The sequence below is a fragment of the Miniopterus natalensis genome, chromosome 16, assembly GCF_054644295.1.
Source record: "Miniopterus natalensis isolate mMinNat1 chromosome 16, mMinNat1.hap1, whole genome shotgun sequence".
NCBI lineage: Eukaryota > Metazoa > Chordata > Mammalia > Chiroptera > Miniopteridae > Miniopterus > Miniopterus natalensis.
The window spans coordinates 28,100,726-28,359,180 of record NC_142096.1 but is presented as its reverse complement, the minus strand read 5'-3'; the positions used below and the strand labels follow the sequence as shown (position 1 = coordinate 28,359,180).

At 41.4% G+C, this 258,455-nt stretch overlaps 1 protein-coding gene and 1 pseudogene across 2 annotated transcripts; one reads left to right on the top strand and one right to left on the bottom strand.

Annotated features, from left to right (window-relative positions):
• The first annotated feature begins 18,826 nt into the window (after positions 1-18,826).
• Positions 18,827-235,914, top strand: STAU2 (staufen double-stranded RNA binding protein 2). Of its 2 annotated transcripts, none has more exons than XM_087825443.1 (13): positions 18,827-18,908; positions 26,386-26,442; positions 49,558-49,717; positions 57,389-57,524; positions 94,547-94,706; positions 95,905-96,012; positions 98,520-98,732; positions 104,257-104,394; positions 111,644-111,775; positions 115,560-115,620; positions 127,902-128,209; positions 233,715-233,803; positions 234,914-235,910. In XM_087825443.1, exons 2-13 carry the CDS (start codon positions 26,425-26,427, stop codon positions 235,005-235,007), a joined length of 1,617 nt encoding a protein of 538 aa, XP_087681569.1. In that variant the 5' UTR covers positions 18,827-18,908; positions 26,386-26,424; the 3' UTR covers positions 235,008-235,910. The 2 variants fall into 2 exon arrangements, with proteins under 2 accessions (XP_087681569.1, XP_087681568.1); XM_087825442.1 differs by lacking the exon at positions 18,827-18,908 and adding an exon at positions 39,913-40,043 and having other exon boundaries at positions 23,196-26,442; positions 234,914-235,914.
• On the bottom strand, positions 45,851-46,332 carry LOC148091357 (large ribosomal subunit protein uL24 pseudogene; annotated as a pseudogene).
• Positions 235,915-258,455: the final 22,541 nt, after the last annotated feature.

Here is a 258,455-nt window from a genome sequence, read left to right as displayed (position 1 = left end):
AGTAGTGATGTGAAAATGGTACGTAACCACATATTACTTGTTTCTGCTAATCAAGTCTTATTTTTTAAAAAGCCTATTGTTTTTGAGAATTGAGATATTTAAAACTTGTTAAAGCTTCTTCCTAAAAATAGAAGAGAAGAGGAGGTACTGTGTGTTAACATTTTTTTAAATAAAGAATTCGGTGTCACTAGTTCTAAGGCTTTATGGTTACTGCTGCTTAAATTTCTCAATCTCACTATTGCTTAGTTTTTTGTACATATTTTAGGTGAATGCTTTAGATTTATAATTGTGTATATAGGTTGGTTTTTATAAACAGCTCAGGCTTAACCATGTGTTTCTCTTCTGAGGATTCATTATCGTCAGAGTCAACTGCTCTGGTGTTCTGTGTTGGACTCATCCTTTCTTGAGTGCGATCTGTGAGGAGGGTGTCTGTCTTCTGCACCACTGGCCCTAGTCGTCTTCATAGCTGGTTTTGTTTTGTTTGTTTTTTATTCTTTTATTTTTCCCTTCCTCTCTCCTCACAGGTGTATAGTGTATCAGTCTTCAGCAGTTTCTCTTTCTGACTTCTCTAAGTTTCCCTCCCTTCCCCTTTCCTTTTCCTTTCCTTTAAATTACTTGTTTTGGTAAAAATGTATTTCTGTTTAAGTTTCTAAGTCACTTTGAGATTTGGAACGTTTTTAAAAAAAATAATTTTTGGAGGACTTTTGCTTTCCCAGAATAAACTGTGCGTTCAGTTATCATTAGAGCCCCACAGAATTTAAACATGTCCTTCAAACTAGATCTCCCCCTTAAGTCGAAGTTCTGGTTCTATGGTACTGACTGATTTTAGTTCTAAAATGTTAGTATTGGAACATATATTTGGGGATGACTCTCCAGAATGTTTATAAGAATATGTTGTTTATGAAAAATATTTTGTTGATTAAAAAAATGTAACATCCAAAGTCATTTTGAATGTGTGGAAGGAATGCCAGACTAGAAAGAAGCTGGCATGTCTAACACACCTAAGGAGCGCCATCCAGCTTTGTAAGCCAAGTGTAGTGAGTGGGAAAAGGAAACAAGTTCTCATTCTGATTCTTGGCGCCTACCTGGCAGGTATTTGAGAAAAGTTTGTTACTGTAATACTTCTAAGGTGTTTTCTCAAAGGCGTGACTTCATAGGTACTGGGCTTTGGCTTGTTCACTGTGACATCACTTGTCAGATTTCCTGATGGAAATAGAGACCCAGGCACTTGCTTAGAGTTACCAGGAATCTGGTGTTGGTGAACTTCAAGTTGTATGATTAATAAGGACATACTGGAAAGATTAAATAATCCTGCCTGTAATGATAAAGCCCAAAACAAGTAAGCAATTTGGTAGATTGTGTCAGATACCATGAAAACACAAGTCCCTTCATAGTTAACCACAAATTGTTTACATAAATGCAATGGATTGTCATGCTTGAGGTAAAATAATTATTTGAATAGGTTATTAATTTAATTATCTAGTAGCCAAGGATTGCATGCATGTTTAAGTTGAAATGGATGTGTTGTTTTTAGTTGGTACCATTTTCTCAATATTCAGAAATCCAGATTTTTATTATTTTACTGTGTTTTATTAATAGGGATGGAAGCTTGCACATGAAGATTTGAATAGGGTGGATGTGTATATTTTATAAATCCAAGTTGTAAAATATGTAAAGCTATTGCTTTTTAAATAGAATATAAATGTTAAATGACAGGTAAAACCTATATATTATATATTTTTAAATACATGTATCAAACCTTTGTTAGTTGAATATAAGTTACATTGTGTGCTTCATGGAATTCAGTAACTTTTAATAATAAAGCAATTGCCATTGTTTTTTCTTCTGTAGACTTGAATACTAAATTGGAGATATACTAAACCTCATTATAGGTAATATAAAAATTTCTTTATATAGTAGTTCCTCTTTACAAAAGACTGATCTTTAAAAGATTGTGGAAACAATGTGTCCATTTCCAAAATGACACAGAGTGAAGGTAGGCATGAAAGTGGCTCGTTTATATCTGTCGCAGATCCCCTTTGCCTGGCAGTGTGGCCTGGTGCATCTTAGTTCTTCTTTATGCTTTAATTAAGTCCTGATTAAAGACTGGCCGTTTTCAGAAAGATGGAAGTAGAGACCCAGGCACTTGCTTAGAGTTACAAGGGACTCTGGTGTTGGTGAACTTCAAGTTGTACGATTAATAAGGACATACTATAAAGGATTTCTGGATGCTTCCCTGAGTATACAGACCCGTCAGCTAACTTAATCTAAATGAGGGACTCCTGAGGCTGTGAGAGGAGAGAAGGAAGTGGGGGGGGATGTCTCTGCATCTTAGCTATTCCTTGCAGGAGTAGATCCAGTGTGCTCTGCTGGTACTCTTGAGTGTTCTTTTCACAGGGGCCCTATTGCCCAGGAGCACTTCAGACCTTCTTGGGGCAGCCATCCTGCGGGAAGCTGTCTTACCTCAGCAAGCTGTTTCTGCATCCTAAACTGCCGGATGGGTAGTTGGCTAGATAAATGCAAGACCCATCTTCCTTTGTACTTTGATGCCACTCTCATTGATTATTATAATCCTCAAAATAATTTCTACCTGTCAGATCCTGTGACCTCTCCACTAGTGTAAGCTTCTGTGGATGAGGGATTCTGTTGAAACCCTTCCTGTATTATTTAGTACTTTTCACACTGACATAACAGCAAAACCAAACATGAACTGAACTGAGGGGTCAGGTCAGATGACACAGCTGAGGTTTTTGTGTGCTTGGATAATATGGCCCAAGGCCACAGTGGTTCTCTATCTGTCCTGTTGGTAATCTCTGTCAGTAAGGCTTTTAAATTGCTTATGAGGTTTCTTTGTAAAATGTTTGCTTAAAGCAAAATGTATAAGTGGGAGTACCTGTGTGCTTATTCCAGTGTAGTGGAATATTTTAATGGGAAAGTTGAAATAAGAAACTAAAGGTAGAAAATATCTTCTCATATGTACTTTGGCCTTCAAGGATCTAATGTGGCTACGTAGATACATATCAGGCAAGAACCTAATATGGATGGCTATGTCCTGCAGAAAAGGTGCCCAACTTAAAGTTTTTTTACCCCATCACACCCCAAAATATTTCTTTCCTGTCATAATGGCATTCTATTCAACCTAGTTATCCAAACTGGGAATTAAACATTATTTACTAGTTCTCTCTGACATCATTAACTCCTTTGAGCTCGTCTCTAAAACACCTTTGAAATGTCTCCTTTTTCTCTAGTCCCCTTGGCCTTGCACTGCTTGGTCCTGGTGTTTGGAGACTGGTCTTCAGCTGTCCACACACCTGTTCCTTAGGTAGTAACAGAACTTTGCCGATGTTCTTCCTGTCCCTAGAGTGTTCATCGTCTGCTTTTCCACCTGAAAGCTCCAGTTAAAATGTGGTTATAAGGTTACCTTTGTCCATCTCCCCTCTCCACCCCCCAGTCTTCTATCATGAACTCTAACAGTAGGAACAATGTCCCAATTGTGTCCCCAGCATGTAGCACATAGGGTATCATATAAGCTTTTAATAAATGTTTTTTGAGTTAACTTGATTGTACTTGTCTTTTTATCATAGCTGTTTCAAAGAAACTTATTCAGGCACCAGTGGTTTTGAGACATACATCTAAATCACCACCTGTGTGAAGTGTTCTACCAGAACGTGCTACCTTTCCCATCCCAGAGTTAGAAAACGCTTGAGGAAATCATTACTCTTAAGGAAACTCATTGGGTTTGCTTTCTTTTATTTAAAAAAGGGTGTTTCTCATATTCTTGTTTTATCTCAGATAAATTGCTAGTCTTTAATATATTCATAAATTAAGAACTTAAATTACTTTAAGTACATCTACGGAGCCCTGAGATCATAAAGGCAAACCTCAAAACTCATTAAGATTAAAAATCGACGTTAAACAGGCACAGTCCCCGAGTAAACAGCCCTCATTCAGACTTGTACTCGAGTGGTTTGGAGATGTCACACTTTGGACTTGGATGAAGGGGAGGTCCCTGACTGTCACTGTCCTCAGGAGGTGACCAGAAGCACATGACCTCTCTGAAGGAAGCTATTCTATTCTCGTCTAGGCCTCCAATTATCTTTTCAAGTGATTTATTCAATACAGTGACCAATACACAACGGCTGTATCACAATCTAAGAAAACAAGACATCCCAATAAAGAACAAGCAGGCCTAGAAAGCGCTGGAGGTGGGTGGGCAGTGACATGATCAGGTGTAGCTCACACCTCTGCATCCATACCATTGGGAGCTTCTGGAGAACAAGAACCTATCTGGTTTATACATGTTCAAATACCGAGCGCCAGCTGGGTCTCAAGGAGCTTAAAGTCTGGCAAGGAAGACATGGGTCATTGAAATAATGTGATACTTGGTGCAAAGGGGTAATCACAATGCTGAGTGAGTGTCAAGGCAGGAGCCATCAAAGGGAGTCCAGGGAAGAATTCCAGGGGAAATGATAGCGAAGATGAGGGCAGTCACAGCAAGTGCAAAACCTCAGGGTGAGAACAGTGTGCTTGTAGCATTGAATTTGGGCGTGGGAGTGGTAAGAAGTGAAAAGAGCTAGAATACGAAAGACCAGGTTATAGAGTTTTGATTTTATCTCATGGGCAATAGGGACTGATGGATTTGCACATCAATGCAACAGAAAGGAAAGTCCAGAAATGGGGTCACTTGATTTTCAAAAGATGATGCCAGGGCACTTCTAGTGGGAAAGAAGAATCTTCAACAAATGGTACCAGAGCATTTGGAAAGCCATCTGTAAAAATAAGAATCTTACCTCACAACATATACAAAAATTAACCTGAAGTGAATCAGACCTAAATTAAGAGTAAAAACTAAAAAACATCAAGAAAGCAGGAGACAAATCTGAGCTCTTGGAGTTGACAAAGATTTCTTAGTTGTGACACAAAAACGATAAATTGGACTCATCAAAATTTAAAACGTGTAAGACTTCAAAAAACACTGAGACTGAAAAGGCAAGACAATATATTTGAGAAATATATATCTGATAAAGGACTTGTGTAACTTAAAGCTCAGTAATATGAAGCAAAAACCAATTTAAAAGTGGACAAATTTTATGACTTGAACTACTTAACTGAAGAAAATGCAGGAATGGCAAATAAGTACATGAAAAGCTACTCAGCATCATTAGTCATTAGGGGAATACGAATTAACACCATGAGACACCACTGCACACCCACCACATCACACCAAGTTTTGGCAAGGATGTGGAGCAATGGGAACTTACCTATACTACTGACGGGAACGTAGAATTGTACAACCACTTTAGAAAACAGTTTGGCAGCTTCTCAAAAAGTTAAAACATACATGCTATACAAATCAGCCGTTTCATTCCTGGGTATTTACCCAAGAGTAAAAAAAATGTCCACACAAAGACTTATTCACAAACACTTTCTCAAGTTTGTTTATAAAATGTCCAAACCGCCCTGCTGGGCATGGCTCAGAGGTTGAGTGTCGACCTAGGATCCAGGCGATCAGGGTTTGGTTCCCAGTCAGGGCACATGCCCAGGTTGTGGGCTCGATCAATGACTCATCATTGATGTTTCTGCCTCTCTCTCCCCCCTCCTTTCCTCTGTCTGAAATCAATAAAGATATATTTTAAAAAATAAAAATAAAATGTCCAAGCTGGAAACTTCCCAAATGTCTATCAATAGGTTGTTGGGCTGGCACACTTTGGTATGTCCACATAATGGAGTACTACTCAGCAATAAAAAAGGAATGAACTATTGATATGTGAACACTGCTAACTTTCTATTATTCGGAGTGAAAATACCCAGGTGAAAGAGTACATGCTGTACGGTTTTATTCACATAAAATTATAGAAATGCAAACTTAAGTATAGTGACAAAAATTAGATGTTTGTGTGAGGCTATGGGGTGTTGGGAAGGGGCATGAATTTACTTGATGTTCTTTATCTTTTTGTTGTTGTTAATCCTTACCCGAGGATATTTTTTCCATTGATTTTTATTTTATTTTATTATTGATTTCAGAGAGGGAGAGAAACATCAGTGATGAGAGAGTCATTGATCGGCTGCCTCCTGCACGCTCCCCCCCACTGGGGATTGTTCCCTGACTGGGAATCAAACCACAATCTCCTGGATCATAGTTGATGCTCAACAGCTGAGCCACGTCAGCCGGGCTCCATTGACTTTTAGAGACAGTGGAAGGAAGGGAGAGAGAAACATCAATGTGTGAGAGACGCGTCGATTGGTTGCCCCAACCCATGTGCAAGCCAGTGCTCTAACCATCGAACCACACCAGCCAGGGGGATATGTTCTTTATCTTGACTATCTTGGTTTCACAGATATATATCAGAACTCGTTAAATTGCAAGCTTTAAATATTTGTAACTTATTGAGCCTTATGCCTTAATTGAACAGAATTAGGAGGCTTTCAGTAATAAAAACAGGATGAGAGTATGAGAAAGTGAACAACTTGCTTAAAAGTAATCACAACTTAAAAGTGATGGAGCTGGAATTTAAGCCTGAGTCTGACTCACTCCAAAATCCATGCTCTAAGTCTATAAAATGCTTGTACCTAGAAGGATCCCATATTTTTGATTTGGACAACTGAGTGAAGACTGATGACTTTCACAGAAAAAGCAGATTTAGGGGAGGAGATGTGTTTGTATTCCCCATTAGCATCAAGTATAGGAGCGTATATAGTCAATTAGTGATGGAGATGACTGAAACATTTAGTATGATGTATTGTACTTAGTTCATGAGCTTATTGCCTATTGACCAACAGCTGGAAAGGAATTTTAACATTTTTTAGTTCAATAATCTAACCATTAGATTATTTCTCAACATCTTTGAAGTGGTCACCCCTGACCACTTTCACTGATGGGAATTAACCTCAGAAAATTATTACACTTTTGAAATAAATCTTATTATTGGAAAGTTATTTCCCTCAAACTGAAATACACCTCCATACTATCTGTTACGGATTGACTTGTGCCCCTTACCAAGATAGGTTGAAGCCCTAACTCCCAGTACCTCAGAATGTGACTGTATTTGGAAACAGGGCCATTGAAGATGTGGTTGAGGTGAGGTCATACTGGAGTAGGGTGGACGTTAATCCAATGTGAGAGCTGTCCTAAGAACTGGAGAAGACAGACACCTGAGGGGAGGACATGAAACAGTGAGTGAGGTATCTACAAGCCACAGGACACCAAGGACCGCAGGAGGAGTCAAGGAAGGAGCCTCTCCCAGAACCTTTGGAGAACATGGTCCTGCTGACACCTGATCATGGATGTTTAGCTCCAGAACTGTGAGAATAAATTTCTGTTGTTCAGGCTTCCCAGTTTGTGATACTTTTTACTAGCCAACTAATACGAAGGATAAGCAGTTTGGTCTCACCAGAATAACATCCTGGGTATCGGTTTCCCCTTTCTGCCAGTAGAGTCAATCAGCCAACATCACTATCGGGTTTCATGGGAGTGCCTGAGCCATAGGCATGGATTCCATGCAACATGATCTCTCACCAGGAGACCCACTTCACAGCAAAGGAGGTGTGGGAGTGGGCCCCAGACCATGGGGTCAGCTGGCCTTATCACGTGTGCACCATTCAGAAGTGATTGACCTGATCGTACATTAGAATAGCCTACTGGAGGGACAATGATGTGTCAGTTTGGAGGTGACAGTCTTCGAAGGTGGGTGCCATCTTCCAGGATGCTGTGTATACACTCAAATCAGAGACCTCTATATGAGGCTTTTACTCCAATAGGAAGAATACATGGGTCCTGAAAACTATGTACCCCCTTCCCGCTAGGGGACATAGCATGAGTCCCATATGTATATATGTTATATATAACTACAAGTTATAGTTACTGTCTCAGCACTTTGGATTCCTTGGGTCCAGGGACAGACAGATGGCAAGAAGGCCATCTTGACAGGGATAATTGACCTTGATATCAAGGTCAGGAGTCCAAACAGACTCAAGGCAATCTCATGGATTTAGACTGGAAGAAGACATCCTCACTTTGCTTGAGCATATTTTTTCCCCAAGAAGTACCATTAAAGTTCTTCAGTGATACTTCTTAGATCTGAATGTATTTTCTGTACAAGAGGAGAATTTTTGGAGAACATTGCCTTCTGTGGTACAATCTTTTTTTAATCTTCACCTGAGGATATTTTTTCCACTGCTTTTCAGAGAGAGTGGAAGGGAGAGGGAGAGAGAAACAATGATGTGAGAGAGACACCTCAATTGGTTGCCTTCCTCACAAGCCCCAACCCAGGTGGGGATGGAGCCTACAACTGAAGTACTTGCCCTTGGCTGTAATCAAACCAGGGACCCTTCAGTCCTACACTCCAACCACTGGGCCAAACTGGCTAGGGCTGTAGTACAATTTGAGTATCAATACATACAACTTAACAGAAATAAAAATAACAATACCCCTGGAAACTTGACTTAAGTCATGGAAATTGACTTAGAGCTTGAAGTGAAAAAATGTCTTTTTACTTCTTTATCCCAGTTGCTTGCATATTGCCTGCTGTGAGACAGGAATTCAACAGACATTAAATGATTAACAAAAGTTCTGAACTTTTCAAACAGAATTTTCCCTCATTCTCATCTCACCTTCTTGAAATTACATCCTCAGTGCAAACTTGGACCTGGCCAAAGTGTTGCCTCTGTTCAAAAGATGACAAGAGACTCTCATGAGCTCATATAAGTCTGCCAGTGACGGATAGTAAAGAATGTTTTATACCCTGTCTTGTCAAGAAAAAAACATGACTTTTCAGTATAGCATTGCTGAGCGTTGAATCAATTCAACTCAGCCTCCTTCTGGTACAATTTGGAATGGAGCCAGAATCATATTTTGGGGGAATAATACTCCCCCAGATGATTCTGACAGAGACCCAGCTTCAACGATGCCTGTTTTAACTCACTTCAAATTCTTAGGTCAGAAGCAGTGTGACTTCTCCTTCACACGTCAACCCAGGATGGAAGACTAAGTAATTTCCAGCTTGTAACTCAGTACCAGGGGTGTAAATTCTTGGAGGGGGGAAGACAGCCAGGGCATGACAGCAAAATGTACACAATTTAATTCTCCAGAAAGGGAAAATACTGTACACCGCTAACTAAAAATTAAGAGGAAATACAATTCCTATTTAGAATAAATATGGAGTTTTATTTTTTTTAAATATGTTTTTATTGGTTTTAGAAAAAAAAGGAAGGGAGAGGGAGAGAAACATCGATGAGAGATATAGGTCAATCGGCTGCCTCCTGCACACCCCCTTTTGGGGATCAAGCCCGCAACCCGGAATCACACGGGTGACCTCTTGGTGCATGGGACAGTGCTCAGTCCACTGAGCCATACCAGCCAGGGCAGAAGGAAAGGTCTGAATACTGCACTATCAAAGGCTGGGCAGGCCAACTGCCCCCCCCCCCCCAACGGGCCCCTAAAAGGTCAGCTCTATTTAATCCAATTTGGGGAAATTGTTTTAAATATCTTTATTGATTTCAGAGAGAGGAGAGGGAGAGAGAGAGAGAGAAACATCAATGATGAGAGAGTCATTGATCGGCTGCCTCCTGCATGCCCCCAACTGGGGATTGAGCCCACAACCTGGGAATGTGCCCTGACCGGGAATCGAACCCCGATCAACTGGATCCTAGGTTGACGTTCAACCGCTGAGCCACGCCTGGCCGGCTGGGGAAATTTTAAAAGCTGGGAAGCCACATTAGGATGACACGCCCGACCTGCTACTATGCGGGGCAGCCGTCGGGCTGGGTTGGTGAAGCCTGCCTCCTGGGTCTGCTCCTGGGTCTGCAGGAATCATGGCAACTGATTCTCCTCATCTGACACCTTCCCTGCCCACGGAGGACAGCTGCACACCTGAATGCTCCGTTGAGAGAAGGTAGAAATGGAAGTGCTGGTAGGATTTTGATACGTTTAGTCAGGTTTACGCTGTGTTCCCTGTCCCTTCGGCACTGTTTAGCCTGGTGGACATCCTGCCCTGTGACTCTTGGAAAGGTCAAAGGTACACACATGAGTGCCATTTCTAGCAAATCGGGCTGGGAATGTAGGTTCCCAAACAGTTGGCAGAGCTCCGGGGAGGTGTGGTCAACTCAGTTCAAACTCAGTAAAGGCTGGGGTGGGAGTTGGGGTGGAGGCGGGAAGGAAAAAGAGGGTGAACAGTCTGATTTGGCAGCAGTGGGTCCTTCTCCGATGTCTGGGTGGGACAGCCCTTAAGGGACAGTCCCCTGAGAGGTGAGGGAGCCCAGGAGGGTGCAGCTCCAGGCATAGGGGCCAGCAGGTACTAGATAGGAAAGCTGTATATCAGGTCTTAAGAAATGGTTGGAGTGTGTGTGTGTGGGGGGGGGCAGTTGGTAGGACGCAGAACAACAATACCAGGACTTGGGCAGACAGGTCACTGGCCCCACACAGCGGCAGGGGCCCAGAGAGGCCCAGACGACTTCAGATGCACCCGCAGGCCTCACTGTCACTGGCAGGCGGAGGCGAGGAGGAAGCTCTTCTTCCTCTAGGCTTTTAAGTTCTCCACTGGGACTTCCTTCATAACAAAAGGCAGATTCACATGAGGAAAGCATGCAGGTTTAGGTAATACGAGTTTTACGTGATGCGGGAGCCTTCCTAAGGAAATGAAGACCTGAAGGAAGGATTAGCCTGGGTGCCTTTATGCCAGGTTTGGGGTGGAGCACACACTGTCGGAGTCAGGATGGGACAAAGGGACTGCCGTAAGTGTAGTGAACTGGGGGAAACAGCAAGGCCTGTTCAGCACATTCCCCTCTGCGTCCCTTCATCTTTGGAGGTAAGAACGCTCCTTCCCCCAGGTATAGAGAGGGTCCCTTTCACAGGAGGGTGTTATGTATGACCTGTTTCAGGGGTAGAGTAGAAAGTCCTGCCTGCCATTTCTCCAATTCCTTAAGCTTACAAAAAGCAACTTGCCATGGTACCATATTTTGGGGTACCATGTTCTGACTCCGTCTCGGTGTGCAGCCTGCAGGTGATGCTCGGGTGGGGTTGGGACAGGAAGGAACAACCCTGCTCTGGGTGATGAGCACTTTTGATGCTGCCAGTTGGCCTGACCTTGCCTGGCTGCTCCCTCCAAAGATCAACTTAGCCCTCAGCTCTTCTTCACTGGCCCAAAGCCTCCCCCTGACCTGGGAGGAGTGTGAACTAGAAAAGCAGATTCTGCCTGTTCCTCATGACCCTGGTTTCTGTAATCTCCACACTCAGGTGTGCAGCTGTCCTCCGTGGGCAGGGAAGGTGCTAGATGAGGAGAGTCAGTTGCCATGATTCCTGCAGACCCAGGAGCAGTACAGTAAGACAGGGTGATATGTTTCAGAGAAAGTGTGGCATTTTAAATGTGACCCAAAAATTCTTTGACATGCCTCCCATGGAGAGTCAGGATCAGGCTTCTCTGTCCCTTGAATCTGGACTCTGTGACTCCTTGACCGAAATGGCACAATTCACAGCTTATCTGTGCCAGCTTCTGGCCCCAGGCCTTCAGAAACTGCCGTCTTTGACTTCCTGTCCCTTGGAACCCACCACTATGCTGTGAGGAAGCCACGCAGCTACAAAGAGGCCACAGGTGGGTGTTCTGGCGGAGAGCCCCCCTGAAGTCCCTACGGAGAGCCAGCGTCAGCCACAAGTACAAGTGCACCCTTATATGGTTTCCCAGCCTGTGAGCTGGCCTTGCTGACACCGCACGAAGAAGCAGAGACGAGCTACCGAGCCCTGCCCAGACGGCCTGAACTAAATACACTGCTGTTGTTTTAAATCACTAAATTCTGGGGTGGTTTATTACACTGCAGTATCTTAGTAACTCAGAATGCCATTGACAACTGCCAAAGAAGGGAAAGAATGAGGAGGTTGTCAGGAGCTGCAAGTTCGGGGTTTTTTCTTCCTTCATAAATGTGGAGAGAGAAAGAATATTGGATGAATAGTGGAGTCCTTTGAAGAGAGGGATAAGGAAAGATTGAGAGGTGATTGCCAAGATGATGCTTCTCAAAATAGTTACAATTAAAAGGCGTTTGAAGGACTCATTGAACTTACTTAAGAAGGAACACCTACCTGCCTTCCCTCCCACCCTGTTTAGAAATGTTACATATTTAGCCCTGGCTGGGTAGCTCATTTGGTTAGTGTTTTACTGATACACCAAGGTTGTGGGTTCGATCCCAGATCAGGGTACATACAAGAATCAACCAATGAATGCATAAATAGGTGGAACGATGGGTCTCTCTCCCTCCCTCTCTCTCTCTCAACCAATACATAAAAATTAAAAAAATAAATGTTACAAATTTATTTCCATTGCAAAGAAATTTAAATAATTATAAATAAGGCACATATCTATGCTTTGTCATTTATATATATATATGTTTATGTATATATAATTTCAAAGAAAAGTATTGTAAATTTAGGGTAAAGATGGTGCAATAAAACCAAATTATAGATTTGCTCTCTGGAATGCTTTTCCACACCATCCACCAATTCTCTGATTTTCTGGACACCAACTACATGGAAAAAAAGCATAGTATTTCCTTACTAACACCTCTGTCACCAGAGGTATGGATAGATAGTCCACACCAACCAATCTGACACTAACAGGTTGGGGGGAGTGCAGACCCCACAGGTGAAGTAAGAGCTCAGTCCTACAACACTGCCCCACTCCCCCCACTTCAGGTGTCAACTGCAAGTCCGGTGGTCACCTGTGCCTCTGACCAGCTGCCTATAAGTCTAGGGTTCCCACCACCCTTCCCTCAGTTTTCGATGGTCTGCCTGAGTGGCTCACAGAACTCAGGAAAACACTTTACTTACTAAAGTATGGGTTTATTATAAAAAGGTAAAATTCAGGTGCAGCCATACTGAATTGAAGAGATGCGTAGGGCAGGCATGGGGGAAACAGAACTTCCAGGAATTCCACCCTCCTCGCACCTCAGAGTGCTTGGAAACTTGGAGTTTCATTTTGTAGGCATGACAAAATCACTGGCATTGGTGATCTCCAGACCCTCCCTCTACGGAGTCCAGGGGTGAGGCTAAAAGTTCCAACCCCCTAATCACCTGGTTGGTTTTCTCTGCAACCAGAGCTCCCATCCTTAGGGGCTTTCCAAAAGTCCCCTCATAACACAAACTCATGTGTGGCTGGAAAGAAATTTGATAACTAACAAAACAGTCACTTTTTTTTTTTCCATAAGGAGAGGTGTTGCAATCTTTTTTAAAGAACATTTTTATTGAGTTTTTAGAGAGAGAAGAAAGGAGAGGAAGAGAGACAGAGAGAAAGAGGGAGGGAGAGAGAGGGAGAGAGAGAGAGACACATCAATACATCGATCGGTTGCCCTGACTGGGGAATTGAACCTGAAACCTGGGTATGTGCCCTGACCAACAGGGAATCGAACCTGTGACCTTTCGGTGCACAGGTTGACGCTCAACCAACTGAACCACACCAGCCGGGGCAAAACACATTTACCTTTAATACTCTGTGGCTAGTTCAGGAGCTTGGAACAAAACCCAAATATTATAACAAATAATGATCCTATCTTATCACTTAGGAAATTACAAGGGTTTTAGGAACTCTGTAACAGGAACCCTGGACAAATACCAAAATAAATATTTCTTATTATACCACAACACCACACTCTTCCATCCCTAAAATCTAATGAAATGCATGAAACAATGAAACAAAACAATTTTATTTTCCCCAGAAGCTCCACTGGGCAAAGCTAAGCTAATCAAAGATTTGGAGAGAACTTCCCAGATTAGGCATGAACAAAATGAAAATTATGTCAATCATTGTAGCAATAATAATAGTAATAATAATAATAATAAGATGGATCATTGTATTCAAAAGACAGGAAGAGCCCAGGCTAGAAGAAAAACAATCCACTGAACAGAAGAATACTTTCTGTGAGTACTTTGTACTATAGATAAATGCAATATAAGTAAATACTGTGGGGGGAAAAGAAACTTTCCTCTACCTTCAAGGTTCTTTCTGCTGATCTAGTAATTAGATCTACATAAGACAGATTAACAAGAAAAAAGTAGCCTGGCAGATGTGGCTCAGCGGTCAAGCATCCACCTACGATCCAGGAGGTCGAGGTTCGATTCCCGGTCAGGGCCCATGCCCAGGCTGCGGACTTGATCCCTAGCAGGAGGCAGCCGATCAGTGACTCTCTCTCATTGGTGTTCCTATCCCTCTCTCCCTCTCCCTTTCTCTCTCTGAAATCAATAAAAAAATACCTAAATAAAAGAAAAAAGTAACCAAATTTAATATATATGTTTGCATGGGAACCCCACATACATAGGCGAGTGAGAGGCCTACCTACATGAGAGGTTCAGGGACAGAAAGTTAAAATGAGGTGTATCTGGTATCCTGAGCTAAGGATGAGGTCAGGTGCTTCGGGGCTTCAAAGGGTCACTGGAGGACGGTAAGAAGAGATGTTCAGTAATTAGCAGTTTATCCTACCATGTAGATAGCTCATAAAAAGTTATTTCTGGTGATAACTCTTATTATAGGCAAATTTATCTTGAGCCCACAGGGTCTTTGTTGCCTTTAGCTCAAAATAATCTGCATACTATGGAGGCACATCTTGGGGTGATTCATTCTGAAGCCCTACAGTACACATTCAATAAAAACCCAATTTACAGATAATAAAGCAAACTGAGATGAAAAAGCAGATTGTAAAGCTGTCTCATTTTGTATTTTAATTAAGATTGAAATTGAGACTTGACCAATGCCAGTTAGAATCAGGATATTTGAATATAATTGAATCAGATTTCTGGCAGGGGGGAAAGTGTAGATGTAACCCCCCCCCCCGAAAATTGAGATATCTAGAGAGAAGATGATAAATATGAAGGAAAAGTTAATATAAATATAATTGGTTTCCTATTATTTTTTATTCAAAAGTATTTGTTGAGCCCTGGTCAGTGTGGCTTAGTTGGTTGAGCATGGTCCCATGCACCAAAAGGTTGCTGGTTGGATTCCCGGTCAGGGCACATGCCTGGGTTTGGGGCTCAACCCCCAGTAGGGGGCGTGCAAGACCCATCGAATTGATGTTTCTTTCTCTCGCCCCCCCCTTCCTCTCTCTCTAAAAATCAATTTTAAAATCTTTAAAAAAAATTTGTTGAACACTATGTTTTAAAGAACTTAAAAGAAACTTTGTACAGTTTATTGAATAAAATTGTTTCCTTACTCTCAATGACGGTATTTGTAATGTAATTTATTGCCGCTGGGTTTGTTTTTTTAAAAATATATCTTTATTGATTTCAGAGAGAGCAAGGGAGAGATAGAAACTTCAATAATGAGAGAATCATTGATTGACTGCCTCCTGCACACCCCCTACTGGGGATCGAGCCTGCAACCTGGGCATGTGCCCTGCTGCGAATCAAACTTCGATCTCCTGGATCCTAGGTGGATGCTCAACCTCTGAGCCACGCCCAGCTGGGCATTGCTGCTGTTTTTTAGTACAATGTGTGGACAGCTGATATTTTGGGAAAATATTATTATTATGGAAAAAATTATTTAGTTCCAAGCAATCAATCTATTAGTGAACACACAAATACATTAGGAATATCCAGAATGTTATTCTAAGAGGTAAAGCACTTGGAAGTGTTTACTTCACACATCGATTTGTTCATTCATTCCTCTGTAAGTTCTGTGAGGACAAAGACTTTGCAGATTTTTTTAATTGCTATATACCTATGGGCCACAAATAGTACTTGGCACATAGTAGGTACTGAAGGAGAGCAGAATACGTGACCCCTAAATATGCCATTTTGGCATGTGGATTATTTTGAACCGAAGGCAATCAAGACTCAGCAGTCTCAAGAAAGACTCTTACATCTGCCTTAACTATGTAAAAGAATTTAGATGGAGGGCCTGGTCCAGAAAGAGAGCTATTACCAGAGATACCTTTTATCAAGACTTACCTGAATGGCAGGGCAAACCTCTAATCACCAAACATCTGCTCTTCTTATTTTCCTGTGAATTACTCTCCTCCCCTTTGAAGCCCCAGGCCCTTATCCCATTCCTTAACTCAGGATGGCATACAAGCCTCAATTACTTGCCTTGCCCTTGGGTCTCATGTGTTTATGGGCTCCTTTATGTAAGTAATTAAGTTGGTTTTTCTCCCGTTAATCTGTCTCATGTCAATTTAATTATTAGACTAGCCAAAAGAAGAGTGGAGAAAAAAATTTCCCTTCCCAATAGTACTCAATAAATGTTTGTCAAATTCATGAATCCATTTATTCTACCAGCATTTACTGATCACCGTAGGCACCATGCTAGATGCTGCAGAAGTCGTTGTTGTCTTTAAAGAGCTGAAGGTGTACTAGAGGAAACAAATATTGTGTAGTGATGAACAGACGTTCAGATATAAGCACATAAAGGAGAGCAACAGAGGGTGGGGCTGGGGGCTAAATGAATTTTACAGGAAAATAGGTGTCAAGAAAAAGATGACATAGCTAATAAGAAAAGAGAAGACATAGCTAGAAGAGAAATTGTGATTTGTGATTCGGGAAGCTGTCCCATTCAAATTGCTTAAAAATGACTGACCACGATGACTTTGAAAGCACTATTTTTTCTGACAGTTGAATATTTGACTGCGATGATACCTGTTAAAGATGCATGGATAAATTAGTTGCTGTTTTAATCAGCTGCCAATAGGACCATTCCTCTTTAACTATCCATTATTTTTGACTTTTATGCAGATATTTCATTTTAAAGTAAAATCTTAAGATCATAGATTTATGTGTGATTTACCACAGCGCTCAGGTGATTCCATGTACTGATGCGACATACCTTGAGAAATTGAAGGTGCTGATTCAGGCTTAAAAACAATGTTCTCTCTGATCATGGTGGCTTCTAAAAATTCATTTTATTTTGGGTTTAAAGGTAACATGTCCATGGGCTCCTAGTTAGCAAGTGGAGAAACAAAGACTTAAAATCAGTTATAAGAAAAAGTTAGAGCTGAGATAAAGTTTTCAATGAACTTTAATGATCTGTATAAAAGGGAATAAAATTTCTGACCACTTCAGAGTCATTTCCAAAAACATAAACTCACCCATTTATTCCAAAAGCAATTACCTTTACTTGCTTGCTGTTAGATGCTGGGACTGCAAAGCTGATTGAGACAGAGCCTGAGTGAAGACTGGCTCGAAAACAGACTGACATCTGCAATGACAGAGAAGAGAGTCAGGAGAGTGCTGACCTGCCCAGGGGAGTTAGTGCCCCTCAGAAGGGTGGTGTTGGAATGACCTGAAAGGGTGACTTTTTCCTTGGGGAGGGGAGGGTGGACTGCAGGCAGAGGTGGGAGGCTTGTCCCTTGGTACTTTGGGGGTAAAGGGCGTGCATTCCTTCCAAACATGGAACCAGTACGTGTTTGAACGCTGACTAGATGCTAGGCTTGATCAGCGAGAAGTCATTGATCAAGGACTAGTGCAGATTTAGGGAGCATGCCACATGTTAACTTTGAGGGACTTGGCAAAGGTGCAGAGAGAAAGGCGCATAGGAAAGTTCTAGGAGGAAACATATCCATAGCTCATACCTCACCACGTGAGACCTATGCGTGCCAGGCCCTGCATAAAGGGCCTTGTATACAGTATCGCACTTTAACACATATTATCATATGCAATCTCCTGTTGAACAAAAGAATAACTGACTCATTGGGTAAGAAACATGCAAATGCATTATGAGGCCTAGTTATCTACTTCCCGTGCCCTTGCTTCTAACCACACACTGGACTGTCTGCAGCAGCAGATAAGACAACCATTGGTTTTAAGTGATGCTGAAATCACAGGCCTGGTAGACATTTCTCAGGTGAACTGATACTGGGGATAATAAGGCGAATGGATACGTTTTCGAAAACCCAGACTATTTCTATTTTTAGACTTTACTGTCAGATTTATTTTCGGTGCCATTTACTAAACGAAGTGCGGAATTTCTTTGGGCTGAGCTGGGGTTAAGTTAACTGGGCACCAGGAACCACATCAAAACCAGGACGAATCAGGAAGCGATTCGAGTTTCCTGGCATTCTTGCTTCCACAATCTAGGATCTAGGGCGCTTTTGTAAAATGGTCCTCATTTTTGGTTCCAAGGATTTCTTTTTCATGCGACCCCGTAAGATTTTTTTTTGGTCGAGGAGGACGTGTGGCCACGTTGCCGATTTTGGGGAGCAGGTGACTACCGATCGCTGGTGTTTCCTGGGCGAGACAGCGGCGCTCCCCCTCCCCCGCCCGCCCCTCCTCCCCCGAGCCTGGGAAGGTGCAGGATCCGCTAGACCGTGCGCCGCGCAGCGCCGCGGCCGGAGCAGACGCGGGATGGTCGCGCGTCCCCAGCAGAGCCGAGGGAGGCGGCCGGAGAGCCCGGGGAAGGTACGCGCGGGAAATCCGGGCGCGGACCGCGGTCTAGAAAGAGCGGAGGGTCCCCGGGCGGGAGGCGGCTCCGAGCGCAGGTGTGGAAGCGGCTGCCCCGGGCCCACGCCTTGCAGCGCGTGGCCGGGACCCCGGAGACTGCGGACGCGGTGCGCTCCCCGTGCGCTCGCGCGCCCTGGTTCCTGAGGCCCGGGGACGGCCCCGCGCCCCGGCCGACCTGCCGGCGCCGGCGCCGCGGCACAGGGGCGGCCGCGCGGCGGAGCCCGGATGGCCGCCAGGGGGCGGGAGCGGAGCCGCGAACAATGGCCGCGCCGGGCGCCGGCGGGCGGGTTGGCGGGCGGGAGCGCGCGGGGGGCGGGGGCGCGCGGCGCGGGCCCGGGAGGGCGCGGCGGGAGCGCCGGGGAGGCGGGGGGAGGCGGGCGGAGGCTGGGGGCGGGGAGCCCGAGGGGGGGAAGCCGGCGGCGGCGGCGGCGGCGGCCGAGCGGGGTCAGTTCTCCGGAGTGTTTGCCAATGTTGGAGCCGTCCGCCAAGCGTCCCTGGCCAGAAGGTAAATACCCGGCCGGGGGGCGCCCGGGAGGCCCCGACTTCCGCCCCGCCGGCGGGGGAGACAGAGGGCGCTGGGGAGCCCCGCGGGTCCGAGGCGCGCGGCGAGCCCGGGGAGCCGGCCCCTCGCGGCCTCCCCTCCCCCCGCGCCCCCTCCGCGGGCTCGCTCCCGGCGGGAGGGGGAGGGGAGGCGGCGGCGGGGGCGGCGGAGCCCGGGAGGGGGCGAATGAATGGGGGGGGCGCGCGGAGGGGGTGGAACGACACAGGTGTCGGGAGGGGAGGAGCCGGGAGGAGGCTGGGAGCCCGGCACGAGTGGGGCGCCGGGGGTGGGGGCGTGGGGGGCAGGAACCCCCGGAGGGCGCTGGAAGGTGGGGTGGTGGGGGGCTGGTGGGAACGGCGGGAAGAGGGGCGGCGGGTGCGGCGGCGGAATGGGGGAGAGGGCGGGGGAGGGGAGGGGGAGGTGTGATGGGGGAGGGGAGGGGTCTGCGGGGAGTGGGCCTGGGGGCGCTCCGGGGGAGCGGCGCGGCCGGGGCGCTCGGGGTACGGGGGTGGCTATTTCTGTATAATGGGCAAGTGGTAAAGACGTAACACGCCGAAAGGGGCAAGGTAGGTGGGGCCGAGGGCGCAAAATAGATCCTATGACGGGCCAGTTACGCCGGGGCTCTGCCGAGGCTCCGCCGCGGCGATGGCTCGGCTTAAAGGGGTGGCCGGCAGTTAGTGACCTTGCCGGGGCGAAGGGAGTCGGGCGAAGAGACAAAGATCAGTTACGGAGCCCTCGGTGTGTGGGCAGCGCCGCCGGCCCTTCCTGCGAGAGCCGGGGTTCGGGTGGGGGCTCTGCGGAGGCAACCGGGGAGACGCGGAGCTGCGATTCTGGGGGGGGGGCGGGTAGAATGGCCTCGGGGTTCTGGAAGTCCCTGTAAAGATGTGCAGAATTTTGCATTTGTGAATACTTTTGTTTGGAAAGCCCCCTCCGCCCCCCAAAGGTTGAACTACTTGGGCAGGGAAGGGCCATTCAATTAGGAGAACGTACTAAAGGATTTTAAAGTGGGTGGTTCCTGCGGAAAGGAGAGAGATGATCCTTTAAAGGTATTTCACTGCTAGCTGAAAACCTGTATTTTTAATGTTTTGCTTTCACAATTTTGGTGCACTTTTGCCAAGCAAAATATATTCTCTTCTGATGCATCTTTACGTTTTAAGAAACCGTGGTAAATACTTGAAATCAAAATTGTGATGGGCAGGCAGGATGATAGTAACCTTGTGGGAGAAAAGATTGCAACATTTCTCCTGGAGGATATTTCTTCCCCGCCCTTGCTTTTAAGATGGTTCAAATATACTGTTTGTTAATTGAGCTGCAGTGTGTGTGGGGGAGAACATATTTAATAAAACCATCAAGACCTAGACATTCTGCATCTCGATTGTTTTGTGACCCGACAAGTTTTTCATTTTTCAGTTTGTCTATATTTTCTGCAAACCAGAGATATCACATATCACTTGAATTGTAGATTTGCTGCATTTTGTAGCAGGCCTGTATTAAATTTTTGAAGCACTTAGGCCAAACTATGGGGTGTGTATGCTTTTTTCTTTCCCTGCTATGGTTTCAACTCAAGTCCCCATTGCCATGTTTCATTACATGGCAGTGTCGTTTGAAATTTATTCCTAAGCAATCATTAGTTGATAGGATATGCTGCATATTTCCTCAGTAATCATTAATTTTTTTCTTTAAAAACTCTTGTTTTGTATTTGTAAAAATGTTGCTGTATAATCCAAATATGTATTGTTAACTTCAGATAGAAGGCCATACAATTTTTAAGTTTTCACTTATTATTTGGAAATAATTTCAAGCTTGCAGAAAAGTAGCAAGAATAGTACAAAGAACACTTATGTAACCTTTACTCAGATTCACTTGTTACTGTTTTACCTGTTTAGCACTTGATCTCTCTACACACACATAATATCTTTTTCCTGGACCATGAGGGTAATAAATGTCGTACATCATGGGTCTTTATTCCTAAGCACACAGCATGGAAGACCATATAACTTGTACAGTTTAGCTTATTTACTTGCCTGGAATGCAGGTCTAGGACAGAGTGGCTTAGTCTGGTTTTCAGCAAAGATAAAGGATTTCAAAAATACCTAAGATGGCCATCAGACTTCTTAGTATATAAACAACACAGAGTGAGGCTGAGTGGTTTTCCTGCCTTAGGATCAGGTTCTGGAAGATATAATTGGCCAATATGGGTTTTTTTGGGTTTTGTTTTGTAGCTAATCTCTTTACTGCTATTGTTCTGTCTCCTTTTATGCTGAGTATCTGATTATTTATGTGTACAGGTCAGAAAGAGAGGGAGAAATCTAGATATTGTAAAATGGAATTGGTTAATATTGGACCAAATAGAGATATGCACAGTATGATCAAATCATATAGGTGTATTTTTGCCTCTTAGTACTAAAGAAAATATTAGCTGTGTCTGGAATTCATAATAATTATAGTTTACATGTTTGCAATTATTTGATTTTGAATAAATCCCTGAAGTTCTGTAGAGGAGCCTTGACATTATGTTGTCCTAGAGCTCATGCCCTTTGTGACAGGAACATTTTTAAGAAGTTTAGTCTTTGTTTATAACCAAATACATAATGAAGTGAAGAGGACTTTGAACCAGACCATATTGAGTTTTAATCCTAGCAACGGACTACAGGAAAGAAACCCAGCTTCTAGAGAAATGGCTGTAACACCTACACTTACAGTGCTGAAGTTTGAGTTAATGTAAAAATGGCAAACCATGGCACCTGGCATGTAAAATTGGTGTCTGATAAATGTTAGTTTCGCTTTCTTCTTGGCTGGTGATATGTGGTGTTTTTTTTTATTTTTTTTTATTTTTTATTTTTTTATTTTACAGGAAAAGCTCATGGAGTGAGACATCTATATACCTAGAATCTTTCATAGGCTCTTAGGTCATATTAAAATTCATACTAAATTGTTTTTTCTTTTTAACATAAAAGCAGTGCTTTGGGACATGCCTACTTTTAAAAAGAAATGAAAATGAAAAACATTTTTTAAACACTTTATAAGGACCCCATGGCTTTTTTGCAGTAAGGAGCTTTGAGTTGATATTTAGTTTTGCAGTAGTTTGGAGTCTAAGAATGGGAATAGGACATGTTTTTGCTTTTTACATGGTCAAACACATTTAAGTGAGGATTGTGGAATGGGTGCTGATATAAAAATTTATAGATAGATTAATATTGCCATTTTATAAAGCAGTATTTAATTGTTGAGGATCTTACAGATTTATGCCCTTCTTTCAGTTTATCAGATGGGCCAAATGTAATTCATACCAAAAGCAGTGAGTCTTATCAGCGGTGCATTTCAGATACGTGCTGCACCTCTAAGTCCTCATGGGCAGCAAGTCTTCTCCACTTAGTGTCCTCTCTCCATAAACCGCCCGCCTGTTTTCATTGAGTAGCTGGAATCTGAAACTTCATGTTCTAATGTGCTTGACTGGGCACCACTGTAGGGCATTTTTGGGGCATGGGGATAGGTTTCTTTAGCTGTAATTGGAATGTACTGTAGCGAGAAACTTTTTTGACAGAAGAGGAAGAGGTGGGTTTTATGAAGCCATAGGCGGTGTAAAATTGTTCCGCAGCCCTGCCGTTGTGGCTCAGTGGTTGAGCATTGACCTGTGAACCAGGAGGTCACAGTTTGATCCCTGGTCAGGGCACATGCCCCGTTGCAGCCTTGATCCTAGTAGGGGGCGTGCAGGAGGCAGCCGATCAGTGACTCTCAACATTGATGTTTTTTTCCCTCTCTCCCCCTTCCTCTCTGAAATCAATTAAAAAAACATATTACAAAATAAAATTGTTCTGCATTTTACTGATATGCCTTGATATTTTATCAAATTGTTTCAAATATAGGATAGTGCACCAGGCATGTCTTTGAAGAAGAAATGAACTGTTTAAGGATATGCCACTGTGGGCATTCTGAATTGTCCACGGTATAGTTGTGAATTACAAATTTTATATTGATGTAAATCTGATAGAATTTGCTTGTAAAAAAGAATAGGTTCAGAATGTTATCCAGGTACCTCACGGGGTGCTGGGATAGGTATTAGTTTCATGTTTTAATGTATACAGATTTTTTTTTTTTTAAACATATCTTTATTAATTTCAGAGAGAGGAAAGGAGGGGGAGAGAGAGAGAGAAACATCAATGATGAGAGAATCATTGATCAAGCCCGCAAACCGGGCATGTGCCCTGACTGGGAATGGAACCCCGACCTCCTGGATCCTAGGTTGTTGCTCAACTGCTGAGCCACTCCTGGCCGGGCCAGATCTTTATTTTATAATTGTGAAGAAAAGGGTTACAGAATATTTAAAATCGCATGGTCATTTTTAAGCAAATAGGTGCTTTCATTGTTGTTTCTTCATAAAACTACCTCTTTATATCAGAAGTTGAGAACCTCAAAGTGTATGCCTGTATCTTACTGTGCCTGCTTCTCAGAATTATCCACCCGTGTTACCAAACTCGAATACTGAAGAAACACGTGCAGGTCTAGAGATAAGCATTTGTAACTTAGAGGTTTACATTAAACAAAAACAAAATGGGATTTCTTAGCTTTGGTGAGTGCTTACTAAATAATGTTAAATTCTAGAAAGTAAGGGACACTAAATCACTGAGATACTTTTGGTAGTTTGTTTACATTTTAACTTCCGAATGAATTGTTTCCAATAAAAAAAAAATGAAAATTGGATGGCTCTGTATTTTTAGTTAGAGCTAGTATGTTTTAGTATCATTTGAATAATGCTGCACATTTTAATGATTTCATCTTTTGTATAAAATATAAATGTTTGTTTTATAATTTACCACTTTTCAATTCTTTTTTTTTAGTCTTCACCTGAGGATATGTTGTTTTTTGTTTTTTGTTTTTTTTAAATTGATTTTAGAGAGAGAGGAAGAGGGGAGAGAGAGAGAGAGACATTGATGTGAGAGAGAAACATTGATCAGTTGCCTCCTGTACATGCCCCCACTGGGAATCAAACCCACAACCTAGGTATGTATGTGCCCTGACTGGGAATGAACCTGCAACCTTTTGGTGCACAGGAGGACACTCCAACCAACCGAGGCACCCGGGCAGGTGCCACTTTCTAATTCTAATGGTACTCATTTGTTCATGTTTAACAGGGAATTAATTCTTTTTTGGCCTATCTAAATATGTTAATATCTGAAGCATCATAGGATTATAGAATTCTAGAGTTGAACTGAACTGTCCTATTTATTGTTGCATAACAAACTACCCCAGAAATTAAGTTCTTAAAACGAGAAACATTTTATTATCTCAGAAATCTGGGTGCAGCTTATCTGGGTGCTGGTGACTATGAGGTTGCAGGCAATCTGTCATTGGGGCTCTAGTCTCATCTGAAAGTTTGACTGGGGGAAGATCTGCTTCCAAGCTTGTTCATGTGGCTCTTGGCAGGATTCAGTTCCTGGGGGATACTGGACTGAAGGCCTCAGTTTCTTTTGGGCTGGAGGCCTCCCTCAGTCCTTTGCCATGTTGGTCCATCCAAAGGGCAGCTCGCAGTATGACAGCTGGCTCTTCTCAGAGCAGTCAGGTGGGAAAAGCAGGGCAGGTGACACCCAAGATGGAAGTTACAGTCTTTATAATCCAGTCTTCGAAGTGGTATCTGGTTATTTGTGCTGTTTTCCATTTGTTTAGAGGCTGCCAACCACAGAGACTTTAGTTTTCTTGTAAAGATTTCAAAAAAGATGAAAGAAAAAGATGCCCAAGATCCATAAAGTAATTTACCAAGGCTCAGAAGGTAACCTCTTGAAGAGCTTGGACTAAATCTCAAATTCATTGGTACTCAGGCCTTGTACTGTTTCTATAACAGACTATTCTCTTGAAAAATATCAAATTTGATGCAGACGCTGAGGTCACTGTTGTAAGAAATCTATTAAAAACTTTCAGAGTCATTGAGAATTGACCCCAGTTTGTCATTTCGGAAAAAATGATAGCCAAATGCGCTGACACGCACATTTATAATTGGCGTATATGTATGTATTTGTGTGTGTATATGTGTGTATGTATGTTTCTCATGAACCTTGGCTTCTGAGAGAAAGTTTGATATTCACATTTTACAGCATAAAGATTTATGCTCAAGTTATTACATAACTCTTGTGCTGTGCCTTAAAACTTTATTACTGCTTTTTAGATAATTTTTTTTGGGGGAGGGTTGTGTGCATAATTTATTTTTTTATGTAAACTTTTCCCATTATAAGATCCTGTGATACATTTGTTTATAAATTTGGGTCCTCCTGCCCTTCTTTTGTATCTATTTTTATTTGTTTTTTATTTACTGGTTTGAGAGAGAGAGAGATTGATTTCCTGTTCCACTTATTTATACATTCATTGGTTCTTCTTTTTTTTAAATATGTTTTTTTAAATTGATTTGAGAGAGAGAGGAAGGGGGAGGAGAGAGAGAGAGAAATATCAATCAGCTGCCCTCCTGCACACCCCCTACTGGGAATGGAGCCTGAAACCGGGGCATGTGCCCTGACCGGGAATTGAACCGGCAGCCTCTTGGTGCATGTGATGATGCCCAACCAACTGAGCCACACTGGCCAGGGCTCATTGGTTGATTCTTGTATGTGCCCTGACCAGGGATCAGACCTGCAACCTTCGCATATTGGGACAATGCTCTGATCAACTGAGCTACGTGTCCAGGACTGGTATCTGTTTTTAAATTAAGTGTACAAGAGATTTGCTACATGAAAAGAAATACAACCATGATGAGGTCAGACCCAGAAGGAAACAAATTCAGATGTAACACTGGGATGTGTCAGTATGGTGATTTTCCTTTTGAAAAATTCCCTTGTGAAATTTTAATGTGCATGCTATTTTTATAATGGTGATAATAAAACCTCAAACAAAAAAAATCCAGGTAGGTAATCTTACTGTGTACTCTTTGTTGTCGCACCTATTTTATGTTATAGGGGATGGGAACAAAGCCTTCTTAAACCTCATTGGAGCAAGGGGAGTCTATATTAAATATTAATCTGAGTATTAAATATGGGGAAGTATATATTAAATATAAACTTTTAGATAGTTTTAAGTTTCATTTTTGCTGGAATGGTCTTAGAACTCTAGATTCAGATTTGCAGACAAATCTTTGTTCAGCCCAGATCTGCACTGTTCAGTATGGTAGCCACTCGTCACATGTGCTTATTTAAGTTTCAGTTCATATTAAAGAAAATTAAAAATTTAGTTTCTTGGTTGCATTAGCCACATTCCAAGTGCTCAGTAGTCGTTAGTGGCTAGTGGCTGCTGAATTGGACAACACAGATATAGAACATGTTTTTCATCGTAGAAAGTTATATGCCGATCGAGGCCTACTCCATTTTATGTTTGATTTTGATCATGGACATGTGTTTCAAGTGCTCATTGTTGAAATCACCAGCTAAGTTGAGCTTATTTCTTTGTTTCTATTTTCCAGTTTTTGGAGCCGTGAGGGATACCGCACTATTGTTTTAACATGCTTCAAATCAATCAGGTGAGTTTGTGTTGAGGCCTGTCATACTTGCATGGTGCTTGGGCTATAAATTGTGGAACGTTTTTACTCAGCTTTCCTATAACCATAACCTGACCACTGCTTTATAGAGCAGTTACATTGCCATCTATTCTTTATAGGCAACAGTGCAGGGCAGGTTGTTTAAGGATTATAGCGATAATCCCAAGTGGTGATAACTTTCAGGAGCATTGTGCGGGCACAGCAGGTTTGCTGGTTCTTTTTGATGTCACATCCCTCCAGGACTGGTTGCTGTGTTCAGAATGCTTACAATCGTGATCTGTCTTCAGTCGGTGGCAGTTCTGTGGACTGAAAGCACTTCTAGTGACAAATCTTGTGAAGTAGGTGTATCGGTGTGTTAAAAAAAGGTTCCTTTTCTAGGGCACTGGAAAAGGCTAGAAGGAAGTGCTCTGCTAAATAAATTATAGAATGCTTTCGACGCACTGAAAGAAATATTTTTCTTGGGTCTTGGCATTTCTCCAAGATCTTTATACTCTTAATCTTAACCTTTCTGAACAAATCGGGCATTGTGTCATAACTGTCATATTAGAAAACATTTTGTTTTATTTCACATTTGCATATCAAGAGGAGAAGTTTAAGTAGATTGCAAAATCTGATTGCAAGAAGTAATTTTTGTGTGATTTGAGGAAGTAATGCAGGTCTCCCCCCTTCCCCAGCCCCCCACCAGCTTACTTTGCCTAGGGAATGTACAGTTCCTGTGCACCGCACACCACCTCTAATGACTTCCGAGTTTACACCTGGTCTAGGCCTCCTCTCTGAGCTCCAGAATCACGTAGCAGTTATCAACCTGATTTCTTCACTTGGATGTCTTTATATATCTCAGATTTAGCATGTGCCCAGGAAACAATCTAACTATTTCAGTTACACCAGACTGTTTCAGTTCCTTGTTTGGGCAAGGCCATTCCAGCTGCCGGGCCTCCACATAGAGTACCTCTGCTGGACTTCTCTCTTCTTCCCCTGGGCTTGGGCCACTTGACAGGCCTAGTATTTGCTCTCCTAGCACCCTGTCTGCCCTGTTATTTAATGACATCCTGACATTTCCATGACATTTAAATATGTAATTAGTTGTTTGATGTCTGCTTATTGTAGATATATGTTTATATATCCTGTTAGCCGAATGCTCCATGAAGGCTGTGACCTTGCTTATTTACTCTTGTATCCCAGGTCCTAGAAGACTTCTTGTTGTGTATGGTTTCCAGGTATTTGCTGGATGAGTGGATGAATGGTGCAAGGCTTGTCACGAAAGCAAGGGCATCTGCATTCTTTTCAGCAATACTCACATAATTGTGTTGTCAGTTTTGGTATTATATGGTGCTTGCTCTACATAAATGCCATTAATGTAAAATCTCTTCCTCATGCAAAGTTGTTCTTTGATTTTTTTTTCCCCTTGCACTAGAAAATTCTCTTGTGCAACAAATACTGCTTTCATCAAAGACATCATGAATGCCAGTTTAAAGGCATCTCAAAGCTGCACTGTGCTTAGGGCTTCCTGCACTTCACAGTGGCTGTGTGTGAATCCCCCTTGGATGCGTTCACAGAGCTTACGAGATGTGACTTGCAAACTGTGCTGTGTGACGTTGCTTCTAAATGACTGTATGGACAGCTGCCGTTAATGAGTCCAATTAGAATAACTTGTTTTCTATTCTGTACACAGATGGAAATGATCATTTTATGCCAGTCAACATCTCTGAAAATTATAGTTCATAAATGAGTCCTACTCAGGACTTACTAACTGTGGGTGCTGCTGGTCGTGTTGAGTCAGGCACCATGAACTGTTCCTAAGTGACGTTCTGTATGGCCAGCGGATCCCTGGGCTTTGGCTAGGAATCATCCTTGGCGCCCGCAGATACACCTGCTTTGTGTGTAATAGATATGTATCCGTAGACTCACTCAGGACCCTCTCTTGTTATTGAATAAGTGTTATCCCCCCAAATGTCAAGACTGAGGGGAAAAGTTAACCTAACTTGGATTGTAGATGTGATAGAGAAGCCCTAAAGTCACATGGAATTCTTCAGCTTCTGAGAGATTTCATGTTTGGTCATTTTCATGGTGACTGCTTTTCCTGTAGAGGGAGTATTCTGAGATAAATGTGATGAAAGGCAGTTGAGGCTGACACTCCACTTGGAGCAGTGGAGGTTTTCACTATGTGATTTCAACACTGTCCTTAGGGTTAGTACTAAATTTTCATTTGGGAGGTCATTTAGTTGTCTTAAAATGCCTGAATAGTACTAAATTCTTCCATGTGTGTTCCTAGTACTAATTAAAACCTAGGCTATTGAATACTAAATTATTTTATTTTATTTTTTTATATTAACCCTGCCTGGCGTTGTTATTTGGCAACTTGGGAATGGATAACATGTTCCATTAGAATAATGACACTTCTCCCTTTAAATTAGTGCTTCTCAGTTTCACTTTTGTCTTTCAGGAGTGTGTGTTGTTATCTATGTGCAACTCATGTAGAAAAATGAGGTGCAAAAAATAAGCAAAAAGAAAAACTATCATAAATAATTCCACTATTCTTTTACAGAGACAATCACTGCTAATATTTTGGGGTGTATACTTCTAGATATTTTTCTACGCAGGTATGTTTTTGTGTGAATATATGTTATTTTTAAAAACTGAGAGTATACAACACCTAATACTATGACCTAATAATCATAGTTTGGAAGTACTAAAACCTATTTAGTCAAATCCTTATTGTTGGACTGATTTTATGTTATAGTTAGTGCTACGGTGATTTGTTTTTTTACATACATCTGTATTCCTTGGTCCATTATTTTCTTATAATTAATTATTAGAAATGGAAATACTAGTCAAAGGGGTATGTAGAGTTTAAAGATACTTAATGCATAAATACCAAAAATAACAAAATTACATTTCTTAGAAGTTTATTAGAATGACTGTTTCCTGACGTCCTTGACACATTTTCAGTGTTGGCCAATCTGACAAAAAGTGTTGCTTTCCCTTGAATTCTTATGACTTGCTACATTGGTTCTTTCAGTTTTGTCTTTTGTGAATTGCTTACATGTGTCCACTGGTATCTTTTTTTTTTTTATAAATAAAATTTTGATGACAACCCTTTGAGAACTTTCTAAGCTAGTATTTATAGTTGTTGCTTCATATATTTTTTATTCATTATTCAATAAATAACTAATGGAAAGCTATGTAGGAGTTTGGTATAGTTTTGAGTTTTCTCCTTGATCGTTAATTATAAGTCCCGTAGGGAGAGGAAACCCACCTTAACATGAAGCTGTAGCCAATAAAAATTCAGAAGGCACATGTGCTGTGAAATAATATGTTAAAATGAGTGGCTGACGTGGGGCAAATTTTTGGGGATTAGTTGGTGAGGCACACTTGACAGGGCGGTGTGTCCGAAGGGTTGGGAAGTCTATATTAGGCAGCTGGAGCATTGGGAAAGCCCAGACAGGGGATTAAGAGAGTTCTGATTTAAAAAAAGTACTAAGAGTTAAAAAAAAAAAAAAGAGGTCTAAATGGTTTCTTTTAAAGAGGTTTGGTAGGAGATGCTGGGAACATAGACGCCAAGAGGAAGCTCTCAGGCCTGTGGAATGGGAGGGTGGGTAGGACAAGTGGAATGGGAGGGTGGGTAGGACAGAACAGAATTTCGGGGCCCCCGACAGGGGAAGAGGGAGCCAGGCCTTACACTGCAAGAGTAAAGCTGCACCAAGGTGCCCTGTAAAGTGAATGTGCCCTTAGGAGCCCAAGAAACAAAGGCCTAGAGTGTAAGGGATAATGATTCCTATCTCACAGGTTTGTTGTGAGGAGTAATTGAGGTAACAAAGGCAGCATGCTTAGTGTTGGTCCTGAGACTGTTGCTGCTGCGATGGGTATTGATGAGTATTGGTATGTCTGTCGATGGGTATTGGTATGTCTGGCGCTGTCGCTGTTGCGGTCTGGCTCTGATTGATGAGGAAGGCGGGCGTGCAGGTTGGTCTGTTTGGGGGAGTGGAGCACTTGGACCTTTCTCCAGACCGGGTCAGCTACATGCGCTCTCCTTCCCTTTCCTGCCACGGGCACCAGGAACTCTATTGTTTTGTCTTAAAACCAGCTGCTACTTACTTTTAGTCATTTTTTTATCCAAGTCTAGTTGTGGGTAAGATCTACAATCTGCCCATTTCTCTCGAAGCCGCAGGAAGCAGTCTACAGTTAGGGGGTTGAAAAATAGTAGACTTCTCTGGGAACGTTAGCTGCCGTGTTGGGAATAGACCCACGGAGAGGCCTGCGCCGTGAGGAACCGAGGCCGCCTGCCGGCAGCTGGCAAGGAACTAAGGCCTCTAGCCTCAGGGTGTGACTGAGCCTCCTTTGAAGCAGATCTCCCAGCCCTTGTCAGGCTTTTTCAGCCCTGGACTACTGACTGGCCCACTGACACCTTGACTGCAGCCTCATGAGAGGTCCTGAGCCACAAGCACCCAGCTAAGCTTCAACTTGATTGATGACCCTCAGAAACTGTTAGGGGTGATTTGTTATGCATCAGTAGCATATACCTTTCCTTTACAAACAACTTGAGAACATATAAATATGTCAACAGTGGTTTTTAGACACTAGATGACAGGTGGCAGCAAACTGCGATCCCTGAGAATGGAAACAAACGAGATAAGCCCTTGTGTTGCACAGTTTACAGTAGAGCCATGAGGTCGTTCACAGGCTGCAGTGCAGGAGGAAGGACCAGAGCAGAGCCCAGTCTTGTTGAGATAGGAACACAGATAAGAGTTTGGGAAGCCCAAGGTGTTGAGAATTGCAGGGCAGAGTACTGGGGGAAGGGAGCTGTGAGGGGCAGGTGTATTGAGTGTACGTTACAATCGAGGTGAACTCAAGTGTGCATGCATGCTGGAGATCTGCAGAGGGCTCCCCTTCAGCGTTTGGCTGAGTTTTGATCTGTATGTGGTGAAAGGATCTACTGAAAGCCAGGGAAGGAACTATTGGAAAACAATTTTTGGAGCTCACAGAATGCTGGGAATAGTTTATGTCTCCACTTGTCCACAGTGTAAAGACCTTGTAATACATGGGGCATTGGGAAGAGTCCTCAGAAGGCTTCAAGTGATCCCAAGTAACTTAATTGTGTGCAAGAACAAAGTCTGACACTATTTAGAGGAATACAACACAATTCAGAATGCAACAATGTAAAGTTTATGGTTTTTGTCATCCAGTCAAAAACTAAAATGCTTGCCTCAGCTGTAATAAGGGATAGAACATCGAGATAGGAAATCAGTAAGGAAACAGAGGACTTGAACAACAATGTAAACCAGTTAGACCTAACAAACATAGAAAACACCCAGCAAAGCAGAATACACATTCTTCTCAAGTGCCCACGAGACTTTCTCCAGGAATAGACCATATGTGAAGCCACAAACAAGTTTCAGTACATTTTAAAAGATTGAAGTCATACAAAGTATCTTCTCTGGTCAAAGTGGAATGAAGCTAGAAATCAGTAATAACAAAGAATACTGGAAAACTCACAAATATGTGGAAATTAAACAGCGCACTCTTAAATAACTGACAGTTCAAAGAAGAAATCACAGGTGAAATTAGAAAATAGAGATGAACGAAAATGAAAACACTGTACATATAATGAGATACAGTGAAAGCAGTGGGAAATTTATAGCAGCAAACACACAAAGCAGCGACTTTCAACCTTTTTTATCTCATGGAACACAAACTAATTCCTAAAATTCTGTGGCACACCAAAAAATATCCTTTTTGTCACTCAGAGCAAAAAAAAAAGTATAATTTTGATTTATTTGCTGAAAGAATAATAGTAATTATCTATACTTTTTGCTTCAAAGTGGCTTTGTAAAAAATCAGGTGCCTATACTTGTATATAAGGATTTCTGGTACCAAGAATTAACCAATCAGATGCAACCTTATTATGGGATGTGACTAATAAGATGCACCTCTGTTATATGACCTATATATTTATGGTTCAAGAGAGGGCATTCAAACCGGGTGGCTATTATTGTCTTGGCTGTTATTTTTTATTTGACAATCTAAGGGAAAAGAGGTCCGTGCCCCTAACTAAATAGTCAGGTACTGCATGCTTTAAAAATTCTTGTGGCACAGCGGTGTGCCATGGCACACGGGTTGAAAATCACTGACTTGAAGAAGAAAGCTCTAAAACAATCTAACTTTTCACCGTTAGGAAACTGGAAAGAAGGAGCAAGTTAAGTCTAACACTAACAAAGAAAGGAAATAATAGAGATTAAAGTGGAGATAAACAATAGAAGATAGGAAGTGGTAAAATAAGCAAAAGCGAAAGTTAATTTTTTGAAAAGATCAACAAAATTGATAAACTTTAACAGGTGAAAGGAAAAAAGAGCAGAAATGCATGTAACTAAAATCAGAAATGAAAGTGAGGACATGATCACTGACCTTAAAGAAATAAAAAAGCTTATAAGAGATTACTATGAATAAAAACAGGAAAAAGTTGTATATCCTACATTAAATGGGCAGATTCCTAGAAATACTGAGTATGAAAACTGACTCAAGAAAAAGTGGAAAATGTGAACAGATTGAATCAGTAATAGAAAAAACTCCCAAACAAAGAAAAGTCTGGAACCAGATGGCTTCACTGGTGAATTCTACCAAACGTTTAAAGAAGAATGAACACCAATCCTTCTCAAACTTGCCAGAAAAATAGGAGAGGAGAGAATACTGACTTACTCTGAGACCAGCATGCGCTGATACCAAAGCCAAACAAAGACCCAGGAGAAAAAAAGAGAAGATTTTCTAAGTGGAATCATCTAGTATTTGTGCTTTTTTGACTGGCTTATTTTACTTTGCCTAATGTCTTCAAGGTTCATCCATGCTGTAGCATGTATCAGAATTTCTTTTTTAATGCTGAATGATACTCTGTTTTATGTATCTGCCACATCTTATTTACCGAGTCACACCCATCAGTGGGCACTTGGGCCGCTTCAGCCTTCTGGCTGTTGTGAATAGTGCTGCAGTGAACGCGGGTGTGCAGATAACTGCTCAAGTTCCTGCTCTCAGGTATTGTAGGTGTATGCCCAGAGGTGAGATTGCTGAACCTTAACAGTAGTTCTATGTTTAATTACTGTTTTCCGTAGTGGCTGCACTATTGCACATTCCCACCAAAACCAAACCCCCGCTTCCCACAGTCTCACCAGTACTTACTTTCACTTCTGCTAATGGCCATTTGAGTGGGTGCGAAGTCGCGTCTCGTGGTTTTGGTTCACAAATAATGAGGGCCAACTGTACTTATGGCTGTTTATTTAGATGGAGATAGAAGTTCAGAAACACGGATCTACGCATTCATTTGATGGATGTTTGGCTGTATGGTCGGAGTTGGAGGATTGGTAATAAGGAGGTCTGTGGGAGAAGGTACGTGGATGGGTGCAGAAGAAGAGGGTGTTTGTAGTCTATGTAAATATTCCCCCTAAAGAGCCACTTCAAAGGAGACTCCGTAAATGGATGGACCAGATGACTCATTCTGTAGATGTCAGTCATTTCCTTTTCCCAGCAACCCTCTCCTTGCTTAACAGGTTCACATACGAAATGGCCATGGTCATCAAGCTGGAGGGTGCAGGTGCACACAACAACGTGGACTGCCTCCCGTCAGCACTGATGTAGCTAAAACCGCCGTTGAGGGCCCAGTTTGCACAGAATTCCTGATGCGGCACCATTCCCCATAGAAACTAGCCACTGGTGGCGGGTGGATTACACGGACCTCTTCCGTCATGGAGGGAGCAGCAGTTTGTATATTCTGTATATGGATTTGCCTTCTTTGACCACCACATCCATGGACACCTTGGTTCTAGTCTTGGTATTTCATACAACAATGCTCTGACCAAAGTTGATGTTACAGCAGAAGATGCAGCAGTGTGATTATGCACATGTGATTTTCTGGTCTTGTCATGGACTTACAGAACATTGAGGTGGCCTGCTAAAGACTCCCTTATAGTGCCAGCTGGGAAACACTGCAATGCTGGGGTGCTGTCTACAGGACACAGTATATGCTTTGTACCAACCACAGTGCTGTTTCTCCCACACGCAGAAAACTTGGATCCAGCCATGCTGAGGTGGAAATGGGAGGGATTACTTTCACTGTTGCACAAAATAACCCAGTCACAAAAATGTTGCTTTCCATCCCTGAAACTTTGGACTTTGATCGTTAGAGATTGTAGTTCTCAACGAAGGAATGCTTCTTTCCTGGGAAGGAATGTATTAGGGAATACAGCGATAGACTTAGAGGCTGTGACTGCTGCTCGGGCTTTTTGAGCTCCTCATACCATTGCAACTACAGGTGAAGAAGTAGGTTACTTTACTGGCTGGTGTGATTGGTCCTGATCACCGAGGGTAAATCGGATTGCGTCTACAGTGGTGGCATGGAAGACTATGTATGGGAACTAGAGCATTCTCTGGGTGCCCTGTCGTACTTCCACATCCAATAATAAAAGATTAATGGAGGACTACAACAACCCAAGTCTGAGTCATTTCACAGTAAAACACCCCCTCCATAAGGTCCTGGCTGAGGGCAAGAAGAACATAGAATAGCTAGTGGAGAAAAGAGAAATAGTAAATATCAACAATGGCCTTGGGATCAATTACAGAAATGAGGGCTCTAGCAGCTATGAGTGCTTTCTTTCCTGCTTGTCATGTATGTGTATATATTGCATCTAAGGAATGCTGGTGATGGTTAAATTGACATTTTAACCTCTATATTACAGTATATGAGGCATGTCTGTGGTCTCTAGGACTAGAGGTGGGCTGAGAAGAGAATCCAGCATCATCCAGGGTGATGTTACTGACTGGTGGGGCTTTGTGGGTCCATTTTTGGAGAGAAGGTGTATCCTCATTTCAGCAGGGCTGTTGGTCCTATTAGGATTAAGTATGATGTTGTTCTTGTTGTGGCATTTAATTATGAGTGGGAGGGCCTGTGTGGATCTTTGAATAGCCAAAGGGGTAGGCAGTGTTAGATTATGTCTCTGGTCTCTAAGTGCTTGCCCTGGCTATTTTTTCTTTTCATCTTGATGAAGAAATTTGTATACATTTTTATAAGATAAGTAAAACCATGCCTTATGTTCTACAAACAAATAAAAGTAAATAGATTTAAGTCTCACAATTTGATAAGTACATTAAATGTAAATGATCTAAACATTCCAATCCTATTCATAATTGTCCTGGACATCTAGCTAGTTTAAGAACAGGAGATAAACGGTACTGTGATTGGAACGCAAGGAAGAAAACTGTCTTTATTCACGGATGACCTGATTGTTCATGTAGAAAAATGTGATGGAATCCTATAAGAACTAATGAATGAGTGTAGTGAGGTTGAAAGATAAAAGATCGATATACAAAAATAAGTTGTGTTTCTCTACAGTATCAAAAATATGAAATAGTTATAGATAAATCTAGTCCTAGTTTTTCCTGCTGCTCCCTCCTGTGCATCCTGTAGTGTGCTAATGACCTGCTTGCATTTGTCAGAACGTGATGTGTTTTATTTGCTTTCTCCTGCCGGTGTACCCTGGACAAGCCTGGACTGTCTTCTCCCCTTGCTAACTTGGTGAATTCCTGTTTTCGTTAACTAATCTGATTACCACCTCTTGAAACCTGCCCTTTTACTTTCCTCTCACCCACTGTGTTCCCTGTAACAGCCTTATTATGGTACTTACCGTGTTGTAGTTTATATGTTGGTTTCTTGTTTGTGTTTTTTCTTGTACGAGGCTGTGGCTTCTTTGGGACCGGGGTTTTACCTGTTGATTGAAAACTGTGAGCTACATTATTTTGGTCTAGTTTGGAGATTCAAGCCCCAGAGGGTGCAGGACATTTTATATCACATCTGATAATTTTTTAGTGGAAGATGAACTCTGATGTTGTAATAAGTCATTGGAAAATTAATAACAAATACATGTTTTATGCAGAATATCAAATAAGTATATTTGTATGATAAACAGAATATTTTAACTCAGATTATTTTAGCTTAGAAAGCCGTTAAAAAGAGGCTTATAAAACCATATCACTGTTTTCATATTTGATGACAGTGTTTTAACAAATTGTTTATAATCATAATAATGCGTTATTTAAAAAAAAAATTTTTATTGATTTCAGAGCAAGGAAGGGAGAGAGAGAGAGAGAAACGTCAATGATGAGGGTCATTGATCAGCTGCCTCCTGCATGCCCCCTACTGGGGGTTGAGCCTGTAACCTGGACATGTGCCCCGGTTGAGAATTGAACCCATGACCACCTGGTTCATAGGTCGACTCTCAACCTCTGAGCCACACCGGCTGGGCAATAATGCATTCTTATCATTGTTAACAGTGTCTTACGTCATCTCATTTAACCAATACCATCATCCAGGAATATGAAAATAACGATTATTTCTATTTTACTGTCCAAGAAAGCAAGATTTAAGTACTTTCTCTAGTTCCCATAGATACCAATAAGTGCACAGATATCCAAAACAGGCTGTTTCGCTCTCTCAAAAGCAGAGCCTGATATTGTGAAATCATCACCATTAACTATTTTACTTCTGAGTAGGCGTCTACTCTTCCAGCCACCAAATTCACTTGAAGCCTATTTCAGAATGGCTTCATTGAGGACATTCTTAGCAACTGTGTGTGTGTTTCTCATTTTTTGACCTGTTGACTTTTCAAAAAAGTGATCTATAAATTAAGTTTATAGATCTCAATTTTTATAGACCAGTTTTATAATTTTACAGATGCTTTATCAAAATTTTGTTTTAATTTTTGAATTATCGCTCTATCACTGAGCCATGTCAAGCAGTTAATAATAAGATTTCTGATTAAATAGAGGAACAGCTTTTTAAAGTTTTAATCATTTTGTAAAACAGTTTCAACCAGGACTAATTATTTCTAAATTTACCAGCTTGAAGCAGTTGGATTTTAGCTATAAAGTTTTATGAAAGTGAGGTCTTGTATACCTTTCACAGCAGAACTTCAGTCACACATTAAAACGTTTCATTGAATTCACGTTATTTTTATGAAGCAGAAAGTCAAAATTAATAGAATGTAAGTTTAATAGCATGTTATTAGTTAGCTCTTTTCTATAATATATTTAAAGCCTGTGCTTTTACTGTCAAATTGTCACGTCCTGCTCGCAGTGTTCCTAGGAGTTTTGCCATCGTAACAGATGAACATGCGGCATTGCTGAGCTACGAAATTGTACAGTAACAGTGTTAAGTGCTAGTTCAGTGTTATGCGCCATCAACTGATTCTTACCAGACTTTAATATTTTCTCATTTTTAACAAACTTGTTATTTTCCGTTTTGCTTTATTTGCTATTCAAGTAACCGTGTTATCTGTTGTACTTGAGTATTTAATGGCATGGTATGCAGAGACCAAAATTGATCATAGCCCCAGGTCACCTTGTGTTTGATACAGTGACTGACTCTCTGGTACCCTTTATGAAATGTTTATTTGAGCGCTACACAACCGGATAAATAAAATGCAGGTTTCCTCAAAACTCTCTTGACTCACTCTTGTCTTTTTTTGTTGTTCCAAACAATAATGATTACTAGTTTTTGGTTTTGTTTTGTTTTTGGCTTGCAAGCCACTTAGAATGGCTTACTTGTAGAATCAGTTGTCATCTGTACTGGTCCTCTGGTTGGTTGCTTAGATCTGCTTTCCTTTTACTTAATGTCCTATTAGGTGTTTATGTAGTTTTCTTATAAAGCAGTTTCTTAATCATAATGATTGTGATCAAGTTATTTTACGAAATTATTGGTCTTGTAAAGAGTATTAAAAGGTTAAAAGAAGACTATTTTCTGCATTAAACATTGCCATAGAGCGTTTAAAGATTAAGTTTCTAAAACTAGCTATTTCTGGGCATTGAATGTGTTCTGCATAGGTTGTGACTGCAGTTTGATTGAGCAGGAAGTAATCCCCTTGCCTGTTATAACACCGATTCATGGGACATGAAAGAAACTGATTCTTGGGAAATGAAAGAAAAACTGAAAAGCAACTAATGTGTCTATAAATGAGATGAAGGAAAAACATAGGCTAAAATGATTTAACATAGTAGGAAGATTTCTGAAGCTGCTATAATTGCGGTAGAATTTAGAATACCATAAATTTAAAAATCTTAACCTCATAACAGCCTGTGAGTTAAGTAAGATAGACTTATTACCTTTAATTTATAGATAAGGAATAGAAGGCTTAGTAAATTTAAGTAAAAATCGTTAGGGCCTTGCAGGCTGGGGAAGGATTTCTTAGGGCAAGAAAAGCACAGTCCATAAAAGATTACACGTGTTTTTTAAAAATATATAAAATCATCGGAAGAAGGACAGAAGCAGTACCCAGAAGAGGAAGCCCAGACGATCAACAGCATGAGAAGATGATTAGCCTCACCTAGAATCTGTGGATGCATATTAAAACAGTGGGGAAAACAAAAAACAGTAGTGGGATAGACAATTTGTCAAACATCAGATTACAAAAAATTAAATTACCCAACCCCACTACGTGTTTTCAGAGTTGAGGGAGATGGTAATTCTCATGCTGCTGGGGAAGGTAATTGGATACAGTCATTCTTGGTGCCACTGGAAGTGTTTTTACCTCTGGGAGTGCAGAATTTGAAGCAAACTAAATATCAGTAGGGGAGTGGAATAGGAATGGATACAATATTGTGATGGAAATGATACAGAGTGAATATATATTTATATTTATATTTAATATTTATATTTATTATATTACTATTTATGTGACTATAAAATCACATATATCAAGACTATGTATTTCTTCATGGATATACATGCATGCATATTAATGTATTTAAAATATCCCAGAGGGATATATTCTAAATTCATGTAATTGTGGGTTCTAGATAAAGGGAACTTAATGGAAGGTAATACTATCATTTTTTTTAATAAGACTTAATAAGACTTAAAGGAAACATGGAAAATGTTCATTTCAGTTCTGGATGCTAAGGATGTGGGCATTTGTTAAATTATTCTTTCTACTTATATTTTCAAAATCTTGTTAAAAAAAAAAAGTTATAAAATAGTAGTTGAAAGAACTAGTACTTAAATTTAGGAATTGATTCCAAAGTCTAGACTTTTCAATTAATAAGCTGCCTCAAAATGAGAAGATATACTGAATTTTACAGTAATAAGAATCAGGAGGATTATGTGTTTATGCTAAAATTTTTTAAGAAGAAAGAAAAGTTACAAGATAAATTAGAAATTGGTATAATCCTATATTATGTATAGAGAGCAACTTGGGTACTTAGGAAAAAGTTACTTTATTTTATTGTTTAAAATGTGATACATATTTCTATTGCATGTAATGGAAAACATTAGATGATTTGAAATTTTAATATAAAATTCATGAAAATATTTTAATCCAAATATACAATCTGACTTCAAGCTAAAAGAGTGAAAATTAGCTTTTCTTCCATTGTGTAAAGTCAAGAGTGACAAAAACTTCACAGCCTTTTTATTTACAGCTTCTCTCCAAGATAAAATGGCAAAACCCAAAGAGAAAACTCCAATGTGTCTGGTAAATGAGTTAGCCCGTTTCAATAGAGTCCAACCCCAGTATAAACTTCTGAAAGAAAGAGGGCCCGCTCATTCGAAGGTAAGGTGACGAAGCAAGGTGGTGAGACATGCTTATCAAAGTCTATCAGAGTTTTCATCTCAGGCTTTCATTGTGCTTCATTTTGGGGGAGGGGGCAGCTGATGGCCTGAAGGCTCTTAGTTCTATATTAAAAACATTTTGAAGTCTGTAACTAGACAATTTTGTGTTTATTATGGTTTACGAAACTTAGATACAGCACTTCACAAAATCACGTGAGATACAGATATTTTATTTTCTTCTTGTAAATTAAGAAACTCGGGCACAGGAAAGTTCAGTGACTTGCTTAATAGTTCATAAATGTCCGTGCCAACATTGGAATACGTGTTCCTTGGCTCCCAAGTATAGTGCTCTTTCCATTAGATGGTAGCTGCTACAGTAAAAATGCAAGTATAGCAGTGGTTACCTAGTGAGACGTCTTTTCCATTGTTTAATTCCAAGAGTCACCATTTACAAAAGTTGTATAACCAATATTGTTGTTATCTATGCATTCACTTGTCATATTGTTCTTTTAAGTGGAAAAGCAACTTATATGTAGCCTTACACATATATGTTTGCATATATACATGTTACAAAGAAATCTGTAACTAATGCATTTATGTTTGAACTCTGTTCATCTGTTTTTAAAAGTCTCAGTTGTGCATAAATTTCCTTGGTACATTTTCAGCCTTGGATATTGGAGATTATGATCATGATCATCAATTTTTATATATAATGTGGAAGAAGTTGATTCTATAAAAGTTGGTTAATTTTCATAAAGCACCTAGCTACTGGGTTATTAAATTGTTTTCTAGCCTCTTTTTTTAAAGAAGTAAAATAAGATGAAATTAAAATCCATCAATTTTGTTTTGTATTAGAGGCTTTTATGAAGAATCTCTGGGCAACAATTTATATAATATCTTTTGTGCAGAAATAGAGGGTATGGCCTCGGTCTACCTGTCTAGTCATATATCCTCTTGCATACCCATTATTTCATACCCATTTCATGCTCATTCTCTTTCTGCCCTTGATCACGTTGAACTGTTTTTGTTTCCTAGCATGTTTCATGTGTTTTTCACATCCCTCTGACTTTGCCTGTGCAGTGGTGTCTCTCTGTCAGGAAGGTCCTTTTGCTGTTACTCATTTTTCAATACCCAACTCACATATCACATCTTCCAAAGCTCTGTGAAACTTGTCCAATCCCTCCACTCGGCCTCCAACAGGACCCTACAGCTTTCTCAGTTGTGGTCATCAGTGTGCAATGATGTATGTTGGTCATTACTGTTGTATTAGGCTGAGCTTATTTAGAAGTTATAAAGATTTATTTTCTGTGTTTTATGGTTCCTCTGGTACATGTCCTCTTCATTCCTCATTGCCAATTCCAGGTATTCTTCCTAGAGACCCCCTCTCCCCACCTGTTTGAATTTCATAATGACTGACCCACGTGTGCCCCCATGGTAGACACTCATCTAGGGGATTCTGTCACGTTTCTCATGGCTCACTTTCACTCTCTTCCAACACTCATCCTGTTTTAATTTTTGGTGATTTCACTGTCTAAATAGATTACTGTTCCAACATGCTTATCACTTTTTTTGCACTTCTCCAGTTATCTTGTCTTCCACTCTTTCCTGTGTCACATTCTTGACCTTGTCATCACCAGTAACTGCAAGACCTCCATTATTTTATGATGTCAGTCATTCATCTCCCCGTGACACTTCCTCTCTAGCCCGTCCCCTGTAGTAGTTTGGCTTTGGTAGTTCTCCACACCCACAGATGCTTCGAATCTGTCACCTTTTTACCATTTCTCACTCCCCTCAGTCCTCACCTGGTTCCTTATCCAGCTTAAATTCCATATGCCTTGTATGTGCCCTCAGCTCTTTCCCCTCTTGGTTAGTGCTTGTGTGGCAGAATCCCAACCTGAACCTGAATTTGGCCTTTCCTTCTGAATTACGGATGAACTGCCTGTGGAATGGCCAACCCCACCATTTCTGTACTAGATCCCGCCCTCTCTCACCTCTTCAAGCTTCCTCCATTCCTCCAGCTTGCCTTGCCTTCCCTCTCTTCTATGTCATCAATTTTCCCTTATAATGGGCCAGTGTTGTGGTGTCCGCTGTGGCCCACATTCTTATTTGGGAAGTAGTGACCTACCTTCAGTTTATGGGCTTATTTTTTTAAAAAATATATCTTTATTGATTTCAGAGAGAGGAAAGGAGAGGGAGAGAGAGAAACATCAATGATGAGAGAGTCACTGATCGGCTGCTTTCTGCACGCCCCTGACTGGGGATCGAGCCCTGATCACCTGAATCCTAGGTCGACGCTCAACTGCTGAGCCACACCCGGCTGTGCTATGTGCTTTCTTCTTTCCTCCTTTGAATCATAACAGAATCTCAACAACTTATGGCAGCTTTCAATGTGTGACTTAAATAAAAATAATTATTTTAATGTTTGCCTTGCCCCTTTTTGTTTTCCTGTTCACATTTTAGTGGAACTCTAAAGTAATGTATTATACCTCATGTTACTGTGAGTCATTGGACATTGCTGCATCTCTTAGGTACTCCACAGCTCTTTATTTTTTCTATGGATTGTTGTTTTGATATTCTCAAATCTCAAACGAAGGCTATTGGAATGTAGGGTATAAGGAAGAGGGCCCTGAATAACATAAAATGGCATTTTCTCTTTTTCCTTTATTCCCATATTTTGATAAGTTGTCAGTATACAGGACTAAGTGTTACAAGTGCTGTGCTAGTGGTGGCACATTGAGAAGGTTTCCTTTGAATAGATATCCCTGAGGGAGGCAGTATCACCGGGGGCCTTGAAGCCAAGCAGTCTTTTTTTTTTTTTTAAATACTTGCTAGATTTGCCAGGCTTGATCTTTGCCCTACATCATCCAGATTGTGTGGCCTTGAACAGCTAATTTAGGTTCTCAGTTTTCCCGTCTCTAATTTGAGAAATACAATACCTGTTCTAGTGTGGTGTCATGGCATGATGACTTGCAAATTCTTAGCAGTTACGTTGATGATGGAGGTGCCCAGGTAATTTTATCATTGCTTGTTAGTAGTGTATAGAATAAAAAAAAATTCTTGGTAAAGTAATTATTCAGTATTTATTACGTGACAGGCACTGTTCCTGCGCTGAAGCTTTCTCCTGTGCCATCTTCTGTGATATCATTCTGTGTATATTCTGGATATGAGTCCTTCATTAGATATGCTTGCCAAATATTTCCTCCCAGACTGAGTCTTATCTTTTCTGTGTTTTAAGTGTCTTTCAGAAAGCAGTTGTTAATTTTGATGAATTCTGACATCCATTTGTTCTCATATAGATTGTGCTTTTGGCGTCAGTCATATCTAAGAAATCTTTGACTTATCGAAGATCATAAGATTTTCTTCTATGTTATCTTCCAGATGTTTTATAGTTTTAGGTTTGACATTAGGTCTTAACATTTAGGTATAATGGCCATTTTGAGTTAAATTTTGTATGCGATGTGAGAGATGGAGCAGGGTTTATTTATTTATTTGTGTTTGCATGTGGGCGTCCAGTTGTTGAAGAGATGATTCTTTCTCCCCTGCATGGCCTGTGCCCCGTGTCACGCATCAGCTGCCCATGTGTCATATATGTGTTTGTTCCTGGACTCTGTGCTGTTGATCTGTTTTCCTCTCTTTATGCTATGCTGTGCTGATCACTGCACCTGTACACTTCCTGAAATCTCATAGCATTAGCCCTCTAACTGTCCTTTTTCAGGATTGCTCGGGCTATTTCACATCCTTTGCATTTTCATATTAACTTTAAAGTCAGCTCATCTGTTCTGTAAAAACACCCTGCTGGGATTTTTATAGAACTGCCTTGAATCTTTAGTTCAATTTGGTGAAAATTAGCATGTTAGAAAAATTGAATCTTTCAACCCTTCAACAAAATATATATATTCTTTAATTTCTCTCAATAATGTTTTGTAGTTTTCATGGAACAGTTATTTTACATCTCTAGGTTTATCCTAAGCGTTTCACGTTTTTGATGCTATTGTAAGTGGTGTTATCTTTTATATTTTAGTTTCTATTTGTTTTTATTTATCATTGCTAATCTATAGGAATAACTGGTTTTTATATATGGATCTAGTATCCTGCTGTCTTGTTGAACTCACATATCAGAACTAGTAGTTTTTTTTAAAAGATTCTGTTGGATGTTCCATATGCCATTTGTGAATAAAGACAATTTTAAATCTTATTTTCCAATCTAAATGCTCTTTATTTATTCTTCCCTGATTGCATTGGCTAGAATGTATAGTGCAGTGTTGAATATAAGTCATAGGAGCTGATGTCTCTAACTTGTTCCTGATCTTATGGACAGTCATTGAAAATTTCCCCCCATTAATTGTGATGTTAGATGTAGCTTTTTTTTTTTTGTAGATGGCTTTAAATAGATTGAAGATATTCTTTTATATTTATCGTTTCCTGATAGTTTTTAACCTGTATAGATGTTGATTTTTGTTATATGGTTCTACATTGATTGAGATGGTCATAGGGTTTTCTGTTTTTCATCTTTTGACGTTGTGAATTATGTTGAGTCTCAAATGTAGAAACCATCCTTGTATTCCTAGAATAAAACACTGGTTAAAATGTATTATTTCGCCCAGCCGGGCGTGGCTCAGCGGTTGAGCGTCGACCTAGGATCCAGGCGATCAGGGTTCGATTCCCAGTCAGGGCACATGCCCGGGTTGCGGGCTGCAGCCAATCAATGACTCTCATCATTGATGTTTCTATCTCTCTCTCTCCCTCTCCTTTCCTCTCCCTGAAGTCAATGAAGATATATTAAAAAAAAATAAAAAGATTATCTCAGTTCTATATGGATGGATTCCATTTGGTAATATTTTGTTAAGGATTTTTGTGTTTATCTATATGAGAGATATCAGTCTATAGTTTTGTTTTTATTTTGTTTTCTTTAGTAGTATCATACTTTGGTTTTTGGCATCAAGGTGGTGTTGGCTTCATAGACTAAGTTGGGGAGTGTTCCTTCTTTAATTTTTAGAAGAATTTGTATAAATTGGTATTATTTCTTTCTTAAATATTTGGTGGAATGTATCATTGAAACCAGGTGGGCCTGGAGTTTTCTTTGTGGAAAGAGTTTTAACTACATATTTATTTCCTTTAACATATATAGAGCTATCTGTTTCTTCTTGAATAAACTTTAGTAATTTGGGTCTTTCAAGGAACTTAGGTTGTTGAGTTTGTTGGCATAAAGTTGTTAGAAAATGTTCCCTTGGTTTCTTTTTAAAACTTTAAGAATCTGTAGTGATGTCACCTCTCTTATCCCTGAGTTTGGTAATTTGTGTCTTCTCTTTTTCTCATGATTAGTCTGGCTAGAGGTTTACCAATTTCATTGATCTTTGCGAAAAAACAGCTTTTGATTTTATTGATTTTTCTGTTGATTGTTTTTGTTTTGTTAATGTTTGCTCATCTTTATTCATTTCTTTTTTTCTGTTTATTTTAGATTTAATTTGCTCTTCTTTTTCCAGTTTCTTAAGGTGGAAGATGAAATTAGCTTATTTGATGTCTTCTTTTCTAGTGTAGGCATTTAGTGCTAGAAATTGGTAAATGTTTTATGAGAAATTGAAAACTCTTGCATATTCTGTTCTTTTTGAGTATTCTAAAAATGTCGTTCAGGTGATGTTCACCAAGTGCAGTTCAAGCCCACTACGTTCTTTGGGATTGTCTGTGTGGTAATTGTGAGATCAGTAATTGCGGGGGTATTGAATCTGTGACTTTAGGGTTTTCTGTTTCCCTTCACAGTTCTGTTAGCGTTTGCTTCATAGGTTTTTTTAATGAAAGCTGTATATAAGATTACTTATTCCTGTATCTTGTTTCTTCCTTCTATTTGCCCTTTTCCTTTCCTATTTGGTGAGATTTGGCTCTATGTTCAAGGGCCTTTTGCGGCCTTCGTCCAGCTTTCGTCTGGCGATAGCCACCTTCCTGGGGTGGGGGCCCACATGGACGGTGCCCCGTTCGCTCCCCCCACTGCATTCCTTCAGTAGCGATGACATATTCTTCCTGTGCGTCTGGGCCACTTTGTGCATTTGCTGCCCTTTGTAGAGTCCCTGCGCAGCCTGAACTTCACCATCCTTTCAGGTGGGTATAGGTGGAACGTTGTCCTTCCGTCTCCGCTCTTTGGAAGGAGAGGACATGGTCTTCCTGCGAATGTGGGAAGGTGCACTGGAACGCCTTTTACAGTCCTTGGTCTAGTCAGAAGTCACAAAGGGATTGAATCTGATTTTGGCCCCCCGGTGCTTCTGTGATGGCCACAAAAGCAAAGAGCTTTGCTTCATAGATTTTGAAGCTGTGTTATTAGTTGCCTAAATATTTAATATTATTATGTCTTGATTAATTGACTCCTTTATTCTTATGAAATGACCTATGCTATCACTGGTAGTAGTCTTTGTTCTGCAATCTACTTTGATATTAATGTAGTTATTCTGATTTTTGGTCAATTTATGTGAGCATATATATTTTTTTATCCCATTACTTTTAATCTATATATGTCTTTATAATTGAAGTTCATTACTTATAGGTAGCAGTAGTTGGATTTTGCCTTTGTTTAAATCCAGCTTGACAATCATTACCTTTCAACTATGGTCATTTACACCATTTTGTTTTAATTTTCACAGTCATCCTTTGTGTTTTTATCAGCCCCATTTCACTAAAGAAGAAAACAGAGAAAGAATAAATAACTTCCCTAACGTAGCACATAGTAAGTGCTGGAGCTATGACTTAAACTCATAAATGCATACTGTGTTTCAGGATTCCTACTTGAAATTATTAAAATTTTATTGTAATAGGATTTCCCCCCGCCAGTTTGAGATATAATTGACATGTAATATTGTATTAGTTTTAGGTGTACAGTGTAGTGGGACTCTTAAGAGAGGTTTCAGAAAAGCAGAGGATTGACTGGGAAACTTGTATTTTATAGGATGTCCATGTTGATGGTGGTCAGAAGGATAGTTTGGATGGGAAAGTATTACGTTAAGAGAATGATGTTAGGAGGATCTTTCAGTAGTTCAGGGGAGAGATACTGATATTCTTTACTAAGAATTGGTGAGAAGTATAAAGAAAGGAGGCCAGATCTGAAAAACATTTTTGACGTTGAATCAGTAATTTGATCATTGGATGTAGGAGAGAGTGGAGAGAGAAACAGGAGACAAGGAAGACCATTCATAGGTGCCTGGCCTGTGAGACATGGACAGTGTAAGAAGGAAGATAAGAGGTAGGAGGTGAATGAAATATTCTGAGTGTGAGTTTGTAGGGGCCTGAGACTTGGTGGTGCCAGTCGAGATTGCAAGGACATTTTGAGAGGCTATTCAATAACGTCTCAGGAAGGCAAGGGTAAGTGAAGATGTGACGGAGGTTTCGAGCCTGAGTTAATGGGTGAGCAGTGAGTGCAGCCTCCTGGACTGAGCTGTCTTGGAGGAGGGTGCAGGGGATGGCCTTTGTCGCAGTTCTGTGTTAAATACTGTAATCTGGAAAAAAGAGTTTTAAAGTTAGGTAAATGCATTAAAGATATGTTTTAGGTATGTATTTTAAACTGAATCAGAATAAAAGAAAAATTAATCACTTCTAACAGACATGCACATGTTTTGAATTCCAAATGATTGTAAATATTTTCCAACTCTGTATTTTGAAGAACTGAAAACCTACACAAAAAATTGGAAGAGTAGTACAGTGGATACTCATACCTTTCAGATTTACTAGTCCTCATTATATTTACTACATTTACTTTATTTTTTGCTCCTTCACATAGATGTAGACATACACTTTTTCCTTGAAGAACCTGAAAATAAATTTCAACTACCATGACATTTCAACCTTAGGTTATTTTTATTTTAAAAATTTTTAGAGAGAGGAAGGGAGATGGAAAGAGCGAAACATGATTGTGAGAGAGAAACATTGATCGGCTGCCTTCTGCATGCCCCTACTGGGGATCAAGCCTGGAACCAGGTCCTGTGCCCTGACTGGGATGGAACCAGCGACCTTTCAGTGCACAGGACGACGCCCAGCCAAGCCACACCAGCCAGGGCCACCCTACGTTCTTATCTATGTTGTGCAAAACTAAAGACATTCTTCTCCATAACCACAATACTGTATCATCACTCAAGAAATTTGATCTTTACTGATCGTATTATTTGATACATATATAGTCCATAGTCATATTTCCTGAGTTGGTCTCTAAATGCCTTTTCTACTTTCTTGTCTTCCAAGTACAAATCCAGTCAAGGGTCATATGTTGTACTTTATCATGTGGTTTCATGTTTCTTGAGCATCCTTTCATCTCTAATAGCTATTATTCTTTTGTTTTGTTTTTCCTTTCATGACATTGTCATTTTTGAAGTGTTTAGTCCAGTTGTCTTATAGAATATGCCATCATCTATATCTGTCTGATTGTTTCCCTGCGATTAGATTTAGGTTAAACATTTTTGGTCAAGGATATTCCAACTTCCCACTGGGTCATATCAGGATGTTCATGATGTCAGTTTGTGTGATTATTGATGATTTAACTTTAATCACTCGATTAAGGCATTTTCTACCTGATCTTTTTCCTGCAAAGAACCATTTATTTCTTTATAATTGATAAGTGTTTGGGGTTAATACTTTGTATTTTTAGAGAGTACTAAGTTATATGTGGAGTAAAATAGTGGATTGTGTGTGAATCCTGTAACTTGATTCTAAATTGTCAAAGTGAACAGTAGGTTTGGGGCTGATTGTAAATTGTCAAAGTGAACAGTAGGTTTGGGGCTCATATGGAAATAGAGCATGAATGGAAGGTTAGGGTGTGAAGGACAGGTGGAACCTTTGCGCCAGGCTAGAACAGGAACAATCGAAGGGTTTTAACCTGCTGTTGGTTGGGGCGATGCATTTGGATTTGAGCTTTAGGAAGATAGTTTTAACAGCAATCAGTTGGGAGATTATTATATCTGAGCTAAAGATGATGAAAGTCTGACTCCAACACAGCAGACAGAAGAGGGAGGTTTGAGAAATACTTAGGAGGTTAAAATGGACAGAATTTGGTGACTGGTTAAATGTTGATTGTGGAGGATTGAGAGTGTCTTGGTGACACATTTGATAGGTTTGCCTGACCTATTGACTCGACTGTGCTAAGTATGAAGTTTAAGGAAATTGATTTTACAAAGTGTAACAGAGACAGGGCCTTTTGGATTCTCTTACAGTTTCTCTTTACTCCTGGCACTTATTCTGCTCTTTTGAGGACTGCTTGAATGGCATTAACAGTATGGTTCTATTTAGGGAAGTGATTTCTTCTTGACTTTCTCTACCCAAAATGAACATGTATGCCTTTCAGCCTTTTGATAGGACAGATCACAATTTGGCACAATCTCTTGAAGTTCTTTCACAAAGTAGAATCAGATTTTGTTAGAAGTGATCTTAGGGTCAGCTTTAGCTTTAAAATGTTGATTCTATGGTGTATCTGTTTTTCTCTAGGACAGCACGTTTGATTTCCTGAAAACTTTTAATGTTTTTCTTTCTCTTTCTGTTTTTCTAAGATGTTCTCAGTGCAGCTGAGTCTTGGTGAGCAGACATGGGAATCGGAAGGGAGCAGTATCAAGAAGGCCCAACAAGCTGTTGCTAATAAAGCTTTGACTGAATCGACGCTTCCCAAACCGGTTCAGAAACCACCCAAAAGTAATGTTAACAATAACCCAGGTATGTACAGAACTCGTTTCCTGTGTCACGCTGTGTGTGCTGTGTGAGCTGGCCTCTGTGTGTTCGTTATAGCAGGCAGGTGTGTAGTCAGCAGGTGTATTAAGAGCACATACAAAAGAGACAGGTGAATGATAACTGAAGGTGAGAGGATGCAGGAGGTAATTGTAATTATTTAAAAAATTTGCCTCTGTGGATACTTTAGTGGTGCATTACTGACTTTTTCAATCTTGGCGAAAAGAAATGTGGATACAAAGAACATAAAATAAGATTGAATGTTTTTTCTAAAGTGAAGATCGAAATGATCAATTTTTCTTCTTAAATATATCATATAAAATTTAATAATTAAAATAGTTATTCTTTTCTTTTTTTTCTTTTTTTTCAAATATATCTTTATTGATTTCAGAGAGAGGAAGGGAGAGGGAGAGAGAGGGATAGAAACATCAATGCTGAGAGAGTCATTGATTGGCTGCGAGCCTGCAACCCGGGCATGTGCCCTGACCGGGAATCGAACCCCGAAAGCCTGGATCCTAGGTCGATGCTCAACCACTGAGCCATGCCCGGCCGGGGCTCTTTTCTTGGTTTAATAAAAAATTATAAAATTAGCCTAAGCATCTTCTTACTGTTTGTTGATGTACAAATGATTGATAGGCAGTTTAGAATATTTATGTGACATTTAGTTAGAAACCCACAAATCAAAGAAAACCCTACTTGTGTGTAATATAATGCTAAGTAAGTGAATGTTCTAATTTTAAGCTCCTCATAATAATAAAGTTGTTCTAATTGCATATAATACCAGCAGCATTGTACAGTGTGTCCAGTAATCTATTGGGAAGACGCAAACCTGTGTTGGACATAGTGCATGAGTTTGCAGCATCGAGTTAATAATGTTTCATAAGTTTATTACCAGCCCTGCATCCGTTTACTTATTTGTTAACTTATTAATTCAAGTGGTTACCTTTTGACCAGTGTTGCTTTAGGTATTTTTGTGATGGAGTACAGAAACACATTTTGCCTTCCAACAATGACTCTGTAAATCGATTTAATTACAGTTCACAAGCTTATGCTTGTAATCAAGTCAGACAGTTCTTGCTCTTGTGGCACCTACTAGGTAGACACAGTCTCCTCTTGCAAGGACTGCACTTTCCAGAGCTCTGTGCTTTCCTACTGCTATCCTTTTGCTTCTGTTCAACTGATTCCAGTACTTTTTAAGTAAGCTTAAATAAGCCAGACTATTATTACAGTAAAGAAAAAAAACACTATTCAGTTTGAAGTTGGTAAGAGGCTACCTACTTATTTAATTTTTAAAAATCTCTTTAGATTGCTGGTTGATCACTAGTACCCTCTGTTTATTAAGAACTTACATATATCTATATATATCTAAGAAGTATAAAATACCGATTTTACATTTGTATACATAAATCACATAACTCACTGGTAAAGGTTAGGTAACAAGTAAATAATAACAGCCATTAGTATTGTGAGTAATGGTAACGTGGACTGAGGGAGCTGAGGTGCGATATGGGCCTTGACTGGACAGAGGGCTGGCGTGGAGGAAAGGAAAGAAGACTCCTCTGAGGAAAGGCACTGAAATTGGAATCTGGACAATGAGTTTGGTTTAAAAAAATTGGTAGATGGTTTTTAGTTAGAGTAGGTAAGTGACCATTAAGAGATGAGACTGAAGATACAGTTAGGGAGTGGATTGCCATGGGCTTGAATGCCAGCTTCAGGAGATTAAGTTTTATCTATACAGCAGGTCCTCGAATGACGTCATTTTATTAGATGCAGGAACTTAACTCTTGTGTATATCACTTAGCCTATAGGAAATTGGTTTCCTTATACACCGTTTAGCTTAAAGTCAAAGAACTATTGACGATGTTAAGTGAGGACTTGTGTAGTTTGGTGGATTGATATTTAGGAGCTGATGGATATGTTCAAAAAAGCATGTTAGAGGTTCAGTTTGACATGTGAATGGGAGGCAGAAAATACTAAAACCGTGGTCTGTTAGGAAACCCCTGCTATAGTTTATGGGTGAAGAAAAGACAAGAAACTCATATGCATTGAGTACCATCTGCCCCTACTCTGCAGAGGTGTTGGGAGTGGCGGTTGGAATCAGGACAGGTGTTCCCAATCCAGTGGCTGCAGCCACGGGAGTGCAGCGCTCTCCAGGGCCGATGGTGTGAATGGAGCCAGAGCGGTGTGAGCCGAGCTCTGGGTCAGGTCCCCCTTGGAAGGTTATTGCAGGAGGCACACCAGCTGGGGAGCCAGGGGAACGGAACAGGACTGAGTCTGGAGGGCCAGAGGAGATGCATTTCCACTGTTGAAAGTTGCAGAGGGCTGAGATTGAGGTAGATTTGGGGGGTAAACTTTCAGAATGGAGTATAATAGAACGTGTGGGCAAGCGCACAGGTTCCGCCATAGAGCCCTGGTGGATTTTTGCTCTTCGATTGCTTTACCAGTTCCACAGGCTTTACCAGAGCCTCAGCCCTTTCGAGTGGTTGCACAACTCCAACGGGAGCACTGTTCTGCTCTCTGATGTCTTACATTCATTGTGCCTGCTCGTTGGGACCATACACTTGATAGCTTGTTTTTGTCAGTGTTATGTTTGGGAGATTCATCTGTGTTGTGTTTAACAGTAGTATCCCAGTGCTCCATAGTATCCCACTCAGGAATATCCCACAGTTTACTTAGTCATTGTCCTGTTGAGGGACAGTTGGGTTGTTTCCAGTTTGGGGCTGTTAGTTAGAAATAATACTGCTGCGATCACTCTTGTACCTGTACGTCTCTTGGGGATGTACCTAGGATTGCAGTGGTCGGGTCATAGGTTATGCATGTGGTCATTCTTAAATCAGAAAACGAATTAAGGCCAGAAGTTGATGAACGTCACAAGAAGACAGGTGTCTTAGTCGCTGTTTTTGCATCACAAGCTTTCATTTTTTCTGTTGGAAAAAATAAGAAAGCTATTCAGGCATGGATTAGATGCAATAAAGAAACCAACACAGTTTTGGCCAAATTGTGTAGTAGATTGCAGTAACAGTGAAATGATGTTCTTGAGAGAATTTTCCTCAAAGTTCGACAGGAACAACTCTGACCATTCTCTTCTCTTTCCTATAATCCAATTGCCATTAACAGAACGTATCCATTTAAAGCAGTTTTGGGTTACCCAGTTTGGAGACCCAAGCAGTTTTGGGTTACCCAATTTGGAGACCCATGCTTAATTCAATGTTAAATTTTATTATTCTGTTTGCCCTATATGTTCACCATTGCATTTAAGTATCTTCTATTTTGATTTTATTTTGAAATCAGTAAAAGCGTCAGGATGAGAAAAATTGTACATAATACCTATAGGTGGTGTAAGCCTGTGGTCCTAGCACCTCAGGAGGCTGGGGCAGGAGGAGTGCTTGAGCCCAGGAGTTCTGGGCTGTAGTGCCCTGTATTGATGGGGATCAATGACCTCCTGGGAATGCGTGTGACCAGGTTGCCTAAGGAAGGGTGAACCCGCCAGGTCAGAAACAGAGCAGGTCAAAACTCCCTTGCTGACCGGGAGTGGGGTTGTGTCTGTGAATACCATTGCACTCCAGCCTGGGCACACAGCCAGACCTGTCTTGTCTGTCCCTCCTCGATTGAGGGAACCTGTGTCTCCTGAATGAATTAGCAAATGAATGTTTGCCCCTTTCCAAGTTCATACTTACAAAAAATACATACATAATATATGCACACATCATATCAGACGTCATTTTCCCTTCCTTGCCAATGTATGTTATCTTCCAAAATTTTTAGCAGTTCTTGTAGGGGGTAGAGTAGTAGTAGTTCATTGTGGTTTTAATTTGCCTTTCTTAGTGACGAGTGGAGCTGAGCCCCTTTTCATGTGCCTGTTGGCTCTCCTCTGTTGTAGGGTGCCGGTTGAAATAATTTTCCCATTAAAAATGGCATTGTCTGTTTTTTAAGCTTTTCTGTTTTGTTTTGTTTTGTTTTTACTTGTAGGGTTTTTACGTATTCTGGATTCGTTTCCTTTGTCAGCTCTGTGTATTGCAAATATCCTTCCATACTTTTAATGTGCATTTTGATGAACAGAACTTTTAAATTTGAATGAAGTCTAGTTTACTGGTCTTTTCCCTTATGGTTAGTGCTTTTGTGTGTGCTACGACATCTTTGTCCCCCACAGAGTTACAAAGATAACTTCATAATACTTTTAGAAGCTTTGTCATTTTATCTTTTAAATTTAGGTCTATGGTCTGTCAGGATTTAAGGTTTATGTATAATGTGAGGGTCAGGATTTTTCTCCTTTTTAACATACATTCAGTAAACTCTGTCCCATTTATTGAAAAGACAATCCAAAAAAAAAAAAAAGACAGTTGGATTCATTGTACGTCTGCCAGGCTTCTCTCTTGTAAAGTTAATAAGTCTATTTTATTGTTAAATAATAAGTTAATAATTATTTTCTGAGGAGACACTTTGAGGCTATATGAACATTCTGTTTTTCATCAAACCCTCCCTCACCCATCAGATTTCTCGCCCATTGGTGATTCTTGCCTGAATCAATTACTGCTCTGAAGAATGCCAGAGTGATTTTTTACCTTTTGTGATTTAAAATAACAGAAATGTATTCTTTCCCAAAGGGCGATTTTTAAATTCCAGTGTTCTTCTCAGATTTATTAGTTGGCATTTCTACCCAAGAGCTTTCTCTTCCCCCTTGTTTTTTCATTTGCCCATTTATTATCATTATAGACACTTGCATTCCTGTTTTACTTAGAGGCTTATAATATGTCATTTATTTTGATTCTCCACCTGCCCCAGATCTTGCCAGTGATACGGCCCCTTCCAGGTCATTCCTGTTTCCTTCTGCTATCTTCCCCCTCCTTTGAGCACTTCTTTCTTTCTGATACAATAGCTGTTCCTCGGTCATCTTGTATTTTCCTTGCTCTGGCACCGGCTACTTCTCCAGGGAGCCCTGGCTGATTAACATCAGTTCATTCTTTCAACAGATATTTATTGAGTGACTACTGTGTTCCAGGGACTATTCTAACTTTCCACAAAGCTGTGTCCTCAACTGTCAGTAAAATGTTGCTCCTTGAAAACGAGTTGTGGCAATTTCCTTTCTCCTGTCACATCCTAGGAATCCGCAATTGTAGCTCTAGACGTTTGTCTATCTAATTAATTCTCCTTTTTATATTTATCACTGATAAGTGTAGAAATTTCCTTTAATGTGTCTGAAAACCACTGAAAACTGGTCGTGTGTTCACATAACAGTGTTGTTTATACCCATGTGATGCATGAGGATTCCCGTGTAATGATTATGTGTGTAACCTGTGTCCAGCTCGCACCTGCTGAGCATCACCGGAGGGAGCTCAGAGCTCGAAGCTCCTCTCTGAGCGTTTTGTGGGCCGCGTCGCTGCGTGGTCCCGCTCTGACGAGACAGTTGGCGGTATTTCGCTCTAGAAGAGGGAGCCTTTGCAGTACGGTGTGTGCTTTTCTGCTTATCTTCTCTCCTTCACAGAGACCCGGCTTGGACTTGACACTCTTGGTGTCTGTGTGATTATTGCAAAGGAGAATTCAAAATGACATGAATCTTACAACTGATTCACATGGTAAAAAACTGAAGTCCTTATGAAGTAAGAAAACTGTAAACTTTTAAAGGCATGGACTGCCCTTTGGTGTTGATAGAAATCTTTGGAAATTTTTAGGCTATCTGTAATAAAGTTAAACATAAACCTGCTCTGCGACATAGCAGTTCCACTGCTAGGCCTATGCACCCAAGAGAAATGAGTGTATATACACGAAATACTTATTTCTCAGAGTTCAAGGTGGCCTTTTACTTAATAGCCCCAGACTGGAAATAACCCAGATGTCCCAACGACAGCACAATAGATAAGCTGCTATAGTCCTTCTTTGGACTCTTCAGTGATGACAAGTTTGAAATAGTGATGTATGCAGTAAAACCGTGATGTCGAGTGAAAGAAGCAGGACAGCGCCACACACACTCAGACCTGAAGGACAGACAAAGCTGGCCTGTGGTGACGAAGTCCCAGTGGGCAACTTGGGGAGGGAGGTGGTGACGGAAACTGGCGTGAGGAGCGTTGCGGTGCTGGCACCCTCGCTCTCCATCTGAGTGGAGGCCCACGGGCCTTGCGTGCAGTCGTTCCTGGGCTGGGTGCGGGACGTCTGTGCGCTTTCTTTCTCCCTTGGGAAGACCCTGAGCGAATGGAAGAGGCAGAAAAGAGAACTCCGTGCTTGCCTCTCCTCTGCCCGAGCCTGTGGGTTAAATTAGGGATTTAGGCTAACTTGACTTCATTCAATCCTTAACTCTTCTTTGCTGTTTTTCTTCTATTCCCTCTTTTCTCTCCACCGCCTCTGTCCTTTCCCCCGTCCCTCCCCCTCTCAGCCTGGCTTTCCTTCCTGTTCCTCGCCCCAGCCGGGTCTCACAGGGCCCTGTGGATGGAGCCCTGGGGCAGGGCCTTGGCTCTTTTTTAAAAAAAAACATATCTTTATTGATTTCAGAGAGAGGAAAGGAGAGGAGGAGAGAGAGAGAGAAACATCAATGATGAGAGAGTCATTGATCAGCTGCCTCCTGCACGCCCCCAACTGGGGATTTAGCCCACAACCCGGGCATGTGCCCTGACCAGGAATCGAACCCCGATCGCCTGGATCCGAGGTCGACGCTCAACCGCTGAGCCACGCCCGGCCGGGCTGGGGACTCTGCTCTTGGCAGTGGCCCGCGGCCGGCTGCCCGGTGTGCGTCGGGTCAGCTCCCCTCGCGGCCGCTCTGTGCCGATCCCGGGTTAGCTGTGGCAGGAGGCAGACGCACTTTTGTATGGTGAATGGAGTGTTAAATACACGGTGCACAGAATTTACATTGCAAGCACATTTTACTTTCCAGGAAAGCTTAGAGATATTTTTGTGATTTGTTATATGCAATATATGCGCATCTGTTTTATTAAAGATCCTCTGTTGGCACTTAAAATAACTTGACATGATAATTTTACATTCTGTGTTACTCATTATGGAATTATTCAAACTCGTGCTAAAGTAGAGAGAGCGAGCGGACGTGACGTCTCTGTGCATCCCCAGCTTCTCCAGGCATGGCGGCCAGTCGTGTTTCTCTTCCCTCCCTCCCCTGAGTTATTTTGAAACTAGTCTCCGATGTATCACTTCACTCATGCATGTTCAGTATGTATCTACAAAGATGATCTGCAGAAAGCATTACTCGTATTCCTTTGTTCTGTTGGTTATAGAAAAAAATTGAAATTTATTTTCATTAGATAAATCCAGGAATTTCTGATGACTGACTGTATTTCTTGCTAATTTTAGTTGCTTGATTACCAAAATATAAATAAAAATATTCACAGATCATAATGTTTTTGATGAGGTAGTTGTAAGCTTTCTGGGGTAAGCTCATTACTTTATAATATTCAAATTAAGCAATCTATGAAACTTGTGTGCCTTGTTTTGACATAGTATCACTATAAAGTTGAATTTTTGGTCATTACAGAAAATGTTACAAAAACCCCAAATAGATTTCATTTGAAACGATTTTCCTGTTTACGTAGTTTGTTTATACACTCCCTTAGAAAATCATACCTCCTTCCATGGTAATTATACGTAGTGTAAATAGTGCTTGCAAGATTCATTATGGAAATAGTTCACTTGTGTGCCTTCGATGTGTTTATTAAACAGGTAGTATAACTCCCACGGTGGAACTGAACGGGCTTGCCATGAAGAGGGGAGAGCCTGCCATCTACAGGCCACTAGACCCAAAGCCTTTCCCAAATTATAGAGCTAATTACAACTTCCGGGGCATGTACAATCAGAGGTGCGTATGTCTGTTTATGGTTTTGTTCTTATTTATTAATTTATGCAAATTAAAACATTCCTGAAACTCAAAGAGTATTTGCATTGTAAAGAATTTTGACTTTGGGCATTTTGCATGGGATTTAGATAGATCAGACTCACAGGAATATTTAACTTAAAAAAATAACTGGTTATCAAGAACTAGTTTTCATTGAGTCATGAGACCCCTATGTTTGTTGCAGGCAGGACCATATTTTAGTTATTCAACAGTGTGGTGCTGACTGCCCAGCTGGCTTGCTTATTTCCTCACCAGACAGGTGCTTAGCTTAATTAGTGTTTTTCTTAATTTGTCTGAATACATTGCAAACATGAGTGTTTATAATTTTTTTAAAGATAATTTTTCATTGTTAAAAAAAGCATGAAATTATAGGGCACTTCAATGAAATTTAGTACAGTGAAAACAGGAGTCAGAGCCTACTTTTCTCCTAAAAGAGTTTTTATAATTTAAAAACAAAATTGTTGGATTTACTGTCTTTCTGCACATTACATAATTTTGTGATAGTTACAAATGTAATAGAATTTTCTTTTACAAACATGGCAGGATATTTTTTTACAGTGTATTATTTTTTTTCTGATCATTTATAAAAGTAATTTAACTCATTGTAGAGGATGTGGAAAGTGCAGAAAATTAAAAAGAAATTATAAATAAGTTGCAGTCCTAGAATTAACCACCTTTAATATTTTGGTATACTTTATCTTATACTTTGCATATAAATATATTTAACCAAATGGAAGTTATCCACTATGTACAATTTCCGTAGTACTTCATGGAGGTATGTATAAATGGTAAAATGCACAGATCTTAAATGTCCATCTTGATGACTTCATTTGATTATTTTATTTATGTGTATGTGTATTTATAGTTTACTTGGTGACTTTTTACATATGTGAATCATCATCTGTCACCCCCGGATCAAGAATGCTTCCGTCACCCTGGGAGTTTCCCCCTCCCTCCTCCCAGAAGCAGCCACTATGTCACCGTAGATTAGTTTTACCCGTCACTGAGCTTCATGAACTAGAGTCATATAGTATCTACTCTCTGTGTCTGGCCTTTTCCACTTCATATAATGCTTTTCTGGTTTTGTTTGCTTGCTTTTGTTTTTAGAGATTCATCTGGGTTGCTCATATCTGGGTTTTGCTTTTTTATTGCTGAATGCTGTTCCATTGCATGACTATATCATAATTTGTTCATCTCATATATGTAATTGCTTTCTTTTCACCAGGCCACCCACACTGAGGTGAGGGCCCCTCCCTTCCCACCAGGACGACACAGTCAGTTTCCTGGACACACCTGGGAGGAAAGGGGGGACAGAAGTCTAGGAGATTGTGCTCCCTTTTTCTCAGAGAACCTTAGCAATATTTAAATGACTGACTTACAGTGATCATTAATACAGTGATCATTTTTCATATCTTTCAGTAATGTTTAAAAATTATTTTTGATGGATATTAATGCTTCATATGGCCAAGGTTTACTTTATAAGTATATAAACAGGTGAAAACAAGGAATACTTTATAAGCATACAAACAAAACATACCTTTTTTGATCATTTAGGTTTCCCTTTTTTGACAATTATAAATAATGCTACAGTAAACACTCTTTGTATACAAATATTTGTTTACATCACTGATTATTTCTTTAAGATAGATTACTGCAAGGGGAGTATCGGGTTAAAAAGAATATATTTTTGCCTAATTACATTAAAGTTTGTACCAGCTGCTTACAGTATATTCCGTTGCTCTCTGACGACACGAATTGGGTTTCAACACATTGTCTTGTTTGATAGTTAAAAAGTGGAGTTTTTAGATTTTGGTTTTATTGATTACTTGTGGGGCTGAACAGGTTTTCAAATATTTATTTGTTGCTTATCTTTTGTGACTTGTCTGTTATAGTTTGCTAATGTTTATTTCATTGATTGACCAATCTTCAAGTGTTCATGTGTTCAGGGTATTACAGTAAGTCTTTATTTAATTTTCCTGCTTAAAAATAATTGGTTAGTTTTGTGTTTGTTTTTAATGTACTACAATTTTAAAAGATATATCTAATCTGTTATTTTTTTTGTTATTTCTTCTACTACTTTTATGTATAAGTTCTCGCATGTGATCAGATATTTGCGAATGCTTTGAAATTTTTTTATTGAGATATAATTGATGTGTAACATTGTGTAAGCATAAGGTGTTTGAATTGATTTGATACATTTATATTGCACTGTGGTTGCCAATGTAGTGTAGCTAATACTTCTATCATGTCATGTGGTTATCATTTTGTCTTGGTGTGGGATGCTGATGCTTTTAAAATCATTTGGTATATTTGCTGACATTACTACTCAGATGTGAGAAGAAGTTACTTATTTAGTCTATCCATAATTTGATATTTTTCGGTGTCTTGCTTGGTAATGGAAAAATTACCATTTAAAACTTAGTTCTATTTAAATTGTAAGTCAGCCATTTAAATATTGCTAAGGTTCTCGGAGAAAAAGGGAGCACAGTCCCCTAGACTTCTGCCCCGCCCTGCCCTCCCAGGTGTGTCTGGGGAACTGACTGTTGCTCTGGTGGGAAGGGAGGGGCCCTCACCTCAGTGTGGGTGGCCTGTATTGTGCTCTGTCTCTGCTCCTCTGGTCTTTCCCGGGGTGTCCCTTGTCCACCAGGTAGCTGACACCTCTCTTGCCTGCCCAGCTGAAACCTGTACTTGGTGATCGTGGGCCATAGTTTCCTCCTAAGTAGTCATCGAGAGTATCTATCATCTTGCCTGGCTGCCTTGATCTCTGAATCCTTAGCTCTCTTTGGCCCCTGGGATGCTGTTTCATTCTCTGTGGCCTCTTCTAGCTGTGGAGAACCCTGTGCAGGCTTGTCAGCTCTCAGCTTGGTGTCTACACTGCGTGGGAGGCGAGAGGGACATCACCTTTGTCCTATAGTAGCTTCAGTTTCTCGTATAATAAAACTACAGTATTTGCCTACTTAAGCACAATAGATCTGTTTGGCCACCCGAGCTAGGAACCTTGCCTGTTTTATATTTGCAAGATAGTTAATTTTTAATGTGCTATAATGAACAGACTCATGAGGGTTTTATATTTAAATGTTTATTGATTTTGATACCTATAGTCCTGTATTGAAATTTTGCTGGAGTTTTGATTAGTGAATTTATTGCTTATTTTTGATTTTTTTGTTGTGGCATAATTGATATATAACATTATAATTTATTTCAAATGAAAGAAATCTGGTGGTAAAGCAATAAAAAAATCTGACATTAACCTCTGTCCTTACAGAGCTCATGTTCTAGTGGGGGAGGCTGTCGTCAGTAAGAGGCAGTTACTCACTGAGAAGGTGACAATGTTAATAAAGAGCTAAAGGAACAGAAGGAATCAGCATTGTGGATGGTGTGAGAGGGGGGAGTGGTCCAAGCAGTAGAAACTGCAAGTGCAAAGGCCCTGGGGTATAGAGTGCCCGTGTGTGGGTGCCCCCTCAGGAGGCCAGGCGGCTGGAACTGAATGAACCAGCAGGCAGGGGGTTGGGATGTGAGGATGTGACGGGTCAGCTGGTTTGCTTTGATGCTAGTTTTTCTGCTTTAGATTTCCTGTTAAGAATGCTGACATTTTTCCTTTGTTGGCAATTCCTAGTTTCACAATCTGACTGTGGTTGTCATGAAGGTGCAAGAATTTTGTTTGACTTCTCCAAGAGGTTGTGCCGTAGGCCATTTCCATAATGGATAAAGGGAATTTTCCCTTCAGGTTTTTGGAGAGTCTTGAGAATTTTCTATAGGTCACAAAAAGTGTAAAAAGAAAGTAGGGAAGGTGCAGTGCCGTGTTTCACAAAAGCGCACAGCTCACAAAACGGCAAACCTCACCGCTACTCTGTTAGAATGATAGTACCACTTATGACCTTAATTTGCAGATGACAACACCTGAGTGTGTTACAGGACTTTGGAGCCAAAGATTCGAGGAGACTCTCTTCTCCTTGTCAGGTTCCAGATGAATCAGTAGCTTCTGAATAAGGCAGGGAATGAAAGGTTAAGAAGTTTAAGAAACAGATGTAATTTACAGGGATTTTCAAAAAGGTCTTTTCATTTTCTACGTAAAATAATATTAAGTAATAATTAGATATTAAACATGCTGTTTTTTTTTAGTTTGTTTATTCCTTATGAGGTTCCTCCACTTGAACTCATTCAGAGTCTAAGGAGGACCTCATAAAAAGGCCTTTCCCTCCCCTACCCTATTTCTGACAGCTGGAGAAAAAAGATTATTATTTCGACCTGGGCTGTGAAGTAGCTGTCTCCCTTTGTTACACCAAGATGCTTGAAAATGAATGCATTCAGTTACATTCCCCTCGCCCCCATTTGGGGCCCTATTCACTAACAGCTACATTATACAGTTGAAAACATACACAAACTTACAGGACAAAGTGCAAGATGTAAAGATCAGAGAACATTTTATGCTTTTGTTTTCCTAGCTTTGTTACCAAAAATGATATGCATTATCTCAAGGAACAGAATGGTTAAAATCAGCCTCCTACAATTTGTCAGTTTTGTATATTCACAGATGAAAAAAGCATTATTGCTTGGCTGATGGCCATGGGGCCCCTGGTCTGCTGATGCAGGCTGCCAAAGGGCCCCGTCTCCTGCGGAAACGGGGACTTCTGCCCGAGCAACTGAAGGTCTCTCGGGGAGATTGCTGGCGTGGTTGGATGCAGGGCGTTGGTGGTGTTTTCCTGCATTTCCCATTTCTCTTTTTAGCTCTAGTCTCATTGTCCTTCTGCTTGACTTTATTTTCCAAGAAACCCATTTCCGTTTGCTATACCTCATGCAGTACCAGTCCCTCCACTTGTGTGTGAAGGACATCCTTTGGTTTTGGGTTGCTCTTTGAAAAAACAGAAAATGTTGAGTAGACTGTCCATCCCGGAATTTGTCATTCAGATTGGATTTGGGGTAGGGGGACTTCAATCGGCCAAGTTTGGGTTTGTGTCCAGCCTGGATAAACAGGGTTTAGTCCCATCCAAAGGGCTATGAAGAGCACAGTTATTTTATAGAATGTTTCCCCAAAGGCTAATGACTAGCTGCTAATTATTGTTAGGTGTGCTGTTTATTTTAAGCTTGTTCAAGTAGTCAGCCTAAGTGATCTTCACTAGTGTGTAATGCCCCTTTAAAAGGCATGTTGGGCCCCCCCTGGGCGTGGCTCAGCAGTTGAGCGTCGACGGGGGATCCAGGCGATGGGGGTTCGATTCCCGGTCAGGACACATGCCCGGGTTGCGGGCTCGATCAGTGACTCTCTCATCATTGATGTTTCTCTCTCTCTCTCTCCCTCTCCTTTCTTCTCTCTGAAATCAATAAAGTTATATTGGGGAAAAAAAAAAAAGGCATGTTGGAAAGAAAGAACTGTTCAGAAACTTTGAATGTATTTGTAGCAGTAGTGATATAACAGATATGAAGCTACAGTTTTGCTTTCTGCCACCAGGTGGTGCTTGTATACTATAAAACAACATACAGTCTGGGTACATTCACTTTGGTTAGTATTCCATGGCTGGCGGTTAAATGATAAATGAGTGTTTGAACCATATGAAGTCCCAAATACTTGATTGTTTTTTAACCCATAAATATGCCAACTTTAATAGTTCAACATAATAGGAAAAGTCAACCAGATACACAATTTTAAAGCTTGTTGGATAAATGAAGTAGATGTGAGGTGGTGAAAAATAGAAATCCATTCTAATAGTTATATATAATTTTGCCTTTTGTGTATTACATCCCTTGGTTTGGTGAATATATTCATGTATACTTTTATCATATATTTTATACCTGGAATGTATGCCATAACTTTTCAAAATGGTATTTCTTTTTAAAATGCTATTTCTTTATGAGGATATCACTTTATAGAATAGATGTAGAACGGAAAGATAGGAGGCTACAAGACAAAATTTTAAATATTTTTCTCATGGTTTACATAAGATTACATTAAGTAAATTAAGACTTTTTCATTTAGAGGAAATAAATCTAAACCCATAATAAAGAGAGATTAAAAATACATTGTCTTTTAAAAGTCATAAGCCAGAGAAAGGAATTTGAATAGGAGGGAGAATGAACTGGAATATGAAGTGAGGAAACTGGAGAGCCAGGGAGATGCTTTTAGGGTAAATGGAGGGTGATTCTGGATCAGCAGCTCGTCTTAGGCAGGCTGTGTTTAAAATTAAGAATAGGAACTAGTAGACATAACTCTTAAAAAAAACCTCATTGCTTAGTAAGACCAGATGTAACACTCTTCATTTTATGAAATAGAAACAGAACATTTTATTTGAAGTGAAATATGAAGAAGGTTCCCCCAACATCTGATTCCTCAAGTATTAGATAAAAATCAAATTAGCCCTGGCTGGTTTGGCTCAGTGATTAGAGTGTTGGTCCTTGGACCAAAGGGCCTTGGGTTTGATTCCCAGTCAAGGGCACATACCTCCGTTGCAAGTTTGATCCCCAGCCCTAGTTGGGGCATGTGTGGGAGTCAACCAATTGATGTCTCTCTCTCACGTCTATGACCCCCACACCCCTCCCTCCTTCCACTCTCTAAAAATCAATGGGAAAAATATCCTCAGGTGAGGATTAAAAAAAAAAATCAAATTATTTAAAAAAGCATTTTTTAAATGCTTACCCTCCCATCACAAGCATCTAGAAAATCTAGGTAAGTTTCTTACATTGTAGATGAACTGATACAATAAGTGATGTGAAGGGAAGTTGTGATAAGTTAAAGATGTATATTGATACACAGCAAAAAGTAGTTAAGAATACAATAATGGAGATAAAGTGGAATCATCAAAAAATTGTAATCTAAAAGAAGGCAGAAAAGAGGTAGAAAAAAGGAGTAAAGAACATATGGGCTAAATGGAAAACAAAGAACAATATGGTAGATTTAAACCCAACCATATTGATAATTACATTAAATGTAAATGTTCTAAACACTCAAGTTAAAAGGCAGAGAATGTCACATTGCATAAAAGAACAGGAAATACAACCATATGTGATGTAAAAAAATCCACTTTAAGTATAAAGACACAAATTAGTTAAAAGTAAAGGATGGAGAATGACATTCTATGCAAACACTAATCATATTAAAGGTGGAGTAGCTATACTTGTATCAGACAAAGCAGACTTTAGAGCAAGAAATGTATTACCAAGAGTACAATTACCAGTGATGAAAGGATATAATCATCAAGAAGACCTGACAATTCTAAATATGCATGCACCTGCTAATAGGCCTTAGAATAAGTAGACAGAAAAGCAGTAAGGCTACTGCTACTGCTACTGCTATAGGCTGAACTGTGTTCCTTCCAAATTCATATTGAAGCCTTAACTCCCATATGATGGTATTTGGAGGTAGGGCTTTTGGGAGATAATTATGTTTAGAAAGGTCATGAAGGTAAGGCCCTTTTAAAGCAATTAGTGCCCTTATAAGAACAGACACCAGATAGCTAGCTCTACACTCTATCCTCCTTCTGCCCGGCCACCATAAGTCTGCCATCTACAACCCAGAAAGAGAGCTCTCCTTGGAAACTGACCATGCTTCTTGATCTTGGGCTTCTAGCCTCCAGAACTGTGAAAAAACAAATTAATGTTGTTTAAGCCACCCAGCCTATGATATTTTGTTATGGCAGCTCAAGCTAAGACAGCTATAGAATTCAGCAACACTTTCAGTCACTGTTAGGGGACTCTCTATCCAGTAATAGTAAATTATATTTTCTTTCAAGTATGCATGGTGCAGTCACCAAGAGAGATGACATGCTATTCTCTAAGACAATTTTCAATAAATTTAAGAGAATTGAAAAAATATAAACTATGTTTCTGACCACAAAGGGATTAAGTTAGAAAAATACCTGGAAAATTCCACAAGTACTTGGAAATTAAACAACACATTTCAAAATAATGCAGACATCAAAGGAGAAATCACAGTATTAGAAAAATACATTGAGCTAAATGAAGATGAAAGTGAAATGTTGAAATAGATGGATGCCACTATATGGGTTTGTGGTCAAAACTCATTAACTAAGCTTAAAACGGGCCCATTTCATTTTATGTAAATAAATGAACGTGATTTAGAAATACATTTTCTAATAGTCAATTTTATTTGAAGCTAAAACTAGTTGTAAGAGAGTATCAGATTTTCACCTCAAGCATTTGGTCAAAACCATCATAAATATCTTACTAGGGGCTAAAATTTTCTCTCTTAGTGTTTGAGGATAAAATCATGTGTCTGTAAATTGCTTAGCTACTGCTTTGCTCAATAAATGTTATTTAATTGTTAGCCTCTTTTATATTAAAGGTAATATAGTCTAGTTCTAAGTATAGACTCTGGATTAGAGTGGTAGCTGTGTGGATTTGAGCAGGTTACTCAGCTTTCTAATTCCCGGTTAACTCATCTGTGAATTGGGGAGAGTAACTTAAGGTTCCTCACAGTGGTGTTTTCAGGATTAAATATAACAAATTTGTGACCACACATGGCTCATTTCCTTACTTTACCATAGTGTTTTTAGTTCCTTAAAAAGAATTTAAATATTTGCACTTGGACATTGACTTCTGCCCAATGTTAAAAAATCAGGCTGTGATTCTATTATAATTTCTGAGTATACACTTTAGAGAATGAATAATTGATTCTGTAATACAAATATGCATGCTTTGGCTTTTTGTTGGAATTTAGTTGATCCTGGAATAATTCTGACATCACAGTTTAGAGAGCCACTTCTCCCTTGGAAAATTACTCTACACATCAAGACTGTTACTGATTTGGAATTTAAGCATGGGCCTCAGAATATTTGTGCCTGTTAACGTAATTGTTTGCAGCATTTAATACACACACTTCTACCTTGTCAAAGCTTGATAGCCGCTCATTTCACTTTCAATCCTTCGACTTTGTCGCTTTCATCCCCAAGGTGTCCTAGTCTGTGTTTTCTTGCCACTGAGCAGATTCAGACTCCTTGCTCCTTTGTTCTGCTCTTACAGGCAGTCAGGCGGGACCAACACTCACCCTTAGTTTGGGTTAGAGACTGTTTAAAATACCTGGTATGTTTATTAAATAAAAAACGTTTTCACATCGTACAAATTTAACATTTTTCATATTCCCTGAAAACAAAAACAAACACAGAAGTAAACAAAACCAATTCTTAAATAAAAAATAAGACTCTTTGTAATTCTGGGTTGACTGTCTTATTTTATTTGGCCAATTTAAAAAAAATGCTCTTGAGATATTTTTTGAGTTCTTTATGTTAAAAGTTTAAAAAATTATCCTCCATAAAGGTGAAGATAAGGAAAGTAGGCCCAAGAGAATAATTACTATAAACCTTCCTCTCAGCCAAGTTGATCATGATTCTTTAGAAAAATGCAGCTACAACCCAATTGTCATAAATGCTACATTCATCCCTTTCTTTCTTCCTTCCTCCCCCCCTCCCTCCCTCCCTCCCTCCCTCCCTCTCTCTCTCTCTCTCTCTCTCTCTCTCTCTCTCTCTCTTTCTTTCTTTCTTTCTTTCTTTCTTTTTCTTTCTTTCTAGAAGTGACCTATCTTTCTAGTCCTAAATTTCTTTTAAAATTTCAACAATTTTTATCCTAGATTAGGGGAAATAAACAGCATGCTGTATTGTTTTAATTGAGACTAATTTAATCTATTGTTTAAGCTCTGAAAACCTAGTATAATATTTAATTTACTTTATTTGTGGTTGAAGTAGTGTTATCTCAAAAATGTCTTTTTTTTTTTGGTTCAGTTGAGCAAAATGTTGCTTTAGCAATGCTTACTTACTTGTGTTTAAAAAAAAAAAACCAGGTCAAATGACAGTTTAATTTATGAAACTTTTTATTTTTTATTTTTTACTTTTTTCCTGTTTTATTGAATTTATTGGGGTGACACTAGCTAACAAAATTATATAGGTTTCAGGTGTACAGTTCCACAACACATCATCTATACACTGTATTGTGTGTATGAAGCTCTTTTGAATGTGGCATGTGACATATGGATGAGTGGGCTTTGTATAAAGAAAATTTTATACAGGTTGCTAGTATTAGCTTTGAGAAATTTGAAAAATTCTGAATCTCCCCCCCCCCCCTTTGGTTTGGAGTGTTCCTTTAAGAATAGAAAAACAATATTATATATCAGGCATTTTTCCTTAATATTCAATCATTTTTTAATGTATTTTCTTGAACTATTGATTTTTAGTGAAGTGTTTGTGAAGTTTTTAATGTTAATTGGATCTAGAAAGAAATTTAAGTATGGTTTTTAAGGCAAGTGCTGTGACTACTAATAATGAGTGTTTATGTTCCATGTTTAGAGAAGTTTCTGCAATAACAGCGTTTCTTGGAAGTGGAATATTGTGTCTAATAAATTCTGGGCAAGATTTTGGGTTATCACCGAAATAGGCCATGTTCCAAAGTTTGTTTTTATGTTGGTTACTGGAAACTTAGAACACTAAGTATTTTCTCATAGTAAGATTTTGGTAAGTAAGTGGTGGCCAAGTTCCCAAGATAGCCCATAGAAACTCATTTTAATTACAGTGAACAGTGTACCTTGTGAATAGTCCTAACTTTGGCTTCCAAGGAAGAGTTTTTCCTCAGTGCCACCTGATCTAGAGGAGTGAGCCTCTTTTCAACTCTTAACAGTAGCAGGATCTAGTAGAAGAGGAAGGGAGGTTCCAGGCACCAGCAGGGGTGATGGAGAGAGACCATTTTCTCTCCACAGCTTTAATTTCAAGTTATTTATTGATAGAAGCAACTTTAGTCAGCCCAAGGGAGGGCATAAGTGTTGGGTGTGCTGTAGGAGAGGGCTTAACGACAGGAGTGGGCTAAGTAAGCAGATGCAGAAGCAGCAGAAAGATAGCGGGGGTTGGGAAAGAGATAGAGGCAGTGGCCATCCAGGCATCCTGGGCAAGCTGTGTCCCCCAGCTGCCGTGTGGAATCTAATATTTAGTGCAGCCCGAAGTTGCTGAGGAGTGGGGATGGCATGCTAGGACAAGAGAATTCCTATATTTTGTAGGAAAATTTGTGCTTGTTGCTAAGGTTCCCCCCCCCCCCAGCTCTGTGCTCTGTCTTGTTGCTGGAGTGCGATGCCAAAATGTCTTAGCATTTCTGTGCCTCTCTCCATATCTCCTTGCATCTCCTGTAGTTTTTGCTTCATAAGGGTAGTTGCTGTGTTATTTGGCACGGAAGTATTCGTAACTTATACATTATTTGAGAATTGCAGATTTTAGCAATAAAAAAGTGTCCTGAGACATGAACACATTTTAGCTGAAATTCTACTTTGATACCAGGATAAGACTCATCGTTTCTTTTTGTTTTCATTAGCCTGGTAAACCTTTGTTTATCCTTTCATTTTTTAGCCTTTCTCTGTCTTGGGTATGTCTCTTGTATATAGCATGTAGTTGGGTCTTGCTTTATGAGACAAATTAAAATTTTTTTTCGTTTAAGCCCAACACATATTTGATTTGAGAAAGTGAGACTTTTTTTGAATAGCCTGATTTGGGATTGGTTGCCAGTATGTACTGTTGGGTGTTGGCCATCTGCTGCTCTAAAGTTATGGTAAAAATATATTTGAAATGCATGATAATATAAAAACATTTTATAAAACAAATACTGTTATCAGCAGACAGGTATTGAATTAATATTTTTATTCTTCTTCCCTTTATATCAAAGAAATGTAAGAATAACTGGTGTAATTAATAGTCATTTGATATGTCTTAGGTATGCCTTTCGGACTACTTTCTAGAAATTGAGAAACTGAATAATTGTAATATATGTGTAACACATCCCATTACAAGTCAGATAGTTTCTAGTTCTTTGCTTTCAACAAATTGCAAGGGGGCCTAATCAAGTTGTCAGTGGCTTCAGCATTAAAAGTAATTTCTCATGGTAGGTCACAGTATAAGTTGTGACCCAGAAAAAAGCTTTTGCTTTTACAAAACTCAGGGGTGATTTACTTCTTAACGTGAATTATGTTTCTCAGTGATTATATCTACCCAGGAAACTGTGAAATAAGAATTAAATTGAGAACCTATCTTATTTTAGCAGTAAGAAATACTCTTTCGTACATACCATACACATTTTTTTAAAAGCCCTTTCAATCTCACCAGGAAGCATGCCACTAAGATTTTACTTTTTGTTTAAAAATGATCAAAATTTGTGATATTTATGTTGTTCCATTAATTATCTGCTAATAACAATTGCAGTAATGGATTATTCCACAACATTTTGGAAAACATACATGCGTATGGTCACAAGAGATATAAACTTTCAAAAATTTTAATTGATATCCATATTCTTGATACATAGGATTATGATAGCAATAAAGGACTTTCAGGTGTAAAATATAACAGTATAAAATTCTATGGAGAGAATGGAATAAAATGCAAGTTCAAGAAGAAAAACTGGTGAAAAATTGCTGATATATTTAACAGTTTAGATTTTTATTTTTTAATTTTTTATTAATCTTCACCTGAGGATATTTTTTCCATTGCTTTTCGGAGAGAGTAGAACGGGGGGAGAGAGAGACACACACACATCGATGTGAGAGAGACACATCAGTTGGTTGCCTCCCACAGGCACCCCAACCAGGGCTGGGGATCGAGCTTGCAACCTAAGTACATGCCTTTGCCTGGAATCGAACCTGGGACCCTTCAGTCCGCGGGCCAACACTCTAACCACTGAGCAGAACTGGCCAGGGCAGAGTTTAGGCATTTTTGAAGTAGATCAGGGTAGATAACAACTTGTTTTATGATATTTAGATTCCTTTGGACACATTTAAAGGAGTGACATGCAGTTTTATTTTAAAATGTCAGTACTTACAGTAAACCAGAAACGACATCCTTTGGAAGTATTTAAGCTTCTAGTGAAAAACTTTAGATGCTAATGAAAATTTTAGATGTAATAATTGTGCAAGAATATACATAGTTTTCTAATTTCTTTTTGGGGTCTGAGCATTAAGATGGAAGTGTTGCCATAGTTTGGAGCGAAGCTGAGAAGAGATAGCAGCTGTGGCATGCACAGGGATGGTTTGTACTTTTCTCTTGATTTTCACATGCATAGGCAAGACGGTAATTGGATGAAAACGGCTTGCTAATGTAAAAAATTTGAACATGAATATATCAGTCCTTTTTTAAATCCTCACTTGAAAATATTTTTTCCATTGCTTTTCAGTGGAAGGGAGAGGGAGGGAAAGAGAAAGAGAGAGGGAGGGAAACAGGAACGTGAGAGAGACATCAGTTGGCTGCCTCCCTGTGCCCTGACTGACTGGGGCCCAGCCTGCAACCAAGGTTCGTGCCCTTGGCCGAAACCGAACCTGGGACCCCTCAGTCCTCGGGCCAACGCTCTGACCACTGAACCAAACTGGCGAGGGCGAATAGTGCAGTCTTAATTAATCTTTTGCACTCAGGCATACCCAAAAAGTGAAATCTTATTTTCCTTCTATGCTTTCTAATATAATTCTCCCATTTATAAAATAATAAAAGTATTCATCAGCAGTATTTCTGGTGTAGTTCAGGTAAAAATGTTTATCTTGGACCATTAGAGGGCAGCATGAGTTTACTTTTGGAATTAGCTTTTACAACGCACGAATGCTTTTAAGTCACAGGCTAATGTAAGCATCATTTCAATGAACTGCGAAGTTTTTAGTTAAAATTAAAGTCTTTCATTTGGAATTTTTGTGAAGTAATAAAAAACGTGATAGCAGCATAAAAGTAAGCCCGCTTTTCTCCCTTCCCTCACCTCCCCGTCTCTAAGCATATTAGAGCTTTTATAAACCTTGGAAAGTGGCGCAGTTTTGATTTTTAATATTTAAGCTTAATATTTACCTTGATTTTCAGCTGAACAATGACAAACTCAGAAGTCTAAGGTGCTCAGTGAAAAAAGGGATTTGAAGACAAGTTTGGGAAATGCTGCATACTATATCCCTCTTAAAGATTCCTTAATGATTCTTAAAGATGTCATGCAGAGAACTATTCGTCTAAGTGGTTCCACTCTGGCCGAATATTAGACTCTCCTGGAACACTTTAACAGGCCTGATGCCAGCTCCCTCGAGGCTAATTAAATCAGAACTGCAGGCTGGGGAATTTGAACACCACTGTTTTATAAAGTTCCCCAGCGTTGGGCACACTTTACCCTCCGCTAACATCAAGGATTATTCTGTGACATGCTGGTTTAAGTAGTCCTAGATAGAACTTTTGAAAGCATTATAATAGAATGTACAAATTACGGTTAGCCACAGTCTTTGGAAGCCGAGTTTTTCAAATTGCTGAGGATTTCCCCCTCTTTGCAAACTAAAACTTTTCTTATTCTAGTAATTGTGGATATTTTTCTAAAAGTTGGGGCATACATTTTTCCTATTAAAAAGGGATTAAGCAGTGAGGTGGTCAGCTTACCTCTTGTTGCATGTCCATGTACCTCTCGATAGCAGTGCGTGCCCTGCCTCCTTAATTTAATGCTCTTCAACTGCTCTTGTCTTGAAAACTGATATTATAGTTAGATTTGGGAGCAAAGCAGTAGTAACAAGGCTTTGAATTAGGCCCTAAGGTGCTCCTGTAAGTGTGAAGTACTTGAGCTTTGTTTAGTCTGTGGATTTTTTTGACTTCAGAATTTATTCCCTGCATACATTTTGAGTTTCTTCTGCATTTTAGGTAGAATGAAGTTGCTAGTCAGCTGCATACAGGTTTTGTGAATTTATATATGTCATGTAATGGTGAATTACATGTATTAAGGAACAAGAAAGGGTTCATTTGTGTATGGTTTTTCCCTTCTTTTGAATATAAGAGTTTTCTCTCTCTTTTTTTTTTTTAAATAAAAGGTGGACCCTACTTTCCAAAATAAAAATATTTGCTGGTAAGGAATGCATACTCTTAGGAAATTGCCAAGTTTGATAATTTTTTTATTGACTTGACCTTTTTATCTGGTATTGCTTCTCTTCTCCCATCTTCAGTCCCCTGTGTACCTTTCTTCTGTTTTCCTTTCATTGCCCTTTGTCTATAGAGCCTCTTCTTGGCAACCAAAAGGAGACCTCTCTTTTGTACCTTTCTGATTTTTAGGTGTAACAGCCTCTGTTCACTGATTTAAAAAAAAAGAAAGAAATAAGACTGCAGGAGATTTTTCTTTGAAAGAACAAAAACCCTTTTCTGTGAATTGTGGAGTAAAAGTCAACAGAGATGGATGTTGGTACCACCTGAAATTGTTCCTAACGTTACTGTGTGAAGTACAAGTAGAAGGTATTTAAATAGAAGTGGTGTCATCTGTTGGAGATACTGAAAAGCGGTATCCTGCTTTGGCTTGATGTAGACAAGTGACTTTCAAAACCTTTTAAACTAACCTGGGGTGAGGAATGGTTTTTAATGGTAAGATTCAGTACACAGGTACACAGGTACACATGTACATATATAACTAAAACAGAGTTATGAAACTGTAACACCCCTCACATGCTGTTGTATTCTAATGTTTTCTATTTTGTTCTGTTAACAATGCTGGCTGTGAGTCATTACATTCACTTCGTGGCCTGTTAATGGGTCATCATTTATACTTTGGAAAACACAAATTTAGGTGACTTCTAAGATTCCGTCAACACTAAGATTCTATGTTACTGTGAATCCACATTCTCACAGAGAATGAAACATCATGGGACAGCCCCGAAGGAGGTTAAGGTAGGAATGATACTAAGAATTCCCTCAGTTTGGATGTTGGATTACCTCAGGTGTCATCAGTTCCTGAAAGAGCGTAGAATGCCCATAGAAAGGCTGTGGCTTCATGAGTACTATTGTGCCAGCTTTTAGTTGTGACCAGCGTCCTGTGGTCATGTAAGGAAGCCAGCAGGAGGGGATGCAGGAGTCCTCGGTGCTGCGCCTGCATCTTTTTTAATATATGTAATATTATTCCAAAGTCAAAGTTAAAAGTATAGAAAAGGACCTTTGAGTAGTAATGTGCTCTGAAAAGTGATACTCCAAACCCTAGAGTATTTTTCTGTTTCCGAGTTTTTATTGTGATGTTTCGATGCTAATACATTATAAGGTTCACTGTCCTCAACAGTAAGTTTTTCTACGACTCTTAGGAGTTAGAGAAAGAACTGAGTAAGCAGTGTGGAAGCCGAGTTTGCTAATTCTACTTGAGAGTTGGTGGTGAGTTCCTTTTGGGGATTTTAGAATTAGAAAGAATTAGTAAAATAAAGTCCTTGAAGATCTTAAGAGAAATGGGCAAAGGGGTCAAAAAGTCAAAAGAAAAGAATGCAGTCGATGTAAAACAAGACGAATATTGAATAATATTTAAAATGTTGACTTTATATACATACAGGGGTGGACAAAAGCAGGCTTACAGTTGCATTGTGACATTTCTTTTGAGTTAGTAAAGCTATTGTAATAACAACCTGTGTGTCTTTTTCCATATGAACAACTGTAAACTTACCTTTGCCCAGCCCTGTGGATGTTTTTACATATGCTAATGTATAGGAGATGTGTGTATATGTAATACACAAAAACATAGATGCATGCCTAGGCCGGAGAGGGAGGCTGGGGAGACGGGACCCGGGAGCCGCCTGCACCAGGTGCCCACCAGCCCTGCTCGGCCAGGCCCCCCTTATCTCCTGGCCTCGCCTGCTCTCCGCCCTGCCAGCCCCGCTCGGGCCCCACCGCCTTCCCCAGCAGGTCCCCATGCTCCCGTGTTGAGGTGCTTATATTTTATTCCCTCTCACTTGCCGAAGCCTGTTGTAGCCTCTAAGTCATCCCCTCATGGCCCCGAGTTGGAGTTGCACCCACGTCCTGCCACCCCGACATGCCAGCCCCCTGCCCTGCCCTCCTCCGCACCAGCTCTGCGTGGCTCCGGAGTAGCGAGAGGCGCAGAGCTGCGGGGTGGCGCTGGGGGGGGGCAAGGTGCGGTCCTGGGGTTCACCTCAGGAGCAGCGCGAGGGGAACGGGGTTGAGGAGCAGGGCAGTGGCCACATGTGCATGAGGCAGCAGGAGAGGGTAAGAGCGGTTATGGGTGATCAAGTGGGAGATTATTAGAGTAAAAACAAAAACAAGAGCAATGAAACAGACACTTGGTGACCCAGGCTCTCTGCTAGGTGTGAAGGGCCCAGGGTGCCCGCACGGAGTCGAGCCTGAAGGTTGGCGAGGTGACTGCAGCCCGGAGCCGAGAGCTGGCGCCCGCTGCAGCGGGCAGGCTCCTAACCCGAGCTTAATTCTTCAACTTCCGCGAAGTTGCTGCTTAGAAATAGCCTCACAGTGTATTGAGAACCTGAAGGTGTATTTATCTAATCCCCACCGATGAGAAAGCTTTCCAAAGTGTGTTTTGAGGAATTTTAGTTTTTTAGGGATGTTTAATAAGTACTGTAGAAAAAAAGTAATTGAGTAAGTTTGGAGAGCACTAGAATTAAACTGCAGGATTTCTTTACTGCAGGACTTGTCAGAACTCACAGCATGCTTATGTACATCATAAATCTCCCAGAAATGTATATAAAGTAGAGCATTTCCCATACTCATTTGGCTGTGGGTCCTGGTGCGTTAACGAATCACGTGTGGATGCAGAGCAAACTGTGGGAAGTGCTGGCTTATGTGATTTGCCCAAGATCTTAACTAGTTAAATAAGTTACAACCACAGTACAGTTTCCACGATAGTGTCCTGTGATTTGTCAAAGACGTTTCAGTATTACCAGAGAGAACAGCTTTAGCCATGAAAATGCCACGTTTCGTGTGGCCACACTGTAATACTGTTTCACATGTGGTGTGAAGGACATTCTAAATTTGGCATAAATATTGCTAATAAATTCATTATAGTTCAATGGGCAAATATTATGTAGAACAAATTTAATTCCATGTGAAATTTATGACCTAGGAATGTGTAACAAAATAACATTTTTGTGTTTTATTACCTCTTTTTTTGTGGCGTTGAAATATTAAGAATACTTCATTTTAACTTTTTTAGTTTTGGTTCAGTCATTATTTTGCCAGATAATGCTGATTTAGAACTTAATCTACTGGAAAAATACTGTTATAGTAAAAATGCAACACTTTGTATTCTGTCATAAAAGAGAATGTTTGGAAAGTATTGCTGGTAACTACTTTCCATGTATTTCTGGATCAGGAGTTGGCAGACTGTAGCTGATGGGCCAGATCCAGCTGCTGCCTGTTTTTGTACAGCCCACAGCCTAGGGTTGTACTTGTAAAAATTATCGGAAAAAAATCAACAGAATACTGTGTAGCAGTGTGTGAAAATTATATGAAATTCAGATTTCAGTGAGCGTAATCAAGCTCTGTTGGAGTGCAGCCACCCTCGTTCGCGTCTGTGTCGTCTGTGGCTGCCGTCACACGACCGCAATGTGTGGAAAAGGTGCAAATGCAACCCCACGGCCTGCTAAGCCTCGAACATTTGCTATCTGGCTCTTTCCAGAAAAAGTGTGCTGACCCCTGGTCTAGATTAATGAGCCATAGAGTTTATGGTGTTATTTTATAAGGCAAAGTATAAGGAATATAGGGAACTATGTTTTATGTGTAGCCAATCTTTAAATAAAGGTCTTCTAATAATTTTCATTTATTCGTCCCTGCTGATTTGATGCCGTTTTTTCTGGTAACAGATACATGTTTTATTTTAGCTTCAACGGATTTTCTTCTTTTTGCCTATTGATCAGTGAACAGTATATAATGCCGTGTATTGTGATAGGAAGCGCTTGGATTCGGAAAGTATTTGTTTGTAGAACACACAGAAATTTGGAATAATTATATATTTTTCCCATATACTTGATTTATGGGGAAAACTCTGTTGTATTTGAAGTTGACCGTTGACTTTGAGACGAAGTCTTTTTATTTATTTTTTCCTTTTTACTGAGTTTATTGGGGTGACACTGGTTAACAAAAGTATACAGGTTTCAGGCGCGCAATTCCACAGCACGTCAACTGGACGCTGCACTGTGTGCTCCCCACCCCAACTCAGGTCTCCTTCCGTCACCACTTATCCCCCTTATACCCTCCTCCACCCTCCCAGTTCTCCTCCCCACCCCCGGCAGTCACCCCACTGTTGTCCATATCCATGAGTTTTATCTTTTTTGCTCAATCCCTCTACCTTACAACCCAGCCCCACAACCCCCAACCCCGACAACTTAGACTGAGTCTGTGTGTTTTTTTTTTAATATGTCTTTATTGATTTCAGAGAGAGGAAGGGAGAGAGAGAGAGAGAAACATCCATGATGAGAGAGTCATCGATCGGCTGCTTCCTGCATGCCCCCAACTTGAGCTGGCAAACCGGGCATGTGCCCTGACTGGGAATCGAACCACGATCTCCTGGATCCTTGGTTGATGCTCAACCGCTGAGCCACCAACCAGGCATGGTGTCTTGTTTAAAGTTCTCTAAAACGTGAAGTGATGAAGAAGCAGCTTGGAATACGTAGACCCTTCCTTCTAAGGTGCTTAAATATGTCCTTTTCAGTATAATCTTTAGCTTCAGTTGTAATATAGAAACTTACCTTCATCCTGAGTTTCTGAGAGGGTTGTAGAGAATAGGTACCAAGTTTGGGCTCTTAATGCCTCACTTCTAACACTTCACTTACGGAGAAGAAAACTAGCTGAGTGTGGCATCTCCTCCCTCTCGCAGGCCTTCTGGTGATAAATTCTGTTAGCACCAATGAGAGCAGGATCATGTCCTCCAGAGAGTGTAGGAACATGCGCCACAGTCTCCATGATTAAAGAATTCCCGAGTATTCACAAAGTGTGGTCTTACTCCTTTGTTGGTGTAGGTACAAAGATAAATTGAGTAAAATAAACTGTTAAAGAAGATTGGCAAGTGGACTTAAAACTCAGAGGAACCCAAATACCAAAGGAACTAGTAAAATTCATGTATTTTCACACTATTAAACTATAACACCAAGATGGATACAGTCTAATAATATCAATTAAACTAAGTAAAAAGAGTTTGGAATTCTACTTGTTTTTGTACCAAAATAATGGGTATAATTTATATCAGTCTTTAGGAATTAAAAAATATATATTGTGACATTTTCTTATGGAAATTATATGTTCAACATATAGTTTGTGTGTTCAGAGATGGTTAATTTCATTCAGTTTAGCCAGGAGTGTCAGCGATGCCCAGGGAAGAGTCTTTGAAATAAATAAGCCATGGGATGTTGACTGTGCTTAAGAATATCTTGGAAAATATTAATTCTAATACTTTGGTGGGTGCAGCTTTGTTGAACTGCCAGTAGAATTGCAGTTATATTTGAAGTTACCCTGATGGATTGAATCTTTTTAAAAAATAGTATTTCAAGTATTTTTATTGTTTTTAGTTGGCCCAATTAATCAAAAAGGGATTTTAAAAAAAAATCTGTATTGCAATACTAGTCTCTCTTGAGATAGAGTAGCTGTTATTTGAAAAAAGGAAGGGGAATCTGTTTCCTGTAGTCCTATAGTCTTGGGAAATGCTAAAGTAAGGAAAGGTTAAAAGTTTTCTATTGTAGAACTCAGAGCTTTTACTTTTTGACTTTTGTGTGTATTTTATATTTTGAATTTTTGGGTATAATATATATTATAAAATCTTTAAAATTTGAGTATTAATATAAACATAGTGCTATCCCTGCATTCCAGCACCTGTCTGCCCTTGCCAGTTTCATGTATATCCTTTCAGAATATTCTCTAGCTGTATGTGTATATTTACCTTAAAAAAGTATAATTCTGTAACAGTAATCTGAATCTTTTTTATAATTTGAAATATACCTTAAAGATCATTTCATGTTGGTATATAAGCAGCTGCATCATTTTTCTAATTTTAGTATGATTTTAGAAACCTATAACCATATAGGTCTACTACTCAGCACAGATGATTTTTTTTTTTTTTTACGGTTTTTCAGAGTGTATAGTTCCCTGCAGGAGGGTTGGTCCAGTCAGAGCTCACTTGGCTGTGCTGGAAACAGGACTGCACTGTTTGTTTAGCACCCACTGTGTGATTGTTCTGTAATTTAATTAACCAATTCTGTATTCATAGACACTCTGTTTTGAATGTTTTGCTGTAGCCATGTTCCAGTATATATCTTTGTTCTTACATTTTGGCTACATACGAGACAGTCTTATGGGTACTTTAGACACATCAATAAATACAATAGACAAGTATTCAATAAATAAAAATAAATTTCTGCCCTGATGAAGCTTACATTCTAGCAGGGGGAGACAGACAATAAAAATAAAGATAAAAAGTATGTTTTATAGTAGATCAGGAAGTGAAAGTGCTGTGGACAAATGGAAAACGGAGCAGAGTAAAGGGACGACAGTTACAGTTTAAACAGGGAGGCCTTTTGAGAAGGTGAGATTTGAGCAGGGACTTTAAGGAGGGGAGGGAGTGAGCTTTGAAGGTGTCTGGGGACAAGCAGGAAATCCGCCCTTGTAAAGGCCCTAAGGTGGAGACCTGTGTGGTGAGTGAGGGGCAGAAGGAGGCCAGTGTGGTTGGAGTGGAGCAGGAGTGAGTCCAGGTCAGGGAGAAGACCTGCAGCCTTACTTGTGCAGGCCTCGTAGGCCATTGTAACGACTTTGGCTTTTACTCAGAACGAAAGGTAGAACCATTGTAGGGTTTTGAGCAAAATAGTGACATGCGCTGACTTACCTTTTGAAAGGGTCTTTTGGTGACTAAGAGAACAGTTAGGAGGTTATGACAATAATCCAGACCAGAGACAAGGCTGTGTTAAGTCTTTTGTTTGTTTTTTTCTTCCTGATATAATTAGTTGAAAAATCATACCTCTTTGGCATTTTAATGTGTATTTCTTTATGAATGAAGTCGAGCATCTCACATGTGTAAGTCATTTATACTTCTTGTGAATTGTGACTTTATAACCTTTGCTTGTTTTTCTGTTGAATTGCCTTTTTCTTACCGATCTGTGAGTCAGTTGATTTTACGTAGAGCTAAGGGGGAAAATGACAGATCTAGCCTGACCTCCTCGGTGTACCATGTGGGTGCCTCAAGGCCATTGATCATGCCAGATGTGAAGAAGTCCCTGGAGAGTCCTCCTGGCAGATCCCCAGCCCGATCCCACGTGCATCCTTCTGTTCACCCTGCTGCGGGCTTGATCTGCTTTGCTCCCACGTGACTGAGAGCCTGGCCCTTGCTAGTCCAGTGTCCTCCCTCCCGATCATTTGCTCTCACATTGAGGGGACTGCAGTGGTGCCATGTCACGGTTAAGGGGGGCTATGGAGCCAGTCTACCTTTGTTTAAACCTGGCAATCTTTAGGCCAGTTACTTAACCTCTCTGTTCTTCAGTCCCCTCAGCTGTCAAATGGAAATAACAATGGTGTTTACTTCCTGGGGCTATTGTGTGGGCGAGCTGCATTGCTGTACATATGGTAAACTGCTCAGTAAAAGTTCTCTGTGAACACCCCCTCAGTTAACATGTTTATTGGACTCCTTCTGAGTGCTCGGTAATCACACCAGATACAAGACACTAGGGCTGCAGGGACTGAGACTCCCTTTTCCCCTGTGTCTGAGCGGAAATCAGTCCCAAACAGCTTTCCTAAGACTCCACCCCCAGATTAGTATGGGAATCACTTTTTAATCTGTCCAAGAAATTGTATGGTCTAATACAAGATGCACAAGCATTTGCAGGGGAGTCCTGTCCTTACATTTGAGAAGTAAAAGAATATACTTACTTTGATTTGATTCATACTACATTTTAATAAAACAAGAGTCAGGTGACAACTGAGATATGATAGGTTTCACTCTTCATCTGGTGGACGTCGTCCTAGTCCGTCAGCTTCGGGGTGTTCAGTTTCCGGCTGTAACTTCTCACGTGTATCTGGGGTGATTGAGACTCCTGAGCGATCACCATGGTCATGCCCGGCAGTCTTGATTCCTCTGCCACCAGCCTTGTTCTCAAAGCCCCACCATCTCCGGTTATATCGCAGGCCTCTCTTGGTCTCACAAGTGTCATCCTTTGCAAATGAGGTTGTAAAGTCTTATTTGCAAGTCTTTTGTTCTCTTAAGTGAGTTTTTCAGTAGAATAACGAAAAGGATAATTAAAATTTGCTCCAGATACATTCTTTCTTTAGTCCCACAAGGGTCGCAGCTTTTTGGAATTCTCCATGCTGCTTCCTCAGATCCTTTTGGAGCCTCATACACACCGGGCTTGAACGGCTCATTGATTTTGCCTGACGTCCTGTCTTTTTAAGAACACATGGGATGCTTTCTCCAAGTCAGTACAGGCAGCAAGAGATTTTTTGCTGTGTTGAACTTACTAGTTGTCTACATATCTCATTGAAAAACAGAAATTGTCTTATATTCTGATCTTTCCTAAATCCAAATAAGCTGTTTATGTTTAGTTTTAATAGTCTTTATTTCTAATGTAACATAATAAAATAATCTTAACATCACATATAATATCATCAGATACTTTTCACCCTTGCCTGCTTGCATGCGTTCTCTCTCTCTTTCTCTGCCCTTTTTTCTTTCATTGAGATGAACACGAGCCACTTCAATTCTTTTGCTGCTTCTCTGAGGCAGTAGTGTTTGGACAATATATTTAATTATCTAAGGTATTATTGTCATCAAGGCTTACTGCCTTTCTCAGTTCAAATTTCCTGGGAGCTTATCATTCACAAATTTCCCAGGCCTTTTCTTGGCTTCAGTCGTCAGAACCTTGAGTTTGCTTTCTTTATTTCCTGGTTATTTGTTGACATTCTCACATTCTCTGGTCAAAATATATTTCTTCAAAGATAAATGAGTTACTAGGCTCCTACACTGTGGTTGACTGACAGACCACAGAGCAGTCTATATAGATGGAACATATCCCCAAACATGTAAATAAATGTCTTTTCAGTCCTGAGGCAAAGCAAAATTATAGTAAAAGAAACATTACTTAAAAAATATATTATTTTTAAATTTATTTTTTATATATATTACTTCTTTAAAAATCCTCACCCGAAGATATGTTATTGATTTTAGAGAAAGGAAGGGTGGGGGTTGGGGGGAGAGGGAGAGGCAGGGAGAGAGAGAAAGAGAGAGAGAGAAGAGGGAGGGAGGGAGGGAGGGAGGGAGGGAGGAAGGAAGGAAGGAAGGAAGGAAGGAAGGAAGGAAGGAAGGAAGGAAGGAACCACCCATTCGGTTGCCTCCTGTATGCTCCCTGACCGGGGATCAAACCTGCAACTTTTCGGTGTACAAGACGATGGATGCTTCAACCAACTGAGCCACCCAGCCAGGGAGCCGGAGATCAGCCAGCACGCCTGCAGCCCTGCCCTGGACCTCCCCAAGCACACCTAGCACTGTGCAGTAGTGGCAGGGTCCTAGATTTGAGGAGCTGGTGCCAAAGCCCCGCATTTTACATTGTGGGATGTCTCAGAAAGATGATAGGCTAGTTGGCAAGCAGCTGTGATTCCCTGCTCCGAGCTGGCACAGCGTGTAATTCACCCAGGCCCATGCGGCCAGCGAAGGACCGAGCTGGCTCTCCAGCCAGGATTCTGTGTCTTCAGAGTTCATGGTTTTTCTGCCACACTCTGCTAACTCATAGGAACATCTGCTCTCTGGGAATATTAGGCTATCACTACAGACTTATTTAAGAATATCCTCAAAATCTATTTTGCCCACAGAAGGGAATTTGCAGTGTGACAGAAACGCAGTTTCTAATCTGTATTGTGAGTAGGAATAAACCAGCGTGATCCGAGGTCAGACCTGTTAGCCTTCAAGTTCTAAGTGTCAACTTATTTGCTCAACTTACTCGCCTGTGTGGTTGTCAGACTGAGTGTCAGTGTCCTGTCTTTACCAGGGTTGCCTTATTTGCCTCCATGTCTTTGCCTCAGGGGACGTGGCAGAGATCAAGAGCGTTTGGTGGTGCTCAGTTTAGTGCATGTCGTGAAATGAGACACAATTTACACTCACTTCCTGATGGAAGCACACCTGGTTACCTGCAGCAACACCTACCTGGGGTACCTGCAGCAATGCCTACCTGGGGTACCTGCAGCAACACCTACCTGGGGCACCTGCAGCAACGCCTACCTGGGGTACCTGCAGCAATGCCTACCTGGGGTACCTGCAGCAACACCTACCTGGGGCACCTGCAGCAACGCCTACCTGGGGTACCTGCAGCAATGCCTACCTGGGGTACCTGCAGCAACACCTACCTGGGGTACCTGCAGCAACGCCTACCTGGGTCACCTGCAGCAACGCCTACCTGGGGTACCTGCAGCAACACCTACCTGGGGCACCTGCAGCAACGCCTACCTGGGGTACCTGCAGCAACACCTACCTGGGGCACCTGCAGCAATGCGTACCTGCAGCAACACAGGAGGATGACAGTGTAGATCACTGCATTCCCTGTGGCAGTCCCCGGAGGATTTGTACTGGGGAAAATAAAACATTAATTTAAGTTGCTTAGAATTACCTCAAAGTGCCTGTAGTTCAAAGTAGAGTTTTCTAAAAGTTTTAGGTACAATTCTGTTTTAACAGAAAAGTGCTTTTACCCCCCTTTTTATAGTGTGAAAGGATCCAGGTAGCTGAGCAGGTCCTTTTCCCCATTTCTTTGAGAAGTGGTCTTTGAGTCAGACGTTGGTATTGGCTCCAAAGGATCTGTATAATTCCAATAAATCATCTGGTGGGTATTATGATAAAAATGTGTATTACCAATGGAAGAAATTTCTAAGACCCTTATATGATTATTGTCAATAATCTGAGACTACTTGTGTTGCCTGAAGCTGACCACTTGTCTCTTCCACATGGCAATCCAGCTAGAAAAATTATGTCTAGTTTCAGCTCCTAGGAAGTCACCCAGAACTCTGCATTTTTAAAAGATACTTGTCCTTTTAATGATTGTGGGAATATGAAACAAAATGATTATCCATCTGATTGTTACTGCAGGTGAGAGGGTGAAATGTGGTTTGTAAAATAATTGATTAAATGTACCTGTTCCTGAGTGTACATGTTTAGATGTTTAATTACAATTTTTATGATGTGTTGGCGCCAACATTTTCCTATAGAAATACAGTTCAAGATTTAATATTGGGCAACAGTGGGAAAATGGGATTTAGTATGAAAATATTTGCTTTATGTAACCCTTTTTATGAAAGTAGCTAATGCATAAGGGACGGCAAGCTGTAAAAACAATTAGCTGGGAAAACGCCAAGTCCAGTCTTTATATTCCAGTGAATATCTGTGAACTACACATGATTGTTATCATTAAACTATATGCAAATGTACAACTAGATTCACTTAGATTCAGGGGGAAAAAAACCACCCCAAAACTAGAAGTATGCAGTAAGTATAGTTACTGTTTGCATCTCCAAACAAAGCACATTAATCTTCCTGTAATCCCACTGATGTAATGTCTCCATGTTACTTTTGGGAGTGTTTGACGTGGGCAAGCATCCAAAGTTGATGGTTAATTCTGATCAGCAAAGGCACTGGAGTAGATGTCAGGGCTGGACATTATAACAAAGCACACAATTTCTAAAGCTCTTCGAAGATTTCGGTTGCAGACACAATCATCCATTTGATTCTCTTATTCTAGACATTACAAAATTAATTTATCCAAAAAGGGTGTGAAACCTCTTCTAAAAATATAATCTGACATATCTATATTTCTTTTAAATTTTAACTTCTCGAAAGCATATACTTTTGCATTTAAGGTTATGAGGAAACAGAAGCATGAAAAATATTTTTAGAACCAGTTTCAGAACCATTTTGTTGCTGGAAAGGACTTGAGAGATTCTGTGTATTAGTGGTTTTTAAAGAACCTTCTCAGCCCTGGCCTGCGTGGCTCAGTTGCTTGGGTGTCACCTTGTGCGCTGGAAGGTCGCTGGTTTGATTCCTGGGCTTTGGGCTCCATCCCCAGTAGGAGTCACGCAGGAGGCAGCTGCTTGACACCCGCTCTCACATCAGTGTTTCTCGCTCCCGTTCCCTTCCTCTCTCTCTCAAAACCAATTTAAAAAAAATCTTAAAAAAAAAAAAAGAACCTTTTCAGACAACCCTTAATGAAACATGACCTGTGGATGGAATTGAATATTGAGGATCCTCTTACAAGTCAAGGAAAAAATAAGCCATGTTTTCAATAATTTTCTTAAACTTAGGAACCTGCTGTTAGACTGTTGGCATGCAGTATTTAGTGAATACATACTAAAAACTTAGAATTGTATTTTTTATGGAGGAAAATGAATGCATAAATAGACTAATTAGAAAACAGAAGACTAATAGGAAAAACATGTGGAATCCAACCTCTTGATGTTAGGAAGAACCAATAAAATATGTAAACATGTACTCTAATCAAGGTAAATGTGATTTGAAAGCACAAATATGCAAAACACAGTCTGATAATCTGGAAGGGCTGGGGGAGAACTACAGATGCACAGGAAATGAAACTTCTCATAAAGGACTATGTTGTTCAACTCAGGGAAAACTATTCCAGAACCCAGATGAACTGGGTGATTTCATAGAAAAATATAAATGACCAAAACTGACGTTAAAAGAAAAAAAGACCTGGTTGCTATAGAAAAGTATGAGTGCGTGGCCAAAGAGCTTGCTGCCACCACCCGCCCACCATCCTGCATCAAAGCACCTGGCCTGGGTGGTTTCACAAAAATTTTATTGAGCTTTGGAAAAACAGAAAACAAAGTATTTGGGGCAATCCAACGTAACTTGTACCCTGCCGTGTCGCTCGGTGGTTGAGCGTTGACCCATGAACCAAGAGGTCACTGGTTTAATTCCCAGTCAGGACGCATGCCTGTGTTGCAGGCTTGTTCCCCAATACGGGGTGTGCAAGAGGCAGCCTGTTTGTGTTTCTCTCTCATTGATGTTTCTATCTCTCATCCCCTCTCCCTTCTTCTCCATAAAAAATCAGTAAAAAATCATATATTTTAAAAAAAAGAATAATTTGATGTCTTGCTCAACAAAGGCAGTTTGAAAAAACAAGAAAGGATAGAGCTTCAGGTCAATATTACTCATAGACTATCAGTGGAAAAGTCCTAATTGAAATACTGACAGACTTCGACAATACATTGAAAGATGAACCACCATAACCCAGTGGGATTTATTCCCAGAATGTAAATTTGTTTTACTAGAAAATATGTTAATAAAATTCACCTTAAGAGGTAAAAGGTAAAAATTGTTAAATATCTACAAAGATAATGAAAAGACATTTAAAAATCCATTTACGAAAAAAATCTATGACTTTGAAAACAATAGATGATAAATAACTGAATACTTCTTTAACATTGTAAACTATATACTCAATAGATGCGTGCATATATATTCTCTCTTCTAGCCCCCACATCCCATCCCAACCCAGCCCTAACCCAACTCGACTCTACCCAACCCAGCTTAACCCAGCCTAACCCAATAGCCAGCATTATGCTTCATGAGATGTACTAGTTTGTCATTAGAGTAAGAAACAAGGCAAGATGTTCATTATCAACTGCTATTTAGTATTCTCTTGGTGGTGTGGACCAACACAATTAGTGAAGATAAAAGGAATACAATGTGGAAATTAATAGGAAAAATGACCATTTTTGCAGATCAGATATGATTGGGACATTGCTGAGAATCAACTAAAAACCTGTTAGAGCTCGGCTGGTGTGGTTTAGCGGTTGAGCATCGAACTAGGATCCAGGAGAATGTGGTTTGATTCCCGGTCAGGGGACATGCCCAGGTTGTGGGCCTGATCCCCAGTGCAGAAGGCAGCCGATTGACTCTCTTTTATTGATGTTTCTGTCTTTCCCTCTCTCTCTCCCTTTCTCTCTCTGAAATCAATAAAGACATAATTAAAAACAAAAAACCTATTAGAGGCAACAAGGTACAAAGTGAATATTCAGGACCCCAAAGCCGCCATATTTATAGGCAAGGCGAGGGAAGAAGACCCCTGTAAGGAGGTGCTCCTCAGTCTTGAGTATGCACAAATGTTCCCGAGGTTGCTTGGTAATCATGTAGATTCCTGGACTCCACCCAGAGAGTCCAGTTCGACCAGCCTTGAATCTGTACTTTGACAGGTCGAATCTGCATTCGACCAGCCTTGACCCCACCGAGAGGCCTCTGATGATGTCTGGGTGGGGCGACGCTTTGAGAAATGTTGCGCCCAGGAACCTGCTCACCTTCCCTGCCATCACCCCTCGCTCCCTGCCAGCTTCTACAGCGCTGTCTGCAGTGCCATTTACCTGTCTCAGATGCGCGTTTTCTAGTGCCGCTCAGCTTGAATGGCCTCTGGTGCCTGGCAGAACCATAACTGGTTAAGTCCAGCTCCTCCAACTCTGCACTTGTACCCAGGAAGCTACAGAAAAACAGCTGTGCTAACTGGTTTTATCGTGAAATAATGACCACAGTCCTTCAGTGGACTTGGAGCACTGCCCACAATCCGGCTGTATTCTCCTAGTCACTCAGTCTCCTGTTGCAGAGATGACCCGAGGTGGCCTTCCAGCTGCTCTCTCCTGGCCTCTTTGGGCAGAGAACAGCGAGAGACCTTTATCAGTCAGGTCATGTCACTTCCCTCCTCTAAATCATCCAGTGGCTCCTACCGTACATGGCCTGAAGTTCTGGTTTGCTGCCTGGCCGCTTCTCAGACCTTCCTTCCTACCACTTAGCCATTGGTTCACAGCTTTCCAGGTGTATGAACATGTTCTGTTTCTCCAAAAAAAATGCCAATTATGTTACTGCCCCAGGGCCTTTGCACTTGCTCTCACATTTGCTTGGACCACTTTTTCCAGTTAGCATTTAGACCCTTAATAAACATTTGAATTAATTGAATTCATGTATTCCCCTACACAATCTGGGGCAGGAAGAAGACCAGATCATTAATTTCTGGATTTGTATATTTGGGACATTTCATCTTTATGGAATCATTCTATATGTAGCCTTTTGTGTCTAGCTTTCACTTAGCATGTTTTCAGTTATCCACATTGTAGCCTGTATCAGTACTTCATTGGTATTGCTATATGGTACTCCACTGTATGGATATACTAACATTTTGTTCATTGATTCATAAGTCGATGGACCTTTGGGTTATTTCCATTTTTTGGCTGTTATGAATAATGCTGCTATGAACATTTGTGTATACATTTTTGTTTCAACACCTGTTTTAATTTCCCTTGGGTATATATCTGGGAGTAAAATTGCCGGGTCAAATGGTAATTCTTTATTTAACTTTGAAGAACTGCCAAAATGTTTTCCACAGTGGCTTCACCATTTGACGTTCCCACCAGAATGAATGATTATTCTAGTTTTCGATACATCCTTGCCAACACTTGTTTTCTGTTTTTGTTTTACCATGGCCAACCTAGTGGATGTGAAGTGGTATCTCATTGTGGTTTCTGTATTTCCCTGATGGGAACATCAACATTTAGGCACCGGCTCCAGTTAAGGGAGGAGCCGGAAAGCTAGAGAACAGTACTGGGACTGCAGTCAAATCGGTCTCCTGGACTCCCAGGGCCCCCAGTATTCTCCTCGGCTATGGACGTGACTGTTAACCTACAGAGCTCTTCAGTATCTGCCAGATCTCAAGTCTAGTTTGGCTCAAACTGCCTTGGTGTTCCAAGTGTGGCACGAGTTCTCCAAAGTTAACATGAGCCGCTGTGCTGTGTTGCGCTCGCCGGGCTCGGAGGCCCCCGAGGGCCGCGGATGCAAGCGGGGGCCCTGCAGGGAGACTGCCCGCGCTCACATGCTGGCTCCAGTGGGGTGACTTTGGGCAGCTTAGCATCTCTGCTCCTCGGGACTGTTCTGGTGACTGGGCGAGATCAGCGTGTAAGGTGCTTGGAATAGTGCCTGGCACACAGTGAGTGCTTTGTTTGTTTTTGCTGTAATCATGGTGATGAAGATGACGATTTATCTAGATACTCACTTAGGGAAGGGGCACGAATAGGTTTACGCTGGATCCCAGTGTGGGATGGAGGGTGTGATTGTGTGTTTACTAAATGGGCTCTTTGATAACATGCTCTGCTTTCCACGGTCCTGCTGCGGTACTGGTGTCAGCGACTCAGTGTAAATTATTTACTCTTGTGGCTCATATCCTGTATTTCACAAGTCACGCCACTTATCCAGTTTACATTTTGGACACAGACTTACCTTTATTTGTTTGGACAGGGACTAGACTTGCTTCAAGTAAACATTTTCTTCTATTATTACTGTAGTACAATCATTTTTTAAAAATTTTGGAATTATGAAAGCAAACATCATTTATAATTCCATCACTTCGAAACACCCTGCCCCAGCTTTTAGTGCATATCTTCCTGTATTTTCCCCGAGGCATTTAAAAATAAGTATAATCATTCTACAAACAGGGTAGAAGACCCTTACAACTCTGAGAGCTTATTTTCAGCGGCCCTGCAAATCTTTTCTAATAGGCCCTGATTTTTGAAATTCCTTGAGACTTAACATCCCGATCCCATAAAAGATATATTTTCAAAATTTATAGATGTGAATAGAGAAAGAACCCTCTCCTATCTAGACATTTTATATACATACAAGCTTGAAAAGATGCCAAGGACTGTTTTATAGCTTTGTGATAAAACCTATTATTTTTCTACAGCAAGAAAAAGAATGCTTAGCAGTGCCAAAAAAGTGTACAGAGTCAAAACAATCAACATGTCATTTGAATTCTAAGTTTTGGCATTTAGAGTTCTTTAAACATAGATTGTGCAAATATTTTGCCGATAAGTAAACTGAGATAGAAAGATTAAGTGACATTTCTGTTTTCAGTCAACGTTAGAAATAAACACAGAAATCCAAAGCCTCTTCTCATTAGATCAGAAGATAACATATTCATATATTTTAAGACATAAACCTGTAGAAGAGATATGAACACTTAAGCTGTGTTGAGATTTATGAATGATGCTATCAAATAAAATGAGGCAATTATTTTTCAATTTTTAAAAGTTCTGATGTTATTTGGAATATATCTTTCTCACCTTGTAAAAGTGATACTTGGGAAGGTGGAGATGTTGGAGAAGAAAGCCGTCAGAATGGGAGGACCCACAGATTTTAGTTTAGAAAGATGATCCGGAACGAGTCTATCAAAAGGGCATCACGGAGGTAACTGTAGAGAGGATGGCAGAGACGTGGTATAGAAAGTTGTTATTACGACGGTCAAATAAATATAAGAATAGGTGTATTCTTATAATACTTACAGAAGAATGTAACATCTTCCCTTTGCTCAAACAACAACACGAACCTGTGTAAGGAACGTCAGTAGTACTTCAAAGGAACCAAGTATACTTCGTTTCTTTATTTTGGTGTGGACTTATGATATTGAAGATAGACCAAATCTAAAGACATTTTTGGGATCTAAAGAAAAGAAAGCAAGCTTTTATTTTATTTGAAATTTTGTTTAGTTTTTGTAAGACTTCTAGCAGACAGAGGGCAAAGAGGCATGGACAGAACAGCCTGACCAGCAGCCTTTGTCAAATTTAGACTGACATACCCTGTGGTTCATGGTCCCCGTTATTCTGACTTGTCACTCTTGTAGGCCACTCAGTTGAGTCTCTTTGAACCTGGTTGGCTTGACATACTGTAGAAACCTAGGGTTTCATCGTGGAGCTGTTTCAGCAGTTATTCAGTTAAGCCCTTCTAGTAGTGGACCTATAGTTTAAAAGGAACCTTTATTTTTTTAAAATACGTTTTTATTGATTTCAGAGAGAGAGGAAGGGAAGAGAGAGAGAAACATTAGAATCATCGATCGCCTGCCTCCTGCACACCCCCCACTGGGGATTGAGCCCACAACCCGGGCCTGTGCCCTGAACAGGAATCGAACCGTGACCTCCAGGTTCATGGGTCAATGCTCAACCACTGAGCCACACCGGCTGGTCTAAAAGGGGCCCTTCTCTGGCCTGCCAGGGACGCAGCCAACTTAATAAACAAACATGAACACACAGAGAGAGGGTGAAGCATATATCTAGGAAACTCCTGAAGCGTTTCCTGAGCTCTGAAGTTGGGCAGACTTGAGTTTGACTCCTGGCAGCTCTGCTGGGGAAGTTTGTTACCTGTCCAGGTGACCATGTGGACATCTGTCTCGCCAGGCTGCTGTGAGGATTAAAGGAGAAAGATGCAGGAACTGTAACCGTGGTGCTCTAAGGCAGGACTCTGTGGCCCTTTGCTTGCATGGATTTTGAAGTCATCGTCAGGTCACAGGTGCCGTGTTGTAGGACGTGGCGCTGTCGTGGGGCAGTGGCTCTTGGACTCAGTGCAGAGACTCACCAGGGAGACTTGAGTGGGGATTCTGTCCCTTCCCCCAGAGCTGAGGCCGCAGACCAGGGTGGGAGCACAGGGATCTGCATGGTTAACGAGCACTATAGATGTGGATGAAAGTGGAGCCACACTCTGTGAAATATACTGTGGAGGTTGTAGGTAGAAGCCATTTGACCCTGAAACTTTAGTAGCTCGCATGGGTGGGTTTTCCCCACTCATCTTTTCACAGTAATCGCTGTGGGGATCTAAGCATTGACCCCAAAATTCTAATTAAGAAATAGCACTGTAAGCTTAGGTAAAGAATAGCACTGTAAGCTTAGGTAAATAAATGCTAATTTGTAGAAACGTGTTTATCACTTCCCATAAGTACTTTACCAAAGGATGAGCTTAACGTCTGAAATAAATAAAAATAGAAAAAGAAACTCCATTAGCTAGGACATTGCCTTTGAAGTTAATAAACTTGGAGTGTTTCTTTACCAGAGGAAATAAATATTTAGAGATCAGGATGTATCATGACATATCACATACAAAAAAGCATTCTGCATCGTCTGTCCTATAATTCACTCTGGGTGCCATTAATGAGAGTGCTCTGGTCAGTCCTAATTGTCACGATGATATGAGGAGATGTGATCTGTAAGGTATTCAGACCACATGGGGTAGGCTATTAAGAATCATTGTTAAGAGGATGGAGTGAGAATGGAATGAAACTAGTCAGGGCTCCGGTTTCGGTATTTCCTGTTTTTAGCGCTCGGATGTTTAAGAACACAACGTCCCTCATTTTCCCTCTGATACTTATGTGGTATAATTTATATATACATATGTATCCACATGCACACACATACGCGCACATGGAGCCACATTTGATGGCCAAAAAGGAAGAGGCCCCAAGGGCTCTTTAGTGTACAATTAATATTTTGGTTAGAAAATCAGCAGATTGTTTCAGTATGGTTATGTGTTATGACATCATATTCCAGTAAAGTTATAATGAACAAAAATTTTGTTTGTCTCTGTGGCAAACCGAAATGAGTTTTGTAATTGTCAGCAGGCCGGAGTGATTACAGTGGCGCCCACTCCCTCTCCTGTAGTTAAAGGTCTGTTTGAATTCCACTTGTGGACCTCTGTTCTCAGAAGTGTGTAATTAATTGTAAACATTTGCTCTATGGCGAAAGTTCGCCGTGTAAGATCTCAGGAGTCGATTTCTAATGTCAGGTTGTCAGTTTTAAAGGGTTTTGTGGTGGAACCAGTTTAAAATTTGCACTGAGTTCTGTAGAGGTGGGGAAAATGAATTCTGTGGGGCACAGAAATCACCTGTATTCATCCTATTTGTCCAGATTTCTGCATTAAAGGAATCTAAAATGAAACAGGTAGTAGGAGACTGCCCTTCAGTACACTAGTTATTGGAATCAAAGAGCAAAAAAGATTGTGGTTTTTAATGCTTCTTAGTCTTTGCACATTAAAAGTAGTCCGTTACTACAAGTGGCTTTTTCTTCCCTTAACTTTTTTGTATTTGCCAATTAAAAATGAAAGCATATGACATAATACACATTTAAAAGTACTTTATCTTAAAACAAATTAATAGGAAACTGCAGGCCAAGAAAATTGACCCTAAGAATTTAAACACAGCAACTCTCTCCCTCTTTTTCAGACAGGCCTTCTCCACTGCCTTGACACGGCTGATTGTCTCCTTGATGTTGTGTTGTTTCTTTCCGAACTCGGACCTGCTTTCATCTCCTTCACTGCCGTCTATTATTTCCCCTGCCTTTTGATCACTGGCATTAATCAGAACCCAGCCTCAAGCTCTCTTTCTTGGCTCCTTTTCTCTTTCTTTTTCCAGGTGCTTATCCACTCACGTGGTTTCAGTTAGTGCCCCCCACGTCTGCATGCTCAGTGCCAACCTACACCCTTGTCCGTCACCTTCAGTAAACCTTCACTGATTAGTCCCATCTGCCCACCGAGCCTTACAGGATGGGCTTTGTCCAGTTGGTCTCAGGTTGAATACAGGACATTGCTACCTATATGTCCACTAGTCATCTAAAACTCAGTGAGTGGGGCATTGATTGGACTTCTTTTGGCTCAGAAACACGTTTTTCAGCACTGGGGTGATTTTGTACGTAATTTTCCAGCATTTTTATAAATGCACCATTCCGTCACAATCAATCCTGTGAGTTTTGCTAATTCATTTGACTTGACCTGTGAGTAACGTTTGACACAATTGACCCCTCGTTGCTTCATGACAGACTTTCCCACTTGGCTTCCAGGAGGCACATCCTGCCTGCCTGAATTTCCTCTCACTCACTCCCACAGAGCGCTCACTGCCTTGTGGCTTTAAATTCCATCGATATATTGAAGATTCCCAGATTTATTCCCACTTTGGTCTTCTTTCCTGGAGTCTAGACTCATAAATCCAACTGTCCATTTGACATCTCCATGTGGATGTCTAACGGGCCTAATAATTTCACATCTTCAAACCAGAGCTGCTGATGTCTGCCCCCAGCAGACCCCTCCCTCTTGCGACCTTCACCAACTCCATGTACAGTACCCCATCTTCCAGGTCAGAAACCCTGGGATCATCCTTAATTCTGCTCTCCTATCCTATAGCCAGTTCTTGGGCAAAACCTCTCTATCTCCTTTTGAAATTAACACGGAATCCACTACTTCTCATCACGTCCTCTGCTGTCACGTTCAGGCCTCTGTGGCCTTTCCTGTGTTACTATACCAGCTTCCTAATAGAGCTCTTGGCTTCTACCACCGTTCCCTTCTGTCTGTTCTTTACATAGTAGTCAGAGGATCCTTCAAAAATGTAAGCCACGTCATGGCACTTCTCTGCTCAAAACCCTCTGGTGGCTGGCCATTTCACTCCGTAGAAGTCAGATCTGTACAGTGATTTCTAAGGAAGGCCCGAAGTGACTCTGACCGCCTCTTCTTATCTCCTGGCTTTCCCTTCCTCCCTCCCTTGACTCTGAAGAAGATGGACATCCTCTGAATTACTTGAACGTGCCTGGCATGCTGCTGCCTCAGGGCCTTTGCGCTTGACTTTGTCTCTGCTTCAGTTGCACCGTCCCAGGTGATGTGCGTGGTTTTCTCCCTCCCTTATTTTAGGTCTTTACACAGTCATCATCTCAGTGAGACCCTCCCTGGCCACCCCATCTAACACCCACCTCCCTGCCACTTCTGAACCTCTGCCTCTTTTACTCTTTAGCAGGTACCTCTAACATACCATGTTCTCCATATTTACCTTATTTCTTGCCTGTCTTCTCCATTGTAATGTATTTTTGTTCATCGTCACGTTTCCCTGTCAAATAGAAGGTGCCCCCTAAATAATTGTTGAGTTAATGAATTTTATTGCGTATCACCTTAATTGTTTTCTTGTTGATTTCTTCTAGGTTTGTTCTTCTTATACTCTCTTTATCCCCTCCTGTCTGCATCCCTGCAGCTCTCCAGTTGCTATTCTCGACCCCAGTCTCATTCAACAGAAACCTGCCAAAAATTTTACCTTAAATACATTTTATTATTACACTTTCCACCTAAGAATTGGTTTAGACTCCCTGTTTTTTCTGTTGAATCTGGTCTCCTTATTTCTTTCAAAGGGCTTGTTATCACTTTGGAGGAGTAACTCCATCTCTCTGCCCTCCCATTTCTAATCGAAACGATCTTCTGCTAAAAACACAATCATCTGCGAGTTGTCACCTAAATGCCATGCTCATCTCCGTCCTCTGTGGTGACTCCAGACCACTTGGCTCACTTCCATCAAAACCTGTCTGAACACTTGAAGTTAAAGCTTTATTAGGGTTAATAAGAGGGCATAGTACACTATATAGTTGGTATCATTTTAAACAAAACAAATCTGATTATAGAGTGTATTGAACTAACATTACTGTTTTATTTTCTTATTTTAGGTATCATTGCCCGATGCCTAAGATCTTTTATGTTCAGCTGACAGTAGGAAATAATGAGTTTTTTGGGGAAGGGAAGACTCGACAAGCTGCTAGACACAATGCCGCCATGAAGGCCCTCCAGGCGCTGCAGAATGAGCCCATTCCGGAAAAATCCTCTCAGGTGTGGTCCTGTTGCATGTGACAGTCTCTTTCTATAGGTCCCTGTGAGACGATTGAAAAGACAAATGCTTGCATTTTTACAAAGAGAAGAAATACTCTCTCCTGATAGGAAGGTGGGAGTGGTGATCTCCTTTAATTTGCTTCTTTAATCTGTAGACAGGTTATCTGTCTACTATCCTAGACCTGTGTTCCTGCCAGGGTGACCTCGCCTTTGAAAACGTCGGTTCACCTACAGAGTACGTTTCCCAGGCAGCTCAGGATCTCGGAATATGTACACGGATGGGAAATAATGTACCTTGCATTTAATGCTACATTTATTGAGCGTGGATTATGTCATGTTGATCTGGAGTAGAGGAATTTAAAGTGAAGGAGATCGTTATGGATTTTTCCAGTCCGACTTTTAATTTTTACAAATGAGGGTATCGAGCCTATTTTTGAGTGATTTCACCTGTTCTCATGGCTTCAGCTGCCTTCTCTATTGACTTCAAAATAGTGTCTCCAGCTGAGTTCTCCTCTTAGTTATTTCAAACCATACAGTTCCACCTCTGCAGTTCCGCACACCTGTTCCTCCTCCGAGGCTGATCTTGGTTAAGGGCAGATGGAGGTGTTTTTCTCCTGTACTCATTCATTGGGACTTTTGTCTCTTTTCCCACCACATTACAAGCCCCCTGACAGAAGGAATACTCTATCTCAGTTACTTACACTATGTCCAGCATATCTGGGGTCCTCCCTCCAGAAGTATGTGCTAAATAAGTGAATTGGTGCCAGGGCCTGACCTGGAGCTCGAGAATCCTGGTTTACATCCTGTACTCTTTCTACAGCTTAGTTTTCATAGAAGATTAAATATCATATTACAACACCAGTGGAGGTACCGTGTGTGTGTGTGTGTGTGTGTGTGTGTGTGTGTGTTGGGGAGATAGAGAATTCTGGAGAACTGGATAAACTCAAATTAATGTATTTAGAGTAAATACTTTCACACTTAGCATTTATTCTTCTACTTTGAGGGGAACAAAGAAAAACCAAACGACAAAGAGCCTCACAGCAGCCCTTGCCTGCCGTGGTTACGGGGACCCCACAAGACCCAGCCTGGGTTTCTGATTCTTACTGTATCTTATTTAGATAGGCCCTCTTGACTGTAGACTGTATGCAAAGTTTGTTCCAAAGTGAAGACTCAGTGTCACCCTGGTTTTTGGATTTAGAATGGCGAATCCGGAAAGGAAATGGATGACGACAAAGACGCAAATAAATCGGAGATCAGCTTAGTGTTTGAAATCGCTCTGAAGAGAAATATGCCCGTCAGTTTCGAGGTAAGTGCTCACCTTCCCACCCCCACCCTGCTCCTCATTAACTTAAATAAATAAGCAAGAAGATAAAGTTAGCTGGTATGCTAGTGTCCTGAAAGTGAGGGTGCTTCCTCATGCTCACGCTCTGCCAGGAAATGACACAGGCCCTGGGGAGAATAGAACTTCTCATAATGTCATGGATTCCTGCTCATCTCTTTGGCTTTTCTGTTAAGAGCCATCTGTAGGTATGATATTTCTATTTTCATCATAAATTTTATTTTCTGAGTGTAAGTTAATTTGTAATACTCTAGAGGGTTTGTTGTTTTTAATAGGATCCAACTGAAAATATCCAAGTTAATATTCAGTGAAACATGTATTACTATCCAATTTCTTAGGTATTTGCCAAAATACGTTTAAATTTTACTAAGTCACTAAAAGTAAGCAGCTCTCCACTTTGCAACTAGATAAATATGTCACAAACATACTTATAAAATTTTGTGAAATTTAAAAGAGGAAATAATTTTTAATTATTATAATACCTCCTATATAAAGAGCTTACTCATTTTGCAACTTGAATATCTAGAAAATAGGCAAAACCCAGGAAATAAGCTGAAACAATCGTGAAGTGTCGTCTTTCAGATTGTGTGCCGTTCGTCTACGAGAAAGCTCCCACCTTTAACTCACTGGCAGGACCAACTGACCTCGGCTGAGAACCTGTCTACTTTCTTCCTAAACACAATTTGAACAAATCAGGTTATCTGATGTCACCCTGCGGCAGATTAAACGCGGCACGGTGGGGAAGGCGGGGACAGCATGCACTTGAAGGCTCATTAAGCCCAGCAAGAAGCAAGAAGTGATAGGGACAGTGTGGAAAACCAGTCTAAGTCACTGCATATACTCAGAAACTATTGAATCTGGGGCCTTTAAAGGCTACAGTGAATAGGAACAGTTTTATCAGTCTTAGAAGTCCTTGGTGGCTTCAATATATATTATAGAATATTTGATGTTCAAATGGTGATCTAATGCCAGCAATAAAAGGTTAAATATTTGGTATTCTCTATTAAGTCAGTACAGTATATAGTTTTGTTTTGTTTTTTAAATTCAGGAGGATGTCTAGCAAAGTGGTTAAAATAGTTTTGGTGTATCAACTAGTAAACTTAAATTACTTGGAAAGTATGCTTATCATAAATTCCTTATCCTGACCACTGTTGAATTATTGAGCTGTTGTGTCGTTTGTGTTCTTTTCCTAATTGGCATCCAATATTAAAAGACAAACTTTATATACAATGTTAAATAGTAAGCTATTTAAATAGGATATCTTTAATAGGTCAGAATTTTGAAGGAGACTAAAGTTTTGGGCACTCAGGTTTTGGAAGGCATCTTTCCTGGGAAGTTGTCTTAGTTTGAAAGAGCACATTAGTACAGGATTTGGGAACACTCAGGGCTGACAGATTCATAATCCATTACCCTAGAAAGTGAGGTATTTTTATGGGATATCGACTTACCTTTTTAAGATCCTGTCACAGAGAGTAAACATTCCTTCTGTAAAACAGCCTTTGAGGTCTATGTCAAAAATCGGTTATTTTGCCCGGCTGGGCGAGGCTCAGCGGTTGAGTGTCAACCTAGGATCCAGGTGATTGGGGTTCGATTCCCAGTCAGGGCACATGCCTGGTTGTGGGCTTGATCAATGACTCTCTCATCATTGATGTTTTATCTCTCTCTCTCTCCTTTCCTCTCTCTGAAATCAATAAAGATATATATATATATTTTAAAAAGGTTATTTTTCACCCCCAACTGTTTTTGAGCGGCTTCCCCACACAGGATGCTTGGTGGCTTGTAGAACTCCAATAAGACATGGTCCCCATCCTCCAGGAACTTACCCTTCCAGAGAAAATGAGATATGTACAAATTATCATTCCCGATGTCCTGTGTACCTAATATTATGTGGTTTGTTTTATGTTCTTAATTTTTGGCTTCATAAGAATTGGGTAACCATCACTAGAATTGCCTGTTTTAAACTGGTAAAAACCAATTTTGAATATGAATTGAATGTGTTTATTTAGATTTCTGCTCTTTCAACTCCAGTTTCTTAAGCATTGTAAGTATTGTAATTGAATAGTTCTCATATACTTTTATAATAGCTTTATTAAAGAAATCTATAATTTTGGTATAAGTCTTAATTTCAATTTTGATTATGATATGCACATTAAGAAAGGTCCATGCTATAAGAACGTATCTTAAGCCCTGGCTGGTGTGGCTCAGTTGGGTGTCATCCCATGCACAGAGATGTTCCTGGTTCGATTCCCGGTCAGGGCACATGCCCGGGCTGTGGGCTGGATCCCTGGTAGGGGGTGTGCAGGAGGCAGCTGATCGATGTTCCTCTTTCTCTCTCTCTTTTTCTCTCTCTTTCTCTCTCCTCTCTCTCTCCTTCCCTCTTCCTTCCTTTCTCTCTAAAATCAGTAAGGACATATTTGAAAAGAACACATCTTACATGCCTGTATGTTATTTAATATCATATTTGTATTTTATAGGTTATTAAGGAAAGTGGACCCCCACACATGAAAAGCTTTGTCACGCGGGTCTCGGTGGGAGAGTTCTCCGCGGAAGGAGAGGGGAACAGCAAAAAGCTCTCCAAGAAGCGTGCCGCGACCACGGTCCTGCAGGAGCTGAGGAAACTTCCACCTCTCCCTGTGGTTGAAAAGCCAAAATTATTTTTTAAAAAACGCCCTAAAACAATAGTCAAAGTAAGTGTGTGCTTGTGAGCACGAGTCAGCTTTGCTGTGTAAATATTACGGTGACTATAGATGAAAGTGTTTCCCTGGGGCAGGCATCTGACCCAGGCACGTGTCCAGCCCGAGTTGGGGGGGGGGGGGGGGCGTGACTGTAGGTCACTAACGATCCTGTTCTACTTTTTGACACTTGCATACCTGTGTTGCTCATCAGATAATACCTTACGTACTTACAGCTTTTTATGGCTTAAAAAGATACTTTCCCGTTGATGATCACCTTTAGTATAACTCTCGTCACGACTAAGGTAGAGGACGTTACCCTCGTTTTTACAAGCGAGGGTTTATATAACATCCAAAGCGTTTGCTCGCTTTCGTTCACCCGTCTCTTGGAGTAACCTGTCGTGGGGAGTAACCTGGCTTACTCTGATCTCTGACCCACTGTTCTTTTCTGCACACTGCACTGCTGTGTAGTGTCTTTATAGGACACTTGAATTGGTTATAGGGTACAGGCTAGTAATACGAATAATGCTGACCCTGTGACAGGAGCCGCAGCGAGTGAATGGGAAGCACTCTGTGTGCGGGACTTAGTATTTATTAGTAATACAAACAGTAAGTGCCCAATAAATACTAAGTATTTTTATGTCTAATCACCTTTTATGTGTGTGTGAATATACTTATAGTCTGTTTTCTTAAATCTTTTTATGTGTAAAATCTGTAACTTACCCACGATGGAGGGACAGTGCTCTAAATCAGAATGGTAACATAGCAACTTTCATCTAATGCACTCAACAAAATCTAATCTTAACAAATGAAGAATAGTAAACCATTAGGCTGGAAAAGATCAATACATTTTTGTAATAGGGTATGAATATAATTCATGTTAATTTTAACTGTAGCTGTTAAAAATAAAATTACTGCTTGAATGCTCTTCTCCAGAGAGGAGAGAAGCATTTTGAACTCTCAGAATTATTTGCTGCTAACTCCAGCATGTAAGGGTATTATTCCAGAACTCTCTTGCTGTCCGCCGTTTGGATCTGAGCTTAAACTTGACTTCTGCAGGGAAGTCTGCTCTGCCTTCCCCCACTCCCTACATTTCTCCTCACCTGCATCACACTTGGAATTACTTGTAGCATGTCTGTGTTATGTTAAAATAAAGTCTGTAGGCAGCCTCTGAAATGTAAGATTATTTCGAGAAAGGAGCATGCATTCCATGAGTTGGAATCTCGATAATTATAAGTGCGATCATACGGTATAGTGGGCCAATAAACAGATGCGTCAGGTTGGAATAGTGCCTTGGTTTTCTGCATTTTTGTCACTTCCTTATGTCTTACACATCTAGAGTCTACAGTTCTTTATATGCCGTAGAAGTAGAGAAAATATCTGTTGATGAGTTGCCTTGATTTTTTTAAAAATAATAAAACTGTCACATTCTCTCATTGGATCCCCTTAGTCACTCTGTGATGTAGGTATTATCTTTGTTTTACAAGTGAGGTCCTTGGTATTTAAGACGCTTACCCAAGATCATGTGCAGCAGAGTCAGGGTTCAGGTCTAGCCGTGTGACTCGAGGGCGCATTTGAAACTGGTTGTTTTGGGAACTCCTTGTGGATTTACTCTGTAGAGTTAAAATGTAAGACTTTCTCATCATGTCTTTGGGCTTATATTCTGTTTTTAATGTTCTTTTCTATAAGACAAGACTGCAAAGAAGGCTTTCTGATAAAATTTTCTCTCGTTACTGGTTTGTAGAATGATCACCTAAGAGCTGATATCCAGGGAATAACTTAGTTGTCAAGGATGCCAGTAGTTAATTTGAGTCAAAACTCCATCATTATCTGATTGCATCCATGCATCTGGCCTTTGCCTTTGGAATCTGCATCAACAACAATACCCTGGGCACTAAAGACATTCTTAGAAAGAGGCAAATAGGAAGAGAGAGGAGGAGTCACTGAAGTACAGTTACTTGAATATCTTCACGAGCTAGGTGTACCTCTTCCAGCGCCGGACTCAAGAGGCCCGCTTTACCTTTCACTGATATTCAGTCTCAGACTTACAAATACTGTCTCTGTCTTTTCTTGTTAGTCCGTCTCTACTTCCTTTATAATGTGCTTAATCTTTATTGTTTGGCATGTAAATGGAAGGGGAAACCAGTATTTTATCAAACACGAAACATTTCCGTTTTCGCTCTCCTCCCCTTCCCCCTAACCGTTGCAGTGCTGAGCTTCCCATTCTGGCCCAGACGGCACGCTTCCTACTTCTCGGGCTTTAATTTGGTCTTTATGTGGATGGTTCTCAACTACTCTCCTGTGCTCTGCCCTGCCCGTTGGACATCTTCACTTAATATTTCACAGGCACCTCAAACTCCATGTCCAGAACTCACCATGCTCCCTTCTAAATTGCTTTCCCCTCCAGCATTCTTCATCGCAGTGACTGGCACCACCATGCAGCTGTTGAAACAGAAACCTGGGAGTCATTTCTTACTTCCCTCTTACCCCTTACATCCGATCAGTCAAGTCCTATTGGTTCCATCACTTACAGATTTCTTAAGTTGGTCTGTTGCTTTCCATCCCTCTGCTACCCTTTGGTCCAACTCACAGTCATCTCTCACCTGAACTGTTACATTTGGTTTGAAGTTGGCCTTCATGCAGATGCTTTAGACATCAAATGGTGTTTTTTAAAGTGTTATCTTTTAGAGACGCCATTCAGATCATGTCATGCCTCTGCTTAAAATCTTTCGGTAATTTCCTATTGCTCTTTGGATAAAGTCCAAAATCCTAAACATAATTTAAAAGACCTTTCAGTATCTGACCTGGAGGCTGTACCTGCGGCACCAAAGTAGATAAGGTGGAGACTTACCAGTTCCCAGGAAGAGCTAAGACTGTATATACAATGGCTCTTAACGTAAGTTTGATGTCACCTATGTTATCTGTAACAGTGATTATCCTTGTCTCTGTTACCTGTTTTAGAATAAATTTTCAAGGTGAAATCAAGTTCTGACAATATAATACATGCAAATGTTCATTTCTAGGAATAATATATGAAGAAAGTTAGTTTACATGCGGAAAGAATATTTCCAAAGATATTTTTGTTTCTAAACCTTTTAGACGGTACTAAGAAGGAGTTGTATATAATTTTTTTTTAAAGTTAAAAAACAGACTTATTCATAAACATTACCCTATATAAAGTTTAAAATAGAGCGCCTTTTAGAGATTTTTACAGAACTTGTATGTAAGTTAAAAAGACCCACCATCCAATTTGAATATAGAACATTAGGTTGAAGCATTCTGTATGCCCCATCTGTCACATCCTGTCCACCTCCCGTAGGTAACCACCATCATTAGTTTTGTGTTTAACATTTCCTTTCTTTACATTTTTACTACGTGTTCATTTTTCTGAAAAATATATTTGATTAGATTTTAAAAACAGCTTTATTGAGGTGTAATTGATATATAGTGAGTTGAATATATTTAAAGCATGCTCTTTGATGTGTTTTGGTATATGCATACACTTATGAACCATGACCGCAATCAAGATAATAAACTTCTCCATTGTTCCCAAATGTTTCCTTGTACCCTTTGGTAATCTCCTCACTCTAAGTTCCTGAGCAACCACTCTTTTTTTTTGGCTAGCTTCTTTCACTCAGCATAATCATTTTGAGATTCATCCATATTGTTGCATGTATCAGTTATTGGTTCTATTTTGTTGCTAAGTAGTGTTCTATTTTATGGATATACCATAATTTGTTTATCCATTCTCTCGAGGTAGATATTTGGGATGTTTCTAGTTCGGGACTGTTGCAAACAAAGCTGCCATGAACATTTATGTGTATGTCTTATGGGCACCTGCTTTCATTTCTTGTGGGCAAATACTTAGAGAGTGGAATGGCTTGGTCATTTAGTAGGTATATATTCAACTTTTTAAGAAACTGCGAGTTACTTTTCAAAGGGATTATACTATTTTATTTTAAATCTTTATTGTTGAGAGTATTACAGATATCCCCTCCTTTCCCCCCACATTGCCTCCCTCCACCCACATCCTACTCTACCCCAGGCCTTCACTACCCTATTGTCTGTGTCCGTGGGTAATGCATGTATGCATATAAGTTCTTTGGTTACTGCCTTCCTGCCCCCATATGTCCCTAGTGCCTTTGGAGCTGCTGCCCCAGTGCTGGAGCTCGGAGGGAGTGAGTCCAAATAAGTCTGTGTGCCGGCCCTTTACGAGGAACTGCCCAGGACTCCAGCAACCCTCCCTGTCACTCAGCCACAATCCCCACTGGTTTTTATAACCCAACCAGCCCGAAGTTACGGGGACTTCTCTTTCTGGCACTTGAACTCTGGGCTGAAGAGTCTGGTGTGGGGCTGGGACCCTTTACTCCTCATTGACCTCCACAGCCAACATATCCCTCCTGATTTAAAAAACACCATACATGGGTGTCAGACCAGCCCTTTCTGCACCTCCTACCAGTCTCAATGTGGCTTCTTTTTTAATTCTCTAGTTGTAGGACTTCTGTTCAGCCAGATTTCAGGTGGTTCTGAATGGTGGTGGTTCTGTGATTTAGTTGTAATTTTGATGTGGTTGCAGGAGGATGTGAGTCCTGCATTTACCTGTGCCACCATCTTCGGGTTATACTGTTTTACGTTTTCATCAGCCGTGTGTGCGTGCTCAGCCTTCCGAATGTGTAGTCTTAAATCTCAGTTGTTCAGATACATGGGCTTTGGTATCTCATTGTGGTTTGATGTCACATTTCTCTAGTGACTAATAACATGAGCATTTTTTATGCGTTTAGTAGCATCTGAGGCTTGATGAAGTGTTGTTCAAAACTTTTGCCCACCTGAAAAATTTGGGTGTCCATTTTAAATAATAAATTTAAAATGCTGCTAGGGAGTGCGGGTACCATCTTTGGCTTTACTAAACATTGCCCAGTTGTTTTCCATTTTATATTACTCTCAGCAACTGTATACGTTTCTGTTTCTCCCCGTCATCAGCATGGGGGGCTGTCAGTCTTCCTAATCTTTGCTAAATCGATGGGTGTGAGATGGTACCTCGCTGTGGGTTGAATACGCATTTCCTGAGTCTGAGATTGAGCATATTTTCATTTGTTAAATATCTGTTCATGTCTTCTGCCCGTTTTTCTTTTAGATGATATTTTTCTGGATAATTTTTCAGAGTTTTAAAAATATATTTTGGATACTGGATTTGTCTTTTTGAGTTATATGTACTGCAGATATCTCTTCCCAGTTCATGCCGTCTTCTATTCTCTTGGTGTTTCTGATGAACAGAACTGTGAAGTAGCTACACTGAAGCATTTAAAAGCAGAAGAGTTGACCTGATTTATCAGTAATACCCCTGAGCCCTAAATCCCATATAAGCCTTAGTTTCAGATCCGTTTTATGCTTTTCCTTCATAAATCTTTATAAATGACGCTCATTTATCTTCTCCAGTCACAGTTTTGGGGCATAGGGGAGGAGAGGAGAACCACTTTAAGGATCCAATAACAAGTTTTACAAGCATGTTTTGACATTTTTTCTTCACATTGTTTTTTAGGCTGGACCAGAATATGGTCAAGGAATGAACCCCATTAGCCGCCTGGCTCAAATTCAACAGGCCAAAAAGGAAAGGGAGCCAGACTATGTTTTGCTTTCAGAGAGAGGAATGCCTCGACGTCGGGAGTTTGTGATGCAGGTATGTCTCACTTTTATATGGGAAGAGTTTTTTTAACTATTAAAAAAAATCCAGAAATCCTCAGGTTGGAATAGAGATATGGGGGAAAGGCTGACTGGGAATTAACAGCAGAAAGTAACTCTATTTACTCTTAGAGCACTTATTCTCTCCAGGCCCACCTTCCAACTTGGTTGAACCGTTCAAGTGTCAAGGAGATGTTAGAATAGACAGAAGAGCTTTGAAGGGACTGAGTTCACACAGGTCATTTGGCCCAGAGTGTATCAAACAGAAGGCTTGTCTCCCTCTTACTGTGTTACAGTGTGCAGCCAGAGTCTGTTACACTACTGGGACTAGGGGACAGATGGAGTCAGAAACAAAATTGAGAAGGATGGATGGTGATGGAACAGGGCCAAGAGCATGAACTTTGGGTTTTCAGGAAAATTAGGAAAAGAGCTCGAGCTATCCCCCTAACCATGGTGAGGACTGAGGGACTCAAAACTGCTGCGAGTTTTAACTGCGGTGTTGTGCCGTCGAGGGAACCGGCGCGTGGCTGCTGGGGGTTGGCAGACGGGCGGGGACCAGCAGCGAGGCGGCTGCCCCACGCCCCCCTCCTCTCAGATCCCGCCTGTGCAGCCTCGCTTGCCAGCTCGAGCCCCAGTGTCGAAGAAACCTTTAATTTTTCTTAAAAAGTTTCAGATATATCCAAGGGTGGATATATTTAATAGTACACTGTGAAGAATAGTGCGATGTGTGTTGGGGAACGTGCCCATCACGCAGACACAACAGTTCAGATTCTTCCCGCACTTGCCTCAGCTGTTCAATTTTCTTCCCTCCCCCTCCCTTCTTTTCCTAAAGAATTTCAAAGCTAATTTCTAACTGTATGTCATTTCAGCCTACATACTTGGTGTGTATCTCTAAAAAAATGTAAGTTTTTCTTACATTAAGCATGATTCATTAGTCTGTATTTAAATTATCCTTATTGTCCCCAAACTGGTTCTGTTGTAATTGTCTTGTCAAAGAAACTTTTTCCAGTCAAACCCATTGATCTCACCTTTAATATAATCCAGTTAAAATGAACAGATATTTATTAAGTGCTGACCATATGGGAGAAATTTTGAGATTCAAGCATAGTCTTTCATGTTGATGAACTTTTTGTGCATATCTAAATTTTATCTGCCTTCCTAATTTATAATCTTGTTTTTGTTGTTGTTAATCCTTACCTGAGGATATTTTTTCCATTGATTTTTTTAGAGGGAATAGAAGGGAGGGAGGGTGGGAGTGGGGGGGGGGGGGGAGAGAGAAACATCAATGTTAGAGAGACACATTGATTGGTTGCCTCCCAAATGATCCCCAACCAGGGCCCAGGGCCAAGGGATCGAACCTGCAACCCAGGTATGTGCTCTCGACCAGGAGTCAACCCTTCACCCTTCAATGTGTGGGTTGATACTCTAACCACTTAGTCACACTGGCCAGGGACCTAAATTATAATCTTTATACTTCATCATCTCATAGTACCCAATAGAGTGGTCTGTATATGTGTATACAGTAGGACCTTAATAAATCTTTGATGTATATTTGCTGTGTGCCTGCCTGCATGAGAGCTATTATATTTGGCTTTTGCTGGAGGTGTAAACTTATGATGTAGTCACTGATAAACCACTGTGGGAACCGAGATATCCACAGAGGGGAATTTGTCTATGGTTAGTAAACCATTGTGGCCTTGATGTCATTAGGACCCAGAAGAGTGTTGTTCTAGTTTCCTCACTTTGTAAAAGGATGCACCAGTTTTTTCTTTTTACATTCTTAGCTTTGAAAAAGTCTAGAAAGTATTCTTTGAACTCCAAAGCTTGAAGGAAAAAAAATTACCTAAATTTTAGACCTGTATTAGGAATAAAAACTGGAATTGACTTTATTAAACAATTCCTTTTCTATGGAGTATATTGAGTACCCCTTTTGAAAGAGGAATTTAGAGTACCTTATGCCAGCTTCCATTTTATGGGCCTTCATAAACATTCTAGTCAAATGGGAACATTTGGCTGTGCTTTTACATGTTTTCACACTGAATTCATATTGTTTTTCCCCCTTCTGGAAGCCCCAGTGGATTCATTACTATATTGCAGCAACTTTATCAAAGTAAAGGCTTTTGTATAAACTACTTAAGCAATGTTATCATTTGTTCGAATTGAACGTGGAAGTAAAATATCTGGAGATAATATGCTAATATTTATCACTGAAAATAAATTTGTGTTATAAAATTAATGCAATTACTTGTATTGATTGCTAGGTAAAATCTCTGGTGACATTTGGATATTAGTTCCAGAGCAAATTTCTTAAAGCTTTTTATATTTTTGGACAGAGATATTTTAATTTTTCAAAGAGAAAAATGATAACTAAACTAAATGGCATATTAGCATATTCTATTGTTATCTATTATATAGTGTTAATTTTTCTTTCTGTGATTAAGATCTCTAGGTTTTAAAAAATATATCAAGCAAATTTCATCAGTTTTACTTGTGACTCAGTGAAAGATAATGAGTTCATTTTTTGGTAAATACTATTTTAGAACTTTTTTGTTAGACTTTTGAGGACTTGATCTTATTTAAATTATTTTTTAAAAACAATCTGCAGTCTTAAATTTATTGCATAGAAAAATTCAACTTCTTTGCAGAAAAAGTAACATTTAAATATAAAAATTTTATAATAGTTATAAAATGTGTGAGCTTTCTAGGAAGATGACTTATGAAGTTTATACATAGTTGCTTAACTCATATAGAAGTGATTTTTTTTTTTTTAATGACTGTTGTTAGCAGGGAATCAAAGTCCTTTAGCAGAGCAGTCTTTTTTATTTTTATTTTTTAAATAAAAATTTTAAATGTAATTTTTTACAGAAGTCTTATTTAATACTAACAAATAACTTAGGGTAACTGCTCACAAACTATTGAACCGTGCTTCTGTAAGAACTTGTGTGAGACAAGGGTAGGTGAGTGGGAAAACTGGTTCTGGAAGCACCTGTTCTAGAAGGAAGCCTTGAAGGAATCAGAACAGATCCGATGGGAATCCAGCAGACACAGACCCCAGGTGAATGCTGAGAAGGGCGCAGCATGTCCAAGAGCAGGCCTGGAGCCAGAGGGCTCATGCCTGGGTAGATACGTGAGGTGCAGGGACGAACCGGCTCAGGAATGGAATCAGAGTGAGGGATGTGCACACAGCATGTGAAGGCAGGTGAAACATTTTTGCTGCTCAGTGATCTTTTGCTTCCATTTACTTTGGCCAGTCTTTTGACAGCAGTAGAGGAAGCTTCGGACTTAACTGGTCTAATCTTGTAGTTAGCAAGCATTCCAGTGACAACACAGGGGCTGTTGAAACTGGAGAACAAACCAGGCACTGGAAAAAACACCGGGTAGCAGAGGCTGGCTCAAGCCTGAGACTCAAGCACATTGTGCCTGGGGCCCGCTGCGTTCAGGCCAGGTGCAGGCCAGCACCGCTGTGAGAGGGGGTATGTGTTCACCTGGCCCCAGGGGTCTGCCATGACCACTGCGGGGCCAGTGCTTCGGCGAGGCCCGTAGATGACTGCTGGTTTCTCATGATGTGGTAGTTTCTGGTTTCAGAAGAAAAAGCAATGAGTATTTGCTTCAAATACTGCACGGATTTGAACTATGAGATTTGTGGTAGTTACAGAAATTCTATAATGAATATATTTTCAAATGTTTCATAAACTATAAGACGTACAGCTCATCTTGACTAAAATTCTGTTTAAAAAGTGCAATTTCTTTGTCATATATCGTGCACATTGTTTACATTTAAGTTTGTTTCCCCTTCTGTATTGTATGTCCTTAGTTTTTAAAAAAGTAGTTGGTTCGCTGAAGCTTCTAAAATAGTGATGGAAATAGTAACACAAATAAACCTCTAAATAATGATGTAAGAATAAATGGCAAACAGTGCATAAGTGGGTACCAGATGGGAACCTGTATGCTCTGCAACTAATGAAATAGCCAGTATTGTGCTTTCACACAAGAGCCAAAAAGGGAAAATGGTGGTAGAAGTATCATGATTTAAATCCGGAAACTGGGTTTAGTTGTACCACGTACCCATTCATTGCTATACTCCGTATACTGTCACTGAAATTTTATTAATGTGGTATGACGTTATTGAAGCTTTCTAATATTGAAGCTTTCTAATTTTTTTTTAAACCAAGCACAGTGACATCTGATAAATCCAAAATTTCACATATAGACTGCCTGTTCCTCTCGCGCGCTCATTTTTCTACAGGCTTTTTAAAAAAAATTGACGTATAGGAATCCACTGTATATTGTGTAATGTAAGCCTTTTGCACTTACATGGCATTTCAGATATGTTTGTTCTCTTGTGTTGTGACTTTCCCTTTTTTTGGTCTTTTTAGTGATGCTTTTTTTGAAGAACATAAGCCATGAGTTTTAATGCAGATTTATCTGTCTTTGCCTTATGTTAACTTTGTAATAAATCTGGATGTCCAGGAGAATAAGTGCCCCACCTTGTTCTTCCTCAGAAGGGTCCTGGCTGCTCTTAGCACTTTGCATTTCCAGGGACCTTTTGGAATCAGCTTGTGAAGTATCGTAAAAATATGTGTGGGATTTTAATGGGAGTTGATTGAAATTATGAGTCAGTTTGCAGAGAATTGATATCATTATAATACTGAGTCTAGAATACATGAACATGGCATAATCTCTGTTTATTCGGCTTATTTTAATATTTTTCAGTAATGCTTAATTTTCTGTGTAAAGGTCTTAAACATCTTAGATATTTGATTTTCATTTAATGCAAATGGTGTCTTAATAGTTTTCATTTTGTACATGACTATTGATAGAATATACAAATGCAGTTGACTTTTGTTCAGAGGACTTATGCTCTCATAAATTCTTACAATTTTTTTGTAAGGTTTTCTTGGATGCCTTATATAAAATCATATAGCAAAAAATGGGTTTGTTTTTACACTTCTAATTTGTATATCTTTTTTTCTTCTTGCCTTATTGCTTTGTCCAGGATTCATAGTAAAATGCTTTATACTAGTAATAATAGAGGGCACCCTTGTCTTGTTCTAATTTCAAAATTTCAACACTGAGTATAATGTTTGCTGAGGTTTGCTGTAGGTTTTTTGTAAAATGCCCTTTATCGTATTAAGGAAGTTCCCTTTTTTCCCTAAGAGTTTTTCTGTCGCTAAGAGTTTTTATTGTGAATGTATGTTAAGTTTCATCAAATGCTTTTGCTCCATTTATTAGAATAACCACTTGGTTTGTCTCCTTAACCCATTAATATAGCAGATTCCATTGATTGATTTTGCTTGAGTTTCAAATGTTAGACCAGCCTTGCATATCTGGAATAAATCTAACTTTGTCGCGATTCTTCTTTTCATGTATTACTTTCTTCAGTTTACTACTATATGGTTTAAACTTCAGCATTTATGTTTATGAGTGAAACTGGTCTGTAAATTTCCTTTCTTATAATGTCCTTGTTGGATTTTGGAATCAGAGTGATTCCTCACTGAATAATTGGGGACTGATTCCTCTTCTTCCAATTTTGGATGAATTTTTGTAAGATTAGCATGATTTTTTTCCTTAAATATTGGATAGAACTTACTGGAGAAACTCTCAGTTTTCTTTGTGGAACGTTTAAAAAAATTATGGTTTTAATTTCTTTAGTAGTAATAGGCCTGTGCAGTTACTGGTTTGTTTTGTGCCAACGTTTGATAATTATATTCTTTAGGAATTTTTCTGTTCTATCTTAATTTTCAAAAAAACTTAACCAAAGTATTCACTTTTCCTTATTATTTTATAATGCTACAGAAGCTTTTATAATCTTCCAGTTTCATTCTTATTTGTTTCTTTTTCCCAACCAGTCTTACCTTTGGTTTATCATTTTATTATTCTTTTCAGGGAACCAACTTTTGGCTTTTTGAACTCTTTTATGCTTCATTTTCTGTTTCCTTAATTTCTGCATTTGTCTTTATTCGTCTGTTTTCTTTGGGTTTATTTTGCTCTTAATAACATCCTGAGATATGGATGTTTAGCTCATTACCTTTCTGTCTTTCTCTAGCTTTTGTAGCTGTGTATTTTCTTTTAGACCCACTTTAGTTGCATCCCTCAAGTTTTGATATATTGTATTTCCATTGTTATTTATTTAAAATATTTTATAATTTCCACTAGCGTTTTTCCTTTTGCCCATGGATTATTTATATTACATTGTTTAATTTTCAAAACTGTGATTACCTTGTCTGCTTCGTAAATCACTCTTTGAGACCAATGTATAAAAACAAATCCCACTGTAAGTTGTGTATTTTCTCTTTCTCCTTGTAATCTTATTCCTTTTTGCTTTCAAATTTACTTTTTATATCTATATTATCTCTTGGCACATGAGTCTCTCAAAGAGCATTACCCAACTCATAAAATGTGTGGATATAAGATGAGTGATGTACATTTAAATACATGTACACACACACACACACACACACACACACACACACACCCCTTGTTCACCGGAGAGAACGGTGGAATAGTTCTAATGATAAAAGGCTACTGTTGATTGAGCAATTATGATTAATTATACACCATAAGGTAACATACATTTTTTTTTTTAACTTTCAAAGCAACATTATGAGGTAGTTATGTTACCCCTCTTGTACTGATTAAAAAAACTGAGGCTTAGAGATAGTAAATAATTTGAATTGGTTCATATAGCTAGGAAGTAGTAGAACTGAATTTTATACCCAAATCTGACTTGGAAATATTTGTTCTTAACCAGGATATTGTACTAACCCTTGTGTATTAATTCTTCAGGAACTATTTAATATAAACCTTTGTATACTAGTATGCAATGTGAACATTATTTTAAATGGCAGCAACATGAATTTCAGCCCTTTCAGTTTATTAATTTAAATAAAGCATGCTAAATGTACTTAGAATCAACATATACTCTATTACCATGTGAATTTTTTATTTCTTCTTCTATAAATTATACAAGTTTATTGTTTAAAAAAATGAAATAATACAGAGATATGTAAGGAAATAGAAATCTTCTAAGATTCTGTCATGCTAAGGTAGCCTCCAGTGTCATTTTGAAAACCATATTTCTATATTTTTCTCCATACATATTTTCACTTGTGTATATAATTGTACATAAATGGGTTCTTAATTGTTTTTATTATGGACTGGACTTTATATTTTTGAATGCTGGAGAGCAGAACATTGCTTTATGGTGTTAAGGAGCCCTTATTAATTTCTTACTTTAATCTTATCAGGTCAAGGTAGGCAATGAAGTTGCTACTGGAACAGGACCCAATAAAAAGATAGCCAAAAAAAATGCCGCAGAAGCAATGCTGTTACAACTTGGTTATAAAGCATCCACTAGTCTTCAAGATCAACTTGACAAGGTGAGAGCTAAGTTTACATGTACAAGTCCTGTTCTGTTAGAATATGAGATGAACGAATTCCATTCCAGTGTGCCTTGACTCTAAGCAGTGTCTTAAGTAGTGTTAAGTAGACATCAAGTTTTAACTTTCCTAAGGCAGCACTGTTTAACTTGAAAGACAGATTCTCCAGTTACAAAATAACATCTGTTTATGGTGTCAACATGAAGAAGTATTAATTATAACCTTACAGTTAGCAAATACTAAAAATTTGTGTGTGGCTGTATGTATTATGTATAATACCAATTTAGTAATTTATAGCTTATTGACTGGTGGAGTTTTACCATGTAGACAGTTTTAGTCTGTGCTAAATTTTTAAGAACAGAGGTTGTTGGCTTTTATTTCTGAAATGCAGCTGAAAACACTGAAAATAAAGATCCTGAGTTATCCCTTTAGGGCAGGAACTATATTGGACAGACACTCTATAAACTAGTTTTTCTATTTACTTTAAATTTAAAGGTAAACTCAGAGGGTGTTTATTTTCTGCCAAGACTTGTGTTCATGGTCCCTATTTCTTCTGCACAGTTAATGACATCATTAACACCTGCCTCTGTTGCGAGGGAAGCAGGGAACCCCGAATTCAGGACTTGGCAGATAACTTGGCAAGAACTGGCTTAATTTCATTTTATCTATGCACATGTAGAAATTATCATTAACATTTTGTTTATATGAAAATTCACAAAACAGGCTTAATAATTATTTCTATCTAAAACAGTATGCCTTTTTCCACTCTATTTTCTTGCATAAGGGTTCTGTCTTACAGATATAACCAGTTTCTGTAGGAACACATTTCTGAGGTCTAGAGTAGAAACAGAATCCGTCTATTAAAAAACATTTAGGTATAGTTTTCTTTTTAAGGCAACTGTGAATATGTAGGCAATTATTTTGAGTGATTAAAAAATTATTTGTCTGTGTGGTATCGCTAGAGATTTCAATTCTGTTTTTATAACCTGGGTAGTCAATGCTTTTTCTTCCTTTAAAAATATTTGTAACATGAAACCTAACATGTGTTCACATTTCTATAATTCTTACGTTGTGTATATGTTGTTTTAACTTAACACATTTATATTGACTTAAACCTGGTGAGTGATTTATAAAAATATGTCAAAATAAATCGTAGACATTTATTTGGAAGTTACGTAAAAACAAAACAGAGCAAAAAAACAGCATTAATGTCATTAATTTAAAACAACATATTTTTGCATACCCACTGTAGTATTAGTGAGGGTTCTCCAGAGAAACAGAGCCAAGAGGATATGTGCATGTATATACATGTGTACATACATGTATCTATCTACACACATATGTATGCCCATGCATGTAGATACGCATCACACACAGAGACCTGCTTTGAGGAATTGGCCCATGCAGTGGTGGAGGCTCGGTGAGTAGAAGGTCTGATGGGGAGGCTGAGCTTCCTTCCTTCCTCCCTCCCTCCCTCCCTTCTTTTCCTTTCCTTCCTTTCCTTCCTATTTCTATATCTTTTTCTTTTTGTTCTATTTTCTAGGAGATTTCATCAATTTTTGTCTTCCGTCCTCTGACATTTTTTACTTTGGCTCTTGTATTTTTGATGTCCCAGAGCTCTTATTTCCAGGATATTTCTTTTCTTCTCTTCTTGTTTAATGGGTATAATAATTTTTGTCTCCGAGGATTTTTTTAACTTTGTTTTCAAGTTTTATTCTGCTCCCTATATTGTCTTTGCCACTCCTTTTGGGTTGGAAGCTGTCTTCTAAGCTGGCTGCTGTCTTCTGAGGCCCAGATGAAGATGGGGCCTGCCGATCTTACCTTCCAGGGTGTGACCTCGGACTCCGTCTCCTCACCCGCGTGCTGGGGTGGCGATGTCACCCTCAGCTGTGTGTGGTGCCCAGAGCCTCTCTGTTTCAGCCTCAGAGAAACCTCGTAGGAAACCTGTCAGCTTGGGGTCAACGAGGTGACCTGGAGATTTCATAGCACCTTGAAAGACTTCCAAACAGTCGTTCGGTTTCAGGCCCTTCCAGGATTCATTGTTAGACGTGGCAGGTGTGCTTCTAATTCTGGAGGCTTCCTGGGGTCTGGGGCTCACGTCAGTCACCCCTCTGCAAGCTCTTTGCTGGCTCCTCCCTCCGCAGTTTCAGCTTCAGCCTCCTGCCCTCTGCTACCTTAGGCTCAGCCTGTTCGCCTGCCTTCCAGGGTCCAGACTTTGACCTTTCTCTTCTGCTGTTGATTCCTTTCATAGTCCTGGGGCAGCGGGTGGGAGAAGGGAGGGAGAGAGAAGTTATGGGATATTGATTTAGAGATGTTTTGGGAGAGAGATTTCTCCTTGTGTTCACTCTGTTGTGTTTAAGCCTAAATCTTACAAAAGCAGTTTCTTTAGAGTGTTGGGGTAGAAATGAGAGAGCGGTAGATGTGAGATTCAGTTGAAGGTGAAAAATCAGGCATAGGGAATATAACCTAATATTTAAATAACTTTGGTTATTAGTAGAAGGAGAGGAATTAAGAAAGGTTGCATGGCCCTGGCCGGGTGGCTTGGTTGGGGTGTTGTCCGGTGCACCAGCAGGTCGAGGGTTAGATTCCTGGTCAGGGCACATACAGAGGTTTTGGGTTGGATCCAGGGGCTGGGCACATTCGGGAAGCAACCGATCGATGTTTTCTTTCTCTCTCTCTTCCCCCATTGCCCCCTTTCTGAGATCAATTAAAAAAAAAAAAAGGCTGCATGAAGTGCGAAGCTTACTATTACCAACTTCAGCTGGGCCCTCAGATGTCTGAGAGTCTGCATTCCTCTAACCAGCCCGTTCTTTCCGTCCTGAAAGTGCTTATTCCCTACTGTGTACACTTTCCTCCAGCTCGCTCCCCTCAGTCAGCTTCCCTCTCACTCTGGGGCCTCGTCCCGTACTTCACAGGAGCAGAAGCGGGGGTGTCCTGGCCTCCCCACCAGCATACACCCGCATTTCCACAAACATTCACCCTCCTCCATCCTTTTACAGTGGCTATGTCCTAGAATTGTATTTTTATTTATATTTGGATTTAATTATCCATTTGATCTTTGACACCTGATAACAAGTATGAAATGCTGGTTATAATAGGAAATGTGCCTTTTTTCCTGGAGTACCTGGGATCCATAACATCAGCTCCACACAAAAAAAGAAGATCAGTTAATATCACTGATTAATTTGATAAAATACTTAACTACTTCAAACTCTCTGAGTTTACACCAAACATATCAGGTCATCTGGTGAAAGTCAGGATATTACAAGTTTTACTTAAAGTTAGGGCTTAGTTTCAATTTTTGTACCTGTCATTAGCAATATTTGGTGACCGCTGTCATAGGGCTGTTCCCGAGCAGACACAGTAACATTGCTGCTGTTAGCGTGACCTCAGGAGGAATAAGGAAGGTCCTTTAGTCTCTTTAGCACATGTGATGATGATTATTGTTTACTATTTGAATAAAAATTACAAATTACTTTTTAACCACCTGGGTAGAGCTGGTGTTGTATATAATGTACTGAATATGGGGCTTTTTTGATGACTTACATTGTAAGTAAAGATAAAAGCGGAACGGGACGTAAGAAACAGATTCGAATGTGGAAAACGGAGAGATAATACTGTTCAAGTTAGTTACTGTCATGTCCACGCCCTGGGGTCAGGGATGGCCGGGATAAGCAGACTGGCTGTGGGAGAGGCCTTTTCCTGGGCTTAATTGATTACTTAACATTTTTCTTTTTCAATAAGTCTGTTTCTTTAGATTTTAACAACTGATTTAATCTTTCAGACAGGGGAAAACAAAGGATGGAGTGGTCCAAAAGCTGGTTTTCCTGAACCAACAAATAACAGTAAGTTTTCACTTTTATGTTAACTACGCTGGGTGTTCATCACTGGTTCATTGACTAGTAGGTCACTGGGTATTTATTGGGTCTGTCTGGGCTCAAAATGCCATATTCAGTGTTGGGGGGGATACAGGGAGGTCGTGGTGTTTGCCTTTCTGGAATTGCTGGAAGACAGAGGTGCTCATATTCTTAATGTGGTTAAGCATCGCAGACGGGGTACCATTTAATTCACATAGTGATGACATTTTAAGTTGTTTTTATTGCAGCATAATTATAGTATGAAAGAATCAAAAAGAAAAGCAGTTATTTACATGCTCATTATATTCTAAAATCAGCTGTTTTCACAGTTGTAATTCTTTTTAGGTAAACACACATTTTTACATAATTATATTTTACATTAAAAGTTATTCAGTTTTATTAATTAAAACAGATTAAGCTCACACATAATCTAAATAAAGTATTACAAAATCCACTGTATGGCCCTTGTTCAAAATACAGATTACAAGCATTGAAGAATTCCTGTTCTTCTGATATAGTGATCTCTAAAAGCTGTGCTGTCCATGGTTTTCGAGACTGAGGATTATTTCATAAACACGAATGTACAATGATTTTACGCCTTTTTCGCGAAAAGTTTGCTCTGTTTTCTTAGATAGCTGTGAAGATTTTTTTATTTCTACCACATCAAATAGTATTTATGACTTCTATATATTGTTGTTGTGAAAATACATCAGGATTTTAATGACCTGCCAGTTATTTAAACAATTAAAGAGCAATTGTTAAAACTACTTAAAATTCAGAATGTTACTCTGTCTTTAATGCAAAGAATGATGCCCTAAACACTCGCCTCGTGGTGACTTACCTCAGTGTTCTAAGTCGGCCACAACCAGCATCTCCATTTAGATTTTCTTCATTCATTGTACGTGACAGTGACCTTAATCTTCTATGGGAAAGCAGATACGGATGATAGATTTTGTCTGGTGACGTTGGCAAAAGTTTGTATTGTGTTTTTTCATTTAGCATTGCAAGAGGCATTTTTCAGGTTGTGCTGAGTCATTAGAATTTTTAATAATTGAAATATCAGAATGTAGGAATAAAGTTGCTCATAACTGCATTCTAATTATAGGATTATCAGACGCTTAAAAATCCACTTCAGTTTAGTTATTTTTTCAAGGGCTTGCGATCAGGCTGTTACGCTTTGGAAGCAGAGACATTTATCTTTAACTTCCTCCCTACCTCTCCCGAAAAGCATTTATTTTCACTGAAGTGACCATTTTACTATAAATCAGTAAAAACAAAATACCAGCCAATGAAGATGAAGGGAAGAGCCAGTGGAGTCAAACTCATTTCTAACCTTAGTGTTCTTCCTTATAAGCTCTGGATGCTGAATATACGTCAGTGTGTAAAGTGTTAGTTTATTCTTGGATAATATCTCGTCTCTTGATGTATAACGAAATTAGTAACAAGCTTATCAAAGCATGCTTACAACAACTGAATTTTTGGATTATCAAAACTAACCTCTTGTAAAGAATATTTCAGTGATGTAATGGTATTCATGAGTTATTTTCTGGGAATAATTGAAATAATTTAGTAGGATTCTGAGCCTTTGATCTCTATATATGAGGATGATGAATGTGATAGCTTAGCATGTACCCCAAAGAAAAAATGGAATCAGTTCAGGATTCTCAGAGAGTTTACTTCCTTTGATGTTTGACTCTAGGTTTCTGATTACATGGTAAGGGAATGTAAGAAGCATTAAATTGATTTCAGTTTTATGTGAAGGACTTAGCGCAGCGCTTGTTTTCTAGCAAGCACATAGTGAGTGTTGATATCCTTCCTTGCCTTCTCCCTCCTCTTATTTAATAAACGTGCATAATTCTGGGTAGGCTTGCCCAAAATTTCCTTACGCTTTTTATCTCTCGGGTGTTTTTTGCAAGCACATGGTGACCAAATAATATATAGTTTATACTTCCATAGTTTCTGTTGGCACTAGCCATTTTTTCAAAGAGTATAAACATTATTTATTTGAATATGGAAGTCAGTTCTTAACTTGACAACTTTAACATGAAATCACATGATAAATAACCTGCAGGCTCCATCATCAAACAGTGATATTTTGGCTCTTCACTTTTGTGTCTGTTGGTTTTTAACTTGCTAACAAATCTGGGAACTCCTTCGCAAGTCGGGGGAGAGGGATCAGAGAGGCCGTTGAGGGTCAGTGATCATTCGTGTGTAAGAATGCATACACGATTTGCTTTCTATATAGCCTTAGATGTGGTAAAGCTTTTTGAAGCCAGCCTAAAACTTAATCATGCTGTATGCACTTCAGGACTTCCTCTGGGCTGCTGTAGCTCACACTGAGAATTTGGAAGGACGACCATCCCTCATCCCTTCCCAGCTGTGGGGGGCGAGAAGGGGGCCCAGGGTCCTTCCCTGCGAGTGCTCAGTGGGCCTGCCTGTTACCACGCAGGATGAGAGCCGCCCCACCCCGAGGGGGCTGCTTCTCTGCAGTGGGCCCCGGAGTCCTCCGGAGCCAGCTCTAGCTTCTTAAAGAGAACACTGGGGAAAAGTCAGTCTCTCCTTAGGAACTGATCACTCAGGTGATGAATCCATTACCTAAATTTGGTTTAAATTCATATATTATGGTAGCATTTAGGTTAAACCCTCCTGTACTTAATCAGTTCCCGAAGTGTGACGTTTCGCCCTCAGCGGTTTCTGTCCCGTGAAGATCCCTGTGCTCGCGTGTGCTTTGCAGCGAGTTAGAGCAGGGACCTCTCAGGACGGCGTGTCCGGGACAGGAGTTTGGGTGGCCGGTGCCGGCCGCCTCGCGGACCTGGGCTCCCGCCTCCAGTAACTCACTGTGCATCTCACGATGCATGTCTCTGTGAAGAGTTACGTATAGCGCTGTAAATGCTGAGACTCTGATGATGTAAGCTTTGTAAAATGATTAGCCTTCCTTGAATAACATCTGAAAAGGTAACATACTACTTTATAAAAAACACAATGTCATCGTATCATAAAGGGGCTCTTCTTCATTGTTTCCTTTGTGAAACTCGACCTTACTTCACAAATTGAAATTAACTTGGAGCCATAGTGTACACAAGTTAAAAGAAAGGAAGGCAGAATTTGAAAGGGGAAAGAAGAGAGTTTTAACCTGGCATAGTTAGCACCTAACTATACATGTCCATGTGCATTTAAGTTTTGAAGTGGGAGACATTATTATTTTTTTGGTGGAAGATATTATTTTAAAGATTACAGTCCTAAGAAACTGCTAACAATTACAACAAAAAAATAGTTTAAATGGTTTTGCAAGTGATTGTGATTACATAGCCTGGTCCCTGGCTTGATTGCCTACAGATTTAAAACATGGACCTGACGTTTGCATGCTTCCCAGGCTTTCTTCACTGGACCCGATTGCACTTGAAGGTAGTCTGTTCTAAGTGTGTTTTTACCCTTTGAATCCCTGTCATAGTCACGTTGAAGGGCAAGAGCACGTAACTCTGTAATGTGAGGTTTGTGTTAAATTTAGCACAGGGCAATTTAATGCTTGGCGTACACATGAAAAGCTAGATTTTTACAGATGAATGACAAGCAACTTTTTAAAAAAGATTATGTGTTTTAAAGATCTACTGACGGTTCATGGAAAACTTTGTAAAACATTTAGATACAGTTCAGTTGATAGTATCTTTTTGTATTCACATGCCACGTTTCTTATTAATACAGAGTTTTACTTAAAAACAAGTTCATTGTTTCTCAAAGGTGAACTCTAGCTTAATTCAAAATTGGATTGAGCTCAAAGGTACTCACTGGTATGTGCTGAATCCACCCACTGAAAGATTATTTGGAGGCATTTTTCACATAAGTATTTTTCCATTAACCTTTTAAAAAGTTTTATTTAGCCCCTGTGAAATATGCTGACTCTTCTAGGTTCATTAGAGATGGCCCAAGACAAATATGTTTGGGATGGAATAGAGTTCTTACTGGTCTTTTTAGTACTGTAGTTGACTTACTAAAATTTTGGTCACTTTTTGTGTACATCCTGAAACCAGAGGCTAAACCATCCCGGCAACCTGACAGATAAACCGTGTGCATGTCCCCCAGATGCTGTGCATGGTATTTAGAGCTTCCACTTTTTTCATTCTTGTTGGGTAAGGTTTGTACTTTTAAGATAATAGATTAATAGGCTCTTTAAGTGTTTTGGGACAGTTCCCTCTATGATTTCTTTCTGGGGCTCCCATAACAGAAACTACTTTGTAATGTGACAGTGAAATTAGTTGGAGCCAATTAGACTTCAGTATAAAGCTGAGCGATCCAACCTAATTATTTATTTCGACATAAATACTGTGTTGGAAATCTAAAAGTGTAGCTGACTTGTAGCCATCCATTTAAAAAAAGGAGTCAGTGGGGTTCTTTTGCCCAGCCAGCCCAGTCCCCGCGTAGCTGATGGCCTTTGAACCAAGTGTGGCCCAGTAAATAGCGGGCTGTTCATCTGAAGTAGTCATGTCAACAGGACGGACACTGTCATTGCTGCTGTTTGCACCTGCTGAGCCTGCAGGTGGAAATGCTGTTCCTCCCCGAGCATAGGAATATCCAGATGTTCCAGAAAGATGCTCTCCCCTTATATGTTGGTGGCGTTGTTGGACCTCCCTGAGTGGTGACACGCATTAGCCCTTTTCCTGTTTTGACCAGGGTTCTCTTTTCTTGCCCACTGAACCCAGGGAGATGAGAGACAGCATTAAGCTTGCTTCTGTTTTAGACCAGTGGAGTTTGTCGTTCAGGGCCCATGCATTGAAGGAGAAAGTATCGTAAACTAGAAAGTGAGTCTTTAATCAGATGAACACAGGTAGCACATTTTTCTGAATTAGTCTCAGGAAAGATGGAAGGAATTAAAATTTTTGTGATTTAGATTACTTTTGCTCGGCTCATATTTTTATACAGAAGCGATTTCTGGTACATGTTTCTTAAGAAAGGAAACCATCTGAGCAATTTAAGGACGCGTTTATTGAGCTCAGTATGAGAGTGTTTTTAAGCATGAGAGCAAGGGATGAAGTGGAAGAAACCCAGAGATCGATTAGGTACATAAAAACTAAAAACGAATTCAGGAAACAGCATCAGAAAATAAAAAGGCAAATGACAAATAGAAAGCGTAGATTGCAGCACATATAGCAGCAGGTTAAATGTACACAAAGGAATACAGGTTAATAAAAAGGAAACATCCCGATAGAAAAACGGCCAACAGACTTAATGAGACATTTAAAAAGAACAGACATTGAGTAATGAAAAATTGTTCAGCAATCAGGAAAGTGCAGATTAAAACTAAATGTTACGTAATTTCTGATCCATAAAAATTGGCAAGGTTTTAAAAACGATGATTCCAACTGCTGGGGAAACAGGCGTGACATAGTGCTGCCAGGATTGTGAATTAGCTCTGCCTTTCTGAAGCAATAAGAATGTCAAGCGCCCAGGCGGGTGTGGCTCAGTTGGATGGGCATCGTCCCGGGCGCCAGAAGGTTGCTGGTTCGATTCCCGGTCAGGGCACATGCCCAGGTTGCGGGCTTGACCCCCAGCAGGGGGCGTGCAGGAGGCAGCCGCCTGCTGTTCCATTCTCACATTGATGTTTCTCTCTTCCTCTCTCTCTAAAAATCAATAAACTGTTAGAAAAAGAAAGAAAGAATGTCAAGCTTAGGCCCATTCTTTCTAGAGCTTAAATGAAAGGGAAAAATATAAGGGAGTATTTTTTTCTTAATAGACGTATACTGTTTTTGTAATCACATATACACAAACTTTGGCCTGCCTGCACAATCTGGTTATATTTAAACAAATACTATGTATTAAACAGTTAGGGGAGCAGTTATCTCTATACTGAAGCCTACTTCTGTGGTTATTTTTTTATTTTTTATTTTTATCTTTTAGTCCTTACCTGAGGATATTTTTTCCATGGCTTTTCAGAGACAGTGTCAGGGAGGGAGGAAGGGAGAGACAGACAGACAGACACATTCACGTGGGAGAGACACATGGATAGGCTGCCTCCTGCATGTGCCCTGACGGGGGCCAGGGGTTGAGCCTGCAACCAAGGTGTGTGCCCTGGGCCGTAATCAAACCCAGGACCCTTCAATCCATGGGCTGACGCTCTAACCACTGAGCCAAACTGGGTAGGGCTTTTTTTTTTTTTTTTTTTTAAAGTATATTCTTTTGTATTGATTTTTTTAGGGAGAGAGGAACATCAACTTGTTGTTCCACTTATTTATGCATTCATTATTTGCTTCTTGTATGTGTCCTGACTGGGGATCGAACCCGCGACCTTGGCCTATCAAGACGATCCTCTAACCAACTTAGCTACCTGGCCCAGGGCCTATGATATTTTTTAAAACAAGAGAAATGTGTAGGTTTCTTTATTTTTCTTTTCTATTAGTCTATTGAATGAGTAAAAATTAAAAATGCCAAAAAAGTAAAAAATTTACCCCCACGTTTGTCCCCATTAGCACACTTTCCCCTAAGCAAGTATATATGTTATATATGGTTGGTCAGTTTGTTTGGTGCTGTTCCAGAATTTTTTCATACATATACAAGCAAATTCAGACATATATTGTTTTATCCCTTAGCACTTTAGACTCACTGTTCTACAGTTTTCTCTTTCCACTTACAATAATTTGCCCTGAAGGTCCTTCTATATTAATATGCGTAGGACTTTATTATTATTTAACCAGTTTCTAACTGATGGGCAGTATTTTTCTATTATAAATAATGCTACAGTGTAAAACCTCATACATATATTAGATTACATGTGTTAGTATGTTTGTTGGATAAATTCCTACAAGTGGAATTACCGAGTCAAAGAACATGTGCATTTAGGATTTTGATGGCTGTTGCCAGATTACGTCAATGGAGACTGACCAATTTACATTCCTACCAGCAGTTGACGAGATTACATTCCCTCAACCTCGGTAACACGGGGCATTCAGACTTCTGGGTCTTTGCCAATCTGATAGTTGAAATATGGTGGTCAATGTAGTTTTATTTTGCGTTTCTCCTATTATGAATGAGACTGAGTACTTTTTTGTACATTTGAGTCATTTCTGTACTTTTTACATCAATGATAGTCATAGCTATTGCTCATTTTAAGATTCGATAGTTGGTCTTTTTTTCTTATTTGATAAGCGTGTGTGCATGTGTCTTTATGATGTGACTTGCTAATATTTTTCTTGTTTTCGATGGAATTTTTTTCTAAAGTTTGGCTTTCTTTTTAATGTATTTGAATGTCCTTTTCTTTTATAGTCTTTTTTTAGCATTTGTAATCTTAATAATGTCTTCCCCACTCTGAGACTATAAAAAATTCTTTTAAGTTACCTTCTAGAATTTGTGTAATTTTATTTTTTGTCTTTCAATCTGTGATCCATCTCGGATTTAGGCTGAAAGTATGGTTCCAGTTTTTTGGTTTTTTTAAAATATGTCTTTATTGATTTCAGAGAGAGGAAAGGAGAGGGAGAGAGAGAGATAGAAACATCAATGATGAGAGAGTCACTGATCAAGCCCACAACCCAGGCATGTGCCCTGACTGGGAATCGAACCCCAATCGCCTAGATCCTGGGTCGATGCTCAACCTCTGAGTCATGCCCGGCTGGGCCAGGTCCAGTTTTAATCCCCACTGCATTGATCTAGACTTTACTGCTATCAGATACTAAGGTTCTGTATGGATTTGGTTTTATTTTGGACTTTTTCTCTTCTGTTTATTTATTCATGCACCAGCTTTAATCATTGCCTTTATTGTTTTTTAACATAAATAAATTGAAAGTTTTATTTGTTTAAAGCAGTTATGAGGGAAGATGTGCTTGGCCCATGATCTTTCTGCCCTTACTACATGGAGTACAAGTAATTTAAAAGATGAAAGTCCTGTTGACACTAGAAGTAAGAGGAGTGAGGGTGGTCAAAGCATTGACGGAAAGAAGCCCCTGGGAAATGTGTGGTTGGGGGCGAAGGTCTAGGAAGGCAGTGGTAACAGTCTCCCTAAAACTTGTATGTAGAATGGATGTAGCATTTGTTCCTTAATTTATTCAGAAAGTATTGATTGACTGCATTGGACTATTTTTGGTATTATTGGTGATTTTAATAAAGTTTTTTTCAAGTTGAAACTGCTTCTTAAAAAGCTGGTCAATCTATAAGATAAACATGATTAACCACCACCCAATAAAAAAAAAAAAGGAGAGAAAACTTAAAAAAATAGACCAAGTGTCATTAGAAAAAAATCAGTTGTGCCCGGCTGGGCCTGGCTCAGTGGTTGAGCGTCGACCTAGGATCCAGGAGATCGAGGTTCGATTCCCGGTCAGGGCACATGCCCGGGTTGTGGGCTTGATCAATGACTCTCTCATCATTGATGTTTCTATCTCTCTCTCCCTCTGCTGCCCTCTCTCTGAAATCAATAAAGGTATATAAAAAAATTTTAAAAAAGAAAAAAAATCAGTTGTTTTTTTATTTTAAAAAACAATATAGCACAATGCCTACATTTTCAGTGCTCAGTATTTGAACAAATGAACAAAATACAGTGTTTTCCCTTTCCCCCCACTGTCTAAGTGGCCTAAGATATCATAGAGCTCTGGCTCCCAGCTCACTGTTGGCTGGACTTGATGTCATAACAGGTGTAATTACTGGCATTTCGACCTAATGGGAAATAATGCATTCATTCTCAGTAGGTTTTTTGGCTTTGGGGCAGAAGTGTATCTGAAATCTTATGCCAAGCTGTTCTGATTCTCGGATTGGCAGCCTTTGGTGGAAGAAACAGTAAAAGGACTTATCATTACTAAATAAGTGCGGTCTGTCCGAAAGACCGGTCCTCGAAACGTGATATGCATAGGAGAGAGAAAGCAGACCCACAGTCAGAAGTGCGAAAGGTTGGAGAGTGGCCAGCCTCTCGTTTTGTGAACCCGAGAACTGAAGCTCGGGTGGTTTCATAACGTGCCCTAGTGGGCTGGAGGGAGCGAAAGCTTGAACGGGCACCTTCTGACTCCAAGGTCTGCATTTGACCCTTGTAGACAACATGTTTATTTGTAGATCTATCACTTTGCTGATAATTAAGAAAAAATGAATGATATTTTGAAAGGAATTCCACTAAGATTAAGTATGTATTTTCTTGAATGTTTTATATATCATGCACCGGAATTATTTCTTAAGAACGTTTCATAACATGGAAAATGTCCAGATGATTGTTTCAGATACCAGTTTGATATTTGGGTGGATCATGTAAAAACACTAAAATGGCTGAGAAAGCATGTGAAATGTTTGTTTTAACAATGGAGCAGCCATCTGTATGACATGATTTTTCTTAAGATGGAAAAAACTTTAGTAATAGCTCATTTTAAGAAACACTCAACAGGCTTTTGGGGTGATGTTATTCAAGTGTATTGTTTTATTCCAGGCTTTCTGGTTTGTGTTAAGATGATTTATAGACTTGCAGAGCTGCAGGAGATTTTCAAGTTCCTCTTGTCTAATTCGTTTTACAGACGAGGAAAGCAGGGTTAAGAGGCTACCGGCCACTGCAACTCGAACTTGGATAGTGTGGCTCCAGTCTAGTCCATTTGCCACTCTGCTATTATTGTGGTCTTTTCTTTGTCACATTTTGTGCTAAGACAAATGTAAGCCTTTTTTTGTTGTTATTGCTATTTTTTTAAATTACTTTTTTTTAGAGAACTTCTTTTAAAAAATATATCTTTATTGACTTCATAGAGAGAGAAAGGGGGAGAGGGCGAGAGAGAAACATCAGTGATGAGAGAGTTGTCTTTGATCCGCTGCCTCCTGCACGCCCCCCGCTGGAGACTGCTCTGCAACTGGGCATGTGCCCTGACCCCGAATCAGACCGTGATCTCCTGGACCCTAGGTCAACGCTCAACCCCTGAGCCACGCCGGCCAGGCGTGAGAAGTTTTAGATTTATAAGAAAATAGAGAGGGAGATTCAGACATTTCCTGTGTACCTCCTGTCCCCATAGATGCATAGCCTCCCCATTATCAACATTTTCCTATAGTTTAATTTTCAGAAGTTTCCTTCAAATTTTGCATTATTGATTTTTGTCTCCATTTAAATAGTGTAAGTGTATATTTCATTTAAAAAGTGGTCAGCCCAGCCGGGCGTGGCTCAGCAGTTGAGCATCGACCTAGGATCCAGGAGATCGAGGCTCGATTCCCCATCTGGGCACAGGCCCGGGTTGTGGGCTCCATCCCCAGCAGGGGGCGTGCAGGAGGCAGCCGATCAATGACTCTCTCATCATTGATGTTTCTATCTCTCTCTCCCTCTCCCTTCATCTCTCTGAAATCAATAAAGATATATTTTAAAAAAAAATAGGTACAGGGACATAAAGTACAGCATGGCAGATAGAGTCAATAATGTGGCTTTTTTTTTTTTTTTTTTAGAAAAGAAAGCAAGAATTTATTGGCTGCAGCAAAAATACACTTAGGACAGTGAAACAAGGAAGAGCATAGAAGGAGGACCAGGGGATGGGCTGCTCTGGCTCCCTGAGCAGTGGGAGAAAGAGACAGATGGGGGCGAGGGGAGGGAGAGAAGGGGAAAGGTTCGGGGACCTTGGAGACAGGTTCGGGGGTAAGCCCTGGATGAGCTACCGCTGCCCATTGCTCCCCTGGTTGCAAGTCTCATGGGGTCCCCTCAGAGGGGAGAAGATGGCGCTGGTGTGTTCCTCTGGTGGGGGTGGGGAGAGCGTGCAGCACTGGGTCCTTTGTCCTGAGTGTATTTATCTCTTTCTTGCAGGCGGGAAATCTTAGATGAGGTCTCAGGGGAGGGTCTCCATAGAATATTCATCACCTTCCCAGGGGTGCTCTTTCAGGGTCGTGGTCTCCACTGATTGGTCAGTGCCAAGGCAGGACGTCATTAGTCAGTGTAGCTGTCCTGAGGCAGCCACTGTGCGCCACTTGTCTGGTTTCGCTGCTTTTCTGGGCCTGGAGCTGAAATACAGCTGAGGCCTAGATGTTAATCTTTAGGGGAGGACGGCTCATTATAGTCAGTAATATTTTAATAACTATGTGTGGTATCAGATGGGTACTAGACTTATCAGGGGGGTCATTTTGTAAGTTACATAAATGTCTAATCACTGTGTTGTACTCCTAAAACGAATATACTACTGTATGTCAGCTGTAATTGAAAAATAAAAAAGTTATTTAAAAAGTAAAGCAACATTTAAGTCTTGAACCAGAAGGTTAATGGCAGGAGAGGGAAGGGCAAAGTTGTGTCTCTATGATTTGTGAGTTATTATCTCATCCAAAGTTATTAGAACAAGCTAACGTGGTTTGAAACATCTCTGAGATAAGGAAAGTGCTGCTTTTATACATCTACCACTCCACCAACTGATAGCACAGCCCAAGCTCGCTCCTTTGGGTGTCACGATCTGTTCATGACCTGGCTTGAAGTATGATGCACTTGATGACGAACGGACAAAATCTAGGCAGTTTGTGGGTAAATCAAAGATGGTTTCCAGGAATCTAGGTTAGGCAACCGAGTAGCTAGATGGTACTGTCATGATGAGATAACCCAGATAGGAGACAGTGCCAGCTGGGGAAGAAGATGCTCTGTCACTTTTTGACGTGTTCATGGGTTAGGGTTGTCTGTGAAGAGCACCAGTAGGCCATTGGATATCTGAGATGGTACCTCAGCTTTGGAGTGACCCAGCCTTCATTTTACCTGCTGTGTCTCAATTGCATTGATTAGGGGTTTTGTGTCTCTTTTATGAGCTCATAAAATATTAAATTTCAGGGCAAAGACACTGCATATTCCTAATCTGATCTCCCATTGCAGGTCTACACATCATTTATCCCTTTCCCGCCACAGCTTCCTGACCATAAACATGTTTCACTGAAATCACTATGTTGGATTTTTTTTTTAATGTTTTTATTGATTTTCGAGAGAGAGAGAAACATCGATGTGAGAGTGAAATATCAATTGGCTGCTTCTTGCTCGACCCCCTACTGGGGATCGAGCCCACGAGCTGGGCAACGTGCCCTGACCTGGAATCGAACCGGTGACTTTTTGGCACATGGGATGATGCTATACCAGCTGAGCCACACTGACCAGGGCTGCTGGCACTTTTTAAACTTCTGAGTTTAGGAATATTGAAACATACAGTATCCTCTAAATGGAGACTGCAGTTGCCTCTGCAAATATGAGGAAGATGCTTGATGGACAGTGTTTCTCATTTCATTACCACACCAACGGAAATCATTGTGTTAATATGCTAACATGTTTCTATTTAATTATTTTTAAGTGTAATAACAATGTTCATTCATTTTATTTATAGCTCCAAAAGGAATTCTTCATTTGTCTCCTGATGTTTATCAAGAGATGGAAGCCAGCCGCCACAAAGTAATCTCTGGCACTACCCTAGGCTATTTGTCACCCAAAGATATGAACCAACCCTCCAGCTCTTTCTTCAGTATATCTCCCACCTCGAATAGTTCAGCCACAATTGCCAGGGAACTCCTTATGAATGGAACATCTCCTACGGCAGAAGCCATAGGGTTAAAAGGAAGCTCTCCTCCTCCCCCTTGTTCTGCAGTACAACCTTCAAAACAGCTGGAATATTTAGCAAGGATTCAAGGCTTCCAGGTATGAATTAAAAGCAAAAACAAAACCAAGAAAACAAAACAATTCATTAGCTCCAAATCCTTCATCTCTGTCCATCAGAAAGCTCATCCTTGCCTGCTAGTGTGACCCATACGCCACTTACATTGTCAGTTGTCAGGGGCCCAGGCGGCAGGATAGAGGTCCGCGCGCACATGCCTCGCCTTTCAGTTTTCATTCTCCCCGGTGATTCTTTGGCTGCCTGGCTTTCTTCCATTTTTCCTCCTCCTCTTCATTCTTGTTTTCTTTTTAAAAACAATTTTTTTTCCTCTATTCTGGAATCCAGTTGGTCTTGATTGGGTCCCCCTAACTCTTCTCTGTCTTCCACAAACAAAAATCCTGCCTTCATACATTTGGCAGTGGTACTGAGCTCTAGGTTCTCCCTCCCGCAACAGTAAGGTTGAGTTTTTCTATTGATACTTTTACAGCAGTTTTGAATTTAACATTCTATCCTAGTCACATTCAGGTTCCCGCATCCTAGAAGCCTGTGACCTTAGGGGCTAGTTAAACCTGGTGTTAGAACAGTAATGAAATGCTTCCTAGTTGTCTGAGGCATAACAGCATGTATTTGTTTTACTGGGTCATGGTTTGAACCGCCTGGGGTCGCACCTGCCTCGGATGGCACCTCCCATTCGGTTCCACTGGGCAGTCTGCAGCTGGCCATGGTCCCTTAACTGGTGGTGCATACGAATTTGGGCATAGAAACGTTTCTTCCTATTTATGTTTTGTTCCCTTTTAGAAAAAACAAAACAAAACATCCAACAATCCTTTATGGATATAATTTTTAAAAGCATTGGTAAGGCTAGGCAGAGGAAACCCTGTGTTCTGATTCCTCAGCTGCCTTACCGGCCTGTGACTGCTCAGCTGACCGCGCTTGTGTGGGGGAGTGTGGTGCTCCCCAGACGTCACTGTTTCCATCCCCTTTTCCATCCTAGTCTTATTCCTTAAGACCAAAAACTGTACTTTTCTTTAGACATGCTCTAGAAGATCTGTATTATGTAGTATGATCATGTATTTATACAAATTTTATAAGTTTAGATACCAACTAAGAAAGAAGATCATGTGTTTTGGGGGTGGGGGGATTTTTGCATGTTTCCCCTCCCCCCACTGGAAATGGATTCATTCACATCTATTGCCAGGTAGTCATTTGTGTTTTTAATTAGACTATTAATATGAAATTAAAGAAACTGTTACCAGTTATTGGTTCTGTAATCTGAAATTTTAAATGCTTAAAATTTTAGATTTTGGTTTTGTTTATTATAAGAATGACAATAAATCACTGTTCAAAATAAAAAGACCTTGATTCACACACTTAAAGTACCAGGAAAAAGCGAAGTACTTTTTAGTTCTGTGTATAATCTTCAGAGGACAAACTAGAAGTAAACTCTCATGAAAAGAAATCCACTGCTTATTTACAAATCTAGTCATTTAGAAACGCCTGAGAGTAACTGCATTTTTTTTTTATTTTTAGAAACGAAGCACAAATTGCATTCAAGCTCTGAGCTGACTTTTTGCTTGGAGATGTTATTATGGTAGATGTAATTTTGCTGCTTCAATTTTTTATTTGTATTTATTTCTTTATTCTTGGCAAATGAAAACAGTAATAATTTTAACATATCTTTAGTCAAAATGTAGCCTGTTTTTCCCATTATTGGTCTGACTGCTCCTTTTTTTAAAGCTTACATAGAGATAATATTCATTATTTATGGACAAGTTAAACATTTCCAAATTTTCGTACTGTGACTTTTACATACTAATGAGTAGGACAGGCTTCTTTGGTGGAATGAGCTCCGTTTTGATGTGAAATATTGTCTCTCTGGTGGATCGCAACCTGCTGCTGAGCAGTGAGCAGAATCTTGGGCATTGGCTGTAGAGTCATGTGAGGTACATCCACATCTGCATGTCACAGTAGAAGGTCCTTTGTGGTTAAGAGTTTTAAAGCCTATTTCTTTATAGGTAACTTCCTCAGGTATATTTACCTGGTAGAAAAACACATAGATTGTTTCTATTTCTTAAATGTTTTAATTGGGCTGTAGCTTAGAAATTGTAGGGCTGGGTTGTTTAGCCCTTTAATTATATATGCTATTCTGTTATTTTTATTTCTGGAATTTAAAAACAATAAATCCTTTTACTGTGTTTCTAGGTTAGTATTTTTTATTTTGTTATTGTACACTGAATAGATACTGTTGCTTATTAAGTATTGTATAAACCCTTCCTTGGCCTTCTTTGCCCATTGAAATTTGATGTGACAGCTATATTGTATTACAAAGTAAAATTATAGTCGTGTACTGAAAATTTAAGTTGTTTTAACCTTTAATTTTTTCCATTATTCAATCTTTAATTAAAATTTATAAATTACAAGAAGTTCATTTCCTCACCCGAATGTAGGTATTAAGCTCACATTCTTTTGCTTAAATCTATTCAAGAATTTAAATTATTATACAAGTAAAGTTATTAATAAAGCTGACTTCACAGAGCAGAATGTGACTGAACACTTGCATATTTTTGGTAATTCTTTTATTCTTGCTTGGACTCACCTAAAGTTTTTAGTCACATTTTAGAAGCAAACTTTTGGATTGTCATAAATGAACATTTGTTTCTTTGCAGTTTCATAGAGTGCGTTTTAATTATTCTCTTTTAAAACTTGAATGTTTTAAATGATTGTTTTATTATTTTTTAGAAAAAGGCCTTGTCATCAGTTCTGGGAACCTCAGACTTTATGTTTCAGTCAATATGCTTCTGTAACTTCTATGCATTTCATAAAAGCTCATTTGAAATTACAGTCATACCATAGTGTTTCAGGGCTTTTTGTTGTGTAATTTGATACTGTTTCATTATAATGCCAAAATGTTTCAAAATCATGTGGCTTTTTATTTTAAAAAATTTTTTAAAATTATTTTTAATATATATTGATTTCAGAGAGAGGAAGGGAGAGGGAGAGAGAGATACATCAGTGATGAGAGAGTCATTGATCGGCTGCCTCCTTCACAACCCCGACTGGGGATCGAGCCCGCCACCCGGGCATGTGCCCTGACCGGGAACCGAACTGCAATCTCCTGGATCCTAGGCTGATGCTCCACTGCTGAGCCACACCCGGCCAGGCTCATGTGACTTTTTAAAGAAAATATTATGGGAGAGACATTCTTGAAATGCTGTACATTTGAGCTGAAGTAGAATACTTTTTTGTTATGTTTTAATTTATATTATCCTAAGCTTTTATACCTTTAATATGATTTTCTATACTAATTATACTAGAAATATCTTTGTATAATTAAATATGAGCAGTTTTTATGTTTAAATGAGTCACTAGAAAATGATTAGATTAAAATGAAAATGAATTACTGTTGTTCCTCAGTATCGGCGGAAGATTGGTTCCAGGAGCCCTGCAGATACCAAAATCCGAGGACGCTCAGGTCGCGCACATACAGTGCTGTGGCATTTATAGGCTATGCACACCCTCCCGTGTACTTTGAGTCACCTCTGGGTTTCTTGTAACACCTAATACATGTAAATGTGTGTAAGTCGTCGTTACACTGTATTGTTTAGGGAATAAGACAAGAAAGCAGTTGGTGTGTGTTCAGCACAGGTGCAGCCGTCATAGGCCTGACTACACAGCACACGTCAGCAACAACGTAGCCTTTATTCCTAATATTTACCATCTGCAGTTGGTTGAATCCACAGACCGGAGCCTGTGGATATGGAGAGCTGACTGCATTTTAATAAATTATTCTTTCCAGCGGATTTAATTTCAGTTTGCTGTTTCACGCTCCTCCTTGTTTTCACCCCTTGGGCAGTGTTGCTCTTGAACCCTGCAGAGTAAAATGTGATAAACTAGGTTTGTTTTTCTCATGTAATGAATATAAAGAAGCACTTAGTTGGTGTCTCAGTTAAGCCATCATTAGTTTATTTTGCATATTTAAGGAGTGTTTTACAGAGGGGCTTTTCATTATGGTGAGTTTAGGTGCTGGTGCTATTTCCAGCAAGGTAAGAATGTCAGTAGGCTTTGAAACATCTACTTGAAAACTCTTTTTTCAAATGTAATTCAGACTCAATACATTTCAACTGGTATGTCCCCTTTTGGGAAGTTTAATGTGATTACAGCAGGCTTACTTTATAGCTACAGGCTCCAAATCCCCCAGGGGATGCAAACCATATATCACATAACTGTACTTCCATCAAAAGCAGTGGAATTACACACCAGAGCAACTCATTTTGCTAAAATTTCCAACTCCGTAGAGAAAAATGTTACATTTGAAGAAAGAAGTCCCGATGCACATAAAAACATACTGTACTGAGTAACAGAAATACTGGTAAGAGCAAGCAGGCCTGAGCAAAACAGTCCGTTATCACTGCATGAACTATTCGAGACTAACTCCGCCCCAAATCACTGTAGAACGTAATCATCATGGAACGCAGGACAAAGACTGTGTACCTGAGCCTGGGCCCCAGCACATACATAATAAGACATAAGACATTTCAAAGAAAAAATCATACGCAAACCCAGAAAGCAGTTCCTGCCACAGTGACCTTGATGGATCTGAAACGAACCCCTGTGCGGCAGGAAATAATTTCTGTCCTGTGACCTCCCCAAGTGGAGATACCGGCAGCCTTTTCTGTTCAGAAGAGATTTCAACTCAACATGACAATTCTAGTTGGAGTTATTTGAAAATCATCTTTGAAGAAAAATAAATTAGTTTCCATCTCAAGGTGAATTACATTTCCTTTTTCTACAAAGGGTTGGCAGTGAGGTGGCTTTTTCCTAGTGGCATGAGGTTAATTGTGGTACACACCTGGAGTCTTCGTCAGGCTAGTGTTTCTACACCTGGGCTCATTTTAGGTGGAGTTGAAATGATCTATTCCCCTCTTTCCAGCATTGGCTGTGTCGCATTTCTCTTTTTTTTTTTTCATGAATAAAATGGCTTAGATGCATGGTTCTCTTCTCACCCGGGACAACTCCTGAGACAGAGAACCGTATGTGGGACGCTGCATGGGGAGGGCTTGCACACACTGAGATGAACTGCTCTGGCAGTCCAGGGGCATGCCTCCCTTAGCAGATGGATGGTAAGCAAGGGACGAAACCGACGTTCATTGACTGACTGACTGTATAGCAGAGCATGAAGTAGGCCTTACGTACATTATTTTGGGACCAAGCAGAAGTGCCTGGTACATTTTTGCTAGCAAATCTTTATTTTAATCAAACTATAGTACAGTATTTGAAGACTGGTGTTTGTAGGTAGGGCTAGTTTGTGGTGGTAGTCAATGGTTTTCTTAAATTTCATGAATATATTTATGCCCCAGACTGTATACACAACTGAGTCTGAGTCATTTAAAAATTCTGGCTCTTTTAACCTGGTGGGAACTTTGTATTTTATTCTAAGATAAAGTTTTATTACATAAATACACATTTGAGTGACTACCCAAGCAAAACATCCTATTAGTAATCAGCTTACTCATTTCTTTATGTGAAATTATTAAATAGCTTTTTAAAATATATCTTTATTGATTTCAGAGAGAGGAAGGGAGAGGGGGAAAGAGAAAAATCAATGATGAGAATCATCAGTCGGCTGCCTCCGTCACGCCCCCTGCTGGAGAGTGAGCCCGAAACGAGGGCATGTGCCCTGACCAGGAATTGAACCCTGACCTACAGGTTTATGGGCTGACAGTCAACTACTGCACCACACCAGCCAGGCTATTAATTAATTTTAGACCTTGACTGATTTTAGCTTCTGGAAAGTTCTGCCATCTTAACACAGTCACATGAGAAAGCCCATTTAGCTGTCAGAGATTAGGGGTAGTTGAAAAACGTTTGAAATGTGTTTATCTGGGGATCGAGCCTGCAACCCAGGCATGTGCCCTGACTGGGAATTGAACCACGATCTCCTGGATCCTAGGTCAGTGCTCAACGGCTGAGCCACGAGGGCTGGGCTAAAGCATATTTATGGTGACTACTTTAAAACACTTATCTGATAAGTCTAAAATCTGTGTTACCTTTTGGCATCTTAAGATTGTCTTTTCTCATTCAAGTTGAGATTACCCTGGTTCTTAGTATAATAAGTGGTTTTCTATTGAATCCTGGACACTTGGGGGTGTAAGTTTCTGTATCTTATTTAAATCGTTTGTTTTAGAAAGCCTCCTCTGACGTGGCCCCTGTCCAGGAGGGTGTAGGAGCGCCACCTTGTTACTACCAGAGATGGGTAGGAGTTCACTTTCTCCACGTAGCCTCTTTTGACACCTGGTGGAGGAGGTTTGTTGCAGCTGGATGGTGGTGACGGTCCTGAGCCTCCACCGTGCCTCTTTCAACTCTACTCCAGTGAGGAAGGGCAGGGTGCCTCATTGTCAGCCTAGGAATCCAGCAGGGATGAAGGTCATGAGTCCCCATTCAGCCTTATCCGTCACCACTCCTGAAAGGGAATTGGGGCATTGGGCCTGGCAAGGGTGGAAGTCGAGGCTCCCCATTCAGCCTTTGCTGGTGGTGGTAGGGGTGGACCTGCTCTATTTCCCATGGTGTTTGGCTGGAGGAGGGCAGTTTTGTCTAAACATTTTCTGTCTTGGTAAGTTATTCTTTTTCTGGCCCTTTGGTTATAAAGAACAGGCTTTCTTGGCCCCCCCCCCCCCCCCACTATACCCAGGTTGCTGACTTCTCTAGCACCCAATCCAGGATATATAAAAGAAAACCCAGGAATTCATCTCTCTGTGATTTCTTGGGTCTTGGAATCCCTAGCTGGTCTTTCTCCTCTCCACTTTTCTGAGTCCTCTTATATTTGCTTTATACAAGGTGGGGCAAAAGTAGGTTTACAGTTGTGAGTACGTGAAACAGTTTATGATTGTATTATTATTTATTGTATTTTCCATATGAACAACTGTAAACCTACTTTTGCCCCACCCTGTACATATACTAAGCGGGAAGAATGGGGAAAAGTACATCTGTTCCATCTTGTCTGGAAGCAGAAGTTATAAACGGTCTTTTTATCGTGAATGTAATTATATTTTAAATATTAAATATGTTCTAAAATCTGTAATTACTGAGTAGAAAGCAATATGCTTCAATATTTGTGTAAAAATAATTAAATACCATTATGAATTAAGCCAGTATATAATGGAAGGATTGATAAGGTCTTGTCTTTGATACCCATTTTTTGAAGTGATACTCAATACAATAGAATTCTAATACGTGAAATAGTAGAGTTGGTTGGCCCTCGTAGGAGAAGATTTTGCATTGTTTAACTTTGGTGGCATACTGACTACCTATAGGACTATAATTTTCCTTTGACCTTATACTAATTTTCCTTGTTAATAAGTTATGTCTTTGCAGAGCTCTGTAGATTTTAATGTAGCTTCTTTTACATATATAAATGGGTGTATGTGAGTATTTTAAAACACAAGTACATACTTCAAAATAAGGAAGCTCCTTTTCTGATAGATATGAAATTTTAAAAAATCTCTTGGTGCTTTCTTTTGATGGACATGTAAAACTAAAATAACTCTATATGTATATGTGTGTATATAATTTACACCTTAATGAGTTGCCTCCTTAGACCTTCAGTGGCATAGTCATTGAAAACTGAAAAGCAAAGAACAAAATTTTAGGGTTTTACTCATCACTTAAAGTAAGAATGCAATTATGTCCCTTAACAGTACTTGCAACACATCTGTTGTTGCAAATGATAGAGTTTCTATCTGTGACTTGTGCTAGAAATAATTCTGTGCATTACTGCTAGATTTTGTACACCAAACATAGGCTTATAATTTTCAAAGTTTATCCCAAGTGAAGAATTCTAAAACAGAGAAAAGATAATTACAAGTCTGTATGATGTGATTTCATTCATTTACTTATCCCTTTTGAGGCATTAATGTGACAAGCATATTGCATGCAGAGTGAAACAGATTACTCATACAGCTAAAACACTGGTATATGACTGAGCCATGCTAAATATATGTTTACATTTTAGTTACAAGGAGTTGATTTCGGTTATGAAAAGGACTGAGAAAAAAGCTTTATGACAAGTCAGTGACAGATACTATCCTAATGTAATATTATTATTAATAATTACACACCTTGTCACATCTTTTATTACATTGTTATAAATAATAGTAGTAAGAATATCTAATATTTATTTTAATGCTAGTCACGAAGCAGGCATTGTTCTAAGCATTTTTCAAGGAGAAACACATTACTTATAAATTAATTCATTAGCTAACTTATATGCAAGTAGAAATAACATAGATATGTATTATTGACTCTAGTTGACCCAAATAAGCAAGATGATTTATCATGTCATTAAGTGACCTGAAAAAGTAGTTAAGAAATGTTTAATGCCAACTTAATACTTACTAGGGCAATATTTATTAAGCAATAGTGTTTCATGCTTGGCCAAGAACATGCTGTTTTGAGTGTTAGTAATCTTCTAAAATTGTCTTTATTTTTCTTGCATCATAATCAGGATCCTGTAACATTGTATAGTAGAATTTTTAGGGCCACATTTATGGAAACACACTGCTTTGTTGTAGCAGGAATATTTTGTCTGTCAATCCTGAAGACTTGTGCATTGTAGAACATAATGGAATTTTATTACCCTGATTATTTCGGCCTACTATTCTAAGATTCCTGGCTTCTGCTGATGCTTTGAATCATAGGAAGCATTTATAAGTTTAGAAGGATAAATTTCAGTGTCATTTGCACTTTTTAATTGATAATTTTATGAACGCTAATATTTTTCTGTTCAAGAAGAAATACATAACTAAAGAGAGAATCATATCAAACTTTTTTTAATGAGTGATTGATGAATATGTAAAGTGTGACTCTTTCTTAAAGCCTTTATCTGTCTATGGTTACTTTTTTTTTAATTCAAAACTGTGTCCTCGTGCAGTGGTTTCCTATATTTTTCATATATTTTAATCTGGTTTTTGCGCAGTAGGTCTGTAAACATGGAGTGATTTTATATCTCTTGTTTCCGCTTTCCTGCACACTCTCAGGCCTCCCATTCATATTCTTTTATGACATCTTTGGTAAATCCCATGGTTTTTTGGTGACCTTTAGTTTTTGAAAATGTAGCCTAGTTCACTGTAAAACTCCAAGTTCATATCTCTCCATTGCAAGCCCATCATTTTGGCTCAAGACCTGTGGAGGACGGAGGGTGTACATCGATTTCCTTTGCCCTTTCATGCCAGCACCTTTGACCTTTATTTATTTGTGTTCTGTGGGATGGGGGCTTGATCTGCACTGACATGTCTTCCCCATACTCTTCCTCTGTTTTGTGGCCTTACCTCTCGTGTTTGGGGGCCTGAAGGGCACTAGAGTAGGAAAGGTGCCACCCTAGCTTGGTTTCACCCAGTGCTGGCTTCCCTGGAGGTGATGTTCTTGACTTTCTTGAAGTAATTCCCTGTCCCTGCAGGGCGGCCTTGTTGGCTTTGGGCTTTCCCAGTGCTCCATGTTCCTGACCCCCTCTGTTGGTAGGTGTCTCTTTGGTCAGCCTGACTAGCCCCTTGACTTCTGCTGAGATTTTCTTTCTTCCCTCCCAAGGACCATGGAGGTGAGGGGTAAGTGTGTCTCCCTTCATCCTAGGTACGGAATGTACCCAGGGCTCCTCCAACAAGCTCTCTGCTCTCTCTGTACTCACTCTGTGTTTTCATTTGCTTCCAAACTGCTAGGGACATACATCAGACTCAGCCAAGGTTTCTTTCAAAGATTCCTGCAGGTTCAGTTCTCAGTCTCTGTCATGCAGGGGCCCCCTTTCTATCAGCTGTTTTTCTGGAGCCACCCCACTCGCTGTAAAGACTGTAGTCATCCAGGCTGACACTCAAGATGATTCACTGAATCCTCCGAGTTCCCCTGAGAATTCTTGATGTTTGGACCAGTTCTCCTGACTCTTCCTAACGGGCGGGGGCCTAATAAGGGAATGAGACCTAGGCCTCAACGTTGGCAGCTCTTAGGGCTCCTTTTGCTGTTGGCTGTGGGTCCTGGTGTTGATCCTGGAGCAATAGGAAAACCCTATTGGAATTAGGTACTTGTGTGAGTGATAAAAAGCCCGGTGACTTAAAGAAAATAGTTGTTTATTCTTGTGTCAAGTAAAGGGCCATAAGCTTGCCGTCTAAGGCTGGAGTGATGTTCTCCATGAAGTCTTTAGGGACCCAGGTTCCCTCCACCCAGCACTCTGCCGTCGCCTAAGTTCCTCACGGTCGACAGTGGCAGTGTCCACATGCCAAGCAGCGGGTTGACAAAATGGGAAAAGAAGAGCAAAAGGCACACACCCGAATTCCCTTTTTAAGTTCCCAAGAAGCGGCCACAGAATTCCTTCATTCACGGCTCAGCCCTGTGGCTGATCGGAGCCACAAGGGAGCCTGGAAATACGATCTTTATTCGGAGCGTCCGAGGGCCCAGCTAAGGACTTCTGTGGGGGAATCCCGGAGGCCACCAGCAACCGCTGTCACATTCGCTGGGTGCTGTGATGTTTCCTCTGGAGCTGTGTGCAAACATGTACCCTTAGATCGCTCTTTATATGTGAGTTAGACGCATGCACCAAGGGGAATGTGTGCAGGGCGCGTGATATTTTATAGGGTATTGAAGACTCACAGTGAATTATGGGCAGCTGGGAGAAAAGTTAAATATTTCAGAAATAGTATCCACGCCACTGATAGAAGTGAAGTTTGAAGCTTATTTTTTCAACTGGAATTGTTTTGTGGTATTTTTGTCCTTTCTAATTTTTATTTCTTTACAAGAAAGAATAGAACTACGCTAAGCTGGCTGACATATAAGCATTTTCACTATCAGTTTGGATATTTAGGAGAGTGTCATGTCTTTCACATGGACTTCCAATTGATGTCAAAGGGTGATCATATTTTTAATTTTATTTTTAATCCTTGAGGATATTTTTTCCATTGCTTTTCAGAGAGAATGGAAGGGAGAGAGAAAGAAAGAGAAAGAAAACATCAATGTGAGAGAGACACATCGATTGGTTGCCTCCCCCATAGCCCCTGACTGGGGCCGGGGTTCAAGCCTGCAACCGAGGTATGTCCCCTTGATTGGAATCGAACCCGGGACCCTTCAGTCTGTGGGTGGATGCTCTAACCACTGAGCAAAACTGGCTAGGGCTATATTTTATTTTTAAAGTATGTTTTACAAGAGCACTATATGAGACAAAAGCATTTCGACTGCATCATAAATGGCCGTGAGCTGTAGCTGCGATAGTGACGGCGTATCGGCTTTTGCGTAAACCTGCTCTGGGGGAGTCTCATTTCCCACGTCCCCCGTAGCTGATGCAGTTAACGACGCTTCCACTTTCTTGAGTTCATGTGCACTGAGCGACCCTGTAATTTGCTCAGGAGGAATAACATGCTGAATTAGAACTGCTGTTAAGTCTTTTCCCTAAAGTTTACTTGGAAAAATATTTTTATAATAAATTCTTTAAAGTTCTTTGGAGACAGGACTTTATATTTTGACTTGATTGGAACTCCAGGAAGTTTCCTACCTCAGGGAAGCCAGTGGACAATCTCCACAACCCTATTGGTTTAGAAAAGCTGAATTATTAAACTGTTAGGCTAGGATTCATATTGTTACCATTTGCAGTCAGATCTATATTAAACACGACAAAATATTTGTGGACCATAATCTGTAATGAAGATATATGGACATTATGCAGCAAATAGAATTAAACCTTAGGCAGGGAGCAAGTATGTGTCTTCTCTTCCTCACAAATTCAGGATTTTCACCTAAATTTTTACCCTAAATCTACACAAATTTAACAAATTGAGCAAGTTATAGCTAATAAAATCATTTTTTCCTATGATATGGTTAGTAATTTATCACAAAAGTGATTTTATTTTTATTAGCTTAGAAATTAAATACTGCTTGAAAGAACTTATTTTGAAAGTAAATGGGAGGATGGGAGTTTTCCCAGTGGGAAGATGGTCTCACACTTCCCCTGCCACCTGCACCCCATACCTGCCTCTGATAGTGTCTTACATGTGCTTTTTTAAAAAAAGTTTCTTCTTTATTGTTGACAGCATTGCAGATGTGCCTTACATGTGCTTTTAATAATGCTTGGTTGTATTTCACTAAAAGAAAAATAATATTTTGGTAACTTTATTTTGGTCTGCACATTACAAATCATCTTAGTTTAAATTCAATTTGATTGTAATGTCAAAATTTCAAACAGAACATGATGTAATATATACATTTAACAGTGGTTTTATAGGGACTATAATGTATAAAGAGAAGACTGTCACCACCAGTTAAGTGGCAATCACACACAGAGTCAAAGATGAGTGACAATCAGGTTGACAAAGCTCCATTAGAATCAGATGAACTTGGACGCTTACCCTGGAGCCCTTCGTGCGTTATGAAAAGCTGGGCCGTAAAGACTGGTGTAGCATCGAGCTGTGAAGGGCTCTACTGGCTAGAATAACGTAAAGCATGTCCTCAATGCTTAAAGCTTGGAAAGTACACCTAAAGTAGAATAGGTAGATTTCTCATAGATACTGGAAGGTTCCAATAAAGTTTTAAATATTTGAAGTATGTGCTGCATAGCGTATTTGAATTTTTCTTGAAATCTAGACCCTCTCCCGAGGGCCTGCTACATCTGCCTCCCTCCTACCTGGTGTTCAGCAGCCTGCGTGTGCTCCGTTACAGGTTCACTACTGTGATAGGCAGAGTGGCCGAGAGTGCGTGACCTGTCTGACATTAGCCCCTGTGCAGATGACTTTCCATGCTAGCGGAGGCTCCGTCGACGCCAGCCATGACCAGGTATAATACGCCACTGACCCTGCGCTGTGTGATGGCCCAGCCAAGAAATCGGAGCCCGTTAAAACAGAAGCCATGTGCACCTACACTGCTTTGCTTCCCTGACACGCGGGCGGGCAGAAGGTTTACACTTGTGATACAGCTAAAGAATGCAATAAATAGTAATGCAGGAATAAACTCTGGGCTTCACGTACTCACAGACTTAAACCTACCTTGGCCCCCACCCTGTGCATTACCTACTAGGATCATTTGCTGGACTTGAAAAATCAAAAATTTTTATTTTGGGAAACTGATACCTTAGGAGATTTGAATTAGTTTAGACATCTAGTTTGTAGTTTATTATTAATTTAAATATAGAGTCCCCTTTCAAGGAAGAAGTAATTGCCCTAGAAGTTATTTTTACTTTTAATAATTACCTAGGGGAAGAAGTATCAGCAAAACAATGTAGATAGCACTGGGCTCTCACTATAATATGCTCAGTCTTTTGAAGAGAGTGTAGTATTATAATATGTGAAATAACCACGTGAACTTTCACAACCATCAACTACTCCCATAAATTGGGATATTATTGAAATGAAGTTTCAGTGTTGTTTTTAACGTTTTATTTGTGAAATAAAGCTAAAAGTCTAAAAGGTACATTATTTCTTAATAAAGAAATTCCTTTGTTAAGATAGCAGCTTGAAAATACATTCTGTTTATATGGTAATACATATTTTCAATGAAAATACTCAGATTAGACTAAACCAATGATCTAGGTCATAGAATTTATCTTTTGGAGTCAAAATAAATAGACATACACAGTTTATAGTTTGACTAACCAGCTGTGCTTTCTAAATTAACCATTCATGTACAAAACAACCGTAACCCACTTTCATATTCATTTCCCCATAAATTTGGGTACTTCTAATAGTCTTGCCCAACTAACCTTTTTTCCTTCTATCTGATTAGTGCTCTTGCACAGAGAGAATAAAAGAAAATGAAGTGTTATCTTCTCAAACACATGATTAATTGTCCAACTCAAACCAGACCTGGGAAAACCTTCTTAAGGGCACAGCTCTCTAGTTCACGATGTCTCCGACACTGTGGGTTTCCCATCATCGTTTATTGATTGATGGCAAGGTATTGCGGTGTTCAGGAAAGAGCAACTAATTGGTCAGAAAATCTTGAGTTTTTGGAACTAACTGTGGCATAAGTTACTGAAGCTCCCTGGGCGGGTTCTGTCATCTCTTTGGGACTTGTTTCCAGGAATGTTAAATGAGGGAGTTGGGTTAGATGACTTACGAGATCACTCCCCTGCAGCTCAGGGTTTTGCACAGATGTTTGCCCCAGTTGCAGAAGGAAGTGCAGTGGACCTCTGAGGAGCATGGCCCCAGCTAGCATATAGAAAGTACTATGTTCCCCTGTATAAAACTCTGTCTTAGCTATAGCAAGGTGCCAAGGATACATTGTAAGAATGCTAGACATGTTCCTGCTTTCATGGAGCTTACAGTCTAGCAACTTTACCCCTCTGAATATTTGCCAAGAAGCTGTCTCTATCTCTATCTCTGTCTCTGCCAGCTCTATCTCTGTCTGTCTCTATCTCTGTGTTTACTTCTATTTGTATCTTAACCTTCACCTCTACGATCTCTGTGCCATTCGTGGCAGAAGTAAATGGCAAGAGCAGTGTGAGAGAACCATCCTGCAAAGGTCTTTCTTTAACCTGAGCAAAGAAATGCACGAGTGCCTTAGAAACCCACACACCTGAGAAGAGCAGCCACTGTTCGCAGAGGGAGCATGTTGCTTGTAAAACAGCCCTGGACTGGGAATGGAGACTGGGATCAAACCCAGATTTGCCCTGAGCTAGCTATAGGGCCTCATCTTCTCAGCTCTTGGAACTTGAGTTCTTTATGAGTAAAATAGAGGCTGGTTCAGTCTTGTGCCAAAGTACTCAAAGCCCAGAGCTACTATGAGCCTGTATGTCACCATTACATATTCGGGGGGGGAAAGTGCCTCTTCCTCAAGGCATTTTAATGCTATCCAACAGAAAATTGTTGTAGACAAATCTAGACTAACTGCAGTGTGAATGGAGCTTCCTCAGATGGGCAATGCACAACCCACTCAACGGTACATAGTGGTCTTCATCTGTCTGGAATGTCCATTTTACTCAATGGTAAGTAAATAAAGACACTTTTATTGTAAAGCAAATACAAATGCATTATAGATGACAAGTTGCATGAAATTTTAAGATAAGATAATTTCAGGAAATGTGTTGATAGTGGTCGGATGGATGGACGGAAGGAGCTATGACAGGAATCATCGTTTTGTATGTTAAATACTGTACTTGGGTGGCCTGCGAGGTGCCGAGTGCAGGGGGTGGTGCGGTCAGTGCTGCTCCTTGAGGAAAGCAGACCCGAGGTGAAGTTCGCCAGGCCTCTGGCCTCCCTGCAGTGTTGCCGTTGCATCGCTTTCCTCCTACTAAGTGTCTAAGCAGAACGTAACCTTCGTCCTACCAACAGCATTAGCTTGATCTTCTAAGTTGGAAAAGGTGAACCACTAAATGCTTTTTTCACCTTAATGGGAAACTTTTTAAAGCAAGAAGAGTTAGCATCATTTAAAAATGTTTTCTATTCTTAATTCATTTGAGCCAAAGCAGTTGAGCAAACAGAATAAGTATTCTGAGAAAAAGTCTATGTAAAATCTAGAGCCTTCTTCTGAGACTCAGTTGTTCTTGTCTGCGTAGAAAATGAAGGTGAGAAATGGAAGAGCTCTCTAGCCTTAAAACCTTTACAGCTTATCTTATTTAAAAAATTTTAACCCCGGGAACCCAGTGGCGTGGAGACTGAATGTCTTCAGTGCCTTCACCCACCGTATTCAAGAGTCACAGGACAGGGATCGTTAGTGAACTTTCCCCATCAAAGGTCAGTACAGTTCCGCAGAATGGTCGGCGGGCAGGTTCCACACCATCTGTGTGTGATGCTGCCCAAATATGTGGAACCCTTCAGTCTCCCCTCCCGGTACCAAGTCTGCTCCCCCTTCCTCCTGCCTTGCCTTTGACCCTTCTTGGTAAGTGGCGCCACCGTCTCCCCCGTTTATCAAGCCCGGCGCCGTGGGGCCTCCTGGCTCCTCTCTCCTCCTCACGTGCTCTGTCCGGCCCAGCATCTCTCTCTCTCCTGCACGTTTCTGATCAGACCTCGGGCCACCTCCGCTGGTGCTGCTCTGTTTTTGACCCAGGCGCCCCGCAGTAGTCTCTGAACGGCTTTCTTTTTGTCCGTTTGCTCCACTGTGGCCCATCTTCCACACAGTAGCCAAATTATTTTGAAGTTCATCAGGCCCCTTTGCTAGGCCGCTCACAGTCTTGCAGTGGTTTCCCATCACACCTCTCCATCCAGGCTTGCTCTTACGGGTCACAAGTCCCTGTGTGGCCTGGCTCCTCCGCCTCTCCGATTCCAGGTCCCACCGCTGTCCTTTTCACTTGCCGTGTCCCAGTCTTGCTGGCCTCGTTGCCAGTTACTGCACTATATATGAAGGAAACCAGATGCAAAGGCTCTGAACTGTAGGTTTGATTTGTGTGACATTCTGGAAAAGCCAAACTATAGGGATGGAAAACAGATCGGTGGTTGCCCGGGGCCGGGGAGGGATTGGCCATAAATTGTCACGAGGGAATTTTTTTGGGTGATGGAAATGTGCTATATCTTGATTGTGGCAGTAGAAACCCGACTGCATGTATTTGTCAGACTCCTAGAATGTGCTCCAAAAGGTTACCTTTTACTGTGTGTAGATTATACCTTAACAAACCTAACTTTTAAAAAATGCCAGATTCATCCTTTTACCAGTTACTCATGTGGTAGTGAGTCCTAGGAAAGTCCTTTCCTGTATTCTCTGCGTGTGTTGGGTCCACCTTGGAAGTGCACTGACTTGAACTGATAGCCCAGGTTAGAGCTCCTCCCAATGCCAGTGGTCAGTCCGGCCTGCTTAGACCTCCTGGAATAATGATTGGTGTCCAGAAAGTGGTCTCCACCTGCCCTTGTCTGACTTCAGGGAAGGGTCTCGAGGCCAGGGTTTTCCATTTGGGACTGAATTCTCGCCGGGGGACTGGCCAGTCGTTCAGGCTGGTGTTTGCCTGGAGGGTTCCCCTGGTGTCTGTCTGGGTGAGAACCTTCTCTGTGTTTTCCTTACTCATCACAGCAAATGTTACATCATAAATGCACTTTAGTTGAGCACGTTTAATTGCCCAGAACAAAAACATAGTTTACCTTTCCAGATACTGATTTTTTTCAGCAAACACTTGTTGACTGAACTACTCTGTGGGAATACAGCAGTGGACATGGGAGCTTACAAAGCTAACTGACGTAGGGTTCTCGTAATAAGCCAGATAACTAACGTAGTCCTTGCCAAGGCAGCTATCTTGTGAACTTTGAAACTTGTCCATCACGTGGTGGTTTCAATGAATAGTCGTCATCCATATTCGTAAGTTGAGAAAAAGCACATTTATTTGTTAAGCTTGAGCTAGTAAGGGCTTTGCTAATATTTCTCAGTATATACTATTTGGAAATTATATTAGTGTATGTTATTAAAAGCAAAGTCCTTTGTACTAGAGCAGAAGGTTTTTGGAATCTTCTGGCTTGGTATAACTCACTCCGTATTCTTCACTCTCTCCTCCTGGCCTGATAGCCTTTCTGCGTCTTTCTTCACCATTCTTAGATGCTGCTCTTCCTCTCCATCGCTTTTAATTACATTAGTCGCCTTCCAGTCATCATCTTGCTTTCTTGCCTTTATATTTTCTTTTTATTTATCTTCTTTCCACCTGCATTGTCAATCCCACCAATCTCACAAGTACTGGGAAGCAGCAGGAGTAGGTTAAGCAAAATACTATAGCTTAATTTCTAGTTAATCGTCTTGCCTCACTGCCTCTCTTACTGTTCAGGTTGTCTCTGTCTGGAACTTACTTGCTTCATATAAATAAAAGAATGGACTAGGAAATCAACCACCTACCCAAGCACTAACTAGCCAGTGAAGAATATGTAACATACGTCTATTAGTATTTGCTGTAATCCGACTTCTAGCAACACAAAGTGAGATTATCATATAGAGTAAATGACAATGCATATTTAACATTACTTAAAAAAATAATTCTCCAAAAGAAAAACAAAAACCAAATTTTTATATAATGTATTTACCATGTACTGGATATTGTGCTAGGCTCTACTTACATTAATTTGCTTTAGTTCTTGTAGTAACTCTTTGAGGTACAAACTGTTGAATTTGTGTACTTGCCACATCCTCTTTACCAGTTTATGTCCAGATTAGTCCAGTCAAGCCGAGTTGTTCCCCAAGCGTGTGCTTTGACCAGAATCTGAGGCAGACGTCTCAATGAAAGGACAGCTAGTGTGACTATTTACAAATCTAATGGATATTCTGTTCTACTTTGGATTAATGAAATGTTGCTCATGGGTTTTTTCCTAATTAATAAAAAATCTCTTTGCCTGAGTAACCATTCCATAATGCCTTACAGTTGTATGATAATTTAAAATTAAAAGAAAGAGGAAAAGCATACATCTAGTGTATGTGCTATCACAACAGTAATGTATTGATTGATTGTAGACTACGTACAGAACATGTAATGAGATGGTCTTAAATGTACTGCACCTACTCCCTTACCCTTGAGGTAATTTTAGTCTATTGGGGCATATCAGCAAAGATGCTTTTGGCAGCCAGTGACAGAAAAGCTGACTCATACTGGCTTAAATAATAAGGAGCCTTGTTATCTCATATAACTGGAAGTTCAGAGGAAGGATGAACTCCTGGGTTGGTCGATAAAGCAGCTCAGTGATGTCAGCAAACCCTCAGGTTATTCCATTTCTTAGCTCTGCTGTCCTCTGCTCGTGGAAAGAAGGCCACAGGAGCTCTCTGTGTCACTGGCAACATGTCAACATCCAGAAGAAAAATGAGATCTGCTCTTGTGTCTCCTTTTAGGGGCAAAGATGTGTGTCAGGAACTCCTCCAGCCATCTTTCCTTCCTAGGTCAGGTCTCAATTAGGTCAGACACATGACCGTCTCTAAACTAGTTGCTTGCAAGAGAAATGAGGTCACTACTAGTTTAAATGCTTGGGGTGAAATGGTTGTTGAGGAATCAACCACAAGGATTATACTGGGGATTAAATGCTATGGATATAGTTAAAAATTTTCTAGTAGGCCCGTTAAAAAAAGGTCAGTTTTAATCTTAATAATTTATTTATCCCGGTATATCTCAAGTATCATTTCAGCTTGTAATTGACTTTTTAAATTATTGCGATATCTTTTCATACTTCTCATTTTGGACTAGCCACGTTTCAAGTGCCTGGTAGCCACGAGTGCTTCAGACATCGCAGGTCTATAGGGTGAAGTCCGAGGGCATCATGATCCTTCATCCCGCACGCTGTGCCTGGCGCACAGTGACCGTGCTGGCGGGGCTGTCACCACATCCCGTGCTTGCTTCCGTCGGCGTCTGCTCGCTCGGTTCCTTCCGCAGGGCCGTTCTCCCCGTGTTCGTAAGAGGCACTCCAGTGGCTGGATCCGTCATATCCAGCCAAGATGTCACTGCAGCCAATAAGCCTTCCCCAAACCTACGTTTTATATTATCCCACCGTTAGACTTAGCACACTGTTTCCTTTTTCTTTGTTTTTTTGTATTGGTTTCTCCCACTGGGCCACTAGTGACCTCTGTGAGGTGCAGGGCAGTGCCACGCGTCTAGTGTCCTCCGTGTCCTTGCTCTGGCACCTAGGAGGCACTCAGGACGTGCTTATGGGATGGGATTGAATGGCGTTTCTAAGAAAGTTAGAGGACTTGGATTCAGTAGAATCATTTGGTAGAACTAGGGAGAGGAATTGAGGGTTTGGCTCAGTATGCTGGCCTTATAGGGACATTTTTGTGAAGGCACCCGGGTACTTGCAGATGTTGACCTCGGAGTATTTACCTCCTCCGAATACATGTCACCGTCATCAGGAGTCTGTCAGATCTCGCCACGAATTCTTTTACTGATCTGCTTGTAACTTAGTTTTCTAACCTGTCAGGTGCGCGACTGCGTTGTTCTCAGTGTCCTAAGTCGCTGCCTTCAGTTCCCGGGCTGCTTCCTGATCCTAGTGTTTCGCAGCGTAGTACAGAAGTCAGTGTCCCCTGAATGATGCCATTGGGCTGCAGTCCTTAGAGTCTAAAGAGGCACAAGCTTCATGGGTTTGAGCAACAATTACCCAAGACACATAAAGCTTTGTATTAACATTAAGGACACACTTAACTGACACTGCGTGATGACACCGTGGGTCGTCACCCTCGAGGTGCCTGCGATAGGGTTCTGGCAGGCTTTGTATTACCCGGGTTCAGTATACGTTTTGAACTTCAGCTGTTAGGTGCTCCACATACCGAGCCCCAGTGCCAAGAGCCATGGGGTGTGTGCAGGAGAGGGTCTGATCGCTGCCACGGGCCCTTCTGGGAGGTCCTGGAGCTGCCAAAATTCAAAACATTGCCTGAGTTTTGTTTCCTTTTTCATAAGAGAGAGATTAAAAAAGCACATCAATTATTTCTTCTGACTTTTAACTTTAATATGTAAAACCTCTCTTTATACAAATAATCTCCTAGTTAAGGAATTCAATCATATCTTCCTTCTTTACATTTTTTATTTCAGTAATTAGCCCAGTCGTTCACATAGTATTTTTTAGTTTTTGTTTTTTAATTGAGATATAATTGACATAGAACATTGTATTAGTTTTAGGTATGCAGCATAGTGATTTGATACATGTATATGTTGTGAAATGTTTACCTCAATAAGTTTAGTTAATATCCATCACCTTACATAGTTACAGAAGTACATATATTTCAGCAGGGAAAGTCACCAGTGAACCAGTTCTCACCACTGGATAATTATTACTCACTGATGGACGAAAACAGGAGTCAGCAAAGTACAGCCTGTGGGCCAGTTCCAGCCTTCCACTATAATTATGAATGGTTTTAGATTTTGAAATGGTTTTAAAAAATCACAGGGTAATATTTCATGACATGTGAAAATTACATAGAATTGAAAATTTAGTGCCATAAAGGTAGTTTTATTGGAACATAGCCATGCCCATTCATTCAGGGATTGTCTGCGGCCCTTTCGCTTTACAATTTCAGAGACAAGTAGTTACGACAGAGACCTAAAATATTTACTCTCTGCCCCTTTCCAGAAAATGTTTGCTGATCTAGTCCCTGGACTAGAAGGAAGAAGCATTAGGCATTCATTCACCTTTCAAATTTTGTATCATGTATTGTTTTTACATGGTCGTTCAGAGTTCATTCCCTTTCAGAAAGGAGCCAGTTTTCTGGAAATACTGCCCATATGACAACACAGTTAGGCTTGATTGTGAATTTTGGATTTATTTACTGTACTGTAGAAACCAATTTTATTCTCTAAGGGAATACTCTGTCTTCATCAGTATTCATCAGAGAATTGAAGGAAAGTTGGCCCATAGCAAGGGTTCTTTTGGTCTCCTTTCTGAAACCCCATTTAGAAACACTTCATAGCTGGACTTTTCTTTTTCTTTCTCTTTTTTTTTTTAAGCAATAAGGAATACTCTGTTGTTTCCATAGTGATCTTTCACTTCTTTCATTTCAGATGTATAACCAGCTTCTAGAACCAGCAGGGGAAGGTAGTGGATGATTGAATATTATGTATTTTATAACCGACTCATAATTTCATTTATGCTTAGGACAGCATGACCACATTGCTAAGAGGTTGCATATATCCAGTGATATTGTGCACACAAGTGACTTATTAACTTGGCCTATAAAATAATTTTGGACTGTAGTCAAAACCCACAGTCTTAACTTATTGCTTTCTTTCTCCCACTTCTTTTCCTGAAGTGATGAATAATAGCTATTTTAATCAACAGAAAGTGTGAAATTTTAGGTTTTAAAAACCTGATTTTTCCCAACTACTCAGTGTGATCATTTGATCTGGACCTCAGCTTACTAGTTTAGTGTTTCACAGCAGATTATCTTTGAAAATAATTTCACAGCCATGATATGACAGGAGATGAATTCGAGTATAAATAACATCCAAAAGTGTTTTCTAGGTTTTCTCCGTAATAAGTTTTGTTCAGTTTTGGACCTGTGTACATATTCCATATTACTTGTTTTTAAATTTTTAATTCAGTATTCTAATTTCAAATTATTTAAGTAGGAATGTAATATTCCTACATTTCTATAGGTGGATATATTTGATTTTGATTTGAAGATCATTGGGGACATATTCTAAGAACCTTTTTGTTAACAGTTCATACTAATGAATCAACCAGATACAATATGAAACCAGTAAATACCATATGTATATAATTGGCTAAATGGATGTGAAAGTTATAGTGGAAAACTGTTGCCTATATAGACTTTTTAAAAGTGACGATCAATGGAATATAGTTCCCTAGGCCACAGACTTGAGAGCATTATTGCCCACTGGAGGCCACTTTTACAACCTAAAGAGTATTACCTTCCTCATAAACTCAAGTCATGGTGTTGTGTATGATTTATTACTCTATTTAAAACCAAAAAACCGGTAACTTTCTCTCTCTTAGCAATATACCTTCAATTAAGTCATGCCTCTCTCCACTTCCAAAATTCCTTTTTAGATAAACCAGTTACTGGTGATTTTTCAGAATTTTCCATTTTATTCTCTCATTGCTAATAGATATTTGGCCTACTCTCTCTGTTTCTAAGTTGACAGCTAATTCCTTTTCTGATCATTGGCTTCTCTTTTGCATCCTCTGATGGAAGGACTTTGAAGACATTTTTAAGCCACAAAATATTTGACCTGTGTGAAATTAATAAGGGTTAATGTAGTGATTTAAACTGTCTCTCTTACCCATTGTAGGCAGTGCAGTGATGTGCTGCCAGCAAACCTGGTACCTTTTGGTAAGATGTGTCACCACTCTACCAAGACCCACACTTAACTGTCTAGCTCTGAAAGACTCATACACTAACTGTTTTCCTACCTGGTTCACCTAACCTTCTGTGCAAAGAAAGGCCATGCCTTCACATAGGTTCCTGGTTCACCTAACCTTCTGTGCAAAGAAAGGCCATGCCTTCACATAGGTTCCTGGTTCACCTAACCTTCTGTGCAAAGAAAGGCCATGCCTTCACATAGGTTCCTGGTTCACCTAACCTTCTATGCAAAGAAAGGCCATGCCTTCACATAGGTTCCTGGTTCACCTAACCTTCTATGCAAAGAAAGGCCATGCCTTCACATAGGTTCCTGGTTCACCTAACCTTCTATGCAAAGAAAGGCCATGCCTTCACATAGGTTCCTGGTTCACCTAACCTTCTATGCAAAGAAAGGCCATGCCTTCACATAGGTTCTTGCCATAGGAGGAAGCAAAATGAGAGAATTTTTGGTTTAGGGACAAAGTTGCCTATTTGTCAGTCTACTTATTGCCGATACATTTCTGCTTCCCAGACAGCTCTTTGCTGGGATCCTTACCCAGCATTTCCTTGCTGTCTGTAGCTCATCCTACTGCCTTCCCTTGAACTCCTGACTCCCGGTTACTTACCTGGGGTCTGCCCTGCTGGTTTGTCTTCCCTGCTAGTGCTCTTGCTCTCTCTGGCCTTGTGCTGCCTAACCGACCCTTGACATTGGCTTCTGATTTGTGTTCTGTTCTTGTCTGCACCTTGCATTTCAGAGACTCACTGCTCTCCAAATCCAAAACTATTCATGATTGATGGAAGTCCATTTCATAGATACTATATTCTACAGCCATTATAAAGTCCAGGAAATATCAGTTTATTTGGTAGAAATGATATTCAGCCAATACTCCTGATAGGGTTGTACCAGTTGTTAAAATACACTGGTCCCTTGGTTTTCGAATGTACTCCGTTCCGGAAGCCTGTTCGAGTTCTGAAACTTTCGGAAACTGAGGGATCAAGAGCCGACAGCGAGGCCTCAGGGTCTTGGACCCAGCGGAAGCCGTGGGGCATGTTCGACTTCCGAGGCGAGTTCGAAAACCGAAGCATTTACTGCCGGGTTTACGGCGTTCATAAACCGAAGTGTTCGCCAGCAGAGACGTTTGAAAACCGAGGTACCACTGTACTTTCATACCACTTGGGAAACAGCGGATGGCCCATGTTTCACACCCTGTGATCATGGCCTGGTGTCCAGGACTTCTGGGGAACTCGTGGATCATTTTTTGGGCCAACAGAGCTTTCAGGACTCTGTTTTGTTGCCTGATTTTTTGGTGTTGGTGTTCATGCCACACTAATTATTAAATACTTTTTGCGTCACCTCTGCTTTCAGGGATGTATGTAAGAGTTAAGTCCTTCAAGTGGAGGGAGTGAAAGACATCCTAAAGTGGTAATTTTTCTTACAGGTTTTTGAAAATTTCCATAGGAAATCAAGAAGCATTTTAGTTTATTCAGCACCAGCTGCATGTCTACCACTGTACTAGGTGCTGAGAAGTGGTTTCTATTTTGTAAGTAAAGAAAGCCATAAAATTGAGTAATTAAAAGTTGGAGACAGGGTATATGGGAACTCTGTACTTTCTGCTCAGTTTTTTTTTTAAATATATCTTTATTGATTTCAGAGAGAGGAAGGGAGAGGGAGAGAGAAACATCAATAATGAGAGAGTCATTGATTGGCTGCCTCCTGCATGCCCCCTACTGGGGATCGAGCCCGAAACCTGGGCATGTGCCCGGACTGGAATGGAACCACGATGCTCAACCACTGAGCCATGCCCGGCTGGGCTCTGCTCAATTTTACTGTGAATCTAAAACTGTTCTAAAAAGTGAAATCTATTTAAAAGGGGAAAAAGTTGGAGAAATAAGAAAACATACACAGAAACAATTGAAGACCAATTGCAAAGCAACATGATTTTGTGTAAAAAATGTTTATATATATATATGAGTATATGAAAGGCTGTGGCATATAGAAATGATCAAGAGCAGAAGAATTCACATGACTTTAGGAGTTGATTGGCTATAAATTGGAAGACAAATTATAGGGGCTTTCCATATGGGGGAAACAATATGAGAAAAAACGGAAACATGGAAGTTGGCGAGGAATCTATGGGAGAAGAAAAATTCAGCTTGGTGGGAGCTCCAGGAATAAATGATGTTGCATAAGATCAAGGCAGGTGAGTACATTCTTGACAGCTGGGTTGAGCAGCTTGAATTTTATGTTCTTTGCAGCAAAGAACCCTCCTTCAGTTAAGAGCAAGGGGTATGATTATACTAGTGTCTCTAAGATCAATCTGGTAGCCAGATGCAGAACTGACCAATGACGGGAAGGAAGGCTTCTATCATAGCAACTCAGGAATGAATGTGTGCTGGTTGCCTTGATGGTGTGACTCTAAAAATGGCAAAGAGAACAGTGTTTCTCCCAGAGAGACATTGCAGAGAAAGAATCAGCAGACCTTGTTGACCAGCTGAGTTTGGTAGAAACAGAGCAATTAAAAATATCTTTAACCCAGCCAGCGTGGCTCAACAGCTGAGCATCTACCTATGATCCAGGAGATTGGGGTTCGATTCCCGGTCAGGGCACATGCCCGGGTTGCAGGCTCGATCCCCAGAAGGGGGCGTACAGGAGGCAGCCGATCAGTGACTCTCGTCATTGATGTCCCTCTCCCTCCCTTCCTCTCTCTGAAGTCAATAAATAAAGAGAGATGAAAAACAAAACAAAAAAATATCTTTTGCCCTCGCTGATGTGTCTCAGTGGTTAGAGCACCATGCACCAAAGGTTTGTGGGTTCGAATTCCAGTGAAGGCCATGTACCTGGGTTGGGGGTTTGCTTCCTGACGGGTCAGGGCATGTCCTGGAGGGAACCAATCGATGTGTCTCTCTCACATCGATGTTTCTCTCTCTCTTTCCCTTTCTCCCTCCCTCCCTCCCTTTCACTCTCTCTGAAAAGCAATGGAAAAAATATTCCCAGGTGAGAATTAACAACAAGAACAAATATCTTTAAAGGCAGAATGAGAGCAAATCTTTCCTAAAAGCAGCCATCAAACTGGACAGAACGGTCAAAGAAGCAACTTTAGGACTCTGTAAATTGATCAAAGGTATTCATCAAATTGAGAAGCATTTATTTGTAGTAAAACCACTAACCTTCAGGTAAGAAAAGTAGGGTTCTGTAGTGTTCCTGCCTGGAGCTTCTCCCATCCCCCTCCTCTAGGCTCAGCCAGCACAGTAGTTCTATAAGGGCAAGGAAAGCCTTGGAAACCAGCAGTCTCACTGGAGTAGTGGCCTTACTTGCTCTGAAGTGGAATGTGAAAAACCCCATGCCCAGTGGCATTGTGAATAACGGTAGACATCTTGGTGGCAAACACCCTGGCTAGCTAGCAGCTTAGAGGTCCTAAGGTCACAGTCTTGGTTGTAGTCAACAATGGACCAACAGGCCATGTAGGAAGGTATAGGGAGATTCAGGAAATGATACAGTGATAGGGCCTTGATAAACTCAACACATATCCCTGGCTGACCAAAAGGCTTCATACACATGCAGGAGAGACCGGAGAGGGCTCAAGCAGTATCTATAACCCTGGCCGATGGTCAGATTCTGCACATAAGCAAAAAAGATGCAAGAGGGGCTGGCAGGAAGTAAATGCCAAGGCAGACTTGAGAACTGCCTGAACTTTAAATATACCCTCCAACTCAAACACAGATCCATTGGCAAAGAGGAGAAGCTTTATTGGATTAGGTTGTTTGAACACAACCACTGACCAGTTATTGACCACTAAGCTATAGACTGAAGGGTGGCTCCTAGTAAAGCCAGGTTGAAATATAAAAACAAAAATAAGTTTTAAAAAACAGAACAGACACAGGCAGCCATATGCCATGGGGGGGGGGGGGGGGGAAGATGGATTCCACAGACTTAATCTAGGCAATAATAAAAAGCAAACCAAAGCAACAACAATAATTCTGAGGAGCAACATCAAAATCCAGAATTACTATAATATAGGATCTAAATTTCCAGCTTTTAACAAAAAATTATATGTAAAAAATAAAAAAAAGGGTAACCAATACTCAGTGGAAAAAAGCACTGGGCTTAGGCTGTGGATTTAGCAGACTAAGATTCAAAACAGCTATAATAAATATATATGTTCAAGGAGGTAAAGGAAACTGTTTAGAGAATTAAAGGAAAATATAATGACAATGGCTCAACAAATAGTGAATATCAGTAAAGTGATAAAAAAAATTTTTAAGGCCAAATAGAAATTCTAGAGTTGAAAAGTAATTACTGAAAAAAATTCATTAGAGGAATTCAACAACAGATCTGAGATGGCAAAAGAAAGAACCCATGGACTTTAAGAGAGATCAGAAGAAATTTCCAGTCTGAATAACAGAAAAAAGCAGACAGAGCCTCAGAAACTGAGACCACAGCAAGCAACATGTAAAAGGGTTAAACACCATCATCAAGGTTGATTCAGCATATGAAAGTCAACTGCTGTTTATACCATTCTAATAAATGAGAAAAATCACATGATAATCTTAATAGACACAGAAAAAAACTTTTGGCAAGATCAGAGACCCATTTCTGATTAAAAACTCTGAACAATCTAGGAATAGAGGGGAACTTCCTTAACTTGATAAAGGGCATCTACAAAAATACCTACAGCTAATGTCACTTTTTTTTTTCTTTTTAATATCTTAATGGTGAAAGACTGAATGCTTTCCCCTCCCTAACTTATGTCTGCTCTCATCACTTCTATTCACCATTATACTACAGAATGTAGCCAGTGCAATAAAGGGATTGGGGGTGGGAAGGAAGGACAGAGGGAAACAGAAGACATGTGGCTTGGGAAGAAAGAAAAAATTGTCGTTATTTGCAGATGACTTGGTCCTGTAAGTAGAAGATCCTAAGAAAAACACGCGCACACATAAACAAAAATAACCTATTAGGATTGTTTTAAAAACACACCTATTAGGATTTAAAAACAAGTTCAAGGATACAAATCAGTATACAAAAGTCAATTGTATTTCTGTATACTAGAAACAATACAACACTAAAATTGGCTATTTCATTCTCAATAGCATCAGAAAAGAATAAAATACATAAGAGTCAATATAAGCAAAGAAGTATTGAGACTTATATACTGGAAACTATAAAACATCATTAAGAGAAATTAAAGAAGATCTAAATACATAAAAGGCGTTCAATGTTCATGGATTAGAAAATTCATTATTGGTAAATTGTCAGTTTCCCCTATACTGACCTATAGATTCAATGCAATCTCAATTTCAAATTTTACTATAAAGCTACATTATTCAAGTTAGTAGCGTAAGGATAGACAACCTAATGGCACAATCAGAAATGAACCTTTATATTATGTGGAATCAGGTTTCAACCAAAGTGCAAAGGCAATTAATGGTGAAAGGATAGTCTTTTCAGAAATGGTACTGGAAAAATTCAATGTCCATATTAAAAAATGAATTTAGACTCTTAACCATATGCAAAAATTAAAATGTAAAACCTAAAACTGTAAAACTGCTGAAAAAATTACAGGAGAAATTGGGTTAGACAATGAGTTCTTAGATTCACCATCAAAAACACAATCCATAAAGGAAGAAATTGGTAAATTGGACTTTATAAAAACTAAAAACTTTTGTGCTTTAAAAGACACCATTAAGAAAATGAAAATGCAAGCTTCCAACTAGAAGAAACTATTAACAAGTTATATATCTGAAACATGACTTGCATCTAGGATATACAAAGAGCCCTTTTAACGTAATGAGACAACTCAGTTAAAATGGGTAAATGATGTGAATTGACAATTCATCAAAGAAAATATACAATTGGCTAATAAACACCTGAGAAGATACTCGATGTCATTAGCCATCAGGGAAATGCAAAGTAAAACCACAATCAGATACTACTTCATACTCACAAAGGTGATTATACTAAAAAGCAGACATTAGCAAATGTTGGCAAGGATAATGGAGAAATGGAGACCTTCATGGATTGCTGGTGGGAATGTAAAATTGTAAAACAACTTGGCAATTTCTTAAACAAATTTACCATGTTGGCAAGTAATTTCACTCCTACATCTACCCAAGAAAATTAAGACGTTTACCCAAAGATGTATATGTGAATATTCATAACAGTGTTATTCATGAAAGCCCCAAACTGAGGAGACAATCGAGTGTCCACCAACTGGTGACTGGATAAACCAAATGTGATATGACCATACAATGGAGTACTATTTACAAATAAAGAGTAATGAACTGATACATGCTACAATGAAGATGAACCTCAAAAATGTGCTGTATGAAAGACACCAAATACAAGATACCACATATTGTATGATTCCATTTATATGAAATTTCCAGAAAAGGCAAATCTATAGAGACAGAAAGCAAATCAGTGGTTGCCTTGGGCATGGGAGCAGGGACTGACTGTGACTGTAAGTAGGCCCAGGGAAATTTTTTGCGGTGATAGAAATGTCCTAAGAGTAGATGGTGGTGATGTTTGTACAACTTTCTAAATTTCCTGAAACTACTTACAGTAAATGAACCTCAGGGTATATAAATTACACCCCAATAAAGGCGTTAAAAATAACTTTGTAAGTTTCAGATCCTTAGAGATGAAGAGGATTATAGGGCCATTCATGATCTTGGAAATTTTGGTAAGCAGTCATTGATTTGGGTCAAGAACCTCAGGAAACTGCAGCAGACCCTGTGGGGACTGGGGGAGGGCAAGGGTTACTATTTGGACGAAGGTGGAGTAGAAAACTAGATAATACTATGGGGTTGCAGGCCTAAGATTCCCACGTCTCTGCTAGTCTTCAACCCTTTTAATCCTTGCTTGCACCTCAAGCCTAAAGACTTTCTCCAGCCTCTTTGTCTCTGTTTCCAGTTTTCTTAGCTTTAGCTTTGTGACCTGCCTCACATTTCCTATGTTCCTGACCTCAGTTCCTGTTAATTATTGCTGCTCCACCCCAGCTCCTGGTCATCATGTTTCTTCCTGCCCAGCCCAGTAAACTGATCCTGACTTCTGATTGTTCCCTTGGCTTAACTTGTTCCATTACTTTTCACATATTTAAAAAGATCTCTCTGCCATTTTTAAACCTGAACCACACTCCAGCTCCGAGTCAGCCTGCCACACTGGCTCGGAAGGGCAGCCCATTCACTGAGTCCTTTAGAGGACGATGACTTAGCTGTTTAACAGAGTAATTGTCAGTTCTAGGGATGGGGTTCAGTAGATAACCGAAGATTTGAGATTGGAACCACTATGAGAAATTCGGGGTAACGATATAGATACGGTTCACGCATGAACCAGGAATGAGCCAAAGCACAGCCAAAAGCAGGAATGAGCCAAAACACAGACCTTGGGAAAATCAAGGTAAGGGGATAAAGGATGACTGGAAACCAGGAAATGGCCAGGTGTTTTCCCCCCAGAATTACAAATTATAAATTTATAAAGGTTTTCTTTTTCCTTGAATTCTCTAGGTTCGTCATTATAATGAAAACTAAATGTTTGAAAGAAAACCAGTAGATATGGAACAGACCAGTTTGGAGAAATTACTTAAGGTTATCAAAAAAACTATCTAAAATCCCCAATATGAAAGAAAGGGTGTTTGAGCATATTCTGAAGGAGCTGACTGTCCTTCAGTCTTAAAAGGAGACAATTCTTGTATAAAACAAAAACCTAACTATGCAACTGCCTCCCCCGCTAGGTGGCAGAAGCGAGCTGCGGGAGAGAGAGCGCCTTCTGCCCTGCCTGGTCACTGCTAAGTAATGTGGCCTTAAACAGTCATTTTGAAAAATTCAGACACTACACATTTGAAATATGTAGTCTGTGTCATACCTAAAGTTTCCTGTCATGTAGAGGAAGGAGGGGTGATGACACATACCTCGTGTTGACTTTTGATAGCGAACACTTATGAATGTTTTGGGATACAACATAAGATAAGAGGAATTTACTGTGGTCATTCACAGTTTTGTCCAAGAGTTTGTGGGAAATGCTAACTATTGAAGAACCGGAGCTGAATTATCACCTCTATTTTAAGCAAGCCACTCTCTGATAGTAGCTGGTAGGAGGCCATCAGAAGTCCCCTTGAAACTGTTACCTTTTGCTGAAGGTTGCTTTCCTCTCTGGGCTCGCACAAATAGAGGAGGTTTCTGGAGGTCTCGTTAGTTACCTGGGATGTAGAATATGCTTCAGAATAGCCTGAGATGAAATAGCATGTTCAATGTGTGCTATTCGGAGATTTTCTTTGTTAGGGTTACCAAGTAATGGTCCACTTTTATTTTTAATATTGACATTCGTAGTGATTTCCCTTCTCTTAGGAGTGTTTTTTCTTTCTTTTTATATATGTTTTACTTTCCCCTGTGGTCTCCAGATATCTTTGGAAAGGCGGCCTTTATTCTAATAGAAATGGACTCCCTCCCTAAGGTTTATAAGCCCAGCCCACACACCAGAGAGCGGTGGGCCTCCCTGGAGCTTAGTCCTACGAACCAGAAACAGTATATGGTTCGGGGGGAACCATTTTCAAGTCTCAGCCAAGAGTCACAGTTTTAATTGCTCCCTCTCAAGCCCGTGCTCAGATATTAACATTGCATCTCTTGTCAAAGTGTTCTTATTTGATATTCTAATAAAAAAGCAGCCAGGCATTGATTCATCCATTCTGCAAACATTTATTCAGTATCTCTATGTGACAAAAAAAAACAAACGAAGAGGACTATTGCTTTTAAAACCACAGAGACAAGGTGATTGGGTGTTTTGTTGTTTTAGATGAGTAATTTTCAAATTGTGGTTCACTCTTTCGGTCAGTTTCATGAAAGGAAACCCTGTTTTATTAATTCTTCCATTACAGGCTTCTCCGTTCATGTAGATGAGAGAACTCTGAGCAGGGAATCAGGTGTCATCCCAGGAAATGAGCCTTGCGATTGCTTGAGGCCTCGTTGATTGGAGGTTTTAAAATTTGACTTCATTTGGGTGGTAAAGAATCGATTCAGCAAAACTCGATTATGAAGCACTTCGGCGTGCCATGCCCTCGTTTCTATCTTTTGCCAAATGACGTCTCCCGTGTGTGCTTTGAGGGGCAGTATATCTTTTTCAGAGCTCTAAGGGAACCTGTCATTCAGGACCCGTTGCTTAGTCCCTGCCATCAGTATTATGGGCTCTGCTTCTCACTTTATGAACAAGGCTGATTTCTGGTCTCACCCCCCGTTGAGAGATTAATCATTTCTGTCGTCTGCTATTGGAGATTACAGGCAGTTAACAATTCTTGCTGCAGTGATGGCTCAAATGAGAATAAATCCAGAATAGAAGACTGTGGTTACATAGAAGTCCATTCATTCAATAAACCTTTATCGAATGCCTGCAGCAGACAAGGCAGTGAGGATGTGTGGCTATATGGACCTCAAGGTGTGAATGAAAAATGCATGCTGCCCAAGGGCTCATCACCAGGAACAGAAGAAAACCTAGAAGGCAAAGGTACCTCGCCTATGGCAGATAGAAGCAAAGTGTTTAAGGGACTTGGGGGACAGGGGTGATTTTGACTAAGGAAGTTTTGTGTAGAAGGTCGCCTCCTCTATAGAAGGAGAGGAATGAACCAAACTTCCCTCTGGGCAGCAGAGAAAAAGGCCTTTGGTCTGGCCGTGCCAGCATGACCCGGGTGCTGGGTGGAGAGGGCCAGGCTCACTTAGTTGACAGACCCTTTGGTTTGAGTACAGCATTGGTCTTTTTAGGTATTAGTGGGAACGGGCTAAAAGGAGAGCTACAGATCAGACTGGACTGTCTTGGATGTCAGAATAAAAAAAGTTAAATTCCAGTCCAACCAGCGTGGCTCAGTGGTTGAGCGTTGACCCATGAACCAGGAGGTCACAGTTCGATTCCTCCTCAGGGCACGTGCCTGGGTTGTGGGCTCGATCCCCAGTAGGGGGCCTGCAGGAGGCAGCCCACCAGTGATTTTCTCTCAACATTGATGTTTCTCTCTCTCTCTCCCTCCCTCTCCCTTCCTTTCTCTGAAATCAATAAAAAACAAAAACAAAAAATTTAGATTCCATCTAGTGGGTTACGAGAAGCCATGGAAATCTGCAAACATGCAAAGCAGTTAGGGCTAATGTCCTGGCATAGGGCATATACAACGTTTATATTAAGTGAGAAATAATGTAGCAAATTAATTTGAGGAATATCTTTTTCCTAGTTCTAAAATTCTGTACAATAAATAATATAACGCTTCCCCCATGGTGATCTAGTTTATTATTACATGACTCAAATGTATATCCTACAATAATACAGAGCAAAGGAAAATTCTACTGTAACATCATGGATGCGAGTTCTGCCCCTCAATTATGGGCCATAAAAATCATTCCAATTTTAAGAAAATACTTTTCACAAATTAGGTGATTGATTGGATCCTGGGTCTTTTGAATGCCGTTGGGAGGAACCCTAAGAATTCATCTCTGAGCCACTCCAGGATACTCCCCCGAAGTGTTGCTCCTTTGTGGAATAATAGGTACTTTCCCAGGATGAGCTGCTCCTGGAGATGAAACAAAAGATAACTGAAAATGTCTTAATTTAAATTTATATTTTGGTTGACATTTGTGGGCCAAAAGACGAATTGTAAATGGCCTTGGCCAAAGAACAATGATCTTATTAAACATGCTTTTGTTGAATTTTACACTTTTTTTTCCCTTTAAGGCTGGAATTGTGGATTACAGGATAGGTCAGGGGGAACAAAGGCAGAGAGAAGTCTTAGGTTCTTTCCCTGGAAAAGGATTTTAAACATTAGAATACAATATACTCAGGAAACCTTTGCCTTGAGGAGTTTAGAGTCTGGGAAATGTTTTACTTACACTTGCTGGGGATGATTTATAGAGAAGTGAAATATACTGGTTACTTCTTTCATAGATAAGGCATCTGGAGAGAGTGTATGAGGGGTGTGTAACATAATAGCAACAAATGTAATAGATATTTAAATTTTAATACATGAAATACAAATACACAATTCTAAAATAGGTCATACTTGGCCATTAACATCTATTTTCTTTGTATAGAGAGATTTCCATCTGAAAGCCTAATGTCATTCAAGATAAAAATTTAAGATCTAAAGTGCTTAGTTCTCTCTTATTAAATAACATTTTAATGAGAGTTCAACACTTTTATTTAGTAAATATCCAACTGGGAAGGTTTGCACAGATTTTTTTTTAGTAGGAAAGTGCACAAAAGAAGTGTTTTCTTATTACCGAATTAGTTACTTTGAAGTATCTGGCAGATCTCATTGGTCTCTTATTTGAATTGGTGCTACAAGAAGACATCTATTGTGTATCATTAGTGATGCATTAAATTGGTTATTTATGTTTTAAAATCTAAGCATAGAAGAATCTTTTGTGCTTGCCTTTGAAGATTGCTGTTACAATAAAACATTTTGAAATGAGTAAACTTGTCCTTTTGGCTGAGTTGATGCATCACCGGATGACTAAATATTTTAGCCTCTAACTACTCATCTGCTAGTTTAGTAGAATGTGAGAAAATTGTGTCATTTTACATTTTAAGGAATAAACTGTTATGTATTATTTGTATGATCACTTTATATTCACAGCTAAGGAAATAGAGAAGACTGAACACAACACTAGTCGCAGGTTCAGTCTTTTGAACATTCAAACATATTAAGATTAAAATACACTATTATTTAATATTTTTCATAATCCTCACCCGAGGATATGCTTTCATTGACTTTTTTTGAGAGAGAGAGAGAGAGGAGAGAGAGAAACATCGATCGGTTGCCTTCCATACAGCCCTGACTGGGGATCCAGCCTGAAACCTAGGTATGTGCCCTGACCAGGAATCGAACCCACAGCCTTTTGGTGTTTGGGACGATGCTCCAACCAGCTGAGCCACCGTTATATTTTCATGTTCATCTGTTGTAATGGTGGTCTCTTCTTGTGGCCACTAAGGTCATATAGTTATTTTTATCACTTGAATTACAACTAAGCCATGTATTGGAAATCTTTTTTTAATGTAATCTTCTTTTACTTGTATTTGACTTTTTATTTTTATTTTTCAGTTACAGTTTACATTCAACATTAGTTTGTAACAGTTTCAGGTGTGCAGCTTGGTGGTTAGACCAGTAATTGTCAACCTTTTTCATCTCATGGCACATATAAACTCATTGTTAAAATTCTGTGGCCTACCAAAAAATATCTTTTTTGCCGACCTGCCAAAAGATATAGTTATAATTTTGATTCATTCACACCGGATGGCTGCTGTTGTGTTGGGCCATTGCCTTTTTTTTGTTGTTGTTAATCGTAACCCAAAGATATCTTTTCCATTGATTTTTAGAGGTAGTGGGGGAGGGAGAGAGAGAGAGAGAGAAACATCGATGTGAGAGAGACACATTGATTGGTTGCCTCCTGCACATGCCCCGACCAGGGCCAGGGATCGAACCTGCAACCCAGGTACGTGCCCTTGGCTGGAATCGAACCCTGGCCTCTTCAGGCCTCGGGCCGATGCTCTAACCACTTAGCAAAACTGGCTAGGGCCGGGTTCATGCTTTTTTAAATCCCTTAAAGTACTTGGCATATAGATATTATTTAGTAAAGACTCTCAGTAGTAACCTCACCTCTGAACTCCCTGAGAAAATAAAGGAGAGCTGAAATGAAGGCACCGAGCCCCGGCCGCAGCTGCCCGGGGCAGCACCCGTGTCTTATCTGCACGCCACTGCCTTAGGCAAGGAGGTGATCGCTTCCCATCAGAGTTTTTCCCACCCCCGTTGTCTAGAGCCCACCTTCTGGGATGTTCTGCTTCTTCTGGGACTTGGTTTCCCAGCAGTTGTCATCTACCTTTATCTTCTCCAGTGGCTTCTTTCAAAACCCCAACCTACAGACGTCTCCCTCATTCTCAAAAAAGGCCCCTCCTTCAGTTCACCTTTCTTTTTGAGCGGTCACATGACTTTTTCCTTCCTTTCCCCACTGCCGAACTTCTCCCACTTTCTCACCCCTTACTCACTGGTAGACGTGCGACGGATGCAGTGTCACTTCCATCCCCGCCATCGTCCTGATGGCCAAGCGCCAGGGCCTGCGCCCGGCCGTCCTCTGCTCCCCTCTGCAGGATTGCTTCTCTCCCCCACGAGCCGTGTTTGGCCTTGAGTTAGCTCTTCTGCTCCTTGTTTTCTGAGGGCCCCTTGCGTGCCGCTGCACCCGTGCTTTCTTCTTTGTTCCTTGGTTCCTTCTGTGTCCTGTGCACATCCATGAGCTGCATTGTTTACGTGCCGATGCCTTCCCAACTCCGTGTTCAGCTGACTCTGCACCAGCAAGGGTTCCCCAGAGAAACACATCCAATCGGATATACATGCAAAGAGATTTTAGATAATCGGCTCATGTAATCGTGGGGACGGGCAAGTCCCAAATCTGCAGCATAGCAGGTCAGCAGGGTAACCCAGGCAGAGCTGCTGTTGCAATTCTTCCTCTGAAATCTAGAGCAGGCCGGCAGGATGGAGATTTGGGCAGGGTTTCTGTTTTACGGCCTTCAGGCAGAATTCCTCCTTCTCTGGGAAACCTGATTTTGCTCTTAAGATCTTCAGCTGTGATTAGATGAGGTTCACCCACATGACTGATGACAGTCTCCTTCACTTAAAGTCAGCTTATTGTACGTGTTAATTACGGCTACAGAATACCGTCACAGCAGCATCTCAACCAGTATTTGACCAAGCAGCTGGACCCCACGGCCCAGCCAGGTTGATCCTAAAATTAAGCATCACACTCGCTTCGCAGCTCCAGGCACGTGTTTCACGGGATAGTTGGAAGGCAGAGATTGAGGTCTGACTCTTGGTTCTTGTACTCACAGGCTGGGTTACCTTGAGCAAATTTCTTAATCTCCCCAAACGGTAATACCTTCGTTTACGATAATTTTTGGTCTGTGTGTTTGTCTTCCTGATGTACTTACTCTCTCTATCCCACCCCATGCCTGTCACAGTGCCAGTTACATAAATACTTGATGAATGAATGGAATGCGTAATGACTGAAAGCAGGAAAAAGACTTCAGTTTTGATGTCACCCAAATGGTGTTGCTGCCTATAAATATGAATTAGTACCGACAGCTTTCACTGTATATAATGTTGAAGTAAATTTTAGAGATTTGTAGAAACACCTTTTGTATTTTGACAAAGCATGTGGGATGTTTTATTAACTTCTAAAAAAAATAGGAATTCTGTTATATAATGGTTTATAATGATAACAGAAACACTTGAGTGTGCTGTAATTATTCTTTTATAAATCTGAGGGGGAAAGAGAAGGTTCAAAAGATTATAGTAATGTCAGAAAGTACATTTATATAATTCTTGGAAAGTTTGGTATAACAGACTCATAGCTGATTAAGGTGATATATGATTGTACCTGGAGACAAATACCTTGCAGGGGTCTGTTGCTGTTGCAGGTTTAAATGATCATTGAAAAGTTGTCCTGTGATGCAAGTAGGTTCTACTTTAGGCATTTTTCTCAGTTAGAACCTGAATATCATCTCCTGTTTTAATGAGCATGGCCTTTCCCAGTAATAAGCTACCACTAATTGATAATAGCATCTATTATTGAACATTGATTTGCTTGTGCTATGGTTCACTAATATAAAATGCTTTAATAGCCTTAGTAACTTAGACTAAATGAAGCAAAGCAGAAATCAAACTGGCTTTATCACTGTAGTAATTTTGGATGTTTATTTGTTTGAAAGGCAGTCATAATTCTTATGATTACATAAAGATCTAAGCTTCAGATTAAGGCCAAATCTGCATCACATAATATGAGATGGGGCCTTGGCAGTTAGTTAACGGACTTCAGCCAATTTAATAGATTAAGTAATCCACTCTCTGTGGGGTTGAGTTCAGAGGATAATTGCCAGTTCTTTACTTCTTAATGATTGTTCAATGTTAGGAAAAACCATCCAGGGTTTCAAAATGCCAGATGAGATAGGAAATTAATGAACCTTTCCTGATGAAAGTGGATGTCCCATGGATGCATTTAACCTATGGTTTTCATATACTTGTGCTGAATTTTATACTAACTCTATTAGTATGTTAACTTTGATAATAAAGTAATAATAGAGTTTTTAAAACTGAAAGAACTGTTAGAAATGGTCTAGATCTTCGCTGTCCAATACCTTGACCATCAGCCATATGTGGCCATTGAGCATTTGAAATGTGACTAGTCCAAATTGGGATGTGTGCTGTAAGCATAAATTATGGTATTTCGAAGATGCAGTACCAAAGACAAAATCCAGAGAATTTATAAGATCTCATTAATAATTTTTTTATTGAGTAAATGTTGAAATGACAATATTTTGGATATATTGGCTTAAATAAAATATATTAAAATTAATCTCATCTGTTTCTTTTTGCTTTTTAAATGTGGCTATAAAAAGGACATATGTAGCCCACATTATATTTCTATTGGATTGTGATGGTCTAGATAAACTTATATTTTAAAGATAAAAAATTGAATCCCAAAGAAGTGAAGAAACTCACCCAAACTTGCCAGCTTATAAATGGCCGAGCTGAAGCTCAAACCCTGGCCTCCTGATACCTGACACTGTTCTTTCCGTTGGAGCACATTCCATCCATCCAGTGTGGCCGTGAAACACGCACAGGCGCACACATTCCGGAGCGTGCACATCTAAGTGTGGGTTCATCCCTCCAAAGTTGTCATCTTAGTGCCCTGGGAGGCAACGCATGTTTATTTTAGTGATATTTTAAGTTTTCACTTTCAGAAATATCCTCAGAATTTTCCAAACTTCTTTTGGTAGCAGCTTTATCACTTTTTGTGTTGGCTTTGATATTTAGAAATAACTACAAGTTATTTGGAGATGTTGGCTAAGGAATAATATTATGACTGAAAGTGTGATTTGTTTCTCTCCATTTTGTTGGCTCAACACAGTTGGAAAAAGGTTGTTTTTCCTTTTGCATTCATATAAATCAGTCATCTACAAAATTCAAAATGTTACTTGTTAAAACTTTCCACTAAAATTTAAGATAGGGCCCTGGCCGGTGGGCTCCGTTGGTTGGGCTTCACCCCTTGCACGGAAAGGCTGCCCATTCAGCCCCCTGCGTGGGTTGCAGGCTGGATCCTCCGTGGGGGGCGTGCAGGGAGCAGCTGGTTGATGTTTTACTCTCACACTGATGTTTGTCTCTCTCTCCTTCTCCCTTTTCTCTCTAAAAATAAAAAAAACCCACAAAATTTAAGATAGCATTATTTCTTTATAATTTTTATAATTCTCATTACAGTGCAAGTAGGTTACAGTTTATTGTTCTAGATCATTTAAAAAAGTCTTTGCTCTGAACCATGCCATAGATTTTCAATAGAAGTTGGTATAACTCCTGCATTTTCATATTGTTCAAAAATGTGACAAACTTTGATATTCAGATCAGCTGATCAAACCGAACTGGTTTTCTTTTATATCTCCTTTTGACATTTGCCATAGATGGACTTGAAAACCGTTCAGTCATTCCATCTTTAAGGAACCATGGTTTAACTTCATTGGATACCAAGATGGAAGAAATATCTATTAAATAGAGGAATAATATTAGTGCAAAAATGTTATTTTTGAAAAATTATACATGCTCATTGCAAATCACCTGCCCTTGTGATTACTATACTTGTTTCATCATTTATCTGTCTAAGCATCTCTCTCTATTAATCTACCTATTAGGGGAGCACACATTTCAAAGAAAGGAGCAGATATCCGTATACTGGCCCCCCAATAATTTAGCATGCATGTTGTTAACTTGAGTTCCATATTTGTTTATAGTTCCTTTTTTTCCTTTTGAGGTATCATTTACATATGATAAAATGCACAAATATTAAGTACACCAGTTGACAAATTCTGATCATATGCCTCTGCAACTCAGATCCCTATCAAGAAAGGTATGAAATATTACCATCACCACAGGAGGTTCCCTCCTGTCCCTGCTAAGTAATCCCAGCCCTCACCACCCTCAAGAGGCAACCACTATCCTGGTATTTTTTCAGGATATATTATTTTTGCCTGTTCCAGAATTTCATGTAAGTGAACTCATATAGCGTATACGCTTTTCTGTAGTTTTCTTTTTACTTAGCAAAACATTTGTTTTTGCAGTTCATCCATGCTGTTGGGCGTATGCATAGCTTCTTTTTATTGCTGAATAGTATTTCATTGTATGAATATGCCAGTTTCTTCATTCTGTTTTTGATAGACACCTGAGCTATTTTCCAGTTTTTAACCACCATGAATACAGCTGCTATGAACATTATTGTTCAAAAGATTGTAAGCGTGGAATGCTGGGTCATAGGGTAGGTGGCTAACACAGAAATCAAGTAGACTATGTAATTGGAAGCAGGAGATGGAGAAGCGGTGTTCTCTCTGCCAAAACAAGACCAGGAGCAGACTGTGGTACTGACCATGAACTATTAACATCAAACACTGGAGTGAGGCTGAAGAGGAGCACTAAAAGAATCATAGTGCCAAAATATAACATAAATAACATTCCTGATGGATTTAAAGACCACATAAAAACCAGATTTGCACTGTTAAACTTAATTGACCGGGAACCAGAAGAACTGTGGACTGAAACTAGAAACACTGGGGAAGAATGTGGAAAAGACAAAGCGGGAAGTAAACAGGAAAGAAAATTGAGGTGGATGACAACAGAAATGCCAGAAATGGTTAGAGACGGGTGAGAGGCAAAAACGAAAGGTGACGAAGGCAGGGTTCGAATCCTGAACGCAGTTTTTCAGTGACTACCACGTGGCAATGAAAAGAACATTGCCCTAGTGAGTGTAGGGAGCTGGAAAAGAACAACAAAAGAAAAACAAGAGATCTCTACCAGAAGAGTTAAGAAATGAAAGGGAAATTAATTCAAAGCAAGGAAGCAGAAGACCAGGAGAAAATACAGGGCGGTGGAAACAGTGTCCTGAGAACCTATGCATAAGAGACCCTAGGATGACAGATATGTTGAAGGAGGAGGGTTCCTTTGAGGAAGAACCTGTAATTCTAGAAAGCGAAATAAAAGTTTCCGTGGAAGTACTGGGAAGAAATCATTTACCAGGGATACGGACAGAATTACTTCAAGCCACAGAGACTGAGTCTGTCAAAAGCCTAACAAGAGCCCTGACTGGTGTGGCTTAGTTGGTCGGCCACCGTCCCCGTGCACAGAAGGGTTGCCTGTTCGATTTCCTGTCAAGGCACTTGCCCAGGTTGCGGGCTCGATCCCCAGTTGGGGGCGTGCAGAAGGCAGCTGATTCATGTTTTGATCTCACATTGATGTTTCTCTCTTTCTAAAATCAATAATAATAAAAAAATCTTAAAGCCTGCCCGGCCAGGCATGGCTCAGCGGTTGAGCATTGACCTTGGATCCAAGAGATCGTGGTTCGATCCCAGGTCAGGGCACATGCCCGGGTTGCGGGCTTGGTCCCCAGTCGGTGGCATGCAGGAGGCAGCCGATCAGTGACGACTCTCCCATCATTGATGTTTCTCTCTCTTTCCCCCTCTCCCTTCCTCTCTGTGAAATCAATAAAGATACATTTTTTAAAAAAGAAAAGAAAAAGAAAGCCTAACAAGAATTTGTCAACAAATCTGGAAAACAAAGCAATGGCCTACAGATCGGAAATGGTCAGTGTACATCCCAGTCTTCAAGAAAGGAGGTGCTGAAGGAATATAGTCAGTATAGGACAATTGCTCTAATTTCCCACACAAGTGGAGTGATACTCAAAGTGATGCAACAAGGGCTTCTACCTTATATGAAGCAAGGAATGCCGGATGTTCAAACTGGATTCAGAAAAGGAAGAGCCACTCAGATCTAATTGTGAGCATTCGCTGGATACTGGAGTGCTGCAGAGAATTTCAGAAGGTTAGTCTGTTTTATAGGCTACAATAAAGCCTTTGACGGCGTCCATCATGAAAAGCTGCGGGTTGTTCTGAAGGAGATGGGTGTGCCTCATACTCTGTTGTCCTGATGCGTAGCTTATATTGTGGACAGGAAGCCACTGTCAGGACAGACTGTGGAGAGACAGAATGGTTTCCTGTAGGCAAAGGGGTCAGACACGGGTGCGTTTTATCTCCCTATTTTTTTAATCTGTATACAGAACATAACATATGAAAAACTGAGCTAGGCTCAGAGGAAGGAGTGGAAATTGGTGGAAGAACTGTCAGTAACTTAACAGATGCAGGTGACCCCATCTTACCAGCAGAAAGTAGCAATGATAGGAAATGACTTCTGATGAAAGTGAAAGAAGAAAGTGCCAAAGCTGGGCTGCATTTGAACATCAAGGAGACAAAAAACATGACTACGGAAGAAATACACAACTTTAACATAAACCGTGAAGACATTGAAATTGTTAGATTGCTTATCTTGGTTCACTCATCAATTCAGATGGAGACTGCAGCCAAGAAATCACTAGAAGTCTGAGACTCAGAAGGGCAGCAATGGAAGAATTAGGGAAGATCATCAAAAGCACAGACGTGTCATTAGAGACCAAGGCTAAGATCATCCAATTCCTATTCCCATTTTGTATGTATGGATGACAAAGTTGGACAGTGAAGATGGTTGATAGGGAAAAAATTGATTCTTTTGAAATACATTCTGTGGACACCATGGACTGCCAGAAAGATGAACAAGTGATCCTAGAACCAATTAATCCTGAAACATCACTGGAGGCAAAAATGACAACACTGGAGCTATCCTACTTTGGGCCCATCGTGAGAAGGCAAGGTTGTTTGAAAGACAGTAATACTGGGGGGAAATAGAAGACACTGGGAACAGAGGAAGACCAAATATGAGATGGATTGACTCCATAAAAGAAGCCATAGGCTGAGTCTGCAGGAGGTGAGCAGGGCTGTTGAGGACAGGACATTGTGGACATTATTCATCTCTCTCCCTCTCTCCCTTTCTTTCCCTCCCTCTCCCCACACACAAGGGATGGGTATATTTTTAAAAACGTATATCTTTATTTCAGAGAGAGGAAGGGAGAGAGAGAAACATCAATGATGAGAGGATCACCAGTCAGCTGCCTCTTGCACGCCCCCAACTGGGGATCAAGCCCACAACCCTAGCATGTACCCCGACTGGGATTCGAACCCCAGTCGCCTGGATTCTAGGTTGATGCTCAACCGTTGAGCCACTCCCAGCTGGGCAGGGGTTTGTGTATTTTTTATATAAGATACCATTTGACACTCCCACAATGATGTATGAGAGTTACAGTTGTTGCACTTCCTTGCCAACATTTGGTGCTGTCCTTTTAATGTTAGCCATTCTGATGGATGTGTGATCGTAACTCATTATGCTTTTAATTTGTTGTTTCCTGATGACTAATGATGTTGAGTACTTTTTCATGTGTTTATTGGTCATTCAGATATCTTTTTTGTGAAGAGTCTGTTCAAATTTTTGCCCGTTGTTAAATAGGTTGTCGTTTTATTGAGTTACAGGAGTTCTTTATGTGTCCTAGATAGCCATCCTCTGTCATATATGCTTTGCAAGTATTTTTTTCTTAGCCTGGTTTTCTTATTCATCTTCTTATAGTGTGTTTACATGAGCAGGAGTTTTTAGTTTTTGATGTAGTCTCAGTTATGTTTTTTATTTTATGATTATCTTTAAGAAACCTTTGCCTGTTCCCAGTTTGTGAACCTATTCTTCTTTGTCTTCATTAAAAACTTCATAGTTTTAACTCTTACATTTAGACCCAAGGTAGACCTAAAGTTAATTTTTGTGTGTGGTGAGAGGAAAGAGTCAAGGTTGGTTGGTTTGTGTTCTATGTGTGGTGTTCAGTTAGGAATCCTAACGCGGTAGGAATACTTTGGTGTTTTGTTGAAAATCAAATGACCAAATAAGTGTGGGTCTATTTCTGGGCTCTCTATTCTGTCCCATTAATCTATTTGCCAATCTTCATGCTGTAGCTTTATATTAAGGGAATGGTGATTTTTAACAGCTTTATTGTAGCTTTATATTAAGTGAATGACCATTTTTAACAGCCAGTGCATGTATGTACCATTATTTTCTTGCCAACTTCTAACTTAACTCAATTTTAACTTAATTTCCAACTTTTTACTACCATAAAAAATACTGCCATGAAAATCCTTGCCCATATTTCTCTCCCCGCTTACTGAATGATCTCTTTGGGGTAATTTCTATACGTGGGAATTCTGGGTCAAAGTTGGAGGGCATTTTTCATTTTGGCGTGTGGGCCCAGTCTCTCGTGTACACTCCCATCAACCTTGACACTAGAGTACCTATTTCCTCTTACCAAGCGAGGAGTTGACCTACTGAGAGGTAAATTTTCGTAACAAGAATCAGTGAGCTTGGGCCCTGAGAGGTTTGTGTCTATGGTTGTGTGTGTGTGTTTGTAGGATTGGCATTTACTGAAGTTTCCGACTCGTTTTTCCTCTGAAGTCTGTAGGAAGTATTGTCAACAGGGCACTTGTCTAGGAAGCGTCTCTGCCCGTCTGAAGTGACTTAGGAAGCCAGGGTCTGCGAGAGCATCGACCGGAACGGCTGTGTGCGGAGGGGAGCCGTAGGTGCGGCTGACTGAGCTGATGCGCACGGCTCTGCTCGTGGAGTCACCTCTGAGAACTCTCCCTGAACTCTGCACTCAGCCGTTCCAAAACAGCGAAAAAATCCTTGAACAATAGAAAATAATCTGGGTTCATTTATTGGATACCTGGTAATTTTCTGACATAATAGTAGCTTGTACCGCACAGTTTGCAATGCCAATCCAAATCAGTAACAATGAAATGCTGTGTTATTTTTGTACTCTATATTTGTACTAAACTCTTAAATGTTGAGAGTCGAAAACAAAGCTTGGTACTGGACCTCTTTTCACACACACCCCCCACTCCACCCCCACTTCTTAGTGATGTGGGAAGGAATTTTCCATTAGCTCTATCTCTCTGAGGCCAGTTTAAAGAAAACAAAAACATGCCAAACTGAACCATGAGATTTTTGCCCAGTTTAACAGTTTCTTTCCTTAAGGATCTTTCCATTGCTAAATGAAGCCTAATTCTAATTTATTTCTTAAGGGCTGAATGTAATGAACATTGAACCGAGGGGTTAGGAGATGGACGTTCTAGTCCTGACACAGCAATAAATATGTGACCTTTGGTGAATTACCTAAATCTCTTGAATCTTTGTAAGCCTCAGTTTCTTCATCTGTGTGATGAGCGGTTTGATCTTTGTTAGTTCCAAGATTCCTTGCTGGTCTAGAATTCTCTGACTGACCCTGTTCCAGATTTCTGGCTTAAGATAAAAATGTGTTTGAAAATCAGTAGGTTTCAAACATTGCTAATTTTTTTTGGTTAGAAAAAAAGCAAAAATACAACATTTTAAAAATACGTTTAAACCCCTGAAACAACTCTTTCCCCCACCGTGCCAGCTGTGGCTTCCTAAATAATGGCAGAGCAGAAGGCTGGGAGAGTTTATTCCGGGCAAGCACACCAGAAACATTCCGGGAAATGGCCCGTGTGCCTTTTTGAGTCACCTGTTGAGAGAATAGGCAGCTATGACAAGCCTGATTCATGGCTGAGTGACTGCTCCTCTAGCCTTCACATGATCCCCACTGAGCAAAATCTTTGACCGCCTGCTAAACGAGGTCTGTTTGAAGTTTCTTTTTAACATTTCCAAAACGTTAATTCAGCAGGATGTCTCCACTGGGGTTCCCCATGTCACCAAATCAGCAGCTGTTGAAATCCATTCACTTCAGCGTGAAATGTTTTCATAAGTGCTTTTTTTTATTTGTGACAACAGCAAAGCCAACAGAAGACTAAAATTCTACCTCATTCAATATTTACATGTGTGAAAACGGCTTCTGATCGCAGCCTGCGTCCATGGTACTCGCTTGCAAGCATTAGTACCGATAGTTTGACCACAGACGATTTGAAGTCAGCCGAGCCTGCAAAACACACTATGCCATGCCTTTCTTTTTAAAATAGTGTATCCAAACATTTATACTTTAAGTAAGACTTGAGACTATGACTTTAAAGCAGAAGTTTGTGTTTCTTATGAAGCCCTGATTTGGGTGATTTTTGTGCTCATAGCCGGTTTAGTATATAGTACATTTAATCTCCAGATGAACTATTTGTTACTGTGGCATGGTAGTATTTATAAATTCCTTTAAGAAATTTCCCACTGTAAAAGGAAAACGATTAAGCTTCCTTTAACAAGAGAAGGTAATGTGAAATTCTTGAGGTTAGAACTGAGGGCCTGCAAAAACCTGATGGTCACGATAAAGGCACACCAGGGTCTAAGGATTGTATTGAGTCTAAATAGAGCTACGCGCTCCTTAGAGCTATGAATTTTTATTCACTGTCCGTAAAAGCCATACATCTTTGATTGCAGAGTTAAACAAGAGAACTGCTACATCTTTCTCTACAGGGCCTGAGTGAAGCCCCTTTTTCTGTTTATGCAGGTTTTAAAAGAGTTAAGTGTAGTTTTATAAGCTCATTAACTTGCTTCATTCTCTGAGATGCATTTCACCTGCATATTATCAAATTTCATTGCATGCAGAGAATTACCACATCAACCCATTCTACAGCCTAGCAGCATGAAGTCTTTTTCCTGTGTCCAGGGAGAAGACTGTGTAAATCAGACTCTCGGGTTTCAGTGGGAGGCAGAGGGTTGCACCGTGTCCATTTGTCAAGTTGATTGCACCGCAGTGAGGTTGCATTAGCTTGTCTTTGAACAGAAGTGAAATCTTATGCGAAGCTCCCCTTCCTGTCAGTTACACTAACATCCATCCTCTTAAAGCAAGGCCTCGGAGAAAAACAAAGTGATGGCACAATATCATCAGTCACTCAACTTGTCTGTCATCTGTTTTCTTAAGGAAATGACTTTTAAGTCGGAGCAGAGAACTGTAGAAAATTAACAAAGCTCATAGTAGTAAAAGTGGGTGGAATTGTTTTAAACTGCAGATGTCTTTTTGAGAAGATTTTATATGCAGAATGCCAAAAAGGATTCCCCCTCCCTTTCATAATGAATCTCATGAAATGTATTTCTTCTTGAACAAAAGACCTACCGCTGTGAACAACTGGAGTCTTTTTGCTTAATGTGACTCCCTGTTAATGCTCCCAAGAAACTTTCTGCAAAACTGAGTCTATAAAACTCTCAGCCTCAGTGGGTCTTCTGACAATTAGTTCGCCACCTTTCAACTCAGAGCTATCTGAATTTCAGTTATGTAACGGAAGATTTTGCATATACTAGGCTGCTTTAGGGTAAATGGTACTTTAAATGTAAATTATTAGCATTTCATTACCTAATATTACTCTTAGACAATTCCTTTAAACTGCACGTCTCTGTTAAAACCCTAACTATATTGCCGATGGTGGCCAATCTAAGGCTGGTGATCAAATTTGCAGGTTTTATTTCCCTAAGCCCGTTTTATGGGCTGAAACACTCAGGTCATTTGCACCCTGCCTCATTCATCATGAAGTCGTTAAACTCAGATTGTTAAACCAGGAGAGATTAGCTAACAGACAAGGGTGCTTTAGATTAAGGCCCCCCTCGGCTGTGCCTGACTAGTTATCCATCCCATTTGTGCAACCTTTATAGCAAACTCTCTGTTTTTGGTGGACTTTAAAAGAAGCAGGAAGGGGATTTTAAGACAAGGAGAAATAACCAGTCTTTTTTCAGTAGTGTGACTAATATTTTTCATCATTTTCATTTGCTCTGTCGTTAGCTAATAGCACAGACCACTCGAGAAAGGATAGCTAGCCAGTGCGCTTAAATAAATGTAAAGGATGTTTCCTTGCATTTGCTCTGTAGACAGGTTTATTAGTCACATTGCTATTGTTGTTGTTTTTTAAAAAAATACTAGTTTTGAAAATACAGTCTCTTCTGCTAAAAGTGTTGTTAAGAGCACATTCAGTCTTTTCTTTGAAAATTATTCTAGAAAATCCCCGAAGCATTGCTAGACCAAATCGACCCATACTTCTCAGTACTGGGGAATAGGAACTTAGGTTTTTTTCAGAAGATAAAATACATGAGTACTTATTTTAATTACAGTTAAATGCATTTTTAAAAATGCTGCTGTTATTACCCCATCCCTGCAATGCATTGTTAAGCGTTGTCTTAGAGAAGCTTTATGGTTTTCTTCCCTTTTGAAACTTAGGTGAACATTTGGAATTGGTTGAGCTTCCGAGAAACCCAGAGATCGATCTTGATTAGTTTATTTTTCTTAGCAAAGATTTTGATAGCCTGGAATAGCTTTTTTCTTTTGTTTTCTTCTTTTTTTTTTTTTAAAGAGGGCTGCTTATTTCCTCTGTTGAGGGATGAAATACTGTTAAAAGCAACTCATAAATGGAATAGTAAAAAACAGTTTAAGTACCTGAATATTTCGTTGTCAATGAGGAGACATCAAATTTAAGACTGATCTTTAATTGCCCTTTTGTTCATATTTCTTCTCGATTTAACCTCAAGGTGATTTTTAAAGTTACGACTTAATTGAGTGGTCATTTTACCTTTGCTTTGGGGCAATTTATTACAGCATTATTTCCTTTATTACAGCTTTATTTCCTTGGACTAGCAGAGACATAATGCTAGGTTCTCTGTAATCCAAAGCTGTTTTATGGTGAATTTGGTTTTCTAAATAGGAAACTTGAATATATTTTTCTCTTTGAGCATTCACAACGATGCAAACATAATGTCAAACACACTATAAAAATGCAGAAAAGATATACATTGGCTTCTGATGTTAGTCCCATTATTTTGGGGGGATTTGAATTATGTATACAAATAAAGGTAATGTAAAAGTTTATACTCTATAGAAGAATATACTTATTTTATCCTGTTGGACTGTCCAGGGATAGAGAGTATCTATGGCAAATCTTTTATTCATTCACACATATTCCCTAATATTTATTCAGTGCAACCTGCATGTCTCAAAACTAAAACTGTTTTACCTGGGTTAAATATTTGGACCACACAGAATGTTTTTCTTTATAGTAAACTAATTATTTTCTAAACACATTATCTAAGAAAATTTATATTTCAGAATTACCATTCTCCCAAATATTTTATCACGATCAGTCTATGATTCACTGCGAAACATGAACTAACTTTTATGTTATAAGTTGTACCTTATGAAAATTTATATTCTGGTTTTTCAGTGATGTTTAACCTCTCCTTTCTTGGATCCCAAATTTTGGTTTTCTTTTGCAGTTTCAGTTGTTAATTTGAATCAAGCTAATTTGTTCTGGGCTTATTTTAATCGTCGTTCAGCATCGATGTTAGTGCCACAGTGCTGCCTCGTACAGATACATGTAAAACTCTCGGGATGTGCCAAGGTGCTGTGGGCAGTTTGCGAGGAAAGTGTTCTTTTTCAAGCTGCCAAGAGCAGCAGGATCAGGCAAGAGTTGGACATCAGACAAACAAGCAAATCATCTCCCGTCACCCTCTTCATCAACTCGAGGGGCCCTCCTGTGTGTTTATGTGAAAGGGGAGACAAGTAAATGCTTCGTCAGTAATCACTGCTGTGTTCGGGAGTCGCCTCTATTTTTACAGAAAATTCACAAGTCATCTCTTCACCTCCTTAGTAATTCCCAGGACCATTAGAGGTGGTCAGTTTTGGGGGGTTGGGGAGGGGACAACGCCAGACTCCTTCTCTTCCATATGAGTCGGGACACATTTTACCAGCCGTCTCCTACCACCTACCAGATTTAATAACAGGCACCGAGTCCCAAAGTCCTTCTCAGAAGTAATTTCTGGAGCATCCTTTCCCAGAGGAGGTCTTTGCATCATTTCCTAACAACTCCAGGCAGCCTTGGCGGCCTGACCAATAAGAGCTCTCAGGTCAAGGCTCCACTGGAGGACTGGGTCGCTCAGTTAGTTAGAGCGTTGTCCCGATACACCAGGGTTGCTGGTTCGATTCCAGTCAGGACACACATAAGAATCAACCAGTGAGTGCGTCAGGAGGTGGAACAGCAAACCTATGTTTCTCTTTCTCTTTTCCTCTCTCTCTCTAAAAATCAATAAAATAAAATAAAAGGAGTTGATTGCACTTAACCACCTCCACCAATTTCACAGGCACAATGGCCAGTGAGAAAGAAAAATTCTGAAATACTAGATACAGTTTTCTGTGGCCATTATAACAGATTTTCTTATACTTCCAGATTAAAACAACCCTTTTAAGAGCAGATATGAAGAATATGTATTTTCCAGGAAAAACTGATAGAAAAAAGGAGTTTCTAAAATTAGATGCTCTGTTCAGTAAAATAACTATTTTTCTTTTTATACAAATAGCTAGTTGATGATATGCAAAACCAGTCTCTAGGACAGGACTGTGACATAAACTCCTTGCATATAAAACATGTTAACATTTCCTGTTTATATGGCATTTTGAGTCACCTAAAAAGGAAGCAATATGGAGTAAAGAAAACTCAGATTTTTTGTGCTGATTTATTTGAAATAAATCACATAGGAGCTTATTTGCAGAAAGAGATACACTAATAGTAAAGTTGAAAATTTCAGATACCATTACTGAATCAATTTAGCTATTTATTCATTTACTTTTTTCAAAAAATATGTTTTTATTGATTTTAGAGAGAGAAGAAAGGGGGGGAGAGAGAGAGAGAGAGAAACACCGATCTGCTGCCTCCTGCACGTACCCCTGGGGATCGAGCCCACAACCCGGGCATGTGCCCTGACGGGGAATCAAACCAGGACCTCCTGGTTCATGGATCAATGTTCAACCGCTGAGCCACACCGGCCGGGCTCATTTACTGATTTATTTATAAAACTGGGAGTGTTTGCTGGAGCACGTGATTCCTGTGCTCACAGAGCCCGGCACAACAGTAAGAAAAGACAGGCTGTCATGTGCTTGTTGACATGGTTTCGGGCGGGCCGTCTGGACAAAGAGCCCTCGCCTCCCCCCCCCCCCCCCCCCCCCGTCTGGGCTTCTCAGGAGAGGAATCCAAGAGCCTAAGCAGCGTCCCTGAACCTCCTTGCGTGCCCCTTCCCCGCTGTCCCACACCGCCCGCGGCTGCGGCCGAACCGTCTCACGTCCCTTGGGCTTTCCCGTGCGTTGTGTTCTTGCTTGGCCCCCCGTTGCCCAGCCTTCTCCTGGTCGTTTCCGTTCATAGTTACACTGGTTCGTGAAGCCCCGTTGGGAAGTCACCTTTATCCATGAACAGGAAAAGCAACTCGGGTTGCAGATGACACACTTTTATTAAGTGACAGACGGGTTTGGTAAAACATCTTTAACCCTCACTATATTGGAACTCATGTGAATAAAAAGCCATCTATTAATAAGGTCCTGCTGTCCGGGTTCTCCAGGGCTTCCCTTATGTTCCAGAAAGAATGTTTTAAAGACCGTTATATAATCACTCACACTAGAACCATATATTCAGGACTAATCCCTTGTCTTTTGGACATTTCAAGGATGTTATGTTAACTTGAACTAGATTCCAATGCTCTGTAGCAATTCTAGACACAGCTTCAAAACAATGACTTCTTCCATACTCCCATACTCGTAAATGTCAAATTTTTAAAATTGTTTTTATATCATGTCATCATGCTGGCTTCTCAGAATCTTACCAGTTATTAGCAACATCCAAAGGGACCTACTGATAGGAACACAGGGACTTGGTGAGCTCATGGTCGTTGTCATCCTTTTCTTTGTACAAAATGTAGCTTTTTAAATTGTTCTTGACACTAAAAGTGAACGCTAATCACATCTTAATGCGAGACGAACTCTGGGCATGGCTGTATTTTTCTCCTCGTGAAAATGCTCCCTTGCTGACGCCGCGGCTGAAACAAAATCCTAGGCACTGAAAAGAAAAGAGCCAGCAAGAGCCACGACTCTGTAAACACCGCTTCAGTCAAAGCCTGATACCAAATATAGCTGGATGTCCGATGCGTGCAGGCCCGGCCTCCGAGTGGCCCACAGTTAATCCCCAAGTCCTGCATATCAGTCACACCTCCTTCACATACCTGGCCTGGAGCCTTAATGGGATTCCTCCTCATTATTTCAGTGATAGCTGACTTCCTCTGTTTTTCCAATTGGCTGCTCATTGTGCCAACTTCTTCAAGGAGCATTTTCTTACCTAAGCAACATTGTAATATATGCTGACAGTTCATTTATACAGCCCTTCTTGTTCCAAATGTTTTTATGTTCAATTACTGAAATGTAATCATCAGAAGAGATTGAATTTTCTCTAGATCCAGGCAGCTTTACCTAAATGTTAAGTTAATAGTACATTACTGAAATATAAGATTTCAAAGGTTTGAAAACTCAGTCTCAAGAAAATTCATTAAGCTTTGAACTGATCACCTTGGAAATCAGATAAGAACCCTGTAAATGGTCACATGCAAACCACATATTTTAAAAGGAGTTAATTGAAATTATAACAGACCAAGTCAGTGATTACTCATAGGTTGTTTTTTGTTTTGTTTTGTTTTGTTTTTGTTTTTCCCCCCAGATTTCTAGGTGTGTGATAGGAACATAGGGACTTGATGAGCTCATGGTCATTGTGATCCTTTTCTTGGACATGCTTTTTGGTTTTATTTTACAGCCTTCTTTCTCCTTAATACAATGTTGTTAAAATTCCTTCAAGCCAAGTGATTGTTTTTAATCTTTAATCAGCATGTTGAAAACACATTTTCTATACCTTCATTTTTATGCTACTAGAAGTAGAGACCAGAGAGGAAAGTCCAACTCTACCCTCTAAAGTGTCTCTTGTTTTAGATTTTCAAATTCTTCTGTTGACCACTGACTACACCATGTGTGGGGATTTAAAAAAAGTTTGTTGTGTCAGGTACAAAGCAAATATTAAATATTATTTTTGGTTCAGATACAAGGAAACTAGAAGACGTATGGGAACTCTGTTTACCATTCTTTGCGCAGAAAACCACCAATTAAGCTATCCCTCTTGGCTAAATAGTATCCATACTTTAATTGAACCTAATTTCTTCATATGATCTCAAAAATGATGGTCATAAGTTCTGTTTGGGGAGTAGGTCAAATCAATTAGTAAAATATATATAAAAACATTATAACCCCCAATTATTGCTATGTGATAAAATTTCAATGCCACAGCTGGTGATTCTTGACCTTTTTGTGAAAAATTTTCTTAAGTAGTATTTATAGTTTGTAACATAAATAAAAAACTTCTGTTAAAAATAAAACTTAAGTGCATTTAATACAACTAGGTAGTCCAGTCCATAGTAAATGAAAGGCAGTATGCTGAAATGACTTCGGTTACTGTTTCCTAAAAGCCTGCTTTTGGCTCAGGGTGTTCAGGTGAGGGTGTGTGCTTGCCTGTAGTCAATTCGCAAAGTGCCAAGGCAAGGACATCTCCCTCTCCTTCCTTTGGCTTCCTTTCCTACCTAGAAATACATGGTGTGTGTTGAAATCTGCCAACTTGTTTACTGTTGAAAGGTCTAGTTAATCTTTGAACTAAAAAAAGGGGCTTTTTAAAGATATGAGTCTTTTTCTTTCTTTGTTCTTTATGTTTTGAAGTTCTAACTTGTAGTTCTGGTGGCCCCAGTGGGAATTCTCCAGGACTTGAAGTCAAGGAGTAATCAGCCAGTCCATCCATCGATTTCTGTCCATCCACAGGCCAATCACCCTACCTATCTGTAATGAGAAGCGTAATACCTGCCTGGCGGGGTTATCTCGAGGATTAGATGAGTTAATATGTTTAAAGAACTGAGTATAGCCTCACCTGAGGGGAGCTTTAAAAATGGTCTACACTATTTTGCTAGCAGCACAGGCAAAAAGAGCTCTCCAGGTATAAAAGTGCATATAAATAAATGGAAAAAGAACCCCGCCCGTGGGGAATGGCACTCAAAAAACTATATATACACAGACTAACTGCACAGTAGGGAGGCTTCACTCAGCAAATGGCCCACCTACTGCACTGGACCCAAAGGAAAGCAAAAGTCCTGCCCTATAGAGTTGTTTTAAGAGGAGGGAATTTTCAAATCATACTCCACGTTGATTCATCCCCAAGCCGCAGTTGTCACGTGCAGTGAAAATTCATTATAATGTTTCCACAAGCACTGTATCCTTCCTTTAAAAATCACAGCTAAAATCTCAAAGCAGTGAATGATTCCCCATATTCCTGAAATAGGAGTCGACTTAAAACACATTTTAGTTCTTTGTATAGTCATTTCATCTGTTAGTACACTTTAATCGGGAGTATTATTAGAAACTTGAACGAACATGGGCCTTTGGTTGGGCAACATATAAATGTAGGGTTGCAAAAATGCTCTTCTAGCTAGAGAAAGTTTTAGTTTGGTTTATCCTCAAAAAAAGTATTTTTTGGCATATTTTGACCCAAATACTTATTCTTAGAATTAGAAGCTAGAAAGGACTCTAGGCTGGGACTCTCAGACTTTGGCATACCTCTAAATTCCCAGGTGCACAAGTTAGAACACAGATTTCTGGGTCCCGTCCCAGAAATTCTGATTCAGTAGATCTGGAGTGGAGCCTGAAAATGTCCATTTCTGGCAAGTTCCCAAGTGCGGCTAATGCCGCCAGCCTAAGGATTCACACTTTGCTGCTCTAGAGATCATCTTTTTAATCACCCAACGCTTGTTAAGTATTAATATGATTTCTGTCAGATATTTTATAGAGATGATTGTTTCATCTACATGGCTGTCTGTCCTTTGCACCCGAAGATATTCAAAGAAAACTCAAAGAAAGCTGAAGGGGTTCTATTACTGTGAGACAGAGTAGATGTCAGAGCAAAGACTGTTACCAAGGGTTAAGAAGATCATTTCATCATAATAAAGAGACTAATTCATCAAGAGGACACAATGCTAAATGAATACACATCTATTAACAGAGCTTCAAAACATATGAAACGAAAACTGGTAGACCTGGAAGGAGAAATAGACAAATCTGTGATTATAGTCAGAGATTTCAACACTCCTCGCTCAATAATTGGGAGGATGAGTAGACAGAAAATCAGTAAGGCTACACTGACTTGAACACTATCAACCAGCTTGACCCAATGGACATTTATAGAACTCCTCACCGAATGTGACTTTCTTTTCAAGTACATGTGGAACATTCACCTGCATAGACCCTATTCTGGGCCATGACATGAGCCTCAATAAATTTAAAGGGATCCAAGTAATAAAAATTATGTCCTCTACCACAATGGGGTCAAATTAAAGTCAGTAACAGGAAAATCTTCAGTATTTGGAAGCTAAAAAGCACACTTCTAAACAATGGATGGGTCAAAGGAAAAAATTACAAGGGAAATTAGATGATATTTCGAACTGAGTGAAAATGAAAATACAGCTAGTTAAAATTTGTGAGCATAGCCAAAGCAGTATTATAGGGAAATTTATAGCACTAAATGATTAAACTAGAGAACAAGGAAAGTCTCAGATCAATGGCCTCAGCTTCCCCCTCAATCAACTAAAAAAAGAAAAAAAAAAGTAAACCTAAAGTAAGCAGGAGAAAGGAAATAACAAAAGTCAGAACAGAAATCAGTGAAATAGTAAACAGAGAAAGAATAAAGAGTTTCAATGAAACCAAAACCACCTTTCAGATAGTAAAAGTAATAAACCTGTAGCCAGACTAGAAGTCAGGACAGAAAGAACAAAGACACCAATTTCCACTATCAGGAATGAAAGGTAACATTACTGCAGACTCTACAAACATTAAAATGATGATACTGAATATTATGAACAGCTTTATGCCCTAAGTTCAACAATTTATATGAAATGCTAAGTAAAACAAATCCGACAGAGAAAGACAAGTACCATATGATTTCACTTATATGTGGAATCTGAAAAAACAAAGGGAAAAGACAAAATAAAACTCACAGAAACAGAGAGCAGATGGTAGTTGGAAAGTGTAGGGAGTTTAGTTTGTCCCTGGCCTTCCATCAGCAACAGCAGTATTGCTCTTTCCTTAGACTGCTAGGTGTGTGCTTGCTCTGCTGTTTTCCCAAACTAAACTCAAGTGTTGTTTAGGTGGTAGAATGTAGATGGTAAAGTTATTAAAAAAAAAATCAAAGGAATGATTATCACAAAAACAAGATAGTGGTCACCACGCAGAGGAAGGGAATAGGAGACATTGGGGTGGGGGCTCTAGGGGCTTTCAAGGCATTCGTCGTGTTCTGTTTCTTAACTTGGGAGGTGGGTACATGGGTGTCTGTTGTTAGTTTTTTAAAAGAATAAAATTGTATATATGCACTCTTTGCATTATAGTTTCCAAAACTAGAGCTTTAAAAATAGCTTAGTTATTTAAATGGGATCAGAGTGGATGCAGCAGCAGGTCTGGCATACTCTTAAATTTATGATGATAGCTTTACTTTTCGGTGTCACATTGAACTTGTTCCTTTTATGAATCTGTGCTGAGTGTGCTTCATAATTTGTTGGAAGTAATTGCTCCAGTCTCTCTGTGTGCAAGTCAAAGGCTCGGCCTCCCTTTGTTATCTCACACTTGGTTCCCACAGGTTTTGTGTTTATTTGGTAACAAAGACTTTTCTTAAAGTAAACCAGTTAATGTTTGCGTTTGTGATTACAATCTGTCATAAGCATTACCTGAAATAAACTGTAAATGCTCTTACACTGAACTCTTGAACATAGCCATCCCATGGCTATGTATTCATTCTATACATTTAATTTGGGGGGTTCTTGAATCGTAGATGGAACCCGCCTTTCTCCGTGTATTTTGCTTGTTGTATTTCTGAATGCTGACTAATAGTCACATATCCAAAACAAAATTAAGTACTCCCTCCTCTGTGTCACCACAGAACCTAGTACATAGTAAGATGTCTGTATTGATCATACTTCTATTGACATTTATTTACTTCTCTGTTTCCCACTAGGCTGTGGGCTCCTTGAGAGCAAAGATCATGCCGCATTCCTTATCTTTATCTCTTCATTGCAAGATCGCATTTATTATGTATTGAGTAAGTAAGAAAGGATGTATTTCGGGGAGAGAGAGCAACATGAACAAAAACACAGAGGCGTGAAGACGACCTCTTCAGGGGCTGGAGCTGTTCCAACATAGGGCACCGAGGAGACTGAGGGGTGCAGGCTGGAAGTGTAGCTGGGGTGCATTGTAATGATCCTGACTGCCACTTCTAGAAACTCAAGCTTGTTTCTGTGGACTGTTTTTAAGGAAGACATGACATGTTGGATGTGTTTTTGAAAACTGTCAGCACCCGTGTTTTAGATGAAATAAGGGAGAGATTGGAGACAGAAACCAGCTAGGAGGCTGCCCCAGAGCAGTGGAAGGAAAGGCACGTAGACTCTGTGTGGGATGCTTCCTTTCTTTTGCCCCTGAAACTATTCACCTTCATACATCTATGTTCCTAAAGGTATTTTGAGAGAGGTGTAATAGATATAAAATTTTTCAAAAACTTTGGTGTAGGACTTATTATCTCAAGTATGCACAGTAAAGTATTCTTTTTACTTATAGTCACACATGCATGTATATGTCTATGGATAGATATATATGTGTGTATAGTGATAACTCCATCCATATTAGAAGCTGTCTGCTCAAAGTTTTGGTAGTTGTCATTCAACACAAATATAATCATTCTTGAGACTAGTTTTCTTTAGTGCTTCTTTAGCCCATTTCTCTGCTGTATTCCAATTTTCATTTTTATATCAAGCATTTATTTTCACACAACCAGCAAGTTTTAAAGCTTTTCCCTGTTGTGTGTACATGTGCACACGTGTGTATGTGTGTGTGAAGGCGAGTTGTAGTTAAAGAAGATAAGGCAGAGTGGGAGGAATGTAGGAAGAGAGAAGTTAAAGGAAGAGCCGAAGGGCTCCCAGCCTCAGGCTGTGAAGTGAGGGTTTCTGGGTAGGGTTCCTGTTCTGATCCTCAATTTAACTTACTGAGGACCTGCTTTAGAAGTTTACCCAGAAATAATTAGTGTCTGAAATTCAAACTATTAAGAAATAATTGGGGGAGATTTGAACACTGGCTGATGTTTTGGAGGTAGTAAGGAATTATTGTGAACCCTTTCAGGGATGACAGTGATGTTGGCTATGTTTTTGAAAGAGTCTGTATCTTTTGGAGATTCATGCTAAAACATTTACTAGTGAAATGTAGTGTCTGGGATTTGCTTTAAATTAATCCAGGAATTGGGGAACTGGGTGAAGATATAGATGAAACAAGATTGGCCACGAGTTGACAGTTGTTGAAGTTGGAGCATGGGTTCATGGGGGGTCATTAGGCTGTTCTCTCTAATTTTGTATATGTTTGATTGTTTTCATAACAAGTACTTTTAGAAAAACAAGGTTTAGGGAACTGCCTCAGCTACCCAAACTCATAAGTCTTTGATTAATAATCACATGTGCAGCCATCCATCAGTTTCAGCATCTGTCTATCTAATGTACCTTATCCATCTGTCTACCTGTCTGTAGGCTTTGACTTATTTCAAAAATCAAAACAAGACTTACGGTGACTTTTTAAAAATTCTTAATGATTTTTTAAAGTGTAGAAATAAGGAAAAGGCTTAAAAATAAGACAGATAAGATATACAAAATGCACGCAATGAGTTTCTGTACATTGACTAGAGATGCGTTATGGGTTTGCCCATTAACTTCATGGCAGCCCTTGTAAATAAAACAAAGAACATGATCGGTTTTGTGAATCATAGCATCTTCTGGTAAATCTAGCTATCAGGTGACTAGAAATGTACTCATGTGAATAATTTATATTGCTGCATCTTGAGATCTATTGACAAGGCATAGGAAAGTGGAGGGAAAGGAAAACTACCACCCTTCGAGCATCTGCAATAGGTCAGGTGTACGCTGTATGATCATGTACGCTGTCTGCAGTCTTTACAACGCTTATTCCTTTAATAATGATTTTTATTTCTATTTGCTTTAAAAGATGCCCTTTTTTTTTCCAACTTGTCCCCAAAGGTGCCAATCCCTTATGAACTTACTCTATTTCTTTACTATAAAAAAAGTATGTGTGTATGTATTTTCTAACAATATTACCAAATTTTAGTGCTAACTTTTAGCATCAGACAGCTAGATACTGGATAATGATTGGTTTGTAGATGAAAATTTTCTATAGAAAAAGTTGTCGAAATTATGCTTATTCTTCATATTTTTAACCTTGTGTCTCAACATGCCCTGACCTTGTCATTTTCCAAAACTGCTTTCGCCTGGTGTCCTTGGCCTCAGAGAAGGGCGGGAAGGCCCATTGGTTGCCTGAGGTAGAAACTTCGGCAACCCAGGTAGCATTTCTGACACCTTCCTCACTAAAGCGTGCCCTCCTTGTTCTGGCATCCACCCCCAGCACTCCTGTCTGTCCTCACTAGCCCGCCCTCAGATGAACAGTGTCCTCTCTAACATGATTGTGTCTGTACTTGGGCCTGTCCCCCTCCAGTCCTTTCTACGCAGCAGCCAAATTGATCTTCCAAAGCGCAAGGCGGTGTGAATCATTCCTCCACTTAACTACTTCAGAGACGTGGCCTTCAAACCTTTTGACTGTGATGTACAGTAAGAAACAAATTCAACCTCATGACCCAAATGTATATGTAAACAAGCCCTGTGTTTTCTGCTCTGTCCCATACTATTCTATGTTAATCTCTTTCATTGAAAAAGCAATGCTGGTTGAAACCCATGCAAGTGGTTTCAAGAGCTAACAGATGAGATCCTATGGTGTGAAAAGCTCTATATTTTAGGATTCTTCCTGTACCGAGGATAAAAAAAAGAAGCTCTGTAGCGAGAATGGTGGGCTCCTCACTCTCTGCCGTCTGCCCATCTCTGGAGCCTCAACCCTTGCCCTTGTCACTTCATGTCCCAGCGTTTCTGAACCCCTGGCGGCTGGCCCGGAATGCTGCCACCCTCTTTTGTCTTTGCCTGTTCTCTCCCTACCCCCATCCCCATTTGCCTGGTAGATTCTTCAGGTCCTTCCCATGTTGGTTTCAACACCACTTGCTCCTGTTACCCTGACAGTATTTAAAAAGTGTGTCATATACAGTCACGGTGCTAACCCTTCACGTGGATTAACCTGTAAGCTCCACTCGCCAGAACAGGTGCTCAGTGAGTGCTGGCGGAGTGAATTCATTTCGCTTCCTGTCCCTGCAGTGGCTGTTTTAAGAACGGCATCAATATATTCTCTATGCTGGAATTTATACAGTCCTTAGAATCCACTTCTTAGGTCAGCTGCTCTGTGACCATTTGTCCCCATATGGCCACTGCACCTATGGCCAGCTGGTCATTCATGGGTACAGGAGCCAGAGGGGGGGTGTAGCCATTTCTTCAGGCTTGAGGGGAACGTGCAGTTCACATCCAGGCATCTGAGAGTCAGGTGAGAATGAAGTAAGATCTTAACATCTGCCTCCCTATTTTATGTTGTTAATTCATTTTCTTTGATGGTTGCTTTTAAAGCCTAGTTTAATCTAGTGACTCCTGTTATTAAAAGTGCACTGAATCAGACTATAAGTGTTATGCAGCCATGATCAAGGGAACTTATATTTTCAATCTAAATAAGGGTCACAATACCAAGTCACAGTACATTACCCAAAATACAAAGCCAGAAGGTAAATTGTTTGAAAAATAATGAATCTACTTTGCTCTACAGTGAGTCACGGCCGCATGAGTCCTGGGAAATGGAAGGGACATGGTAAATAGTTTCAACTTAAGGTAATTATTACTATTTATAAATAGTAATGACCCACAGCAGGTAAATAGTCCTTGAAAGGCCATTGTAAGGTAAAAATAGACAAGTGTTCTCAAGCTGAAGAGTTCTATAATAACATCAAATCTGTCTCAGATGTATGTCTTCAGATGTAGGTAGAAGGACCTAATAAATTCCGCTCTGGCTGGTCTGGTCATTTAGTGCTATTCTGATCATGTATATGCTTGAATAGAAAAACAAAATAGCCCACACAGCTCTCATTGGTAACAATAATAATTTCCAAAATAAGAGTATTTTTTAAAAAAAAGATACTATTAACATGAGTTCCTAAACTGATAATAAGCTAGTTTTTAAAAATCCAGAATCACTCAGGAACACATAATTTCTTGACCCCGCTCTTTAGAATGTATGAATTTCACAATAAATTAAAATTTCAGTGTTCTCACATTGTAACTTCATTTCATTTTTTTTTAGTTATTTTGTAATTTTGTGAACCAATAATAAAGTGAAAGCCAGAGACCTAGAACGAAAGCAAATTGGTTTAGTAATTAGGAAACCTGAATTCTAGCCCATATTCTGCTTTAGGATATCTTTAAGGCCATCAGCACGTCATTTAACCTCTTTGGGCCTCGGGCTTTATTTATAAAATGTGGGGTTTAAAATCACAGCATGATCATTTTCGAAAGGATCTTTTTTGATTCTAAATTAGCATTAAATGAGACCCTGATTATATATCAGCGGGGAAGCCCTTTGTCAATTTTAATAAATTTAATAAATGGTTTTGGTTTATTTTTCTAGATTTCTTTCACATAGAGGTTGTGGAATCTCTAAGGTTTTTAAGATATCTTAAAAATGGAACAAAATCCAAGTAACCAAAATATCATCCATTGAATTCACAGTATCTGTGGATTTGCCAATCCATCATCCATTGGGTTTACAACTCCATTTATTGAATTCATTATTTATAGCAGAGTAAAAATACTTATTTACATACAGTCATGAGCCTTATAACAATGTTTCGGACAGTGAGACAGTGTATATGGGACAGTGTGTGTGACGGTCTGGTAAGATTATAATGGAGCTGAAAAATTCCCATCCCCTAGAAACGTGGTAACGTCATAGAACAATGCATTACCCATGTGTTTGCGGTGATGCTGGTGAAAACAAACATCCGCGCTGTATCCACATACAGTTGTGTACAGTACACGATACTTGCTCATAGTAATAAACCGCTACGTTACTGGGTTGCATATTTACTAGACTATACTTTTTATTGTTATTTTAGAGTGAACTCTTTCTATTTATTAAAAAAAATTTTCTGTAAAATAGTATATTGTGTTACTCTGGCAGCGGCCGAATACATCTCCTAAACTGTTCACCGTATCTCTTGATTGCATCATCGTCTCTTGTGGTTGATGTAATCTCGTCTTGTCTTGTACGGTGACATGCTGTGCAGGCTTGTGACCTAGGAGCAATAGGCTATCCCGTACAGCCCGGGTGTGCAGTAGGCTAGACATCTAGGTTTGTGTACTTGCGCTCTGTGATGTTTGCACAATGACAAAATCGCCTAACGATGCATTTCTCAGAGTGTGTCCCCGTCGTTAAGCTGTGCGTGACTATGTTCTGTGTCTCAGCTTTAAGCCTCAGAAGCCACTGAGTTTCTGTTGATCAGTTGCCTCCTGACCCATGGGAATAAGAAGTTTGAAAACAGGTGATATCAGAGCACAAGTCAGAGTAAATCTGACTGAATCCTGCCCACTTTTAATTTTTTTTAATTTTTAATTTTTAAAAAATATATCTTTATTGATTTCAGAGAGAGGAAAGGAGGGGGAGAGAGAGAGATAGAAACATTAATGATGAGAGTCATTGATCGGCTGCCTAGCCCACAACCCGGGCCTGTGCCCCGACCGGGAATTGAACCCCGATCGCCTGGATCCTAGGTCCATGCTCAACCGCTGAGCCATGCCCGGCCGGGCCTGCCCACTTTTTAAAAACGTATTAGAGTAAAATGTACCATAGGAAAAAAGTATGTAAGTGTACACTTGATGTATTTTCACAAATTGAACAACCTGTGTAACTAGTATCCTGATTAAGAAGTACACTAGCCTCCCAGAAGCCCATCCCATGCTCCCTTCCAGCCACACCCCTGCCCAGGAGGTGACCACTATGTCAGGTCCTAGCAACATAATTTAGTTGTGCATGTTTATGTTCCTTGCTTAAGTGGAATCTTACTGTAACTACTCTTGTGATTTCTTTTATTCAACATTACATATAGTGTTGAGTGTGGTTACAGGTCATTGCTACATAACATCCCATTATGGCACGATCCCATAATTTATACTTTCCTGTTTGGGGCTATTATGGATAATGTCACGTACATTCTTTTAAATTTTTTGGTGAACATATATACCCATTTTTAATGGGAAGACTGATCCCTTTTTAAATGCAGCCTTTTGTGATCCTTTAGCATAGAGATTATGCATCTGTTGGAAGATTGGGTAAAAATTATCTTTATATCCATCAAAAGGCATGGATTAATTTTAGTTCAAACAAGCCTACTGTTTCTTTCTTCTCCCCCCAACAAACATACCCATTAAGATGGGAGATGAAGGGAACACACCTCCACGTGAGGAAATAGAGCAAAGTCGTGAAATACCCGCTCTTAAACAATACTTAGAGATAGATTGTGGTGGTTTTTGTTTTTGCTATATTTGTTAATAGAGCAGCAGTGGATAGAAAGAGCTTTAGGTAAGGTAAACTTCAGATTCACCAAAACTTTTTGTAATGTGTTTTTCCTTGCATATCAGGATAAGCTGACAGTCACTGGATCATGAGATAACCCATAACCCAAGCTTGGTCACCCACTTTTATTCATGCTTCCTAAGACAGCCTCCCTTTACCACCCCCAGCTCTGCAGTTCTGAAGTGTGTTGGCAGACATTTCAAGAGGGAAATGCCTGCAGACTCCAGGGACGTGATGAGGGCCTAGCCGCCTTTTTTTTAACCATTTAGACCACATGCCACAGTAAATTATTAAGTGACTTATAGTTCATAAATCATTTTTGCAGACAATATCTCATTTGATTGTCTTAGCCACTCTCTGAGGGAGACAGGAAAGGCTACATGGATCACAGGGTATAGAAACGGTATGTTCTCATTTGGAAAGTGCCTTCCACTTGTAACTGATATTCTTATGGGTTATTTGTTGTTTTTGTAACTGGGAATTCCCAGACTTCTTCCATCTCCCTTCTTTCTACAATACTCTTCTTTCTTTTCCTCCTGGGCGTGAGGGGGAGGCAGCTGGGAGAGGGCTGCACTAAGCTTTCGAGGGCGACTTCTGGTCCACCTTTTTACTTGATTTTTTACCCGGTAAGCACTTAATCCTTCTGATGATGTCCTATTAGAAGGTGTTAGACTAGGCAGTGGCTGGTCATATGGCATCACTGGCAGAGCCAGGCCTCCGCCGTCTCCGTCTTCTAGGCCATCGTTGAGCACTAAGCTGTGGCCCACACGGCTCGGGCCTCCTTGCGTGTCCAGGCACCTGAGCTCTGCGACAGTGCCCCGCATGCACTTTGCTGGGTCCTGAGGTGCGTGCATTTTTGCCCTGTATTCAGAGCGTGTGACTAAGACCACAGAAGCGGGGCCGGGATGATTCTTTTTGAACACCACTCTGCGGCCCTTTGATGCGAGGATGTCCTGTCATTCGGCCTGCACACTTTTGTTCCATAGAAATAGCATTTGATCTGGGCTCTCAGAGAATCTCAAACCTGTTTTCCCCAGTCTGCAGCTGTAAGGACGGCAGAGACCACGCGGCCCCCCGGGAACTGCCTCGCTCGTCCAGAGCCGCGGGAGCTGAGTCGAGCGCCGGCTCTTGCCGTCCTCACGGGCAGACTTCGCCGCCGCCAGCCCCGGCGATACTGTAATTCACTGTTATTTGAAGAATGACAGTTTTATGGAAGCGCCTCTTCCTCACCGTGCTGGCATTCGCCTTGACTATGATAAGTTATGCGACTATCGTGTTTTCCCCTGCATTAACTTAAACAGGAGAAGGTTCCATGGTATTTAGTCTCATTTCTTAAATGTGCCGCCGAGTCATTTCCCTTCACAACTGAGCTAGTTTTCACCAGTACCTTTCATTATATCAGTTCTTTTTAATAAAGCTCATTTTTATTGACTTTCTCTCTACTTAACGAATTCTTCTGGGTAGAACAGGCGCTTACTGGCAGGTGAGTTGCATTTTCTCTCTTCCCTCTGTCTGTCTGTTAGCAGTGAATGTTTCTCGGGTTTTGTTTGTTTTTTATGCTGAACTAAGCCGGCTGAAACCTTCCTCTATTACATGGGCTGGTCTTACCTTATGAAATAGAATTCTTAAAAGCTTTTCCTGTACATCAACAATGATAATCTGAATAGTCTTTTAAATCGCACTTAAAGAAATCTTAAGGAGAACTACTTTTTGTAAAGTGAGTAATTATTTTCTATACTGAGTAATTATTCCTTAATTTCTCTCTACATATTCTTTTACTGGTGGTTTTCTAATACTGTGCATGTGTAGCTAAACACATAGGACAAAAAAAGAATACAATTTTCTGAAGACTAAGCAAAGCAAAGACATTTTAATTGTGTCTGTATGTGTTTTAATGTGAGGCCAACTTTTATTGACTTTCAGTGTACCCTCCCCCAGTTCTGTTCTCCCTATGCATGCCCCTCCCCCAACCCAGCTACCGGATATAATTCACAGTTATATTTCCATGCTAATAACTGGTTCATTAGGACTGTTTTGATTGGGTGTTACCCAACTCTAGCTTTTTATGAAGCTTTATTTAAACCCAGTGTCATCTCTTCTGAGCACATCAGTCCTCCCTCTCATGTTTTGACAGAGTTTTCCTTCCCCACCCAACCCTGGTACACCACCACCCAACCCTAGTTCACCACCACTCTGCCCCATCACATGCCACATTGATTAAAGGCGGGTCCTTCCTGTATTCCCTTCCTGCACCTCTATCCCGGATTCCAGCAGGGTTAGCCTTTAGCTTAACCGGTGCAGGAGGTCCCCTAATTTGGAAATCTCTCTTCCATTGGTCCTATCCTACAATGCCCCCCAAATATACCTATATTACCTGTTTCAGTACTTGGCATTCAGGCATTAATGGCTGCTATTAAAATATAAATATTATAGGAGAGGGCTAGACCACCTACATCTTAGCTTGAATTTCTTCCTGTTTCTTTGTTCTCTCTCTCTCTCTCTCTCTCTCTCTCTCTCTCTCTCTCTCTCTCTCTCTCTCTCGCACGCATGCACATACATCACAGAAGCAATAACCAAGAATTGGAATATAAGGAAATTAAACGTAAGGTAGTTGAGTTGTTGGGGAAAAGAGAGGAAAACAGAGCACCCTGGAAAATGGAACCCACCCTTCACTGGCATCCTCGGGTGCTGATGCAGAGGAACTAAAAAGCATTGGGGTACAGAGGCAAAGACATGAAAAGCAAATGGTGACATCAGATCATGAAAAAGGGAGACCCTAAAAAAGGCAAACTCAGTTTCCTGCTCACGTTTGTTGGAAACATGCCTGTGTGGTGTTTCCGGAAACTAGTGGTAATACCACTAGTAATCTCTCTAAACGGGCCATCCCATGCCGCTGTCTCCATTACCTTTAATTTTCTGTTTCCTTAGAGTCATCCTCCCGGCCCACTGCTTAGTGGAGTTAGTCCCATGACCCCTTTCTTCTGTCCCCTTGGGCATGTGCTCTTGCTACTGGGATTGGGTGCTCTGCACAGGCCGACTAATCCAAAAGCCTTTCTTAAGTCCCTTCTGCCTTAAATCTCCTCCTTCAAGAGGCCAAACAAAAAGAAAAGCAAAACTGGTCGTCGTTTTCCCAGACCCCCCTTGCAGCTGGAGTAGCCATAAAACCAAAACCTTGCCGGTGAGACCAGAAAGGATATTGGCCTAAAAGTTTTTGGGAAAACCAGCCAACAGCCTAAGCCAGCTCTGATGTAATAATTTGAAAAGCAAATCTGAACTTAATGAAAAGGAGAGTCATTCCTCATGACAACCCCATAAAAATATAACACGTCATCTTACGAAGAAACTAAGGTCCTGAGAAGCTAAGTAACCTGCCCAGGGTGACAGAGTGTATAAGTTTTAAGAGAGACCTAAAACCAGGGCTTCTGAATTCAAAGTGACGTCAATTAGAAATTCACTCATAAACCTGCTCAGCTATCCCGCCCTCCCCCCCCCCCCCCCCCCCGCTTTTAAAATTTTATTTTGGTTGCAGCTTTGTTCTCCAAGCCACTTTGTTTTAACTCTAGTTTGAACTGGATTCTTCCCAGGTGCCCTCTGTCTACATATTTTTGCACGTGTGTTCTTGCCCAGTAGAAGCATTCACCTGCTAACTCAGGTTTCTCCCTCTTTCCTTTGACGTACTTTATTTTCCCCTCTTGAGTTGACCATGGATAGAATCCATTCAATAGCAGTAACCTGCAACCTGTCTTTTATAGAGATTACAAAAAGATGGCTGTGCTTTGGTTATTTCCAAATAACTGGTTTTGCCAAATAGACCTTCTACCATGTCTGTCCCCATGTCCTTTTACCTCCCAATCCTTCTACTCAATTTCCCATACAAACACTCTTTCTAGGATGACACAAACGAAACAGGTATCCCTTTTCCTAATAGCAAATATATGCAGTGTGGTTCATGGATAGAACAGAAGATGTGGCTCCTTGTCCAGCCCTACCATCATTTAAATTTTGGGTCAGATCATTTATCCTTTCCATTTGTCCTAGTCAGTTTGGGCTACTTTTATAAAATATCATAGACTATATGGCTTATATAACATAAATTTATTTCTCATAGTTCTGGAGGCTGAGATGTCCAAGATCAGGGTGTCCGCGTGGTCCCTTTCTGGTGAGAGCCCTCTTCCTGGTTTGTAGACGGTCGTCGTCTTGTTCTGTCTTCACTTGGCAGAGAGATCCTCTCTCCTTGTAAGGGCACTAATCCCATTTGCAAGCGCTCCACCTTCATGACCTAATCATCTCCAAAAGGCCTCATCTCCAGTACCATCATATTGGAGATCAGGCTTTAACATTGAATTGGATGTGGTAGTGGTGGTGGTGGTGGGTTGGGGGGCACAAACATTCAGCCTCTAATGCCATCCCTTTATTTTCCTACCTGTAAAATGGGATAAATGTCTTCCCCTCCTTACCTTAGAGAGACATTATGAGAACAGCTAATCAATTATTAATTCAGCTAATATTTAAGGGGTATCTACCATGAAATACGCATCGTGCTTGAGATTGAATAATCAAAGTTTAGAAGGTGAGGCTTGTGCCCTGAATCCACTGGAGGAGATAGACTTGTGAACAGAAAGTTTCAGTTGATGGTGAGTGCATATGCTGTGGGAGCTCAGCTGGCAGCTCAGAAATGGCACAAAAACAAGACGACAGAGAATGGGCCTAGTGTTACAGGCAGGGGCTAGGCCAAGACTCTAAGTGCCATGAGGACAGGGGTCATGTCCCAGTCATCTTTGTATCCTGGCATCAAGTGAGGTGCTCAGTAACGGTTTATAAAATGTTGAATGAGTGGAGGGCTTATAGGAGACCACACAAGTACCTATAATACACAGCAGAAATTAGTGAGGACTCTAAGGGAGATACGGATAAAAGGTTCTGGGCCTCCAGGGGAGGGAAAGATGAGATGCGAGAGCGAAAGGGTGGGAAAGGCGTGATGGCTCCATGGAGAAGAAGCCTTTGAAATAAGCCTTCACGGGCAGATGGTGAGATTTATCAGAGTGGCTTCTCTTTGCTTCTCTTCTGAGTCACATTCTTCCATTCACCAGCCTCTTGACACTGGCTTAAGTTTCCCTCCACCCCCTTTTCTTCCTGGCTTCCTTCCTGGATTATTTCTTTCACCCTGCTTAGAAAGCCTTCATCCTTTCTAATAAGCCAGAGGGTAGAAAGGCGTTGCTCAAGCCCTTTCACCTCTGCCCAAGAGGAATTTTATTACAAAGACTAGGCATGTAATAGCTGGTGGAATTATTTTTTTAAAGACCCAGAACTCCAAGATGAAGGAGGAAGAATTCACATTCTTTTTAGCCACATGAAAATGAATAGAACATACCAATGGTAAAGATGATTGAATGAACCCGAATAATTTCACGCATCTGAAACCCAGGGAAAGTAGTTACGAGATTATACCATCGCATTTTGGTTTAAAGCAATGTGATTTATAGGCTGCCATTCAGGTTTGTGGGACCTACAGGTCTGCTTTTGAAAATGGGAGAATGCTTCCCCTAGTGTAGGATGTCAAGAGATCAGATGAGAGCATTTGGGCATAACGCTCCGACGGCATGTGCTGCCTTTAAACTCAGCGGCAAGAAAACAGGCAGCAGTAATGACAAAGCAAAGGGCTATTAAGTCTGCTGTGGTATAATTAAGCAATACAGGTGCAGACATACACACGTGTGTGCACGTACACGTTTACAGGATTACAACTGAACAAGACCTGATGGGCATACAGAACTGTTAGTGTTCAGTGTCATTTGCAACAAATCCAAAGTGGCCGTACTGGGGAAGGGTTAGGAGGAAGGAGGGTTTTAAAACATTATCCCATGAAAGCAGAGAGGGTTAAGCACCCCCTTCAAAAAATATGTGCAGCCACCCAAGCTTGTTTTAAAAAGAGATAATTTAAAAGAAAGAAAAAATAAACGAGTCTCCCTAACACTTCCCAATAATGAAGAATATGGGTCTAACACATTCTCTAGTCAAAAAACACATTCCTGCTAAGTGTAGACACAAAATAAAGAGGGTGGGCTCTATTCTAAGATATCCAAAAGGAACTGTGGTTTTAAAAAGTGCCATTAAGCCCGGCTGGGCGTGGCTCAGTGGCTGAGCATCGACCTAGGACCCAGGAGATCGCAGTTCGATTCCCAGTTAGGGCACATGCCCCGGTTGTGGGCTCGATCCCCAGTCAGTGGCATGCAGGAGGCAGCTGATCAGTGACTCTCATCATTGATGCCTCTCTCTCTCAAATCAATAAAGATATATTAAAAATAAAATAAAAATTAAAAACGCCATTAAATACTTACTGAAATATTATCATATGCACTGGAAAACATAAAATGTGCATCCGAAAAGACTTGAAGTGTTCATTGTGTGTTTAAACTGCGGAGCAGTGGAGGGTACCTGAGCACTGTTTGGCCACAAGACTTGAGTGAGCAGGACTTGGAGGCCCAGACCAGCTGTCAGTGTGTGGCTGGGGACGGGGTCATCTCTCTGCCACCCACCTCTCCTCCCGCGCAGGTCTCTGCCCTTTGAAGAGCAAGGCTGTATGAAAATTCTAAAGGAAAATAAGTAGTTTCTTGGCCAGAGAAGAAAACATCGTGTTGACGCTTGTGCTCCCATTTACTTCGGCTCCATCCATAAATCATGCTGAGCAAACAGCGACATCCTCCTGTGGGCAATGACCTCATTCTAGCGGTATCTTCCTAAAAATATCACACAGGCAGACCCACCCCCTCCAAAAGGTTTTATGATTCTGAAGGAGACCATTCGTATTTGCAGGCTGGAGGCGTAACTCCACCTAACTTGCGCACTTCCGTCCTGTGCACGCGGATCCAGGCCGTGTTCCACTTGGGTTCCTTGTCTGATGTTTCCTTTGACTCTTTCTCCGTTTCTTTTTAATGCTTTGTTTTTGAAAGTTTCCTTGCATTTCCTGAAACCCTTCGTGTCTCAAGAGAAACACGGAGCTGTTCGGGCTGCAGCGCCCGTGCGTGTGCGCGCATCCAGCGCGGCCTGCGAACAAGCGTTGTATTGTGTGCGATGCGGGGCGGCCTCCTCGCCGCCTTGAACAGAGCACCTGGTGTTGCTGGTTTCAAAGAATATGTTAAGATTGGCAGTTGGAGTCTCTTCATAGAAGTGCAGCAGCGCTTCCCAGAAAGCTTGAAAAATGATACTCAGAGTGAAGGAGAACAGAGAATAGGTGTCACCCTCCAGGAGAATAGCAAGCGGCCTGAAGAACCTTCATTCAGAAAGGATTCCGAGAGAAAACGGAGCCGTCTGAGAACCAACTTGAGAGCTCGGTGTGAGCTCGCGGGAACGAGTAGCCTCTCGAAACCCGTTCCGCCTGGTCTCTCTGCCAGCCCGTTTCTTGTGTGGAAAAAAAAAAAACAAACCAGAGCAAAGCAGGGCCTCTGCTTCAGGGAGCAGCCCAGAAAAGTCTCGTTCAAAAGCTAGAAGCTGCTACGGATTTTCAGGCAACTTGTAAAGTGTTGTCTCGAAAATCCCAACTCTATCAAAAAGGAAAAATTGGTGATGTTTCCTAACCAGCCTGGCCGTCAGCGGGGAGAATCAGGCCGCACCATTTTAAGGTCTTGCTGTCATAGCCACCTGCCCTCCACTTCGTCTTCAGTGCACATACAAGGTTCACGAAGCTGCTTGGAAGGTTAAGATGGAAAATACTCAGTCGATTCCGTGTGGTGTGAGGGACTTGCCTTCTCTCGTTCTGCATCCTACAGCTCTTGAATGTTCCCTGCAGCTGCTCACTGATCAGAAATCATTTTGCCAGAGTCAAACTTTTATTCATCCCCAGATATGGGATATATCAGAACCAAAGGAAATTACCTTCCTGAAAGTCTCCTTCACAAATGGAGTAAAACTTCGGCTCCCTTCCTGAGTATGCTTCCCATAAAAGTAAGGACTCTGAGTCTTGGGTTGCACATCGATAAATAAACATTTAGCAAAGTTGTGGGAAGACTAGCAGACCAGGCCTTGACCACTTAGACAGACTTAGAAACCTGACTGTGAACATTTGTTTTGTGTCACCAGCTCACAGAACAATTACTGTGATATATATTTTTCTGCAGTCTTTCTTACGAAGCCATATCCTTTACGAACAGGTCCTCAGAAACCCATGCGTAAAGCATGTTTAGTTTTCAGAACTGGCACAGGTGAAACAGGCATGAGGAACACAGTTTTTCTGGACAATGTTGTTACAAAGGCCATTTTTAATTTGTATCTCACCAGTTCAGAGCAGGTTAAGAGAGCACAACTGAACCAGTAAAATCCAGCACGTGTTCATTGCCATATGTGAAGATCTATGGGCCACTTTCATTGTCAACTGCCGGCATATTGCTTTGATAAGGTTTAACGTGAGATAAAACTAGACAGTCTTATCACTCTCTACAAGTGTCATAATGATTAACTTGTCCAAGATCACACACCCAGGAACTGAACCCAGGTCTCGACCCTCTGTCAGACCTCACTTCTCCATTTGGCTCATAAAATGCTAGTGAAGGCAGGACAGCAGGCAGACAGGTAGACCGGAAGGAAGGAAAAGGAACCTCTCCATTGCCTCCTACTATGATGCCTTCATGTTAAGTGTCTCCTGTGCAAACAATTTTCAGAGCAGTTCCTTCACCATCATTGGCTACATGCTCTGGAATCCCATAGTCTTTATTGCTGTACAGTTGCATACATTCCAAAGGCACTCATCTAAGGTGCATAATTTTAAAAAATAGCTTACTGATTTTTGTACAGAGAGGAAGGGAGAGGGGGAGAGAGAAACATCGATGTGAGAGTGAAACATTGATCGGCTGCTTCCTCACACCTCCCCTAACCAGGGATCAGGCCACAACCGGATATGTGCCCTGACCAGAAATAGAACCGGGCGATGCCCAACCAACTGAGCCACACTGGCCAGGGCTAGGTGTGTATGTTTTAATACTAGGTATCGTAATGACATGAGACTGACTAAAACCACTTACATTTTAGCATAACACAATGCTGGTGACGCCTGAAGTTCATAGATGCAGCAGAAATAAGGGAAATCACTCACATATTTTTTAGGTTTAAAATTTTTTTGTTATTTATTGGTAGATGTGGACCAAAAAATTATTCTGAATTCTGAGTAGCAGCTGAAAAGATTAACAGAGAAGGTGACGTGGCAGGGGTGGGTTAGATAATCCAACCAGACAAAGAAGCGGGGGATGACCAAGGGGGAGGGCGGGAGCAGAGCTGCTGTGAACAGGCCGCCACCAGGCCGGCTGGAGAGCCAGGCATGAAGTTCCAGGGGCTGGTCCATCCCTGCAGGCTCCGAGTTTAAGACCTGCCCTGCATTCCTCAGCTGGTGAAAGCCTGCAGCTGGGTGCCTACCTGACTCCTGTGTCACCCACGTCATTCTGCCTCTCCCACACGGCCTCCGTCTTCCCACTTGTCCCCATGCTTACCTTATCTGCTGACCTCTTTGGCTGCCACAGCGTGACATGATGTAACTGGCATCCCCTCCTTCGTATAGGAATGCATTTTTGCAAATACGCAGAAGTTGTGTGTAGCCTCCAAAGGCACCTCATAGTTGCCAAATTAGTTATGATTCCACGATGTGGGTTTTCTCCCACACCGAAGAGAGAGGATGCCCTTCCCTCCTTACCCAATAAGGTACAGCCCAGCTGTTAATTCTTACATTCCTCCTCTGAGCTTCGCCTTTCATCTAATTCTTTACTAAGGCTGGGGCAAGTGTTCCTCCTTTACAACTAGCGCTTTCCAGAAGTCTTGAAATGGCCTGGTTAGCATTTTCCTTGCCCACTAGCCCATGAGCCGTTTGTGGTCTGTCACATACATCGGCGTGATAAATAGTGAGAGCTTCCATGCATAACACATCTCCCATGTGTGCATTGTTTCATTTGAAGATGCTCGTTGACGACACTGAGACTCAGAGAGGTGAGGCGATTTCCTCACAGTCTCCCAGCCAGATCCCAGGCCAGGTTGCCCTGACTCCATAGCCCATAGAATCACCTGCTACACACCAAAGAACCTAAGGCACAGAGTTGTTCAGTGAATGTTTGTTGAACTTCACCCAAAGAAGGAAAAGAATTGGGGGAGCGGAGAGGAGAATGCGTACCCCAAACTAGAGCTCAGAGCTGTTGCTCGGACCAACCCCTGATCCAGAGCTGATTCTAGTGTCAGCAGCTGGATGGCTGAAAATGAATCTCTCTCAGAGCATGTTGGAAGTCTGTGGTATGTGACCAACACATCCCGAGTGTGTTAGGACAATCTCAGAGCTCCTGTGACATTAGTGTGAAGAATATGAAATTAAAGCCATGGACAGAGTCTGGCACTAAATAATCACAGCTCTCCTCTGGAAACAATTGGTGTATCCGTTGTCACCAAAGCCGAGACCTCCAGAGCAACGAGGGAATGCCACGAGACACGCCACGTCTAGAAGACGGTGGATCTGAGGACTCGGAGCCTGAGCAAGGACAGGAATCATCCGCTCACACTAGCGCTTTCTCCGAAGGCCCTACTTTGTAATGACTACTTAGCCACCCTTCACCGCTGCTGGAACACTCATGTCAACTTCCAGAACCTGTGAAGGGTTTCAAAGCTAATTTCATCAAATGTGTTTAAACTTGTTCAGAACTTCTCTCATCCCCCGTAGTAATTCAGCATCCATGTTCAACAAGAATTAACAGCCCCCGGTGTTGACGTTGTCATTTGTGCTGTCTGTCAAATCATGTCTTTTTTTTCTAACTTGGAAAGATGGCCTTCCCCAAACCACCTTAATCAGAATAACAACAATAATGCCCACTTTCTTTGAGTTCTTGCTGGATTCAGTCTAGAGACAACGGCTACACCACCACATCAAGGGAGGGGCGATGGACAGAATGACGGCCCCACGCATAGGTGGTCAGGCCCCTCAGGCTAAGAGGCCGAGAACCTTAAGATGAGCATGGGAGACTAGACTGAGTGAGCTTCGGTGGAGCGTGAGGGTGTGTGAGAGGCGCTGTCTTGGAGGGACGGCCTCCTGGGAGATGCCACCTGCCAGTCTCTGGCGTATTCACGACCAGGGCTGGGGACCAGGAGACCCACAGAGTCCCAGGGAGCTAGTCCTGAGAGGAGGTGCTCCTCCAGACAGTGGCCACGTTGAACAAATGAAGGTGTGGAGCCAAGGACAGGTATTCCTGAAATATGTTTTGAAATTCCTCTTTAATGCATATATTCGCCAGCATACCAGGGCCCTTAGTAACAGCCTGGCAGGTGTTGTGACAACTGCGTTGGTGTGATGACAGCAGCCTGTGTAGGATGCTGGGCTCTCCGGTGGCAGAGCTGCGTGAGTCTGAGGATGGATTTTGATTTCGGTAGGAGCCTGGCACACGGGAGGGCCACCGTTCGGGGTCTTGGCGGAGGGGATCATCGTCATGAGCGCAGACTGCCCGGAGGAGGCCCCGCTTCCTCACAGGCAGAGAGGGGACAGATGCAGCTCCAGGAGACTGAGCGCCTCTGAACTATTTAAAGTCACCCCTTTAAAAAAGCCTGGACATCCACATGGCTCTCAGCATGGATTTAGGGATTTCCGATTTCTATAAGGAAAACGTGTTCTCTGAACTATTTCTACGGACTGCAAAATTACGGCCCCTTTTGTACAAATAAAATAGCAAAGCCTATCGGGAAGGGCTCATGTTCCCTGTGTTTGTCGGGAGTTAATTTTTTCATGCCGGGTGAGAGGAACTCACACTCTCGAAGTAAGAGCATCCTTTATATGTTTATTTTTCTTTTCCTTTTTCTTTTTCGGCAAGTTCTCTCTCTGCGTCTATCTTTGTAGCATAAACACCTTGGTGAGTTAGCATTAAACAAGCAATCATTAGTCATTAGAGAAAACGGAATATTCGAAAACTTCTTTCAAAAAAATCCTCTGCAGTCACAATGTGATTGCTTTCACACAAATAGGCTTCCATTCAGTGAAGCGTTTTGTTGGACTGTTCAGCCATTGCAGGGAGCTGAGTGATTAAAATGTTGTATAATGCACTGTTGTTTTCCATGAAACTCGAGTGTGGCCCTGTTCCCCGGCCACAGGAATGTAAGAACTTCTTGGCAAATACCCCGACTGGGACCGGGTGGGACGATGTATAATTAACGTCAAGTGTATTGCCCTTCTCCAGTGCCATCCACCCACTGACCAGCAGCAGCTTCCTCCTGCTCTTCTGCATTCAGAGCTTGGTTTGCACCACTTTGGCTCTGAATCCATCCGGATGAGACTCTGCTTTCCCCTTCGAGAATACACATGACAGAAATCAGCTTCATGCGACAAGAGCTAATGTTCTTATATCTCCGTTAAAGGGGTTTGGAACGAGCCAACATTTTTGCAGTTAGAGACACAGGGGAGGGCAAACGTAGGTTCATGGTTGTTCGTATGGGAAATAATACAGTAATTAAATAACGACAAGAATAAACTTTCTCATAGTCACAACTGTAAACCTACGTTTGCCCACCCCTGTAGTAGTCAAGTTAGTAAAGATTTTTTATTTTTTTAAAAAGAACATCCTGTAGCTGTTTTTTAGGGGTATTTTTTTTTTCGTTCTCAATTTTCTAAACATTTTCCTTGCGCTCTGCTTGACAAGTATTGGGAGAGAATGTCTGGCAACTGTTAATGGAACCACAGGCTCTTTTTCCTTCCCTTTCTTGTTTCTGTAAACTTCCTAAACAGGACCAAGTCCAAAGAACTGATAAAGTACAAAGGTATTTGCCCATTAAAATGAGAGCAGGAGTAAGAGTAATGTCCCTGAGCATCTTGCCATATTGGATTGAGATCAGAGTGGAAACCCTGAGATTCAGATACGTTATCATGGAGCTGGATTGTCTAATGAGGAAAACCATAATTGTGAAAACCAAAATTCCAAGTCAATCCTAGGGCCAATTTTTAATTCTATGGAAGTAAAGCTGTGAATTTTAATTACGTAGTAGTTCTTCCTGTGGGGTTCCTGGGAAGGAAATTTAAAAGACGAATTTAGAAATGAAATTTAGGGATAGATCTTAATGGGGCTGATATTCATCAGATTGGGGTTAGTATGTCCTAGTATGGTCATATTGGTTGTTAAAATGTTGAAATTCTGTCCTACCCATTGGTCAATAGCCACGGCCTCCAGAGTGCCTTCCTCCAGCCCCATGGCTGCCCAGGCCCCTCTCTGAGATCCCCCTTTGTCTCCCCAAGACCCAGCTACTAAAGGGGCAACACCCAGCACAGCAAGGGGTGTCTAAGAGCCTGCCCACCCCAGGGCGGCAGGCAGTCCTGCTTGGTCAGTGTCTGTGTTATTTAAAGCCTGGATTGAGCAAATTGTGAGCAAAGCCTGGAGTCACAGGGATGTGGGAAGGCGTGAAAGTCACTGCATAGCTTTTCTCGGCCTCCTGCGTTGCTGATTCACAAGTGTCCGCAAGATTTCTCGTCCTGCCCCATCCTCTTATTCTGACAGCATATCTTTTCGTGTACCAGATCATTAGTCTGGAAAGTGTAAAATGAAATTCCTTTATGACAACATTACAAATAGAAATACGAGAGGGAGCCTAAGCATGAATGGGTCATTTGAGATGAACACCCAACCGCCTGGGGTGTGGGGGCTGCCTGGGTCCATGCAGCGCCTGGCGCAGGCTTGTGGGCAACTTCAGAATCTATCCCTTGCGAGGGCCCTGCAGCCTCCCAGGGCCGGTGCTCGGGACACCAACCACAGTCCTGTTGTATTACCGGTTGGCATTTAGATGCTCGTATCAGAAGGGAGGTTGTTGGGATTTCTTCCTGTGTGTTCCTAAGCTTGATTCGATCTGTTAATATTCTTGCCTTTTCCATTGGAAAACAGATAGCTGATGGCACACTGGTCAGTTTTGGACCTTTCGGTGCCCAGAGAGAATTAAGAAAAAAAAAAAAAATGAACTCGTGGCTATAAAGTGCCCATGAGGAAAAATCATAGCGTTTCAAAAAGTCGCCAATGCAAATTAAAGAAAGCTGTCAGGGCTAAAAGAACATCATTAACAAGTTCAAGTATCAGCACATTTACTAAATCAGGGGCGCAAGGATTTGGGAACAGAAAAGGACCTTGGCGTCATTTGGTAGATGTGGTTCTTCAGTACACTCACTGTGTGTGATTTACTACTAAACACAGCTTTTCTGTAATACTCCTCAAATTTCAATTCTGTTTTTGAATGGAGGCCCAGATGTGTTTGTGTAGAAATTTTCCTTATTTGAAAAATGTGAGTGTCGTCATAGAGAAACGTCGGTGGCTCTGAAAATGTAGAGTGTAGCATGGTCTTAGCTCAGGCGAGCCACACAGGAGCGATAGGAAGAGGGTAATTGTGGAGTAAGATGCAGTGATTGGCAGCTGCCTGAGACCCCCCTGTGGGCCGTGGTCATCCTGCCTCAGGTAGGCTGCTTGGCCCCCTCCCCTTCCTGCCCAAGCACAGGATGACCTGATAAAGCTTTGCTCTTGTGTGTATACATTTCCTATTTCTTTACACCCTGCACGAAGCACAGACAATGCTGTGCACTTAGGATTACTCAGAAGGCACCTGACCGAATGAATGGTTGATAACTCTGGGCAGATGTCAGTTATTCTTTCTCCGTGTGATGTGAGATGGGGGGTTCCATTTCTTACCCCGGGTTAGTTTAGGCTCACCGATTTGAAATAGGTCCTGCATAAAGCTACTCCATACCACCTTCTGGGACCTGTTTTAAGTAGGCCACACTTTATATTTTAGATTGCCCTTTGTGCCTACTCTCAAGTGGTTATGATGCCCTGCTTAACTTTTAGTTCAACAATGCCCTGTGGCAACAACACTGACTTAGGTGCTGCTCACAGATCTGAATATTATAAGAGTATTTGTCTGACCGTTGAGCCTGATCCTTTCTGAACTTGGACCTAGACATCGAAACCATATTCTTCGACTCTAAAAATAGCCAGTGAACTGTGACACTCTCAGATACTGAGACTCACCTTCTCATCCACCCATCCTCTGTCCATCCAATATTTATTGAACAGCCACTGTATTTTGGGTTCTGTGTGGAGGCTAGAGAAACATAACACACCCCTTGAAGACCTTGAGTCACTCGTGGCCTGGTGCAGTATAGACACGAAATCTCCCATAATATCAGTGCAATGAAAGTCCATAATGGACATATGGGCAGAGCATTCTGGAAGACCAAAAGACAGAACAACTCAGTCTCAGGGAATCTGCGGAGCATTTTAGGGAGGACATGACATCGTAGCCAAATCTTACATCATGAGTAGTGTTTTTTAGATGGAGACAGGCAGGAAGGGCCCTCTAGACAGAGGGAACAGCCTAAGCAAAGCCACAGAGCTCTGCTGGGCCTGTGTCTGGGGGCTGTGCTGGCCTGCCCTGAACTGCGGCTGCCCCAGAGCCCACTGGGAACACTTCCCATACCCTCCCCAGGTGGAGGGAGATCTGGTAAGAGACGTCAGTATCTGATGTGGCTGGAGTGAGCCCCCTGGGCACGTTGGCCTTTGACTCTTGACCTGTGGTCCCGGCTCCTGAACCCTCCACTCTAGTCACACCACCTCTGAAAGAGTAGTTTGACTAGAGACCAAAGCTGTTAAGTTGCCTCTTCTTGGAGCTGCCTCTTGTTTCTGCACCTTCACAAGGGGAAGCTTGCCCGCCAGTAGAGAGTAGTGAGCACAGCCTCCGCCCAAGCAGAGCAGGCAGTAGGCTTCGTGACCTGCACCGTGGATCAAGGACATGGGCTCCAGATGGCCCTTCTCCCTGCAGCAGGCATGTGTTTGGTGGCATTGCACATGGGAGAATGCCAGTGTCACGCAGCAAACACTGAGTAGGATGACCTGGCTAAATACTTCCATCTGCAGTTGAGGCTGAAGCCTATTTTTAAGCATGAGCTGGCTCAGAAGAACTGCCCAAACCACTTCTTGTCTAGCCTGAGGCAATACCCTGCCTGCTTCACAGCCACCCACCTTCCAGCACTAACAATCTCAGACCTGTGCAGTCTGCAGCGCTCCTTGGGCATCACTGTCCCCCGGGGAGCACAGTCACTGAGGTGGTGCTCTGTGTACATTCATGTACATCTACAGGCCACACATGTAGAATTTCAACAGCTCAGCAAGTAGAGATGATCCTGAGTTGCCTGGGAAAGAATGTCCCCATTAGTCCTTTCCTTGTCTCATGCCTTCTGTCTTTAAAGATAAGTGCGAAATACCATTCAAATGTAAGCCATCATCATAGACTGTCACTGCATTTGTGGCCTTGAAGAAGAGAGTGGATCAGCCCATGTTCGGCATGTACTTTGGGCACAGGGTGACCGAGGACTCCATTGCTGTGGATCCTAATCTCCACTTTTTTTCTCTGTTGCCACCACTGAGTTAGGGTTTAGAAAAAATATCGCTCAATACAAGTACAAACAAAAATTATATAAAGAAGTATGTTCATTCCATTTTTATGGTGATATTATCAAGAACCATAAGGAGGAAGCATAAGGAATGTAAGGAGGAGAGGGAACCCTTGGGCGCTGTTGGTGGGAACGTAAATTGGCGCAGCCTCTATGGTGAACACTGGAGTTTCCTCAAAAAGTTAAAAACAGAGCTACCATATAATTTGGCAATTCCATTTCTGGGTATTTATCTGAAGAAATCGAAAACACTTTCTTGAACAGATATCTGCATCCCATGTTTATTGAAGCATTAGTTACAATAACCAAGATGTGGAAACAACCTAAGTGTCCATCAACAGATGACTAGGTAAAAAAAATGCCATAGGTCACATATACAACGGAATATTATTCAGCCTTAAAGAAGAAAGAAATCCTGTCATTTGCAAAAACATAGATGGACATTGAAGGAATCATGCTAAGTGAAATAAGTTAGAGAAAGACAAATACTGTATGATATTACTAATGTGTGGAATCTAAAAAACACCCAAAAGCCAAACTCTTACATAAAGAACAGATTGGTGGTTACCAGAGGCAACAGCAGAGGACTGAGAATGGGGGTGGGGGCAAAATGGGTTAGAAAAAGAGAAACCTAAGTAAATATGTGAGTTAAAGGGGTAGATCCACTTAACATTTTTTAAATTAGGTCATATCTGCAAATGAAATAGGCAACCAGATAATCTAAGATGAAATGTTATTCTTTAAGGTTCTGCAGATATTAAATATGTCCAGTGGGTGTTACATCACAGTTACTGTTTAAGGTTTTGGCATGTGCAGTAAAATGCAACTTTATGAAGGTGTGGCATTTTTTAAAGGAGCAGGCAGCCCTAAGTGCTGAATTCACCACTGCTAATTTAGACTGGTGAACAGAAGAATTCCTATTTCATAGCTTACTCTAGGGAGAAACAAATTCAATAACTTCTATAGATAACTTATTTACTAAGAATAACAAATTTTTCAATAGTCTAAGATTCTGGCATTTTTTCTTTTTCTTTTAAATATATCTTTATTGATTTCAGAGAGAGGAAGGGAGACGGGGAGAGAGAGAAGCATCAATGATGAGAGAGTCATTGATCGGCTGCCTTCTGTACCACCCCCCACCGGGGATCGAGCCCACAACCCAGGCATGTGCCCTGACCGGGAATCAGACAGTGATCTCCTGGATCATAGTTTGATGCTCAAGTGCTGAGCCACGCGGTCCAGACCTGGCATTTTTTTTCTTAAGAAATGCATTTAGAATCAGATGGTCTTGAGCAGCAGGAAGATAATGTTTAGCAGAAGTGCCCATTGGTTTTCTGACGACTCAGCCCCGAGTGAAGGCACGGAGCTCTGCCCTCTGGGACAGTGGCTGCTGGGACACGCCGTCCATTCAGGGACTGGCATCCCGCCACGGAGAGAGTGGCCCGGCTGCTCTGACCGACACCTAGGACATCTGCCTTATCTATATGCCTAGTCAATAGCTTTGTGTCTTTTAGATGTTCTTCGTGTAACCAGACACGAGTTTGTATTTCCGGTTGGTATAAAATGAAAAACAGAACAAAACAAAAACGACAAGCACCTGTCTTCCCTAAGAACTCATTGCCTCTTAAAAGAAACAAACGAGTTTCTCCTTCCAGTTTCTAAAAGGAGCCATCCACTTTCAAACTGGTTTGTCCACCCAGGCCTCAGAGCGCCCGGGCTGTGACAGGCCTGGCGCCAGCATTCATCAGCTCGGATTGGGCAGCAAAGTGCCTCTTCACCTCCCCCAGGCAGCACTCAGAACCGAAAGAGTATGTTCAGAATACATTTGCCCCTTTGCTTGGCTGTAGAGTGTGTGTATATGGTGTGAGTCCTGAGTGAAGAAATGAGAGCACGTGCTGTGGAGTCACAGAAAACGCTGAGTGATAGCGTCTACATTCTTGCTCAGATTTTTATGTTCGGGATAAATCCTTATGAGCAGTGGTTCATGAATATACAATATTTTACATGCTACATTATAGGTGCATTTTGCCTTTATGCAAATATGTTTTTCCTTTTATAATAGTTGCTAACCTCTAAAAAAAAAAAAGCTCACAGGTGTATCTTTTTTTTTTTTTTTGGCTTGCTTTGTCATCGAATTTTAAAGGTGAGATAGAGAGATTACATTTTTGCTAAGAAACCTGCAGTGGTGAGTCTTATCTTTGAGAATTATTCCTGCTCTTTCGCAATTTATCCTTAAAGACACCGACTTAGAGTCATTTACTAGCCACAAATACAAAATGCATTAGGTTTTAACAGCAGATCTAAATTAGAAACTCAGTAACTTGGAACAAATGGACTCCTCAGTTAATTTCCAAACTAGAATCCTGGTTACATTTTATTGTTTCTAAACCTTTCTTACTGCCAACCATCAATCCACGAACTTCCTTCTGGCTCGTTTGAGCTTTGAGCTGCACCTTTACGGTGCCATAAATTCCCATGTCACTGGGATACACTGTAATTTGCATTCATTTCTTTCGAGCCAAAGTTGTCTATCTTTGAAGACATCTTTACAATACTCAGAATTCACTCAGAAAAGTAATACCCAACTGAAAGATGTAAAACATAAATTTGAAAAACATGTTTTGGCTTTTATCTCAGGATGGAAAATAAAAGTGGTCAGAGTTATGCGTGCAGTTCCGTGGCCCAGAACTCACTTTCTGATTCTTTGGTACCATTGTTCCAGGCAGAGCCTCTTAGAGCAGGAAGCAGAGAGGAGAGCACAGCTCTGCTCTCACCCACCTGAAGACAAGGGGTGATTTTAAAGATACTGTTACAGGGGGAAATGGTCAGGGTCATAAAATTGTCAACGAAATGCACTCTCATCGGAGCTTTCCGTGGGATGCATGGCAGGAAAAAACGAAAAGTCTCAGCTGAGCCGGGGACAAGGGCCTGGCCCGGTGGTCCGAGCAGCCTTGCACACGGCCCTGGTGAGCTTCCTGCAGCAAGTGCCGAGGCCCTCTGCCTGCCATGGGGCTTCTGTCACGCTGGGGCGGGAGGCTGGGCGAGATGGCGCTCTTAGGGGGGACAAAACCACACTGCTCTTCCGCGAACCTGGGACTCCAGAAAGTGAGCCTTCTAGGGGCATCAGGGAGCTGTGGGCCCGCTGCGGCTCGTCTGTGGGCAACCACGTCCCCTCGGGTCTGGCCTCAGTCCCTGCACCCAGCTCTATGCTGCATCCTGCAGAAGCTGATCCTTCAGAGGAATTTGTTTTCCAAGCTTTAAAAACAAAATTACTGGGAGGGTAAGAGAAAACCCAAGCCTTCAGTCCTTGGGCAGCATGCCACCAAACTCCTTGAACTCCAGCCCTGGGGTTTGCGTCCCTTTGAAATGGACCCGGTTTGGGTTGAACCTGCACTTCCCAGCATCTGGAGAAGGGGAGGAAGAATCTACTATTTTTAAAAGGAACTTTCTGGAAAGGGTACAAAACCTGATAATTAAAAAAAATAAAAAGCAAACCCTCAGCTGCACAAACAGCCCTTGTTCTCGGCCAGCGAAGGTCTGCCGCGTGCCCACCTTCCTCCCCCTGAGAAGAGCAATTGAGGAGACCAGGAAGCACCTCGGAGCCGGGTCTGTTTTGGAGCAAAGCCTTTTCAATCCCCCGCTTTGATCTAGCTGTGGGTGCGGGAGGGGGAGCCACACCAACCTGCCCGGGCCTCCGGCCCTGCTTGTAGGCACTGTGCTGGAATAGCGTTTTCTCCCTCTCAACATGTTTTTTTGAATCGGCGTGTACACATCTGTCTTTATACCCAGCCGCTTTCCTGGCCCCAAACAAGTTCTCTGTGAGTTTCCCCAACCGAGCTCAGTGGGATCTCTGTCAGCTGCAAGATTTATGTCATCTTGTTCGGTCCTGAGAACTGTTCCTTCGGCTCTCCACATCTGGATTTAATTGCAAAGACATTAAGTGCGCTGCAAAAGCATATTTTAGGTCAGTTCTTTATAGACACCCCGATTAAAGGAGCGGAGGACTGTAGGTTCATGTAGGATGAGCCAAGACAACATCGCAAAAGTAGAAAGCACGGAATTATGAAGGGGCTGCGGGGCAGGAGATTGTCCTGTTTGAGGATTACTGTGTTGATTTGCCTGCTCTGGGGGAGAAGTGTGCGGAGATGCCTGCCAGCTCCGAGCTTTGTCTGGCAGCACGTGGGACCCGCACATGGACAATGATGGTGTTTGCACGAGTGGTACATGGACAGACTTGTGTGCTGGCATTTGGGTGTGTGATCCACAGCTGTCTTAGAGGAGCCGAGGGTGGTTGGTAACTGCAGATGCCGTCACCTTCTGGCCTCATTGTCCCCTCTAGGGGTGGTGATAGAGCCCCTGGGGGGGCCACCACACCCTGTGGTGTCTCGATACATAACAATAGAAGCATCCAGTCTGCTTGGAGCAAAGACAGAACACACACTTGCTTGTGTGACTTTAGCAAAATCCCTCCCTCCAGGGCCCTCTCCTGGCTTTGCACGCACCGGTAGGCTTTAAATAAGCACCTCGAGGACCGAGGGCAGAGGGGTCCTTGCCCTGATCAGCATTATACAAATGGTCTCAGCATTTCCAGACTCTGGCTGGTGTTCAAACGGATAATAAAACAGAAAAGTTGTCATGAGAGGAATAGTGCATCTTTTATCTATATTATATTTTGAAGCCCTGAACTTTCTAGGGCAGCTGAAATTCTCTGACGTCCTAGCCCCCAAATGACTTGTTATTTGAGGGTAAATGGGTATTTAGTTTCCTGCATTTGAACTCAACCCACCCATGGCCTTTGTTATCAGGGGCTTTTAACCTTTTTTGAGCCACGGACCCTTTTCGGCAATCTGGTGAAACCTCTGGACCTCTTCACAGAAGAATAAACTGTATGAAATAAAAATCATAAGATTTCAAAAGATTACATTGAAATCAATTTTCAAAATATTTTAAGCATTAGTTTGTGTTGCAGCAGTAAATGTGCTTATTAGCACATTGACTAGATCTAGCAGATGGTCTAATAACTATATTTCTAATATACTTCCAATGTTTCTAGTATTTGCCTCAAGAAGTGCTAAGTTTCTGTTAGCTATTAATACACATAAAAAATGTAATGTCTTCCCTGTCTAAATTCCTAGAGCCCCTAAATCCATAGACCTAAGTTAACCCCCTGGCTTGGTGAGGATTCCCATCTCACCATCAGCCCTGGTCCATGAATGTCCCTTGCCTCCAGGAGCCTCAGCCTGTCCTCTGGCCCTTGTCCCGTACCAAGTGACCTGTCCTCTGCTCACCTGTGGCCCTCCCTGCAGTCCTGCTGGGAAGGTGAGGCTCCTTGGAAGTTGGGGTAGGTGCTCAGTGGGCCAGGTCAGAGTCGGAAGCAGCAGTGGCCAGCGGGGGACCCTGGGAAAGGCCTCTCTGCACCCTAACCAGTTAGCCCTCCCAGGCCTCGTAGGCCAAAAACTGTGAAGGAGGTGTTTCCCCGGTGGAAGCTGTGTATGGGGGGGGTCAGCAGGTGGAAGCCGTGTATGGGGGGGCGGTCAGCAGGTGGAAGCCGTATATGGGGGGGCGGGAGTCAGCAGGTGGAAGCCGTGTATGGGGGGCGGTCAGCAGGTGGAAGCCGTGTATGGGGGGCGGTCAGCAGGTGGAAGCCGTGTATAGGGGGGGCGGGAGTCAGCAGGTGGAAGCCGTGTATGGAGGGGGGCGGGAGTTAGCAGGTGGAAGCCGTGTATGGGGGGGCGGGAGTCAGCAGGTGGAAGCCGTGTAATGGGGGGGGCGGGAGTTAGCAGGTGGAAGCCGTGTATGGGGGGGGCGGTCAGCAGGTGGAAGCCGTGTATGGGGGGCGGTCAGCAGGTGGAAGCCGTGTATGGGGGGGGTCAGCAGGTGGAAACCGTGTATGGGGGGCGGGAGTCAGCAGTGTCAGAGCTGGGGGAGATCAAGTCGGGAAGGAAAAAGGCCCAGTGCGTTCTGCTGCTTCCTGACCAGTCTCCTGCCGTCACTGTCCCGCTGAGGGCAGACGGCTCAGAAAACAATCCCGAGCGAGCTGCTGCCCTGGTGAAAGCTCACACGTGGCTAGAGGTCTTCCCCCCTGAAATGACATGATGGACCTCGTTATGGGCTGACGTGTGTCCCCCCAGATCCACGTGGTGAAGCCCTAGCCCCCCTCCAGGACCTCAGAGTGTGACTGTCTTTAGAGATTGGGCCCCTGAAGAGGTGATAAAGTTGAAATGAGGCCATTAGGGTGGGCACTAAACTATTCTGACTGCTGACCTTACAAGAGAGGAGATTAGGGCACAGAGAGACGGACCCCAGGGATGTGACATACAGAGAAAAGCCAAGGATAGGAGAGCCTCCAAAGAAACTAAACCCGGCGACACCTTGATCTCAGACTTTCCGCCTGCAGACTGAGCGGATACTTTCTGTTGGTTAAGCGCCCAGCCTGTGGCTTTTTGTTACGCAGCCCCAGCTGACTGATACAGGCTTCTGGGGCTGCCCCCTAACTCCTCAGCTTCCTGTGAGGACAGGCCTGGCCACTCCAGGAACATGGCACACACTGTCGCCCCCCCACACAAGGCAGACAGCTTCCCAACCAGCCCAGAGCCTGCCACACCGCACCCTGGCCTGTGTGCCTTTGTCCCTCGTGGTAGGGGGCGACCTCTGCTCGTCCCTTACCAAAGCTCGGGTGGCACCTCTCCCAAGTCCCGAGCACCCTCCAAGCCTGCACTGCATGTGCCTTCGTGCACGTCCCGGCGCTGCCCCCTCGCCCTGGGCAGCTCGGGAGGCCTGTCTCTCCTTGGTCTTTGTGTTCCCAGAGCCCCACACTTGGCACAGGGCCTGGCATTTGGCATGCCATAACTATCGGATGAACAAATACATGTAGCCATCTCTCCAGCCAGACTGTCCTCTCTGCCCAACGCCAACATGGGAAAAAGATAATCTGGGTTCAAGGCCAGGGCGGGCCATCTACCATCTCTGTGACCTGAGAAGAAAAGTCCATGACCTCCTGAGATGTGAGTTCCTGAGAAAACTGTGGGCACAGGTCCAGGGCCATGTTTCTCAACCTTATTAGGACCTGTGGTCTCCTTTTAGCAAATGTTAAAGAAAAGATCATTGGATTTTCCCTCCCAAATGATCCCTGATCCTTGAACTCATATAAGCCAAGGTGATTTTGCCAACCCTTAGGTTCTCTTGTTTAAAACTCACCGATACCTACAGCTGGGAGGGAAACGACAAAGTTGGCACCAAGCTGTTTTAGAATTTTCCCTGGTGCTTTGTGTTCGGGCTAGTCCAATGTAAGTCAAACTAGGATTGGTTGGGGATGGGCCTGTGGTGGGAACATGGAAGAGGGAGGAACGGCCGAGAGCCTGACCCAGCACAGCACTGGCGTCTTGGAGGAACTGTTGTTAACCAGCAGGTCCTTTGGTCCATATCGGTCACCTCTGGCGACTAGGGATGGGGGAGGCTATACTTGCTCTCCCTTGTTAACCATTCCATCTCGTGGCATGTTAACATAAAAGTAATTATTAGACCAAATTCTGCCAAAGACAAAATGTTCTTTCAATAAACAGATGCAAAACTTTTTATACAGCCTGTTCTTGTGAGTTTCGGGAAACCCATCTCTGGCCTCAGATGTTCCAACTGGTTCAGGCCAGGCTAGATACATCAATGTCTGGACCTCCCCGTGGCCATGTCCCTGGCAGAAGTGGGTGACAAAGGCCAGTAGCACCTGAAACCTCAAGGGCTGCTACGGAGGTGTCAGGTTTCTAGGCTGGCCGGTCCTTATACTTCAGTAATGCGAGGGAAGTGGTCCCATATAATTTTGCGCAAACCCCTTATCTTGAGCACTACTTATTTAACAACAGCTATTTCTGATTTTCCTTATGCTATAAGAGAGATAGAACTAGAACAGGCCAGGGATTCCACAATTCGCACAGCTACAGCCCATAGCCAAAGTCAGCCCACGCTCAGTGTCCCACAAATATAGAGTGAAGAGAGACAGGTGGACTCTTCAGTGACTCAAACTCAAGTTAAACTCGTGTGCATTGTGGAGGTGGTTCATTGGAGGTGCACAGACACAGGTTAAGCTCCTGCACTGCTAGGTACTGGGTATAAAAACACAAGTGAGAAGACACATCCTATAGCTTTGTGGAGCTCCCATCAGCTGACATAATTCTGTTATTATGTAGAAAGTACTAGGTGTCCGCATAGAACGGACACTTATGGTGAGTGAGCTGTTGGGAGCCACGATCAGCTCTGTTCTGCTGACAGGAAGAGTCCAGGGGGGCTCAGGAGAGAGAGTGTGAATGATAAGACTGGGTATTTACTTAAAGTAGTGGAAAACCAAAGTTTTAACTGGTTTTGTGATCATCATAGCATTCTATGAGTGTTATTTAATTAAAGAGAAGATTTAATACCATCAGTGAATTCCTCAAGTGTATTCCTCTAAATCCTGAAACCAATCTTAACTGAAAAGTTCTCTGAGATGCCCAGTGTTTTTAAAAAGAGAATTGGATTTTTAATATTTATTTTGATGAGGAGTAGTTGTAAGGTGTTGGCTGGAAATCCCACCATTGGACGCCCTAATCCACGTTGAAGTTCATGGGGACGTTGCAGCGTGTGTTGAGAGGGAAGGCTTCCCACAAAGGGCGGAGGAGGCAGAGCAGCTCTTTGAGGAGGCCCAGCTCCCCCACCAGGCCCTGGCAACTCAGGGTCACCCTCCCTTCCAGGCCCTCCTGACTCAGCCTGCCTTCCTGTTCTCCTTAAAGCAATTATTACCCATAACTTTTTGCAATTTTTCCAGAAAGCAATTTGACAATATCAAAAATTTTAACTTATCTTATGAATGTATTTAGATGTATCTGCATAGATGCATATAGATAGGCTATTAGTAGGGGACTGATTAAATAATTATGGCACAGCCACACAGTAGAGTACTATGCATTTATTGAAAAGAACGAGAGCTTTCATGGTGACATGTAAAGGTGTCTGAGGTCTACCAATATGACATTAAAAAACCAAGTTGCAGAAGAATAAGCATCGTGATTCCACTTGAGGAAAACAAAAAGTCCACATATATGTATATAAGATTTAACAGAGTGTGTACCTGGGGAAATGCCCGTCAAACTGTTAACAGTTAACTTCTGTGGTGTGGGAATGGAGTTGATTGAAAGGTGAGGCAATATGGGGGACTTTTCTTTAACATTGAAGTATTTTTCAAAGTTTTACAATGAGAACTGTGAATTTAAAAATTAAAAATTCTAATTTTCCAAAGAGCAAAGTTCTGATTTTGTTTTTAATTTTAATTTTGAAATAATTATAGATTCGCAGGAAGTTGAAAAAAATAGAACAAGAGGGTCCCCTGCACTCTGTCCCCAGTTCCCACTCAGTGATTACATGTGTTTCTCTAAACCACAGTATCCAAACCAGGATATCGACATCGGGACAATGTGTGTGTTGTAGTTCTGTGCCAGCTTATCACATGTAGATTCCTGTAACCACAGCTGCAATCAAGATACAGCACTTTCATTGCCACAAAGATCTCCCCTTCTGCCATATCTTCATAGTCGCACCCACCTCCATCACTCACCCTTGGCAACCACTAATCTGTTATCCATCTCTATACTTTTGTCATTTCGAGAATGTTATATAAATGGAGTCATATAGTAAAGGACCTTTTGCGATTGGCTCTCTCCACCCAGCCTAATGCCCTTGAGGGCCATCGAGTTGTGTGCACCAATTCCTCCCTTTTATTGCTGAGTGGTACTCCATGGTTCCATGGTATGGATGTACCACAGCCTAATAGTTCATCTGTTGTGGGATATTTTGGTTGTTTCCAGTTTTTAACTATTACAGATAAAGCCGCTATGAACATTTCTGAACAGGTTTAGTGTGAACATCAATTTTCGTTTCTCTGGGATAAATGACCAAGAGTGTGATTACTGGGTTGTAAAGTTTATGTTTTAGTTTTTTTTTTTATGAAACTGCCAAACTCTTTTCCAGAGTGGCTGATGCATTTTATGTTCCCATCAAAACTGTATGAGAGAACCGGTTTCTCTGAATCTTCTCCAGCATTTGGTGGTGTCACTATTTATCTGAGCTGTTTTAAGAGGTTTGTAGTGATATTGGGGTCTTAATGGCAGGTGATGTTGAGAGGTGCCTGATACCCCTCATCTTTATGTGTTTATTTGCCATCCATAAAACCTCTTCAAGTAAACTGTCTCTTCATATCCTTTGCCCGACCTCCTATTGGGATGTTTGCTTTTTACTGTTGAGCTTTGAGAGCTCTTTGTATATTTTAGGTGCTCTGTCCGATATGAGGCCTGAAAAGATTTTCTCCCAGTCTGTAACCTATTTTTACATTAACAAAAGTTCTTTTTCTTTTTTTAGTTTTTAAAAAAATGAGTAAGGCTGCTTACTGCCTCGGTTTCTTACTTAGGATTCCTCTTACCCCAGCCTGACTGCCAGGCGGGTGCAGCCTCCGTAGAAACTCCTGTCTTCGTTACCCCTGAGTATTCACACAGGCTCTTCCTGCTTTGAGCGGAATCAGATGGGCACAGAAAGAACAAGGCTTTAGGTTTTCATAAAGTTCTATAGTCCTGCTATTCCCCTGTAACTTCTGACTTCTTTCTTAGTGGGTAAGGAAGTTGGGTTTGTCCCTGATAAAGATTTTGGTTCCTTTTTTATTCTTGAGGTTGAGGTTCACTAGAAACCCTTCACTGCATCCTTTGTCTTTCAGGAACCTAACTTCTCCCTCCCCCACCAGAGTGGGGAGGGCATGAGAACTGTCCTGTGAAGGCATCTTGCATGAAGACACGAGAATTACGAAAGTAGTCGCCCTTGCCCACGGTTGGCATGTGGTCCCTGTGCCTTGTGGAAATGTCTCCACAAAGAGGCCACCATGAGGAAGGAAGAAAAATCCAGGTGTTTCTTGGCAATATTAGAGCAGAGACAACCAGTCTTAACATGGCTGGGTCACTCTGCTGGGCTTTGTGAGCCAGGCAGCTCACATCCCCTGAATACAAAATGAACATTAATTCCACGCCAGCATAGGCGCTACAGCTACCAATACAAATGAGGTCCAACTCTGCCCTATTCTGGGGACTTACAGTTTAGCGTGAGGAAACAGACGTGCAGATGCTTCAGCAAGTGAGCGCAACAACATGGTGCCACTTGTGGTAGAGACTAATGACTCATCTACCACCTGCTTCCTCTTCTTTCAGTTCACAGCCAGACTTGGTTACCCAACTTGGAGTTGGTGGGGGAGGGGTCATGGAGATAGATGTAGTCATGTCACTGGGTGTAGGCATGTTAGTGGAGTATGAAGACTCCCAGTCCTCATTCATAAATCCTTCCCACACACTATCTTCGGTTTTATTTTTCCATCTACTGACTGAAAGGAGAGGACCATAATGCTGGCGTAGAGAAGGGCAGAGTCACAAGATGGAAGGGGTCTGGGTCCCTGATTGACCAGGGACCACTGTCCAGGAACACCCTGTTGAGCTTTCCATGAGCATTCAGATTCTGAGGTATTTATTTAACAGTTCACTTACCTTGACTGACACACAAAAATCCCAAGTCACTACTCCCTTACAGATAAAGAAAGGCTTCAAGAAGAGGTGCCTGATACCCCCTCATCCCGCATTGCATCTCAGATACTATAAATACCACTTACTTTTACAGCTCAGGGTATTACCTTCTTATTTTTTAATGCGTGTACTCATTAATTTTTCTCTTTTGAAATATTAGTTACTGTTATTTTGCTAACAGTACTAGCTGTACAAAGGACTATGGTGACATGCTATCAAATTCAAAAGATCTTACTGCTTTTAGCACCTGCCCTTCTTTCAACAATTCTAGCGTTTTGATAACTTAATTCATATCCTTTCCACATATTTATGCAAAAGGCAGCCTTTAAATTCTGGCACAGTCACCCACTCCTCCTCCTAGGCTTTGATACCACCAGATGCTAGAGGGAAAACATTTGCAATATGCCTACAATCTATTTCAATATATAATTCTATCCAATTGAATGTCAGGCATTTCAAAAGAATGCCGTTGGTTGATATAATGTCCCTTTCCTAAGTTTAGGTTTTGGTTTGAAATTGCATATTGGAATGCCTCATGTTGCAATTTACCCCAAATTTATAAACCTATCACAGATTCTCTTATCTATCTTGCCCCTTAAAAGGTTAACCAATAGGAATGGAGTGTAACTTGATATCTTTAGAAAGCAAAAGGAGAAAAATCTGCTTTTGAAAGGGAATGTACCCTCAGGCAAAAAAAATTACCTGTCTCATAATACACAGTGGGAACGGCCAGTTGTCATGTTACAATTTAAAATGGATTAGGGTTCTGTCACTGATAGTCCCATGAAGTCTCATAATTTCTATCTTCAGCTGCAGCCAGGCAGTTAGGAAAAAACCCTGTGTTTGAATATATTAGAATGTGTTAACCATCTTAGTACATGAACAGTTTCTTGAAACAACTTAGGAGAAATTTTTTTTACTTAAGTATTTGGCAGACCTAAGGCATATCCTCAGAAGTATACTAAATTTTTTCTGATTTGGAGCTGGAGGGAGGAGAAGGGAACCATTTGCGATCATAATTATTTAAACAAAATAATTCTTATTCTTTGATTATATTATCTTAATGAAGATGTTCTTAAGTCAAGATAGTAGGGTTTTTTTTTGAGGTGGTTATTTAACTATAGATTTTAAAAATTACTTTTAATGGAGTTTCTAAAAATTACCAAATGAAGTGTGATATTATTAGTGATGTGCCCTTCTTTCCATTGCAATGAGCAAAAGAAGATAGTTTACTTCTTGAATTCTACAGTGACTTTTCATTTCTGTTAGTTTGAAAATATTAAGACTTTCTAGAAAAAAGTTAAAGTTGATTCCAATAAAATTGCTTCCAAAGTTGCAATACTGTAATTGGCATAAAGTGAGTTTACAACATATGAGAGAGAACACCCACATTGGAGACCTGTCATGATATTTAACTTTCTTCATTTGAAAAACCATTTAGCAGCTACTTACTCCAGTTGAATAATTAGTCTTTAAACATCAAATGAATGGTTAACTTCCAGGTTTCAATTAATGTGGAAAACGATCTACTCCCATAGAGAACTTCTGAGAATTAATAAAACTATATATAGGAAGTGGCTAGATACTTTTGAAAATGGTCACTGTTTTTAACCATTCATTCATTCTTTTTTTTTTTTAAGTCATTCAGCCAATAAGTATTTAATGAGCCTGTATTATTCTGGGTGCTGAGTATTTAGCAATGAACAAATCAGACATATCTCTGCCCTCATGGAACTCACATTCTGATGAGCCCCATGGACAATCAACTTGTAAATGGGTAGATATATAATAAAATGTTACAGACAATAACTAGAGGAGCTGTGAGAATATCAGGCCAAGAGTGGGTGGCGCAGCTTCTTTATGTCCAGTCGGCGTGATGAAGGGTGACAACTGAATGGTGATCTGAAGTGAGGGCTAGCCTCATGAAGGACTTGGAAAAGAGACCCAGGTCTAGGGAAAAACATATGAAAGTCCCTGAGATGGGAATGAACTCAGGGTCTGCGAAGAGCAAAGAGCTGATGTGGCTGGAGCAATGGAGGAGTGTGGTGGACGATGAGACTAGAGCTATAGGTGGGGTGGGGTCATAAAGGGATTTGGAGCCCAAGTCAGAAATTGGAGTTCTGTTCTAAGAGCAGCAAGAAGCCACTGGAGGGCTTTGAGAAGGGTCGTGACCTGTTCTCCTTTTCATTTCACACCCATCTCCCTGGATATATTCGGAGGAGAGGCTTTAGGTGGGCAGAGCAGACTCAGGAAGCCACAGCATGAGTCTTGCTGAGAGATGACGGTAACTTGGGCCAGGATGGTCGCAGAGCAGGTGGTTAGTAGTTTGATTCTGGATGCATTTCAAAGAAGAAACAACAGAATTCACCAATGGGTTGATGTGGGGGTGAGAAAGAAAAGAAGTGAGTGAGGATGATTCCTAAGGGTTTTTGCCTGAGGAACTGATGGAATGGGAGTTCCATTTCCCCGGGGGAGGAGTGATTTGAGGAGTGGTCATCAATAGTGATTTGGGCAGGTTTGAAATGCTTATTAGACACCTAAGTGGAGAAATCCACCAGACTGTCAGTCACATGTGTGAACTCTAGGGCAGAAGGCTAGGCTGAGATGAGAATCTGGGGCCATCAGTATTTATAAGGGATTTAAGCCGTAGGCCTCAACTGAAATCATCTAGGGAACGAATATTGATAGAAAAGATGTCCAAGATGCACCTAAAAGTCAAGATGAAAGAAAAGCCAGCAGCATAGACTTAGAAGAGATGCCCAGTGACATAAGATGGGATGGTAAGGCTGGCCTCTCCAGAGCTGAGACCTGAGGGCTGACATGAGAAGAGATGGCTGCAGGGACCGGCCCATGTGAATCCCTGAAGTGAGAAAGAGCTTGTCGAGGTCGAGGACCAGAAAGGTGCCCAGCATAGAGCATAACGAGGGAAGTGGGGAGTGGTCCCTAGGTCCCCAAGGGTAGGGGGAGGTCTGTGAGGGTTTATGGAATGAGTGACTTGATCTTAGTGTGAAGCCTGCTTTGAGAGGGGTGGACAGCTCTTCTGTTCTTGCCTGATGTGGCCTGCAGGGAGCCACCCGCAGCATCTGAAGAGCCACCCAGCACAGTTGGCCCCATTTCTTCTCAGGCCCAGGCTCCCCTTTCCTGTGTCTCCTTCTCGGGCCCAACAACAACCTGGTCTCAGGAAAGAATCTGGCATTACACACGTACACCTCCTGTTAAAGGAATGGTTTAAAATAACACAAAGGTATTATCTTGCAGTTCTATAGTGAGAAGTCAGACACGGTCTCCCTGGGCTAAAATCAAGGTTTTAGAAGGGCTGGATTCCTTTCTAGAGGTTCTGGGGAGAATCTGAGTCCTTGCCTTTTCCAGCTTCTCTAAGCTTCCCACTTTCCTTGGTCCATGGCCCCTTCCTCCATAGTCAAAACTAGTACAGCACATCCCCCCCACCCATGAAGTCTCAATCTTTGACCAGAGCTGGGAGAGATTCTCTAATTTCAGGGACTCATGATTAGATTGGACTCACTGGCTAATCAGCCCATCTCAAGGTCCTTAATTTAGTCCCATCTGCAAAGTCCTAACAGTCACAGATACGGGAGTTAGGACATGTACATCTTTGGGAGCCATTATTCTGCCTGCCATAGGACCCCTAGATCGCAAAAGATCAGTCAAATACAGTGTGGGACCTGTTGGGATAGAGATTTGAAATTGACTTTAAAAGATAGCTAGGTATTAAGATGTTAATTCTGTTAAGTGATAAGGGTGTGTATCTTTATCTGATACTTGATTGGGAATATTACAGGAAAAACATGAAGATACGTGACACAAGGTTGGCAAACTGATAATTCTTGATCTGAGTGATAGGTATGTGGGGGTTCAGTATAATATTCTTTATACTTTTGTGAATGTTTGGAACTTTAAAAAAGTACATACATATATATATACATGCATGCACACACACAAACACACATATAAATCAGGTGTCAGTAAGAGGGTAAGGAGACTTTCGGGATGGAGGTAAAGGTCTGTCTACTCCCACCCCTTTCTGCTGCAGTCTGACCACTACGATGGTCCCCGAATGCCCCAAGAAAATGAGGCTCTGCGTTGCCTCAGCCACCGAGAGAAGCAGCAAGACTTCTGAGCCACCTTCCTTACTACCTAGGATTTTATTGTAACACAAGCAAAGGTTCAGAATTAAACAGGACTTTAGAAGTCATATTGTCTGACCATCATTCCCTGTATCCAGTCCCCCTCTCCTGGAGCAATTCAAGGATAATTAAATGCAGTAAAAATTATGAAATAACTAAGTTTTTACCCATCACGTACTCAAACCCAAATGGAGTTCCTGAATAGATTGAGCAGTGTGTGCACAAGTTCCATGGGAATGCTTCTCATTCTCTTTGGATCCATGGATCAAAGGACCCAGAAATCCCAAGAGGACCTTTGGGGCAGTAGAGGGAGGGCTGCCGAGGCAGAATTTAGCCCCGTTGCCCTGCCGAGCCAGGTTCTCTTTGGGCGGATGAGACCCACTCCAGTCCTGTGTTTCAGGAGGTGCCACCTTGAAGGTCTCAGGCAAAGCCTTCGTTGTGGGATCCTCTCAACTGGGATTTCCCAAGCACCTCCTGTGTAAACCCCACACTGACTTGGGGAGAGCGAAGCATTAGTGGCCAACCTCAAAGGTGACAGAAGCCAAAGCCCAAATGACTGATGTTTCAAAAAGACAGTAACTATCACCTGTATTCCTTGGAAGTAAATTGTGGGGCAGGAGAACCTTCTCTCACATGGATACATACAACCCAGCCCTGTTCATCCCATGGCATATTGGCCACAGAGCCTGTGGGTGGGGCACAAGAGGAGGAGGGAACCTGGATGGAGAGAAGCGTTGGCAGTGCCCGCAGTGGGAAAGCAAGGGAGCGCAGGGCGATGGCTCGGATAACAGAGAAAACAGAAACAAGAAATGTGTCTGCTAGCACTTGTCTGTCTGGTGTTGCTTCAGATGGAAGCTGATGGGTAATCTGTCAGGGAATATTCCTTGAGAACATTCTATAAACACACTGTGACCTGAGAGACAGGAGGTAAACACATCAAAGACGATTCACGGTTCAGGGAGGCCAGTGGCAAGGGCTATCAGAAATTCCTAGGTGGGACACAGGCTGGGAATCACAGAAGTCCACCCTGGGAAGTTGGAAAGACTCCAATGTCTCCAGCAGATAGGAGGTAGCCCAGGACGGAAGATCCATGTGGGCAGGGCTTATGAAATGTTGGTGTGTGGCAAGGGAGCTAGCTGGTGACACTGACATGTGCTGGGTGTCCTTGAGGCTGGTGACTGGTGTTTTTGCGGGCCACACTCTGGGAAACACACTGTCATGAACTCACAGTAAATGAGGTTGTGAGGTAGAATGGAGCCAGCTGATGGAGAGCCTTGAATGCCGGGCCAAGGGTATGGAATGTTATTCTGAGGCTGGGAATAATTGACTTTTGATTAAGGAAGAGGCATAATGATAGGGTTCTCTTAGGAAGAAAGATGAATAAGCAATATGCTAGAAAAATAACAGAAATGTAAAGTTACATGGACATTGGAGATAGAGAGTATAAAGAATGTTGTGATTAGATGTTAGACTCAACAGAGAAAGATGTGTAATAAAAGTCCTCATGTGTTAAACACCACTCTGAGCCAGGCATTAACCCCTTGGATAATCCAATGCAGTGTGAGTGGTGTCGTCTCCAGTTTACAGGTGATGGGAAAGAGGCTCAGGGGGTGGCATTTCCGCTGGCATTTTGGCCTAGGCCTGACCACACTCCCAGCACCATGCCCCTTCCCCTGCCTTGTCCAGATGACAGGGAGAGTGTATTAGTTTTATTTTGCTGCTATGACACAACACTAATAATGTATTAGAGTTCTGTAGGTCAGAAGTCAGATAGGGAGGGATCTCACTGGGCTGAAAGCAAAGTGTCAGCATTCTTTTTGGGAGCGCTGGGGGGTGAATTGATCTTGCCTTTCCCAGCATTTAGAGGCCACCTGCATTCCATGGCTTATGTTTCCCTTCCTGCGTCTTCAAAACTAACAGCCTTGCATTTCTTTGACCATTTATTCCCCCATCACATTTTTCTGACCAAATCCAGGAAAGATTCTCTGATGTTAAGGTGTGATTAGACTGAACCCACCCAGACAGCCCAGCATAATCTCTCCATCTCAGCGCTCATACCTCGGTTCCATCTGCAAAGTCACTGTTGCCGCGTGAGGTAGCCTGTTTTGAAGAGGGGATTCAGGCATGGACACCCCTGGGGGCATTATCTTGCCAAAGGCAGAGTCATGCTCGCTTTGTATCAATGCTGTGTCATAAATGCCATTACAAAGGGGACTTTTCGTTGAATCTAAAATAGTTAAATAGAGGACAACACAGGTATTTTAAAAGGAAAGATGTTGGTGGAACCGAAAGCTCATGGTTGGAGGAAGGCAGGGCAGCACGGAGGCCGCTGCTCGAGTTTGTCTGAACACGCTGGAAACTTCTCTTCGCACCATTAATCCTGCGGTAAATTCGACTCTGTTACCGTCAAGGCTGACAGCGTGGATTACCCAGCGTAAGAGCCTGATCGAGAAATAAAGATGATGGCCAGTCCTGTAGCTCAAGTGCCCAATGCTGTTTCCCATTCTAGAGTCAAAGTCCCTGTTCTTTGCTGTCGCAGGCTGACTAAAACCTGCGTGTCTTCCAAACCCCCCCTCCCATTTTTCCACAATCACTAGCCATCACCTTATTGGGCTGGCAGCCCTTTGTTCCAACAGTAAGCCATTTCATAGAGCAGCGATTTTATGGAAATTACCTGAACCAATAGGATTGTGGAAACATAAATGGAAAGTCTGGTTTTAATGAGATTATTAGAAAGCTGGCAGCAAGTGGCCTCATTAAAGCTCAGTCTAGTCCTGTTTTCGTTTTATTTTTAAAGTCCTATCATCGGAGTCATCTGATGTGTAATAGACTGAGGATCCTATTATAATGCGAGAAAACTTAGAAATACAATTTTCTCTTTTTGGTTTCTCTTATAAAGAGAGACTTGGTGTTTTGTTATAGACTATTCAAAGCAAGAAAAAATAACTTAGAAACATGAAAATTCACATTCTTTGGGCAGTAAGCCTTTAGGTTGACTGAAGAACTTTCTGGTTTTCCAGTCTTTTAGATGATTTAATACAGAGTCTGTCTCAAAGATTGCTGGGATAAAAGGCAGGAGAGTCCTCAAATGCAAATGAAGATGTTTTTAGTTCGAAGCGTATCTTTTTCGCAGTGGAACAGACTGATTTAATGAGCCGCATGTCTGACCACTGATGTATCCTGAAAGGAGTCTAGCACTTTGCTCTTCCACAGGAGCAAGCACTGTAGGCAAAACAGAACAAACCCGGACTCTTACCTAAGAATGAAGGCATGCCCTGGCCAGTGTGGCTCGGTTGGTTGGGCGTCACTTGGTGCACCGAAAGGTTGCCAGTTCGATTCCTGGTGGGGGCACATGCCCAGGTTGCCAGCTTAGTCCCCAGTAGGGGGCACGCAGGAGGCAGCCGATTGATGTACCCCCCTCACATTGATGTTTTTCTCTCCCCCTCTCTCTCTAAAAATCAATAGAAAAATTAAAAAGAAAATGAAAAAAAGAATGAAGGCCACATTCAGACCCGTGTGGTTACATTGACTTTAATGGCAACAGCCTGTCTGGTTCTGGGATTCAGGCTATGAAATAGGTGGGAAAAGTGTGAAATGGAATAACAGGAAATAAAAGGACCCATTGGGCATCATGTCCAAAGACTCCAAAAAGAGCTGTGTCGTAAGGGCAGGAGTTTAAATTCACATTTTGCTAATGAAGACCACTGTTGTCTCTCAAAGAATGACTTAATCCCGCTATACTGCCGTTACCAACTCTTCCTTCCTGAAGAAAGGGGCAGGAGGAATAGGTACTGGGGTCAGCATAATTTGCTAACTGACAAGAGGAAAGTTAGAAATTACAGAAATGGGTGGAAAGACTCACCTACATTCTGTGGAGACACACACACACACACACACACACACACACACTTGCGAACCAAGACCAACTAACAGGCATGGGAAGTATCTTATTGGCGTCATATTTCTGGCTTTGCTATAACTACGCACAAAACAAGCGATACGTGAAATGGTGGCAACATCTGTTGTAGAACCTGTGGGCCTTTACTCACAAAACGGTTGTAAAATGTTTAGGGGACAAAAATATTTCTATGCATCTATGCAGATGCTCTCCTCTAAGGGACACACACACACACACACCCACACATGCATTGAGCTGAAAAGACAGGAAGGGAAAAAAGGAAATATCTTTCATTTCTTTAAAATCTGTTTATTTTTCTCCTCTCAAATGAAGCTACTTGTGTTGCTTTGAATATACCTTAAAAAAAAAAAGTTTCCCACAACATGTAAATTGTGATAGAGCTAAAGTTTATGGCTCCAGTTGGTAGGCTGCGGTAACGTGGATGCTGGGTGAGTTTGTTTTGATTTGGTAGGAAAACATCTTCTGACCTTGGAAATGAAATCATTGGCCGTCTGTTTGTTTATGGCCACAGCGAATGGAGGTTTCTGGGTACTTACGTTAGTGCGTCTTTGAAATTCTCGAATGCGTAGTGCGTGGGAAATTACACACTTGGGTCTAAGCCTCATTCAGGATGTTCCTCATTAAGGGACCCAGATTTACCTCCTTCCCACGACTCCCCAAGATCAGTTTATGCTGATCACACAGCACATTGTCCCTGCTGAAGGGGGAGCTGCAGACAGTGCCTTGTTACCCATCTTCCCTCCAGTGACAGACAGTGCACTTGTTCCTTAATCAGGCTTTACACGTCTCCCCAAAGGAGGGCTATTTTGGTTTCTCCCTCACAAAGTGTCCTTATTTAATATTAGGTAGCATATTTACAATATGTTCTTAATTTTTTTTTTAAGCACCTGGCCTCTAGCAAGTAACAGTCCTTGAAGTTTAAGCCTGGGGATTCTGCTGATTTTGCCGTCTTCTGGACAGATTTACAAGTACAGAGTGAAACATTTTTGTGGACTGTTAAACTTTAGTATTTGTTTGCAAAGCCACTCCATTGTACATTGTTCTTTGAAATGGTTGGTGTTGGGTCTTGCTGGATGGAAAGTGGTTATTTCAAGTGTCGATGCATAATCTTGTTATTGTGGGTATTTTGCTGTAGGAAGGGAAGCAGCCATGCTCACTCCATGGAATTTTTTAATCTGTAAGGTGTCTTTTCTGGGAAAGTAGTGGATGATGATTGGCGGTGAGGGTGGAGCTGTGACAAGGGGGCGAGGAAGCAGCTGGGTGAGGGGTCTGTTAGTACCTCCCTGTGAGAGGAGGCCCCTGGTGGGCAGCCCCTGCCCCGCTCTCCTTTCCTAAGCACACAGGCTTCTTGCTGGCTACGAATCACAGCCAAGCCCATTACCTGTTTCCATGTCCCTTTCACTAGCACCTCTGCTCACTGTACCCTGCATCCAAACCCCAGATGAACCCCGAAGCTTGTTTCTCCTTCCTGCCCCCAGCCCCAGGGCGTGAGAGATGGAAACTCTTCCTAGAACAATAGATGGGGGAGGCAAGTCATGGGAGACTGGGTATCCTCAGGAGGTTAAGAAATGGAGAATCATGTCCTTGGGTAATTCTAGGTGACAAAATAATTACTGTAACAATTTAGTTTTAGCCCATACTGAAGTGCTGAATTAAGCCTCAGAGGTCAACCCAGGGTCTGCAAGAAGGCTGGAGGCTGGAAACTGACCATGCCATCCCGCAAAATAATAAATCACTATTCTAGAGAATGAAGATAATTTTTTATGAGCTTACCTCCAGTTAGTTATTGTGGGAAATAACAAACAGAATGAGCGTGGAAGAGGTGGGGTAAGAGTGACTTTACAATCATGATATAGAAAGGAGCTGCATTGAAATTGGGCAGGCTGACTGAGCAGTGCTTCAGTTCAGATTAAATAAAGTGATGTGATGAAGAATGTGGGCTGGGTTCAAAGCTCTGCTCTGCCACTTACTAGCTGTGTGACCTTGAGAAGGTTGCTGAATTCCTGATGGGCAGGCTAACCTACCTGGCTGGACTGGGCTAACATCTGATGTCACCAGGTAAAGTGCCCAGTCCCACGACTATGGCAGAGCGTCATGCTCATGAAATGGTAGCTCTTACTGTTTACAGAGAAGATAAATGGTCTTCATTGCCTTTTAGAAATTAACAAGAAGTCTTCTCATATTTATAAGTGATTGTAGTCAGGGTTATCAATAAGATGTGGGTTGAATTATGCCATCAAATAGATAAGAGAATGTTATTTGGAAACCTTGAAGCATACCTGTGAAGGGAAGCAGCCGGGCAGGAATTCCGAAAATCCATCCATGGCACCGAGTGAAAGAGCACACCGCCCTTCCAGCCTGAAGGACATTCTTTGTGGGATGACAGGGGACCTGCCTGACATGTTGATAAGATCATCCAGGAGGCTGCAAGATCTAAAACATTGAACATGCTACCTGAGACCTGGCTTTTATCTCATATGTGCATCTCTTTTCGGATGGAAGAAAGCAGGTGCCCCTGGCTCTTGGACTCCGTGAAGCAAGAAATTTGGTTTCTGATGTTCGGGCAACCCTGGGAACCAAGTATTTAAAATTTTGGTTTCAGTTGTCGTTTGGGATCTGTTGGGTACAGAGCAGGACCAAGAAGCCCTGGGGGCTCTCAAGGGTCTCATTCAACAATACTCATTCACTGCACATTTAAATTTTTGAGCATTAAACAGCCTTCTGTAATAATCCATTGGGGAAGAAATTGATAAAAATCTGCATTCCTGCCAACGATTTGCATATTAATGGATCAGAACAAAATAGTTACTCATTTGCTCAAAGCTGTTGAATATACAAAGAACTATAAGTCCATGAGCCCGTACCACGGAGTTGTGCTCTCTGGAGAGTTCAAGCATGGATTGGTCTTTGGAGCTCAACACTGAGTGGCCTGGCTCTTCACTCTGCACACGTGTGTATGCGGTGAGACTCCAGTGATCGTGTAACAAGCTCACAAGAATGTCCACACCTATAGGACTGTCCTCAGTGCAGTCACCCGGAAAGGCCGCCCAGCCACCTCCACATTTCAGGACTTAAAAGGACCTCAGAGGTCAACTAATTGGGTCTAAATGAGAGTCACATCTCTCTGCAGATGTCCTTTTTTGGGGAGGAGAATTGTCCAAATCGTTAGAGGGTGAATTTAATTTTTGAATGAAACAAACTTTACTCCAAGCCAAGTCTACCGAATAAGATAAATGGTCAGAAGAGATAAATTCAAAAGAAGGCAGGGCCATAAAATGACAACACGAGTTTGCTCGAATGATCCACGTAGTGGTTCTGAGAAGTAATTCCAGAAACACCTAGAGAACAGACGCCCTCAAACTGCTAGTGTGACCACAGCCTCTCTGAGGATGGAAAAGTAAGGTCTTTGTGCATGCTTTTGGTGCCGAAATTCAGCTTCTAGGAGTTTGTCAGAAGGAAATGATTGGATGGTACACAAAGATTTAACTGTTAGGAAGCTTGGTGTCATGTTAATAACGGCTTAAAAATTGAGAGTGGCCTGAAGGTCCAGCAGTAGGGGTTGGGTGTTTCTGTTGCTATGGAAAACTGCTCATGTTCTCTGAAAAGGGCAGATTATCCAGCAGTGTTCAAAGACAATCCAGGGCACGGTATGTCCACGTGGAGAGGGGATAGGAGAGGATATGGAAAGGCAGACATCAGGTTGTGAATGGCGGGTGGGATTGTGAATATTTTCACTTTTTAATTTTGCTTGTCTACATATGATTGTTCTGTAATTAAAAACTATTTTTATAATAAACTGATCAAGTGAAACATCAGAGAGGGAGAAAGGGGTCCTAATATCCCTCAAGAGGAATTATGATGTACCTATATTAGTTTGTTAGACTTGCCATAACAAAGTGCTATAAACTGAGAGGCTTCGTCAACAGAAGTTATTGCCTCGCAGTTCTGGAGGCTGAAAGTTCAAGGACCAGGCGTGGGCAGGGTTGGTTCGTTCTGAGATTGAGAGAGAGGGAATCTTTTTCCTGACTCTCCCCAGCTGCTGGCGGTTTGCTGGCAGCCTTTGGCGTTCCTTGGCTTCTGCCACATCACTCCAGTCTCTGCCTTCCTCTTCACATAGTGTTCTTGCTGTGTATGCATCTGTGTCCAAATTTCCCCCTTTTATAGGGATGTTGGTCATAGTAGATTGGAGCCCACCCTACCCTAGTATGACTTCATCTTAATTGATTACATCTGCAGTGACCCAATTTCCAAACAAGGCCCCATTCCGAGGTACTGGAGGGTTAAGGCTTCAACATATAAATTTGAGGAAGGACACAATTCAACCAATAATCGTGCCCCAATGAGATAGGCACAGTGCTCCTACCCAGCCGAAGTTAGTGCCTACCTGCCACTGCAACCTTTGCCAGCTGCTATGTAGTATGAGGTTGGACCAAGATCAGGAGTAATGGGGTGGGGCACTGATATCCCTGAGGACCCCAGGTTCAAAGAGATAGATAATGGTGAAAACCAGGAACCTGAACATGGCCTCTCCCTGCCCCAGTGTGCCCCGGCCAGGGCTGAAGACTTGAGTGGGCATTCAGACCAGCACATCTGAACTAGGGAGACCAGTAGAGGCCTGAAAGGAAGGATAGTCTAAAGAAAAAGGAAAGGACACGTTGTTACTTTGGGTTGGATATAGGAATTGTGGTTTAAAAATAGAAAGACCGAGAGAAGGGAGAGAAAAATATTATGAATGTTACACAAAAATCTGCACACAGATATTTTATAGCAGCTTCATTCATCATCACCAAAAACTTGGAAGCAATTGAGATGTCCCTCAATAGGTGATGTCCCTCAAATTGTGTTACATCCATCCAATGGAATATTATTCAGCAATTAAAAAGAGAGGAAGTATCAAGCCATGAAAAGACATGGAAGAACCTTAAATGCACTTTGCTAAGTGAAAGAAGTCAATCTGAAAAGACTACGTACTGTATGATTCCAACTGTGTGACATTGTGGAAGAGGCAACTTAGAGACTGTTAACAAATCAGTGGTTGCCAGGGACCCCGGGGGAAAAGGCAGAGGGATGAACAGGCAGAATACAGGAAATTGCTAGGGCAGTGAAACCATCCTGTATGACAGTGTGGTGGTAGACAGATGACATTAAGCATTTGTCAAAAAACACAGAATGTACAGCACAAAGAGAGAACCCTAATGTCAGTTGTGTGCTTTAGTTAATGATAATGTATCAATATTGGCTCATCACTTGTAACAACAGTGTTGTACTAATGCAGGATGTTAATAATAGGTGACACTGTGCTGGGTTGGGGGAGAGGTACGTGGGGACTCCGTACTCCCTCCTCCATTTTTCTGTAAATCTAAAACTGCTCTCAAAACATCAAGTCTATTAATTTAAAAACCAAAAATATATTATAAAGAATGTAAAAGGGATAATGCACTTAGTTAGCTACCCAAAAGAAGCCCTTGGCAGATAAAAGTCTGGGCAATTGCAAGAGTTAGCTCACTTTCAAAGGCAGTTGAGAAGATACAGATGACCAAAGGGTGACCCAGCAGGATCTCCAAGATTCAAACACCCCTGGCTGCTCACACCTATCTCAGACTCAACAAATCCCTTCTGATGGAGCTTAAAAGTGGTGGGGTGTGGGGGAGGGGAAGAAGAACCAAATTCTTATTCAAAGAAATAACAGTTTGGAACATGCACAAGAGTGTCAACAAGTTATGTAGATCTTATCAGCATCACATTTTTGGTGCCTCCCAGCTATCCAGTGAGGCTCCACCAGCCTGTCAACACCCTTCAGCGTCCCACGCATCTTGGGCATATCAACACCTTGGGAGGCTCTGCCATGGCCAGGCTTGCCTCCCCAGGGCTCCAGGAGGAGGGAGAAAATTCAGGAAACCATCACACCATCCCCTCGGTATGCACGAGCATCTTCATTTCTCTGCTCACATTCTGTGACTTGTTTGGGGCCCACTGTCTATAAAATTGAACAATTTCTTTATGCTAATTTTGGAAAGAGTACCCAAGCTGGAAAAGTCTGATGTTCTCACATCTGAAGAAAGAGAATGTGTAGTTTCAGTAAAGTGAGGAGAAATTATATATACAAAGTCCTCCTCAAAATATGTTACATTTATAGAAGTGTTTCTACATTTGCAGATAAAACATTGTGATTTTACAAAACTACGGATAAGGAATGAGGCATGAGACTTGTGGAGAGTCCCCTCTTTACCTCCCCCACCACACGCCAGAAATAAAGCTCTCATAGGACATGCCTTGCTCGTGATAATCCAGTCTTTCAAATGTAATATTGCTAAATGATGCAACGAACCATTGATTTAGACTAATGAAAATGATAGTCTTTACTATATATCTCAGCTTTCTTTTACAATTGCCTGTTGATTACATTAAAGCCAGTGAATGGATCTCCTTGTTAGTTTGTGTGTTTGTTTTCATTTTTAGGCAGCTTTAAGTGCCTTGAAACAATTTTCTGAGCAAGGACTGGATCCAATGGAAGGGACAATGAGTATTGAAAAAAGTTCTCTTGAAAAGTGAGTAAATCTGTCATATTCTTACATTTATAATTTTGTCATTGTATAAAAAATATAGATCATAAAAAGGTAAAAAACTCAAGTCACTAATATCTGTATCTTACAAAATTATTCATAATACAATTAAATGTAAAACAATGAGAAACAGTATATATGGTCATATTCATTTCCTACAGTATGAACTGTGAAAGTTTTAACTTACTAATTGACTATTATTTCTACATTTTAATGCCTTTGTAGAAATATTTATGTGTCTTGTTGACTGTAGAGACTTGCAAAACTATCAAAAAATTGTGTTCACTTCACACTGTTGAGCATTTTCCATCTAAAACATATTCTGAGTTAAAATTTTTAACTCACATTCCTGCTAAGTTGTGAGCACAACAGAGAGAAAATAAAAAGCCGTCAGAGGCGACTCTCCCTCCCCTCGACAGCATTTGCTTTCACACTGTTGTATGAAGCACAAGCACACATTGCCACAGAAGTGTGGCTCCCAGGGGCTTCCAAGGCAAAAATGCAGCCATAGTGAGTATTTCTGAAATCCAGCTCTGAGTTTTTTTTTAATGATATTGAACATAAGGTCTTATCTGAGACTGAATTTTAGGTCTCTCCAGAGACCCAATTTATAACAAAGAAATCGAACACAATTATATTTACATAGCGGAATCCAACCTGTTTCAGAGCAGCAATAGCAGCAGGTGAGGTTTCAGAACACACAGGAGATAACGTTTTTAGAATGAAAAGAAAAAACAACAATAAAAAACCCAGGATGTAAAAAGCAGATACGCTGATCCTACAGTTAAGGAAGCATACCTCCAACCCAGCCTTTGGTCATTCATATTTAAAAGGTGAGAGCGTGAGAAGAAAACATTTGGTAAACAGACGTGGCATTTTAAGTTGTCTATAGATTGGCAAGCATTTATAAGCTAATTTAATCAAAACCATTTCCACATGATCTCATCAGGAGACTATCTGAACATAAATATTGTTGTTTCACTTTAAAATGTCACTTTGGTGGTGACCTTTGAGTCCCGTGTGCCATCTGCTAATAAACATGTCTGAAGATGTGCAACCCTGGCTTCAGCTCTTGTTAATGTATTAATCTTCCAGACAAGGCCAGCATCTGGGAGAGAAGGCGGACAATAACCAGACACACCCGGGCTCCATCGCTCAGGACTGCAAGAAATCAAAGCCCGTCATCTAACAGCTCCCAGAACCACGGCTGCCACCGCATCCTTATAAACCTGTCAGCGCGCATGGGGGTGTCTGTGTTCAAGGAAATGAATGACTAATACCATTATTTGAGTCTTATGTGAAGACAACGCTATTCTAACACGCGAGATAATATACATAGTCCTGTTTATCCAACTGGGGGAAAATAAAACTTCGTGCATTTCCCTTGGAACTTGAGATCAGATCATAACTCATTTGTCCAGAGGCAGCGGACATCTGATCCTGCTACCGGGGCTTAAAATAACAATGAGTGAAAAGTGTTAGAAACAGAGGTAACATTTTTTACATAATCAATAGAGAAACTGGGTCTGGTTCCGTTGTTCCGGTGGTTCTGTCGTGGCCCTTGTGTTCAGTTATATTCTCTCTCGTTTTAAATAATGCTTGACGATTCAAAAATTTCCCGATGACGTGCTGTGGAATGTGATGGTCGTTGTCTTCATATAGAGTCACACAGTTTCCCTTTTTAATGCAGATATTTGGAATCTTCATCCCATATCAGTATGAATAACTTTAAGGCACACACACTACTCAAAGATGTATGCGAACAAACATGGTTTAAATCAGGTCGGGTATTTAATTAAAACTCTGAAATCATGTTAGGATCAACTAGTTTCAGTATACTCCGGGAATTTAAAAACCAGATCACTTGTAGGTTTTGAGCTCCGTAATACTCTCAACCACCAGGGAGGCGTCTTGCCTCCACGAACCATTTCTCCGGTTCCACGTCCTGTGGCAGAAATCGCACCCACCCCCATTCGTGTCTTGTAGCCACTCACCATTTGCATCAAGAGTGTTTTTGATAACTGCCTCTGGACTTGGGACAGTGAGGAAGATCAGCATAAACGATGTCCCTGGCGGGGAAGGGAGAGCCTGGTGGAGGAGCCGTCAGAGTCTGCCAGCTTGTAGCCAGCCACGCTCGGGACCAGCATGTTGGAATCCAGCGTGTAGCAAATGCAGTAAAAATTTGGTCGGTTTCTGTGTGAAGTGTGGTTACTGTCGTTCTTTCATTCCCTCGCTCTCATTTCTTAAGAATCACCCCAGTGAAACCCATGCCAGAGGCCACCACCCGGCCTAGTCATCCTGCTCAGCCGCGGCATTAGAGGGCGTCCCTGTCACCAGCCGCATGTCTCTGCGAAACTGCAGAGCCACCTCCCGGGTGACTCGGAGCCGGGTTCCCGACCAGCTCACGTCATCTCATTGTTCGGGCTTTCTCCTTATTGATTTGCAGGCGTTGTGAAATGAGAACACACTCTACGATCTAACTGCTCAACCCAACATGACAATAGGAATATAATTATGTAAGATTTCACAAGCAAAACCACCACAAATCATGATCCGGCTGACTCACACGCGACAGAAAAATAAACAAACAGCAACATAAGGAAATAACTCCGGGCTTGTTTTTAATGATTCCCATGTGGGGAGGGCTGGTGCCCTTGGAGGAAATAGGTTTGGTTACATAAAGCTGGGGCCTTGTGGAAATAACACCACATTTGTAAAGTTGGGGTTCACAAAGGTAAGCCAGGTTGAACAGGAAGCCCTGGTGCCTAGCACAAGGGTGCAGGGGGCTCTAAGTCATTCTCTTGGGGGGCAGGCCCTTTCCTCTGCTGGGCCGTGAGTGGTGGGGGTGAGGGGTGGAGACAGGCCTGTAGAAAGCACCACTTCAGGCGGGGTCATTAAAGTAGATCTTCAGTTTACCAAAAGCAATAAACATAGACCACCTCCCACAGCCCACAGCCCAAACAACACCAGCATGGCCCAACAGGGCTGTGGCAGACCGGAGCACAGGGAACAAACAGAGCTAATCAGTTCTCAACCCAAGGATCCAAAGCATCTAACTCTTGAGCTATGTGACCCTGGACACAGTGGGGGTGGGGAATGTCAATTTGCAGAGGATCTGGAGTTTAGGGACAGGATATTTAGTCCAAATTCCAGAGCATCTACCTGCCTGAAAGAGCGCAGGAAGGCCTTCCCATATTTCCCCAGAAACGCAGCCCTTCCTGGAGCCCCCGGGTTCTCTTGGGGTTGAATTAGCAATGCAAACGACTGGTGGCCCGCAGCCCCTCCCAGGGACCTGCTGGGATGCTCTGCTCCGAAGCTCCATGTTATATATCATTACAGGGGAAACCATTAAGTAGATTTATTGAAAGAATGTTTCTTCGGCACAGGGAGATCTTTTTGATGAAAAATGGGGCTCATTATTCTTTAAAGGACACAGATTGACTTATCTCCTTTATCAATTACAGCGTCTGCTTTCAGCTTTTCTCCATCAGCACTGGGCTTTGTAGTCCCTTCCCAGGGCTGCGGCCAATGTGTTTGAAGAAAAAGGTTTGTTTTTTACGTTTTAATTGGAAATATAATATTGCACTTTGGAACTCTGACCATGCTTTTCCAGGACAACTTGCCAAAGATCAATGGTAAGACAGCGCCGATCAGGCTGTGACAAGGACATCCCTCCCCTTTCCTGGGGTGACCTCTCTGAGCTGTCCTGGTCCTCTCCCCAGCTAACACTCTCAACAGTGGGTTTTTGTGTTGTTGGGTGTGTTTTTTTGACAGCTTCAACCAATTTCTTGCACCATAAAATAAAAATAGATTAATGAGAAACTGAAATTATTATACAGAGGTTTTCAGGATTCCTAGTGACCTTGAAAATGGGGTCCAGACCAATTGATATGTATTTAAATTCTACTGCAGGTTATCACTGCACTTGCCCAGAGTGCATCCGGTACCTGTTAATTTCCAAAAGCCAGTTGTTATCATATAGCCAAGAATGATACAGTTCACACAGAGCTGAGAAGTCACTAATGGCAAAATCATATGTGAATTTGTCTTTTTGAGTTTCCCCTAACCTACCCCACCATGATATAGGCACCTGATACATGTGTAAGTGATACATTGAATAAATGGACAAATGAACTGTCCATCAAAGGGATGGATAAACCCGCGGAAGGCATACATTTTAAACCTCACTGCTTACATGACACTGAGATAGCCACTCATGATAAAAACGGCTTTACTCTTGTACCTTTAACCCCAAGGGGACTGTGGCATTTCTTAATCAAAAACATGGCACCCCCCCCCAAAAAAACCCCTAATTTTAGAGTACTCTGGGCCCATGCAGGCCCACTATCCTGCTCCCCCACTCTGTCTTCCCATTCCTGCATTTATATCCCTTCCCTAGGCAGCAGATTGAATTCCAATCCCCACCTCCGGGTACATTCCTGTATTTCCACAATCACAGATGGATGTCTTCATGAGGAGGGATAAGATCGAGTTGAAAGCAAAGACTTCCTTAGACTCAGTCAAACCCAACTGTCAATTTCTGGCAGACACCACCCGGTTCCATCTCACCTTGCCGGGGCTCATTTAAAACCTACCTAGTTGGGGAAGCCTTCCTCTTACGTCCTAACCTCTTCACTAAAAGCTCGCTCTCGACTGAATGCTCAGCACACTCTGATGTATGCCGGGAATGCAGAAAATAAATAAACAAATGAAACAACTTCACCCTAAAGAGCCCACATTGTAGCTAGAGGGAAAGGCACACAAGGAAATGGGCGGAGAACGGAGCATTCTGAGCTCAGAACCACCGCATGGCTTGCTCAGCTGCCTGCCTCTGTTGTCACCATTCGTGCCCTCACTCATCTTACAATGCTTTGGGCATCACGCTCTATTCTGGTGATGCTGTCAAGAAGCCACCCTCTGCTTCCACTCTAGTAGCATATCTTATCTTGACTCCAAACCCCCCAAATGTCCACTGATCGGCCCCCACACCCAGCCCCAGTATACACAGGTAAAGCTTACCTACAATCAGGTGCTGATCATGTAAATTTATTCCTCACGGTGTCTCCTGGCCTAGGAACAGTGCCCACTTTAAAGTGGTAAGTACTCAATAAATGTTTGTTGGATAGATGAATGACTCTAAAAACCCCGTGATGACGGACTTGCCAATCTAACCGGGTCAGTGGTGACCTGGGTGCATGGATGGAGGAGCCTGGCCTATTGGATGGAATCACCTGTCTGGAAAGAAACTTATAGTTCTACTTCTGTTCAGGTGTAGCTTTGTTGAAGTCATATAACATCTTCAAATTTCAGCTTTTCAGCCCAAAATAGTAAAGATAAGAATATGCATGCCCTGGCCGGTGAGGCTCAGTTGGTTGGAGCGTCATCTCATACAGGGAAAGGTTGTGGGTTCGCTTCCCAGTCAGAGCACATACCTAGGTTGTGGGTTCAATTCCCCCAGTAGGGGCTCATACCTAAGGCAGCCAATTGATGTTCCCAGATCAATGTTCTCTCTCTCTCTCACACTCTCTTATCCACCCCGTCTCTTAAAAAATCAATGAATATGTCTCCTCCAGTGAGAATAAAAGAATATGCAAAAGTATATGGTCTATTTTTTAAAGTTGTGTACAAGTTGTGAAAGTAAATACAATATTACAACCTAAGGTAGTGGGTATTAAGGAAAGAGCCATGGTTTAGGATTCAAGAGTCTAGAGACCTGATTCAGATACAGATATGACCTTGGCAGGAGATTTAGTCTTCCTAGCCTCAGTTTCCATATCTTTAAAATGACCTCTAAGAGCACTGCAGCTCCAAATTTATTGTATTACCATTAGTACCTCTATTACTAGTGGTATGCCTGTATTCAAATTTTGTCTCTAATATGCCAATTTAAAAAAATCATATACCTGCAAGGAAAAATACCACTCATATCAATTAGGATTTTTGTGGTTGAGAGTTATAAAAACCCATTCAAACCAGCAATGGGAAATTTCTTATAAAGCTACAAGGGTGTTTCCCAGAACCCAAGGGCAGAAATGCACTGGAGCCAGGAAGTACAAGGCTGTGGGGAAACCAGGAAGCGCCCTCTCTGCTTTACTCTCAGTTCCCCTCCTCCCTCTGAATAGGTGAATCATTTCTTTCCGCACCAGCTCCTGCTTCACAAGTACACACATCAGAGGACATGGCTACCAACAGAACCCAAGTTTATGGCCACCTGAAGAAACACTGAATCTCTCTCTTGATTTCATTCCCAAGGTCGTAGAAAGGAACCCCTGACTGGCCACCTTGGATCAGGGGCCCACATTGTACAAATATGGGGGCCCCAACTCCACCCCTATGGAATAGGGCAGAGTAGTCACCAGAGAAGAGAGAACCATTGTTTTGGAAGACGACCCAATAACTATCTGCCTCAACTACTTCCCAGGGGCAAAGCTCATTATAGTCATGAGCTAGTTCATACTTTCGGTGTAAACAGTGGAGCTTAACATAAGGAATAACAGTTTCCCAAATATCACAGGTTGGCCTCAGGTTTGTGACGGCTGTACCGTTTGGTTGGGTTTTGTTTAATCCTTTTAGTCTTCCGTTTCAAGGGTCTGATTAACCACTGAGCTATTCTGAATGAGTCATAAAACTACCTGCGAGAAAAGGAAACACTTTCAAAATCAGTATGTTGTTCAAAGCCTAAATAATGAGAGCTTTAAGCCGCGCCGTGGCCATCCATCCTCACCGATGCCTATGGAACCAGACCGAAGGCCACTTCCCTGCGTTGTTTGTCCTGAGTAGGTATCAAGGGTAAGGACGTTTCTAGCTTTTACAACGGAGATAGGTAGAGATGGAGGCAACCTTGGTCTAATTTTCTTTCAAACGTTACTCCTGAGTTTTCAAGGGAGCCCAAAGAAAGGAGGAGACTTGGTTATTTAAGTGGGTAGGAGGGGGCGGACAATAGAAAGAATCTGAAATTTGGATTCAAAAGTGAAGTGGAAAGAGGGAGTGGGACGCTGGGAGGAAGTCCTCTTCCCGGCAGGTACGTCTGAAAACTGTAAACGAGCTGTCGCAATCCTGTGTTTCCTCTCCAGCCTCCCCCTGAGTCTACATGGGTAGTCATTTTCCAGAAGGATGTTTGGCCACCCATCCTTCCTTGTCATCTGAGTGCAGGGGAAGGGGCTAGATCCCTCTTTGCCAAACCTTGGGAAGCACCACCGTTGGAGGCAGGGCCGGGAAAGAGGAGCTCATGCTGAGAGGCCGGGAAGGCCACGAGGCCCAAGGGTGCCAGCTGTCACGGGGAGGAAGTGTGTGAGCAAGAAAAGACGGGAGGGGAGCCCACTGGATCTGGTGTCAGGAGGTCGTGGATGGGCTTTGCCAGGCCTGTTCAGGAAGCAGGACAAGCAGGATGCCAGGGAGGGCAGCCTGACTCCCCTTCTGAGGGGCAAGACTGCTCCTCACGCCAAGTCTGAGTCCGCTGTCTTCCGGATACTTGATATACTAGGACACTAGATACAAGGACTGTCATGTGCTACAGCCTTCTAGAGAACAATCTGGTAATGTGCATCCAGATATTTAGCGAGGGAAGGATTGGAAAGGATTCTGTTGTCAGTAACCTCTGCCCACTCCCCACACAGAGATGGCAGCTGCTTGAGGGCTGTCAACACAGTAGACAGTGTCCCTGAGGGACCTTGCAGGCCAGCGAGTGTCGTTTGGGTCCACACGGTCGGTCCCCAGTGACCTGTGACTGGGGAGTGTGTTGGTTGCCTCTGAAGATGGAGAAACTGCAGGTGGCCACTGGGTGCCCGGCCTGTAGGCGCTGCCCCATAGACGAGCTTCCCACCTTGGCAGTAAGTTCTGGTGGGCTTGTGGTCTCAGCTCCACCTGCTTTTATTCTTTTTCTGAGGATAGGGCTTCTGCTTCAGAAGAAGAGCTGTGAAGCAGAAGGTTTGACTCCACTCAAGGTTTAAACTGTACTCGAGGTCAGCCTGGTGTGGGGCCCTTGGCAAGGGCTGTAGGGACTGAGGCGATGAGGAGGGGATGCGTGTGGTCACACGCTGAGGTTATGTTGACTTACATGGGAAGGCTATCATTAGGTTTTAGTGTTGGATTAAAGAGGGTTGCACATTATTTCCCTTGCCATGGAAGAGTGGAGCTTATTTCCCCTCCTCTCGGGCTGGCCTTGTCATTCTAAAGCAATAGACCCTGGTAGAAGTGACGCTGAGCCAGTTCAAGGGCTGGCCTTCTGGGTCTAGCCTCCAGCTTCCCCCGTACTAGGCCACTCCCTCTTCCGACTCTCACTGTTGGAACCCAGCCATCGTGCTGCGAGAAGCCTGAGCCACATGGAGGTGCTTTGGTCAACAGCCTTGGCGGAGCTCCAGACCAACAGGCAGCATCAGCTGCCAGCTGTGTGAATGGGCTCTCTTGGATGTTCTAGCCCCAAAAAGCCTCAGATGACCGCAGCCCCTAATGCCATCCTGTTGAGCAGAAGTACCATCCAGTCAGCCCACAGAGTGGTGAGAGATGATGCAAGAATGGCTATTTTCTGTCACTCCATGCTGGGATGGTTTGTTGTGAAGCAGCAGCTAACTGGACAGTTTTCATTCACATTTTCTGGAGACTTGAACCCAATTGCTGGAGTGAACTGGCAAAAGCAAACCTGAAATTACCCACTAGCTTCCATCCCTGCTGCACGGAGACCTCGACACAATGCCTTACAAGTAACAAAACAGGGTTGGCATTCTCATTGGCCTCTCTCTGTCTCCTTGTAGGTGCAGACAGTGGAGTGAATGTCTCGGGCGTGGGGTCCAGGCACAGAGGGGCTGGGAACGTCCAACTGGAGGAGAGGGCCCTTCTCCAAATGAGTGAGCAGAGGCCCTTGGGACGGGGCCCGTTTCTGCACCGGCGGCTGAGCACAGCATTCCATTTTTTCCTAGTCAGTCTCCATAAGAGAGGGCCCAAAGCCAAGACTGGGGTGGACCCAGATGGCTGCATTCCCATTCTTTCTCCCACTGAGGGCTAATTTCAGTTACACGATATGACACTTGATCACAATAGCTGTGTGGTTGTGGCTTTATTTAGCACCACCAATTCAGTCTCCCAGGCCCTGGGTCCACTGGCAGCCTGGCTCAGCTGTGCAGCCTACTCCTCCCCTCTGGCTGGCATTTAGCTCAAGCACCAGGGCACCATGGTGCACTGCCTTAAGTTCTTTACTGTGGCTTCATAAGCATTACCTTCTCATCAAAATCCCAGATGTCATCTCCTTGAGGGCAGAGGCCATGACCTGTTTTGGATTCTGCACCCTGCTAGGCAGGTCTGGAAAGGATGACAGGGGCCTGAAGCACACCCCTTTTTGTCTCGTGGGAACCCAGAGTCAATGCCAGTTCATGGGAGAGTGTGGTCCTGTGGACCAAGGCTTTGAGCTTGAATAGAAAGTGCCTTAGAAAGTACTGGTTCAGCTATACTGGCCACAGTCCCACTTTTCTTACTGGGTTGTGATCATTGTTAATCAAGATATTTATTAATTGAAATGAACTCATTTATAATAGGCAGAATTTGCTTAAAGCTCATACCACTGTTATAGCTCGTTGTATTTCAGATTCAAATAACTTAAATTTAAATAATTTTAATTTCTCGCCTGATGGTTGTATTATTTTCATTTTGTCTGGAACATAATTGATAGCAGGAAGATCCTATTACTAGGAAAAAAAATAAAATTAAACAAGGTGGTCTGTGGTGAGTTATCATGTATGGAATTAATTTCACATCCAGGTTGGGATGATCTCATAAATTGTTCTTTTGGTTGGCAGTTTCACCCCAGTCGGCTAGATTGAATTATTTCCTTGTAATTCAGACCCCCTGGGTTGTCCATAACGAAGAACACATTGTGTGTCTTGGCGAGCATGGGTGGTAGAGTACAGATGCCCACAGTTGTCTGAGAGCCGTCAGCACTGAGCTCAGCCACACATCCTTGAGGGACAATTGATGATATTGTTGACGGTGCATTGTTGCAATATCAGGGCTGGGGGGAGGGGCAGACAGAGATGGGAGGGAAGCCCTAGAACTTGGAGTCTGACACGAGCATTTTTACACTATGAGATCCGTGTCAGACAATGTGACTCAACCCCCATGGAACAATGGAATGCCCCAAACTTCAGTGGCATCTAGAAAGAAAGACATGGCCAGCCACGTGGAGCTCCAACCACAGAGCAATGGCTTTTGTGGTATCTTTGAAGGAGTAGCCCTCACATATTTGGAGCACAAACGTGGCTTCCATTTCACAAGAATCTCAGATCCCTCAAATCTAATAGGAACAGACATACAAGAAACTTCCAGAAATAAAAACTGCAAAAAGGTGTCTCCTTGTGATCCTGTGGGGTGCAACCAAACCCCCTCCAAAGCTGTGCCCTCTTCTTACTGTGTGGCAGAGGGTGACAAATCCTACCAACCCAGCCCTGATCCAAGGCCTCCGAAAGCTGACGGTGGCCTGACCTCTAACTGCAGCTCAGAGAATCGTGCTTACTAAGCATGTATCATTTGTTCCCTCTAAAATCTGCAAGTGAAACAGTCACCTAAGATGTACTGCTTAATCAACAACAGTGGAAGCTGATCCAGAAACCACCTTTGCAGCTGAAACCCAGGGTCTTGACTCCTTGTCTGTGACCAGCACTCAGATCTACGAGGCCTGCAGGGCCTGTGTCTGCAGCTCCCTAGTGGCCTGGCTGGAAGAGGTGCGCTTGCTGGGCTCCACTCGGCCAGCATGGTTGGGTGCTGAGGCAGCTCTGATTTGGTCTGGGGGCTGTCAGCACACGCCCCTGAGAATTCTTTGAACCCGCACTGTAGAAACCCACACTTTATCCAGAGAAAGTGCTCCACAGGACCACTGCTGTTCACAGGGTGATTGACGGTCTCTCGGTTTGTCCGGGAAGCAGGTTTCCCGGGATGTGAGCTAAAACCAGAACTAAAACCAGCTGGTTCCCTTTTCTCCAGGGTTCATCCTGTAGGAGCAGATGCGGGGAAATCTGGAAGGTTCCTGAGGTTCCCCAAAAGCTGTCTTCTAGCTGTGGGTCCCCCAGCAAGGTTCTCTCCACCATTCAGAATGACAACATCTGAGACTTGTACCCTGGAACCTACTTGAGCCCTTTCAGCAAGCTTTGTCTCTTAATGCCCGGAGAGAGAGAGATGAAATGAAGGAAGGAAGGAACCGAGTGTGCAGGCCCACAGGAGCCCGGGTTTTGCCACCGTGGCTCTCCACAGCTTCTCAGAGGGTGCCTGTCCGCCGGGTGGCCCACTCTGCAGTCTCACCAGAGGCCAGTTTGGAGCCTTGGCCACACAAGGGTGTTGTGAGGCCTTCAGGGGCAGGTCAGCAGATTTTCTCCTGCCTGAAGCCATCTGAGCATCTATGATGATTCTGAGTCAGAGACCTAAGTTTGGTCCAGGGTAGTGCCCTCGCTAAGTCTAGAGATATACACAGATTACAAGAAGTGGAGACATTTGTTTTTGTCAGGAGATGGCTTTGTCCTACCAGGAAAGAACACAAAATGCAAGGAGCACAGGCTCCTTGTCATGTGGGAGCCTGAGCTGCTGCCAGCCCATGAGCAGCACGATTTCATGGACCAGTTGCTGAGGACAGAACACAAGCATCACAGGTGTTCTGCTGTCCCGGCTCCCAGATCTGCAGGCAGCTCAGCAGAGAGCAGGGCCCTCAAAATCACAAACTGAGGCATTTAGGAAGCAGTAACAGTTACCACTTGGTCGTAGGACAAGAGATTCCCTGCTCTGTTCAGCTCCTATGAAAAACTAAAGAGTGGAACTGGAGTGTCATTAGAGCAGTGCTGACGTGACATGCTCAATTTTCTGCAACTGGAAGTGCTAAGGAACTTTATAATTCCACATTTGTGTCTGGATTGTTAGAGTATTGTTTGGTGGTTCAAATGACTGATAACCCAGCTCACTGAGCCCCAGAAGAGGAAGGAGGAGAACACTTCAGAACCGGAATCTCTACAGCCTGATAGTCAATGATCTGAGCCCCGAGCTCCCTGCGGCCGGATTTTGTGCTGCTCCTCTCTCCAACACCTGCTCGGCCAAGCCCACTCATCTTCTCTTACTCTTCTGAACATGCCTGGCCCTGTCCTGCCCCCATATTTTCCTCACATCCTCTTGTCTAACATGTCCTCCCCTCCCTCTTCCCTCCTCACCTGCTTTTTCAGATGCAGCTCAAGTCCTACCTCCTCCATGAAGCCCTCCTGGATTCCCCAGCCTCTGCCTGTTCAAACACATGTCGCCCTGGGCTGCTTCATTCATTCTCTCCTTAGCTGATGCTGAGCCTCATGTCCACATGTGGCCATGTAAGTGGCCACATGCGAATGTCTGTCCCCTTCACTGGACTGCAAGTTCTTTGAAGGCAAGGCCTGTCTTTTGTTTTCTGGATACATCCCACAAGTCTGGCCCATGAGGGAAACTCAGTTGTGATGGTTGATGTCCTTTTAGCAAATGGAAACTCTGATCAAAAGCGGTGACATGGGCATCTGCTTCATGCTCAGCTGTTCACCCCCAAGTAATGAACCCCACGATGCCTGTATGGGAACGTTCACAGCAGCTTTACTCCTAATAGCCCCAAGCTGTAAACAGGCCACATGGTCATTGATAGGAAATTGGATAAGCTCACAATGGGTCATACAAATTCAGCATCAGGATAAGCCTCAAATGCACAAAAACGTCCAGGCTGCAAGGACTCATTTATATGAAGTTCATAAGCAGGCAAACTTGTCTGGCCACCACCCAAACCACTGCACTCACCTTTGGTGCTGACACTACTGGGGAGGAGGGGCTGCGGAGAAGGTGGTATCCTTGGGGCGAGCAGGTTTCTAGGGAGCCAGAAGGGGGTGGTGAGGTGGGGCAGAACTCAGATTGACTAGTCCTTCCAGGGGGCTGGGCAGGGAGGGCAGAGAGAGGAAGGGGCCAGCTTGGAGACTGGCCCGGAGCAGCATGGCTTAAGGCTTTGATCTCTGGCCGCTGCCCAAAGGCTGCCCAGTCCTTGGCACATACTAGGTAGGAAGGAATGCTTAGTGAGTGGCAGGCTGGCTGAGCTTGCTCTGTCACTGGGCCTATAGCCCTTGAAGTCCAGAGTGGAATTCGTAGTTCAAAGGACTATCTTTTCTTAGGAAACACTGATAAGCCAAACCACATCTAACCTCATTCCTCCTGTTGATAGCGTAGCTGGACTGGTAGACCAGAGAGCCATAGATTTCGTCCATCTGGATTTCAGCAGAGGTTGCAAACTGGCAGCCCTTGGGCTGGACCCAGCCCACACATGTGCTACGTGTTTTGGTTGGCCTCCCAGAGGGTTGTTTTTGTGTGAGTGTATTTTTTTTAAACTTTAGTTTAGTTGCCAAGACCTTAAAATCATGTAAGATCTGGATTGTCTGCCTCTTGAAACATTGAAAGATCCAGCAGTATGGTGACAGTTGGCAGGAATGAGTGTCAGCCACCCCCTCGTAAGCCTGGCCCTCATTCACTCCTGTCCCCAGATCACCCTATGGGTATGGGCATTCCAACCCTTGCATGTTGTGTCACTTGCGTGGACAAGAGAGAGAAGTCAAGGTTGGCTGATAGTAACATTAAACTAACCTTAATTAGATAAATATTTGCTGAGCACCTACCAAGTGTGTGTGGTGTTGGGGACACCATGGAGAACAAAATGACTCGGCCCCTTTTCTAAAGGAACTTAGACTCTAGAGGATAGATGGACAAAAAAAGAAGAAAGAAGGAAAGAAAGAGAAAATTCCAAACTGTGGTAATTATAATAAAGGGACACTATGAAAGCAGAGATGCTGGAGAGCTAACTTGGGGTGGGGAGTGCCTGCTGTAAGTAAGAGGGGGGGAAAGGGTGGTCCGGGGTGGTGTTTTTAAGCTAAATACTGAAGGAAGAAGAGATTCAGGGAAGATTGTTGGGGTGGTTAAGAAGCACAAATTGGCAGCTACAAAGAAGTCATGGGGATGTGTAGTGCGGCACAGAGAATACAGACAATACTGTATGGTGCCAGTGGGTACTAGACATATCGAGGTGATCGCTTTGTAAATTATATAAATGTTTAACCTCTATGCTATACACCTGAAACTAATGTAAAATAATATTGAATGTCAATTGTAATTGAAAAAACGAAATTTTTTTTAAATGAACAAAATAATTAATTAATTAAAGCTCCCCTCCCCCCAAAAAAGATTGTTGGGGTGGACAAAAGGCTTTAAATGGGAAAGTGCTTGGGTTCTTTCAGGGGCTGAGAGAGGTCTGGTGTCAAAGCTGTTTGGAAGAGAAGGGAACAAGGTGAGGATGGGAAAGTGGGCAGTGAGTGGGACTTGTCAACCAAGTAAAGAGTGTAAGTTTTATTCTGGGTACAATGGGAAGCCATGGAAGGTTTGGGGCAAGAGGGAGACACAATTAGATTTATATTTTATAAAACGGATCTTGTTATTAGTAAGGAATGCAAGGGAAGGCAGCCACACATCTCATGAGGAGGCCATGGCAGGGGGCAAGTGAGCCATGGTAGTGGTTTGGCTGGTGGAAGAAAGAAATAGATCCAAGTGCATTTTGGAGGAAGTAAGTTCCTAGCTGGTTGCAGGAGGAGGCAGCCCTGGAAAAACTGTCAATGGCTGCATCAGATGTAAATTTGTGTAGGGATTTAGACCAGGATCGCCTGCTATAATACAGCTCCATCTTGGCTTCTTCCAAAATGCAAGATACTTTCACATAAATTACAGCTTCCCTTGGTAGCAGGGTGTAACTAACCCAAAGCAGTAAACAGTTCATTGTAAACAGAAAATGTCTTTGAAAAATCACATAGATTTTGCCTTCTAACCTGCAGTGTATCTGCACTTGATCTGATTTGTGAAAGTTGTAAATTACATAGCATCAAACAAACAAGAAAATATTCCTCCCAGTGTCCCCAGTTAATCCCCTGAAGATTCTGACTTAGTTGTTCTAGGATGTGACCTGGGCATCTGGATTTTTAAAGCTTCCTTGTGACTCTAATGTGCAGACATGGTGGAGAACCACTTGATAATCTAAGACAGACATCCCTAAAGCGTGGTTTCCCAGACCAGCAGCAACAGAACAATCTAGAAACTTGTAAGAAATGCAATTTTCTCAGACCCCACCCCAGACGTACTGAATCCGAAATTCTGCGAGTGAGACCCAATAAGCTGTGTTTTAATAAGCCCTCCAGGTGACTCAGATGCCTGCTGAAGTTTGAGACTCACTCCTTTGGACTCTGTGCTTTTTAATTTGAGAGGCTCGGACATCCAGCATTTCATCCAATCCTCACCTAGAGAGGTAGATGGGGACAGATACTGCCTTTTCCATCTGGCAGATGGAAACAGAGAAATTCAGTGATTTGACAGTCAGTGGCAGACTAGAGACCCAAGCCCAGGTCTTCCGGAGGCAGAACAGAGGTGGGTGTTTACAATGACCTCTCCCCACCATGCTGCTTCCCCGTCAGCCTACAGGTCTGGTACTGGGGCCTTGCCCTCAGGAGGTAGGCACAGCGAGCTGGGCACTGAGTGATAGGGCCATCAAACTTGTTCTGTAAAGGGCAGATAGTAAATAGCTCTGTGGGTCACATCATCTCTGTCAAAACCAATCAACAGTGCCATTTTGGCATGAATGAAGCCATAGACAATATGTAAATGAATCATGGTGGTTCTGTGCCAATAAAACTTTATTTACAAATGTAGATAGGGGACTGGATTTGGGCATGGGTCTAAGGTCCTGCTCTGGAGTAAGGTTCAGGATAGGATGCTGGCCTGAGCCAGGCCTCCATTGAGTACACCCTGGTCCACTCTCAGGCATTGTTCCAGGAGCCCAGGAGACCCTGCTGTGTGATTGCTCAAGGCCGAGATGTGGTGAGGACTGAAACCCAGCTAGAAGAGATGAAGATGGAGAGAGAGAGAGATGATGGAGAGAATGGAGAGGATGAAGATGATGGAGATGGAGAGTATGAAGATGATTGAAATGATGGAGGTGGAGAGGATGGAGATGATGGAGATGATGGAGATGGAGAGGATGAAGATGATGGAGATGATGGAGATGGAGATGGCTCTTTTCGTTTCCCTTCTGTACAGAGACTTTGGGTGGGGTGGTTGGTGGGATCCCAAGGCTTGGATAGGTCACCTAAGTGGCATTGTCAACCAGGCTGTTCCCTGCTAGTCCTACAGTGAGTGAGCCAGTGAGCTTGCTCTCCAAACCCAGTAGCTCATTTTTCTGGAAATTATCTTCATGGAATATTTTGGAATATTACAAAGCCTCTGAATACAGAAGGGAAAAACATATCAACTGAGTAAGATGACTAGCAAGGAAGAGCCATCAGAGGTCCCTGAGGGTAGGCTCTTGGTCTGGTAAAACCTGCTCTGTTTCAAACCCACAGAGTAATTGTGGGAATCAAGAGCCATGCAGTTAACCCTATGATTTCTAAGACATGAAATGCAGTTCAACAGAGAGAAGGCAATCCCTTAAGGAGTGACAAATTACAGCATCAGAATTTTTCCTTTATTTAAAAAATTTATCTTAAAAGTTTTATTTTAATATATATTATATTACTTATTTACACTATAAAGTTTAATAATATAATGAAAACCTCTGAACCCATCACTCAGCTAAAGAACTAGAGCATTGTCAATAATTCATATACCTAATGTCCTTTCCCCACTAATAAGGCCATTTGGGCACAAGCTTTTACTTTGTGGGAGAATTTTAAGTTGCTAATTCAATTTGTTTACTTTTTATAATTCTGTTAAGGTGTTTTTCAATTTCTTCTTGAATTTGTCTTAGTAATTTGTGTTATTCTAGAAATTTCACCACTTCATCTACATAATTTAATTTGTTTGCATAAAGTTGTTCAGACAATTCCCTTAAAAGGCTCAATTTCTGTGGGATCGCTAGGTATGACACCACTTTTCTTTCTGACTTGGGTATTTTGTGCTTTCTCTCTCTCTTTTCTTTTCTTGATCAGTTCCATCAAAGGTCTATCAACTTCCTGGGACTTTCTGAAAAACCAAGTTTTGGTTTCCTCGACCTCTTCTATTATTTTTCTCTTTTCTATTTGCTAAATTCCACTCTGGTCTGTATCATTTCCTACCTTGTACTTTGAGGTTGAATCATTCTTTTTGAGACAGAAGTTTAAACTACTGATCTTAGATTTTTTTTCCTTTTCAATATAAGTGTTCAAAGCTATAAATTACCCACACAGCATGCTTTAGCTGCTGCCAAAGTTTTGGTATGGTGGGTTTTTCCAATTTGGTTCAGTTCAAAATATTTCCTAATTTCTATTTCCTTTGTGATAACTCTTGACTCATAATGTTTTATGAATAACCTGAATTTTGCTTTCATATCTACTGGGCATAAGACGTAGCAACGAATTAAGTGATCAACAGAGTATGTGACTGAAAACAACTGTCTTAGGATCCGTTTCTGTGACTATAAGGTCACAGAGAGAGGCCCCACAGCCTAACGGTTATGAGCAGGACTCTGAAACCAGGCCAACTTCTTTGAGTCCCTTTTTTTTAAAAAAAATTTATCTTTATTGTTGAAAGAACTATCGATGTCCGCTTTTTTCCCTCATTGACCCCTTTTACCTCACACTCACCCCCTGCCCCAGGCCTTCACCACACTATTGTCTGTGTCCATGGGTTGTGCATATGTGCATATAAGTTCTTTGGTTACTCTCTCCCCACCCACCCCCGCCTTCCCTCTGAGATTCGTCAGTCTGCTCCATGCTTCTGTGTCAGTGGATCTATTTTGTTCATCAGTTTATTATGTTCTTTAGATTCCTCTTTGCGTCCCATCTTTATTACTTACTGGATCTGTGACCTTGAGTCAGTTATTTAATCTTTTGTAGCCCAGTTTCCTCGCTCCATACTGTAAAGTTACATAAATGAGTGATGTAGCGAAAGCACTTAGTGTCTGGCATGAAGTAAGTCTTATATGTGAACTCATTAATAACTCAGCCTAAGCAATCTCTCCCTTTTAACTATTAACGGTGGCCAGTGGAATTGAATGGAAAACATCTAAGGCATAGAGGAAAATGAGATTCTGTGTTGGAAGACTCCTTAGAGGAGCAAGAGTCAGGGCTGAAACAAACACTTAACTTTTTATTTGAAAGAAATAATCTTCTGTGAAATGTGAATACATGTAGGAATTTTATTTTTTAAAATCTCAGATAAAAGGATGATACACCCCAACACACACACACACACACACACACACACACACACACACAATCAACTTCTTATATCTATATAGCATGATTAATATCACGAGAACTCCACCTATCTGAGATAGTGATGTTTGTGATGTCATCCAGGTCTTTAGGTATTCTTTCCTTCTGACTCTTACCATTAATAACATTTACTATATTTGTTAAGGCATGTGTTTCACTACCAAAGTGTAAGTTATGTAATTTTTTCTGAACCCTTTGATAATAAGTTGCAGACATCATGAACTTCAACCTTAAAATATTTCTATGTGTATCCCTTTGGAAGTAGGATGGTTTCCTACATAACAACTATATAATTATGAAATTTAGGAAATTTAACACTGATACAGCATTGTTACTAAAACAAAATGGGTTATATGCACATGTCACTAATTGTCTCAATGTTATTTTATAGCAACACTTTTGTTGTGATGAGCATCTAGTCCAGGATGACACATTGCATTGAGTAGTCATGTCTCTTTTCATCTGGAATGGTTCCTCAGAATTTCTTTGTCTTTTACAAAATTAATTTTGTAAAAATTTATCTTTATTGTTGAAAGTATTATAGATGTTCCATTTTTTCCTCCATTGATCCTCTCCACCCTGCATCCGCCCCCTCCCTGCCCCAGGCCTTCCCCACACTATTGTCTGTGTCCATGGGTTATGCATATATTCGTATAAATTCTTTGATTAATCTCTCCCCACCCACTCCCCCACCCCCGCCTTCCCTCTGAGATGTGACAGTCTGTTCCATGCTTCTATGTCTCTGACAAAATTGATTTTTTAAAAGAGAACAGACCAGTCGTTCAGTTGAATTTCCCTCAGCTTGGATTTATTATCTGGTAGTTTCCATGTGATCAGACTCAGGTTACACATTTTTGGCAGGAACACAACATTAGTGATGTTGTGTCCTTCTCAGGGCATCCAGTCAGGAGGCATGTGATGTCAGTTTTACCTGTTACTGGTGCAGTAAACTTTAAACTTCAATCATCTGATTACAGTAGAGTTTGTTTCTGGCTCATTTTTGCGAGTTGAATGCCTAAGCTCTCAGTGGGACACAAAGTCATCTTTCTCACGTGATTTGTGGGTTAGATAGAGATGTTCCCATGGCTTCCTGGATAGACCTTAAGTTACAGGACCCTTTGGTAAGGGATGGATGGGTTCACAGTGTACTTTAAAAGTTGGATTTGGAATAAGCGGAGCTCATGCCCTCAGAGCTTCAGTAAGCCCATTGCCAGATAGTTTGTAAGTTGGTAAGAAAGGGTTAATAAGGACATGGGACATCTGGTTTCCCTTAAAGAGAGTTGAGCATCCCCCAGATATCATTCCTTTACACCTGAAGAAGTTAAATGTCCTGTTCCCATGGAGTCCTCAACCAATGTAGCCTGGACCTGTGATTTATATAAGAAGTAGCTGTTCCTTAATTTTCCCCACAATGGCTTCATTCTTACCTTATGAACCTGCTTTGTCAGTGTTCGCTTTGATTTATGGAAGATTTCAAACTCCCCAAATGACTATTCCTTTTCTTTTCATTAAAGTTAATCCCTACAAAGACACTGTCATCCGCTGATTAGTCACGGCCCAGTGAACCTTGCTAACCAGAGGCTAAGTTATCGATGTGTTAAAGATGTAATCTCTAAGTCTTGGGACCACTGAAGAAACCCCAGCACGTTATTTGACAGTCACAGCCTCACAATGTATGGCCTCCTTTGAGCGGCCTTGGTCCCACGCGTTCCTTAGGGTCCATAAATCTCTCTGGCCTGACTGCCTGTGAGGGCTGAGTTCCTGTGGGGCCGAGTCCAGGCTGCCAACAGGCTGCGAGCAGGCTAGCGCTGTGCCTTCTCCAAACTCCAGTTTTCATTCTCCATGACATGTGTCCAGCAGCAAATCTATGACACGGGAAGCAGCAGCTTATTGTTTTATGCCTGGCCTGAGGCCTTCCTCATAAATTTGCACCAACCCACAAATCAGCAAGACTGCAATTTGGATGTGATATTGGCTACCAATGGGCTACTACAACCCTCCCTCCTACCTGTTGATTCCAAGTGATGTGCAAGCTTGGCTCAGACACTAGTGAGTCTCATCAGATGGTGGTGAAGTCCTATCTGCACAGAAGAGCAGCCTACATGAAAATGTGTAGAAATTCCTCAACAATCAACTTTTTTTATTGTTGACAGTATTACAGATGTCCCCCATTTCCCTTCCCCTTTGCACTCCAACCCTACCCCTCAACAATCAATGTAGACTACTCTCAAAAAAAATTAAGCAGACTTGGACCTTTTTATATATATGAGGTTCATTTTGGTCTGAGGCCGCTGTTTCTCAACAGGCAGTTCATGGGATAGCAAAGTCCCTGCATTACAAGATGTTTAGTGTTTAGCTTTTTCGTTTTGTTTTGTTAATCCTCATGTGAGGATATTTTCTCCATTGATTTTTCGAGAGAGTAGAAAGTGGGGGGGGGGGGAGAAATATGATATGAGAGTTTGACACATTGATTGGTTGCCTCCGGGGCCAGGGATCAAACCTGCAACCCAGGTACGTGCCCTTGACTGGGAATCAAACCCAAGACCATTTGGTGCGCTGGGCCGATGCTCTAACCACTGCATACGGCTAGTGTTTAGTATTTTCAGTGCTCACAGTAAATCACTAGAGAGACTCCCAGTTATTTCAAATCTCAGCAGGTTTTATTTTTCCCCTTCAAACATTTTAAACTGTTCCCTGGGAAAGTAACGTGCATGTGCACACACATACCAGCTAAGTAAGCCTTAAACAAACAGGCCAAAAAAAAAAAAAAGAACAGAGAAGAAGGAAGGTATAGATAGGTACCACCTTCCCTTTACATGGCCAGAAGACCCGTTCCAGGAAAACATAGCCTCGATCCTGACATTTGATCCAAGTTGTCATTGTTTTGTTGTTTTTCAAACAACACCCATTTATCAGCATCTAGTTCTATAGATCAGAAGGCCAGGTGGGCTCTACTGAGGTCAATGGTCAGGGTTCCACCAGGCTGAAACCCAGATGTTTTATCTGGAGGACTTACACTGAGGCTCAGAAAAAGAATTGCTTCTGAGCTCATTCAGGTTATTGGTAGAGTTCAGCTCCTTGTGGTTATAAGACTGAAGTTCCCATTTTCTTGCTCTCAGCTTGGATAGGCCACTCACGTTCCGTCTCCATCTTCATACCAGCAACATCTTGTATCGTTTTCTGACTTGGATTCCTTCTGCCTCTTCCTCTTCTGCCACCAACTGGAAATAACTGGCCTATACCCTCTTTCTTGAGGTGAGCCCACTGACCATGATGAGCTTGGATGTTGGGGCGATGTCAAGTTGCTATAAAAATTTTTAATGGCTTACTCTCAACTTTTGTACCTAACTCATTGAGAACCAGTTTATTTTCTTAAATGACAAAGAAAATTTTTAATCATTTTAATTGCACATGAGATAGATGAACACATTCGTCCAAAACTCTGAATGTTGCTGTGATATTGTGATCTAGAATAAGAAATATATGCTTGATCTTGTCTCCAGTTCTGGCACAGAGCTGCTAAAACCCTTGAAATTTCCTAAGTGTTGAGAATGGACAAGATGTCTGTTATGTTAATAAGGTGACTTTTGGAAAGCCACCAGGTAATCTAAGAATGAGGACTGGTTGCCAGAGGAACCAAACAAGTGATTAGAGGGTTGGAACTTTCAGCCCCTCCCCAGACCTCTGGGGAGCAAAGAGGGGCTGTTTTAATTACCTTAGTTTTGTAATATGTCTTGATCTCTCAGGGAGCAAATTTTGCTCACCCCTCTTCCCTTTGGGACTTTTTCAAATTTCCTGGTAATTCTTAAGCATTTACTCTTCTGTGTAAATTTTACAATCAGTTTGTCAAGTGTTCTAAAAAATCGTGTTGGGATTTTTATTAAGATTACTCTAAACTTATGGTTAATTTGGGGAATATCACAGTAATTTCCAAAGACTTGTCAAAATGAGACAAAGTAATAATATAAGTGCAAAGATGTAAAATTTCAAGCTAGAAAGGGCTGGTCCTAAAACCTTTAAAAGCTGCAGATACTAGGTAGCATTTTGAAAAAGTGGAGAAGAAAAGTCCAGCCGTTCATTTAACTCATGGTTTCCAAGAGCCTACTATATGCTCCGTGTCATTCTGTGCATTCAAGACGTCACTGAAAAAGCATCCACAGTTCTAACTTGATGGAATTTTCACTCCAGTAGAGCAGACAAAAGACAGACAACTAAACAAATGCGTAAACGAGTATTGCTGGTCATCTTAGGGCCAGTAAGGAAGTGAACCCAGGATGCTGAGAGACCAGGAGCCCTGGACAGACTCTCTGAGTCAAATTGGAGCCAAAAGCTGGAAGATGGGAGCAGGGGAGAAGTCTGAGGGTCAGAGGCCTTCTGGTGGAAAGGACTGTTGCCTCGGGAATCCCACAGAGGCCAGCATGGGGATGAGGTCCACATCGTTGGAGGATTAAGGGTCAGGACATGGAGTTCAGGTTTTATTGTACTTGCGGCGAGAAGCCAGGGTAGGTTGAGAGAAGGGAAGAGCTGTGTACTGGAAGAGGTTAACAGTAACACATTTGACAGTGGCTATCTTCTGGAACAAGCATTGACTGTGTTTTTGAATTTTTAAAAATATTTTACTGTTTTTCCCATTGCTACACTCTCCTTCCTTTTCAATGTCAATCTTTTTTTTTTTAATCCTTACAAGAGGATATGTTTTCCTTTGAGTTCCAGAGAGAGTGGAAAGAAAAGTGAGAGAGAGAGGAGAGAGAGAGGAGAGAGAGAAACATCGATGTGAGAGAGACACATTGACTGGTTGCCTCCCGGCCCAGGGAGAGGTATGTGCCCTTGGCCTGAATCGAATCCAGGACCCTTCAGGCCATGGGCCGACACTCTAACCACTGAGCAAAACGGCTAGGGCTCAATGTCAATCTTTTGTAGGAAAGTAATCCCAGGTTAACAAGAGATTATGGTATTGTCTTTCTTGAAGTAAACTGGTAAATAAACTGTTTGCTTTCTTTTTGACTGTCTGTTAGCAGCTCTGCTGTGCTTGTTAGCTGGGGTTGGGGAGGGTACGGAGAGTGAGGATTGATTTTCCTTCCTCTGGGTTATGAAATAAAGTCAAACTTTGATGTGACAAAAGAGGAGTTTGTGCTACACGTTAGTGGGACCATCATCGCCAGCGTCGGCACTCAGGCCCCTCCCCTAGGCTACAGGCAGACCCCATGAATTCACCTTGGCTCACCTACTCCAGGTCTGAAGGTATCAGTCAGTGTGAACAAATTACCTGAGAATGTAATTTATTTTATTTATCAAGCCTTGGCTGGGCTCCACAACAACCGATAATACAAATATTCAGTTACTGTAGATGGGATTAAGTGTAATGTTTTGTTTTGGATCAGAAGCTGACTTAGAAACAGGAAGCAAAGGGTAAGGCAAGCTCTGGGTAAAAACACACAGACAAGGGAATCCTCCATTACCTGTCATTGGGAATGGTGTTTTTAAAAACCACTTTTGCAAACCATATAAAGATGCAATAGAGCTTCAAGTTTGCAAAGAGCAATGTTAAGAACTCTGGAGTCTAACAGATCTGTCCTTGGGCACATTATTTAACTTGCAAGTCTCATTTTTCTGATCTGTAAAGTGGAAATAATGGTACCTTTTCATTGAATAAATGAAGAAATGCATTTTAGATTAATGCCCAGGGTTCCTCTGATAAAGCCATTAACCTTATTTCAGAAAGGAAAATACCAACCTAATGGGGACAAACTACAGCAAATTTCAATGCAACTGTGTGTTAAGCCTGAAGAATATATGGAATACATGGTCCAAAAATAGTTACTATCCTCGAGCAAACTCTGGGCTTCTTCCAGCAACATGTATCTTATTGGGTGGCACCACCTTCACTTGGTGGTCTGAGCTTGAGACCCAGGGCTCAGCCTGGGGGCTCCCTCTCCACCCTCATCTCACTCCACCCACCCGCCTGACCTTATTTCTAAACAGTGATCACTTTTTTTCTCTGCTTCTCAGCTCTGACTTTAAACCAGGGGTTGGCAACATTCTTCTAAAAAGTGTCAGAGAGTAAATAGTTTTTGCTTGCCCAGATGAAACCATTCAACCCTGCCATGCTAACACAAAAGCTGCCATAAACAATTATGTAAAAGAATGGGTGTGGCTGTGTTCCAATAAAACTTTATTTACAAAGCAGGTGGAGGGCCGGATTTTGCCCACAGGATGTAGTTAACTGACCCCTAATTTAGACACCTATGGTCTCTTGGAGATTCAGACTGTGACCCCTAGGCTTCCCTGTAGCCCTGATCTAATCTTGTCACTCCCCATTTGAAATCTTTCAATGGTTTCCCATTTTTTGGCAAAGGGTGGTTTTGGACCCCATGACTGAGCTGCTT

Coding starts and splice junctions, on each gene's coding strand:
- STAU2 (XM_087825442.1), top strand. CDS start 39,930: ATGGCAAAACCCAAAGAGAAAACTCCAATGTGTCTGGTAAATGAGTTA. Junction 57,525..94,546: donor CGGGGCATGTACAATCAGAG/GTGCGTATGTCT, acceptor TTCTTATTTTAG/GTATCATTGCCCGATGCCTA. Junction 98,733..104,256: donor GCCCTAAAACAATAGTCAAA/GTAAGTGTGTGC, acceptor ATTGTTTTTTAG/GCTGGACCAGAATATGGTCA.